Source organism: Fistularia commersonii, chromosome 2 (assembly GCF_037954325.1).
Source record: "Fistularia commersonii isolate RoL2024-O1a breed Wild chromosome 2, RoL_Fcom_v1.0, whole genome shotgun sequence".
Lineage (NCBI taxonomy): Eukaryota > Metazoa > Chordata > Actinopteri > Syngnathiformes > Fistulariidae > Fistularia > Fistularia commersonii.
In genome coordinates, this window is record NC_141285.1 from 14,834,590 (window position 1) to 15,122,947 (window position 288,358).

The window sequence follows — 288,358 nt, forward strand, 5'->3', positions numbered from 1 at the left end:
TGTAATTTCAGTAAACTACACAACACCAAATCAAGCCCGGTTGCCAACATGTTACATGTCATCTGAGAATAAAAGATGTTTGACTGAGCGGAGGTATGATTTGGGGTCCCTGCGGTTTTACACCCTGTCTCGAGCAAATGAGATGAAGGGCGTGAAAACTCGAATGATGGAGAAATGATACAACTGGGTCCCAACGAGACAACCAGTTGTTTGAGAGAAATGACCGACTCTGTGAAAAATCCAGATTTTAGACGGGAAACCATGACAGTGACGACAGACTTCTCAACAGATTGCGACCAAATGTCATAGTACGAGAGCAGGAGCGAGGCTATGGGAGACAAAGACTGTAGCAGAAAAGGGAAAAGGGACAGGCTTCCACTGTTGGTGAGTATTTATAGATCACACATAGTCACCTCTGCCTGGCAGCTGTGCTCCCCTTGTTGCTCCAACTGATGTCTCTGCACGCATTCCAGCAGGGCACTGACTCAGGAGAACATGACAGATGAGAGGGTTCTACAAATGCTGAATAAGTGACTGGTTGGGAAACCAACTTACCCAGTGAGTGAAGGTATGAATGGAGCCGCACGTAGCCCGCCTCAGACCCCTCTGGTAATACAAAGGTTTTCTGTAATGCACCCTCAAAGAAAAAAAAACAATAGTATATATGTAATTGTGTGAGTGTGGTTTCAGTGTTCACGTGCGCGGGCGTGAGCAGCTGCGCGCCAGTCGGAGACGCGCTCGCCGCGGCGCGCCCCGCTCCGCGCCTCTCTCCGCTCCCGGATCCACGAATGTCCCCGAGAGCGCAACAACGCAGGAAATTACATGGCTCCCCGTTTTTATCCGCGCAAAGTACAACATGGAGCGTTAGCGTCCACTTTGTAGCCGAGATCCCCGCCAGGAGAACCGGTACCATTAGAGACGTGATCGCCAAACATTAATCTCTGTCCTCCCCCCCCGTACACAAACAGTTCCACGTTCCGGCGCACACCGCGAACATGAAGGCGAAGATCCGTGACCAAAGCCTGTCGGACTCCAGGGAGCTGGACGGATCCTACGACCAGCTGACGGGTGAGTGAATCGGCGTCTCGCGTCGTGCGTAACGAACGATTCAATATGTAAAAATTCCACGAGGACTCTCGAACTTCAGCAGCCTTGTTCGCCATTATTCCCCCCCTCGCCCATAAAAAGATGAGTGCGTGTATCTTGCCCTCAGTGACGGCGAACAAGTTGTTTTTGATGATGAAGTTTGAATTTTTTTTTTTCTGAAAGTTGATTTGGCGAGTAAGTTCTCATTCACGTAATGACGGGCTGACAATCCGAGGACGGTGTATAAAATACATATTGAATCTGTTGTGGCCAGTGTCGCATGTGTGTGTTTGTGTTGGTCACTCTGATTTTCTGCATCTTTTAACACGAGAATTGTGATTGTTTGTGTGTGTGTGTGTGTTTTTTTTTTTTTTTTTTTTTTTTTTTTTTGTTGGCCTGGCTCAGTGACTGGGACCCCAGGTTGCCCCAGATACCCCTGCTGTTGAGATCAACGACCTGATGCCCAACATTGTGGGCATAAGAGAACTGGCAATCTTACATGCCTACATGTCTGAGGGATCTTTTTATTTGCCAATATTTGTGGCTTGGTTCCCTGTAGCCATGTGGCTCCGGTGAGCTGAGCTCTCTCTGGCTGCATTCTCCATCCATTAAGTGCCAGCTGCCCAGATACGAATTCCTACTTTACGCCTAAATGCATCCCTGGTGTGCAGAGGGGAGATGTGCCCATCCAGACAGCTGCGGGCCTCCGGCACAACAGGGCATTGTAATCCCAGTTTCATGTAGTCCAGCAGCTGATTTGCCCTTTCCACAAATGTAATGGGTCAGGATATTTTGGTGAATTCAATCATAATTGATTGCCTGCTTTGATTGGTAAAGTGGCATGTATTGTAGATTTCTCAGTAAATATTTTGCTTCAGGAAGAGGAAGTGGAAAGGCTGTGAGAAATCAAGCAGCAGCAACTTCTCGTCTTTTGTCTGTTGTTTTTCCAACTTTGTTCAAATGAATTTAACCTCCCTACTCACCTGCCCGACAGGCATCACAACTCAGCACTGGTATTGTAAAAGGCATAATTCCACTTGCACAATGTGCCGACCGTCACACTTGGGTATTCTTTAAAATCATCAGAGACAAACACGGTTCAACGGCATGATATTCTTCTGGCGTCTTCCATCAGTGCACGTGTCTTGCAACTTAATTGGCCCTTAAATCAGCATATACGGATTTCAGTGAGCGTTAGGTGGAAGATGTGTGGGACACGACTCTGCAGCAGTGACTCTGAGTTAACTTTATCGTCGAAGTGTTGCCAGTTTTGCTCCTACTTCTATTGAGCTCAGCTTAAATCAGAGAGTGGATAAGAGAGGTGGACACGTAGCTTGCACTTTTACAATATTCCTTTTCACTCAATGCAATGCCTGCCCATGCATCATGAGTCAATAGTACCAGGACAATAAACAAACTATACATGGAAACCACAATGTTTTTAGTATCAACATTATCTTTTTAGACTTATGGATTCTTTGTTGGCAGACTTTTGTACAATAGAACATGCACTGAGTATAGAATTTACCGTAGATCTGGAGCTACTTTCTTGGTATAATCTAAGCCAGTGCACCAAATTCTACTCAGGATACGGCATCTTTAGAGTGCTTAAAAATCAGCGCGGCAGGTGAGTGATTTACCATCACTTTATCATTCTTGCTTTTTGAGATATTTTTTTCACCTCACAGCACTTCACACCAAACAGCCAAAGGAAATACATCACTAACTTGGAAACTTCTCATCTACAATGTTTCAAGCGGAGACAGAATGGAGGGCCTGATTGTGCCTGTGGTAATCTTGCACCTGGTCACCAAAGCACATGAACAGTGTGATGAGAAAATAGGGCCCTTAATCACGGAGCTGTCGTCACCCTGATCGCTCTAATCCTCCGCTGATGGTGGCTCTTACCTGTGTTGCTCTATGATTGCCCGGCTCCACAGAAATCATCCATCATTTCTTTAAGGAAACAACAAAACATGTCTTGTATGAATCACCTCTCTGACACAAAAAAAAAGCGTGAATACCTTATATTAAAAAATGATTTGTAACATTAGTTGTTCTATTTTGTTAGAATCCGTTAATGTTTACAGCTCCTGCGTATTCTCTCTGCTTCTATACGATGAACTCCATTATTGGACGGATAAAAGTAAGGTGTGTGGGCATGTATGGATTGGAATGAGTGGTACCGTGGCTAAATTTAAGTGGGCTAGAGCCAGGTATAAGGCACTGATCCGTCTTTCTCCAAATATCCATGGTTTGTTCCAGCCAAAATTAAGAAGTCATGAAATCATCTCTGTGAAAGCTGGAAGAATGCAGATGTTTGTCCAAAAGATTGGCCCCGTTGCATGCCTGTATAGAGAGCCATGCAATTTCACATGGTTGGGTGACATCACACCTGTATTGTTTGATTGTGGATAAATATAGGAGCTTACTTGTTTTTGTGGGTATGTGGAATCTCATGCTTAACAGAGCATATTTAGTTTAATCAAAAAAGCAAACCAACCAAAATTTTGTGACTGTAGGGTTTTCAGAGGGTACTTCATTAACAAATAGGTTACATAACACTGGCAAAGTCAACTCCTTTTGCGCAGACTATAGTGGAAGAAGTTGTTTACGTGCTAATATTTTGCTAAATAAGTGCTAAATAAGACTTTTTGGTCAAGCACATTTAAGTTTGCATTTAAATGCATATAATGTTTCTTGGTCGAGGAATTGGAACTCTGCAGTAGGAGCCAGTATAATGGTGACGCTGTGCAGAGAAAGCTATGGAGACCTACTGTATTGCTGGTCTTTTGTTGAATTCTATTTCATATTGCCTGAGGAGGATTTAACTCAATGTGTTCATTATGTGCAGGTGACAGGTGCTTTTCTGGAAAACCAACCTAAAATGAAAAATGTATACAGTACAAGAATACTTGTGAGAATGGATTATTAAGTGGGTTTTTTGTGTGGGAAGGGCGGCTTCAAGTGAGTCACGCTTCTTACTTACAAGCAACTTGGGTGTGTGACTGACTGTTTTTCTCACAACGTTGACCTGTGTTGCTTCAAGGTAGTGTGGGTGGTCTCCAATCAACATTTGAGTGAAATGTAACCCTCTAGAAATAACTCCCTCTCAGCCTGCTACATTGTACTGAAGTGCTCCCTACTGTGTGTGTGTGTGCGCGCATGTGTCAGAGTGTGTGGTAGCCTGGCATTCCCCTGTTGTATAAAAGAACATCGGCTGAGAGATGAGAGGTAATTATAGAAGTGTGGTGCAGTAATCTCCTCTTCTACCTTGCAAGCCATACAGAGGGATCATATCACCTACACAAATGAATGAGCGTTCATGCACACACACACACACACACACACACACACACACACACACACACACACACACACACACACACACACACACACACCGCATCTCATCCTCGTGTGCATAAACGGCTACTATTTCAACCTTGTCATGTTGTCAAGTCTGGCATATTGGTGTCTATGTCAGTCCCAATCGAAAGGGGAGCTTGTCAATCATTCACTGCATAGAGTAATAATGCGAAGGTACTGGTTTTAATTACCCCTGCCGAGGAGGATACGTTTTCATCAACTTGGTTTGGAATTGGTTTGTTATTTGTTGTTTTGAATACAGTATTGGGGTTGTTAGTGTGAAAAGGTGTAAAGAAAAAAACGCCGGATTAAATTTAACTGAAATTTCCATGCTAAGGCACATGACCAGGTTTTTTCCCTTTATATTTTTATTAACATTTTTCTTTGAATGTTTTTTTAAAAGAAATAAATGTCTTTTGGATCAAGCTCTTAGAATGATACAAAAAGTCTACAAAAATCTATTTAATGGAACTCCGGAGCCGTTGACTGTCTTGTCGATTAATCTTTTTTGCATATGAATAATGGTGTTAATAAGTTTACTGAGTGAGGAGGATGTGAGAGGCGATGATATCCAATTTTTAGATTAACTGGATATTTGTTCTTGGCAAAGTCATCTGAACACCCCGCTCAGTCCAAGGGATGGAACACCTACATGCATGCCCATGCATGTCGGTGATTGTATATACACACATGCACACACAAACAGACTGGTTAATCATTCATGGGTGAGGTATCACAGATTGGTTGGCGCACATAATTAAACATATACATGTGCTTTGCTTCATGCCACTGTTCACCTTGTAGTGTTGGACTGTATTTAGGTCTTATCACCACAGCTCTTGGAGAAATTTATTAAAGGCCTTTAGAGTTGGGCTGTAAATCACAAAATGCATAGTTGAGGAAGATTACCAGGAGAGGTAATAAGCCCCATAACCCCCCCGCCGATGCGCTGAGTGGTTTACAGCACCCCTGGTCTGAATGATATTTTACACTTCGTAGAATTGACTGATTTCTGGGCAAGTGCTGCCTTCTAATTGAGTTTGTCAGAGTTTAGCCTTTAATCACCTTCTTGGGTTGACAGTTTGTTAAAGCTAGAACCCTAATTGCCATCGGCAGTAATAAACAGTCCAGAATTAAATGCATTAGCCAAGTGCTGGGACATGTGTGACATTTGTTTCCTCACAAGGAACCATCCACTCATGGTTCCTGCGCTTGAGTATCTCCTTAACGTGCCAGAATTGCTCATTTGAATATTATAAACTATAAATTCCTGTGCTGAGAACTGTTTCGAGTTTTTCTCACCTAAGCCTCTGTCCAATTACATACAGTATATCATTGTCAAAAGGTAAGGAACAATGAAAAGACAATGAAGGAAGCAAAGAGGGAAATGATCCTGGAGAGCAACACACTGTCCAGTGAAGCTCTTTGTCTGCTTTCCCTCAATGTAGTCCCATTTCCTACTTATAATGAACTGAAATCCACTCCTCTTACACCTGTGCTTTCAAGGGAAGTTATCAATTATGAAGCATTCATTAGAGAGTGGGTAATATATCCATCCATCTACCACTTATCTGTGATTGGGTCACAGGGGCAGCAGCCCAAGCAGAGGTCAAGAACTCCCTCTCCCCGGCATTGGAACCAGCTCTTCTGGGGGGATACCGAGGTGTTCCCAGGCCAGCCGAGAGACATAGTCCCTCCAGCGTGTCCTGGCTCTTCCCTGGGGCCTTCTCCCGGAACACCTCACCAGGGAGGTGGCTGATAAATCTACTGTATTCTCAGAGTTTATTCCTTATTTGTCTGATTTATTCTGAATAGTTCCAACAAATTTGTAAGCTACTTCCACATGTGTGCTACAGTGGACAGTCAAATTGGCCATGTTTGTCCAAAGTGATGTTGCCACAGACCAAATTTTAGCCTGTGGAAAAGTTTGCAGAAGCCCGAGACGGGTTAGGAGGCCATGGGTCAATTACAGGTTTGTTATTATATTTCTGTATTCATTTTTTTTTTTTTTAGCAAAATGGAATATCACCAGGACTTTTTATGTGCATGCGCGCTCTTGTCAAGCAGCAATAATTAAAACGCACACAAATTAAATCAAGCAATCATCATACAGTGACTGTTTGATGAATCATTCTTTTTATTATCATTCATTCTTACCACTTGTTATGTAACAGCTTAGAGAGGGGAAGCAACATAAAATCAAATGTAATAGGTATTTAATAAAATGGTTTATGGAAGCTTGAAAAAGGAAAGTGAAACATTACAACAGAGCAGTTGGCCTAATAAACCACACAGTATGTCACAGCAGCTCCCTTTGGTACGCCGCACATAAGCTGCAACCTTGAATGGCTGTCTGGTTTTAAGGAAGTCAGCACATGGTGATTGGCTGCAGTTGATTGACTTCAGGTGTTCTGATTGACAACACAGAATCCCTGCATGACAATTTTAAACACATAGAAAGGGTGGGGGGGGCAGTTAACACCTCTTTTCCTGCAGTCATGGTCGAAGGCAGTGGCTGGAACCTATCCCATTGGGTGAGTGGTGGGATACACCCTGGACCAGTTGCCAATCAGAGGGCTGCACACAGGCATACCACCATTCACTTTCATTCACATGTCTGGGCAATTCAGGGTCTCTGATGAATCTTTTGCATGTTTTTTGGAAACCCAAACAGAAATGGAGAACATGTTCACACTGAAAGCCCCCGTGTCGGAATCGAACCAGGGAACTTCTTGTTGTGACGTGGAACTGTTAACCACTATGCTTGCATTGTTATAATGATTATTACTGTCATATTGTTTGAGGTGTTGTAACCCCTTTTAAGAGAAAAATAACAGGAAAAACAAGTCTAAGTGCCTTTTAAAAGTTTGCCTTTAATTATTAAAAAATGTACTATCTCGATCATATCAGTGTGTGTCTGGCGGTCAGTGACTGCATCAATTTAACATAACTTTGCTGTTGACCATGTTCACAGCTAAAAATCTGAAGCACCTAACCAGTTTTACTGTTTTTGTAAAATAGTTATAGTAAATGTTACAATTACTTCCTGGAGGAAAAAAAGAAACTGAAAATATTTTAAAAATATTTGAAAATGTAACAGGTGGCGCAGTGGTTGCGCTTTGGCCTCACTGCACGAAGAACCTTGATTCGATTTCGACGTTGCTGTGGAGAGTTCTCCCCTTATCTGTGTGGGTTTCCTCCAGGTTCTCTGGTTTCCTCCCACAGTCCAAAAACATGCAGCAGGTCAATCGGAAAAAAACTGGGAAAATTGTGCTGAATGGGTGAATGAGTGAATGGTTGTTTTTCTGTGGCCCTGCGATTGACTGCCGACCAGTCCAGGGTGTACCCCACCTCTCGCCAGATGACAGCTGGGATTGGCTCCAGCATCCCCGGGGACCCTAAGTACAGGATAAATGGCAGATAATCGGTGGGTGAATAGCAAATCAAAAACTAAAACTCCCCAAAAAATAACAATCGATGTAATAAAAACATAGTAAATGAAAGGACAGTATATTATTTTAATGAAATGAACTATATATCTAAAACCTACATTTTTGATTTAAAATCGCCATTTGACAAAATTGAAATGAAATGTAATAAAACTTTTATTCTGTTTGAGGGGAGAAAGTTTAAAGTTGTATTATTTCATTGTACGTTCTCTGGAGAGTATTTGATGCTTTACGCTGTCTTTTTAGCTGGCAAATATTGATCTTTTGCTGTCTTCCTAATGTCCCCTCTGCATTTTTAAACAAGCTGACTGACAGTTCCTGGTTAAGCAGCGCTGCAATTCACTCTTTTCTTGCACTCTATCCCACACCTCCCCCGCATACCGTGTCCAATCTCCACTTATGATTGTATAATATTTTATATATGCCTCATTAGAGCAGCATTTTGCTGACCATATCTGATGGCTCTATTTATTTTCATTTCTACTTTTCTCCCATAGTCCACGTCTCAGCATCTCCATTGTCCATCCTCAACTCCTCCCTTCCACCTCTGTGGGTTTATCTGACCACAGGGGAACTCCAGCTTAATGGAGCCTGGAGCCAAAATCGATCTTAACGAGTTTTAATCTTTGACCAAATCTACGAAGGGCCAGGCAATTGTTGATTAAAATATGCCCCCTTTCTGTAAACACCTTCTGTAAATGCTTGCGAGAGGACAAAGAGACGAGGTCAGAGGGAGAGGGAGGTCAGAGGAAGATTGTAAGATAAGGGATGGATGGATTTTGCTCAGGAAAAGTCAGAGAACAAATTAGATTGAGGTGATCAGAAGGCAGGGACAGCAGATAGACACATTTTTTTTTCTAATTTTCATTTTCCATTACTCATTTTCCATTACTCTTGCCTGCAGAGATGTGTATCATCACATTGCTGATTGATTGAGCATGATAGTGCCCGATGTTATCCATTGTGGTTTTCACTCCCGCTTTGCTGTCCTGTCATTCAGAACATCTGATCTGCATTGGAGGATGATTTTTGTCAAATGACAACTGTCAATTAGTAATTCATCAATCAAAGAGGTGAGATGGACCAGCTTGTAAGTTTGTAGGTCTCGCTAATCTTTCCTCAGCATGGTTGTGTGAGGGAGACAGTCCTCAGCCATCAGGGGGTAATCACGATGTCTCACACATATGATGAACTGAACAAAGTGATTATGATCTGTTCATGTGTAAAGCTGTAAACATGTCTGGAGGACATGCTGGCAATCAACATAGTGTTTGGGCGATTTTTTTTTGGGGGGGGGGGTCTGTTTGTTTTTCACTGTTATTAGTTTTCCTTATTTCTTTTAATTTCATTTTTCTGCTGAATAAATTTGGTGTTATATGAGATGTCATTGTGCTTTGCCCTTGATGGGTTTTTGTAACCTTCACCAAAGAGTTCTGTCTACAATCTGATACAGATTGCCAATTTGCTCAGGACAGGAAGAGTCTTTAAGCAAAAGGTTTTTTCTTTTATTGAAAAATCCTGCTTTAGTTGAAAAAAATTGGGTTTATTCCTCCAACAATTTATGGTTTATTATCAAGACTTGAAGATTTTGATTTTTTTTTTTGTTTTGTTTATAACATTATGCTTTCTCACTTAAGATGACTCCAAATTATTTTGATATTGAACAGTCCACTTCTGTACTTGGGCATTTGTGAAATTATCTTTTCTAAAGCTTCTTTGTGTTTTACAAAGTTACCGTGACCTTTGACGTCTGATATATCATGTCTCATGACAATGATCTTGACCTCCGACCACAAATAATTAGTTCAACCCTGAGTCCAGGTAAAATTTGTGCCAATTTATTTCAACAAATGGATTGGTGAAGACCTGAGCCATAGTAGTTGTCTGGATACAACCTACAGTGCTGCCTTGAAAGTAAAAAGTCGAGTAAGATGTCTTTATTTCATTTTTCTAACTTAAAATTGCTTTTTCAGAGTGAATGAGAGTGGTTTTCTTTTCCATTGAATTCAAGTGAGGCTCGGGTCGGATAAACACATTAGCCTCAAGAGTCATTGAAGAGAGAGAGCCGAGATGTAAGTTGGCGACTGTAGGATTTGATTCTTTATCAGCCAGTCTCATCTCACATATTGGGATTTGAGATGGAAAACTGTGTATAGCACAAACTGAACTGTGGCCTGATGTGTCCACATTGGTTCTTAGTAGGATTCTGAAATGTCTTTCAACTGATTCCCGTGAGTTTTATTATTTACTTGTAAAGCCAGCCAGCAGAAAAGGTTCTGCTGCCTTTAACTGGATGGCAGAGTCATGGATTATTGTGGACAGTAAATACAAAACCAAAGACAGGGCCAGGAATGAGAGATGACAGGGTATGAGAAAACTGTAGCTATCCTTCACCTTCCGTCAATAACACAGACACACATAGCTGTTGCTGATGTGATTTTATTTGACAATAGAAGAAAAGATAATGGTGGAATACAACCAAAAAGCATAAACAGTCTTTGCAAAAACATTGCAAAAATCAATTCTTAAATTAATTCAAGCATATAAGTATCTCCACTGGAATAACAAATAAAGTATCCAAGTGATTTTCTCCAAATGAAGTTTTTTTTCTACTCATTTGTTCATTTAAAAAATTTGGGAGTAGACTGTTAATACTGTTTTTGTATAATTTGAAAAAAACAATCCCCTTTTGACTGGGGATGGTCTGCTGTAATTTGAGTGATTTTTCATAACCTAGGCTTGTGTTACATTAATCTACAATAAAATCCCAATTGTAAGGTCATGTAAAGATCTATAAGATATGTGGTTAGTTAATTAGCTCCATAGCCTTTCCTGACTGTTTGAAAATCCTGCAGTATAAAACATTTATGGTATATAAAAAAGACAAGCTCATATCAGAAATCAGTGGAATCACTACCTTATAGATTGTAGGTTTGTATTAAGTTAAAAATGTTCTCTTGGAAGGGTTAGGCTGGGATACATGTTAACGGAAAGTCACACTGTTAAGCAATTAATTGTAGATTTTCTAATTAACCAATTCAAATCTGAAAGAGTATAATGCTGATTCGTGACTAAAAATGAGTGTTGTAGTTAGATTTGAAAACGCATGGAAAAAACATTGCACAAAAAGAAATGAACAGGGAAAAAAAATAAAACCCTTGATCCCAAATCTTCAAATCTCTAAAAAAACATAATTCTATCAATGCTAACTTTTACAGTATATACATGGACCTTTTGTTATTGTCCCACACCAGTCACCACAGATCTTTTGGGCATGGACTGCTCATTTTCATTTTTATTTGGTTCATGATCAGAAAACTGTGGTCCCCTGTGCTGTTTATATTAAACTCTAATTTCCTGGGTGCAGTTCACCCAAATGCACTAAAACCTTACAGGCCTCTGCTGTGTATATCACTTAATTTTCAAAGCACATGCTTTCTACATTTGCCATCATGCACAATAAAATCACTGGCAGTATTAACCTTGATTCATTCATCATTTGTGATGGACAATGATAATCATCTGTGTTAAAAACGAAAATGAATTATGTTGGTATAGTCCCGTAGTGCCGAGCCAGATTCAGGTAGTGATAAACAATTGTCCTTTTCGACTCCGATTTGGCCATAAAGAGTACTGTTATTAAAGTTTTCTTTGAGGGCATGAGGGAAGGTGTGTCTGTGTGTTTGATTCTGAGATTATTCAAATGCTTTTTGCTTGTTTAAAGTCTTTACTTGTAAAGACAAGAGAAATCGGTCATTAAAGGGTAATTGTGGATGATCAATATTTATACATCAAGTGAAATTAAACATTTAACCACGATAATTGCTAATAAGCTATCTCTCAAGCATCATTCGGCACATGACAAGCTGAGCTGTCCTTGTTTAAGCTCCCAAGGTGGCTGCCTACACATCATTGCTTTCGGTTGCCAAGGGGGGTGACTTGGTCTTTATTTGTCCTGAAAGGAAAATCTCAGACAAGCCAAATTTGCAAGCTGTGAAATATGCAGTGTGAAATATAGAAGGAAATAGGACCAATTTCATCTAGCCAGCTTAGATATGGTAAGGGGAAACGTTATTGAGGATTGTTTTAATGCTGACCTGGTACTTCAGCATTCAGATCCAGAAAGATGCTTTTATTGTGACTTGACTGAACCTGATAGATGGCCATTGCTGACTCTGACTGCCACACCTTACTGTGCCAAAAAATCTGTGATTTTGAGGATAAGCAATACATTTACACATTTAAAAATGCATTTACTTTGATACTGTCTATTTTGCGCTGTGTGCAGGGTGTTTGAGACTAGTATAGAAGTTACTCACAGAGCAATCTGACTCTGAACAAGCGATTCTCACGTGGCACAATGGCCTTTCACTCGAAAGTCCACAGGAGTCCACTAATTTAAACACACACATCACAGATACACACACTCACGCACAGGCTGGATTGACTGATTGGTGGAGTGACACTCCTGACAGTAGTGGGATTGGAGCTGCACAGCAACCACTTACCTCATCACAAACAATGATTCTGGGCCTGTTTGGAAGTGAAGAGTGGAATTTCTTGGATTGAGATAAATAAGCAATGAGGCTGTGTTCAGAAGACATTGAACTTATAATAAAGAACAAATGCAGGGGAATTCAAAGTAAATAGAAAATGTTGTCTGTGATATCAAATTAAAGGCCGTTTTTGGAAAAATTGGGGATTTTTTTTTCTTGATTTAGATATGAGAGATTTCTGGTTTAAAAGAATAAATATACATACATTTTTTGCCACTGTTTCCTCCTCCCTTCTGTCTATAATGGACAGATTCCATTGGCTTTTTGGTATCAAATGAGACATTAGACGGACTGTCTCACAGCACGCTTGACTCCTGCTGAGGAGCACGCACTCAGACGAGCCGGTTAATTAAAGTTTTATTTTTAAATGTCATGAAATGTCATAAAGATACCCAAATCGTCCTTTTTTTTTAATTTGTATTTTTGGTACACTTATGTTTATAACTCGTGTTATTCTCAGTTAGTTTTGAATTTTGGACACTCTTCTTAATAGTGATGAACAATGCTTTTTCCAGGGTCCTTGCTTCTTCTAATCATTCATTCCTCCATTGATTATCTATACCGCTTATCATGCACTCAGGGTCGCGGGGAAGCTGGAGCCTATCCCAGCTTTCACTGAGCGAGAGACAGGATTAGACCTGGATCAGTCGGCAGTTGAGACTTACAACAATTCACTCTCATTCACACGTCTAGGCAGTTTAGAGTTCAACTGACCTACTACATGTTTTTGGACTATGGGAGGAAGCCAGAGAACCTGGAGAAACCTAAGCAGACACAGGGAGAAGATTCATATTCCACACAGAAATACCCCTGTTGGAATCAAACCAGGGACCTTCTTGCTATGATGCAGAATTGCTCACCACTGTGCCCCTGTACTGCCCACGCTACTCATAAATCGTGTCTGATTTTTAATTTTTGCATCTTGACTTCAGCCTGTCCCATTTCACAGAGTGAGTGGAAAGTCTAAGGCTACATTCTCCTTTGTCTCTTTGTAGTCTTCTCTACTCTGGACTATCACCAAGATTGTAATGACAGAAAACTGTGTACTTGGTTATGTTGTATCTTTAAAAATGTATTCACATCAGCCCTTATTAACATTTATGGCTTTCAGAAATGCCTTTCTTAAGGAAGCATACCAAGCTGTAGTTTTGTTTTAAATTAGAATGGTATTTTCATATCCATCTGCTTAGGGGTAAGTGGTTTATCATGTTGTGTCTGGTCCATACCTTATTCGTGAAAGTCAGACCCCACACATAACCCATATATAGCCCGCACTACCCATTTTTGAGTGGAAACTCTAAGTCCACTCCACCCAATCTAAGGTGAAGAAGCTACAGTTGGACACACCGTCTCTCTATCTGACAAAGGTAATGGGAGGTAGGTAATGCCTGCACATTTTACAGGTAAATCAGGAGTTAGGTGAATTAATTAACAGTTACTTAAAAGGGACTGAACTTTGTCTCCATTTCAAGAGTTCTGCTATATGTTCCATTTGTCAATATATGATAGCAATCTAAAAAAAAATGGTTAAATAACCTAATCCACATATTGATGTTATGATTATCACCTGGAAAGTAATTTGTCTGGGCTGAAACATCCATTTATCTTCCACAGAGTCCTATCTTCATGAGATTTTGCAGTGTGGAATTACTGCCTTTTCACCAACAGTGATAAATTTACATGAAATTGATTTTTGTTTGCACAATTTCTGATGGGTATCTGTAATTCCAAATTTTTCCAGTACCAATATTGAAGTAAAATTAAAGTTATTAGACACAGATCATTTTTCTTTGTAACATTTTAAATGTTAATTCATGCCTTTTACTCCTTTTCAAAGAGGAAATCCCCAACATAGTTTTGTAAGAAATTAGTCAGTCCAAACAGAAAAACAGAAATGATCTACAAGGGATGAATAACCAAACACTGGATATTGTGCTCTGTGTTACATAAAATATACTGTATACAAGCCTTCAGAGGTACTTCAGGATGAGTCATTGGAAATGCAACAAGCTGGTCTTTATCATCATTCCAGTCTTGTCATTTTTTAAAATTCCATCCTGTGATTGTGAAGAGTGTCCGTATTAATACACGCTGAAAGCAGTTGAATTGCCAGTAATCACAGAAATCTTTTTTAAATATCATGAGCATACTGTGTTCCCTCTTACAAGCTTGCAGATTTTCTTCAGTATGGACACAAACACAGAAGCTTGCCACTGAAAAACACACTCATACACTCAATGCAACATATTTAATATGTTATCATACCAGTCTAGGGAATTACATTTTTGATGTTTAACAAGTCTGATTTATAATTCCTTGCTTTGTGTGTGAGAAATCATAAAGTTGCTGAAAATCAAGTTGACAGGCTTCAGATTATTCTCTCCCTGAACTTCCTCCATTTCTATATCAAGTTTTTTCACAATCGGAAGGGAAAAAAAAAGCTCAAAACGGCAGGCAACTGAAGAGTTTAATGAGTTTAGATGTGCTCCAGTAGGTCAATCATTTCACAGAATAGAAAAATAGAAAGCACAAAAAGCTTAGAAGTCAACATAACATGTGGTACTCTGTCTTCTTTTAGGTATTTTTACTTGAGTGTACCAAATCAAGGTCTCCTGTATTTCGGCTACATCCATTCACCGTGTAGGGGTTGCTTTGGCTGCGAAATGCAGACTTTGCTGGCTACTACAGCAGAGATGCACAAACTCACATTGGATGAGTTTATTCTGACCCATTGTACTACAGCTGTTCAATGTCATCACTTTGGAGAAGCTCACCAAGTAACCTCTATAACCGTATGCCTGCCTCTTCATCTGGCTATTTGTCAACGCAATGCTCACGGGAAATACTTTTCTCATTCTGTCTAGATAGAATGCATATCGCAGTGGTAGTCGATAGGAGGCTGAGGGCTAGGATCAGTTGATGGTACAATTTTTAAGCAGTACTTCTTACTTTCTCAGAATCTCAAGATTGTGCTTTTAGAAGTATACTCATATTCTAAGAGTGAGATATTTAGAGTGTATTGTGCAAGTCTCTTATATACTGTATGCTCTTGAACTTTTTTTTTTTATAAAGGTAGGTGTGATCCTGCAAGCATATAGGTGCAAAATAAAGTTTCCTACCGGGAAAATAAACTATTGTAACAATTTCCCATCTTGCCTGCATATCATGGACCAGTTGCTTTTGGTTCCAGGAGCTTAATTTGATATTTTATGATTCCTCTAAATTAATCAATTGTCTTAAAATTATCCTTCTGTTGCCTTGGTGCACTTGAGATTGAGTAGATAATGTTTCTCATTAATGGAGGATTTTCCATGTATCCTTGCACAATGCCCATAGACTGAAAGTCGAATAATGAGGGATGTATTTCTCCTTTTCTTTTCACGGTTGAAAAATAATGTTCGCTTGTTGCCAGCCGTACAGCCTCTGCGTGTCCTTTTGGTCCACAACCAGTTTCATGCTGAGCAAAATGTAGCTGAGTAACCTTTCAGTATTTTAGTTATCCATGTTTGGATTATATATAATATGAAACTCATGAAGAAGCTTTAAGGTATTATAATGTTATTGATAAATATGATAAATATAAGTAATGGCATAGCAGTTCTTAGGTATGGTGTACAGTGACGATATGTACAGCGAAGGGATAGTGATAATATTGGCAGAGGGATGCTGAGGTTGGAACTGTCAGGCAGGAGGCCTAGAAGAAGACCGACGAAGATATTTATGGGTTTAATGACGGAGGACATGAAGTTAGTTAAAATGAAAGAAGAGGCTACGGAGAATAAGGTTCAACGGAGGAAGATGATTTGCTGTGGCTACCCCTGAAGGGACCAGCTGAAAGGAAAAGAAGACAAAGTGACGATTCTGCCCTGAAAACTTTTTCCAATTCTACTGTCTGTTCGGTAGAAATAGCTATTCGCAGCACTCTTTTAGCCGAAAGCATCTTATACATATCAGTTTGTCCTGCTGACACATTGTGCTGAGGTGACATGTCTAAAGAATTTAAGGGATCAAGGAACTTCTATTCACTCATCTCTGTGAGATGGGCAAATACAATTGCATGTGCTAGTCACGGTTGTGCTTGACTGAACGTGCATCATGTGGACTTTATTAACTGACTTCTGTGCAGAATAAAAAATGGAATTGGCTTGAACTGCTTTCTTTCATGAAATATATTGGAATAAATCTCATGAAATGTGGTTCAAAAGACATTTTCTAGCGCGGAATAAGTCAAACAAGGACAGCATATGTGTTTGCTTTACACTGACAATGTATGTTTTTGTCCGTTCTCAGTTCTGTCTCATTGTTCTTGACAGATCACTGCTAATTTACAGGTTTGCAGATTTCACATGCAAATGGGAGTGTGTACGCATGCAGCTACTCTTCGAACATCATTAGGATGCCACCAGAATGCATTATCAAGCAATTTACACTGGGAGAATGCAGGGAAATCAAGGATCCACAGGATATACACCTTTACATTGGCAGTTTAGCAGTGAAATACTGTGTACTGTTTACTACCCCACTAATCGCACTTAGCCTCAAAAAAAAGATGAAATGAATGTATGTATGCATATGGTTCTGAGATGGCTATTTGGTAGAGTGGTCATTTCTGACTTCTGACGATTGGTACTTTGGATCTTTGGTGACTGAATTGCACTTTTTGTAAGTCGCTTTGGATAAAAGCGTCTGCCAAATGACTGTAATGTAATGTAATGTTACTTCTCACTTAACTCTTTACGAGTAAGTTACACACACAAGACACTACATTGATACCGGATTTTTGTTTTTATGAATATGTTTGTTCACAATGAGGGACGCAGAACAAATAACATGCAGGTTTGGGCTCCTTACACAGGTCTGCCACTCACTCACCAAAAGCACTTGAGATGAATTGGACCCTCTGTCTCTTTTTTAGCAGTTCCTCAAACAATCAACTGCTCTCCTCTTCACTTAATTTTGAGGTAGACAGGATGTCTAAAGATAGAATGGAACATTGAGGACTGTGGCACGGCTCTGCTCTAATAAGCAATGATTGGTACCATGTGCGATTTTCCTATTTAATGGCTCACACTTTGAAATAAGAAGAGCTGAGTCAAGCTTGTTGATAGGCACAGCTGTCATTGCTGGTCATGAAAGACATTGCTCAAACGTTGCTATGGATCCTTTTATAATCCCATTCATTCACATGAATAGATTGGTTTTACATCATGAACAAAACTGACCATTTCAGATCAATACAGCTCAGTTTCTGAATTGTGCTTTTTCTAAATAACACGCAGCTCATGGGAAATTTTTCCTTTATTGTGTTCTGCTCCAGCAGCAGTTTATTTCTCAGAAATACATAATAGATGTTGTTGGCATGATGGAATGAAAATAAAAGGAGCAGTTTATCATCTTTCGACTAAATAATAGGCTGATATTCGCTGTCTGATTTGGACTGTTAACCAGTCGAAAACATTGTCTCAATAATGACAAATGATAAAACTCTTCGTCTCCAAGTCCTATGCAAAGTGGCATTCTTTTCTTAACAGCAGAATTTAAAAATCAGTAAATAATAGTTGTATTCACTGGAAATGCAGTTGAGAAAGACAAATGACAACAGACCAGTGGTTGCTTTGTAAGCTACCACATATATGTCAGAATGCTGTTAATTTTAACTGTCAAACCTAAGGATGAGAAAATACATTTACTGATTGCTGCTTTTGAAATTCTTGATGCTTAGAGATACAAGTTTGCACGAGTAAACAGTGATACCTGTTTTTATTCGAAAGAGTTGGTTGGCATTGCAAGTATATTAACACATTGGCATCTTATCGTAAAGTGTCATTTCTAATACAGTGTTTATTTGTGGTAGAAAAGTGACACGACGGGTTTAGCAACTACTCTAATGGTTCTGAGTGTTCAAAGGGACAGCTTTGTAAGACTAGGAAAAAGGAACTAAAAAGAGAGGATCCAAAACACTGGACAGGGGGCATTTTTGGCACAAAAATTAATTGAGGTGTCTTGACAATCAGAGCTGCTGTCAACATGTGTCTTGTTTTTTCAAGAAATTGAGCTATCTTGAACCAGTTGAGAATATACATTCTCTCTTGGCTCTAAACCTATCCTTCAGGTCTTCTCTTGAATGTTTACCTTTCATCATGGCATAGATTATATGAAAGTGATGACCAGAATCCCAATTTCTGGTCTTTAAATTACCCCATTCTCTGCCAGAGCATCAGACTGTTTCTGTGCTCACAAGAGGACATCTTCTCTCGTAGTATCAGTGTACAGGTTTTTACTGTAACCAAAATTGTAGAACTTTCTCTACTGTGAAATGGTTTGGATGTACTTCGCTTCAGTCACATCAACCCTTAACTTGAGTTGTATTTATCTACATTTATATCTTCGACATTGATTTGCCTGCCTGATCTAGATTATACATCCCAGATTGTTTCTGACACATTGGTTGTGTTTTAAGTTTTTGGTTTTGCTAATTACTCCACATTTGCCAATACATTTGATCATCTTTGGTGTAATGGCCATATACCGTTTATAAATTGTACTGGTACATTAGTAAAAAAAAACAGCCGCACTGGTTCCAATGCAAATTTAATATTCTTTAAATTATTTTAGGTTTGTGGCCACTTGCTATTTACTCAACATTTGCCAATACATTTGGTTGTCTTTTGATATAATAACCAAATACAATTTGTTAATTGGCAAGTGGCCCAAAAATGAGAATTAAAAACAACCTGAAATAAACCGAAAGGTTGCCAAAAAGATTAGTTAGAGATTATCTAAAAATGTGTATCTTCCTAAAAAAGTTATTTGAAATGGCCAGATTTGCTGTAAATGGTTCAGGGTTTACATTTAGAAAATAAAATTGAAAAAAAATTAAAAAGGTTATTTTAGCAGCATTATTCAAGGAGTTCTCTTCTGGAAAGAAGTTTCTTGAAAAAGAACCCTAATATATTTAATAGATATGATACAATTAGGTTTTAAATTTGATATATTGTAATTTTTATGTCTTGTTTCCGAAGCAGATCAGGTGACTGATGGATAAGATTAGTTTAATTCTCTAGATGTTGATGAATACTGTATGTGGGCTGATCTTTGCATTTAAATGAAGCTAGTACATCTTCTCACACAATTCTCATTTTTCTATTGTTAAAATCTATTGCTGACACAAATTGCGAACTGTAAAGACATAATAAGTGTGTCTTTTATATAGAGCACTCTCACCATCAAAAATGTCAAAGGAAACACAACCACAAATCACTTGAAGTTCTCCTCAGGGTTTAAGATATTTTAATATCCATCCATAGCTTTAATATCCACCTATGGCAAAAAAAAAAAATGGGAAGCAAATGAAACCACTGGAATTTTCATGAATGTGAAAATATCTGTTGGACTTTCAAACCAAACTTGAAATTAACTTCTGCGTTGTACTTTCTTTTTTCTTTTTTTCATTCAGTGCACTTTTTCAAAAGATGCACCGTATGTTATATAATAGACCATCTCTTAATTGATTTTTCAGGTGACTGTCACATTGTACTTTTTTTCGTTTTGTTGTCCCTTTTACATATTTTATCTTAGAAATTTTAATATCTTTGACATAAGCCGTCTTTGCCACTCATGTAACATTACAATTGACACTTTTTTCAGGTAGTGGTCCCAACACAGTGTTTGAAATGAGACATGTTGACTCCTGTCTGTGAGGGTAAGATGCAGAGTGGGCTTCACTGTCATATCAGTGTGTAGTCAGCAGTGATGAGGGGGCTTCATGGCTTATTTGCAATAATGTCAAAGCAAAGATTAAAGATATTCCGGCTTATATACTTTTAAATGCTACTTTGTCACAAGGTCGGCTTTTTGACCAAAATAATGACAGAAATCCAACAGGAATGGCACTGATTTGCTGGGTGACATGGAGATGTGGTGAGGAATCAGACATTTGGAGGAAGTTGTAGTCAAGCCTTTGCTTCTCTGCAGCAAAAGGGAGAGTTCTTAGATCAGGGGTGGGCAAACTATGGCCCGTGGGCCACATCTGGCCCGTCAGTCTTTTTAATCCGGTCCGCCAAAGATTTGTATACAATTCATACTTGATGTGAATGATTGAATGATTGGATCAATGAATATGGGATCTCAAACAGGAGATTTATTTCATTTTTGGAGCTACTTGAGGACACTTTTCCTGAGCTGAAGGACACAGATTAGCTTTGTGATTTAGCCTTTACTGTGGAAATACTGACACACATGAATAAGCTTGATATGAAGCTACAAGGGAAAAACTGGTTTGTGTATGAAATACAAACAAATGTCAGAGCCTTCAAAACTAAGCTGCTTTTATTTTCAAAGAAAATATCAGACAAGTCTGAAATGTACTGTTAACTAATGCGTTTATTTTTTTATGTATCGTATCTTGTGCTGACCCGGCCCGTCTGTCAAATTTTAAAAATCAATGCTGCCCTTGAGCCAACAGAAACACGTTGAGCCTTTGCCCAACGTGCTGCCATTTAGACCCGATCTCCGATAAGCAGACCAAAACTGATGGATGGAAAGAAATGCCCCCCCACCTCCCAGTGTGCAGTGTGGCTGTATTATCCCACTTTATACAGCTGTACAATGGTTTTATTCCTATCCACATTCTGTTCATCTTCAATAAAACTTTTGATTCATCGGTCATATTTGTAAACCATTATCATTTGAAACTGATCCCATATTGATACAACACATGATCAATTCTTGTCAGTTATTTCACTATGATAATTAACCAGATGCTTTGCTGTCTTTGGTCAGACTTCCTTCTCTGGACATCTGTTCCGAAACTGACTTGGCCGGTTCTGTCACGGCTGGAGTCATAAGCACTGTATAGAAGTCGACTTTGGAAATGGAACATAGAGCATTGTATTAGGGACTGCTATCTTTATTCAATTATAGTTGCCTGAGTCCATCTAAAATTATTAAACTTGAATCTTTTCTAGTATCAGATTATTCTTCCTTACAGATCTCGGTGAATATGATACCAATGCTGTTTTCATTTTTTATTTTTTTATTTGAGAAACATTACACCCCCCCCAAAATGGAAAACAACCGCTGCCAGCCAAATTTAAAAACAAAATAAATCATGGCCAGAACCACCTTAAACGGGTGGAGACATCAATGCCCCAATGGGTGATTCAATGCCACGCTCATGATGGTGGCTAATGGCCCAGTATGTCAATATTCATTTAGACACACACAAACTGATTCGCAACATATGCATGCAAATAGAGAGACTCAGGCCCATCACTCTCCCTGTGCACTTCTCGAACTATGACATTTCACAGCAATTTTATCCCCCTCCCTCTGTTCCCTTTTGTATGCCCTCATTGGGTGGGGGTGGGGTGGGGGGCTCTTTGGCTTATCGTCTTCTACCAGCTGCAGTTCGGATTGGGGATCTGGGGTCTCTCCTTCCCTCAGTTTTCCCCTAGGTAGAATTATGGGGTATAATGATTAGGCACAAAACTCGAAAAACAATCACAGTTCTCATGCAGCCATACAAGCGATGATCCACACACAGGCTGGCACATACACACCCATTGAGCTCATCCAGATTTCATGGCTCAAACTTTGTAGACCTTGAAGGCATAATGATAATATTGAGCTGCTTTCTTTTCGCTTGCTTTACCCCTTTCCTTTCCTCTTCTCATGTCATTAGATGATCCCTCCATTCACAACTTAATGACTACTGTACAGTCTCTCCCTGTAGTGATGTGGCTTGTCCATTCTCTTCAGTTACACAAGGTCAAAAATGAACAACCTGTACCTGTATTTTCCCATACATAAAAATATGTATATAACATGCATTTATGTGGGGGAAAACTGAAGTGCCTGAGGGTTGCTTCATGTGTCTATGAGAAAATTACCTTTATTCACTCCTTTCCTCAGGTCTACGTCGTAATAAGCATAACAGATGATAAGAGAAAAAGCAAAACTAATGTCCAAGACAACAAAGCCAATGACCTGTCATTACTGGCTAAAGAAATTATACTGAGGTTTGTGTCGTAATTTCGTATTCTTTTGCAGTACAGTTGGTTTGGAATGGGGGGATTTTAATCAGGCATATTATTCATATTCCATATGTTAACCTTCAGTCCACTGCAGTTGTGGTTGATATTTAAAATACTGCTATCCATAAGAAAGAACAGAAAAATTTATTTCCCACTAAAGTGACCAATAATTGCATCATGAAAGATTAATTTTCTTCAGTGGTGTGTTCAGCAGGATGGAAAAGATTGCTTTTACCAAACCAGGGAAAAAAAAGCTTTTTCTCTCAAAGCTGTCTCTCAAGAGTCTTCAATAAGGCTGCTCTATACCTGCCTTAATTAATCTGCCAAAAAACAAAAAAAGAATAAAACTGACAGTATTTAATCACTTTTGCTGATCTTTGGCCTTTTCTAATAAACCTGATGCCCAAACTGTAGTGGCATATTGCTGACACTGACGAAATGCCCTCTTAGTGCCACTCTCCATATTACTTTCAAATTAGTGTGATACCATAGGGAGTACTCTCAGTCCACCACCTATGCGTAATGAACAGAATTCGCTCTGTCTGTCCCAGGTGGGGAAGTGTTATCCACAGTTCTTAATTCATAGTCTATCTGCATCTTGTTCCTCAAAAACACACCTAGACTTTTAAGTGGTTTCCTATAACATTGGTCTCTCAAATTACAGTCTTTCTGATTATTCAGGCTGTTCCTAAGATGTGCAGGGAGCTCAGCAAGTGCACATGAAATAATACACTCTTTCAGTCTTCCTTTAAAGTTTCAAGTAAGAAAGATATCCATTTAAAAGCTAGTATAAACACAACAGCTGGTAAATACCCGATAGTATTTAATATTTAACTCGGGTGGCTCTATTTCCATCCCTTGCACTATTTCATACCTCCAAAACAAGCTCGGAGATTAGGGTGTTGTCAGTTTTCTCAGCAAACACACATTTGCCCTGGGACTATTGTCGTTCTCTCCACATTGAGGTTGAAGCAAGGCATGTAATGTCTAAGGTGTTTGCAGGAATAAAGGTTATCCGAACGATTAACCTTGTCTGATGAGTAAGGGAGCAATATAAACAACAAGGCAGCTGGTCCAATAGCAAGATTGGATGAGGGTTTTGTTAGGACAAAGGTGATGGTAGTTGGTGAATGGCATATGGCCAAAATACCATCACCATTTTTTGCTGTTTAAGTATACTGTTGAGAAATCATGTGTGTGATACTATTTTATTTATTGGTTTTTCTTTTCTAATTCATTTTACCTTGTGAGAATGTACAGGCAGAGATTGTAACTTTGGGGGTGGTTGGATCTTGTCTTCAAAATCCTCTGCTGCCAATAACCTTTATTTAGACTACTGCTTACATGGATTTAATGTCAAATCTAAAGATGATATTTTGCTCTAAAATTTTTGCAAAAACACAAATAAGGAAGCCTTAATCATTAAATCTACATCAAGATTCTATATTATCTTACAGTTTTTTACTAGGTACATCAAATGTTTTCGATTGGTGGTCTCTTTTTTTTGGCGGTCAGGGGTATTAATGGTGCACATAGAAACTTGATAACTTAAGTTTTTACACGATAAACATAATTCAACAATCAAGTATATGTTTCTATATTATTCAAGTTCCTCAAAATGTACTCAGCTTTGAACTAATTTGTTGTTCCCAATATGCTCAGACTCAAATGGCTTCATGCAGAGACTGTCTGAATATGTACCAGCATCAGGCAGATCAGACTGCCGTGTTGGGTCAAAGTGTGCAAAGTTAAATTCCATGGACATGAAACATCAGAAAGGCTGCTAAATTCCAGCGTGCTTATTGTCGAACATTGTTAGAGGCAATTGTTAAACTGTGACTTACTGCCTCTTATACAGAAATATGTAATAGTCCCTGGATGTATTACTTGTTTATTTTGATCGGCTGACAAACAACGACAAGGGAGGGGTTGCTTTGTCAGGCGCCAGTTGGGGATGAACGCCAACTGGCTGATGAAACGATGAACGATGAAAGTGATAAAGAAGTCACAGCAAGCAACTTTCTATTTAGATCAATGCCTGCTATTCCCCAAATCCCCAAATATTTTGGTCTCTTTGTCTTTGTTGACCTAAATGATGTAAAACCAACTCTCAGCCCAATGTACTCGCGTAGACATTGTAAATTGTCACATTGTTTGGAAGCGGATGATATTGACTTCTTTTGAATCAGTGACTAGGGAGGAGAGGAGCGGCGTCGACACTGTGGAACGAGGAGGTGGTGAGGAAAGGCGTCACCTTCTGGACATGGGAAGAGCCCCGGTTGTGGACAGGCAGCTAGCATACACTGACGTGGGAAGAATCCTGGTCGGGGATGCCCAATTCTGGACTCAGGAATGAAGCAGAGATAATGAATCTTACTTTGGAAATGAAGATCTACCAGAAAGGGATGACTGGCACTGTGGGTATGAAGGAATGGAATCCGGGAGAGGGGTCCATGTGGCGGTACCCACTCTAGACAACAATCTGGCGCCGAAGGGCTGGCAGCAAGCTCCTCCCGAGCTCAGCCTGACAAGGCCCGACAATCCGCAGGTGTGCATTGCACCGTAGCTGAAAACATTCTCCTGCTCATTCAGGCTCACTGCTGAAGGATTGAGGTGAAAGGAGCTGCACACAGACGCATAAGCCTGGATCCCAACGATCACATTATTATTTCGCATCACTAATCATCACATTTCTTTCATTGTTGCAAAATGTTACATATCCACAAAATAATAATAAAAAATAATTGAGTAAATTTGATTGATTGAATGATGAAAAAAGTTATTTTATTCTCACTGTGCATATTAAAGCATCATGTCTATGGAACAATAAAACAAATAGAACCATAATGCTGAGTTCATAGTCAGTTGTTGCTCTATCTGTGGCTTGGATTTCTACCTGTCGCACTAAGAATGCTGCACAGGCGTGCTATTGGAAGATACAGCCGATGTGTTTTGTCACACGAAGAAGCCTAACTCCCTGTTGGAATTCCATTTCCTCCTACACTACAGTATGACAGTGTGTGTGCAGGAAACTGCTCCACAGGGTTCTTATCTGCAAAGTGATGAGAAGACAAAGTCTCAGAAACCTTTTCCCACTCACAAAATACGTAGGCGGAAGAGTGGCCTTTGTGCTCAAATGCCAAACTTCTTTCGCTGTATTTCCTGCCTTTTAAGTCTGAACCTCTGTGGTAGCCATGGAGAACCTCACATAGACTTACAGTTGAAATTGCTTTGGTAATGTCGCTGTATCTGGTAACTGGTGACTGGACTGGTGTGTCATTAATTCATAGTTTTGTAATGTGAACTCTTTGAACCATGACACTTTTGGTTCCTCATCTCAGGTCACCCAATATTTTTTTTGACGGATTTGTTTGTGTGTGTCTTATGGCAATGAATGTTTCCTTGCTGAAAGGTTATTTTCTAGTTAGTGATGTTCTAAATCAGACATAGCATTTCTTCTCTGTCATGTCTCCCAAAGCTTCTCTCTGCTGTTGTTTCTCTGAGACCCCCTCTATTATATTTGGCCTCTATTTGTATACACACAGTATTATATGTATGCATTTTAGTGTATTTAAGATAGGGTGTCTGTTTGGTTACAACTACTGAATAGAAACTTCATCTGGGATTCAACTACACACTCCACTATACACACACACACTGCAAAAACAAACACACACTCTAAATCTATGTTATGGTCAATAAAACAGTTTGCTCCAATTTCTCAAGAGTGCAAAAGCTGTCTGCAGGAAAATGTGATTAAGTGAAATCATAAGCCCATGCGCGTGTGCACACACACACACACCCATACACATTAACATACACACACCAATTGGTTGTTCACCTCTGGTGTAAAAGGCTTACATGTCACATCAGCAAAATCCTGCGACTACATATTCAAATTGTGTAAAATGCCTGATGTAAAAGTTTCATCGTAATCTTCTTCTCCTTTCGGCTGTTCCCTTCAGGGGTTGCCACAGTGAATCAACTTTCTCCATCTAACCCTATTCTCTGTATCCTCCTCTCTCACACCAACTACCCTCATATCCTCGCTCACTATATCCATAAATCTTCTCTTTGTTCATCCGTGAGACCTCCTGCCTTGCAGCCCCAATTCCAGCATCCGTCTACCAATATATTCTCTATCCCTCCTTTGTACATGACCGAACCATCTCAGTCTGGCTGCTCTGACCTTTTCTCCAAAACATCTAACATGTGCTGTTCCTCTGATAGACTCATTCCTGATCCTGTCCATCCTGGTCACTCCCAAAGAGAACCTCAACATCATCATCTCTGCAACCTCTAGTTCTGCCTCCTGTCTCTTCGTCATTGTAACAGTTTCTTGGCCAGACAGCATCGCTGGTCTCACCACTGTCTTGTACATCTTTCCTTTCATTCTGGCTGATAGTCTTCTATCACATAGTACCCCTTACACTTTTCCCCACCCATTCCAACCTTCTTGAACCAGTCTCTTCACCTCTTTGCCACACTCTCCGTTGCTCTGGACTGTTGACACCAAGTACCTAAAATCCTCCAACTTCCTGATCTCCACTCCCTGGAGCCTCACTGTTCCACCTGAGTTCCGCTCATTCACACAACTATTCTCTGTCTTGCTGTGTCTAACTTTCATTCCTCTTCTTTCCAGCGCATACCTCCATCTCTCTAGATTTTCCTCTACCTGTTTTCTGTTCTCACAACAGATCATAATGTCATTTGCAAATATCGTGGTCCATGGAGATTCCTGTCTAACCTCATCTGCCCGCTTGTCCATCACTACTGCAAACGAGAAGGGGCTCAGAGCTGATCCCTGTTGGAGTCCCACTTCCTCCTCGAACTTTTCTGTTACACCTACAGCACACTGCACCACTGTCTCACAGCTAGCATACATGTCCTGCACCAGTCTTTCCCATAACTTCATTGTATGGCTCATCAACTTTATCCCTCTATTGTTGCCTCAATTCTGCAAATCCCCCTTATTCTTAAAAATAGGCACCATCACACTTCGTCTCCATCCTTCAGGCATCTTCTCACTCTCTAAGATCCTGTTGAATTAACTAGTCAGAAACTCTATTGCTACCTCTCCTAGACACTTCCACACCTCCACAGGTATATCATCAGGACCAACTGCCTTTCCACTCTTCATCTTCTTCAATGTCTACTTTGTGGTCTAAAATAGTCACCTTTTCTACCTTTGCCTCTCTTTCTTTTTTCACATTCATCAGCTCTTCAAAGTATTCTTCTAGCATTTGTCAATACATCTCCCTCTATCCTTAATAACCTGCATCTGTTGTACATCCTTTCCATCTTTATTTGTCTGTTTCGACAACTTTTATAGATCATTTTCTCCCTCCTTCCCTCCCTCTCCAGATGACACATCAGGCACTCCCCTACGTGTCTCCCTAATAGCACTAGCTGTTGTCCAATCATCTGGAAGGTCACCCTGACCACCCAGAGCCTTTCTCAACCCCTCCCTGAAAACCATACAATTCCTCCCTTTTCAGCTTCCATCACTTTGTCCTCTGCCTTTGTCCTCTTGATCTTACTTGTCACTAGAGTCATCCTACAAATCACCATCCTGTGCTGTCTGGCTACACTCTCACCCACAATCACTTTGCAGTGACTGATCTCTTTCAGGTTACCTCGTCTATACAAGATGTAGTCTACCTGTGTGCTCCTACCTCTGCTCTTATAAGTTACCCTATGATCCTGTTTTTTCAGGAAAAAGTTGTTCACTACACCCATTCCCATCCTTTTTGCAAAATCTACCATCATATGTCCCTCTGCATTCCTATCCCGTATACCAAATCTGCCAAACACTTCTTCATCCCCTCTATTGCCTTCACCAGCATGTCCATTGAAGTCTGCACCAATTACTACTCTCTCATCTTTGGGGATATTCTGCATCACTCCATCTAGCTCATTCCAGAACTTCTCCTTCTCCTTAAACTCACATCCCACCTGCGGGGCAGAGCCACTAAGAACATTGAGCGTCACACCTTCAATGTCCAATTTCAGACTCATAAGTCTATCTGACATTCTTTTCACCTCCAGAATGTTCCTAACAAAGCCCTCCTTCAAGATAACTCCTACTCCATTTCTCTTCTTGTCAGCACCATGATAGTACAGCATAAAGCCTGCTCCTAAGCTTCTTGCCTTACGACTTTTCCACCTGGTCTCCTGGACTCACAGTATATCCACTTTTCTTCTCTGCATCATGTCGATCAACTCTCTACATTTTCTTGTCATAGTCCCACTATTCAAAGTCCCTACTCTCAGTCCCAGACTCTTGCTTCCAATACATTTAATCTTGTATGGTTGTTTTATGGTGAATTCACATAAATGCCGTTGCTTTATTTTTTGAAAGATGTAACTGTTTTTTTTAAATTCAGACTTAAAATCATTTTACGAGGGAACTCTTTCTATGTTTAAGATACAGACCAATAGACAGGGCTAAGCTAAGTTTCTGCCCCTTGTGTTTGTGTCACCCTACCATGGAAGCATCAAATAGAACTTACTTTTGAGTCTGTGCTGCCCACATTGTCCTATGCTGGATTTGAAATATGTGTAATTCAGTGAGTAAACCATAGGAGACTCATACTTGTGTTCTCAGGTTCACACAAATCCGTATTTTTTTGGCTAACTTTGTATTGGAATGGGGGTGTGATATTGCAGTACTGAAGTATAATGCAATAAGCTGAATTTCCACCATGCCCTGTTTTAGGGATTTTTGCCTTTAGCTTTGGACACAAACAAATGCCTTGTTTGAAGTTCATATCCAGCCGGGACTTCAGGACGAATAAAAGTTTATAGTGTGTGTGGTCCAGTAAAATCCATTGACCTGCGCTGTGCTCATCTGTCCTTATCCTTGGAGTGAACATTTTATATCAGCACTCTAAAAAAAAAATAGTCGCTCCTGCAGGCACCCCAGTCCTTCATCATCCTTCATTTGGGATGTCAGAATGTTTTGATTGTCACAAAGAAATTCAGATTGTTAGAAAAAAAAAATGTATATATATAATTCTGCATAGGGTTTTCAATCACTCAACAAATACATTTCCATTATGGTGTTAAAATGTGTGTGCTTATGATTTCTCACCTTTGCCTGCCTCTCACTTTCACATGAATCAGACGAACCGTTCCCCTGATCCGGGAGAAAATATGTCATTGTGATTACAGTTTCAGAAACAGGCAGCGCTTATTTGTATGGTGAAGAATTCAGGAAGAGAAGGCAGCAGAGCAAAAGGGGGCTGAAATCGCACATTTAATTCAATCCATCATTTATCTTTGCAGCCCCTTTGAATTCCCATCTCTCTTTCACTGTTCTCGTCCAATTTAACTGCCCCCACACCCACACAAACCTTTGGATCATTGCCTTTTCTTGACCATCTAGTGAGCTTTTGTGTCAAGAATATAGAAGCAGAAATAAAAGGAGTGAGTGGGAGAAGATTTAGTCATTATATTGGGTTAATAGACAAAATTGGTCGGCAGAGATGGCTTAATAAGGTAGAGATGGATTGATGAACATGAAAGAGAAAACAGGCATCGTTTTTACAGACCTCATGCTGAGGCCATGAGCCGTAGCTAGTCGGGAGTAAGGGATCGCATAACTGCATTTAATATGAGCCACACTATATATTATAGATACAGAAAAGTTATAAGACCCCAAGAGTATTCTTCTTCCTTCTGCCATCACTCTACTCTGCGACTTTTTCTTTGTCACCTGTATAGAATTTGAAAATAATGAACCACAGCAAAACAGAGCACTGCTTTTTTTAAAGAAGATTTTAGAAAATGGTTAATTTTGCAATTTAAAAAGAACACAAATCAGGTCAACAAAACAATGCAGAAACAAAACTCACAGTATAGTTGCTGGTACTTTGGATTTCTTTCTATTAACATAAAATACCTGTGTCTTGTCGTGAAAAGGGTCACCTGAATACTGCTATAGCCCATCTCAAAATATCCACCATTGTTGCCGGTTAGTAAGAAGTAATCATCTGTTACTATTTCTTTCTTCCTTTCTTTCTTTCTTTCTTTCTTTCTTTCTTTCTTTCTTTCTTTCTTTCTTTCTTTCTTTCTTTCTTTCTTTCTTTCTTTCTTTCTTTCTTTCTTTCTTTCTTTCTTTCTTTCTTTCTTTCTTTCTTTCTTTCTTTCTTTCTTTCTTTCAAATACTGACAACTTTTTCCTGATTGTAAAGTAGCCCCATAGTAATAATCGCCTGACATGTTTAACCAACTCCTTTTGTCCAGCTCACAAGTAGCCAGATGTGTTGTATTAATTTGAAAGACAATTTGTTACTGTATGCTTTATTTAATATGTGTTAATCACCTCCAAATGCAAATGAAGCAAATGAGAAAATAAAAAAAATAAAAAAAATAATAAAAAAAAAAATCTGATGTTTACGAATGGCATCTGTTACAGGCAGTCTATTTGAATGGTCTTGTTCTATCTGTGGGAAGGGAAAAGACACTGTTATTATATGGAAAAAAGAGAAAACTGTTTCCAGAGGAAGACATTCAGTTTGGAATTGTAAATTTTGTTTTCAGTATAATGTCCACATGACATACCTGACAGAATGGGAAACTGAAGGAATCAGTCTCTATGCTGGAATATTACAGACACGTGTCCGCACATTCAAACACATTTTTCATTTCTTCCCTCACAAATAGACAAAACCTTTTTATAGAGTTGTTTTGTTTGTTTGCTTCTTTGTCTCTGCGCAGCATCAAATACATATGGTTGTCAAAGAGACTGAGAGAGACTGATAAAAGGAGTGAGCTTTTCCCTCTCCATTTCAGCTGTTTTCCAATGTTGCTTTCGAAACCTAGTCACTGTATGTAGATTACTCATACTGTGGTCTTGGCATTAGTCTTAATACCAAATAACTGTAGTATATCGAGTTTCAGTAATGAGACGTAGAAAAGACAAAAGAAACTGGAGAATTGTATTCTATAAGTCCAACCACTATACCTTCCCTCTCTATGAAGACCATAGTTAATCAATAAAATGCATTGTTCCTTTCAATTTGAGTGTAAATGTGTCTGCTCAGGGTCAAATAGGTCCATATTATATGGATTACCACTGTGAGGAGCTACAGTTCTCATTCAAGTGCATTTTTGTTTTTTGTCCCTCGTATTACAAAGTGCATTCAATTTATAAATACTGATGAGCCACAGGGTCATAACAGCCTGAACCAGCCCGCCAGTCATTTGTAAGGATCAGCACTTTATGAAAATCTTAGAGAGAGAAATATTTAGAAAGAAATACTGATATTATAAAAGCAGTTTTGCACTGTGCAATAAAAAAAGTATCTTAGCACTGACAAGTTGACCTTTGTGCTTCATGAGTATTGGGTGTAAAATTTATCTGCAGTGACCATGCTTTGTACCTGTTGCGTGTGTGTGTGTGTGTGTGGACTCCTTCAGGAAAGGGACCTTCTGCAGTGGTGGCTGACAGGTTTTTATATCTGAATGTCTCAGGACTGAATTTGTCTCTGTGATTGGATCACTGTACAAGATGTTGCCTGGGGATGGTGTGGCTCAAGCAGTAAGAGCCTTTTTTGGAACTGGAAAGTTCCTGGTTTCCTCATTGTTCACGCATGATGGGTTAAATGCACAGGATATAACAATTTCCTGAAGGGGATGAATAAAATAAAGAAAAAAAGGTAGTACAGGTCAAAAAGGCATGCAGTATGTTAAAAAGTGTTATGTTAGCAAGTGAATTGTGTCTGATGTTAACTAATTTATGAGTATTGATCATGATTTCTAATATAGCAAAATATCACCATACACATATATTACCTAACTTTACTGAAATATATATTATTCTCTGTTGTCTGTTAATATGGGTGCAAACTGCCAAATTACATAACTAGTAAATGAAGAACTGGTATAGAAGATCTGACAATTACTGCTGGCTTTGTAACAAACTGCCCCTGGGATGACAGAGATAACTTTGATCCTGATGCTTATACGGTTAAGAAGACTCAGTTTGTAATAAATCCATCTTAAAATATAAGAAACTACACGCAGGAGACAACAAAAAATATTTTGTACATTGTAATGTTTCTCATTCATCTGTGTCACGGTACTTGCAAAATGTAATCATAGTGACTGCCTTTTTTTGGGGACGATTCCTCTCTCATCCGAGAGGCTTCTTCAGTTCTTACTCATTTTGAGGAGCATGGTGTATTTCAGTAATTTTGTGCATTCACACATTTTTTGAAGCCTCTTTTATTGTTCCTCCTTTCATTTGTTTAGCTGTTGATCAGAAACCTCTGATTTCATTTTTGAATAAATGAAATGAAAAAATTCACAAATACATGTGAAAGAACAAGGGCATCAAAGTATGTTAGAGTTAGCCTAATCCAACCTCTCTGCCCTCCTCCTCCTTTCATAGATCCATACCTGTCTACCCACTGATTTCCCATGAGCCTTTTGGTGATTGTGTGAATCCAGCCAAGTCTCCATTCTACAGAGTTATGCTCATTTACACTGACACATTTTCACACACAGTCTACAAAAATCCTCAACACCCCCCCCCCACCACCACCACTCACACACACACACACACGCACATACGCACACATTGCACATTCCCTTGTCTTATATAACAGCTGTTTACAATGGAGGAGGTGCCTTTTAGGACAAAACTTTGAAAAAAAGACTTGGGAGTCCTCTAGGAATCTTTATCGTCAACATCGGTCTTTGTCCCTGAGGATTTGATGTTTGTCTGTGTTGTGCAATTTTGTTTACACTGTTTGGAATGTTTAAATATTTTGCAGTCCGCTGAGTATCTCTCATCATTGTGCTGTTATTGTGCAATGTAGTTCACCTTGGTTCAACCCTGAATCCCTGCCTACATGGTGAGAGGAGGTGACGCACAGAGTCTGTGAAGCAGCAGAAAAAATGTTTTCAATTGTTGAATTTTCCAGGACCTCATTACACAGATGTCATTCGCTCAAGGTGTCTTCAGTCCTCAGAAATACATGCGCACACATGAACATGCATGATTATAAGTGCTGTGCAGAAATAGTCAAGAGTGAAAACCTTCCTCTGCTTCTTGCTGTCCGTCTTGAGCTGAAAATAAGGTGGAAAGTTCAGCATCAGACCCTCTGGAGAGTCTGAAACGGAGATGGACTGTAGTTGCTGCCAAGAGGAGAGAGGGATTACATTAGTTGGCACATGAGTTGGTGATTATGGTTGTACGCTGTAAGTGCTGCATTTTTCATAATCAAAGCTGCTATTAATGCTCTTAGTGTGGATCAAATTGAGCCCTCAAAACAAATAACATGAGGTCAAATTGAGAAGCTTTCAAATCATAAATAAAAAGATGAGTGGAAAGTGGGAGGTGTTTTACATTTGATCTTTTGTTTCTGCTTGTGATGCAGCAAAGACGGTATTTCTACCAATTAATATACATACTAAATTGTTCAATATATTTTTGAAGAAAACCAGAACTTATGTCATATGTTAGCAGTACAATGCCAGGACTTTAATCTGAGATTTTTGTCCTTACTTTGAACAAAACAAAAGCAACTATTCTTTTGTTTTGTCACTGTGAAACAAATAACCCACAGCTTTTAAATTGTTTTCTATAAAAAACAAGACATCCTAGGTCCTAAATTCATCAATGAGTACACTTGTATGATCAACAAAAGAGGACTTGAATATTAGAGGAAAACTCGATTGCAATTATTCGCAGATGGAAAGTTCTTTTTCAGAGAACTTCATATCTCTCCAGATCCCTTGTTAGTTTTCACCATCTATAATATGGTTGCAATTAGTTAGTGTAGTTTGCTATGGTTTTTATGTGTCCTATCTGTGCCCCTGGGTATTTTAATGCTCATTAAAATACAAATGGAACTATTTCAAATATCCACATTCTTATTTTGAAAAATGTTTTTTACATTTTTTTTTTCAGATTTGTAACGCAGTATATTTGTATTTTCCCCCATAGAGATGTGCTTTATGGAAAGGGCCTTGAAATAGAGTTGGAATTTTTTGAACAAACTGAACTGAAAATTGGTGTTAGATGAGAGTGGGGCTGAGCGGCCTGTTCACACAAAGAAACACATGTGCATAACAACATCTCAAGAATGACCTGTGGAAATATACTCTTGATCAGAAATAACAGTTCACTTTGACAGACACATGAAATTATTAAATTTGTAGTGTCTGTTGTACGCATGTACAGTCTATTATATAGATGCACAGTTTATTATATAGATGTGACGTGTATTCAGACGTGTGATTCTTTGTATAGTAATTTCCAAGCGTCCATGCCCAATGATGACTAGTTGCTGATTAACAAACCTTATTTTTACTAGAACAATCATGAACAGTTATTCTACAGCAGCTCAACTTTCTGCGCCCCCCCGTCTGTTTTTCCACACCCCGCCCCCTCGCTCTCTCTCATCCCAAAACATATTCACAGCCAGTAGGAAATCACAGAACTCAGAATATTCCTCCAAATAGTACTGCAGGGTTGCTACACTGTCCCCCCTCAAAAAAGACCACCGCCCTGAGGGATCCCAGAAAAAGTCCGTAATCTGGGCCGGAACCCTTCTCTGTCTCCGGGGCTACATCGGAGAGAATAAGAGCGGCTGCACCTGTAGTCTCGGAACTGCCGGCTGATGAGCTTGAGTGAGTGTTGGGATGGAGAAGGTGATAGGTTGGTAGGGCGAATGGTCACTGAACCTAGGGTTGTGGCCGCTTTACTTCTCCGGGCAGGCATTGAGGATCGAGGGTTCCGATGTGGGTGTGCGTCACCTCTGTATGGGGCCAACCCATCCCTGTGAAGGACCACCTGTCTTCCCCTAGGCGGCAGCTGGACCCTATATACCACTTCCCCAAGGTTCTCCAATACCTCACAAGGCCTTACCCAATGATTTTCAGCTTAGTGCTCTGGCCCTTCTCCCGCCTCCCGGACTCCCTCTCCAAAGCCAACTCCAATGCCTCCTGTAGAGTCTGGGAGTGCATTAGCTGTGTCTGCATGTGCAGCTCCTTGGGAGTTAAGACCCGGATGAACTGGTTTCAGGCTAGCTCACCCGGCATGTGGGTGTATGCTTTTCCTGTGAGGTCTCAAAATCATTTGCTAACACATAGAGTGGTTTCCCAGCCTGTCTCTGCCTATTTGATAGCTCAGAGCGCAGAACACCAGGTTGGTGGCACTGCCAAAAACAGGCACTGTAGAGCATCAACTATGACCCCATTGTTGTCTCCTTCGGATGGGCTCAGCAGTAGCAAGCATGTCGACACTTCCTCAGTGAGACACAGGGCAATCCTGCGTGATTTACTGTCCTCCAACCAGCCTGCAGCCTGTGCCAGCAGTTCAAACTGGATGTGAAAGGCCTCCCTGTTCGTCTTACTGGAGTATTTCGGAGTCTTGACATGGCGTTGGTTACAGCGGGCACCACCATCCTTGCATTCACCCGGCTGCACATTGCCCATGGCGCCCATTTATCTGACGCCGCTACCCGCCACATTCGGTAAGCCAAAGCCAACATCAGCGGCTAGCTTCTTGACTGTGGGTCTCAGGCCAGCATAATGCTCTGCAGCACGGTCAAACTCTTCCTCACACCCTGATGTACCCACACAAATATTGTCCATCACCTCTTCCTTGGCTGTCAGACGAGCTTCAGTCTTTTCTTGCTACATCACCGTACCTCTGTCTGAAGAAGAGTTTGACGGTCTGGGCTCACTGTGCCAGGGGAGTTCGACAAGTTAAAGTCTTGTGTTTTACTTCTGACACCAATGTGATTTCCAGACGGACGTGCCCAACAACGACGAATTGCTGGTTAACAAACCTTATTTTTATTAGAACAATCATGAACAATTATGCCACACTTAAGCAGCAGCAGCTCAACTTAACCTTCTGTGCCTCTTGCTCTCTCTCATCCCAAAACACATTCACAGCCAGTAGAAAATCCCAGAACTCAGAATATTCCTCCAAGCAGTACTGCAGGGTTGCCAAAGTATGTTTATGATACCCCATGTGGCTTTCAGTTGACCCTCGGGAACAAATAGAGGTATCTGAGTCTGAAAGCCAAGGTCACTATGTCCTCAAAAAATGGACACCGCACAGTTAGGAAACATTTACTCAAGTTTCTAACAGAATATAATGAAAGAATGATGATATTTTGTGTCAAACCATGAAGGTCAGTGACCTTGTAACATGGTGCAAAGAATTTGACAGAGTAATGATGAAAAAGGTAGTCTAAATATTAACTGACAAGCTGAACCAAAATGATGCAAATTGTATGCTCTCAGTATTCTGTTGCAGTTTCGGGGTCTCAAGGTGACTCACGGACAGAACTTTGAGAATTAATGAGTGCTCTGTGTTTTTTTTTGTTTTTTTTTATTTGCCTATGGAAGGGGGATCCACTTCAACCTCCCTCATTATACTCTAGTTCAAAGTGCACTCGCATCCCATATAACCTTTGCACTTAATCATTTTCTTAAATTATCCTCTCATGTTATACTATCCAAAATCTCACCCATTAATAATTGACAGACATTTTGGTCATTTTATCAGGTATTGCCTGCAGGGAATTTACACATTTTTTGTGCGGAGGATGACATGGAAATTATCACAAGACTTCATAGAAAATGGGCAACACAGACCCACTTGAGTCCAAATCAGGTTGACAGGCTCTAAATTGCAGTGAAGGTGACCTGTTGTACTCGGATGGATGATAGTGATGGGACAGATCTGTCCCTCTTCTATCAGGAATGATTATATCATTTAGATACAGATGGGTCATTTAACCCAGCAGCTGTCTTCATCAGACACACCAGACTGAGCCCTTTGGTTAATGACTTACGAGAAGCCATGAGAGAAGCAGATAGTGGCAATGAACCAAGAAAATAAAATCTATAGGCCACGGGGTGTCCGAGTGGATGGAGATACCAAGTAAAACTGGAAGGATCTCAAAAAGACTCCTTCACAGGACCAGTGAAAAAAGATATGATTCAGGGTCTTGTAAATAAGCTGTAAACAAAGACATTACTCATCATCCAAAAGTCTTCTTAGAGATCTTTGTTGTGGCATTAAAGTTATAGAAGTTTCTTGACTTACTTACCATAGGTTTTTCAGATCTCACAAAGTGGTCTAAACCATCAAGTATTAATACAACAAGAGAAATGTCAAGAGCCTTATTGAGAAAGGCTTTCAAACGACATTGTGACTAATTGTCATCCCGTGGAAGTATTTTTCACATCAAAATTTAGAGGAGGAGAGGTTTGCCTTTTCTCCTGTGACAAATTACTCCCGTCACAAGCTAGCCGCAAGGAAGAATTTTAATAAAGAATTCAAACTTGAATGCTTTTCTTAGTTGAATGACAGCATGTACAGGACTCTCTGGGTTTTGTAGATAACTTTCCCATTCACCAGGAGGAAGTAGTCATTTGAAAAAGGAAACCCTAAAGTGTTGGTATGTAAATATACACAAAACAGCACTTTTGTCATATCACCGCTACCTGATTTGTGAATATTTCAGCGATTTATTTGATAGAATGTTGCAAGAATGGTCAGATGAAAGCAAGTTGGAAAAAAAATCTTGTGTCTTGTGAACCAATGAGATGAAAGTTGTTGTTTTGGGTCATTTCTGCTCTGCATTGCTTTCTAGTGAAAACTACTGAGTTTTCCCCTCTGACTTTGACTGCAAATTAAATATTCTCAATTGGTTTAGAAAAGACACAAACATAGTTGGATTAGAGGCAACAGAAGACCAAATCCCTTGGTTCTCCCTTTGCACCACTGTTCTATTGAGCAGTATTGCCGAGTATTTTCAGAACTTATGGAAAACAAGAGTAATAGTAATGTGAGTGTAATTCATGTCCACAAAAATGCTTCACTCTTGCAGGTAAGTATTTGGGGTCTGCAAGCTGCAAATGTGAAGGGGTTTAGTTATATGCCAATTTTAGACTGGATTCCAAGTGAACGAGAGGCCAAAGAGAGATCGTACAAATTGAATTTTTGAGTAAGTATCGCTGAAAAAGAGGTCAGAGAGGCCGGGTGGTTGCTGAACTGCTCTTTATATTTTTGGAAAATGCAACAATGGCTTACCTAAATCACTACAAAGTTTTTGAGTCGTATGGCTCGGCTTTTCTGACAGAGGACGGGCTCAGGGGTGACCTGTTTGTTTTTTTCCCTTTCATTTCTTGTATACTCAGAGGACACACACATTGGATACACACAGGTGAACACGTAACACGAGGAAAATGATATGGAGCTGTGGTTTCGGGATTTGGATAAGTCCTCCCTCCCGTTGCAGAGAAGGCATACTCTGAAAATGGAAGCGTAAATTTTCTCTCCTCCTACACAGGCAGCTGGGCTCAGAAGAGCTCAGTCTCTCGGAGGCTCTCTGATCTTCAAGTAACTAAACACCTGCTGCCTTCCTTCAGACGGCGAGGGCGAGGGAGAGAACAGCAGTAGAGCGGGAGAGATGTTGGGTGTGACAGTGAAAGCAAGAAGACTGTGGCTTCAGAGGAAATACAGAATGCTCGTACGGTGCAAGGTATTGCAAAGGGAGGCAAAATTCTAAATTTCAGGTTGACAAAGCCACTTGAGGGATATCATAGACCTCTCTGACGCCTCTTAGAAGTGCAGGGAGCAGTGTATGATATTGTGTTTTCAACGATTTTTCAACGTTAAGCTTGGGTGATTTTGGAAATACATCCAACATGAAAGCCCCTGAATCTCCCAGTGGGTTATCTGTAGACCTCACTGCCTGGTGATCCATCCCTCCACACATCACTCACTGTTTATTTGACAGACTTGTATCCCTTGGCTCTGGCCCTGTTCTATCTTCATCTATCCAAAGCCTGGGTTTTTCTGGGAGAATATGTTAGGAACTATATGTTTGTAACAGCCATGAACAGAAGAGATGTAAGTTTGTGTAATTTTGAGAAAGAACTTATTTTAGTGACTATATTTAGTTACCAGTGATATTTTTTTCTTTTTGATTGTTGCAAAGTGAGACCGGAGATTTATTTTCTAAAGTGTGACACTTGTTGATTCATCTTGTAATTACTTTTTGCAATAGAACTTTACTTGACTTGCTGGTCTTTGGCTGTTAAAAGCTGTTGCATCAGTTTGCTACGGTGACCTAACACCTTCTTTTTCCATCACAACAGTCAAGTGATACAAATGGAAAGATTAGATCAAATGGCCAACCTTAAATCTTGCCGTTCACCCGGTGAAACTGAGGCATTGGCCATTTAAAAGTAAAAATCTAAACTGCCTTACCCTCCTAGATCTATTTTCCAACACAGCTATTTTATGCAGGCACTATCATTAGGTGTAGCTATATAAAAGCAGAAATCAGCCGATGAAATTAACCCAAGGACAGTAGTTGCAAATAATCACCTTGGTTTAAAGTCATTGAACATAATAGGCTTCTATCTATATCATTAAAAATGTATTCTGTGTGCTTTCCAGTCATAGAGTTTGCCTCACATCAAGTGGAAGGCTGGCAGTTTGATACCGGTCTCCTCCTGCCTAGCTGTTTAAGTCCCTTGATGATCTGGTCAGTGCCTTGCATGGCAGTTCTGCCACCATTAGTGTGTGTGTGTGTGTGTGTGTGTGTGTGTGTGTGTGTGTGTGTGTGTGTGTGTGTGTGTGTGTGTGTGTGTGTGTGTGTGTGTGTGTGTGTGTGTGTGTGTGTGTGTGTGTGTGTGTGTGTGTGTGTGTGTGTGTGTGTGTGTGTGTGTGTATAAAGTAATTTGAAATTGCAAGGTGATGAAGGTGATACATGACTGGAAACAATTTACCATTCAATGAATTCAGAATTGTGGCAGTAGTTACTTAAATCACTTATATTTGATCCTTGTGTATGAATTTAATCTCCTTTCACTTATCTCAGATTTGTAATTATGACTTGTAGTGATAATGTATGTCTTGTTGTCATAGTGTTAGTGTATTAATTCAGGTTAGTGGTCATTTTTTTACAAGTGTTGCAGTAACATTTAGTGGTTTTATACCCTCTATTGGTGAATATGTTTTGGTGCAGGTAACTTTTTAAAGGTCTGTCATGACAAGAGACCACAACATAGGTAAATCAGGACATTTAACTTGTAAAAAAAAAAGCACAATTCCAATACCCTACCTGCCCCTATACTCATGTGAAGCCACAGTCTGACAATGCAAGCGCGGCTGAATCATCTTTACACATTGAATTAATGCCCCCCTTATGACAGAAATTTGTTATGAAGATATGTAGTTGGTATATTTCTTTGGTTAAAGGATCTCAGTCATGGATGAGATGTGCCATGTTATTTTGATTTAAGGTGTCTGGATGTCTAGACCGCTGCTGCCATCTGCTGCCCATTTAGTAATGTTTATTGAACTTCAATCCATCCATTCATCCGTCTTCTGCCGCTTTTCCTCAGGGTCACGGGGGATGCTGGAGCCTATCCCAACTGTCATTGGGTGAGAGGTGGGACTGGCCGAACCTGGACTGGTTGCCAGTCAATCACAGGGCCACATACAGAGACAAACAACCATTCACTCATTAAATTTTTCCTAATTTTTAAAAATTAATCTGCTGCATGATTTTGGACTGTGGGAGGAAACCGGAGAACCTGGAGGAAACCCATGCAATCCATACAGAAAGGTCCCCTTGTCGGAATCAAACCAGGTTCCGTCATGCTGTGAGGCGGAAGCGTAAATCTCTGCATCACCTTACCGCCCATTTATTGATTTCATGAAATAAAAAAATAGGCAAATTATTTATCAAAGAGGATTTATATTTAACTCTAAGATGTTAAGTTTTTTATGTATGCTCAATTCACCACCAGTTCGTTCTTTCCATAGGCATCTCACACCAACGCATTGACACTGTCTGTTAGGAAGTGGACTAAGGATCTAAGAATTGAGTGCACAAAAATACAATTATTTAATCGTATTAAATATGATATAATATTTCATATTATGAATATTCATAGTTAATTGTGACATGTTTATAACTTTTATTAATGTGAAAATCTCCTTTAAAATATTCTACTTCTGTTTTTATTCACAATTAGTTCATGCTCAATAGTCATATTGCAGCAAATACAAGGTCAAGCCAAATTTCTCCTTTTTAGGCCTTATGTTTAGGCAGCAGAACGGCGCAGTGCTTAGCACTTCCGCATCATTGCGACCAGGTTCCAGGCTCCATTCTGACAGGAGCTGTGAGTTCCTGTGTTGTTAGTTTGCATGAACTTCCCAAGTCTGGGTAGATTTTCTCTAGGTTAGCCGATTTCCTCCTGCAGTCTAAAAGCATGCAGACAGTTTACTGGTGACTCTAAATCGCCCAGATGTGAGAATGGGCAAGTGCATGGTTGTACATCTCTGCATGTGGCCCTGTGACTGTCTGGTGAACTAACCAGGGTGTATCTTGCCTCTCACTCAGCGACAGGTGGCATTGGCTCCAACCCTGTTGCAAACCCCTGTGCAGGACAAGCAGTATCATGCTTTTTGGAATCAAAGATGCCAAACTACCCTCTATTCATAGGCTATATGCTTCTGGGGTCAGCAACTGGGCAGTAATCATCACAGCTGACCTGTCACACCCAGGACGCAACCCGTTTTCTCTTCTCCCCTCTGGTAGAAGGGCACATATCACTGTATACCAGCACAATCAGACGTAGGAACTATTTATTGAATTATGAGTTTGTGTGCTCCTTTAACAACCACGTTACTCAGTGGATCATCCCCTTTTTTAGATAAACAGACGTTTCACTCTTCACTTTAAATTTGGTATTGTTTCTGATGTTCTGGTCCAGTCATTAATGAACTTCATTTGAGTATGAGTATGACTTAGTATAACTATCAACTGGAGCCAAATTCCTTGTGAAAATACATAGAACATACATGAACATACTTTGCCATAAAGCTGACCGACTCCCTGAATGAATGAATGACTTGCTTTTTGTTGCTTGATAAAAGAGGCTGCATTTCAAAGGGAAAAATAATTATGTCATAATTCGGCCTTTGGTGTGAATTCAATTACACCTCAAGTCGTGGCTGTGTAGGATTTCACCTGCAGATGGCAGCATTTGTCTTTTTTTTTTCTGCAGACAACCCATGACTCCTGTGCTGGCGTGATGCTTAACAATACATTACAAATTTCTGTGGAGGTTCTTGGTCATCTAGGACATGCTGAATTCTTGTCAAACTCGTCAAAACTGCAGAAGCCTCTCGGATGAGGGGTGAAACGTCTTTGAGGGAAGAAATTCAAGTCCACTTGCCATGACAAGGAGATTTCGACAAGAATACATTGCAAACAACTTGTTTTTGTCTGGTTTTATTTCTGCTTTCACTACTATTTGTTTCTAAAACCTTTTTATATCAACACGTGAGGTGTTGTTATGTGGATTTGGTTATTTTTCCTGTATTGTGTTTATCATGCTTTCGTGAAGGATAACTTCATGTCGGCTTGTTTTTTTCTACAAGATTGGTACATATGGAGGGGGCTGTCCATCTTGACTGATTGTTGTCAAAACTAAAGTCAAATTTTTGTTTCGTGTATTAGCTCGAGCCTATTTTGCTATTTCGTTCATCAGCATAAATCACAATATGATGTACTTAGAATCAAAATATTGCATATGGGGAAAAAAAACATTTTTCAAGGTCAGGAAATTGCCACACTTGGGAAGCTTGACATCACTGTGGGGATAGTACAATGGCTGATGGACTGCAATTTCTAATCAAGATAATTACTTGATTACAGACTACATGTTGCAAATGTAAATCAAATCTTAAATTATAGTTCCAATTGTTTCATCTGACACAGGGTTTGCTTTATGGAAAATATGTTCAGCCCCGCTATAACCTCATCTGGCTTGGAATGTGTTTGATTTTCATATTTTTTTGGCATTGAAGGCTATATTTCACATCCTCGATCACAAGTGTTTCCACCTGTGTCTCCTCTTTTCACCTCTACCTCCCTTCCACCCTTCCATTTTCCTCCTCTCTGTTCTGTCCTCCTCTCCTCAGTCACTTGTAAATAGAATGTTGAGTGGGTTTCACCAGCTGGCGCCTTTGCCTGCCACTTGTTAAAAAACAAGTGTGTGTCTTTGTGTTTGTGTGTGTGTGTGTGTGTACCAGATACTTGAGTAGTGTGTCGTATCTGCTCTCCGTCAATCCCTGTGTTCATATTGCAGTCTACACGACTCAAGATATGATGGAAATCAAGTTTCCCTCACACCTCATTCAAATTCATTGGCTGCATCTGCATTTGCTGATCTCATTAAGCACACATCTCAATATTCTAATCAACATTTGGACTGTAAATGTACACAGAGGGGGGAGGCAGAGCGAGAGGAGGCAGGTGAGGTCAGTCTCACCTGGTCTGTCTGTTGATGAAACATTCCCAAAACAGCCGAGGATTTCCAGGCTGTTTAATGATGTCTCAGAAAGTCACTTGATGATCCGGGCAGGTTTTAGGCCTCCGTCATCAATCTAATGATGGATTCAATCTTAGAGCTTCACTTTAGGTCAGTGAAGTACTCGGACCTCTCACTATTTTGCTCTTCTTTTGTTTGTTTTTTTTTTGTGTGTGTGGGTGCGAGACCTCCTGTGGGTTTGTTTTCGTGTCTGTTTTGTTCCAACAATATTGCTTTAATATGGACGTCATCATTTGACCTTGTGGCATTTAACTGATGTCTCAAAAAATGAACGACAGAAGGTGTTTTCCATCGATAAATGATTATCAAAAGGTCATTAGAATGGCTGATTCATGGTGTCAGTTCTGCAAGGTTCACACTTGACAAATCTTGGTAGGGGTAAATCAGGCCAACCGTTGGACACGCTTGAAAAAGCGTACACATTCACTGGCGCACAAATATGGACCGTGAAATGGAAGTTGGCACCAATTCTGGACATGTTTCCACACGCTCATCTATATGTACGAATTTGTCAGCCAGACTTTTCTTTGCTCTACTCCAACTCACATTCTTTAAAGTCCTTCAAATAGAAATTGGATTTTTATACTGGATAATAAAGTGCTGCTTCCTCATTTGGTCTTGCTGGTTATCTCAACTGCCAATGCCTCAGGAAATAAGCATCTGTAAATCTACTGCAGACCTGTCGCATAAAGTGTCTACAGAAAGCTCACACCATCCCAGCTATGGGGTCAGAGCTGGAGGTACAAGATCTTCGTTATTGAACATGAACATCTGTCCTGCAAGGAAGGGGCTTCAGAGACGTGCAGAAACATTCAGAGAAAAGACAGTCGTCTTTCTTTGGTTGAGTCACAAGCCAATAATTTTAATGCAATTCAGCCCAGGATTGGTAAAAAAAACTCCATTTATCATAATAAAGTTGTTGAATTTTATTCTAATACTGATATGATTATAACAACTGAATGATAACTTGAAGTTTTTAAACTCGCATTAGTTTTTTCTCTTTTTCTTCTTTTTCTTGCTTTTCCTTTTCCCTTTCTTTATCTTGACTGTATATTTGTGCCTACATTTCTAATACTTTTTTTCTCTGAATGGCTTTACATATTGCATTGTACTGTGAATGCTAAATGTCCAGCTCCCCTCCCCTTCTGCTTCCCTGAAGATAAAGCTGGTACAAATTAAAAATGATTTTACAATCATATCATACAGCTCATAAAAATTGGGCCATGCAAATGTGCTAATACCTATGCTTTATTGATCACCTAATTTCTTGCTGCTGTTCCTCTTAGTTGTGTATGTTTACACACTTTCGGCAGATACAATGAAACAGCTAGCGGCCTCTATTATTCATAGCTTAGACAGAACAGTGTCTATAAAACACTATGGATGTTTTTAAGGGAACAAAAAAAGACAGTTGATCAGTGGGTTTTATTTCACAAACACTTGAAAATGTGGTAAATAAGACATTCAAATTCTTGTTTTTGTAATTTTTAGCCTCAAATCCAAACTATCATTAAGGTGATCTCTTTGAAGGAAACCCTTCTGACATGTATAACTAAATTAGTGATGGTCTGTCAGGCTAATCAATCAATTTGTGGTCTGTTGAAGATCACTTCTATTGCAGTTTATAGAATTGTGTGATTTTGGATTTAGTAACTGGCTACATAAAAGCCCATACAGGAATTGGCCATGATTATGTGAGTATACGTTAGAGTCGGGGGGTATTTACTTTTTTTTGAAGCCTTTTCTTCATACAATGATAAAATTATGACATTATGATTGTAACTCATTGTTGTTAAAGCAAGTGACAGGCTGCTCTTCTGACGTTATCTGTGTAATTTAATTGGCATCCCAAATGTGAATCATCTAACCAGATTTAAACATGTTCTCATCAAATCATGATTATTAAAAAGAAAAAAATGTCATCCAACCTGAAATTTTAATTCTTCCAAAAAACATTATCTCTCAGTTTGGACTCACTGATATGTAATTTAGTGTTTGTACTGTGCTATATTTAAAATGCATTCGATGGCGATTTCATGGAAAAAGTTAATCTTAGCGTGATTCATCATATTAAGCGATGAAGCCTATACATAAATAACAAATAATAAGTAACTCGTAAATCGATGCTCAGGTTAAGGTCCGTTAAAAGGCGTCAACACATTTAAAATAATATGTATGCCTGATTTTCAGAAACATACTGTGAAAAGATTTTATACAGCAGATTACAATGTTTGATTTTTCTTCATTTTGTGTTTTTTATTGATTTTTTTTTTGGGGGGGGCTGAGGGTAGCAGTCGACTTTAGATCTTTTTTCAGGTCATAAAAAATCCCTTCAGTATTCATTGAGTACCTTTGAATGCAATCCAACTCGTGATTTAAATCATGTATTCTGAAATCTAATCAATTATAAGTCAAATCTTTCACAATATAGACCTTCAGAATATTGACTGGAATTAAATTGAAGCCCACTTGCTTGGAGGCTGAGAAATAAGTTGTATTTTTTCAGTTGCATTTTACAACAAACACAAAACATAGACATTCAGAATACATATTTTATTCATTGCAGTCAGAAAGATGTAAAGGGTCCAGGTCTTTATGATATCAGCTCACTGAGTGTATACATCTCTAAAAAGCTGGAAACGCCAACACCAACAAACACCAAATACAACTATTATTGCCCATAGTTTCAATAAAATAAAAACAAAATAAAAAAAATGTCTTGCTCATGTCCCTCCTGTGAGCCTTCCTTGAAAACTGGCAGCACTATCTGCCAATTTGTTACTACTGTACTGAGAACATGGATAGTGATGAAAATAATACCAATACGTACATCAAATCATTCACTCAGTTGGAGTAGAGTTGTTTTCGGTCTCATCACAAGGAGGATTTAGACATTCTGACTGTTTTTTTTTTTTTTTTTACGTTTTATTTTTTTTTTATCAGTACAACTTTAAAATTAATTCTCCAGGGCAGCGCAGTGATTGGCATTCCGCCTCACAGCAACCTCACAACCAATCAGACAAGGCATGTTCCTCTCCCATAGAGTGGGTTGGTTTGCTCCGGGTTCTCCAGTTTAGATTAAGTGGCGACCGTAAATTTCCCAGACTTGTAAGTGAGAGGGTGAATGGTTGTATGTCTCTATGAATGAATTAATGAATGAATATTGCGCTCCAAAATATGCAGATACCAATGTTCACTTGGGCACCCCTTATCTCTAAAATTACCGTACCTGTGTCAAATTACTGGGGGGAATTATTTGCAAAAATATATGTAACTAACAGAACCAACCGAAGAAAAATCCATCCCATTGCACCTCACTGTTTGAAAAACACAGTATTGGTAGCCAAAAATGTGAAATTGTGCAGCATTTTTAATTTTTTTTTTCATTGGAAGATATCAACAATAGCTGCAAGTGTTGTTTGCTATTATTTTTATCATTATTATTTATTGTTATTATTTTGCTAGTATTTTCCTTTTTTGCCATTGATGTGTAGTTGTTTTACTATAAGAGGACTGGAGTTATTATTTTTATAAGCCATTGTTGATCTCTCCACTCCCCACGTGGCTGCATCTTAACCTTGAGAAAAGCAAGATCACAAATAAATATTGAAACAAGCTTCTAGACTGTCGTATGAAAATAGAAATGTTTCATTCTTTAAGGCAGGGGAAAGAAAAATAGCCATTCAAACTATTCAAACTACTCAAACACTAAATCTTTGCCACCTACTGGATTTAGATTAGATTAGACATTATTGTCATTAAACATGTAAGGATACAGAGTCACAAAATGCAGTATTTATTTATTTATTTATTTATATTTTATAAAAGTGACGGATACATTTTAAGAAAGAACCATACTTGGATTTAGTGGCACGCATGTGTTAGTAGTTTGTGAGAAGAGGTGGCGATAGTAAGAGCCTAAGTGCAATAGGTGTAAATCTCAAAACTGAGCAGCATAGTGACAGTTGGTATTCAGCTTCCATTGATATGTAGAGATTTGCACTCAAAATAATCCAAAAATGAGGACCTTAAACCGTCCCTGTATTCATGACAGATCACTGAACGCAGAAGAGAGGATCATTCATTCATGGTATCTAAAGACTTTCCTATCAAATGATTAGGGCTTTAATTAGAAAGTCTTACCTGCTTCTCCTCAGTGATGCTTTTCATGTCTTTTGCACAAACTACTGCCCTCAGTTTCTCATGTGTGACTTGAATATAACTGGGTCTTTATCCGTCCAGTTACATTGAAACTTAATAGCTGAGGGCAGCTCACTGTCAAACTGCCTGCCCCTCGACCCCTCTCTATGACTTTGAAAAGAGAAAGAGGGCACCGCTTCTGTGAAAAGTGGAGGCGAGCGTTTAGAGGGAGGCTTCTGCCCTATGTTCGATTGATTTTTCTTTCTGACCTGAAAGAGAGACAGGTGTGTATGTGTATGCAAGTGTGTTTGTGGCTGTGTGCTGCTCAAGCTACCAGAAAAAAAACATTGAGTCTGAGGTTGCTGTGGTAACACTAATCACTTTTAATTCAGCAAAGGAGAAAGGAGAGTCAGAAGATAAAGGTGAAGTAGCAGCAGTTTAGCAGGATAATGTGGGAGTTGTAGGGGGTGAAACAATAAAATGTGTCAACAGGGAAAACCAGTTGTATTCCCTCTTTAGTCACTATGTAAACCTTCAAATGAAGAGTGTGAGAGAGGGGGATTGCAGACGCAGACTGATAAGGATGAAGACCGAAAGGCTTTACATACATTCCTGTCTTTCTGGATCTGTCTCGCAAGATTTGAGAACAGCTCCTCTCTCGTCTCCCCATCTCTCCCCTTAGTCCTCCGGAGACAGAGCATAATCTGTTCATCTACAGCTGACGAAAGATGGTGTTTAACCAACAACCTCTTGGTCCTGTCAGTCTTTTTGTCTTTTAATACTGTACAACAGTGGAGAAATGTGGGAAATATATTGCCTGTATAAATCATACATGACTCCTGTCCTCACATTCATACCCTGTTTAATATTCATTATACCCTCACGTTTCAGTTTGTACCTTCTCTCTACCTCATTTTGTCCTTTTCCTATGAATGTTATGAAAAATATGGTGAATGACCTATTACATTCAGACACACATGAAGATAGACAGGTAAGGATGGTGTGTGATGCTAATGAATGAGTTTGCGTTGATTCCTCTTTCACTTTGTCACAGCCTCCTGCTGGCTTAAGCAAGGAGACCGGTTCGCACTTCACTGCTCTTTTTATTAGCTGTAAGTCAGGGTAAAGGAAAAGAAATATTAACATCTACGAAATGTGTGTATTGTGGCGTGCCTGTAGAGAGTTAAGCCACCACCTGCCACTCAAGCCAGCCTCCTTGTAGTACACTACCGTCTCACACATGCATACATACACTTACATCTGCGACACTTCCTCATTTTCTGCCATGCTCCCCTCTCGGCCAATGACACGTCTGGAAAAGAGAGCTTTTCAGAGCACGAGGAGGACAAGAGACAGCCCTGCTGGCTGATTGACAGACTACACCCTACAGGTGGAGAGAAACACGGACAGAAAAAGAGGGGGGCAGAGCGATTGAGAGAGGAAAGGGAAGGATTGAATGAGGAGGAGAAGAGATACGCCAGCAATCACTTTCTCACACACACACACACACACACACACACACACACACACACACACACACACACACACACACACACACACACACCTACTCGTGCTCTGTGCTCTGTTGCTCCCCTCCTACCTTGAGATCTTGATTTCCCTGTCAGACTAGCCGACTAATACCACCTTCACCACAGCTGCATCAAGATGAGCCAGTGCAGGAAAAGGTGCAAGAGGGAGCTCACCAAGGTGGCACGCTATTTTTATCGTTTCCTTATGGGAACACTCTCCCAAGGTAGGCACCCTAAAACTTCAATTTATGTCCAAAGGTTACCTGGGCTTTTTTCAGTTGACTAAAAAAAAGGCAGTTGGATGTGGTCTTGACTGGAGTTTGTAATGTGCAGTAGCAGAGCTGCTTCATCTTTCGGCTAACATGTTTGTTATTCTGTCACTTGTTGTGTCATTGTTTTCTAGTAGAGTAGATCAACTCTTTAACCCACAAAGCATGGCATATTGCGACATTGAGTATTTTTGTATATGTGTGACTGTATGAAATGATTCAGAACTCTTGTTTCATCTTCAGAAAAATAAGACAAAGCTGAGATGTCACACACTTGAGGTATTGTTTGTTGTCACGACTGCCAGCCTGATAAGTATTTCTGTGGATTGAATACCATACATTGGAACAAGTTTTATCTTTTTTATCTGTTCTCATAAAATCAATGATGAGTATTCAAACAACAATGAGAAAAAGGTTGAATGAACTCGCTCTTCCTCTTCGCTCTGTCTGTCTCCTCTCCAGGAGTCTTACAGATTGCCCGCAGAAGGCATGTGGCATACCACCTCCAGTGAGAAACTCTTGGTGGGAGAAAAAAGGGAGCGAGGCACACACACACACACACACACACACACACACACACACACACACACACACACAGAGCCTTTTATGCAGCCCTTCATCCAGCTGTCGTCAGCTCATCCATCCTCTTCTTTAACTCACATAACTTTGTACTGCTAATCTGTGCACTGGGATTATGATAAAGTTGTATAAACCAATTCAAATCTTTTCATATTTAGAAGGTTTTTTTATTTTCTATTCACGCACTTTTCACACTAAGCTTGCTATTGGCTGAATAATGTCCCCTGCCATAGACACCATCTCCAGCATTATATCTTGACAGTCTGCTGCTAAGCTTTACATGTATTTCCTTCTTTAATTTTTTAACTGACATTGAACACCCCCACCACACACACACACACACACACACACACACACACACACACACACACACACACAACCATACATTGCCTTCTGAAAGACACAACTGAGGAGGTTGGCTCTCCTCTCCTTGAAAGTAAAAATAAATCAGTTGTTAGATGACCTTGTTAATGGAGCAGTTTGTGAATGCTAATTTGACATCTGTGTTTCACATCTCTATTTGAGCCTTTCTCTCCGTTGCATCTTCAGACCTTGACATCTGTAGGCTTTATGCTTGTGATTTGAAAGCAGCCACTGCACACACATGGTAATGTAAGCGGCATCCACACAGCTATCGTCAGTGTAAACACATTGCCTCAACCAGGGCATTTCCATTTAATTATTTGGTTAGTGTGCCGGTAAAGTAATGTGTCTGCAGAAAATAAATGTGGTCATCAGAATTTCCCTTCAAGCAGGAAGTTCCCATATTTAAGTCAAACTCACAGGAGTAGACTTATTGTTCAATTTGTGAGTGAACTATTTCAAAACATAATCAAAACAACTCACCGGGGGACTTTGAAGCTTTTCCCTTTAGCTGCATATCTCCATTGTTAATAATATTGTTAAGATGTACATTAGGTAGATATTTGCATGTGAGACATGTTCCCTCATCACACTTAGCACTGTTACAGTTTTTCGCCAATTTTGCATCCACCATTACTCTGCTGTAACAACATCTGGTTGGAACAGCTGGAGCAAAAAATGACAATAGCTATAACTTCACTTTTGAATTGTCTCACTGCAGATCTACATAATCTTCTGATATACTAAATAGAAATAAATACATCTTGTTTGATAATCACTTTTAATGTGTTCCTACAGTTTTTTGGAGCCTAAACAAGTAAAAAAAATATGATAACTAATAATGTACTCTATAATAGAGTAATAATTTATTTTATCTGTAAAATAAATACATAAATAAATACAATACAAAAGAAGCCCATCTATTCCTTCCCCCGCACCTGAAAAATCCACATATAAATACAATTGTTTATTGGATTTGAATGGTAAACAGTCTTTTGTTGTTGACTGTGCATGCTTGTGACCTGGAGGTTTCCCAAAATTTAGCCATTAGGGCATTGTTAAATGATAAAGATCTGGTTAATGATAAGTTGTAGTAGAAGTAGTAGGATTGCAATTTTCATGATTGATTGAAAAAGTTAAACTTGTGCTAATTTACAAATATACCAATAATCAAATAACACATATTCCTCTATAAGCTGTGCAGGACATCTGTTGGACAGCAAAATCATGAGGTCTTGATTATCAACCACAGGTCAAATCCATGAAGTATTCATTATAGCTTTGTTGAAATATATGAATGTATATACACATTCACTGTCTTAAGTTTATCCAGAATGGAGTTACCATGACTACTGGTTCCTGCATGTCTCTTCTGAGAGAGGGAGAGAGAGAGAGAGAGAGAGGGAGTGGGAGAGGAAGAGAGAGAGAGAGAGAGACTTCAGAAGGGAGGTAGTGATGGCTGAACTGTATAATAGGTTTGCTACACAGGGATTTCATTAAAGGCCATTCAGAGTTCGGCACTTGAGCTCTGTGTGGCATTGTTGGCTGTGCCAAGGTTCTAAGGGACATATAGCTAAAGAAGGCAGATTTTTTTCAGGTGTGTAATTGCTCAACTGTGCAAAACCAACTGGTCCAAAAGTGGATAGTATCATTAAAAAGCTGTGAGGGATTTTTGTTGTTATTCCTCAAACTAAAAGGGTAATTCAAAGATTTTTAAAGCACTTGATTAATGTTTACTAACTTCATCCCTGAAATTAGGCTTGACACAATTTATTTCTTGATTGACTTCTGCGTTTATAATTAGCTATTTCAGTAAAAACAATAATCCCGGTCCACTTTATAGTTTACTATGTATAGAAAAAATGATTATGAGCCTTGTGTGTGTGTGTGCGCACATGCATATGTGTGTGTGTTTGTGTATGTCAATTACTGATAAGTCATTTGTCATCACCCCATCTGCCCTTACTTTTTCCAGTAATTGGTTTGTTTTATTCTATTCTGCAGAGCAAACTTGGCTGTGTGTGTGTGTGTGTGAGTGAGTGAGTGAGTGAGTGAGTGAGTGAGTGAGTGAGTGAGTGAGTGAGTGAGTGAGTGAGTGAGTGAGTGAGTGAGTGAGTGAGTGAGTGAGTGAGTGAGTGAGTGAGTGAGTGAGCGAGCGAGCCCGTTTCCTTTTCTTCTCCTCTGCCCTGGAGCATTTTTTGGTTCAATTTACCTAATAGCAGACTAACCCTGTTAGTTGCAAATACAATGTATTAAGTCCCCCTCCGGTGGTTTTTGTATTGTTTTATTAGTTGAATGTTGCAGCTGCACAATGCAGAATGATGTATGTGCAGAGTGTGCAAGAGTTTTCACTTGACTGATGTCAGCATTACTGAACAAATTGTCAATTTCACTTTCAAGAAGCAGGCTTTTTTTTAAGGTTTTCATCACAACTGTGTTTAAGCCAGTCTTGGATCAATATTTGTGTAATATGTAATTTGGAAAGCAAAGGTCTCCAGCAAATAAAATCTGTTTGTTCTTTTTTTTTAATAATTTTAGTTCAACTAACTTGTTTTCATTCACATCTATGCATTGTTATTCTTTCTATCAAAGACATACCCAACACCAATTATAGTATTCTCTTTGAGGAAATTTTCAATTGCCACCACAAATACAACCCACAGACTTGTTTATACAAAAAGACTCAACAACTTTATTGTACTGCTTCACATCATCACCATCATAGATGTTTGACTTGAGAGACAGTATAGATCTTTTCGTCTTTCCCTTGTCAGAAAGAAACAATCTGAGCACACAGTTCTAAGTCACCTCTCTGTTCCTGACCTTCCCATCCTGCAGTGTCCTCTCCTCCCTTCCCTTTTGCATATTTTTTTTAGTCATTCACTGGTTAAAATAGAATAGATGAGAATAGAATTTGCCTTTCATCATCCAACAATGGTAGCATTTCAAAGTTTAAAATTATCAACACATTAAGTAATACTTGGGGTTTGTTAATGTGTTCTTATTGTTTCTATGGGATTGCTTGAAAAATAGTTTTGAAAATGTCATGAATGAATTGATATTCAAACACAAAGCAGAAAAAGCACTTGTGTAATTATAACATTAATAATGACCGAGTTCAGTTTAATTCCTAATGTACAGTGCATTATGATGATGACTAGAAAACTGGACCAAGGCCATCATATTCTGTCACCGTTCCAGTTGCTTGCCCATCTGCAAAATATCTTCAGTTAATAAGCACCATGCAAACATACTGTAACTTAAACAGGCTAAATGGAGTTTTGTTATTATTGACTTTATCCTCTATGCTTAAATGTGACATCAAAATGCTTAATAATCGGACAATCAGTTAGCTGAGCAAAACAATGTTTGCATAAGTACATTCAACAGTACTCATCTACTGCTCAACCCTAACACCACTGTTGCCAAGTGTCAAGAGTTTGAACATGTGAGACAAACTTATTCAGCGAGCCGCGAATCGGAACACATGATTTGTACATGTACAAATGAGCAGCGGGGAGAAGAGCTCAGTAGATGACACAAAGGGTCATTGAGGAAAATAATACACCTAAAAATTTAGAGTCAACTGAAGTAGTTTTACTTCATGGATAGTAATTTGTGATGCAATACCTCATCAGTGGCCAATGAAAAAAAAAAAAAAGAAAAGTATTTGAAGTTGCTTAGGCCTTGTCATAGAGCATGATAGGACCGAGTTAATGCTGACTTAACTAATCAGTGAAATAAGAGCATAAGATCAGTTGTAGACTAGACAGTGGATATACAAAGGGGGATAAACCTCGATAATGCCATGAGTATTTTATGCAATTATAATAAGGGTTGCATTTGCTAATGGGCTATATCAGATTCTGTTAACCCCATCACAGCTGAAAGAAAAAAAAAAAGAAACTAAACCTCGTATCAGTACCAAAAAAGCTTATTTGACATGGGAGCCCATAGCAGTGTAATTTCAGAAAACACGGGCAAACAGGGAAAAAAAGACAATCGATAGTTTCCAAAAAAGTCTCTGGAAATAAATGGGTTGTTGTCTAGTGTAATTGAATCTATTTGTTTACTTGAATCTTTCTTTAGTCCACCCCTATAAGATCAGAATTTGCAACATGTTTTCTAAATTCTACATTATCAAGTTGACGTGATACTGCATACAATAGTTGGCTGATGTAGTTTCAATTCCTTTTAACTAAAGCGCATTTGATGTTTTAAATTCAGATTTAGACCACCTCTGGGTACAAATCTAAGTCAAATGAATGTCTGATCTTTTTATGTGCATCATCAGCCCGACACTTATGTCACTGTAGATTGACATTGTCACAGTTTTTGCTGGTGCAAAGCTTCTAAATATTGTATTTCATATATCTTTTGTCACTCTGCAATTATGGAAGACAGCTAAAGAGGTCAGAAGCGAAGGGACAGGGAGGTGTTAGATTTTATAATGTGGTTGTAGTTGACAGCTGTATGGAGAACATTCCTCCGGGTACGTGCAGTAACTGGTTCATGTTTGAGGCAAGAAGCAAATGACCCAAAAAGGTCACTAAAAAAGTGCAAATGTAATGACAGTGGAATTTGACGTCAGAAATGTAAAAGAAACCAAAAATGACAAAGCAGTTCTTTTTCAGATCACCTGCATGCTATTTTACTTTTGTGTATTCAGGGGAGTTGGCAGTCGATTTACTCTGGAATTTGACTCCAGCTGCATTCAAAAGAGGTAAAAGATCTGTTTGATGAAGGACATCTTTGGGTTTACATTATGGATGGAGTCTGAATCAGCTTGTAGTTTTGGTTATTTTCCTTAGTAACTGTGCATTGAACTCAGATGACAAATTTTATAATCCAGAAACTGGTCAGTGACCAATAAACAGTGAAATCTCATGATAGCACAGTATGACTGATTATTTTGATGGAATTAATGACTTCCTTTTATCCTAAACATGCTTCATGATCAATGTGTTTGATATGTAGCTGAACAGGTCATTAATTGAGGCAGTGTGTAAGTTCCTGTATCTTACACATTTTTAGATATTTTCAGATTTTTATAACTTATAATTTGCTAATTTTGTAATATAGGAAACCATTTCCTGTACTTCAGGTGATCATCTCTGAATACTAAAAAATGGTCTTATTCATATTAGTTTTCTTTTTTCAGAAGAGGGATCATTTATTAGAAACTTTGAAAATGAAAAATGAAAATGACATTTAATCTTCTCTCAGAGCCTATGCACTGAACTTTTTCAATAACCTCATAGGACATCCCCCTATACATTTCTTTAACTGACAGGTGCTTAATGTGGGAATACCTACTTTCACAATGTTAAAAACATGTAACAAACACTGTCAACTCAGAGTTCCACTCTGCCTTTTAGTCAGCCTCCTGAAGCAAATTCTCTTTGCAGCTCACTCCTGGGTCTGACCAAAGAGATTTTGTTATCATCCTTTCAACAATGAATAAAACATATACGGTCAAAACCTTGGCCTCAGCACAGAGTGGCTGAGCTTTCTCTGTCTGTGTAAGTGATGGTGCTTCTCTCACATTTCATATCCGAATATCTAATGCTATTTTAGGGATTGTTTTTATTGCTTGAGCCACTGTACCAGAGAAATTATAGGAATAGTTAACCTTCTCATTGTTTAAAGTTTGTAACTGCTTGAATGCAGGTCCATTAGGGTGGGAGGAATAATGAATCATGTTGTTGTGGCGGGGATCGGGTATTTATATTCTTTTTCTAAATTAATTGCCTGTATACACACCGCAGAGTTTAACAGTGTCACTGCTGTCCCATCCCTCTCGGGTCTGACAGATGTCACCACACACCTGTCTTTCACTTTCTTCCATGGTTGATGGAATTTGAATAAACACAAATGCTTCGCTTGATAAATAAAACATGGACTGTCTAAGCTGGCAGATTCTAGCAGGGGTTAGTGTGTGTATTAGAGTGTCAATGTATATGCATGCCTGCAGAGAAGCAAGTCAGATCCCAGTGTGTGGTAATATCTCTTGCATTGGGAAAGGAATTGTTTATTAGCCTAAGGATAATTTTGTAGTATTTAAAGTCCCTACATGTGTGTTTTTCTATAAGGTGAAGAGCAGTCACTCACACAGGATGGGTGTGATATTGCTACACTCATGAACAGCGTGGAAACCAAGTAGAGCCTCAGGTTTATGTCCACAGGGATGCAAAAATAGAAAATGTGGATTCAATTTTAAGACTTGGTTCAGTTTTCTTGGAGACTTTTATTTTGTCTAGCTCCAGCACCAAGTAATGAGATCATCATTCCTCAAAATCTTTTATGTGAAATGAAAAAATATTGGATTTGTCACACAGTTGAATCTAGACAGGAAAACGCCACACCCATGACACTGAAATGCTTACAACTATTCCAATATCACTCTCATTTTTTGCTAGGTGTGTGAAGATTTTCACGTTGAGTATCTTACTAGTGCTGATTACTCTGCTCTGTTTCTGTCTATTGTTTTCACCTCCTGACTCGAACATTCACAGTCAAGATCAAAAAGTTGCCTATAAATAAACTCCTTGCAGAAAGTCAGTGTCAAAGCCTGTGTTGAAAAGCTCCCATTAGGAGATCTATATTTAAGTGTTACATTTCTGTTTTAGCGTTTGCTCCCAGTTTTATACATATGCAGTGTCATACCAGATCAAGTTAATTAAAGCAAAAGCGACAGTTGGTTTGTTGGTATTTGTGCACCCCATGCACAGTCCTTCCTTCGAGACAACTGTTTATCTTTTGCTCTAACTCTTATCTGTTGTTTTCACTGGTATCTCCCCTACTGTTTTATTCCTAATCTGCTTCATGCTGTTCTCTCCATCCCAAAAGGATTGAGTATATCTGCAGCTTATCCCGCCCATCAGGCTGTCTGTTTATCACTATGTTGTCTGCAGTGTCAACTTATGTCCACTCTTGGCGAGATTTAAAGCAGGTTACAGGCTCTGATCAGGTCTCTTACTTAGTCTGAGTCCAAAACCTGTGTGAGCTGTATTTTAATTGGATGGCGCTGTACTTCAGGTCGGTTCTATTCTTCTTAATCCTTATGAAGAAGAGCAGAGAAATCTGGTGCAGAGCTGCCTGTTGATCTTACACTGGTGGGGATTTGAAGTGGGCGAACCGCTCCCTTCGCTCCCATCAAGCTAACATCTCCTTGGCCCAGTGCTTTCAGCCTGCAACCTCATTCACAACCTATCAGCGTGGCTTGCCTTCATGCCCATGTTCCCCTCCAACACACCTTCTCTTACTAGGAAGGTGTAAAACGTCACCTCCATCCATCATGTGTATGTACAAAGACACACACACACACACTCACACAGACACATGCATGCTAAAAATAAACTGCTATTAGTAGCAGTCTGGGTGTGGGGTGGGTGTTAATGGTGGAGAATGGAGGAAGGAGAAATGCCATTTCATGTGAAATGAACAAGATTCATACTTTATTGAGACAGATCCAGATCCAAATTTCTTAAAAGAAGTAATAAAAATAAATTATGATATGCTGATACGTGGTAATTTATGGATCGGTGAAGGGATTGTTGTATGGCAAGGTGGAATTCACAGACTGAAGACAGTAGTGAATGGTGTCTTTCTATTCATCAAACAATGTATGTTTAAACACAACTGTCTTGGATCCAATATTAAACTAGCAGGTGCAGCCCTTGTCAAAGCAAAAAGCTCTCTTATTAAAATCTTTTATATTTTTTTGGGAATGACTGATAAATCCATAAATCAAAAAATAAGAAATCTCCTCATCAAAATACTTGTCTTTGTAATTTTGACCCAAGTTGAATAGGCACATTTTCTTTAATACTGTGGCTTACATCACATAAAGCAGAACTCACGACAAAAGTTTTCATTAAATTGCTGCTTTTCATTTTAGTCAGTGATAAGTTCAAGTTAACCTTATCTATAAACTTTTTATTAACATTATTAGAATAAAATGCTAGGCAGTTATGTTTACAGAATTGCAAAGATTGTGTGCGTGTGTGCGTGCTTGTGTTTGTGTTTGGATATTTAGACCAAAGAGATAAACCTTAACATAGTTTATAGAGCTTTGAGTTCCGGTTTGAATTTCCCCACTCTGAGATGATTAAAGGAATATTCTATTATTGTCCAACAAATATGATGAACCACTTTGTTTCTGTTTCCTGACCTATGTCCCCAGACATTACCTGACAAATTAAAGAAAAGAACAAAAAAACTTTCCACGGTAAAGAAAGGAAAAGTAAAATGAGATGTTGCTATAAAATCCACATTTGCACCAAATTTGATTAAGGGGGGGTAATCCTCATTTAATATTTGGCTATGGCATTAGCATCGTAGTTGCCAGATTAAGTTTTAACCTGTTAGGATACTTTAACTGTAGGATTATAATACTCATCATAGTAAGCAAAACCAAAAGGTAAACTTTTAATGAAAATACTTTATAGTGATTGATTTTAACATTTAGATATCTTCCAGTACTCAAAGAAATTATAAAGTTCTTAGAGGCTGCTTTAAGAATAATAGGGACATTTCTTCCCCTCGTTATTTTTTTTCTGTGGGAGTACCCCCCATAGATAGAAATTAGTTCCTCTGCACTGTAGTGTTAGTTTGAGTGCTTTAGTCTTTACAAAGTTTTATCTCTGTTGCATTAAAATTGTGTAAACTTTGCCTTTCGCTCTTAAAGTTGCATAATTGTATTTTAATTTAAAGCCAGAATATAATTGTTATAAAACCACACTTTTTACATGGAAGTTTGGTGTATTTTTTCATACCTCTACAACTGCAGTCTTGAAGCTGTAAAATCAGCACAGCTGCAGAAGATGCCTCTATCTTTATTTTTAATTTTTTTTCTCTGTCCGTGGTGCTGAAATCCAGCCTTACTCAAGCGCTCGTCTCCTTCGTTCTACCCTCAGCATTTCTGTTTAAATGAAAAGTTTCATTATATTAAAGAGTCACATTGTGTTCCTGTGATTAGATTTCCTAGTTTTTGTGGTTAATAAGCTAAAAACTCCATTACTTTAATCAGATTATCAATTATGAACTACGTCAAACTCCCAAGGAAACAATAGAAGGAAGACTAAATCAAATTTGGAATGTGCCAAATGTGAACAAGTATACCTTGAGAACTTGATACACTTTTTGACTCAAACTAAACCAACGCCTATGTATATGAGTCCCATCATATACCACCCTCCCCAATTCAGTATTTTAACCTTTATCTATCACAAAGGCGCCCCTCGGGGATAAATAAAGTTTATCCTGATCCTGATTCTTTTACATTTAAGTTTTGTGTAAAAGACTTTAGTTTGAGCACTTCGTACTAATCCTAAACCATGCTTATTTAGAGATTTTATGAAAGTGAGCCTCTCGGACCAGTAAAGGGCTGGGAGATAGGATTAATGTCTGATATTGGGTCTCCTCTATTTCCAGTTTGATAATAGAACCACTGATTCATTCTTCCGTGATGGAATTTTAATGTAACAAGGGTTTTAATGTAACCATTAAAACCCTTGTGCCCTGTTGAACAGAGTGGACAGGAGGAGGACTGTTAGTGGCCCACATGCACACACACATGCAGGCATACATACACACCTGCAGCTGGAAGGCTCACCATACAGACCTGTACTCACACATAAAGAATTATAGTCCTACTATGAAATTCAGAACATTTAATTTACACCTTAATGACTTGTCCTCAATGTTTCAGTTTTCAGTGGAAATTTTTAGTCGTATTTTGATCAATAATTAATTTTCTAATCAGCTCTCTCCAGCCAGCCCCTTATGTCATTAAAGGCTAACTAACCCAATGGAAGTGTTTTCCATCCTTGGTTGACAAGTTTCCTTGGCAGGTGGATAAATTTCCTGCTAACTATAGCGTTTGGACTACTGAATAAATCTAAGATAACTATAGATGTTACATGCCTCGGGGATTTCTCAGCTATACTCCTATGCTGCATTGGTATTTGTACATCATTCTTCTCTTTAATTGAAGAATACAGACACATTTAGCTGCTTGTTTGATATGAAAATGCACTTTACAGGTGTCAAATAGATTATTTTATGACATAGTACCTTAATAAGTAACTTGTTTTTTTAATTACCATACTGCATTCATCTAATGGCCTCATAAAAAAGGGATGGAGGACATGTGTGTGTGGTCATGGAGGGTATGTATGCTAGATTACAATGTGCCTGTTTTTTGTCCGTTTGAATATTTATATTTATTTACCCCCCCCCTTTTTTTATTTAAACTGGGTCATTTAAGTAGTAAACATGAAGCTCCATCTCAGTCATAACTGAGAACAGGGAACATACTTTAAGCAGCTAAGCACAAATGAAGCAGACATCAACTCAGAAAAGTGGAAAAAGCAGATTAGAATACTGTTCTTAGAATACTGTGTTTTTTTCCTCTGTTATTTTCATGTTTTGTTGCAATTTTTTCTGTCGTAGAAGCAGATAACACACTCCAGTTCACCCAGAGGATAACAAACACCAATGTCTTGATGCTGCCTCTCTGTGTATGAGGTGATAACACATCCCCTCCATTTTTTTTTTCTGTAAATTATCTCAGACAGTTCAGATCAAAATCTATACAATGTAGTCTCTTCAGTTTCTTAGCTCTTTTGATTTAGCCCCCTCGTTTATTTCCTTTTTATTATCACTCTATGCAATAGACTGGAGTGAGTGGTGACAAAGAATAGATGCACATTATGCCAGTCCACCAAAGAAGTTCCTGGTCAGAAGCACTAAAAGTCTGTTGGTCTCCCACTGGGATGGTGCTGTCTGTTCCACTCAGTCATGCAGGTGTGGGGAAGCTGGACCTTGGACAACAACGACCTTGAGAGAATGTGCTTCTGACCTCTGGTTAACGTTGATAGAAAGTGAGACAGGTCAAAAAGAGAGAAAGGTCAGGCAGATTGAAAAGGATTGTGTTCTGATAGTATATCTTTTACCTAGCAAGGAACAGGTAAAATCAGTTTAGAATCAGGAAGTATAACTCATAATAACCAGCGGGATATTATGATTCTGTGAAGGTTCTCAGTTATCCAGGTCAATCGCTCTCAAATTTTTTCCTGGCAGCTAGTCTTTTCTTCTTTCCTTGATGAGATCTCAGCTCTCATCCAAAAGACTTTTTCATTTCAACAGAGTGTGACAAGTTTCCAGTGTATTACAGGTTGTATATATTTTACATTTATTTGATTTGAATGATCTGGATTAGACTCAAAGCTCTGTTCATTTAAGGGGAGACCTTGATACTTATGTGATTATAACTTTTGTTTTTTTGTCATAGGCTTGCAATTTTTCAGCCGAGATTACAAACTATTTCTGTTATTCAGACCAAAAATAACAACAAGTCATCTAATGACTAATATATGGAAAAATTGTAACTGCCAGAGACCTCTGAGAGCAATAGAGCAATCTGGCTCTATTACTGGAAATTAAATTACTCGTTTATGTAATTGAGGATTATTTCTACTTCATAATTGCTGTCATAATTAAAGTAATATTATTTTATTCCCACCCTGTTAGCATATTCTGAAACAATTTAGATCATATCCAGGCCATCACTTTGAGAACCTCTTCCTTGTAACATCAGGCACAGGCAAGGGTCATGATTTCATTTAAGAAATATGATTGATTAGAGAGAGGATATTTTAACTATAACTGTTACTAAAGATAAGAAGCTAAACTCAAATGAGCATGAACCTTGTTTGGCTTTGGATAGTCCTTTTATTCTAGATTATGTACAATTATTATAATTGTTCTATTTTATTATTGACCTTTCCTAAGAAAAGGCCATTTCCTAAAAAAAAATTATTTAACATAACCCTAAAATTAACGTTATTCAATAAGATTAGATAAGCAAACCTTATTTTGGGATTAAGGATGACTTTGAAATAATTACTTAACCCTGACCCCAACATACCTTCTCTCATCTGGCTCAGTTATTGATTAGTTTCCCTGTCAGATGATAATGATCGATACCATGACATAAAAGCACAAGCTTGATATATGTGATGTAAATCATATTGAATGGTCTCAACTTATATGGGTTTCAAGGCACTGTACATTCATTCACAAACACGCTCACTCATTGGTGATGGCAGAACCACCTTGCAAGGTGCCAACCAGACCAATGGTTGCACCATATCTTGCTTAAGGACATTATGGCATTATAAGGGGAGGTACTGGGGGTTAAACCGCTAACCTTCCAATTTGGGGGACTCCTGTTTGAGTCCTTGCAAAGTAGCAAATTGAATAACTTAACTGAAGGGGTAGATAATTTATTGGTTGCTGATAAATTAAACTAACATTATCACAATTCAAATTTTGAGCAACCTTTAATGCTTTCCGGGCAAATAAGACAAACAAACTCCTGACAAAACACTGACAAAAATATCAAAAAGACAAGAATAAAAATATTTTTGCCCTTGGAGAGAATTTATCTTCAATGTTCTTGACTGACAATCATGCCTCGCTTCTCTCTATTACTGTAAATGTTTCACTTACTTGTCATTTCTCAAATGACACTTGAATGTCATCTTTTTTCCCTGTAACAGTTTGATGTCTGTCAGTCACGCTGACGCGTGTTTGTGTCTGCCCGTGTATATGCTTCTGCTCTGCTTTCTGTGTTTGACAGTTGTGACTGATGTGCTTCAGAATTTTAGGAGGCTTAGAAGAGTTCAACACATGAAGCCAAGAAGACGGGCAGATTTTAAAGAATACGCTGAAGCAGTTTTTTGTCTTTGAAAGCACTGAAAATCCAACATGAAACATCACTGTAGACAACAACCTTGTGCTCACAAATGATGAAAAGAGTTGCCTGGTTATAAACCCACATATTTTGATTCACATAAAACAAGTTACTTTATAGGGCGTCACGGTGACGCAGTGGTTAGCACTTCGGCCTCATAGCACGAATGACCCTGGTTTGATTCCGACAAGGGGATCTTTCTGTGTAGCATTTACATGTTCTCCCCGTGTCTGCGGGTGTTTCCTCCGGGTTCTCCGGTTTCCTCCCACATTCCAAAACATGTAGCAGGTTAATTGGAAAAAAAATTGGGAAAATTGCCCCAAATGAGTGAGTGCCTGAATGTTATCTGTATTTGTACACCATATGGCCAGTCACCTGCCGTGACTCGCATGTGAACTTAAGTGACACCCCATTCCTAATCCATAGGGTTCAATATGACATTGGTCCACCCTTTGCAGCTATAACAGCTTCAACTCTTCTGGGAAGGCTGTGCACAAGGTTCAGGAGTGTGTTTATGGGAATTTTTTGACCATTCTTCCAGAAGCACATTTGTGAGGTCACGCACTGATGTTGGGCGCGAATTCCTGGCTCTCAGTCTCTGCTCCAATTCATCTCAAAGGTGATCTTTCGGGTTGAGGTCGGGACTCAGTGCAGGTCAGTCAAGTTCATCCACACCAGACTCTGCCATCCATGACTTTATGGACCTTGCTTTGTGCACTGGCGGATAAATTGTCCAAAATGTCTTGCTATGCTGAAGCTTTCAGAGTTCATTTCACTGAAACGAAAGGGCCAAGCCCAGATCCTGATAAACAACACCACAACATAATCCCCCCTCCACCATACTTCACACTTGGCACAAAACAGTCAGACAAGTACCTTTCTCCTGGCAACCGCCAAACCCACTCATCCATCAGATTGCCAGATAGAGAAGCGCAATTTGTCTCTCCAGAGAACACGTCTCCACTGCTTTAGAGTCTAGAGTGGCGGCTTGCTTTACACCACTGCATCCGATGCTTTACATTGCACTTGGTGATGTGCGGCCTGGATGCAGCTGCTTGGCCATGAAAACCTATTGTATGAAGCTCTCTGCGCACTCTTCTTGAGCTAATCTGAAGGCCTCGGGAAGTTTGTAGGTCTGTAGCGATTGACTCTGCAGAAAGGTGGCGACCTCTTCGCACTATGCGCTTCAGCATCCGTTGACCCTGCTCCGTCCGTTTAGTTGGCTTAGCATGTCGTGACTGAGTTGCTGTCATTCCCAAACACTCCCATAATACATTCTTATTATACATTCTTGTAATACAGCTGACAGTTGACTGTGGAATATTTAGGAGCAAGGAAATTTCCCGACTTGATTTGTTGCACAGGTGGCATCCTATCACAGTTTCGCATTGGAATTCACTGAGCTCCTGAGAGCGACCCATTCTTTCACAAATGTAGGTAAAAACAGTCTACATGCCTAGGTGCTTGATTTTATACACCTGTGGCCATGGAAGTGATTGGAACAGCGGATTCTGATTATTTGGATGGGTGAATGAATACTTTTGGCCATATAGTGTACGTGGCCCTGCAATTGACTGGCGACCAGTCCAAAGTGTACCCCACCTCTTGCCTGACAGCTGGGATAGGCTCCAGCATCCCCCATGGCCCTGAGTGCAGGATAAGCGGCAGAAGATGGATGAATGAAGTTACTTTATTGGGGTTAACTTAAATAATGTGTTCGCTCAGACTTGAATGGAATCATCGCTTTTCAATACAGAGAAATTTAACCGTGAAATCAGTGTTAATGTTTATTATTTTCTGCTGCTTTAGTGATAAATAGTTATCAAAAGCCATGTTTATATTCTGAGTATTTTGAATAGAGTCAGGAGGACTGATACAGTCAGATATGACATTGGCTGAATGCCCATTTTGTTAAATCTACATTCAGTGGGGGAAAAAAAAAACTTTCATTAATATTTTTATTCATTTTTTCATTCATTCATTTATTTACTTACTTATTTTTCTATGTCGGCTGAGGCATCAGTGTCTTGATATTTATTGCCAATATTTGATTTACCATAATGTCACTGAGTTTCAACCTCTTTGGTCTTAGTGATGCCTGATGCAGTCTATGGCTTGGAGGTATTAAGCAGAATATTTTGAGACAGTTAAGTGGACTGTGGCAACATTTGAATGCTTCTCAAATATTGGGGAATTTTTGGATGAATTTTCTAAAGAAACTGGAGTCTCTCATTTTGATCCCAATTAATATCTATGATTTTCATCTGAAGTGTAGGATATTTTCATGTTGTTGGTGAAAGTCAGAATTATTCAAATGATGGAAAACATGATATATTTTACATAAATGATGTATCATATCTGAGTTCAATGACCTTGTCATTAAACATGAATATCAACCACATATATATATATATATATATATATACATTAGCCTATCCATAGTGTCCTGTACCTGGTTTATTTTTGTTTGGTTATTTTCATCATTCACATCACAACGTGTAATTGCTCCTCCTCAGTTTTTTTTTTCACCACTTAAGTTGGTTTGATGTCACTTCACACCCTCCTTTCTGTCACCGTGGATGTGTGTTCTGCCCTGCCCTCTTCCTTCTTAGCTGACTGCCTGCATGTCCATCTGCATGATTTTTATCTGAAACCATCTCCATTCCATCACATCCCAGCCTTTTGTGTGTATATTGGGCAAGAATGGCTGTAAACATGCACACAGACACATGGCAGCATAATCTCATCAGCTCCCACATCCGGATTTTTCCATATCTGATTCCTCTCAGAGCTATTTATAGCTGAGGAGGCCAAATCCTGACTGCAACATGTCGTGACCTGTGCTCCTGCCAGTCTTTATAGGAAGGGAGCACAGAACACATTGAGGCAATTCTGTCACGTGCGTGCTTGCGTCCGTGCATGCGTGCGTGTGTCTGTACTCTTCCCTAGCTGAGTTCCAGGAATATTAGTACCATGTTTACTCGCCTTGTGTTTTCCAAGGTTGACGCAAATGTTCTTCCATCCTGTGTTAATAGGCAGGTGGGTCTCTCCTCCCTGCAAGCTTCAAGAAGACAATACTTTCAATCAAATTGACCGAATGAGTGATTCATTAATAAATGACTGCAAAATAATGGACACACAGGCTATCTGTGTGTCTCAGTGTCCATGTAAATCAAACCATTGTGATTACGGTACAAAGGATATTCATATGTGGAGGGATTTTAACATTTTGACTGAAGCAGTTTTACACTGCTTTCAACAAGATTTAGCTAAGGCTATTGATTTTCATGTGAAGAAAAACCTTCCCTTTTATTTACTCTTTTTTGGTCAAAATTTTTTTTTTTGTTTTTTGTTTTTGTGGGTGTTATTGTGGTTTGCACTTCTGTTTCACTGAACGAAGCCCCCTGGTTCAATTCCGATTGTGGACCTTTCTGTGTAGAGATTGCATGCTCTCCCTGTTTTTGCATGGTTTTCTTCCTGTGTACTCTAGGTTCCCCCTACAGTCCAAAAACCCTTCCTCTATAAGATAAGTCATGTAAATAGTTAATTTAGCTGGGATAGGCTCTAGACCCCACAACCCTGACTGCAAGATCAACAGTTTAGATAATGATTAAATGAATGAATACGAAACTGGTCAAATTGAGCATACGGGATCTTTCAGAAAATATTTTTTTATTCAATTGGCAAACAAAATTAACAAAAAGATGTATTAAAGCAATCGATCCCTTAATTTCTATCGTAAGAAAAACATTGCTGTAGGATAAATAACTTTGGAACGATAGCAGCTACAAGCCAGAGCACACATAAGTAGTTTTGGTAGTAAATTAGAGTGCCTCTGTCAAGATCATGCAATTTTTCAGATACTGTATTCTTCTATTCAGGAGACTAATTGTGGGGAGGTTGAAGAAGCCGTTGTGTCTTGTACAGCATCCTTCTCTGTGTGACAAAATATATGCTAACATCCCCACCATTTCTTCAGAAAATGAGATATCCCAGTAATGTTCACATTAATATAATATCTGCACTTTGATTAAATTCAGTTCTCCACATCAAGTCAAGACAAGTGAGATTTGACACCAAATCACAACATTGTTGTCTTATGGGACTTTATATACAGAAGATGTCTTGAACACATTCTTTAAAATGATTTACCAAAACTCAACATCCCCCCATGAGCAAGCAGTTGGTGTCAGTGATGAGTAAACACTGCCTTTTCTTGGCTGAAACCTTGGACAGATCCAATCCCAACGTGGGTGGCCTTCTGTCTTGACCGTTTGGGGTATACAGAGAGAGAGCAAGCGAGAAGGACATAAGGACAAAGCAAGTGTGATCAAGGCAGCAGGGGGTGCGTGAGGGTTGGAAGGGACAGGTACAAATTATCTCTCAGTAATAATAACAGCAGTGCTGACTGTTAGATGCCAATATCTGAGATGATCCAAAAATAGCTTTGAAATTCATAAAAGAAATACGATGATGGAGGCTGGCAAAACCACTGCTTTAGATCAAGAGGAGTGGGAAGATACAAAGAGAAGTCATGTAAATAGTTAATTTAGCAACATCATTCATCCAATTGGTACATTGTAAGTTCTATGTATAGTATTTTTTTATAGTATTATTATCATTATTATTATTATCATTATTATCATTATTGTCATTATTATTATTGTTACTGTTATTATTATCATATGTTATTTGGCCTGCTACTGAACTTCCCTGCTGCACCAGACACTTACCAACCACTCTTAAGTATGGAATTATAAAGAATCATCAATCTTCTCTCATCTGTGGGGAAAACAACATTATGCTCTCAGTGATAATACAGACAATGATCACAACAGCCATCTGATGCAAATCTACTACCTTATAGTAAATTACCCAAATATATTCCTCCTTGGCAGCACATTAGCCTTGCACATCATGCGAAATGCTAAATGCAGTCCTACTAATCCTATACAAAATCCATGTATGATAAATGATGGAACATGACCAATGGTCAAAAATGGTCTGTAAAAACAGCATGTCAGCATTTGACTTATCTGTTTATTAGTATTTGAAATTGACCATATTCTTATTCAAAGTGAACAAAGTATTGAGATCTTTTTTTTTCTTTTTTTGTCATTTCTATTTTGCATCATTAATGATTCATGAGCTGTGATATTGTGGGGTACATGCAACTTTATTTTTTTTATCCATTCTGGTATTTTTCTACTGCAACATAATTACACAGTTGAAATAGGTCATAGAGATTGCTTGAAAGGGAACATTTATATTGCAAGAAAAGATTTAAATCAAAAAATGATCATGAGGGAGACTGATCATTCTTCTTGGATCTTGGATTGATTTATCCACCTCCTGACATAAATCTCCCCAAGCAAATGTAGTGTACTTTACAAATGGAGAGAAGCAGGAAAAGCATAAGAAAAATTAATGTTTTAGGAATCTAACCTAAATCTGCATATGTGCATGTGAATGTTTGAGTATGTGTTGTTTGTCTGCTTGCCCTGGAGAATACTAATACCGCTACCTGCACTGCCATGATAAATTAGTTTTTTTTTGTGTTCTAGGTTTGGCAATATCACTGAGAAAGCGTTTGAACTTGTGTGTTGTTAAAAACACACTTTACTGTGAACATGTGTCTTACAGTGTGTGCTGGATCAATACATTAACCCCGACAATGTCTTAGATTAAATGGGAAAGCTGGTACGATCCTTTTTGTCAATATCTCATATGTCGCTCAGTAAAACTGTGTGTGTGTGTGTGTGTGCGTGTGTGTGTCAGGGGGGCATGTATATCACTTCATGTTTGTCTGAAAGGAATTGGTGCAATGTGTTGTGTCCATGACAACAGCTTCTCAATAGTCTTCTGTTGTCTCTTTCATGGATGACAGTTGACAGTTTTCAAACAATGGACTATTTGATTGAGACTGGATGTCAAAGATGCCCTCTCCTTCATTTTCTTCCATCCTCTCCTCTGCCGTTTTGTTGATCTATTAGTAAATACAGTTACAGCAATTTTTATAGCATCCCAAGTCTCCTATCTCTTTGCAGCTCCACCTCATATATGTGTTCTTTCCATATGTATGATGAGATAATCTCAATATTTATTCTGTTTGTCTATGAGTGCATGTTAATGTACTTTTTGTGTGTTAATCAGCAGTGTGCAACCATTGTCTGTGACTTTGCAAAAATATGTGTGTGTGTGTGTGTGTGTGTGTGTGTGTGTGTGTGTGTGTGTGTGTGTGTGTGTGTGTGTGTGTGTGTGTGTGTGTGTGTGTGTGTGTGTGTGTTAAGGTCTTTGAATGACTTTGTTGTTTGGATCATTTGGTGTCTGTTGATTGGATGCTGAATAAGCAGTGTGGCATGCTTGATGTCAGCAGAGATGAGCAACAGCATTTGTCTTCAATTGGACTGGCATGAGTCAGGACATTGGTAAATGATAAATTATTATGGCAGGTTTTTTTGTTTCGTTTTTCTACAACTGAGGCTGAGAAATGGAGGACATTGTAATTGCGAGTAGCATGCAATCTCTTAAACATTTTCATTTATTTATAACAGCATGTGTTGAGCTGATTTTGTGTTACTTGAAATGTTATTCTCACCCAACAAGAATATTGTTAGATTTTTTTTGTGCTCTGGTGGCAAACTGGTGATGGAGCCTCAATCCTTGACACAAAAGATATAACCTCATCAGGTAGACCACAGGGGCAACTGGCTGTGTGCCATGATATACATTCCCTCCTGCTGAAGTTGATGAGATGCTGCCACAGAACTGGCACAAACTCAAATCTGCTGAATACCTTCACCACTTTACCACTAGCGAACATAGCCAGCTGTAGGATCATTGTTTGGATTGTGAAATTGCAAACACAGGCACACACTATTATAAAGGGCAGAGTTAATGTTTCAGAAAGTCTGACCCCTATATCCATATTTTAAAGTATACTGACCTCTACTGGATATTCATTGAAGTTGCACTTGATGTACAAAACCTTGACTATAAGCATGAAAGTGCATTCGTGTGACTCCTGTGAGTGTTCATAACATCAACGTGTCATTTGTGTGGACTAGCGGTCCTCAAGAAAATATTCTAACCACCTTATTCTAACAAAATATCATTAATTTTCTTGGGTTAGGGTTCAGCTGTCTTTAATCAATACATGCCAATTCAAAGTTTTGACAGATGTGCAAACTTTTCTTTATTCTCACTAGTATATTTATTGAGGGGCAGTTTTTGGGCTTAGGCTTTGTCTTATATTATAACTGGGTTTTTGTTAAGTTAGGGTGAAAACTGGCATTTGGCACTCACTTCTGGTGGTCTGGGTTTGGGCTGCATTGTCCTCAATATGATAGTTGTTACCAGTTTGCTGAGCAGATTTATTGAACAACTGCATTTCTACACCACATTCATGCCATCATATTTCTTCCTCTCACTTTAATATTATGCGCACCTTCCCCTGTGTTATTTGTGTCTCCTATTACAGTATGTTGGTGTGTCCCTTTTCCATCATTTTTTGTTTCTTCTTTCCCCCTGACATTCTAGCCATGCTGCACCTGCTTGCTGGTACTGGGAAATTTGATGCTATCTTATCCCGAGTTTGATTTATGCTATAAATAATACATTGTTTCTTTCAAACCCTCCACACTACGTTGTTTTTGTACTTTATATTTGCTTGCAAAGATGGACATTTCCTGGATTCCAGTCCATATATCTATGAGCAGCTCCAAACCTTGTTTGTTTGTTGGTCCACCTGGGTTGCTGTTCCACATGTATTGTGCCGAGTCACTTGGCATAACCGCAACTAATATAGTGATTCTCATTTATAAGATGAACTGTCAGTGGCATACTAAATAAAAATGAATGGCATAATGGGCCCCATTCAGATAGGATGAATAGCTGATCAAGTATTTTTTTAAAAGCTTTACAATAGTGACTAGATCATGAGAGGAAGCACATGCATCATCAACTTAGGTGATGTATGACAACATGTGTTTTGAATGTGTTAATATACTTGCACTGAAAAGATGGTCTTACCTGTCTCTTAATACTTGTTCACTCGCCTGTTTGGAATGAAGGCTTTTGAGTCAGTGGGAGTCCTTAGCTGCTCTGAGGAGAGTATTGGAGGTTTTTATGCACTTATCCTCATGTCAATATTTCCACTGTCTTTCTGGCTGTTAATTAGAAAAGGTAAGTGGCATTTTCCCAGAGTGTATGAGTGATTTTTTTTTTATTTTTGCCACCTTTGTTTTTTGTTCATAGCTATGGCAGTGTAGTGTGAATAGTCAATAGAATTACTTATGTTTGTATGATGATTAGGTTTTGTTAAAAGAGTGTATTTTTCCATTGCATGTACAATATTGGTGTTTAACATAGCACATTTCAAATAGCATACATCAATCGGGTGGATTCTTCTTTATAAACAAGGCAAAGCTATATAAAAAATGCATTTATGTATTTATTTTAGTTGTTGTATAACCCTGACTCCCAAACCCTTATTATCTCAATAGTATATGGCTACTCAAAGCTATAGATAAGACTAAATAAACAATGGATAAACAATAAATGTGTCCGATAAATGTATTTAAAAACAGCTGGAATTTATGAAATAGATTGGATAAAAAGTCAATGTCAGAAGGCTGTTTTAAGATGTATCCGGGGATTTAAAAGCAGACACTCTCCAAAGATCAATCAACCACAGAACCAAGCTGCCATTACAACTAAAGCTCTTTGACATTGATCTGAACCCAGACTCATTTAGCCATAAATATCTATCTAGCCTTCTTCAGCTTGAACAAAACATACTCGTATTCATTTGTACCCTGCCAGATCAAAAAGATGTAGATCATGACAAGAACATGTGTAGAACATTGGAAGGACCTGAGGTATAAATAAATTGATGTGTAGGTGTTTTAGGTATTTCAAATATATTGTTCTGTGTTTTGTTGTAAGTTGGAAAGGCAGGTTCAGATAGGGGTAAAATTCCTTAAGAGTATAAAAAATGTTACGAAGCATCCTGTCATGCATTTGTGAGATCACGTTGACCCTCTTGATGTCTGTTATTTGCCCTTTGCCCACTAGATGTCACAGTTTAGTTGACCCAGGACTTCAAAAAAACCCACTAAATTTTCTTACCTAGCAAATGATCTCTCCAGAGTTCTATTATATCTCTATTGACCCTCTGTGAGGCTCAGCTCAGTGGGACACACATAAAAGAAGTCAATTTGGCCAGATATCCTCTCTTGTAATTGATTTCATGCAATTTCTGTATGTTCATCTGAGTGCTCCTGTTGAAAGCACCAGGAGGCCCACAGTTGGAGGAGTATCTCAGCAATTTTATCAGTTTTCATATGGTATTTTTTTTCCTTAGGAGGACTTAACAATATGACTGTGTGTGTGTGTGTGTGTGTGTGTGTGTGCACATTCCTTGCATAACTATGTTTGCCTGTTTGGAAAAACTGCTTTCTTTAGCATGGTTAGACAAGCTTTATTGTTACAGAGATCAATAACCATGTTCTCAAATTGGAGCATTCGTGGATTACAGAAATCAATTCTCCAAGACATGGAAGCTTAACTGCTGTGCAGTCTCTGCTGCTTTTTAGAATGAAATATATATATTATTCTACTGCACCCAGTGAGGCCATTAATTCGTAGGAATGTCAATCTATGTGAAGATGCTCTTTATACTTGCATGAGTTGGAAAATCCCTTAACTTCAGTTTATCATGATATTCTTCACCCCTATCAGTGCAAATGGGATAAATTGTCTTCACAATTTAGGCCCTATCAATTGACCTGCTTCCCCTCACATCCCACAGCATCTCTTACAGTATATTTAGCAGCAGCAGAAATTTGGAAAAATCAATGACAGCCTGTGGAGAAAGAAAGGGAAGTGAAGCAATTTGTGTTCTGATTAGACCCGGCTCTCTTTGTCCAAAAGAGGCTTCTCCCCACTCAGTTGGGCATCTCCCCTCGCTGCAGTGTGTAGTTCTGTTTGTGAGTGGGTTGGGGATTGCTGTATGAGTTGGAGCTCACAGGATCAGAGATTTCCATTGGCATATTGCGTGTGACTGCTTCTCGTTTTTGATGTTTACTTTTGATATATATACAGTACGTGTTCAGTCCCCAAGTAATTGAATAGAAGTCTTGTCACTAGTTGCCAGAGAACAGTTCCACAATATGATCTAAGGTCAGGCAGGTGTAACATGAGGGAGTAAACATTCCTAACGTTGCAGTAACTTGAATTAACCTAGGTCATAAAGCTATCAATACTTCTTCCTTCATGACTTTGACTTTTTTTCCCAAATACCTTGTCAGAATAATCTTTAACAAAGATTTCCGACGCATCTGAAATCAAGACTCAAGCTAGCCTCTAATCAGACACCAAAACATGACTTAAATGAAGTCAAAGAGTCTTGTCTGATATCCCTTTCAACTCAAATTGGATGTCTCAGGTTTGGGTAATCCCTCTAGTAAAGTAAAATACCACCAATTATACTGCTTACGGGGTGCCAACGCTGTATGGTTTAGTGACAGTGGCATTGAGGAAAAGACAGGAAGCAAAGCTGGAGGCAGCAGAGATGAAGATACTGGAGTCTCTTTAGGAGTGACAAGGATGGATAGGATTAGGAACGAGTCCATCAATGAGGGACAGCACATGTTAGATGTTTTGGAGATAAAGTCAGAGAGGCCAGACTGAGATGGTTTGGACATGTACCGAGGAGCAATCGTTAATATATTGGTAGAAGGATGCTGAGACTGGAACTGCCAGACAGGAGGCCTGGAGGACTACCAAAGAAGAATAGATTTATGGATTGAGTCTAAAAGGACATGAGATAAGTTTTGTGAGAGAAAAAGGATTTAGAGAATAGGATTGAATGGAGAAAGTTGAATCACTGTGGCAAACCCTGAGAGGAATAGCTGAAAAAGACTAATGTGACCGTCCCCACTTGTATAGCACTTTACACCAGATCACATGCACCCATTCATACCCATGGGGGCAGATGTCATGTCATTGCAAGGTGTTAACCAGGCCACTGGGAGCAACATGGGGGTCAGTGTTTTCCCAAAGAACACTTTGACATGCTGGCAGGAGGAGCGAGGGATTGAACCACATCTTCCAATTGGAGGGATGCTCGCTCTACCACCTGAGCTGCAGCATCCCCGAAGAAGACACTGTGTAACAAGAAACAAACTTCCTGCCATGCATTATAGAACCCACTTAAAAACTTGAATACAACTGTCTCTTCATGTGGAATTCAAGTTCCATAGAGTTAATCTTATCACCTATGACCTTAAGAGTGTATGTAGGTGTAAAGTAAAGTTCATTAAAAAGCAGTGAGTAGTGGAGGATAGCAAAGGAATAGAGGACACATCTGTAGGTCCAATTTTCAACTGTGACAGCTGGAATGAGGTGAAAAATCCTCCTGGAGTGGAGAGGTGCTGGAGGGTTATAAAGAATAGATGCCTCTTCCCCCTCTCCTTAGTCACTTGGGCTCTTCAGTTTGTCCTTCACTTGTCCCTCCGTGGTCTGTTTATATCCATCTTTCCTTACTTCTTATTACTCTCTTCCGCCAGCAGGTCTCACACAATAGCCTGCATGACATCTCTTGTCCTCTGCTCTCAGTTCCTTCCCCAAAATGTCAATCCTTAGATAAGGTAGTTGGTAGAAAAAATAATTTTAACCGGCATGCCGGCCTCAGATTTTATTCTTTTTCCTCTGCTCTTTGTCGTGAGTTTATTTGGTACATTATTTCTCTGTTTATGTTGACCATATCAGCAACAAGATCTCAACCTAAATATAGCTAGTGCACGTTACTGCCCAAAGAGTGATGAGAAATGGTCTGCTGGTGTTTGTTTGCCCTCCTGTCATGTGAAAGACCAACTAAGTCACTTAAGATAAGGTTTTCTGTCACCTTGTCTGACTCACGTGTGTTTTTGGATACTTGTGATTTTGTTTGTGTGTGCACGCCCTCGACATTATAGTGATGGCATCCACACAAGTCTCAGGGAAGTGACACTCTGCTCTGTAATGAGACACGCTGGCCTGGCTGAAAGTATAGCAACCACATGTCAAAAGACACACAACAGCAGATATGGATGCAGCCACATTTGTCCGACCCCTACTGCTTTACCTTTTGCATCCCTTCCTCAGTCTTCGGAAAGAGGTCGAAGATAATCTACATTGAGAGCAAAGTAAAGGGGGAATACATTTTTGATTATTTTTGTAGCAGACTGTAAACTGATACCCTCACTGGGAAGCGTTATGGGAGATTCAGGTTCTCAGAATGAGGAGTACCGTCACAGCCTAACAGGCTTTGTTTTACTGATTTGCTTGTGCAAACGTAGCAAGATGACTGCAACTCTATTCTTCCAAGAGAATCTTGTCATTGATCAAATGTCTTGGCCTCTTTGGAAGCAACATTGCTTCGCAAACAGCAGAGCAGAATAAAGCAAACAGTTCTGAGTGGAAAGACAAACTTAAGATATTGGCACATGATGATATGGGCCTCTTTTCCCTTTTAAGTAAAAGTGGTCTAATAATCTAGAGTGTTCTTTACCAGTCGTTCCCTGATGAAGAAATCAGCCACAAAAATCCATTCAATCTTCATAGTAACTCTCAAGAAAAAAATGAAGACTCAGCTCTTTCAAAAAACACATCCACACTTTATATACTAAAGAGCATAAAAGATCAAGAAAATTGAGAGAGAAAATCACCCTCTGTCTATTCTCCAGGATCTGCATTTTAGCTGTGTTATATCTATCATATCCATCATATTCTAGCTCTGTCTTGTGGTTCTTGTTCAGAGGATTATCTCCTCATGATATACTTGCCCATTTTACATTATGTATGAACACTCAAACATCAATTGCTTTGATTAAAAGCATCTCCAGAATGAATATGTTAAATTGTAACAGCAGATGTAGTTTATAGGAAACTTCCAATAGTTTCAAAAAGGTTTAATTTAATGTCATGTCTGCTTTCTGGAGTAGTAGCTGCAGAGTATGGAGGGGTTTTGTTGTATGTTTGTTTGTTTGTTTGTTTGTTTGTTTGTTGGACATCGTGAAATTGGCCTTCATGATAATGAGATGCCTACAAGAAAAGTAGTTACATGCATTAGTTCTGCAGAATTTAAGTCCTCTATGTAATTAAGCATTTTTCTTGCTTTTATTATTGCACTGTTGGGTGTTGCAGTGGTTTCACCTCTCAGCCGGAAGGCCCCTGGTTCGATTCCAACGGGGGCCTTTCTATCTGGGGATTGCATGTTGTCTGCATGGGTTTCCTCCAGGTTCACCATTTTCCTCCCACAGTCCCAAAGCAGGAGGTTCAACGGAGACTCTTAAATTGCCCAGACATGTGAATAAAAGAGTGAATGGTTTTATATCTCTAAATGCATCCCTGTGATCCAATGCCGACTGTTCCATGGTGAAACCTGCCTCTCGCCCAATGAAAGCAGCGATGGCCCCCCGGATTAATTATCCTGCAGTCTTAATAGCAGAATAAAGGGTATTGAGAATGAATACTGCACTGTCAGTGGTATAGGGTTCACTTATTGATCTGATGAGGCCTGTCATTCATAAACTGCCATGTCACAGACAAAATTATTATGAATGTTATACTGCATTCATTGCACTGGATGATGATTCATTCTTGGTCTGTGAATATGAGTTATGTATTGTGCCATGCAAATGATCTCACAAAGGATGTGCTGTAATCTAATTATTCACAAAGACATTCAGGGTAATTTGGGGAAGACTGTAAATTAATTAAATTGCATTTCTGATTATGATTTTGACCTTGAGTGATAAAATTGGGCTTAAATTGTTTTGGGATGATGCTTCTATTTTTTCTTGTGTTATAAATTCAACACCATTCCTTTACTGCCATGCACTGTCACTAAAAGCCTAAACTCACTCTCTGCAAGACTGTGCAGTGATTATTGTAGCTCAGACCTAGGTGATGGAAAGACAGCCTTTGGATTGTTAAGTCATTTAATTGTAGAAACCAAACAGGATCAACATGGACAAACAGTAATGCCCCTAATTCACAGAGTAATCGTGGTGAATTTTTGGTATCCTGATATATAGATTTACTTTGCATTAGTGAAAGGTATTTACTGATATTAAATGATCAGTGGGATGTCATGATTGCGATTCAACCCAATAATTTGTGTTTCCTTTTACTTTTTCATAAGCTTTAAGTATAAATCCTTAATTTTCCCGCAGTAAGTTGTTCATTCAAATGCATATGAGCCCCCTCAAATTATGTACAGATGTCAACAATCTTGCGTTCCCTTTGAAACACATCTGAAAAGTTAATGAGACATTGCATCAACCAGCAGGGATGCAGGCTACAAAACAAATTCAATATGCAGAGAAAATACACATTGGTGTTTAGGGCTTGAAATTAGATAAAAATAAAAAAATAAACAAATTCTCTTTTTCTTTCCCCTTAAATAATTCTGGTTTTAAACACTGTTCTCCTGTTACCAAGGAAACCATATTAGCCAAATCAATGAAGGTAATGCCACAGGAAGGGGCAACTCCCCAACCCACAAGAGTGTGTGTGTGTGCGTGTGTGTGTGTGTGTGTGTGTGTGTGTGTGTGTGTGTGTGTGTGTGTGTGTGTGTGTGTGTGTGGAGAGAGAGAGAGAATGAGAGAGAGAATGTTGGTGTGTGTGGGCAAGCATCCATTTGTGTGTATGTTCCACTCTATGCCATCTCCCAGTCATCCTCTCCCCTTCTCTTTATCAGACGCCTCTCCCTCCTTTCCTCCCTCCCCCTTTCTCTCCTTCTTTCCCCCTCATAACACTTGCTTCCTGACAACCACTGCCAAAGGACTAGCAGCGCAGCACATCCCCAGATTCCATCACTCGAAGGGGCCTCGAACAAGAAAGAGTAGCAAAGAAAACAGCCTTAAACTTGGGCACAGCATTCTAAGTAGCTGCCGTAGCAATCGGGAACTACGCAGCCTGTAGCTCTGGCAGTGAGGTCCCCACAAGGGGACTAAGTGGGATGACAGAGGCCAGGTTTTAGGTGGCAAAGGAGCTGCAAAGCCAAGACCTCAGTTACTTTATTATCATCTTCTAATCGTAACTGACTGAATCCTTGTAGTAGTCTACGATAGGCTACTACAGTGGACAAGAGTGAGAAAGTTAGTTAAGGACAACTAAGCTCAGCTCAAGTTTGTAAAGAAATTCATGTTTGGTAGAGTTGGATAGTTTCTTGTGTTGCTGGACAGAATCGGCCCTGTCTGGCTGATCTGGCTGAGTGGCACAGTGTTGGGCGATGACAGTGATCACCCAAAATGCTGACTCTGGATGGCTTGGAGATGATCGCTGTGCTGGTGGTCATGGGTCTCTTCATCAAAGTCCTGGAGCAGTTTGGGATGTTTGAGCCTGTCGGTGGAGAAGGTAAAGGCATTTGTCTATATGTCACTTCGATGTTCAGAAAGTTTTTGGAAAGTTCAAAAACTAGTTCAGAGATTTTCATCATAGCTGTGACTGTGTGAGAATGTCTTTTTTGTGATGATCTGCAGTGTCCCTTCCTTCTGGTCTTGAGTGGGCTCCAGTTATGTCTGAGGGTTTGGATTACCAATGCAACTGTGGGTCTCTCTCTCTCTCTCTCTCTGTCTCTCTCTCTGTCTCTGTCTCTGTCTCTGTCTCTGTCTCTCTCTCTCTCTCTCTCTCTCTATATATATATATATATATATATATATATATATATCTTTCTCTCTCTCTCTTCCATTCAAACTGACATACACACACAAACACACACACACACACACACACACACCGTAACTTGAGTTATGTGTGAGGCGGCCTCCCTTTGCCCCAGGGGTGTGTGCTTTTACCCTTTAATCGATAGCACTATGGACAGAGTGGGTCTGAGTGCCGTGCGAAAGCTCTCATCTCATTGAAGTACGTCAGCCTTATTCTCAGTGTCCTCATTAGCCAGTGTCTTTGCCAAGAGAGAAAACGTGGAACATTTTAATTTCTGCAGATCATAGATCAACATGTTGTGGTTTGTCTGGCAAAATCTTGTCTGATGTATTTAATTTGGCTCGAGAACATTTGACCAAATAAATGTAATCTCAGGCATATCATGCAAAGCAAGCTCTTAGTCCTCATTGATCTCTTTTGGCAAAGCAGTCAATATAGGGATCACACACTTGGAGTTAGATGTAATGACATATGGCTGTCAGCATGCACATCTTGTTTGTTATTTTCTCGTTGCTTTTTCCTTGCAGGAAAGTTGGACCTCTTATCACTGACTCAGTTGTATATTTTGTTCATCTGCCCAGAACTCACACATCTTTTCTAACATACTGACAGGGTTGTAAATTTCTCCTCTCATGACAAGAACTTTTGATAAAGCTTCTCTAATCTCATTTTTAGTCTGTATGACAACTATGTAGTTCATTTGCTCTTGATGCTATACCATGAGGCTTATACTATTCATGATACACCTGTTGGACCACTAATTTGTCAGGGTGTGTCAAAGGTCACATTCCCCTTGAAACTTCTTTTCTGATCATATTCTACTGTGTTCTTTCCTTTACCAATACACAGGAAAGGTGCAGTTTTTATTCCTATTACACACTGATCATACGCTTTTTTTAAACATATTTTAAGGGAAATGGCAGCACTAATAAGTCTGTGTCTGTGCCAAATTCCCTGTGATTACTTAAGCTAATGAAATTTCTCTTTAATGGAATAGTCAAATGGCAGAATGTCTGTTTCACTTGCACAGTCTGCAAAATCACGTTCTCACTGGGGGTTTGGAATATTATACTCCCCATAGTTCAATCTAAACGTGATATACATGGGACCCTGCAAAGGGTCTGTGTTGTGTTTATGCAAAACCATTTACACTAATGACCTCAGTCAATAGATTCATTCATCATATTAATTTCACCTATGTTTTCCTTTGCAGCTGACACGTTCCCTTTCATATTAATTGGTAATCTACCTCTCTCTGAATTCTTTCAGTTGCCGTTGTAATTTTTTAACAGAGGAAGAAATGTTCCCTTCCCTTATTGTGGATCTCATTCAAGTAGATTTTTGTCTATTTATTCAGTCAATCATCTGTAAGCTGTCTATGGGTTGTGTTCACTTCAGTGATGCAATTTTACACAACACAGAATAAACAATGGGAGACATTTGCTCTGCAACTCCTCCCCTTCCAGAATGGAGTTTAAAAGGCCTAATAGACCGACGGATGCATAAAACATTCTCGGATGTGGTTAGCTTCAGACTTTAAATTCTGTTTGGAATGTTGGTTATCATTTATCACTCCGAGTCTTTGAGCTAAAATTTGTTTTGAGATTCTTTTCCAAAGCCAAAAAAAGTCACCATTCTAAAATTTGCAAAGTTGCACCTGTGCTAACGTGTTGAGTATTTATCGTTTTCTGGAAATAGACAGCTGTTGGCTTTTGAATTTTGTGATATTTCCAAATGTCTGATTTCAGGGCAGTGCAAAAAAATTTGATTGAAGGATGTTGAAATAGCCTTATAGTGACATATGTTAAATCACTGAAAGGCGGTTGCAAACATTTCAACTTCACATTTTTGAGTGGAGGTGAACTTCCAGAAGTGGTGTTTCGAGAAGCTGAAACAAAAGTAAGTTTAAATATTAATGATCAAAATATCTTTGGCCATCATTATTGGCAAAGTCATAGTGCAAGCCAAACACACAGTGAGTCATAAAGATATGGAGATACTTCCATTACTTTAATGAGCCCTGCTGGGGAGAAAAGGCAGGAACGTATACATGTGCCTGTTTTGTTTTGTTTAGATGGGTAGGAAGTGTGTGTGTGTGTGTGTGTGTGTGTGTGTGTGTGTGTGTGTGTGTGTGTGTGTGCGTGTGCGTGTGCATGTGGGCGTGCTTGTGCGTGTGCGTGTGTGTAGAGGATTCACACAGAATGTCTGAGGGGCACTCTAGTCAGAATGTGTACGATCAAGGCTCCAATTGATTTGAAGCTTATAGCTAATGCTATTTATGTGGTGGGTATGATGTTGAGCTTTTATCAGTGGGGTTAAAAGGTCTATAGTTGATGCACCATATCAGAAGAAAGTGGCCCTGCATAATAGTATCTTAATGTTACATTCACTCCCAGAAAATTCCTTATACATCATAGCAAAAACTTTCATTCATTCCTTGCATTTCATTGACATCTGAGGACTTTCACCTATAATAATTCATACGCGGAAAAATTCCAACCAGACCAGGGGGTAGATCTTCTCCTTCTCTGGATACAAGTTGTTCAGCTATTGAAGAATGCAGCTATAGACCTGTATCTGTCACCGATATTTAATTCTCATGGTGCGTAATGCAGTGGACTGTTGTATTGCAAGTCTCTTCCTTGATAGTTATGGCATTTTGCCAGATTCTCTGGGATCATCTTCAGCCTCCGATTTTGATAATAAATTAATCTGGCACTGAGCTTAAGGACCTCTTGTATATGTGGGACATGCTCCAATGCTGCTTCATCACTTCTGAAAGACCTTTGAACTGCTGTGTCACTGTCTCGTCTCTCCTTGTCTTTGTATCTCTGATTCATCAGCAGCACAAACCATGAAATGTGGGTGCATTACATGTGTCATTATGGCTATATAGCTAAGTCTACATTTTAGATTGTGTTCTGTGGATAATAGAGGCTGAACTTTCAAGGAATTGGATCCAATGACATTCTTAAAAAGATTCCGGAGTGGTGCAGGAGAGAATTAATTTTTGGAAATATTTGATATCTTGGTCAGACACATTTGTTGCTGGGAAAAAAAGTTACACAGTCAGATTTGTTCTGCTCTTTGACAGACCTCTTCGTGTGGGACAACTCTATCCCCTGATAAACTGATTCATTCATAAACGCAAATGGAATTGGTATGGAAAAATACCTTGATCTGTCATGATTCAAAAACTCCCATCTCACGCCCTGATATCAAACACCAGTGTGCTGCTCAAGGACACTTTAGAGACTGAACCAGCAACTCTATTATCAATAGACAGTACAGTTCCCTTCGTGATCTACAGCCACCATAAATAAGAATAAGAATAAGAACAACTATAAGAACAACTTTATTTATCCCGAAGGAAATTGTTGTGCCAGAGTTTCAAGTAAAACATAACAATAATAAATAATAGTAGGAAATTGTATAAACAGTATGAAAAGAAGGGGGGGGGGGGGGGAATAAGAAATACAAATAAAACTGTAAAGTGTCAAAGTAACAAGTCAAGGCTATCAAGTGTCTTAAGGTCTTAAGTACAAAGATTTTGAGATTCCCTGCGGCTGAAGGAAATCTCAAGTTGTAATAGCAGCTCAGCCCCTGCATGAATATGATGGGACATCATTGGTCAGCATGGAGCAATGTCGCATGTAGCACGTGGTTCTGTTTTCTTTGTGCACACAAGCTCAAGTTACATATGAACATACATATTTTATGAGTTGATTATTTTTCATTAGGCTTCTTCAACTGCAGTGCCCAAAATGTCTTATCGTATAGTTAGTTTTGTGAAAGCAAAGGTTCTTTGGCTGTTCTGTTTTTTTTCTGAAAAATGAAAGGATAAAATATTGCATTGAATATTGACTTATTCTTTTTTATGCTGCGTATTAAAAAAAAGCATTGTTGAGAGTTAATAAACCAGAGTGAAAAGATTCATCTCCAATATTCCCCAGACATAAAATAAGTTGTACAGAACCATTAAACATTCAATCATATCCCAAAGGTTTTTATACCTCTAGAATGTCCTTTTCATGTTTTTAAAAGGAAAATTTGACATTAAAACAGTTAAATATGTTACATTTAAAACAACAGTACTTTTCAGTGAAAAAGATAACAAAAATATAGTTTTACATGCATTATCATGTCACAGCTATTTTTGTGAGGTGCCTTTAGGTACTGTAAATTTATTTGCCGAGTATTACATTTTCCCCAATCTTTGGACAAAGCAGTCAGGAAAAAAATGAGAATCACAAAAGGATTTTCGCTATGATCAGCACAAGGTATGTACCGGTAAGTGTGAGGGAGAGAGATAAGTGCAGGTAAATTGCTTTGCGGTCAGCAGAGGACCGATTTAAAATCAAGTGCACTGACACACGCATATGCGCGCACACACACACACACAGCTATGTCCATCTACCCTCATTGTAATTGCCCTTCAGTAGATACGCAAACTATCTCCTGAAGGGTACAATCAGCTGTACCTCACTGTTTACATTCCAATTTGCACTTTTTCAGTTTGCGCACTCTTTGCTGACATTGCACTGTACTTGTCAAACAGCTATGGACTACCTCAGAATATGCATGGATTACTTGCACCTGGGTTTGCACGCCCTCAATTTCCGCTTTTCAACAAGCACTTGTTTAATTTGCTCATCCATCTCTTACCCAGGCACAATAATTGAGAAACTGGTATACAGTCCCATCTATATTGTTTACATTTTTCTACAGAGATGGCATTTCTACACTATCTTCCACATGCTGCCTTTTATTGTTCTATTATGCATTCATTTTATACCTATGTTATTACTACATTACTAATATGTGTGTTAAACTATATGGCATTTACTAAGGGCAGCAAAGAAATCATTTAATCATACAGGAACAACAGGTATAATTTCGGTGCATATGTAACAGTAAATGCTTTGAATTCTCCTTGAATCCATTACCTAATAGAGAAGTGTGTGTGTGTGTGTGTGTGTGTGTGTGTGTGTGTGTGTGTCTATGTGTTATTGTGATGTCATTTTGGATTTCACTGCAGTGTTTTCCACACTGTAGAGATCTGAGTACTTTATAATTGTCAGTTAGGTGCAAGTAACCTGTTTAGAAGCTCTGACTGGGCTTCAGATGCGAGGTATACCATCATAGTCCTATATTATTTATTTTCTACTTTCAATAATGTTTTTAGTGAGAACTTGAATCCTTACTTCAGGGGGAAACTGAAACAAAGGCAGGTAAATAGCCTTCACGACATTTGACATGTACCTTGGTTTTGGCAAACTTTATAAACAATAATAAATTCTCTATGAATATAAAGGAAACTGTCCTTGGTGTCCTTGCCTCAGTCTCTTTTTCTCCCTGTTCCTCTGATGCCCAGCCAGCCAGGGACATGGGCGGGACATTTAATACACAATTCTCTCTATCCTTTGCCATCGTCCTCTCTCTGTATATCTCTCTTCCCCTGTTTTCCTTCGCCCTGTGTCTATTTCTTTTCCTCTGGCTCCCCTTCCCTCTATTTGATTAAACCAGGTGTTTGTGCTTGTGCGAGTGTGTGTGTGTGTGTGTGTGTGTGTGTGTGTGTGTGTGTGTGTGTGTGTGTGTGTGTGTGTGTGTGTGTGTGTGTGTGTAAGAGAGAGAGTGAGAGAGAGCGAGAGAGAGAGAGAGAGAATTGGAAACTGTATTTCTGTGGCAAGTACTTTTTGGATTATGAAAAATAAATCAGAATTGTTGATGTACTGTAGCTCTTTTTCCGACACTCATTTGCAAAAGGATGATAACACTGGGAATAAGCAAATTGAGTCACACACATGCATGTCCTTGAAACTATCCCTTGCTGGAATTTAAAAGATTTGTAATAATGCAGTTCTGTCGCTTGTTTAAAGGCCTTGTTCTGCATGTACCTGTATTTGCAAAGTGCACATATTAAGAAAAGATGATTCTGGACTTTAGGCAGAAACATCTAAAAATTATTCTGCATAGTTTGTGAGATTGAAACACAAAAGGTCACCATGCTCTGTGAGAATTTTGTTCTTGCTCTCGGAACTGCAAGAACAAAATTACGTCATTTTGTTCTCACATCATAAAAAGGATGTGGTGCATCTGAACTGAACTCTAAAGTGACAAATGAATGAACTGCAAAAAATCTGAAATCAGTTCTCCCAATGGAAATTCTGGATGATTAGTACCATAATTTCAAGGATTACACTAATGTGTTCACTAAAGGGTCACTGTTATCTACTGGACTGGCCAAAACTACAGGCTAAATCAGAACTGTTGCCAATGACTGTGTTTTAAAGCACAAGACATTTTTTGTTGCTTTATATGAAAATGGTCAATGATGAGGTAATGATCCCTTTTTTAAATCTGTAAGATAATACTACATTAAGAATTCCCTCTATCTGATCAGCTCTATCTCAATCTCAGTCACCTTCACACTGTTGTCCTTCTGCCACAGGCTGATGTGGTGATGTAAGCGCAGGTGGACCAATCGTTTTTTCAGATTGCCAAAAGATGCTAAAAAAACAAGAGGCATTAAACATTGATTGTGTGGGGATAAAATAATTTAGCAACCAGACACTTAACGTCTGTGAACAGGCTTTAATAAAGCTTTAATAGCACAAACATCCTCAAGGTTGCATAAAGCACAACAGGAACAACCATAAGATATGCAAAATAAAGGCTTAAAATGGTCCTAACAACTTTTAACATGATTTAACCTCCGCTGGTTGGGCAGTGCCTGAAAATACATTACAGAAAGGAATGGATTGTGCAGGAACAAACACAACTTGAAGACTGGAGTGACTTGAAAGGCCTTTTGCAATTTTTGAAAGTTCTGTTCTAGGCCCATCAAAGTGTTCATCAGAAATATAACAATGTCAGGTGTCCAAAGTTCTACACGTTGTAACACAAATTTGTACAAAGTATTGCAATGACTTTTTCACTAATAACCCAAACATCTTCAGTTGTTTGTTTACAACACATTCAATTTCTATCACGTATCCTGCACTCAGGGTCACGGGGGGAGGGGAGCCTATCTCACCCTGGGTCTACCCTGAATCAGTCTCCAGACGATTACTGGTCCAAGCATAAATACAAATAACCCTTCACTCTACCATTCACGTTTCTTGGAAATTTAGGGTACACATGAACCCACTGTCTGTTTTTTGGACTGTGGGAGGAAACCAAAGAGCCTGGAGGAGACCCATAAAGAAACAGGAAGAACATGGAAAAACCCACCTAAGTGTGCAAAATAGCGATTGTCACCAGCCCTTATAACATGTAACTCCCCTTTCACATCCATTTCTTCTTCTTTCCCTTTCGGCTTTTCCCTTCAGGAGTTGCCACAGCGACTCGATCTTCTCCATCTAGCCCTATTCTCTGTATCTTCCTCTCTCCCAGCAACTAACTTAACATCCTATCTTTCTATGTCCATAAATCTTCTTCTCTTTCCCCTCCATATGTTTCCAGTTAATCACTTTTCTCTCTTTGTCTCCTTTCTTCTCTTTCAACTCTTCTTTAACATATAACACTGTGCTATGAACTGTGTTTTTGTGCATGTTTATTTATAGGTCTGCTGTATGTGCAGTGATTTTCCCTAAAGGGCATGTTTATTGCCCTAAAAGGGTCATGATTAATAGTGAATAGTGTTGATTTACAGCAGATACTTTAAAAACAAGTGCATGCAAACTGTCGTATTATACTGGATGTATTAAAATGTAAATGGGCGATCTCTGATGGCTTTTCAAATGTAACATATCAGTGAACAGAAACCATGTAATGTTTGTGGTACTTTTTAGGCTGAAAATTGTATTAACTTTCTATATAAATCAGTTATGTTCATTTAATTTACCGCTGTGCCCCTTCACAAATATATCTTCAAGCATTTGACATCCAACTGTTCAGACTGCTAAGAGCCTCTGTATTTGCAAGATTTTTTTATCTTTTCCCTCTCTCTGTAGTATCGACCCAATCACAATGTTTACCTGATTTACCCCCTGGCAGAAAACAGCATTGCAATGTTTTTGATTTGATGGAAAAAGAAGGCAGATTGCTATGAGCAATGCTAACCCAATTGCCATTGACTGCTTTTCACCATTCAAACACATTTTAAATGGTGCAAATGTATCTAGGTTCTCAGAATGAGTAGACAAAGCGTAATGCCTTTTTCCACTCTAGTTTTCATCTGACACACTGTCATAAAACACAGACAAGAGTGTTCCTCTTCCTTGATTCGTGTCGTGACAGTTTACGTAATTGTGCCTGAAATAGTGATCTTTCATTACCCTCCCACTGTCTGTCTCGTGCCTAGACATGAATGTAAATGAAGAACAATAGCAAAGAGGAAGAGAGACACCAGACTGAGCAGAACATGGTTAATATCAGTTTAAGTGAATTTCAAATGTCTTACCTTACGCTGCCCTCTTCAGGTTATGGAAGTTAACTGCTGTGATGTCCACTTAGGACTCAATATGTTTCCAATCAGCTTTGATTTTGATTGAAATATCCAATTACGTAAAAAAAAAGATTGTTCATTATTTAGTAACTTGCGGATTGATTTCTCAATCACAAGACTTCTAAGGTGACATGAGAAATAAAGTCAAAATAATTGTAGCTTTAGCTAGTAAGATAATTCCACCTTTTGTGTAAAAAAACAATCTTTTTGTAAATTGAAAATAACAACAACAGCAACAATAATGATAATAATAATAATTATTATTATAATAATTATAATAATTATAATAATAATAATAATGATGATGATGATAATGATAACAAAATGATAATAATTATGGCATTGCCAAAGAAATTTAGGATATAATTATTATTTAATTGTTAGGATTATTAGGATACATAGAACAGGAGTAGACAGAGGTGGGTGATTCACTGTGGCAACTGATGAAGAAATTAGCCAAAAGCAAATGAAGAGGATTTAAATTATTAATCCATTTGTTAATGAATATTCATGTATTACTTTTAAATCAAATCAAACACCTCACCTTTACCTAATATGGCTCAAGTGTGATCATATCATACATACTGGTACAAATATACCAACATACATATAGCATACAAAAAAACTATTTCATCCTGTCTTAACACCTGATTGTGCACACTTTATAACACACACCATTCATTAGTAGCTATTGTAATTTTTCTATATATATTTCTGGAAGAATCTGATAAAATTAGTCTGTTTTTGTCCCAAAACGCAGTATCAAAAATATCCTCAGTCACTAATGATCTATGCAAATGGATCTCCTCTTTCTGTTATCTAATTGGAAACACACTAGCCAATTTCGAGCACCATTTGTCAATGACCTCCGCTGTGTGTCGTCTGCTGCATGTATTCACACACACAGAGACACACTTTTACACACAAACACACACCTCCTACTTTCTCTCTCTTGGACATTTTAATCAGTTTTGAGAGGAATAATTGGCCATGTAGATGTCTAAATATGGAGATATTTCAATTACTTGCTATGTCTGGCTTCAGGCAAAATTTGCCACATAGACACTAATCAACTAAGACTTATTAAACTTGCAATGTATTACAGCCAGTCTGTGTGTCTTTGTGTTTAAGTCTAAAAACATCAAGAATAGATTATAACTCACGCTAATGTCCATCAAGATGAGATTGTCTCTTTTTCTCTTTTAAAAAGGGTTATGCTTAAAATAAGCAGTTCATTGTCTCCATCTACTCTTCCTTTTTGAAACATTTTTGATGCTCCTGGGGAAACTTGCATTGCACTTGAGGACACAGGCTTCAGGTCAAGAGATAATTTTGATCTTTTTTTTTCCAGCATCCCAAAGAAACCTTTGAAATTATAAGCATACAAAGTGGTACTTCCAGTGTGTCTGACACGAAGGATACAGCTTCACTGCCTTATTAGCATGTAATGGTTCACTGGTCACATCGAAGTTAGTGGTACTTTTCTCATCCTTCTCAGCCTTTTTAGTATTAGAGGAGGTGGACTCTCCAGTTGTAGTTGTCTTATTATATCAAGTTAAATGTGCATCTCTGGCCCTATTTCCTCGTATCATTACCCAAGCTCAAAAATAAGAGTTGTAGGTACTCACTGTATGCCAAGGAAAATAAAGTTTGACATATAACCCCCTGCCAAATCAAGTTCTTTAGTTATTAAACTAATCAGATAGTCTTGAATGTATTACTGAGTGTTTGTACTGTTTTTGTGCCAAGCTAAACTAATCAGCAGCCGACTCCATTGATCAGGTAGAACCAGGGCAGCAAAGCTAAAGATTGCTCCGTCCCTCTCAATTGTGAACAGAGGTGAGTGGAATTCTCGCAACAAATAACTAAGTAAATTCTCAAAATGAAAAATGGAGTTCTGAGAAAAGCTCAGTGAAATTCCTTTAATGTGGAAAACTTGAAACTTCTTTTAGAAAACCGGATTGCGCAATGAAAAAAACGTCAGCACAATAGAACAATAAATGAAAATGTTGCTGTGGGGTTTATAGCAGCTATGATGGGAAGAGAAAAGGAAAGTTAAAGGTCAGTACCTCCCAGGCTTCCTGGAATCTCAAAGATGGCACATTTGAGGAAGAGTTTAAAAGAAATAGCGTTCGAGAGAATATTTTTTGGAGATTATTTTCCATATATTGATCTTACATTTCTGTCAGAGTGTATGACAGATATCCTCAGGCTTTATGTAAGAGGTAAACCGTGCTCAGGAATTTAAACACAGCAAGTATAATTAATCATGCCTTTAGGTGCAAGTGAAACCTTCATCTTTTACATATATTAAAAATCTTTAGGCTGCCAGCAATGACGTGTGAGGGTATTTTTCTAAATCAGGTATTGCAGAAAGCCTTAGCAGTACACTCCAATCCAGCACTGCTATTAGAAGTGCTCTTCTGCACTATTGTGTGTACCTTAAGCAACAGCAGTAGATAATTGCACGCTGTAAGCATCCATGGCCCTACAGTTACTGCAAAATCATTGTGTTGGAATTGGAAACCCAAAATTATGTGTCTGCTTCTAATTAAGTGTGTGTTGATAAGTCTCATAGGGCTGCACTTCAGGCATAGCAGCTATAGTTCCTGGGCTAATTTTCACTTCGACTCGTGATACAAAAGAGAGATCAGCCTCTCTCTAAACCATTTTGAATTTTTGTATATACAGTGTGTGTGTATATACATATACATATATATATATATATATATATATATATATATATATATATATATATATACATATACATATATATATATATATATATATATATATATATAGATAGATATAGATATATATATTCATTCCTACAATTGAGAATTGGAAGAGTTATTAAATGGTTTGTTTTGCTAATTCAAGCAGTGATCTTGCTGTTTCCTATTTGTCCATCTATCAGTCAGTCTATCCATGTTACGCTGTCAATAAGCATAGAAATAAGCACTTTTCTTGCAATAAGCAAGAAAAGTAGGCAGATAGCACTACTTTTTTTTAAATGAGTCACATGAGCACCAAAACAACTTAGCTCACTTGTCAATAAAAATGTGTTAAAGAAACCCCAGCCCTCTGTGAACTTGTGTAACATTGTTTGAATTCTGAGCTGTTAGTATCAATAGATAATCTATTCTTTAATATAATCTAACTGCGAAGACTCTGCTACTGGGAAATACATCCTGTGGTCTGATAAAGACCACCTGATTATTATTTGATGTATGATTTGGTGGACCAAAGCAACATCTTTACCAGCAGGGTCTTCTTGAGAATCGTTTGATACTCGTTCAGTAATGAGGAACTTTGGTGAGACTCAAAACATTCAATCTAGTGGTTAAGTCATTTTTATATCTTAGCAGAGCAGTAGAATACATAAACAACATCTCGTCTTAAAAATCCCAACGCATATTTGATTCAGCCTGTCAATGTGCCAGATGCATATCCCAACTGAAACTGTTTCTGCTGTGCTGGATTGCACATGCGATACATGAGACCGCCAGATTTAATCTCCAGGCTGTGTGTACATGTGTGTGCATGTGTGTTGACTTCACACCCGAGGGAGACAACCACATCTGTGAGTTTGTCTACAGTCGCTGTTGTGTCAGATGCTTCGGCATTCTGTTGCCATAGACTCCTCCCTTCTGCAAGGTTTTTTTTTCATTGCTACTTCTATACTTCATGTGTCCTTCATTTCCTTACTGCTAATTCTTTTCAATTCATCATTTGTTTCAAGATGTGGTCCTTTCGATCCCATGGCTGCCATTATCTCCTCGTCTAACTACTCCATCTCTCCCCACCCCCAGTCTCTTTTCATTACTCAAATTTATCTTGTATCCCTCCTCCTAACCTTCTCATAGTACAACTCCATTCTTTTTCCCCTCCTATACTCCGCCTCACTCAGTCCTATCACTGACCCAGTTAAACATGGGGAGAGACACAGCAGGAGGAGAGTGAAAGAGGGAAGGCAATAAAGAAGAGAGGGAGGATAGACGGAGAGACAGTTTGACAGTCAGCAGCTCGAAAAGCAGAGAGAGTAGGAAAACAATTGCAGCCAACCTGCCAGGACACACACTGTGAATTGTCCGAACTTCACCTGGAACTTAAACAACCTTTGACAGGCTCTGAGGTACCGGAGGTGGAGCAGCATGTAGACAGTCCTGCTCCCACGCACTTACCATTGCCGATGAGGGAACGTAGAGAATAACAATCTACCTTCAGTGAGGAGACCGGGTGGGGTGCTGCCGTGCGGAGTTAGGATGGCCAAATACCGGCAAATTGAAGGAGACTGAGAGAAGAGAGCAGAGACACGAAGACAGTGCCTTTGTGGTTGGAGCAGAGGAGGGGAAGTGCTTGCCCTGGGGCAAGAGAAAGATTTGTGTTGGAAGATTCAGAGGGAGAGAGGGGGAGAGGATGCATCTGTTCTTCCAAGAAAAGTGGGAGGTGGAGGGTCTGCAGACTGTGGGCATCCTTCTGGTGGTCTGTAGCTCCCTCAAACTGATGCACTTTCTGGGGCTCATCGACATTTCTGTGGCAGGTAAGAGAAGGAGTGAGGAAGCAGAAGAGAGATGCAGAGTAAGGAGCCACACTGATGAATGTGGTTAGGGTGCATTCGAATGGCTGGGTAATTGATGCGTCTGTTAATTTCTGTTTTGTTTTAGCTTTAGATATATCAAAGTTGATAGACCCATTTTGTCGTAGCATTCTCATGTAATGATGGGTATTGATGCTCTCTCATTATATACACTATGTGTTTGCATAGTTCCGTGCCTTTGAGAGTTTAGCATAACAGTAAAATACCTTTTCTACTCAAGTCGTCGAAGAACGCTTACACAATCCTCTGTTCAGTTGTAACCTGAAGTTTATTCAAAAGGTCTAAACAGAGAAATTCACTCCAAACACCAATAAATGGCATACTGACCTCCAGTACAACCATTGACATCCCTGGTCAACTATAGATGGAAGAATTATATTTATATTGAAGCTCAGTAAAGAGTGGCAGTGGGCAAGTGTAGTTAAAAAACGTGAAAGAAAATGTGCAGTTGTTTTTCTTCATTTAACCTCTGTTACAAATGAGGCCCAGAAACATTTCCAAAAAAGTGTTTGAATATACATTTTTTGTCAAACAACTATTTAAAGAAAAAAATCTCCTCTTTTTAATTGCAATGATCCTTCTCTCATCACTAGGTGTCAGAATGGTATCACTGACAGGTCGGACAAAGGTCCAACATCAGCCACATGTTTTGTATCCCTAAGAAAATTTGCAAATCTCTTGGGTTTCCAAAACAAGAAGTCAGATCAAAAATGTTGGAATATTGCAAAAAGCTGATGTCGGGATAAAAATAGAACTAAAATATGAGAGCCTGTCAGAGTACCTTGGGAAGCTATTGAACTAACTGCACACACTGGACATGACAAAAAGCAGAAGCACACAGAATGTGTGCTTTTTTTCCTTGTTTTTTTTTTTTTGTTTTTGCTTTTCTTCCTCTGGTATCAATAGAATGTGCTCATCATGTTTTCAGTGTGCCACTAAATAAAAACAACCACTTCAGACTCAGAAAAAAAAAATTAACAAAGAGGTCACTCTTTGATTATTTATTTGTGGCTGCGTGGTGCAACATAATTGTTTTGAATTGTTCTAATATTAGATAATATTTCCATGGAGGATCATCCACTTCCCTGTTGTTTATCTCCATTAAGAAATCTGTAAAGACAGAAAAAAACATATATATAAGATCATTTTTCCAAATACATTTAATCTTTCACAAGCCTTTCTTTCCCAAGGGACACTTGGCTAAGTCAGACAGAGGAGGACCAAAATACTGAGTAGAGAGCATGAAAGACACAATAGAAATAAAATTAGCAGAACAAGAGTGGAATTAGAATGAGTATCTTCATTCAAAGACAGCATTAATATGAGATTTAAGGTTACTTCTCAAATGTTTTCATTTTTGACATTAAATATGAGCCAAGTTTTCAAGAGGTTTTCCAAGCTTTCATTACAAAGCGTTACAACCAGAAGGAAAAAAAAATCCAGAGTGAAATGTGTATTATGAAAATGTTTTTCATTTGTGAAGCGTCTTTGAGTGCCTTGAAAAGCGCTATACAAATCTTATGTATTATTATTATTATTATTATTATTATTATTATTACGATAGAACGGTGTAATGAACATCAGTCACACATCAGAGCTGTGTGTGAAGTCTACTTGACAACATGTTAAAAAGCAAAAATGAATAAGATTGAACGGAGTGACTTTATAAGCAGGCGTATTGACAAAAAAGACAAAAAAGGTAGGAGTAAGATTCAGGAATAATGTTTCAATCTGGAGCGGTGACTGAATAAGATATCGATTTAGAGCTATGGGATGATAATATATGTGAAATTCAGGTCTACAGCACATGTGATGTATACAGCACTCAGCCAACAGTCTAACATGTTACGATCTGGAGGTACTTTAGCTCAGGTGACTGAAAGTCTCAGTATAGGATGTGATCAGATTGTTCCGATGAATATCAACTATCATACATATGTAATACTAGGGTTGAAGTCTGTTATTCGCAAGTTTTTCTTTGCCGTATTTGAGATACGGATCAGAAAAGATCGGTCCCTTCAAAAGGAGCACCAGTATGTCTGTTTGGTTGTGAATTATTACCCCACATTACAGGATACACTTTTTTGTCAGTTAAATGTCAGCATGTTCAGATCAACCATGTTTACCCTGTGACAAAATATTAGTATCTTGATAGGAGTGGTCTCCTCCTGGATGACAGTGCAGTAGTTTATGGGTCACCAAACATCACTACATAGTTCAACAATTTAAGTGTCATTTATCATATTGTATCTGTCCGTTGTAGTTTCTTAATCTCTATCCTGCTTAATTTTAGGAGGTTTTGTATATTTTTAATAGCACTGTCTACTATCATGATTAATGAGAGAAAATCTTATTTTAAGAATGACCTTCAGGCCTCCAATGGGCATCATGAGACTTGCACAATTTATGACAAGATTCTGTTGGTAGCCCAACACCCTAATAAATTCACTTTATTGCCATTTTCTGTAAGGATTAGACCAATATATCAATTGTAATTTCCGGTAGGTTGCAATTTTGAGGTAAGTTGATGTTATTTTTAGCTTGTAATATTTAAAACTATAGCCCAAGATAAACTTGTATAAGTTTAACCCTGCAATATCCTTCAGGCTGCTGTATTAACAAGTCACTTTGAACTGTACTGAATTAATGCCAGAATAACAGCAGGTTGTTGAGTATTTTGTACAAAAATATAAAATCTGATAATCGTCAGCAGAGGGAATATGCTAATTCTTAAGGTCTTACACATATTGAACGCATGGATATTGAACGAGTTCATTTGATCAAAAGTATAAACTTGGAAACAGCGAATCACAAAATGTCCTTTTAGTGGATTAGTAAGTGATGCCAAACTGTTTTTAATCTCTGCATCATACATGTAGATGAGTATGAATATACAATACCAGACTAGACAAAGACGCTATTGTGAAAAGGTCCAAACCCTCTGCATACGATTATTTCTGCCAAACTGTTTGCATGACTCAATCTGCTGAACTGCTAAATGACCAAATAACCCAGAGAATGCTCCATTCATTGATTTTCCAAAAATATATTACAACCTAAGAATTACACATGAAAATTTGTAAATGATAATATTCCATGTGGTTGCAAAAGATGGGAGGTAAGAAGTCATATTTAAGTTATATGTGGGCCTTTCATTTGTATATATGCACAGACTCTGATATATATCCAGAACCAGATTCATAAATAGCTGAACACAGCTTTGTGTTAATAGGACTTCAGATATACCCACTGAATACTATAAAGCAAATATTCATTATCATTAATGATGATGAGGCAGAAGGTACTTTACAAAATATGACAAAGTGCAACCAAATGTATTAGCACACATAATGGGTTTAAAAATGCCATAGAAGTTAACTACAAGACCACTCAGAATCTGACAAAGGGTCAATATTTCTCCCCCAAATGAATGTAAACGTAAGGATCTGCCCCATAAAGTAAAAGATGTCATGTTATTAGTTAGAACTGCCCTTCATGTAGCAAATTAACCTAGCATTAAATGGGAAAAATAATATAAAAGTAAACATGCCTCCTCTGATAATAATCCTATTTATAGGATGCTGACCAAATTATTTGTTGGCTAGTCATCATCCGTCTGGTCTGGATGGTAAAAGATCATGTTAAATAGACGTAGACAATAGGGGAAAGGGACAGTTTTTGTGTGGAGCTGCTGGAACTATAAATGTTGTCTCCTCTGGTCAGCGTGTTCCACCTGCTCCTTGTACAAGTGACGTAAGAGCCACATTCCCTGAGGCATCATGTCGCAGAGGGACATGAGAAAACACATCAGAATTCTGATAGTCCTTTGAGATACCGTGGTAATATTAATTTCCACCTCACCATGGCCTTCATCCCTCAGACTGCTGGGGTCCTGCTGAAAGGTTTGAGAGGCATGTTACCATGGAAACTAAGAGGCAAGAGTAAGTAAGAGTGTTCATTTGTGCATTTTAGTTTTATTTCCTCTGTCATGAAGGATTAATAACATGTTTTCAGTGTTTGCATACCAAAATCATTTATCAAGAGGTTTGTTTGCTTTGCTTTTTGGAGACAAATTGGTGTGTTGGTGTTTGACTCAGTGTTTCAGTCCAATTGTCTGGAAGATTCTGAATGAACTTTTGTGCATGTTTAAGGCACTTCTGGAGAATTATGGAGGTGTGTTACTATCTCAACTGACATACTTACTCAACTGTTCAATAATCAGTGTTTTTTTTAATTGAGGTATTGTGATGTGAGAGCCAGTCTGATAAGAGAGCTACATCTCAAGGGGTCATGCTGTGCTGCTGTTTTCCTATTGTTTAAAGGGGTTCTCATTGTTTCCCATCACTAAGCCAGGTCAGCAGGAAAGCATCGGTTTGACTAAATAGCATGAATCGTTCTGTTTCAGTTGTGTATTGCATGGAGCGTGGTCTTGCCGTTTTGCAGGCATGTGTGCATGTGTGTGTGTGTGTGTGGTGTGTGTGTGTGTGTGTGTGTGTGTGTGTGTGTGTGTGTGTGTGTGTGTGTGTGTAATAAAACAAGACTTTAATTACGGTTTTATGTGTCTAACCTTTGTGCTATGGTTGGTGATTTCAGGTAATCCTTCCACCAGCCAAAGCAAAAAAACGATAAAGCAGCGATTCCTCAAGCTGCTGCCGTGCTGCAAGCCTTCTGCTGTCCCCTCAATCAGTCAAAGCAAGTGTTCCTTCGCTCTGTACACATCCATATTTTCTCCCATATGTCCTCCCTTATTTGAAAATTAGGAAGATTCACACGCACACACACGTTCAATGTAAGAGAAAACCCGTTCAGAAGCACCCTCAGCCCCAACAAACGATTTAAAGTCTGGTGTTATTGCAGCTATGATGGCTCACCCTAATTTCACTATTTCTAGGTTTTGTTCTTTTGGGTGTTGGATTGTGTGTGAGTGTGTGTGTCATGGGCAGTAGAGGTTGCAGGCTGATGGAGACTTTAGTGCTGTAAAAGGTAATAATTTGTCGAGGGGTAAGCACTTGATATTATCAATGTAGAAATAGATGGAATGAGAATAAGATGAGAAATGTCTGGTAAAGATTGTGTCTGCACACTTTTTAATATATACTGTTTACTGCTTCTATCGGTGGTACATCCCTGTCTTTCCTCTTCTTAGTAGGTTCCACTGGTTTTGTAAGCTTTGCTTCGGGCATGGTGTCCATCATTGAGAAAATTGAGAGGTGCTCTGCTTTGTGACATGAAGTCATCCCGAGTAAAGATGGGTGCAGGTTACTTAACCAGCAATCCTCATTTATAAGAAATTGTATTGAATCACGGAGACCACTGAGAAACAATTAACCCTGTTTTGTGCTTGTATTGTGCATATAATATAATATTGTTGAAGGACTCATAATTTTCAATGTGTTATGAGCTTAATATCAGGTTAATGGTTTCATTAAAATATGCTGGCAGGTCATTTGAGCCCTGGAGATTCGTATAGCTGTAATGGTGCCAAAGCCTATCTAACACTGGTCTCTCCCCCATACAGACAGTGTCGAAGATGATTTTGAGCTCTCCACAGTGTGCCATCGCCCTGAAAGCATGGATAAGCTTCAAGAGCAAACCAAGTTCACCAAGAAGGAGCTGCAAGTCCTTTATAGAGGCTTCAAAAATGTAAGTCTGGTCAGAAATGAGTGTTGAGAGAAAGTAGACAACTTAATTATGAAAATGTTCCTGAAAATGAGACATGAGATCAGTTCAAACACATGCTGGGTGAGGGTGGTATAAAGGTTCTTAGTTGGGTGTGGAATTTCACAGAAAAAAACAAACAAAAAGAAAGTTATCTCAAACAACTGAGGCAGCAACTGACCAATTTTAAAATGTAGTATAACAATAGAAAATTCGAATAAAATTCTTCAAGCTATTCATCTAGCGTTAATCTATCCTCAAGTGTTCCATGTGAAATTTTATTTTCATCATGTTATCAACAGAAATGAGCCGCAGCTCCTTGTGTCTGAATTATGTGCACATTGATGGGTCTCATATATTGTCTTTGAGAGTACTGAACTGGGTGCTCTACCTCACAATTAAACAAGCTGCACAGGACAACATCAATGAGAATGTGTGATATTCATGAATGTGCACACGTGGTGTTTGCCAAGTCACATGTGATGCAGCTAAAAATAGAAGTGTTTGCTTTTTGAAATACAGGGACTCGCTTTCATTCACTTTAAAAGCTTGTTCATCATAGATATACCATCCAAGTAACTCAATTGTGATCATAAATCAAATATGTCGCCACTTAATGTTGATTGATGCTGCACACAGTATGTAGTTTGCTGTCCTGTAGCGTGTAATTTGTTACTCATGTCGACAACTAAACCTCTAAAGAATATATAATTTACACACTGTGACTCAAATCCAAACACCAGGGCCTTGTGGGGCAACTGTGGCTCAGATGGTTTAGTGTAAGTACCTCCAATCAGAATGTTGACAGATCAGTTTGAGGCTCCTCTTCCTTGCATGCTGAAGTGTCCTTGGGCAAGATACTGAACCCCCAGTTGCTCCTAGTTGTCTGATAATATGCCACCTTGCATGGCAGCTGCCGTGAATGGGTGAATGTAAAGAACTTTTAGGCATTTATTTCACCTCATGACAATCACTACATTTCCTGCTGTGCATTCCACCCTCTAGTTTCAGCTCTGCTCTTTGATCTGAGCCTTTCTTCAGTTATTCTGTGATTAAATATTTTTCAATGTCTATTCAGCTCAGCTTCCAAACAATCACATCCATTTCAATCCTGATGGATGGAAACACATGAGAAACCCCAGTGAAGTGGTCATTAGTTTCCGCTACAAACTAATGCTCCATCAGTGCAGTTGTAGCTAATTTCAGACATGACATCCCAGATGTATGACTGTCCCATCTGGGTTGCTTATGGTGTTTGTTCTGTGTTGAGCTGTGGCTAAAGTGTAAACCCGGCTTGGGGTGATGGAAACCATCTTGTGTTTAAAAAGTGGGCAGAAGACTGACTTCAGATCAGAAGATTACAGGTTCGAGTGCTGTTGCGGTCGCAGCGTAAATTCCTCTTTGAGGGGCGGCGTGGCACAGGAGGTCATGCAATTGTCTTCGGAATCGAACTTTTCTGGTTCAATTCTTGGCTCCTCCTAGTGTATTGAGGTGTTATTGAGCAAGACGCTGAACCCCGGACTGCTGTGCTGGTGGACGGCAGCCTACTGCTCATGGTTCATTCATGATGGGTTAATTGCAGAGAACAATTTCCCCACAGGGAATTAATAAAGGACAGAGTATTATTATAAGATAGAGGCATCAGTAATGTGGAAAGCTCAGTAGATTTCTCTGGTTCTCAGGCCAGTATGGAGGCATCTTAATTTGCTGTACTTATTTTTTTAATTTGGATGGATTGTTTCTTTAAAAATTTGGCTCTATTTACATTGCAATGAGAATTATGATCAATGCAATGTAACCTACTTTAGGTGTTGGCATTCTTTTACAATAGAAAAACAGATGAGTTTTGTTTATGTTCATGATTTTATTCTAGGAGTGTCCGAGTGGTGTGGTCAATGAGGAGAACTTTAAGAATATTTACTCCCAGTTCTTTCCTCAGGGAGGTGAGTGTGCAACTCCTTTTCTTTTCCCACTAAACTCAAAGGTCCTTATTTATGCCCTCCTCCTCCACTTTCAATCATCATGCAGCTTTTCATCATATCAAAATCAACATCCAAAAATTAAGTCATAAATCCTCTCTGCTGATCTTTTTTACATGCTCAGCAAGTAGACAGTTTTCGTTTTAGAATATTTACACGAAATGTTAACTACTTGCTTCCAGTTGTAATTTTTAGATGTAGGTTATTTTTAGCTTGCTGCTAATCCTGGGTGTTCGACAATTTGCTTGATGTTTGTAGGGCATGTACCTTACTGTAAGTATCTCTCCCTGCAGATTCAAGTATGTATGCACATTTCCTCTTCGAAGCCTTCGACACAAACAAGAATGGCTCGGTTAGTTTCGAGGTGAGCTTTGTTCTTTGAGCAGATGGCTCCAGAAAATACAGTGTATTCTCTCTAAATATCTGCTATCAGAGATCGATGGACATTTTACTTAACTTACTTTGTCATGATTTGTGAAATAAGACTTCACTGTTCCCTTTCTGATTCAGGACTTCGTATTTGGCCTTTCCATTATTCTGAGAGGGACCATTAATGACCGGTTAAACTGGGCATTCAACCTCTATGACCTAAACAAGGACGGCTGCATCACCAAAGAGGTGATATGAATCACAGACTATATTATCTTTTAAATTTTGATGTGGAAATCTATTTCAATGAATGGTATGGACTTCATTCAGACACAAATATCAAATTTGATCATTTCATACTTTATTCCACAAAATCTCGAAACTTTAATTGTAATTACATTTAACTCCAGTGACCTGAGGCATGTGACATGAATAATTTCAATCTGTCCCCAAACTGAAATCTGTGTATATTAATTTAAAATATTCATATATGTAATATACAGACCATAATGGTATTTGACAATAATGTTTTTTTTTCAGAAAAATTAAAACTGTACTGCTTTATCACATTTTTGGCAGTACAATTAGATTGTCTTGGAAGTTTGCTATTTTTATTTGCATTTAATTGTTTACATTGTTTGGTCATTTTAAGTTGACAGTTACTTCTGTTTACATGATTGAAAGAAATAGCCATACTTTGTAACATTATACAACTGCAGTAAGGTGAGATTTTTTTTAATTTTTTTTAAATATTCATTCCCCATTATTCAAAGGCGATCGTTTTTTTCTGTTTGTTCATCTTGCAGGAGATGTTAGACATCATGAAATCAATTTATGACATGATGGGGAAGTATACATATCCCACTATGCAGGACGACGCCCCAAGAGAACATGTGGAGAGTTTCTTTCAGGTGAGTATAGTCAAAAAAATTTGACTATTTATCAGACCTTTATATAACGATTACTTGAAACGTTGAGAAAAGACTGACTGATATTTTCAAAAATTCTCTCTTCTCTTGGTTTTGTGATTTTATTTCAGAAAATGGACAGAAATAAAGATGGAGTAGTTACTATAGAGGAGTTTATTGAGTCATGCAAAAAGGTAAAACAAAAAAAAACCATTTTCAAGCCTTGAAAGAGGTTTATAGTTTTGGAAACATCTTTTCTTGTCAAAACTTGAGAGGAGTGTGTGAAAGCTACTTCAGTCTGATTGTTGGATATGAAGCAGGACGGCACAGGCCAGTGTCTACCTGAGCCGGTTCCAAGCCTGGATAAAGGGTCAAAGCCAAGGTTAACATGACCACCGTTAATACCGATGACCTACAGGGTGCCAGTGGAAATTGGGCGACTGTGGGTCAAAGAAGAGGGAGAGGAGGAAGGCATATTTGGAGGCAGAGAGAGGAGAAATGCAAGAGTCTGGGACTGGGAGTCGGGATTTTGAATATTGGGACAATGACAAGAAAAGGTAGAGAGTTGTTTGATATGATGCAGAGAGGGAAGGTGGATATACTGTGTCCAGGAGACCAGGTGGAAAGATATTAAGGCTAGAAGCTTAGGAGCAGGTTTTAAGTTGTAGTATCATGGAAGTGACAGGAAGAGAAATGAGTCGGAGTTATCTTGAAGGAGGAGTTTGCTAGGAATGTTCTGGAGGTGAAAAGAATGTCAGATAGACTCATGAGTCTGAAATTGGAAATTGAAGGTGTGATGCTCAGTGTTGTTAGTGGTTATGCCCCACAGGTGGGATGTGAGTTAGAGGTGAAGTAGAACTTCTGGAATGAGTTAGATGAAGTGATACAGAATATACCCAGAGATGAGAGTGGTAATTGGTGCAGATTTCAATGGACATGTTGGTGCATGCAATAGAGGTGATGAAGAAGTGATGGACAGATTTGGCATCAGGGATAGGAACGCAGAGGGACAGATGGTGGTAGACTTTGCAAAATAGGGTGGAAATGGCTGTAGTGAACTCCTTTTTCCTGAAAAGGCAGGAGCATAGGGTAACTTATAAGAGTGATGGTAGGAGCACTCAGGTAGACTACATCTTGTATAAATGAGGTAACCTGAAAGCAATCAGTGGCTGCAAAATAGTTGTGGGTGAGAGGGTAGCCAGGCAGCATAGGATGGTGTTTTGTAGAATGACTTTAGTGAAAGGATGACTGTAGTGACAGGGAAGATCAAGAGGACAAAGGCAGAGCAAAGGGCAAAGTGGTGGAAGCTGAAAGGGGAGGAGTGTTGTATGGTTTCAGGGAGGAGTTGAGAAAGGCTCTGAGTTGACCCAAAGATTTCAAGGTATTTAGGTAAACAGTCCAAAGCAATAGAGAGTGTGGAAAAGACGTAAAGAAACGGGCTCAAGTAGATTGGAAATCATGGAGAAAAGCATCAGGGGTATTATGCGATAGAAGACTCAGTCAGAATGAAAAGAAAGGTGTACAAGACAGTGGTGAACCCTACGATGTGAGAGGGCCTAGAAACAGTGACAAATACGAAAAGACAGGGGGCAGAGCTAGAGGTCCCAGAGATGAAGATGCTGAGGTTCTTTTTGGGATTGACGAGGACGGATAGGATCAGGAATGAGTCTATCAGAGGAACGGCACATGTTAGATGTTTTGGAGAGAAGTTCAGAGAAGCCAGACTACAATGGTTCAATCATGTACAGAGGAGGGATAGGGAATGTATTGATAGACAGATGCTGGTATTAGAGCTGCCAGGCAGGAGGTCTAGAGGAAGACCAAAGAGAACAGGAGGATACAAAGAACAAGGTTAGATGGAAAAGGTTGATTCACTGTGGCGACCCCTGAAGGGAAAAGGAAGAGGACAGGGAATAATTTGCTAAGCATACCACTGAGTCTTTTCAATTACTGTCTGCAGATGAACAATTTCTTCATCATAGTATGGTAAAAATGAGCCTCATCTTATTCAAACATTTCATCTTTGTCTAGGATGAAAACATCATGCAGTCCATGCAGCTGTTTGATAATGTCATCTAAGAAGCCTGATGAGAGCATACGCTGGCATGGGTAATCATGGTTGAAATGGAGAGTTTGTGTATGTGTGTTTGTATGTATGTATATGTGTATGTATGTATGCATGTATGTATGTCTGTCTGTCTGTCTGAGAACATAATCTCAAGGGTACTCACAGGTACTCCTTTTCCCTCAAACCCCAGTGGCCAGATTCTTCAAGCAACTCCCTTCCTCTTCGTCAGATTTTTCAAAAAAACACTGCGAAAGAAGACAAGCAGTGTGCTCACAGACTATGGCACATACAAGCTCCCTCACCTGTTTTATTAATTTTACTTTATTACTATGGATGATGGAATAACTGTGACCTGCAGTCTGAACTCAGATAAAAAAAAGTTGCTGCTTTGTCACTCTTTATCTTCTCTCTGATGGCTAACATTTGGATTTGTGAATCTAATCTTGCTTTGTGTGCAAGTGGCTAACACTTCCCTGAAGGTGCAGGACTGCTCATGCCCTGGCTATAAATTTCAAATGAACCTCTCACCTCTCGTGGACAAGAAAGAAAGAGACGTTCCTGAGGAACCAACTTGACAATTGGGGATTCAGGTGCTCATGTTTTACAAATTAAAGCTCGAACATTTTCAATGACAAATTTATTTCAGTATCGCATGATGTCAATAATATCCAATTATGTATTCACAGAAATACTCCAAAGTCTTTTTGTCTGTCCGCTGTTCCCAGTCATTCACTGTACGATTCAAATGCGAGTGTCCCCTTCATCATTCATGAGAATCTAGTAGAATAATTCCTGGCATTCCAAGGTACTAGCTGTTGATGTCTTTTGACTGTTGTGCATTCCCAGTGGTGTGTTGTTTAGAAGTGCAATATTGGGATTGCAGCTCACCTCAAAACAGTACTGGCCATTGTACTAGCATGTGAATACACAGTCATGGGGAATCTATTAGACAGCAGACTTTATTGTGAACCTCTTGTAATTGGAAATGTCATGTGGTTAATGCAGGTTCTACCACACAAAACCAATGTTAGGTTAGGCTCATTTGATTTCCTTCTGCAAAGTGGAGTAGTCATGACATGAGCATCTGTGCTGTTAGTCAAAGAAACATGGTATATGACATTGACCCCCCCCCCCATCTTGCCCCTTTAACTCTTAACACCAAAGAGAAAAAAAAAGGTGTACAGCATGACACCTCTCAGTCACGTTTATCGCACAACTGTGGAGGAAGAAAAAGAGTGATACCGTGCAGTCAGGACAGCAAGGACCATGCATTTAACAAAGGTAACTTCGCCAATGGGGTGCACAGACACTATTCAAACACATGTACAATTTATTATGAATTATTTCACATTGCTTTTGTTACATTTTTGTTCCTATTCACATCTGAATTGCTAAGCCTAAGACCATTGAAGTATTGGAGGCAGGCTAGTCATTAAATAAGCCTTTTGTGTATAGAAATACCAGTATGAATGGAGATAGCAATAATTTATCAAGTTACAACATCCCTCTGAGAGCACAATAAGGCAGATTAAAATATGCACATCCAACATGTTTTTTTTTGTTTTGTTTTTTTTACACTGTCCTGGATTTTTCATGGGTTTTGGTTCTTCTCTTCCTTGGAAAAAAGGGGGTTTGGCTCTAAATGTCTTTTGCCAGCAGTTTTTGGGATCCATTGTAGACCACAAGTAAAACGTGTCTATCCCTGCATGTATTGTCTCTTGAACAATGAAAAATACTAACCTGTTGTATACTGACTAGATAGCTAACTATACTGGCTCCATTGCATATTCAAATGTGTATATTTTGTACAGAAAATAAAATCATAGTTACTATGCAAAAAATGAATGCAGGTTGCATTTTGGGAGCTTTAATTTTGTTTTTTCAGGATGTCTTTGGAACACATTACTGTTTGCAAAAATTCCCAACACATACATAATATACTGTACACAATTTCCCAAGAGCCACATCTTAGAACTAACAGGTAGTGCATGATCAACCAATGGAACAAGTGAGACTTTCCCCACTAGTTAAAATTTAAGATACTTACACATGAACAAAACAATAATTCAGCCTTGAATGCAGATTTGCTCCATTTCTAGCTTTTGACTTGTTTTGCTTTGCATAAGACACAAAAAAACTTGTTGCATTAACATCTTGAGACAGATGTATTTTTAGAAATGTTTTTTTTTCCCATATTCTCAGTGGCTGTCTTGGTGTATTCTTATATCTAAAGTCAAAGAAATCATACAACAGCTCTTCTCTGTGATAAAACTCTTGGCTTAGACACCCAAATTCTCAACAAAAGCCACTTTTCATTATTTTGACTCACTATTGTAAAAAAGCAGAATCTCTTTTATTTTTCCTACAAGCTTTATAGTCTGATCCTAAACAATGTCCTTTGTGTTGGTCCAAACACCCTGCAAGCTACAAGAGGCTAGCTGAGTAGCCTTCCCAAATATTAGCGGCAGCATTTCAACCATACACAATGTCTGTAAGAGCAGGTTGATGATCAGAGATAAGTCCAAACCATGACGGAAATAAAATGGGCACTAAAGTAGGTCATCTGATTATTAATATTACCCATTTCCCCCAAATTTTGTCAAAAAGATCTTTCATTTCTGATCACATTATGACAGTTTGATAATCTCAAATAAAAGGGTTGAATATGCTGACTTCCGGCCAACAACCAATTGCCAGCAATTTGAGACGCTTCTCAGCAGGCCGACACTTCACTGCTCCGTAATCTCGAAACAGCAGGGAGAAATTAAATGCTGGAGTATAGAAGCACCAACTGGACAGCTGTTAAGAGCATTCACATAAAAGGTGCAGTTGCAATCTTTCCTTTAAATGTGTTCTTTTATGAACACTGCTGACTGAGATACTTGAGGTGTGGCTAGTAGGAATTTTAAGTGTCCATGCGGGAGCCGCCATTTACTTAGGCACCTTACGCAGCTCTGCCAGGACCCATATAGCCAGTGAGAGAAGTGCCACTGAGCCAGACTGGTGAGTTGCTGCCAGTGGAGTAGGCACGTAGAGTAGGAGTGTGCTGATTCCAAGCGCAACCTAGGAAATAGAAGCCCACAGGATTTTGAGTAACATGGAATAGCAAAACAACCTCTCTGAGTTTACAAAAGTCTAGACACTAAAATATACAGTATTCCCTACCTGTCCATAGGCCATTGCTGTTAGGAGGCTGATGGCAATCTTAGCCCTTCTGGGGAGGATCATCCTTCGTGAAAACAGATATAAACCTGTAATAGCAGCTAAAGAGGATATTCCCTACAGAAAAAGGAAGAAAAGATAAATCATTAACAAAGTACTTAGACCCCCTACAGAATTTGATGAGGTGGTAGATAAATCAAGTTTTTTAATCGAGAAAATGAATTGTTCCCAATGGGAATATGTTTGAAAATGTGACATACTAAAATTCTGTGGTCAAACTGTACAGTTGTGGGATTTTCAAAGAAGTTCTTGAGTGTTGGAGAAAAGGCCAGCAGATCATCAGGGATCCATCGTTCTCCCATCTTGGGAAAAGAGTTATACACCAGCCCAGCGTCCAAACCAGCAACAAATGCACCTGCAACAAACAGTAACAATTGATGACAATGTATTTATATTTCTGTCCAAGTGAAAATGTTTTTATCTATCTTCATTTCAGCAGTTACATGACCAGGAACAATTTCTTTATGTCCCCCTCCAACTGAAAAATGTTCTGCAGTGTAGCAACAGGAAAACTACCCACTCTGGAATTAGAATGAAAAATACCTACTCTAGGATTCATTTTAATTTTGGATGATCAGCACACAAAGAGAAATATATGCCTCCTAAAGCTGCAAGATGCTAAAAAAGTATAAATATCTGTATTTAGCTAAATAAAGGAACGGATTCAACATGCTTATATTTTTCAACTAATGCTGACAGAATACATAATACTACCTGAAAGAGCAGTGAGGAACACCAGTCCACCTGTGCCTTTGGCAAACCTCCTGAGCTGCAGGAGACGTTTGGTCTCTGCCAACTGAAAAAGGATGATGTGCCAAGAAAAGTCATGAATAAATGAACAAATATAGACCACGGTAACAACTATTTTATTTTACATGAAGTATGGGTTTCAAATGGCTATAGCCTTCTTGGCAGTACCTTGTGAGCAGGAAACATCAGAGTGAGTCCTGTCCAGAGACTGGCACAGTAGAGGAGTAAGGCAGACCCAAGATGTGCACTCAGACGATACTGGCTGACTCGAGGAATGTCGTGGGACTCTGGCTTCTCCTCCAGACCACTTTTTACCATGTACCAACCCAAGAGGCCCTGAAAAAGATGACAAAAAAATGCAGTACTATACTTTTACTTTCACTTTGAAAAATGTTTCAATTCTGCAGACGGCATTGTCAATCAATTGTTTGTGTCTAACCTGGAAGAAGACAAATCCACAAAGCCCCAGCACTCTTCCCTTCATTGATCGCGTAAAGTATCCTTTCTTCCAAAAGTAAACAGTTGGCAGAATGTATGCCAGCCCAACCAGCCTGCCCCACATACGGTGGCCCCACTCCATGTAGAAGATAAACTTAAACTCTGGTAAGGTCATATCATGGTTCAGTCTGGAAAAACAGAGACACCACTAAATCAATTCAACTTTAAGAATAAAAAAAAACCAACAAAAAACTGATTTGCTGACAACACAACGTGGGGGTGTTGGCATTACTCTACCCTCTCCTGATTTTCAGATGCTGTTGTGCCAGTGTGCCAATTTGATTAAATGAACACATTTTTATGTCGAATGATGTCATTTCACAGTGTTGTTGCACTGTATTGTTAGTGTATAAATTCAAAACCTATTTTGGTGTGTTTTATGGTTCTATCACTGCACTTTCTGTGTGGTATGAATAAGTGGTCCTGTCAAGGAACAAAGAAAAGTCATCTCACATCTTAAATTCTGGGAACTGTTGGTACTTGGAAAACTCAGCCTCCCACTCTGCATCTGACTGGGGGGGTTTCATCTCTCTCACCAGATGCCAGTCAACCATGGAAAGACCGGATTCTGTTAGTCTATTTGAGAAAAAAAAAATGTCATCACCTCTAGAAGCAGAACTTACAATGGAATATATACAAAGCACTTATAAGTAATTTACCTTGTGACTCCCCCCAAAACCACAGCCCCTACAACAAGCCCGCTGCAGCCAACTAACCATCGACCGACAGTGCGATTTGTGGCCGCATTAGGGACTGTAGCTGCTCTTGGGGTGAAAGGAGCTCCTGCCTCAGCTGTGATTGTACTCTGGTTCCTCCGAACAAGCCATTGTCGAAGTTGTGGCGTCTGCTGCTAAAGAAGTAAAAGAGAGAAGCAAAACTAAAATTGAGAGAATGAAACAACTTGAAATCTGTGTCATCGGGGAGTCATCTCTGGTTGAAGAATGAGGAAGCAATTTGTGCACCGTTAGTTTTACAGTGTTTGACAAGCACAAGAATAAGCACTACTTGTTGAAGTTATGAAAGATAATCAACTGTGTTCAGAGTCTGGTATAGAGCCAGTGTTGTGTAAGTGCTAATCTGACCATAAAATAATCCAAAATACTTCACCGTTAAAAATGAAACAGTGACCGAAGGAATCGACGATTCGAAACTATTTCTTCACTTTCAGCTTTGAATCCACGCACTACCAGGACTGTCTGGAACTAGAAAATAAAACCTTAACAAAAGAGGATAGCAGCCTCCAACATACAGTTTTGATTCTAATTATTCTGTTTTATGTGCTTTAAAGCAAGATACAATGAACAAAGGGAGCTTTGGCGTTACACAAGTGGACTCCATCAGTTACAAAGAGACACGGACGTAAGGTCAGATGACTGCTTTCAAATGTCTTTTGACATTAGTTGTGCTACAGGAGTGTTTCGATAAATTGCAACGAGTTTATTTTTGTCAACATAATGAGCACTACGCTGTAATGTCTGGTTCGACCTTTTCACCCACGCTTCCGGGATACATTGGCAATTAAATTTATACTCACACTTCTGTGTTGAAATTCATTTGCACCTCTTCTGCACCCACATAAAAACGATGTCCTTATCGACGACAGTAACATGATTGCGTTCGAATTGCTGGAAATATACGCCGATCCTTTCTTGCCGGTGTAAATAACGTTGGTGATGAAAATACTGCTTTCCTAACGCGAATCCATCCAGTTACCAAACACTACCTTCTTCTTCTTGTCACCGTTCATATCCGGCGCTCAGTAACAGCACTGCTGCCCCCTGCTGGTGAAGAATGTCAAGGGCAATATTATCTCCCAAAGCATATCAATGAGTGAAGTATATAATGACTATTGACTGGCTGCCGGTCCAGGGTGGACCCTACTGATCAAACAAATATATCTTGGATATCTTGGCAGCTTCTCACCTGACTCTTCATCCAACATAGCATTTTGAGTGTGATTCCCAGTTTAGCTGTTGGTTCACAGCCACGTTCATTGTGTCATGTGTTAAACAGTGTGTGTCAACGGCTGGGGTAAATGGAGCTGGTATAGTTCTATTCTAAACATACAAACAAACAAAATAATAGCAATTTTGTTGTTGGCGAAGTACACTCGGGTTGTAATAATAAATCCTCATTGAGGGGCATGTCCAGTCGTCAATTGAATTATCTAATTATCTCAAAGGTGTTATTCAAAAGTTATGAAACTAAATTTTACAACTCCGCCTCCAAACACCCATGATGAAGTTTCAACTCTGACCTCTGACGTCACACCAAAGCGATAAGAAAACACGAACACGACATAAATGAGATTTATTCTTCTCTGACAGACCTCAAACAAAGATGTATAAAAGTAATTGGTTATCCTGATAAAATCGTGAATGAATAATTATTTTTGATAGAAGCGACAATTCTACGCGTTCTCCACGTTTTTTGTGTCGGCGTATGCCGCTTGGGCGGTCACTGTGTGTCAGCAGCACAAAAGTCGGTCTCAACCTGCTCTCCGTCCACCCGCAGTACGTCGTGTTAAACATTCAACAATCAGGAAGCCTCTCGTTAGCGTTTGGAAACACCAATTGAACAGATTTAATAAGTGCACCTCGGCAGTTTTTATGAATTGAAAGGAGTTGGATTTGACAGGCAGCTGTAGCACAACTTAACACCGGGTGACTAGTGAATTATTCATACTCACAAATTTACCGTAAATCTCTGTTCCGTAGACTTTTGGTATGACTGAGGGCTTTTTGATGGAGGTGTGTGTGGACTCCGTGGAGTCTGCGGTCAATGCGGAGCGAGGAGGTTTGTCATGTGTGAACATTCATCAACAATGTTGTGTTGCTGCTAACTTCACCATGACCTGCTTGGACAAGGTGGATTCACTCCCCAATTCTTTCAGAAATACCTTCGCCCCGACTCCTAGCAGCTGTTTTAAACTGTTGTACCTGTCCGTGCAACTGCTCATTTGACAATCTGTGGTGTGTCATGTCTTAAAGTGTGTTTGAGATTTCCATCTTCTGTTAGGTGCAGGTCGGCTTGAGCTGTGTTCTAGTCTCCTGGAGGGAGGGCTCACCCCCAGTGTGGGTGAGCACAGATATTTCCCTTTCATTTGTTTATTTTTTTTTTCTTTTTTAATTATTTTTTATTTTAAAAAAACATAACAAACAAACTGGAAATTCAACGCACTTCACTGGAAAAAAGAATCATGAGATCATAATGCTTGTGTACAAACATACACATCTGAATTTTCAAACATAAACATTATATTGATGATCCTTAAAATCCCATCAGTGGACCTGATATAGGTGTTCTTTCAAAGATGGGCTAATAATTATTGTGTAATCATTCATTCAGAATAGTTTTAGAAATGTTAATGTGTTGGTGATATGTGTCAGTTCTGTATAATCTTAATGCAGCTTGTTCGTCTATGGATAAAAATAATGTTATACTCAAGTATTGAAAACACATGGGGCCATTGCCCCCTCCTGGTCCATACCAAAATGAGTTTCCATGCGGTCTAAAGGAACAGTGACCTTTCAAGTCAGATTTCTGTTAAAATGTAAGAAAATATTTTAATCTGCTCCAAAATCTATCATGTTTTGATGTCTTAAAAAGGGCCTCTATTTAAAAGTGAATAAACAAGAATATCATATATGTTGATATGGATATATGTAGATGTGAATTGTTGCTGCTGTTATCAGAAACCACCTGATAACTCTTTGGTAAACTGACAGCACATCTCAAACTCATTCTATGGAGTAACTATTTTTAGACTGAAGTACTTCTACATTTCTTTTGGAAAGAATCTTAACATTTTTTACATCATTTTAATAAACCTACATGTATAACCTGGTTCAGTTTGTAAAGTAAACACAAAATATGAATGATTACTTTGACTGTCATACCCTCAGACTACAACTTTGCATACTGAACTTTTCCTGAGGCGATTGGTGGGATTTTACATGGTCAAATATTGACATATTCCTAATATTTTTGTTACTCCATCTGGCCAATGTAACAATCCGGTTATCAGCGAAACTGCCTGTCTAGATTTTGGATGCAGTTATAGATCAGTGAAGATTTGTTCGCCAATTAGAGAAAGATGACAGAGTTTATATGGAATTATTGTTAGTATATTCAGTTGTGTCATGTCAGTGTTATATAGATTTCCCTACTTAACAAGACCAACCTGACATTTTTTAGTCTGTCACCTGTCAGAGTATGTGATATTACAATTCATATTGTCACACATCTTCTATATTTCTTCTATCCAGGCCTGCTGCAAGTGGTGAAACAGTATGTCAAAATTCCGGTCTATGTGATGGTGCGACCTCGCAGTGGGGACTTTTTGTACTCGGAGCAAGAAGTTGAAGTGATGAAGAAAGATATAGAAGTGATGAAGAGCTCAGGGGCTGATGGAGTAGTGCTGGGAGCCTTGAAAGAGGATGGACAAGTGGATTCTGAACTCTGCTTGGAGTTACTGGGTAGTGTATGTGCCTGTTACATGATCAGATTCATCAGTGTCTTTTACTAAGTCACTCCAAACTCTCAAGGGATCACAGAACAGTCGACAGCAACCTTAGTTGTGAGGTTACAGATAATGAACACTTCCAGAAAGACAAAACAAACCTCACTTTATCAAGATACATGGTTTACAATAATACTGAAGACTCTGCTAAGTTTAAACACAACTTAAACTGCCTTGGTTGATTTAATTCTTATTCAGAGATCATGAGTGGATTTCTCAGCAACCAGTTAATAACCATTTTCCTTCCATACAATTTAATTTTTAGGACCTTTGGTGAATGTAAGTCCAATATTCAATCACTAAAACAAGTCATTTACACACCTCAGAAACCACTAAAACTGCTCATGTGAGAATGAGAAACAACTGTAGCAACTGCTCTCTACTCTTTAATAATTAACTTTTTGTAGTTTTGCATGTTTATACAACCATTGCAAAATGTGATTTTTATTCATCAGTTTACTGTTTCACTCAATTCAGTTTCAGTAGACATTTCTGGACAATTGGTAAAAGCTTTATTTGTTTTGTTGAAATGTATTATGTACGGTATATGTGTATCATACAAGGGTCTTGTACAACTATTTTGAAGGATTCCAGAATAAAATGAAGCAGTCAGTTTGTTGGTCTCTTTTTTAATTGTGAGGAAACTGTTAAATATTAAAGTATGTTGCAAATCTCTCAAGGTTAAGAAAAAGGTTTTGATAATTATGAAATTATATATCTGGAATGTACAGCATATGATGAAAAAACAAACTAATGGTTTTACCATGTTTTCATGAGGTATGTTCATTTTTTTAAAACTTTGCAAACCTTTGCTAACCTGTCAAACTTTTCTTCTTGCTAGCTGCTGCTCGTCCTTTGCCAGTGACCTTTCACCGAGGTAACGTTTCATCTCATCTTTGAGTCACACCTACTCAGATATCTGGTTTTTTTTTTATTTATTTTTTCAAATTCTGTGTTGGGTTTATAGTCATCTAGGATCTAGGTGTATCCAAGGCTAACATAATGATTTACGTCTAAAATTTTCCTTTCACAGGAAATGGGTTTGAGTAACATGACTATTTGTTTTGTAACTACAAGTACACAATACCAACAAGCTAAGCAAAAGGAAGCAGACAAATAACCAGTCAACTATCAAGTAACTGAGTGTGTTGTCCGTTCTTTCTACAAAACACAAAAAGGAGTATTTGAAATCCAAAACCAAACCATAGACACAGTGCCTAGAACAAGACAGATAAGGATTAAAAAATTGACTGACCACATTGGCACATAGTGGAGGCTGCGGCTGAGCTTAGGCTACCATTAACTGCTAGATTGCGGTGAAAATACACAGTTAGTATGACTTGAACAAGCATTTAGCGCAATGAAAAAAATTTCATCCACTACAGCCGAGATGTTAATGTCAAAACTAAGATTAATCCAGGCTGTGATGACTCGTGCAGGTCTATGCTGCTACTGAGTAGTTAAATTGTGCTTTTTTAGCAGCTCAACATTTACAAATCTGATACTGTTGAGGTAAGTCATTGAACAAGAAGTAGATGTTGGATAAAGGTTACAAAGTCGGTGTGTTGGATTCTGTAAATGGATTCGTTGTTGCCATCAACTGGGGAGCAAAATTTGTCAGATCATCAACTAGCATGTGTTTTGAGATTGTCCTAAACAAATCAGCTGGGTTGTTTTTTTCCATTCTTTTATGTTCGAAGAATTATATCCAAATTTTAAATATGAGAACAATAAAAAATAAGTCTTGCATTACAGTGGACCTTTGAGGTCAGATGATTTAAGAGAAATTGGCATAAGTTGTAGGTGTTAGATTTTACTGAGGTTACCTTTGCTAAACTAATAATGATCCTGCGTGTTTCCCATTGCTCTTACTGAGATTTCTGGTAATTTTAGTAACATTGTATTGACAGCTTTTGACATGGTTCGGGATGCAGCGGTTGCCCTGGAGACTTTGGTATCATTGGGTTTCCAGCACATCTTGACAAGTGGTTGTGATAGCTCTGCACTTGAGGGGCTCCCTGTCATTAAACGGCTTATTGATCAGGTAGGTATGAATTCAACGTCCACTATTTTAATTGCATAACAATATAAATATTAAAAAAATCTATTTTTAAATTCTTTGTTGAGTTCAAGTTTGCTTTTGTCTCTGATTGTCTGCCTTTCTCACACCTTGATTTTCATTTTTTCTGCCACACAAGGCTAAAGGTAGAATTATCATCATGCCAGGTAAGTACCTTTAATTCTTACATCCTCTATTTACTGAATATAATATATGCATTGTTTGGTGTAATTTTTCCTTTTCAAAATAGGAGGAGGGATCACAGAGAGGAATCTGCAAAGAATTTTAGAGGGATCAGGGGCTCAAGAGTTCCATTGTTCTGCCCGGTCAAGTAAGGATTCTGCCATGAAATTCAGGTGACCCTCAGTTCATCTTCAGTTATTTTATAGTGTGTACATGTGCAAGAGTGTGTGTGTTCTATATTGCATATAAATATCACAGCATTTATTAAAAAAAAATTAATTGTATTCTGTGAAACTATCTCCATTTGCAGGAACAGCTTTGTGACAATGGGAGCATCTTTCTCAGCAGCTGAGTACAGCCTGAAGGTAGCAGACACGAGCAAAGTCCGCACATTTAATGCCATTGCCAGAAATACCTTGTGAATGGAAACTGGACAATCTTGACAGAAAGGAAAACTGATACCTCAAGAGTGATAAGTTGATATTTTCAGACCTTCGGTAAGGGTCATTCTTTGCATTGTCTTTTCAAGTACTAATTAAATGGTTTCTTTTAGCCTTGTGCTGCAATCTATTTGAAAACTCAGTTGATTGATACATCATGCAATACAATAAGAGATTAGTGATTCTCATGAATAGTTGTACATTTTTTTATGCCTTAAAAAAATAGTGTGATCAAATTCTTACATTGGAAATTGTTTTCTTAAAATAAAATAACTGTAAAACAAAAATTGTTGTGTTGTGAATCTAGAAGGTTTTATATTTAGATGCCATATAGTTATGTCAATTTAATAAGTCAGCAACACTGCCAATTAAGCCACGAGGATCAAGTAAAGTTGTATTCTAGTTTATTTTTACATTAAAAAAAATCAATTTTCACATTTCTTGAGCTTTTATTAAATACATTTAGGTGATATCAATAAAACTCAGGCTGTGTCTTAAAAATATAAAGCTTCCAGCTGCCTCAAAAATGTATTTTAATTTTCACTGTCTAGCTCTCATAAGAAGTGAAGCATTGAGTATGAGACCCTTTCCTGCTGGGGTACAGGTTCCTGCATGCTTTCCAGATACAGATAATTTCAGCTTGGTATCATACAATCCCAAGTAATGAAACAAGGCAATTTCACCAAGCACAAGACCCGAATGATGAATATTATGAAGGACCAGTTGTAACAGGGACTTCCCTTCTGCCTCAAAAAAAAAAAAAATCATTTAATTAGCTAACACTTCTCTTCACAATTTGCTCTGTGTGCCACTGTCAAGCTCTCATGAGAAGTGAGGTATTAAGTGTGAGCCCTTCTCCTGCTGGGGCACAGGTTCCTGCATGCTTACCAGATGCAAATAATTTCATCTTGGTGGCAGACAATCACAAGAAGTACTGCAAGGCAATTCCCGCTGAGCACTAAGCCCCTGAGATACACTGAGAACCAATAGGACAGAGTTAAAATGCATAAAACCTTACTATCAAAAATATTTAAATCGTTTATACACAGTACATTTGTTGCCCAACTACTTATCATCGAGTTCACTGAAGATGCTGAACTAAAACCTAGCTCTCAGACATAAGAAAGTTATAGCTGTAGCTAAAGGTATAATGTTGAAGAAGAATTAGAGTTGGTACACTTTAACATTTGAATGATATTTCATCATATCTATGTAGAATGTCTCTTATCACCAAAATCAAACATGTCTGTTTGCCAATGAGTACCACATGGACGTGGAAAAAATGATTTGTTGAGGAAAACATGATTGAGGGACTATTGACATTTTTAATGAACCTGTACACAGAAGATAAAAATGAAAAAGTTTGAAATTGAAATAAAATTTAAAAACTCTTTTAAAACTCTTCTTCTTCTGTCAGCTTTTTTCCACTACTCTTTCCCATAACTTCATTGAATGGCTCATCAACTTTATCCCTCGATAGTTGCCTCAATTCTGCACATCCCCCTTATTCTTAACAATGGGCACCATCACACTTCGTCTCCATTCTTCAGGCATCTTCTCACTCTCTAAGATCCTGTTTACTAATTGTGTGGGAAACTCTACTGATGCCTCTTCTAGAATCTTCCACTCCTACAGGTATATCATCGGGTATATCGGGTATATCAGGTATATCATCAGGTATAACATCAGGTATATCATCAGGTATACCTACAGGTATATCAGGACAAACTGCCTTTCCACTCTCCATCGTCTTCAATGTCTTCCTCACTTCACTTTTACTAATCTCTGCTACTTTGTGGTCACCTCTCCTACCCTTGCCTCTCTTTGATTTTCCACATTCATCAGCTCTTCGAAGTACTCTATCCATCTTCCCATCACTCTTCTAGCATCTGTCAATACATTTCCCTCTCTATCCTTAATGACCCAGACCTGTTGTACAACCTTTCCATCATTATCTCTCTCTTTTGCCAACCTGTATAAATCATTCTCTCCCTCCTTAGTGTCCAACCAAGCATGCAGGTCATCGTACATCCTTTGTTTTACCTTTGCTACTTCTATCTTTCCCCCATGTTGTATCTCCCTGTACTCCTGTCTGTTCACTTCAGTCCTCTTAGTATCCTACTTCTTCTTTGCTAACTGCTTTCTCTGTATGTACTCCTGCACTTCCTCATTCCATCACCAAGTCTCCTTATCTACTTTCCTTCCAGATGACACACCAATTTCTCTCCTACCTGTCTCCCTCATAACAGTTGCTGTTGTTGTCCAATCACCTAGAAGCTCTCCCCGATCACCCAGAGCCTTTCTAAACTCCTCCCTGAAAACCATACAACCCTCCTCCCTTTTCAGCTTCCACCACTTTGTCCTCTGCTCTGCCTTTGTCCCCTTGATCTCACGTCACCAGAGTCATCCCACAAAGCACCATCCTATGCTGTCTGGCTACGCTCTCACCTACAACTACTTTCCAGTCACTGTTCTCTTTCAGGTTACCTCATTATACAACATGTAGTCTACCTGCGTGCTCCTACCACAGCTCCTCTAAGTTACCCTATGTTCCTGTCTTCTCTGGAAAAAAGTGTTCACTCCAGCCATTTCTGTCCTTTAGGCATAGTCTACCAGCATCTGTCCCTCTGCATTCCTATCCTCTATACCAAATCTGCCCGTCACTTCTTCATCCCCTTGATTGCCTGCACCAACATGCCAATTGAAGTTTGCACAAATTATCACTATCTCATCTCTGGGGATATTCTGCATCACTTCATCTAGCTCATTCCAGAACATCCCCTTCTCCTCAAACTCACATCCCACCTCCAGGGCATCGCCACTAACAACATTGAGCATCACACCTTCAATTTCCAGTTTCAGACTCATAAGTCTATCTGACATTCTTTTCACCTCCAGAACGTTCCTAACAAACTCCTGCTTCAAGATAAACCATTTCTCTTCTTGTCAGTACCATGACTGTACAATTTAAAGCCTGCTCCTAAGCTTCTAGCCTTACTACCTTTCCACCTGTTCTCCTGGACACACAGGATATCCACTTTCCTTCACTGCATCATGTCGACCAACTCTACCTTTTCCTGTCATTGTCCCAATATTCAAAGTCCCTACTCTCAGTCTCAGACTCTTGTATTTCCACTTCTGTCTCTGCTTCCAAACATGCTTTCCTCCTCTCCTTCTTTGACCTGCAGTAGCCCAGTTTCCATTGATTCTCTTTAGGTCATCAGTACCAATGGCGGTCGTCGTTAACCCGGGCCTTGACCGATCTGGTATGATCTGGTTAGTATGGTTGATTCGCATGTGTGGTTATGGCAAAAGTTTTATGCTGGATGCCCTTCCTGATGCAACACTCTGCATTTATCTGGGCTTGTGACCGGCTTAGGGAGGCACTGGCCGGTGTCTCCCCAAGCGAGCCTTAGGGGGGAAACGAGGCGGTGTCTCCCTAAGCATTTATCTGGGCTTGTGACCGGCTTAGGGAGACACCGCTTCGTTTCCCCCCTAAGGCTCGCTTGGGGAGACACCGGCCAGTGCCACCCTGAGGCTGCATTGAAATTTCAAAACACTGTAATTTAATGAAAAAATCTATAAGGATGGGTCATACTAGATAGCATTATTTTTTTACTTATAGTCATCAGCTGGAGACCATTTTCATCATGAATGACAATTAAGAATCAAGGGAGGACTACACCCTTTTTTGGTACATTCAAGTATATGTACTGTACTTGGATAATTCCAATCCTTAATCTCGTAGTGAACTAAGACATTTAGAAAATGGAAATGCAGATATAGAATCAGTATCATAAATTACTACCATTTTACTTTTTTTATTTTATGAATTTCATTTGTATTTAACCTATCATGAGGTAAATTGTCACTTCGACAATTTCATATTTAACAAACAACATTGAATGAGAATGTGACTTTAATCATGAATAATTGTATTTCTTTTTTCTATCATTCATTTTTCATACATTCAAAGTTATATCTCTTAACAAGTCCAAAAGGAAATAAAACTCATAACCAAAGATGTAGAATCATAACTGTCATATATGTCACATTCCACACTGCATTCTATAGCTATGTATGACAAGGCTAGCTTATGACTTATTTTTTTACAGTTGTTTCTATCAAGTCATTCTTCTTTACCATGTTCTACTCTTGTGGGCTTTTTCATATCACTGCTGAAATGTTCCTAAAAGGATTTGTCACTTTTATGTGAATCATGGACAAAAGAGATACAATTCGATAGTTAGATAGATAAAAATGTAGTTTGAGATATCGAAATATGAAGCAATTTGATAATTGAACAATAAAATGTGTAGTCTATGTCCAGCAGAGTTACTTTTGTCCAACAGAGGCATTTTTTGTGTATGTTGAACAGAATTAAAAGGAATATCCTCTCACTTCAAACATTAAATATTCTTTTAAAATATAGGGTCCCAGACTCCATACAGCTTCCCCCTATCAAATTAATTGTTGGTTCATTACGGTTTCATAAGCAATAAGGTTGGCCAGATTGGATCTATGAGATTTAGATATTAATAATTATTCAAGAGCGCAACTACTTACCACTTCACTTATCTACAGACAGTTAGTCTTTAATTACATATTTTTATCTCACATGTCACGGCTGTCCTTGGGGTTCTGCAGACACACGATTACACATGCACAAACAAACACAATGAGTCAGCCAGTTTGCCGGGAGTGTTATCTAATATGTAATGATTAACCTTAGCAGTCATCATTATCTCTTTAAAGTCAGAGACCTCTCACATATATTCTTTCATGTATGCAGGATGTATTTATGAATTTATTTTAGCATGCTTTCTTGGGCCCCCCACCAATGTTAATGATGTTAAAAATCTCTATTTCAATCTTAAGTTTTATTTTACTTCCTTTCTGAAATATACACACGTGTTGAAATGAGCAGTGTTTTTTGTTTTCATTGTATTTATTTATATTTGTAGAGACCTGCATAAAGACTGATGACTTTCCATCCCATAACTTCGGTTAATTCACACGACTGTTTTAGAGCAAAAGGAAGATAAATTGTGAGTTTGTGTATTGTCCTGTTGAGTCTTTCATCATGGAGTTTTACCTTCTGGATACAGATACAGATACAGATTAGAGAAAACAGTTGCCCCTTCCAAAATGTTCTCAGGTTGGCAGTTAGTTGGACAAACATAGTACATTTAAAACTTGAGAAGTATTTTACTGGCTTCAGCCCAGCAGTCAAATTTAATTCCATGGCTCCCTCAAATTAATTCAGTATGACTCTCACTCTAAGTGGGCCTCAGTTTAAAGCGAGAGTGAAGGCATGCAGATGAAATGTGGAAACAACAGGTCTAATGAGTCTTTACTCTTCTCCTAAAAGAAGAGATTTTTTTGAAGATGTTACCCTGTTTTTTTTCCCTTACGGACCTTGATTCTGTAGAATACAGTCACATTTGTATGTCAATGCTCACAAACATGTTAGAATAAAAAACTGGCTTATGATCAAACAAAAATAGAAAACCAAGAGAGTAAAGCTGATAAGGTATTTGGCTCTTTAAACAACTTAAACAATTAGCAAACAACTCAAAATAAACAACACACTTTTGTTAGTCAAGTCATTAACATCTCGTTTCGTTTCATGTGCCTTGCTTGTAGCCATATCCCTGTAAGGTTGAACTTTAGACACATAGGGGTGTGTGTGGAGTTTCTGAATGGGAGATAGTTGGATTGTCTAACTGACCGAAAGCAGAGTGGTTTTCTCAGATTCCGATCGAGACCTTAATGATCATCTACTATGACAAGCGATCAAGACTGAAGTTGAGCATTAACCTGTCAGCACTTCACCCGGCGGACTGTGTCAAACTATGTCTTGGATCTTGAAGGGGTCTCGGGTTTTCCTTTCTTCTGAAAAGTCCTGAAGCAAGTTCCTCAGTCGCATCCTGCCATTGTTGTCCTGCGGGCTAACAGAAGACAGAACAGTTCAACCCTCCACAGCAGTGGATCTAAGGGAAAATTGCAGGTGCTGGTGGGGAATCTAGCAGCAGCCATCAGTGGAGATCATGTGCGCTGCAGCCCTGGAGGAATATTGTGGGTCAACCTTCTGGGTGAGTTCAACGGTGAAAATTTAGATCAGTTCTGTGGATTAATTAATACTTTTTTGGTTAAGAAAGCCACTGAGCATAAACTTTTACAGTATGTTAAAATTACAGTGTCATGTGTTAACAGAGAAGTGATGGCTGACATTCTTAAAGAAACCTGTAAGTTTCTTTATAGTTTATTGTGTTACATTGTGTTTTGAAGCGCTGTTATCCCATGCCAGTGGTTATTCCTCCACACTGTGACCTACGTAGATATTGATAAAAGATCTTTGTAATTCAGTCATTTGTTTTAAAATGAAAAAGAAAAGCAGAAAATTAGTGAAAAGGAAAACGTGCTTTTCTTTTCAGTAGTCCTTGTGTAAGCAAAATAAGTTCATGTACTCATGTATCCCTGTCAGCAATGAGCTCTGTTAAAATTTGACTTGCCAGTAAAGTAAGGCATGACTCAGCATGGCTGACATTGGCTGCACATCTTTACTGAATTCAACAACCTTAAGCTTTAAATCTCTGTTTTTATTATTTTCTAGTGGTCTGAGAATATAATTGGGAGTAATCGTGTACAGCCAAACCTTTTCGAAACAAAACCTCTGATTCAGTTGGTATAACAAAACGGCATTTCAAATGACCTGACCTGCATTGACATCATGCCCTTGCAGGACAGAAAATGGACATTGATTTGAATCTCTTCAAATACTCATTTCTTTTGGTGCTATAAGGTAAGGGACAGTGAAAATAAGTGAGGCTGCTCTGAATCACCTGCTTCCTTGAAGAGTAGAGGGAAATAACTTTGAGTGTTTGAAACAGTTCTAGCATATTCATAAGTATTTTGTCATTTGACAAAGGCCTCCTTTGGCCTGAAGCTCCCCAGAGTTGTATGTGTTTGAATATTCCCCTCTGGAAGTGTTCATTATATATGCAGCTGCTTATAGAACATCGACCAGGGATTTAAACATGAGTCGGTATTGATTAAATTTCTAATCTGGGATGTTGAGATGATCCCACAGTGGAATGCATTTTAAACTCCTCATGACTTAGTGTTTTAATGACTGAATGTGGATACTTGATTTTATTTACAGTTATTTTATCTTTGAGATTTATGTGTGTTATTCCTCAGAATGCATCCTATTTGGAAACAGAAGAACCAGACCTTCCAGTATGTGTGGAGCAGACAGTGCTTGTCTGGATACCCCTTGGGTTTCTCTGGCTCTCTGCCCCAAGTCATTTGGCAGATCTTTTTACCAAGACACAGGGGAACATAAAACACCTGTCCAAACTCTACATCTGCAAACAGGTAATGCACTCAGTAATTAAAAGCAAACACACAAAGTACAGCTTGGGATATGATTTATTGTAATTTTTTTCTGTCTTTCTATCTTGTCAGATTGTTGCATGTCTGTTGTTCCTCACTGCCATAGCAGGACTTGCAGTCACATTAGCACAGGATTACAGTCCAAGCAAAGGTCCATCTTCTACAGAGAAAAGTCCTGCTGTATATTATGCAAACCCCGTTCTGTTTGCTGTGTCATGGGTAAATGGAGCAGGTTTTTTTTTTTTTCATTTTTTCGTGGGATAAAGATGCAGATATATTTTATTTTCTGACATTTCCTCCCCTTTTCCAGATCTTGGTAATGCTTTGCCAAGAAGGATTGAGGCGTAAAACTCAAGCGGTCGATTCTGCCACGCTCTTCCTTTTCTGGGTTATTCAGATTTTTTGTGAGATATTCTACTTCCAGACCCTCCTACGAGAGGCTTTCAGACTGGTAAGAGAGGTCACCTGAAATTATACTAAAAGGGAAGAAATAAAAAATGACCGGAATTACTCACTGTATGACGTTATCTTGGGTGTTCTTAACACTTAAAGGCTATTCTTGAACTTACCTCTTTCCAACAGGAGGAGATCAAGGATTTGCCACGTTTCTGCCTGTTCTACATCACCTTTGGGTTGGAACTGATTGCACTTGTCCTATCTGCTCTGGCTGATGTGTCTCCAGAAACCAAGGATTATGTTAAAAAGGTACTTATGCAGGGTTACAGCAAGAAGTTCCCTGGCCTGATTCGGGGCAGGGGGCCTATCTGTGTTCAGTTAACATGTTCCCTGTGACAGAGTGGGTTTCTCCCAGTTTCTCTGGTTTCCTGCCACAGTCCAAATACATGCATTCGGTCAATTGGAGACCCTTTATTGCCGTCGTGTGAATGACAGAGTGGTTGTATGTCTCGATTAGACATACTGCCTCTCACTCAATGAAAGCTTAGGCAGCCTCTTGGTGACCCTGCGTGCAGGATGAACGATTAAGATAATGAAAGAATTACTGCTCTCTGCCTTTGTGTTATTTACTTTGAACATTCCTAATCTTTGGTAACAATGTTAATCATTAGTGTGATGGATATTATTCACTTATTTTCTACACAGAATCCTCTGGCAGGTGCAGCATTTTTGAGCAGACTCACTTTTAACTGGTTTAATAGGTAAATGGGACATTAAAAATCCTTACACACACCTTCTCATACATTCCATTACTGCTGTGTTGTCACATTCCTCTTCCAATTCTTTACAGTATGGTGGTGAGGGGGTACAAGCAGCCTCTGGTGAAGGAAGACATGTGGGAGCTAAATGAGGAAGACACCACTGCTCAGATTTGCCAGCAGTTTGACCGCATCATGCAATCAGAACTGGCTGCAGCTCGAGCGAAGTATCATAGGAACTTGACGAAGAATAAGCACAAATACAGTGCAAAAACCCGAGATGAGACCCTTCCGATTGAACAAGCCAGTGGTCTAGGAAAAGGTGTCAGTCAGGATTTGCTGGTGATGGTGAGACTGTGTGGAAAAGAAATGAGTAGCATATTGTGCAAAGATATTGATTTTCTGACAGTTGAAAAAATTTTTTTTTTTTCTGTGTAAAATCAGTTTTCACTCATAAAATCTATGTGTATTTATAATATTTCCCTAGGAAGAACTGGGGAAGGGGAAAGATAAAAAGAAAAACAAAAAGACGTCAGAGGTAGATTATCCCAATTCATGGTTGATCTCAGTCATCCGCAAGACTTTTAAAGGGATTCTAGTCCAATCTGCAATCTTCAAGGTCCTTTATGACCTGCTGTCTTTCATCAGCCCCCAGGTCTTGAAGTAAGTCAGACTTTAACTGAAAGTCATTTTCAGACACTGGTATATTACAATTCAAACCATTTCATGGCCTTCTAAGAAGCCTTTTTTTTCGCAGATTCAGTTTCTGAATTTGAATTGTGATTTTATTTACAATGGAAAAAAAAAACATGATAGCGCACTTGTCATCACTCTGCAAGAAAATGGTGCAGTTTACTGTTGTTTGCTTCGGTTTAGAGCAGCAATCATTTACTGAGAGTAAAGTGGCGCACCACCACACATAAGACCTTTGTAATGTTGATCTGTCTAATGTGCCTTAAAACTTAGAAATCAGGTTTTTGGCTTTCAAATTCACTTTTAAATAAAAGTTGAGTGAGCTTAAAATTTGCCAAATTCATGAGGGAAATTCATGATATTTTGAATATTAAATTTGCCACAATTATACTTTTTTATTTCCCAGACTGATGATTTCTTACACCGAGGACAAATCCAGCTATACTTGGACAGGGTATTTTTATGCAATACTGCTGCTAGTGGTGGCTGTCCTACAATCTATGTTCCTGCAACAGTACTTCCTCCGCTGCTTTATGCTCGGGACAAAGGTTCGCGCTGCCCTCACAGGTGCTGTGTACAAAAAGGTATGAAATGAGTCGCAACAGAACTAAGAACATATCTTAAAATAACACAAAAGTAAAAAAATGATAGAATCAAAACACATTGTCTGTTTAGCTTAAACAAATGTAGAATTTGGGCTTTCAGTCGTTTTCCCTCTTATAAACACTCTGTCTCTTATTTTTTCTATAGGCCCTAGTCATGTCTAATGACCATCGAAAAGAGTCAACAGTTGGAGAAACCTTGAACCTCATCTCTGCTGATGCCCAGCATTTCAACAATTTGACAAATGTCATCCATCTACTCTGGTCCTGCCCGCTGCAGATTGTTCTAGCCATTGTTTTCCTTTGGCTGGAGTTAGGGGCTTCTGTTCTGGCAGGACTAGCAGTCATGTTGCTTATGGTGCCTATCAATGGATTTCTAGCCAGCAAGGCCAAACATTTCCAGGTCAGCAGAATTCAACACACAAACCTATATAGTATAGTGCCATTATCTTTTCTTCTTACTTAAAGATCTTTTCAAATCCCACCACTAATATGTAGTGGGATTTGATAGATTTGAGATCAGTTGGGTTGAAAGCAGCTTTCCTCTGACTTATCGTAACGACTAACACTTGATCTCCTCAGGTTGAGAACATGAATTTCAAGGACAAGAGGTTGAAAGTCATGAATGAGATACTTAACGGTATCAAGGTAAATTATCTTTTAAGTAAACTTCAAGTAAATTAATTTCACCTTAATTTCACCACCGTCACCTGATCAACATAATCTTGCAGTTGTTGATTGATTCAGTGTACAAGGGAAGCAAGGCTTTATTTTAACTCTTTTGGGTGTTTTTCCATATTGCTCTACCTCCGCCTTGTCTCCCTCTAGATTCTGAAGGTATATGCATGGGAGCCATCCTTCCAGGCTCAGGTGGAAAATATAAGAGGGGACGAACTGAAGGTCATGAAGAAGTTTGCCTATCTAACATCTGTCTCCACCTTCATTTTTTCCTGTGCCCCCGCTTTAGTGAGTCCTATCATTCCGTGGTACAATGCAATATGGACTAAGGATGATTTCTGCCGATATTCATATTAATTCTAACCCATTCCCAGGTATCTCTGGCTACATTTGCAGTGTTTGTTCAGACGAATGAGGGCAATGCATTGACAGCTGAGAAAGCTTTTACTGCCATCTCCCTCTTCAACATTCTTCGATTTCCTCTGGCTCTGCTGCCAATGCTCATTGCCGCCACTGTGCAGGTGAGGAAACTAGAATACATGGAAGATGCAGGTATGCTTCGCCGTTATCAAATAAGTTCTCTGATAATGTTCTTTGACAATTTAGACAAACGTGTCCCGGAAGCGCCTTGAAAAATTCTTGAGTGGTGAAGACCTTCAAAGTAACATTGTGCGACATGACCCCAGTTTCAGTATGTTCACCATCTTATTTAACACCTTAGTCCTATAAACAAGTGTATTACAAGTTTCTTGATACATCACCTGTATGTCTGTGGAGATTCTCAGTCATCCAGGTCATGGTTATTTCAAGTCAAAATCTGCTTCTGCACCTTGACCTGATTTTCTTCCCTTGAAGACATTTTCACCTTTCATGTGTGAGCTTTCTTCAGTTGACTCGATTTTCTCCTGTTGAAGAAGTCACTGGATGAGAGGTGAAACATCTTCAAGGGAAGAAAAGCAAGTCCTATTGCAACAAGAACGAGATTTTGACAAGAATCACCTGTATAAATGTCATCTCTGTCCATCTCTTCATCCATTAGATTCTGCTATCAGTATATGTGATGGTTCCTTTTCTTGGGAAAGAGATGAGGAGCCCTTGCTTAAAAAGTATGTTTTGAATGAAACATATTCACATTATGTTATGCTGCATACTAGTATAAGTCCCACATATTTGTTTTTAACAAAAAAAAATATGTTCTTGATCATATTATTCGTATTTGCCAGTGTGTCTTTGGACTTTAACCCTGGTCGGCTGATAGCAATAGTGGGAACCGTAGGCTCAGGGAAGTCCTCCCTGATTTCAGCTATCTTGGGAGAAATGCACAGCACCAAGGGCTATATCAACATTCAGGTCAGAGCCTATTTCTTTCTTTCCATAAGTACAGACATATCATGAGCTCAAAGTTGCAAGATTTCAGTATTAGATATTGATTTCATCTGTATTTATTAAGGTAAAAGGATTAGCTGTTTCAGATTTCTGTATCACAGGTCATTGCTTTGCATACCACTTACATAAGCTGCTTTTGATTTCAGTTCATTAAGATACATCTCTAGAACCAAAATTCAAAGAATGTTAAAAATAAACATTCTTATAATGAACAATACAGCACAATTAAGGTCTGAATTTGAGATCAATTCACAGCTGTTAAAATTATGTGTGAGAATTATCTCAATGAGACACATTTTATATATTAGAACAGAATAGAAAAGGACAGAATGAAACAGTCTTTTTGTATGTGGCATTGCTTACAGCAATACATTTGTACAGTTTTTATGAAAATATCAACATATTAAGACAAAACAATGACATGTTTAGACACTCTTCATCATGAAATGCACCAAATACAAGTAGCTTATAAATAATCACTAGCAATTTAACAATAAATAGAAGTTTTACTGTAAATATGTCATATAAACATTTACTAACCAATGTTACACAAGAATATTGAGTAGCGTGAAGAACTTTATCAAAATGTTTGTGGCTATTAATGTAGACATTTTTTTCTCTTAATTCTACGTAGTCTGTTTACTATGGTTTAAATTGCTGCGGCACTAGTCAAAGGCATGTTTGTTTGTTTGCATATTGTGTGTTTGGGAGATTACAGATAATGTGACATTTACACATTTGTGACAGTTGGAGAGGCTGCCTGAGGGAAGCAGGTTAAACAAGTGTTCTCAACCGTGTTAAGCTCCCTGACAGATGTATGTGGCTTTGCAGAGGAAATGTATGAGTCTGCATCCTGCAGAGTTTTGCAGTTTACCTTCAAGCAATTACTAAGTACACTGCACTGGGTTGTTCTGTACCTGTTTTCCCCTGTTGGCCACAAGCTTTCCATCTCAGTAGTTTTCAGAAAAGTGAAGTCCCTGCTCTGAACACTTGGGTAGCCAAGAGATAGTGAAAACAATGTGGATGGAAAGAAGTTTAAAGGTGTATATACTTATAATTCTTGGATTCCTCATCTTAATGTTCCTTCTAGGAGGTGTGGAGGGTGACAAATTAATATACCATAGGAAACTGAAGATTCAGGGAATCAAACTGCATTTTATTAAATGACATTGAGTGTGACATTACACAAGAGAAAAACATTGAATCATACATATTTAAGGGAGTCACAAACAGATGAGACTAATATTAAATAGGTAGGTCTTAATATATGAGAGAATCAACAGTTAATTGCCGTAGGAAGAATGGAAAGCAACACATCAAGAGGAACACACATGCATATCAACATAAGTGATATTAGTACCCTAAGAGATGATTCACGAAAGTAATCATTTTAATTTACCTCAAAGTACTTTAGTTTCTCTGGAGGGAACGCTTGCTTTTCATAAAGCCATAATTACCAGCACTTTACATCCTATTAGCAATGTCCATCTTACCCAAGAAATACAGTCCATTTCATTTTAAACATATTTGAGAACAAAGTATTATTAATAGAGAAATGTATGACACATTATTGCTAGCTAATAATAGCGAACAGGAATGGTTGAGCCACTTAAGTCCTCCAAACTACAAAGTGGAATTTTTTTTTTCTTTTTTTCTGAAATGAAATATAAATGTTCTTCTGGCCCCATTCTAGGGTTCCCTTGCCTACGTGCCACAACAAGCTTGGATACAAAATGCGACACTGAGAGATAATGTATTGTTTGGCTCGCCCTATGAGAAAAAAAGGTTCGAAGAGGTGATCCAGGCCTGCGCCCTGGTCCCTGATCTGAAGCTGCTTCCAGGAGGTGATCTTACAGAAATTGGAGAGAAAGTAAGACAAGTTTTCAAGGCTCTAATGGTGTGCTAAGGTATTCAGTAAATAAAGGATGAACATTTATGTGTCAATGTGTGTTTGTGTGTGTATCAGTTGACGTGACAAAAAACTCCCTTCTCTAAAGTACTCAAGTTATTGTCAAAAAAATGTTTAATCCTATAGCTTTGAATAATAATTGTATTGTAAACCCGACAACTTGGTTGCACTACATTTTCCAAAGCTGTATATTATAATGCTGATAAGAAACTTCAATACTAGAGCCTTTTCAGAGGATAGTTATTAAATTAATAGGAGATTATGCTGTTCAAAAATTAAGCTACACAAAAATGCAAAATGGCCTTGGGTTTTGTCTCTCCTCTTTTGCAGGGAATCAACATATCAGGGGGTCAGAAGCAACGTGTGAGCTTGGCCAGGGCAGTTTACAGCCGAAATGACATTTATCTGTTAGATGACCCCTTGTCTGCTGTGGACTCTCATGTATCAAAACACATTTTTGAAAAAGTAATTGGACCCAATGGACTCCTCAGAGGCAAGGTTTGTGTCGACAAGACATTCACAGTGTTAAAACTCCAAGACCAAATATTTATCAAGAGGAGCATGAATTGTATCAACATTTTGCGCTCTGTATTTTAAACATTTCAGTAGAAGAGCATCACAGCCATGACAATGTTGCACTATCAATTACCTGAAATTAAGTATTTTATAAATTTTGTGTCCACTGGCACATTGGTCCCTGTTCCCCTTGTACTATCAAATCTGTTTTATAATTCCATCGTTTAAGCATCTATGTCTTTGCAGACTCGTATTCTGGTGACTCACGGAGTGAGCTTCTTACCTTATGTTGATGAAATTGTGGTCATGGTGGATGGTATGGTTTCCGAGACTGGATCTTACAACAGCCTTCGAGCCAGCAAGGGGGCTTTTGCTGATTTTTTAAACACATATGCCCAAGAGCAGCATGGTAGCAGCCATTCAGAATCAGGTAATTCAGTGTAACTCTCTACATTTTCTCAGCGGTGTGTGGACACAGTGTTCTCTGAATAACGCTCATACAATATGCAAACAATAATGACACAGTGCTGTGCAACATTTCTCCAATTGCTCTAATTTTGTTAACATCATGCTAAAGACAATGCTGTATTTATTTAATCAGATGACTGTCAGGAAACTCAAGACATTGAACTGCTCCCCGAAAGCGAGGACACTGAACCAGACTATCCTTTAGAGGACACTGTGTCTGTCACCCTGAAGAGAGAAAACAATATTCGGCGCAGCAAGCGCAAAAGCAGGTGAGAGGGAGTGAGTCTGCCAATGAGTGAATAAGTAAATGAATGACAGAGTTACACAGTGTATGAATCTTTTTACTGGAATTAACCCATGACTTTCTATTTATAGCAAGTAACAGGCAGATAATTTCCCAATGTCAATTACATATTAAACATAGAATGAAGTGTTTTTTATCATCTGTTGTGGACTGTGTCAGCCAACAAATATTATATCCCATTTTATCTTTTGATGCTCTTCTCATAAATACACCATAAATGTATAGAATGGAGTGCTTTTAAATTCTATCTGTGCTTTTACCTAAGTCTCACTCTAAGGAGAAGTAGTTCTGTGAAAAGATTCGAGGAATTGGACAAATCGAAGACTGGCCAAAGGCTAATAGAAGCTGAAACGATGGAAACAGGAAGGGTAATTGTGGCTTATATTGTTTATCATCATTCCTTTTAGTTATATGAATACAAAGGTGTCATAAAGAGCTTTCCTCTGTATTACATTTCCAGGTGAAGTTAGAAGTGTACCTCCAGTACTTTCGTGCTATGGGCTGGGGATACGCTGTCACAATCATCCTGTTTTATTTTCTCCAAAACGTCGCTGTCATTGGTCAGAACCTATGGCTCAGCGATTGGACCAAAGACTCGAAGATATATAACAATGTGACATACCCTTCCTGGAAGAGGGATATGAGAGTGGGAGTGTTTGGAACTCTAGGAATAGCTCAGGGTAATTGTACTTTATTTGTTTTATTTCTAAATTATTTCCTTTATCATCTTAAATAACTCATTATTTTTTCTACATCCAACAATTGCAGTGCAGTATTTTGGCCAAAGACTTGTATGCATATGATACTTGTAAGTCATGAAAATAATAAAGTAGATGAATGGACGTCAGGGAACAGGAGAATGATAAATGCTCTAACTGACAACTGAATTTTTCTCAACCTCTGACATACTTGTGGTGCTTGGAGTTGAACATTTGCCATGTTTTCTTGGTTACGCTGATGCTCGGTTTCTTGAGCAAATCGTTATTCTGTCATCCATGCAGACACGCTTGACTATGAAATATAATATTTACTACATATGCAATAGTTTTCTTTTCCAACTGATTTATAATGAACCTTTTCTCTGCTTATGGCAGGCATTTTTGTGTTCCTTGGAACACTGCTTCTGGCCAATGCAGCAATCTCTGCATCTCAAATCCTGCACTCAAGATTGCTCCACAACATGCTCCGAGTTCCGATGGCCTTTTATGACACGACACCCATTGGGAGGATCATCAACCGCTTTGCTAAAGTAGGGTTTGCATTGCCCTTCTTGACTATCTTTTAATTTTTTAACCATTTGTACCTTTTATTTATGTGTTTGTTTCGTCTCTCTTTTTTATAAATACAGTTATATGACAATGAATGTTCTTTTATCAGTGCTTCATTTAAAAGCAGCTTGAACCATTTGGGTTCTATAAAATTAACACCAACTGTCTTTAATATGTGGGCAAAAGGATATTTTTGGAGTGGACGAAGCAATTCCAAATTCCCTTCGTTCCTGCATTCTGTGTCTGTTGGGTGTTCTGGGGACCCTATTTGTCATATGCCTAGCGACTCCGATCTTCATCGTTATCATCATTCCCCTGTCCATTGTTTACTGCCTTGTGCAGGTAAGTTCTGCCGATTCACTTGTCGAAGAGTTACTAAAAAGGAGAGACAAACAAAATGACAACTCTGGCAATTAACAAAGCATTTGTGTGTGTGTGTGTGTGTGTGTGTGTGTGTGTGTGTGTGTGTGTGTGTGTGTGTGTGTGTGTGTGTGTGTGTGTGTGTGTTTTTCCTTTATATTCCCCAGCGTTTCTATATAGTCACTTCGAGGCAGCTGCATCGGCTTGAATCAGTGTCCCGGTCTCCAATATATTCACATTTTGGTGAAACTGTGTCAGGTCTATCCGTTATAAGAGCCTATGGTCATCAAGAAAGATTTCTTAAACACAACAAAATGATTATTGACGAAAATCTGATGTGTATGTACCCCTGGATTTTATCAAACAGGTCAGAAACTGGACAAAGATTCTGTTGTCAAACAATGCACTTACAAACACAACATGGTGCTGAAAAGTAGTTGTGTGTATGTTTGCATTTCCTTCTATGTGTTTGTCCTGTAGATGGTTGGCCATTCGTCTGGAGTTCATGGGAAACCTAGTGGTTTTCTTTGCAGTTCTGTTTGCTGTCCTTGCAAGAGATACGCTGGATGGTGGCATGGCTGGTCTGTCCATATCATACGCTCTTAATGTAAGGCAATAAGTGACCCCTCCCATACTCAGCAGCTCAAAATGATGATATTGGTATTGCTATTGATTCCACTGTTGTATCTTGGCTTTTCAGGTGACCCAAACCCTCAACTGGCTTGTAAGGATGACCTCGGAGCTTGACAATTATATCATAGCTGTGGAACGAATAAGCGAATACAGCAAGATTGAGAATGAGGTAAGCTGACTTGATAGCTTGTCCTCAAATTAATTTCAAAATACATAGATTTATGGCGAACACCCAAAACCTAATGGCCTAACAAAAAAGAAGATTGGGAGAGCTGACATCTAAATCCATAAATGTGCTCATACATATGATGCAGCAGAGGAGGGCCCGGGACATTTACACATGGTGAAAAGTAATTTTGAATGTTTGCCGTGTTCTGCCATACTGCTTTCTAAATTTGACCTATTTTGTATCTGATAAAAGCTGCTTTCATGATTCTTATATTCAATATCTGCAGGTGACATTTTACTTTTGAGATACAGCAGCAGAGCACCAAATTTGTATTATTTTTTTTGTCAGACAGCAAATTGGTGCTTCGTTTTATAATAACTGCATTGACATTTTGAAATGCATGGTTCAGCACAGTGGTGTGTAATAATTTCTAATTGTGTAATTTTTTTCCTACTCTTCCTAATTAGCCAATTTTTCAATAATAGATATCAAAGCATTGGGTATACATCTACCTACACATGATAGTATTTGTTACAGTGATACTTCTCATTCATTCAACTTAATTTATCAGAAGCATACCATCCATTTTGTACACAATGGTAGATTTACTTTCCCAGGTCTGTCTTACAGTTGACCACTAAAGGCTTGTTCTAAAGTTTCGATTGCTTTTACAAATTTCCATGCCCAATTCAAACATTTTTCTTGGCTCGCTTGTTTACATGACTGACTCTTATCTGAAACTTCAGGACCCTAGAGAATTCCCTATATACATATACATACATATATATATATATATATATATATATATATATATATATGTATATATAATTTATTTATTTATTTATTTTTTTACAGTAAAGTGTTTGATTTCACCAAAATCTTCCAACCAAATTCTACATCATAATCATGTCACACAAGTAAGAACTATATTAGTGACGAAAAGCCTTGGCTAAACGATGTCTGTGTTTCAACAGAGCTGTTGGATAACAGAAAATCGTCCCCCAGAGAACTGGCCCGAAGCAGGAAACCTGAAGTTTGAACACTACAGTGCCCGCTACAGACCAGGATTAGACCTGGTTCTGCATGGAATCTCCAGTGACATTCACAGTACTGAGAAGGTCTGTTTTGTTTGTGTTCATTTTCTGAGATTAAATTTGGAGTTTTGAGAGCAAGTGAGAGACAGAGGGAGAGAAAGATTGTGAGAGACACAGTTATCAGTACTAATGGAATGATGTTGTTTTGTTTCATCTGCTGTGGGTTCAAAAGCTTTTACATTGAGGATTCTGGGATATCTAATCTCGGATGTTTTTTCTTTATGTGCAGTATGGAGCCAGGTTACAGCATAAAGCTTGTTGTATTGTATGTGCTCTCATTTGTTGTTGTGCATGCAGAGGTATCTGCTTCTGTTTTTGCTTTCTTTTGACCTCTTGGAGTTTGTCCATTGTTGATGGGAATGTCTCAATAACTGTGTCTACAAACTAAACTTGGTAATATTGCTGTTAATGTAAAACAATTTTTGCCTTCAGATAGGTGTAGTGGGCCGCACAGGAGCAGGAAAATCAAGCCTTACTAACTGCCTGTTTAGAATAATTGAAGCTGCAGAAGGACGTATCTATATTGATAATATAGATATTTCAACAATCGGCCTACATGACCTCAGAAACAAGCTGACAATTATACCACAGGTACACAAGTGAAAGAAATGATCCATCTCACTTAAAGTATTGAGTACCCCATGTAGCACTGACCCCTTCTACTCCTGTGAGTGCAGGATCCAGTGTTGTTCTGTGGCTCCTTGAGGATGAATGTGGATCCATTTGACAACTTTAGCGATGAGGCCATCTGGAAAGCACTGGAGCTTTCCCACTTAAAAGACTTTGTAGCAGGGACGCAGGGAGGATTGCTCCATGAGGTTGCAGAAGGGGGAGAAAACCTCAGGTGGGTCAAAGACATATAGCTGTAAACAACATCCATTTACAACACCCCTCTCTAACAATCCATTAATGTGGTCCCTTTTTGGGACCACATTAATGGATTTCAAATAGAAATTGCGCCAGCGTTCATTGTCTGAATGATTAAGAACCCTCTGATCTTTTTCTGATTTTATCCCTCCTCCTTTTTGTTGTGTTTTGAAAATTAGCTTCCATGTGAATGACAAAAGATATTTGATATTGTTTTCCCCCGAAAATTTAATAATCTCCATCAATATAATGAAATATTTTGTCAAGTGAAAATTCCAACATGTTTTTTAGCACTTGCAAAAAACTACAGAAAAAGAAGACTCTTTGAATAATTTAGAAAAAAAAAGCCTTTATTGCATTTCATAAGCTTTTCAGAATACAAAGGCTTGGCATACAGGTACATGTGGACCACATTATAACTCTCTCCATAACAATAGTAAGATTTAGAATCCTATCAGTTCCACTGAGGAGTGAAATAATGCATGTTAATCATCCTGTAAAAGACCTTTCTGTTTTACCTCCAGTCTTTTGTGATTTTAACTTATTCAGATTGTAACATTTACTTTAATTACTTCATTGTGAAGATTCTCACATACACCTCCATGAATTGTCCAACTCCATGCATTGTGGTGATATTTTTACAAGTTATGGACTCCCACTCACCAGTATCAGAATCAGCTTTATTGACCCAGTATGTTCACACATACAAGAAATTTGGCTTTGGTTGACAGTTATACCTAGTCCTGACATGAGGGTAGACAATGATTGGACACGAACATTGCAAACAATACACATGTAGAGTGCAGAGTGAATAAAGTAATTATCCCAATGACTAATGTGGTCAGTGAGGTAGTGCAACTATTGGGTAGTTTAAAATGAAATAAATAAGGGGATGATCAGGTACAGATGTTATTGTATGGGCATGACATGGCATGTAAGGTGCTGTGTGGATTTCTGGATTTAGCAAAGTGATGGCATATGGGGAAAACCTTTTTCCTTGTCTTCTAGTGCTGTGATACAGTGATCTGTACCTACTAACAGAGGGGACAACAGGTTGTGAGATGGGTCAGCAGTGATGTTTAATGCCTGGTTTCCTGATTTCCTGAATAGAGGATAGTTTAGCACCTGTGATTCTTTTGAGCCAAGATTGCTTTACATTGTGCTTCATGGACTCACCATCGCACTGACAAAACTGAATAACAGCAAAGATGGACAGATGTTGAGTTAGAACATTTGCAACTAAGTGAAGTCAGGGAAGAATCACATTGAGTGGTACAAATATTGCCAATCGGTTCGCTTAATGGATTGCATAGGGAGGCCCTCATTTTCATTTCTAACATTTATATATGCCCTTGATGACTAAGTACCTTTTAGAACTCTTTGAATTCTCTGTTAAATTTCCTAAGTATGTTAATCCCATTGCACAAAACCTAGTGGGTTGCATTTTTATGCAAGTTAAGTCAGCTCTAGTGTTTAAATAAATGTCTTGGGGGAAAAAAGAAAAAATCATTATTAACCTTTGTATGTCCACTTTTTAAAAGGAACCTAAAAAAACCTGTAAGCGCTCTTTGTAATCTTTGTACGCAGTGTTGGCCAGAGACAGTTGCTTTGTTTGGCCCGTGCATTGATGAGAAAGTCACGCATATTAGTCCTGGATGAGGCCACCGCAGCTGTTGACCTGGAAACCGATAACCTAATTCAGACTACCATCCGCCAAGAGTTTTCAGACTGCACCGTCATCACAATCGCCCACCGTCTACACAGCATCATGGATAGCTCGAGGTGAGTTTGTCACTCTTGAATGATTGTGTTTTCTGTCAAAATGTTAAGATGTTCAGTTGTGATCACCATTAGAGTTTCTGAGTTTAGTTTTTCTGCTTTGAATACTCGTTTTTAACAATTTCTACTTTTCGTTCTGGAACATTTCCACTCTACCTGATTTTCTCCATTAGTGTGTTGTTTTATTAGAAAAGAGCTGGTCTCATTTAGATTTGGCTATAGGAGATGAAATGTCCCAGCAGTTTGGGTACCCTTTTTTTGACAGAGGTCAGAAAGTCACAGCTGAGAGGAAAATCCCCAAAATTTGTTCCTTAATAAAATTCAGTCAGTCACAAAGAGACCTCAAAGTGTCCATTCGTTCTGCCTGGATGCATAAACAGTTGAGATGAAAGAACCTCACTTCCTTACAGGAGTGGATTTTCATCAATTATTCAACAAGTAAGGCTGATGTTCTGTAAATAGGTGATTTGCATAAATTTCCTTTTTCTTTCAGACTAACACTTCCTTTTTTCAAATAAAAACCTTTTTTAAGCTTTCACCAACCCCTTTGTGAGTTACAATTGGACATCAATTGTGTGACATCTATCCACACATTTTGTCTCTATCCTCCTTCTCAGGGTAATGGTGCTTGATGCTGGTAAAATAGTGGAATTTGATTCTCCCAGCAACCTGCTTCAGAAACAAGGCCATTTCTATGCCATGGCAAAGGATGCTGGAATAACACAAGGGGAAACCACATCTTTCTGACTTGCACTTTCAGGTTTTAGTATTTGAATTTATTGTCTAAATTGCTTTTGACATTTGATTTTAAAGGCAGGGTTGTGTTCAAATGCTGCTATACATGTATTTATTGGAAGAAATATTTTGGAAAAAAAAATCACACTGTATGCAAATCATTTTTGTATTTGAAAAATATTAAGTATTGTCTCTTGTTTTGTCCTGTGTTGATTTTTTTGTGTTTCATGGATTCTCTCATCTATATCAGTGGTTTTAATGCTGATGGAATTGTGATATGAATGTTACAGAATGCCACAAAGGCTTATTGTAAATTATATACAGTATATGACAATTTAATATTTTGCTTTGCTACATGAAGGAGAAGTCTGGATTTCCTCCACTTACTTTGGGTTTGGGACTGACAGATCATGAAAAGTATCCACTACAGAATGTTGGAAGTTTAGAAAATGGCCATTGCCAGAGAGGATATTGTGACCATAACTCCTAAATAAGCTCCTGATGCTATAAGTAGGCTTGTGTTGTGTTGATCAACAGAAATCCCAGTTGATGTGTTTAACGTTTTACTAATACTGAAAAAATGACAAGCGAACACTGTGCAAATACATAGAAACAGTGAAGAGGATATATTAGCACCTCTTTGTACTACTCCAGCCTCACAAAAAAACAGGTAACAACGTAATCGCTTGAAAACAGAGGAAAAATACTACTTGACCTCTATACCAAAGAAACAATTTCGAATAATAACATCAAGAAAACAGAATTTCAATGAAAAATACAATTTAAATAATTTCCTCGGGTATAAGGTTGCCATTACTACTTATTAGGAGGGTTTGAAATGTTTTCCAACCATACTTTCTATTACAACTCTAATTACCAATGCACAACTTGAGTGTTTTTCTGTGTAACATCTGAATATTGAAACATGATTTAGAAACCTTTGTTCTTGACTTTGCAAGTGTGAAAGAGTCTTCAAAGGCATATATGTGTGTGTGTGTGTGTGTGTGTATGTATGTATTATGACACCCACTTTGTATATACAATGCAATGTTTTTTATCACACAAATACTGTATTACATCCGGGCTATCATTAATGGATGGTCTCACTTGGATTTTGTAGCACAGTCAAGTTTTACAGTGTTAATGATTTAAAATGTGGAGGAAGTTAAACACTCAATACAAATTTGCCTATTCTGCCATTATATTGTCATTGTGATGTCAGTGAATGAAATTGAGGCTGTGTTTTAAAATTAGTGTTTCTTATTTGAGGGAGACCAAGGAGATGATCTGTGGACGTAGTGAGAGAGGATATGACGGTAGTCGGTATGAGAGAGGAGGATAGAGAGAATAGGGTTAGATGGAGAAGGTTGATTCTCTGTGGCAACCCCTGAAGGGAAAAGCTGAAAGAACTTCAAAGATGTAGCTTATAGAAAAAAATTAAAATAATAGATAACTCCCAAGAAGACTAAGTTGTTGAAAACAATGACATTTATGCAAACAAAATGGTACAAGGATTATTCTGGTTGATTCGATGTACATCATTTACATACTAGAGACAGTCCTCATCCCTATTGCTGCATGGGCGTCATTTAAATATGAAAAATAACAAGAAGCAACAAGAGCACCTCTTGCCTTTGAAGTACTTTGTTGCCTTTTGTTGAATATGGTTGCTTTTCCCTTCATCTAGTGTTTTGCTTTTGTGTTGCACAGTCATAAGATTACGGATGTGCACCCCATGTATCATTTAGACCACCAGTTCTTGCGGACACATACCAGGCCCATGAATAGAGATCTTCACATTTGAAATATTTAAAGAAACATGGTAAACAGGGATAATGGTGGATCATTTAACTATACTCCTTTGTATCACTTAATTAAAAGCAGCTGTATGATTTATTCAGATACACTAGCCATTAGTGAATCCATCTCAAAATGTTTATGAGTCTGGACGGTGACAGCTTGAAACGTCACAGATAGACATTGATGAAGTGAGAGAGAGCAGAGAGAGCGTCAGTGGGAACAAGTGAGAGGAGAGGAGAGGCAATAAAGGGAAACCACTAAAACGGTTCTTTTTGTGAAGACAGTCTTCACAAATTCTCCCTCATTGTTGGATCCTACATGTTTTTCTTTCTCAAGGTGAGTCTACTCATTTTCAATTGTACTAATAAATGAGACAATAATTTACTTGCACAGAAATGTTCCTAGGGTAATTATCTTTATTTGGAAGTTGATTATACTGTCAGATTAACATTTCAAATTTTCTTTTACCTAATGATACCTTTGGTATTACTGGTTTCCTTAAATGCTTTTGGATCAGTGTAATTATAACCTACATTGTGCATGCAGTGCTTTCTTACCAATATGCAGACAATGCAACAGGTTAGCTGGGAGACGTGGCGATTCAGGGGTATCATTCAAATCCTCCATGTTATCTATTTAGAATCCCTGCTTATTTTGACAATTGTGTAAAGACTTTTTTTCAATTACTTGTGGAAAATCACAAGAGAAAAACAAAATGAGCATGTTTCAATGGTTTTACTGTCTTTACAAAATAGGCAAAGTGGCAGGTGCATTTTTTTTCTCCCACAGTGGGTACTAACAACTGAAATGTCCATAATAATCAGAAATATTAATACTCAAGTTGTGCTTGAGTTTATTGAATATTTCTCATTAACTTCTGTCTAGCAAGCAGCCGTCTCATCATGAACCCCTCAGAGCAGATTTCATTCAGCTGCAATGTCAGTGCAAATGAGATGCCACAGCTCCATATTAGTGTCACCAAAAGTGAGCCACTGACCATTGCTGTCTCCATGACTGTCTTCTACGGCATCATCTTCGTGTTTGGAGTATGAATATTCCGTTTAAACAACACACCCACCTCACACAAAAATGTTTTTCTTCTGACATACACAATAATGTGGGATTGGTAATGATAAAATTCAAGTTGATTACAGTATATATACGATACTGTATACACTAGTAATCCACAACTAGTTAATACTCAATACAGACTCAATAGTTGCAGTTTATTGACTGATACCTCAATTCTCTACAGCTCATAGTTGATGGTGTCAGTATAGTGACCCTTTTTGTGGATGGTCACATGAGAATCAGTGCCATTCGTTTCTACCTTCTCAGCCTGCTTGTATCAGGTAGATATATTTTTTTCTATATTGAATCCTAAACAAGACTGGTGCTGGTGGTGTAATGTTGAAATGTGATTTATGCAGTATGTATGTGTACTTTGATTCACAATATATTGTTTACTAGAATTATTATTATTATCTTAACTGTTGAAATCACATAATCTTTTACATGAATTTCATTCGGTGTATTTCATATAACCCCTCAATATGCATATTGGAATTTGATCTGAAATGGACAAGATTTCAAATGTGCGGGACATTAAGTTGGACACTGAGTTCACAAAATACCTTTTGCCATAGGTTGATTTTCTGAAAGAGTAATTGTAAGAAGTTATTGTATTTGCATTGATGAGTCTTGATCAGGGAAATAACCAAATCCATTTTTCCAAATCATTGTATACTTTAGTTTAAAGTACAGTAAACGTTACTGCCAATATAGACACACAGCAAACATTTATGCAAAATTTTGCTCATGAAGAAAGAATAAGATATTTCTCTGCACAAATTTAATATGCCTTTAATTGACATGTTCAACTGAATCAAGTGAATTTTCAAGACTAAACACCAATCTACTTAAATACTTAATGTTCATCTTTTTCTTTGAATTTTAGATATTTTGCAGCTTCTGACCATCCCAGTAACCTTATATCGATACTACTGGGAGAGCTGGCCATGGCGTCTTGGCCAAACAGTTTGCAAGGTCTACTTCATGATCCGCCAAGTGTATTGTGCCACCACAAGCTGGGTCATCATGACCTTCACCACTGAGCGCTATGTTGCCATTTGCCACACCATGTGGTCTGTCTCCAGCCTCAAGGTTGAGTAAAAAATCAAAAAGGTTTTTTGGTTGTTTTCAAATAATACATCTACAGTGAATATCAACCATTTAGTTTAAAATAATGTCCCCGAATGAAAAAGGAGAAATGTTCAATCAAACATACAGAGGGGTAAAAAAGTATTTAGTCAGCCACCAATTGTGACAGCTCCCCGACTTAAAAAGGTAATAGAGGCAATTTTCATCATTGGTACTGTTCAACTATGACAGAAAGAATGGGGGAAAAGAATCCAGGAAATCACATTGTAGGATTTTTAATGAATCACTTGGTGAATTCCTTGGTAGAATAAGTATTTGTTCACCTACAAACTAGCAAGATTTCTGTAACCTGACCTGATTTTTGATCTGTAACTTCTTCTTTAAGAGGCTCCTCTGTCCTCCACACATTCCTTGTATTAATGGCACCTGTTTGAACTTGTTATCAGTACAAAAGGCACCTGTCCACAACCTCAAACAGTCCCACTCCAAATTCCATTATAACCAAGACCAAAGAGCTGTCAAAGGACACCAGAAACAAAATTGTAGACCTGCACCAGACTGAGAAGGCGGAATCTGCAACAGGTAAACAGCTTGGTGTAAAGAAATCAACTGTGGGAACAATTATTAGAAAATGGAAGACATTCAAGACCGCTGATAATCTCCCTCGATCTTGAGCTCCATGCAAAATCTCACCCCGTGGGGTCAAAATGATCACAAGAACGGTGAGCAGAAATCCCAGAACCACACGGTGAGACCTAGTGAATGACCTGCAGAGAGCTGGGACCAAAGTAACAAAGGCTACCATCAGTAACACACTGCACCATCAGGGACTCAAATATATGTATATAACAAAGTATTGAGATTAACTTTTTATTGACCAAATACTTATTTTCCACCATGATTTGCAAATAAATTCTTTAAAAATCATACAATGTGATTTCTCATTTTGTCTCATAGGTGGATTGTACCTATTATGAAAATTACAGGCCTCTCCTCTTTTTAAGTGGGAGAACTTGCAAAATTGGTGGCTGACTAAATACTTTTTTGCCCCAATGTAATATTGTCAAATAACTGTGTTCCTCATCTTCTTTCATTTCTTTCTAACAGAAGTATCGGCTGCCGTGCCTTCTGTTAGTATGGATTATCTCAGTGGTCTCAGCTGTGCCCTTTGCTTTGGTCTATGACCAAGCTCGTGCCTGCATCCTTGACTTCACAGCTGCAACACAAGAGGAGGCCTTCCATGTCTCCATCATGTGTGAGATGACAGAGCCTGACCCTACCCACATCTACAAAGGAGCCTTAGTCCTGAGAGCCGGGTTATTCTTTGTGGTGAGGAATGCTATTCAACAGAGCATACATGCATCATCAAACGTTTTTTTTCTTACAAAAGCCTCTCCACAAACAGGTCCCCCTGGTCTCCATCTTTACTCTCTACCTTCTCATTCTCCTCTACCTGAGGAAGAATGGGCAGCAAAGGAGAAACATGGGTCTCACACGGCTGGATCCAAAGGAAAGGCAAGATTTCAATTGCCATCAAAATGGCAAGCTGCTAATGAATGAAAAGAAAGCACTAAAACTAATGGGTAAGCTGTGAATAAAATGACAAGAAAAATGCACCTCCAGAAAAGTATCACAAAATGTGCTTTGCAGTTTTGCACTCAGCCATTGTATTTTGGTTATTATAAAGAAACTTTAGAGACTTGTGATTTCTGCCAATAATCAGTATTTGAAAGTATTTGTATTGAAAGTATTTGAAAATTTCTTTCCAAATAAGCAGGTCATTTTAATCACAGATCCAAACTTGATTGAGGTAGAATAGCATTTTTATGGGAGCAGAGAATGTATTACAACATTTCTCTTGTTCTAACATTATCAAATAATGATCTAGGTAATGGAGGGCTTTCGCCACACACAAGTGGGCTCTCCGACACATCCATGTGGCTTCATTTGTAAGACATAGTTCTCAGATCATGCTTTCTATGGAGGACCAGTGTTGGAAGATGGTTTTGTCATCACATGCCATTCAATCCTTTCTCCTCTCATCTGAGAGGGGAAATGGCCATATACGAGCCAGTCCATTTCACTCCACGCAGTGGAATGGACTGAAGAAGCACCTTCAAAATGACGGAGCCTCTCAGATGAAAGGTGAAATGTATTCAAGGGATGAAACTGAAGTCTGATTGCCAGGAAAAGATTTTGACAAGTTTTAACTATGACCTGGATGGCTGAGAATCCCTACAGACAAATTTCACAATGATAACTGAAAAGCTAGCTCAAGCATATTCTATTTAGGTTTTGATGAGTACAAAATCTATTTAAGTTTAGGTGATTCCAGCCTTCCTATGTTGGATAACGTATGTTTTAGTACATAATTTAATATTCACTGAAAGGAATTTGCTGACTGGTTTAACAAGTGGTCGTAGATTTTTTTTTCCTCGTAACATCACTTCTCCCAAGGACATTTAGATTTTTGACATTTCTTTACTGAATATGTAATTTTGAATGTGTATGTTTGATATTTTGTTTGTCAGCACAATGCCGAAAATCAAATATGAGAAAGAAAAGTCACTTAAATGTTCAATATTTTATCTTCCAGGTGCAGTTGTTGTTGCCTTTTTTGTTTGCAATTTCCCAGACATCGCCTCATCACTGATGCAAGTGTATACTGTTGTGTGGTCAGACACTGTCCACACAGCCTACACCATCCTCAAATCCTACTTGTCGCTTCCACTGTGGTACATCAACAGTGCTTTAGATCCCTTACTGTTCTGCTTCTCCTCCCGTATGTTTCGCAAAGCTTGCTGGAGAACTTTGGGTAAGCTTAGGCCTTGTTGTGATTGGTGTTATGTGAGGGCATTTTGGCAGATACAAAGTAGCTCTTGCAAAGAAGCTACCACTAGAGAGAGGAGTGCTGTTAAATGAGAAGATGGGAAAAAGAAGTACTGTATAAACATCACTGATGAGTCAGAGCAGAGAGATGAAGATAGTCATGGAAACCAACAACTTGATGGTCAATAATGAACATAAATGGGTTGTCTTGTTTTATTTTTTCATTTATTACTGTAATGGTACAACAGTGTCTGGTTAAAAGTGTCCCTTTATCTTGAGAATGTCTAAATTTAATTATGTTTTAACTTATGACTCTCAATTTGTGTCATGTTAAAAGCAAAAAAAAAACGAATATTCATTGCATGGTTGTTATTTTTTTATACCATAAAGGGTGTAAATACAGTACAGTTGAAATTAAGTATATTCAGTCCTTCTCATGTTTCTGTTTATCTTCTCTTGAGATTAACACAATTTAAAGTACATTTTGCAAATGTAATGTGAGTGGATAACTTGTATCGTTCAAATTAAAAATGCCTGAGGGTTTGAAAATTCCTCATTATTATGTTTTTTTTTTTATTATTATTACAATTAATAGCCACATCCTTTATTAGCTTTGGCCACCAAGCTGCATTTTTGGATCCATCCATTTCATGGCGCATGTTCCATCGCTCCAGTAGTTTCCGCACACATCTGCAGAAAGCAATTAGATAATGCCTCCTCGGGGAAGGGTGTTACCTTCAGCTGTGCATAGCCCCAGCATTCATGAATACATAGGACAAAATGCAGCTAAACCCTTGTGCCAAATTCCCAGTTAAAACACACCTAAAAACCCAATTCAGATTGTAAAGAAGCTCGCATACACTACAACTAATGACAAGCAAGTTACAAGCAAGCGAACAACCTAAGAAACAATATACAATCACCAATTACCTACCCTCGCCAACAGTCAGACGCACTTCATTGGGGTTTTTGAGAAAGCACTTTCCTTCCATCAATGTTTTGTTCAATTATGCCCATGACGCCTCAAGAATCCTTAACAGTGAAATCCAGCATCTTGAAAACACTCCCTCTATGCTACACAGCTGATGCCCAACTCAATTAGTAGAAACATGGCAGACTTTGTCACTAAATCACTGAAGCCCATCTCCAGAGGCCGCACCTGAGCCCTCCAACCTTGCCCCTCTACATCTGTTGGTATCTCAGGACACCTAGCTTTTTTTTTTTGGTAAGAAGCCTCCTCAACTCGATCCTCCTCAGGGATTTTTAGATAAAATAAACTATCCTCTCCGCTCCAAACCACAGTAATATATGGGGCCGTAGCCAGGTGCTAACTATATATATAGTTACATATATGCCAGTTATAACCAGCTACTCATTCAGGTCCACCATCAACTCCCCACCAACACTTAGCTGCCTTGAGTTGTACCTAAACCTAAATAGGAAGGAGGTCTAGTGGAAGGCCAAAGAGAAGATTTATGGACGTAGTGAGGGAGAATATGAAGTTAGTTAGTCAGTGTGAGAGAGGAGGATACAGTTAGATGGAGAAGGTTGATTCACTGTGGCAACCCCTGAAGGGAAAAGCCAAAAGGAAAAGAAGATTTTATATAATTATAGATATTCATCTGCTCTGGGTTGCTATGCTACCCCTTGTGCCCTCCAATTGCCTTTCGGGAACAAGCAAAGTTTCTTTGATTCTGATTCTGATATTGGAATCCAAAAGCAGAGGCTCTGCAATACCGTGTGAAAACATTGCATTTACAAAAAATTGCAGAAAGAATCTAGTTGTAGTGTTCAGTGAGTCTTTTCAAAATCTTTACAAAGTCTTTAGATGTGAGGCCCACAGTCTTGTCTAATCCTACTCTATGACTTGAGAATCAAAAAGCTAGTTTTAATATTTGAGCTGCTGTGAGTTGATAGTTCTTTTTGAGTCTTAATTAAATATTTTGCCTTAAGTTTTAAGTCTTAAGGTGTAAGCCTAGCATCAGACAGCATGGGACTCTAAGCAATTTCCTAACAATTGAGAAATCATTCTTTTTACCTTTTCTACATTCTAAAGGGGAACCTCATACACTGTCAAAGGCCATATCAACTGAGGCAACAACCCAATTTGCAAACTCTACAACTTTAGCTTGCCTCGGAGCTGTGACCTATCTATACTAAAAATGCCTTGAATCATTTCCTGCCTGAACTCCTCAAATAGTCCGTCGGATTGCTGTTTAACTTGACCAACAACCTGATAGAACATGGTGCGGTTGACGTCACGGTCATCATGTCATCCATGTAACCCATAATTAGCGGGAGGCATAGCCTTTCCTGCAGCCTTTCTCAATTTACCACCCATTTTGAAGCAATATTAATTACCTTCATTGCCATAGTGAAAGCTGAAAGAGATACTGTACATCCTGCCAAAATGCCGGATGCTGCTGCCACACTGAAGCGTACTCAGCTGTGGTAGAGCAGAGCTGGATATCTATAAGTATGCTTTAACTAAACTCTTTATGCTACCTGGCACTCAAAAGAAATCAAACGCCTCCCACAGCAGACTATGTGGCACTGACCGGAATGCATTAGTCGGGTCTAAGAACACTATATGGTGTCCTTGAGTGTTAACATTACATTGCATTACAGTCATTTGGCAGACGCTTTTATTCAAAGGGACTTACAAGAAGTGCAATTCAGTCACCGAAGATCCAAAATACCAGTTGTTGGAAGTCTGAAGTGACCACTTGACCGAATAGCGATTTCAGTCTCTCTTTTCACACCTGGCTGACTGGATTCAGCACCAAATTATGCCGTTGTGCTCTAAGCACGTGAAGAAGCCGGGAATTCCAGCCATTTGCACTAATGTATCAATTAGTCTATTCTCTCCTAGGTAATTAGACAACCTCTGTGCCCCAAAACTAAAGAAAACCTTCCCTCCAACATTATGTAAACTGATGGGCCTAAACTGACTTACCTCTAACAAGTCAAACTTCCATACAAACCTCAACTCATCTCAAACACTCTTATCCAGCCGGATGAAGCACTTCGTTAAGTCCCAGGGCTGAAAAGGCCCTCACTCGCTTCATTATTTCCTAAACCTTGGTGGGTGCAGCCTCAGGGCGGCACTGACCCGTGTCTCCCCAAGCCTGCCTTTGGGAGACATGGAGCAGTGTCTCCCTGAGCCAGTCCCAAGCCCGGATAAATGCAGAGGGTTACTTCAAAACCAAAACCAAACATGCAAGTCAACCATAACCATTTCATACCGGATCGGTCAAGGACCGGGTTAACAACGACCACCATTGGTACTGATGACCTACAGGGTACCAGTGGAAATTGGGCTACTGTGGGTCAAAGGACAAGAACAAGAACAAGAAGAGGAGGAGGGCCTGTTTGGAAGCAGAGAGAGAGGAGGAAAGGAAAGAGCCTGGGACTGAGAGAAGGGACTTTGAATATCGGAACTATGACAGGAAAAGGTAGAGAGTTGGTCGACATGATGCAGAGAAGGAGGGTTGATATTCTGTGTGTCCAGGAGATCAGGTGGAACGGTAGTAAGGCTAGCAGCTTCGGAGCAGGCTTTAAGTTGTACTATCATGGTACTGACAAGAAGAGAAATGGAGTAGGATTTATCTTGAAGGAGTTTTTAGGAACGTTCTGGAGGTGAAAATAATGTCATATAGACTTATGAGTCTGAAACTGGAAATTGAAGGTGTGATGCTCAGTGTTGTTAGTGGCTATGCTCCGCAGGTGGGATGTGAATTTGAAGAGAAGGAGATGTTCTGGAATGAGTTAGATAAAGTGATGCAGAATATTCCCAGAAACGAGAGTGATAATTGGTGCAGACTTCAATGGACATGTTGTTGAAGGCAATAGAGGGGATGAAGAAGTGATGGACAGATTTGGTATACAGGATAGGAATGCAGAGGGATAGATGATGGTAGATTTTGCAAAAATGATGGAAATGGCTTAGTGAACACCTTTTTCCAGAAAAAACAGGAACACAGGGTAACCTATAAGAGCGGAGGTAGGAGCACGCAGGTAGACTACATCTTATATAGACGAGGTAACCTGAAAGAGATCAGTGACTGCATAGCAGTTGTAGGTGAGAGTGTAGCCAGACAGCATAGGATGGTGGTTTGTAGGATGACACTGGTGACAAGGAAGATGAAGAGGACAAAGACAGAGCAGAGGACAAAGTGGTGGAAGCTGAAAAGGGAGGAGTGTTGTATGGTTGTCAGGGTGGAGTTGAGAAAGGGTCCTGGTGGTCAGGATGAGCTTCCAGATGATTGGACAACAACAGCTAGTGTTATCAGAGAGACAGGTTAACAGATGAGGTTAGACAGGAATCTCCATGGACTATGATGTTTGCAGATGGAGAAAGTTGATTCGCTGTGGCAACCCCTGAGGGGAGCAGCCGAAAGAAGAAGAAGAAGGTGGGCTATCATCACAGTGACTATCTATTTCACCAATTGGTGGAATATCAAAGGGAGTGCCATCTCTCTTAGCTGTTCCCTGTCTTTGTGCACCTGACTACATCACCCTGTTTTCTTCCTTTACTCAACTTTACCAAACATTTCCTTACCAAAGTCAGAAATTAGACCTCCCCAACCGCTTCTCCAACTTATTCTAAGCAGTTCTTTTAAGCCCGTTTAACATCCTAGCCAAATCACTATTAATATCTTCCCGATTCCTACTTTCTGCTGCAATCTGTCTGCCTCAGTGCTAGGACCTGCCTCAACATCTGGGGCGACCTGTGGGTTACTTCCTGTAACTGGATTTCTCTCAAATGACTTGATATACCTCTTGAGAAGTATTTATCAATATGGGGTCCCTGTATTCCTTTTACCAAGCACCCCCCCTCCCTGGATGGATTTTTGGTTGTTACTTTTAGCTAGCCACACGAACAAACCTGCTGCTTCTTCTCATCTATGCCTGAACTAGTGGCTTTAACGAGTTTTCCCTTCTCATGGTCAAATCCCTTCTAGGGCCAATAGCTGTATCAATCATAGGTGAGTCATCTCTCGCAGACTCTTGGGGTGTTTTTTCATTATTTGACTGGGTGTAACCAAGGGCCTCAAACCAACTTTCCATGTCAAATCATTATTATTTTTTTTATTTTAAGCTATGCACCAGAAGCTTCAGTGCATTTAGTTCAGTGATAATCACAAAAAATACGCTATTAAAATAATACAAATTACTTGCTCTTAGATTCACATTCAGACCAAATCTTTGAAAAGCTTCAAAAGTCACTAAACAAAACAAAACATAGCAAGGACTTCGAGTTTCCCATCACCATGCACTTCTCTCCTGAATCGATTGCTCGCCGGCGTACGACCTGACGTCACACAATCTTTACGTCCCCTCTCGCCAATCAGAACGCAGAAGGAGGATCTAAAACTGAAAAAGCGGAAGATTCAAAACGAAAATGGCGGCTGGAGATGACACCCCAAGTAGTTGCAAACTGAGCAGAAGGTACCAAATTTGGCTGAAAACGTTGTTATTGAGCATGTAACTTCCAAACAATTTGTGAACGTCACATATCTGCATTGTTTTTTCTGTTCAGGAATAGCTGGTATCGGCTAATCCAACATTTGTTTTATGCTAACGTTGACTGGTAACATTTCAAATTTTGTCATCGTGGAAAAACATTCCAAACATACCAGGCCTCAGTTCATTGTCTGTATTTGTGTCTACTCGAATAGGGGGACGGAATGCATGTTTACGAACAAGGAGATGTCGAGCCAGCCAGTGATCTACAACCCAGACTTGTTTGTTGAGAGGCTGAGACGCGAAGATCCACAAGCCTTTACTGACATAGTCCTTAGCAACATCACTCGACTCATCGACCTTCCAGGCGATGAGTTTGCCCAGCTCACTGGAGAATGTGAGCCGAGAGTGCCTTCGTCCTTTCTACGTTCCCTCAACTTCCTGAAGCGAAAAGGTTTGGGCAACATAAACAGTAGCGTAATGATTTCTTGTCGAAAGGTTCTTGTTTTGGCAACTGGACTTGAATTTCTTCACTTGAAGACGTTTCACCCCTCATCCGAGAGGCTACTTCACTTTTAAAACGTCTTGAAGTGAGGAAATTCAAGTTCAGTTGCCAAGACAAGAGGATTTTGGCAAGAATTCACCATGACAAGGATGACTGAGAACCTTCACAGCGTAACGTTGCACTCATTATGATGAGTCTTAACATCCATTAGAATGAGGAGAGAAAAATGTTAACAAAACAGACGGGCAAAAGAACATGTACTTGTAACTCCAAATCAGAATTACACTCATTCTCTGCAAGAGGGTATTAGGGGATCACCAGGTAGGAAGCAAACAACACATACAGGGGATATGTGGAAATAATATCAAAATAAAGTAATCCATTTGAAAAAAATGATTCAGACAGATTATGGAGAAGCAAATTTATGAGACTGAAATTCGCTCAGCACCTAAAATGAAATGTCAATTTCTTTGAATATAATGTACTTAAAGTATGATGGAGAGTGTGGGTGTCAAGTAACCACCTTATTTTCTTTTAATTTAGCTGTAATGGAAGACCAAATCAGACTCTACTCTTCAGAGGGATGTAAAAAAAAAAAGTGTAATTGGATTACTAAGATATGGGCTTTGTGGGGATTTTGCTGTGAACTGGGCCTTTTTAAAAGAAAAAAAAAATGTTTTTGTGAGCTGCTGGGTTATGTTAATCAGAACTGGTATGAATGGTGAGAAATGACTCATTGATTTGCCAAAATCATTTTAATGGAGTTCATTTAACATCTGTGTAGCATATAACACATTATCAAAATAAGTGATCTACTATGTTTGGGGCTTTGTGGAATGCAGTGTCAAATTGCAAACGTGTACTTCCCATAGACCCAATCAGTTCACACTTTTTGTCTGTTTGTTTTGGTCGTTTTGGTTGTTTTTTGGTTGATTTAATATGAGACTGGTTTCATGTCTGTGATTTTATAACAAGTAGAAGTAGGTCCTTTTGGTAATTAGAAAGGCTGAAATCAATCTTGAGTATGAAATGATAAGCATCAATAGTTTTATCTTTTGCATGATTTCAGGTAAAGGGGTGATTTTTGGTGCACCTTTAACTGAAGAAGGAATAGCACAGATCTACCAGCTCATTGAATATCTGAGTAAAAGTGAGTATTATTCATGCACATAACATGTAAAATAAAAAGACGCAGACAAAGCTGCTACTGATATGATGACTATACAGTTTCCATGTATGATATCATAATTAAGACATTAATAAAAGGAATTTTCAGTGTAATGTATTTTGCATGATATGATAATGCCAGGTTACATCTTGCTTTTCAAAAATATTGTCTAGCATACATTTTTAATACAAAATTGTCAGTTAAGAATATTTTTGACATTTGTTTATGTTTTGCTCTGCAAAAAAATGTCTTAAAACTCAGTAAAATAATGCCCAAGTATTTTCCAAAAATGGTCCTTGTTCCTGCATGAAATTGTCTTAGTAACCATATGTATGCAAAAGGGATTTAGAATATTTCTATTGTCTAATTAGTAAGTGTTTTGAAAGAGCAATCTGGATTTAAATTTAACTGCTTTCTTGTCAGTCATCTAGAAAAGAAGTCGAGTTAGATGACTGACTTAATTTTCTTAGTCAAAATATGATGAGGTATTTATCTTTACCAAAAGATGTTTGGTATAGACCTACTGGTGTTTTACCCTGCCCCCTCAGAACTGCAGATAACATGCTGATTGAACAACCCCTTAAGATAAATAGTACAATTTCTTAATCATTCCCTTTGTTGTACTTTTTTTCACAGTTAAAGCTGAGAACCAGTTTCCTTGTTGTAGAGTTGTAGAGCACTGATATGGCATGCGGTCATGATTTATTTCTAGACAGCAATGATGTCATTTGCTGAAAGTAGACACTGGAAGCAAAGGCTCCAGTCAATTATTTATCTTAAAGCACTTTGCTCCATCCGTCTCTTTCTTGCCATTTCATTCACTCCCCTCTTTTTTTTTCTTTTTTTATGTTTGTGTGTGCACCTACCTACATACTGCATTTCTGCCCCCCACCCTGCCTCACTTGCAACACTCAGATCTGCATGCTGAGGGGTTGTTCCGTGTACCAGGACACAGTCTGAGACAGGCAGCTCTGAGGGAGATTTTGAATGCTGGAACCGAGATAGATCTAGAGGCTGGAGACTTCCATCCCAATGATGCTGCCACGTTGCTCAAAGCCTACCTTGGAGAGTTGCCTGAGCCCCTGCTTACACACAGACACTTCCTGGTTCATCTGAAGATCGGAGGTATCAGTCAACTCGTTCATATCCTTGTCATTAATCAAAATTCAGTGGTTAATCTTCCCTTCCACTCAAAACATCTAATAGTGACATTTTTCATCTTAATTTTGCTTAGAGCTTACTTGCTTCGATGACAATGGAGATAAAACCAAAGTGCCAGACAAGGAACGTCAGATTGAGGCATATCAGTTGCTCTTCATGTTGCTCCCTCCAGCGAACCGCACACTTTTAAAACTGCTGTTGAATCTGCTATATCACACCGCTCGCAACCAGCAACTTAACAAGATGTCAGCTTTAAATCTAGCCACCATGTTTGCTCCACACATCATCTGGCCCAAAAATGTAAGAAACACAGCTCATTATTGTAATACACTCCAAAAGATTGAACTATTTTTACTGGGTTTGCACTGAAAACATGAGCAATTGTATTTTTTTGAATTTGTTTAGTATCCACATGTTATTTGTCTTTCGTTTTTCAGGTGATGGCAAGCGATCTGCAAGGAAACATTGAAAAACTAAATAATGGCATAGCATTCATCATTAGACATTCACAAAAACTGTTTAAGGTAAACATGTCCAGCTGAAAACAAATAGGTCATTTATAATCTACTGCACACACAATTTTGACCTTTCGGATTGAACATCCACCTTCTGTATGCAGAGGATTGAGGAATTCCAGTGAATGATTCCAAATTGGCCCATTCATCTGAATCATGTTCCCCCTGCAACTAAACAATAGTTTTGTTAACCACTTTTTAACTTTCCAAAAAATATGATCTGGAAACAGGGTAGTTAATGAAGAGTGGGATCCAGTGCAGAATTTACAAATGGAGCTGGATGCTCTTAAATCCAATGACACTTTATCCTATAGCTTGACAATATTTAATTACTATAACCATTACACAACCTAATGTATATTTATTTTCACTAAAGGCACCTGTATATATCAAGGAATATGCACATCAATATTTTGCAGTATCCACAACTCCTCAAAGTAAAGTGAGTTATTTTGTCTTTTTTTCCTATCAGAATTTTCTTCTATTTCACAATTTAGAACTTATTTTAGTTTGCTCATTTTCAGTTTTAATTTACAGTGAATCTTAAGTCACAGCTTTTGGTAATAGAATACCAGACTTGTCTGATTATATGTGCAACTTTTCTAGGATGACCTGACACTCTGCTCTCGCATGAATGACCCCTTTGCTGTGATGACAGCCAACCACCATTCTCCATTCATCAAAACAGCTGGAGAAGAATTCTGCAACAGCAGCATGATCAGGTCCTGCGAGGCTCAGACTTATACTGAATCTGCACTCAAAGAGTTGTACCAGCAGGTCAGCAGCATGCCAGAGTCAGCGAAAAAGAAGAAACTCATCAGACAGGTAAGTCATTGTACCATGTTAGGTGACAGAAAGGGTAGAGAAACATTTTGTACATTTTCATCTGAATAGATTATGTTCCTCTGTGTTTAGTTTGAAAAGCAGCCATTGCTGACGCCCTCAGCTGAGTCGCGCTCACCATTCAGCAGAAAACATTGGCGTTCCCGTTCTTTGGGTGGCATTATCAAGGTTTGTTGACAGCACTCACTTTCCAGACTTCAGACTATCTTGATCCAGTATTTTTCCCTTGAGATATTTTTGCCAACTGAACTCGACATAAATTGTGAGTTGAAAGCACCTTTCTGTTATTTTTATCACAAGTGATGCTTTTGAGCTATATTTTCATGATTATGATGTTATGTTTATCAAACAGAGAAAGGTGTTGGGAAGCCAAACATTAACAGGGAAAGAAAACAGCAAACAGCAGAGTCCCGTATCCAGCATTGAGAGAGAGCGCATGAGTTGTGAAGGAGTGAGTATTGCATCATCATAAAGCCAGCATTTCATAAAACAGACATACAAGGATGTGCAGGGATCACATTGCAAATGATGTTTGATGTTATGAGCTAAAAGTGTTAAAAGTCACATTTCTCCCCCCTCACTTTCCATTTCCTCCAGGATTAATCGTCTTGAATAACTCTCTCTTCACAACTAAGGAAACCTCAGTCTATCTTTGAGGGGTATTCCAAGATGTCCCTGAAGTGTTGATATAGTAAGGTTCACAGCAGCTTTATTTATGGTTTAGTTGTGTCTACTTTTTAGTGCTGTTTCAAAGATTTCCCACAATGTGAGATTTAAGACAGATAAATTTGTAATTCAGATAGTAAGTCATTAGAATGTACTTGACATCTTGTAAATTATCTGTTTAGCAGTTTATTGAGGATTACAATGAGGTTTTATATGCTTTATGTGTAGCCAGTTCATTCAGATGGTAATAATTTTCCTATTTAGTGTGCATATGTTGAGTTTGATTCATTTATACATTCTGTCCTGTATTTTCCAAACAGTATGATGAATAGGGCATCTTTTATCATTTAAATGTACATATATTTATCATCAGTAGTTACTGCAATTTTGTTTGTTTTTTAATGTAATCCCCAAACTATTTTACTTTCATTTTAATTAGATATATAATCTTTTTCATTCTCTGAATAGAATATGGTGTGATTATTATTTTAAATGTCTGCAAATTATACATTTTCAATGTGCCTTAAACTGAGAATCTCAACTTTTAAGTTATGTTTTAAGTTTTACTTACTAGTAGCTTTTCTTCTTTGTCAAGCTCTCTATCGCGAAAAGAATTTCATCAAATGTTTTTATGAATGATTGAGAAAAGGGTTGAGACTAAGACAGGTTGAACAAATGAATAGGTGATTTATATTACGATGAAATGAACCAGTTTCTGTGGAATACATTTTTGTTTTCACTTTAGTTTTCATTTTAATACTGTGATATTTAAAATGCTGCTACTCTAGCATTACTTTTATTTTCATTTTTTAAATACTTTGTTGTAGTTTTTTCTCAGGTCTGCCAATCCCTATGCAACTCTGTATATAGACCAATTGTTTTATGCACAACCACTAAGACAGGTTAGGGTTATTCACCGCTGAAGCTCTGTATACACATATACTGTGTTTGCAAACTATGAATATTATTTTATTCCTTTTGTATTGTGGTTTCCGGTATGGGTACTAATACTAGTGTTTTCTTCCCATTATGACTCTCCAAACTTGTCGACTTTTTTGCAGTGTTTTTTTTTTCTACTTCAGTGATCTCTCACTATACTTAGAATGTCACAAGAATTTAAACTAGCCATGGTCAGAAAAAGTGACAGATGATTTGGATGCCACTGTACCATTAAAAGGCTTCAAGCACCGCTGTGTATTTGTGTTAATCTCAGTTGAGATGAGAATTAAGTATCTTTCCAATTGCCAATCTGAGGCACTGTGATGGTATTTGTCACCACCAGGGGATGCTGTTTAGTTGCAAATAATTGATCGCAACAATGAGCACCATGTAAGAGTAAGAGTAAAAAAAAGTTCAGAAATGCCGCAAAAAGTGAGCTGTTCCCGAAATTATTGCTGTTTGCAGTAAATGATTTTAGCCATATTTCACGTGGCTGAAGGGCGAGTGGGTGATCTCTAAGTAAATGCAGCTCCTCACAATAGGAATGTTTCAGTGTGTCATTATGGTGTCCATGTCAATGCATGTTTGGTATTGTAAGTATATGTTGTAAACATTTGTGAAAATGGCCCTGTGTTTTCTCATGTCCTGTAAATATATAACAGACTGCTTCCACGATAGAAATAGTATTGTTTCACAGCCAAAACTGAAGAGGACTTATTTAGAATTTCTTCTCTGGAATGAGCCTGATGAGCAGAAAATGAGTCAGAAACTACAATCAACCATGCATTAGCTGCTTTGCATACAAACCCTCAATTTTATACACTGAGGAGTTTTGAAATACTTGAAAATATATTTACTTATATCTGTAGCTGAGTTGACTGGGTTCAGAACTACATATAGGATAGATGTTTTATGAGAAATAACAATTCAGCTGATTGTGACTGTACTTTTTGGACTAGTATGGGCTTTGAAGGACTTCCAGTATGTTATTCTGTGGTATATAGCTGTTCTGAGAATTCACTATGAACTGTTTGGGTTTGAGGTATTCAGACAACGCTGCCTCGGCCAAAAGTCTGATACTGTTTTATTTTTTCTTCCCCTGTTTCTTCAACACATTTTATTCTTACAAATTGAAAACAATAACTGTGGGATGTTGCCCATCTCTTCTTCTTAACGAAAGTCAGATTTCCAGCATTGTCTTTGAGCTGAAGTTAATAATGATCATGACCCGGTGACAAAGAATACGCTGGAAATTCCAAACTAAGTGAATTTACTCCATTTGTTTCAGCACTAGATCAATTTCTGTTGTGAATTTTCTCACATTCCAAACATGGAGGGATGTAACCACTAAACATCATTGTCTCCTCCTTAATTAGTTATCCAAGGGAAAATCTGCATTGCACACTTAAAAAAAGGACAGCAAAGCCTTCCCAGAGGTGTGTATGTGTAAAATGCTGGTCAAGCAACAAGGCAATCTGTTGTTCTAGTTTTTGTTTTAACAAATTATTATTTTTTTTTAAATTCCTTTTCAAGATACGTCTTTGTTGCCTTTTAGTGTGTTTTTCTCAATGAATTTTGATTTCTAGCTCCATGTTAATTATGGAAAGTTTCAACCCTGCAGTGAAACCCTCAAGTTACAGCTCAAGTGGTTCCAAGTTAAATCAGCAAAGTAATAGCTCAGGATAACTGGGTTGTTTGGGAAAACTTTTTTTCTTGTTCTGAAATGACTCATCATTAGAATATCAGTAAATGGGTCTGAATAACAGAAATGGAAATTACCTTTACATAAATCCAATATAAAATATTTCTTCTCTGTATGAGGTATTGATGTTTTTGGAAATGGTCCCTTGAAAAACCATCGAAATAAATGAATATTAAACAGCTCAGAATAGAAATTGAGGATCACTCAAAGTTTTAATGAGAAATCTGTTCAAAATGACATGGTGCAATATTGGTTCCCTAAATAAAAGTGTGAATAAGCTAATTTAAATCACTTGTTTTTGATCACACAAAGCAAATTGGTGCTCTTCCAACAGGTTTTCATCACTTTCTTTAATATCCTTGTTATTGCTGTTGTGTAATCATACCGAATAAGCACGCAATAACTTGGAAATATACATTGGGGGAAATCTTCCAACTAAATGATGCATGGCTTGGAAACAAAACTTAAGTTGTTATCATTGAGCAATTTATAAGCCTTTTGACAGTGAACTATGCTGAGCCATTGATATCCAGGTTGTTCCTCGCACAGCTTAGATAGACATGATTCCCCACTGCGCTTACCAAATTCTCATTTCATAGCATATTTGTTCTGGAACAACTTGTTCTTTAATTTTCCATACTAATAATTGAATTGATTTTTTCTTCTTCTGCATAACTGTAAACAAAGCACTTCGGACAGCATTCATGATAATGAGAGGTCTTCTACCCAAACTCAGAACACTAATTTGCAATTCCTGGAATTGCAAATCAATATTTATTTGGAAAAAAAATACTGAAAGCTATAATTATACTGTCAACAGTGGCTTACACTCTAATATACACACTGTTTTAACTAAATGTCATTCTTTTCAAGGTTATAGTCATATTTAAAATTCATGTAGAGAAGAAAGTCCTCCTATTTTGCTTATTTTTTCAGTTCCCACCTCTCAGTTGTATAATATATGTCATGATTTTTGTTAATCCAATTTAGGTTCTGGTTTTGAGTGCTGACTTATGTTCCAGTTGATCTTTTAAATCCAAATGGCAGAGCAGGTATGACTTTTTTTAATTGATAATAAATAAACCTATTTCCCACCTGAAGCTTCTCTTTGTGACCAAGATTGACCTACACTTCTGCATCGCTTATTGTGTGTGTTTTCATCTTTTTTACCCTAAATCTCCAAGGTCTGAAGTGTAGATTCCTATCCTGGAAATGGATTCTTCTTCGTTACATGTTTGTATTTACACACACACACACACACACACACACACACACACACACACACACACACACACACACACAGCCCAAGCTACTTACAGCCTCTGGGTAGAGGATAAGCAGTGTCATGCAGGTTAGGTCTCTCTCTGGGGGTTCGCCTGGAGGCAACCTGAAAGAAAAGAGGGAGTGGAGTGGGTGGAAAAAGAAGAATATTTGGAGTAGATTTGGATAGTGAATAGATTCAAGGGAATGAAAGAGGGATCTGGAGAATGAGAGTGAGTTCAGGCAGGGTTCTGAGGGGGGTGCTATGTGAGGAGGCAGAGGAGGGGTAGGGGTGGAGTCGGGGGCTCTGCTATTTGTAGATCCTTGTGATGGATGACTGGTGTATGTGTGTGTGTGTGCGTGTGTGTGTGTGTTTGAGTGTGTGTAAGAGAGAGAGAGAGGGTGAGAGACTGGCTTTTTTTTCTTTCTGCTCTTTTCCCCATTCCCTCTCTTCAGGCAAGCAGAGCAGAGCAGGACTGAGTGAGAGGAGGACAGAGGCGCAGACGTGTGCAGACCAGAGCACAGCAACTCCACAAAGACAAGAGAGAAGAGTTTTTCAAGGAGAGAATAAGACAAACAAAAAAAGCCTTCTTTTCTTTTTTTTTTTAAATCAGCAAACTGTGGTGGATATCAAACTTACATCAAAAGAGATCTTGAAGAACAGGATTTGCTTTGCTTCACACCTCAGATGAAAACATTAGCATTTGAAATAGTTTTTTTTGTTTCTATTTATATTCACCGCAAATATATAATTACTCTCGAAGGACTGTTTGCAAGACTTTTTTTTTTTTTTTTTTTTTTTTTAGCACAGACGCATAAGGCAGACAGACAGGAATAGGGCTAAAAAGCAGGCTGTGAGTTGGTGAATATGCCAGTCAGAGTAAACTGTTTCGAGGCAGGCATGGCCAAGCTGGCTTGGATGCCACTTTGGATGTGGGTGGTGATGCTCTCTGCCCTACTCATGGGCAAAGCCAGTGCCTGCCCAGCTCTGTGTACCTGCAGTGGCACCACAGTAGACTGCCATGGACTGGGTCTCAAAATCATGCCAAGGAATATCCCCCGCAATACTGAGAGACTGTGAGTACCATCTGCCCACTGCCTTTGTGTGTTTGTGTGTGTGTGTGTGTCCTGTCCGTCTGAGTCTGACAGTCAAACTCCCTGACTGCGTCCCTCTCTCCTTTTGCTGTTTCCCTGCTACAATGCAATGATGCACATGACTTTATGAAGACCAACAGAGAACAATAGCCCCGGTGTGCTGTCTGTCAATCTGTCTGTGTCAGTCAGTCAGTCACTGGCATTCCAGTCATGTATAAAGAGGCACGAGGGACTAAAAAGACCTAGAGCAGATGTTTGCATTTCACATGTGTCCATAATTTACCTACCTGCTTTTATATGCTTGCTCCCCTTATTGTTTTTTTTTCTAATTAAAGAGACCATTTTAAAAATGTAGGTTTAAAAAGTAAAGTTTTGCCAAACTTTGTTACCTATGGTTATATAGTTTACTTTTGCTGCATGTCTGTGATTAGATTATAATCTGTTATCTCTTCATTTATATCATGTACGCAGTACAGTGCTTTGTCTTTTTTTTTTCTCCCTCTGCCCCTTTTCACTTTCTTCCACTCTGGGGAATAGAGACCACGAAACACACACACGCACACGCGTAGACACGCACCTAGCCGCTTCCAATGTCCCAGAACACTCACACTACAAATTGTTAAATCATGTAGAAAATTAAGCAAATCGGCTATGTAAGTGAGTCTTGCATGAAGATCATGTAGATGTCTTGTAAAACGGATTGGGCATGGGAGATGGAGGGAGAGGTGAGGCAGACATCAGCTTTCAGAGTGGAGTTTCTCTGTCTTTTCGAACATTCCTCTGAAATATTTATCGGTAAATCAAATGTGAGGAGTGCAAGGGGAAACAGATTGTTCTATTTCAGCTTTTAGAATATCAATCCTGAATAAAACATGGGGTGGGAACGAAGGAGGGAATGCTTGTGTCAGAGGCAGCGCTGGAATAGTGGGAACCCGCTGCATGCTGAGTGCTTTTCATTTTTAATTTCTAAGAACACATCTTTTTTTACTTTTTTTTTCTATGTTTCCAGGTTGCACATGTGCGCATGGTGTTTTAGAACTGAAACAGAGGGAGTAACATGGTCATTTTGTGGTTTCTTTTTCAATATGAATGGCCATTCACAAAATTTTCTGTCCCCTCACTCGAGCGTACTTTTGTGGTGAAAGTTGTTCATTGGTCGCGGACAGCAGGGGAGCTTATTGCATGTTTCCAAAGGCTTTATCATGATATCTGTTAAGGTTTCATGTCATCTGTTTTTTGGGGCGCTGAAATAGTTTGTTGTGTGCGTGTGGGTAAATGTGTGTTAGTGCATATACTGGGTCATGTTAAATATAGTCAGTACCTACCAAGAGGTCACACTTAACAATAGTGGACTGTTTCATGGGGCGATTAATCAAAATGATCATGGATGTCAAAACAGCCCACCCTAAACCATGAGCATGGCTAGATTTATGTACATGTATATTGAATTTGTGTGTGTTTATATAAGTCAAATGAATTGACCCCCAAAGGACCAAGTATGGGCAATTAGTTGGTAAAGACATATCTGAGAGTGGCAGTCATTTTTCACTGCAGAATATCAGTATATTTAAAAATGTGTTGCTTCAATTTAAGTGTAATGTGGAAGGAATCAACATTAGACAGTACAGTAAACACACCTGAGATGTACTACATTGTGTCTTTTTTGCTGGTATATTCTATATTGTTTGGTTAGTGGTAGTGATGCATACCATAACAGTGTCAAAATTGTATGAGGAGAGGGAAGAGGATGGTATAATGAAGAATATGTGTGTTTATGGGGTGGGATGTATATATTGAAGGTGTAGAAACAGACAGCAGAATCCCATTTGCACTTGTCAGTGTGGGTTTGGATCAGGTTTGACCCCTGCGCTCCAGAGACCGGTGACTGTAATGAGAATGAAGCGCAGCGTGTTAAAATCACACCCTGCCTCATACAGGCCACCGGCCACTCCCTCCCCCTGCATCCTCTCCATTTCATCTCTCGCTTTGCGCCTGTGTCTCATCTGCCTTTTCTCAGGTTAATGAGGGAAAATATCACAGTGGAAGAAATTTGGCTAATGTAATACCAATTAAATGGCTCTACATAATTTAAGATTATTGAATTAAGATTTAAAGCAGACGTTGACCATCTCTTCCTCTGCATTATCTGTCTCGTACATAGCCTGCTGATATTATTGTGCACCTCATCTGTGAATGAGCTGATTCACAGAGGGGGAGGAGCTGTTCATTACCATGTCTGCACTTTTATCTAATTGCAGAAAGTCAATTTATTGGTGAGGCTTTATGTGAGGTACCTCCGCCTCTTTATTCACATCGTGAAAATCCCCCCACAACAATGAAGAAGGAGACAACAGCATATGTGTGTAATTCTGTTCAGCTGAGTTTGTCCATAAAATTAAACCGATGCCTTCATATGTGAATAAATAACGTTTGAAAAAGACTCACGAGGTTTGATGGGTGAGACATTCCCTGGATTAGATCACCATGTTTATGTATTTTGAAGCTGGAGGTGGGAGATACACGTATGTGTTCACGTGCCAAGGAATGCCTGCAGTGTTTTTGGCACCAATACATGGTTGGTACAACTGACAACTCACCCAGTCACCTGATCCATAATTTACCCAGACGAGACTAAAATCAGCCTGTCAACTACCTGCCAACTCCGGCTCTGTGGCTTAAGTGGAAAGAGCAAGACAAAGAGATGTGGTGAGGAATGGAGCTGGAGGAGTCAAGAGTATGATGAGAGGTTGGCACAATAACTGAGGTGATCACTAATGAAGGGATTACTTGAGACGAGCGAGGAGTCATGTAACTCAACAACGGAGCAAATGAATGAATTAACAAGCTCATGTTATTTATTATAAAGGGCAAAATAGGTCTATCCCCAGGCAGACTGAATTACACACTTGTTCGTTTTTTACCTTCCACTATATCCATCCTCATTGCCAGTAACCCTTGAGGAGTGATAATGCCTGGAATGAAGATCATTCAGAGAATGTTTATGCACAGAGGAGGATTCTGAAATTACAGGTCTGGGACTCAGTAAGTTCAATTTACTGCCTGCACAACACAGCTGCGGTCTTCTCTTTTCTGAATATGGAGCTGGAAACCATTTCTAGCTCGGGTTTAATGTTTGTGAGCTGTCTTGTGAGGATTCTTTTGAAGGATTATGTGGTAAAACAAGTGGTAGATCAGGGAATGCAACACAGGTTGTCTGTGGCATTCTAAAATGATTTTGATTTCTGATAAGACACTTTTGAATGTTACATAAAGGTTCAAAAAGCACTACTGCAGCTGACCGACAGCTGAGTGTCACTGGCTGCTGTTTGTCCACACTAACCCAGCGGTCTGCTCCCAGGGGCATCACATCTACTTTATATATTTGATCACACGCGTGATAGCTAAGAAATGATGTTCTCGCTGGGATCTAACTGTATGTAAAAGGCTTGTTTTTACTGCCATTGCAAATAACTTTCTATACTTTCTAAAAGACGTAAATCTGTTAACACTTTGGGGACTAACTTCCCTTTTGGGGAAAAGACAAGTTTAAGCACATCATAATATTTTAGAGGGAAAACTGTTTAAAATTAAATTTTGGGTTAGTGTTTTAGTACTTTTAAATACAGTTAATAAAACAATAAAAAATTTCCCCTGAAGTCGCACGTGTGTGTGTGTGTGCGCGCGCTTGCACGCGTATGTCTGTGTACATGCATGCTTGCAGGCGTGCGTGCAAAATAATGATAAAAGTTGCATGTGCCTCTGAGTTTACATGTATGATTGCTTTGCACGCCTATCCAGCAGTGGCTGAATCTGAACAGACCATGAAAATAAATTTCTCTGAAGGTAACATCTTGGGCCAGCCCGTCAGAAAGGACAGGGATTGGGTGGAGGATGGGGGGTGGGGGTCATTTAACACTCCCTTGACATCACAGATATCACTGCATACCACATTTCATGCTAGTAAAGATGTTTTTGATGTCATAAAAGTATGAAAACTAAATCATGGGCTGTATTCTAGATGCAAGGAGCACTTGAAATATGTGCTCACCTGATCACTCTTTCCATTACTGCGTTCCATTCAACGGCATAGATTCTATGTAACACTTTGTCAGAAACGACCATATACTTTGAGATTCACAGTGGCTTTTCAAGGGCCTAATAAAGACTTAGAATATCTTTAACCGATAAATCTTAAAAGAAGCCTCAGTTGGTTTTAAACATAGTAAATAAGTCTTTCAAATATTAATCCCATTAGATATTATTAATTTGATATTTTTTAATCAGTTGTTTTAATAAGCGAGTCAGATTTTCCAGTATAGTCTGACCTTTCAACCACACATCTTCTTTCAATTGTCATTTTAATAAAATCACTAAATAAAAGCTAATTGATAGAATTTTTCTCAGTTTATTTTTATATTGACCTTTGATTGAGTCATAAAATGCTTTTAATATCTCCTCAGCTTTGGCAATCAGATGGCCTCAACAGCCAAAAGTTATATCATTGATCAAAGATTAAACTATTGCCTACACCAGGACTTTCAAAAGCAATATTCACAAATGTTATAAATAACATTCTGATGACTTTGCCATTAGTAATCAGTCGCAGATACTTCCATTTGACATATTTCTTCTTTGTAAATAACAAAGTAGTTGCAAATACATTTTTGTTGTTTGAGTTTCTTTATTCATGTATTGCATTTGGGTTATATTCTTTCAGATGAGCTGATCTGGTGGAGTAATGATACGTTATTTTTTTAGGGTGGGAGAATAAAATGCATAGAACAACTCTGCTAGAATCAACAGGGAATTTCCATGCAAACATATTACAGCAATCAAATTGACAGTCATCAATGCATGTCTGACAGGCGAAAGTCTTCTCTATCCTCCATGTAGAATGACTGTAACATAATGGACGTGCCCAAGCAGATGCCTCGTCCACATGATACACACTCCTGCAGCCTAAATGCATTCATGCGGGACTCAAAACCGCAACAGAACCTCAGCATCTGTCACTGAACAAACTCAAGACGCAGTATAAACCACGAAAAACCCCTTCAACCTCTACTACAGCTATAATCTGTGTTTTCTTTTCGCGCTCTGTGGCAGTAACACAGACTGGAACAGATGTTTAATTGATTCCCTTTTGCTTGAGTGAGTGTCATAAGTTATCTATCTTTAAGTAGAAAGCGTCTGCCTGCTACTTTTCCACTTTTGTCATCTTTCTGAACTCCCTACATCCCTGTCCCAGTTACTTTTGTTAAACTTTTCTGTACAATGTATTGCTCTGAGTTTTCCTTGTGTTTTTGACAAGAATGTTGTGGTAGGCAAGGTGAAACAAATGCTTAGATAGGGACCAGTGACTTTGGCTTATAGCATTTTTTTTTTTTAAATAAGCAGTGAAGGCTGTGGGAAAGTGTGTCCACAAGGTGTGTGCATGTGTGCGCGTGTGTATGTGTGTGTGTGTCCTGTTATTGTGTGGGATTTACTTGATGTTTACCTTTCCTATCAAGAATCTGGCTCCTGAGGCCTGACTGAGCAGAATGAAAACTGTAAATAGCCCTTGAGGAGCCCAGGAGGCGGCAAAACACTCTCAGACATAGTCTTTACACACTGCACAGAGAGGCACACTTAGACGCTTGCTGACGCACACACACACTAAAAATGTACAGTTGAAGGCCTTAACTGCTTGTCTGAAAGCCACATTTGAATAGAGAGGGAATGTTTTGTTCAAGCTGGGCAGAAATCTGACCTCTTAGTGTGGATAGAAGTGCTCCAGTTATGTTTAAGTGTGTGTTATTTTGGTCATGGTGGTCTGCTTGCTGCTCTCTTACTCTCTCTCTCTGCTTCTTTCTCCATCTCTCTGTTTTTGAGTTGGAGGCTCATGCAAGCTCGCATGGTGTTGCTTTGTTCATATACTGGTGGTATATCAAAAATATAAGTTGCTTCCCATCTTTCCTCTGCTATCATTTCCCATACTCTTTGACTACCTTGCGCCACACCATCTAACTCCACTTTCACTCTTTTCTGTCTGTCTACTAGTAGACTATCTTGTCTCCCTGTGCCTCTATCCTGTGTGTTTCACGGCTGTCAGGTCCATATGTTGCACGGTCTGGAGGAGAAGGAACTCCGCTTTTCTCCGACTCGTCAACCTGTTCAGTTCATTCATTAGGGAAAGTGCTCGCTGGTGTAATCGAATAGCATTTTCAGTGTGTGACTGTGGTGAATGAGCATTCACAGTTTGGTGTCACGGGCCTTTGTTCATCAGTTTGTTTACACTGTGAGGAGTTTGGACAGCACATTGCCACAGACCCTCAATCAGCTGGCTTCTGCCCTCCCTGCCAGGCGAAAGCTGTTCAGGACAAATGGTCCCGTGGTGCCCGCAGCAGTAGTGTAGTAAGACCGTACAGCAAAATGTACACACCTTAATAAGTCATTTTGATCTAATGTCAACAGTTGAGGCACATACAGTAAATGTTTATTCAGCTCTAAATTGCAGAAAACCAAGCCACTTGTCCTAAATTTCCTGCTGCACCAGGATTCTGTGCCTCCTAGGAGCAAAAACAGCAGAAGAATCAGTTTAAGTTCATCATCAGGATGCTATTAGCTGCCGTGATACATTTTGACAAGCAGACCCATGCAGAACAAAACACTGTGCTAAGGGATTTACAAGGATGTCTCACTGAGATTTACACCTTGTTCACTTTATGGAGCCAGGGGCTGAGCTGGATTTAATGGATCCCATTATTCTCCTTTCAATATAACTTTGACCAAAAAGTCCTGATCCAAGAACTAAAGGTAATCTTGATTTGAAGGGATCTTAAAATCAAAATCAAAACAAAAGAAAACAAGCAAATGAAAACAGTGAGGGGCACTTCAGACACAAACAAAAGAGCAAAAGAGACCCTCCCAAAACCCAAGGAAAGTTAATGAACATACACTTAGCTTGAAAAATACTTTTTGCATAGGGGCTACAATGTCTGCCGGCAAAAGGCTGGAAGTCCAACCACATTTCCCATTCTATCCCATTCCTGCTCTAGTTAAGCCATTTCTGAATCACATCAGCTGTATCTGCACATGAGAGGCTATTGAACAAAGTGATTCCAATAGTCGGCTGACTATGAGAGTCTGCCAGCCCCAGGTCTATGGATTTCTTGTGTTTTAGAATTATGGTCCACTGTAGCATTAAAATTGCACAGTAAAAATGGACAGATTTGTGATACTTTTGTGATGTGTTAACCTCATTGCAACCAACACAAAATCATTTTATGCAGAGGTCTGGTTCGTGTGAAGATACTGTATGGTACTGTTCCACTGTATGAATATTTATTCCCATTATGGTGTGTTTCTGCATAAATCATCAATGGTGATGAAAGGATGTACAATCAGTAGGCATTTCACATGTCATCATTAAGTTGTTTTGCTACAGCCAGGTCCCAAAAGATCGCAAATTGCCTTTCCATGGGCATTTCTGTACATGCCAATATGTGTGCTTACGTGCATTCCTTGATACAAAACATATATATTGCCTTTGTGAGACACAGAGACTATGCGGATATTTGTTTTGCATTAGTGACCCACTATGTTTGCTTACTCTCCCGCTAGTCTTGGGGATCCATTTCATGTAATGTTGCTCAATGCAAACCAGGTCCCCTCTTTGCTGAGGGACCCCAGCAGCTGGCAGAAATACACATAATGAGTTTTTCAGCATTGTTACAGTGGTCTCACTCTTTGAATTATAGATGTGGAGCGGCCGAGCTGCTGTGTCCACTCAAGCGAAGAAGTACGAGGAAGTACTTCTTTGCATCAATCAACCTGGCACTGAGGATGTAGATGGATTAGATAGTGATATCATAAATTCACTGGCTGTCTGGGTAATGTGTCAGTATTGGGAATTTTTACAGATTTTCCAGAGGATAGAACAGATTTAACTGCAGCACATGAAGATGGAAATCATTCAGTGTAGAGACTGGAAATGATACCCAACGGTTTACTGCCTTCAAACTAAAACAGCATTACTTTTTTTGTGAAAACAAACCCAAAGTCAACATCTGTCTATGAAAATGAACGGGTGCTTTTCTGCTCTGCCAAATACTATTGCTTTGCTTCCTTGATTTTAAAAACATAAAACCACCAATGACTGAGATTTTAGCTACTTAACGTTTATTTGAGAAATAGACTTTTATGCTGCAACAATGATTGATTGATTGAGATGATTTATTAAGAAAGCAAATGCTACAGTCCTTTGTAGATTCCCCTGCTGAAGTTGCTGCTTAAACGTTGTTTTCTTCATCTACACTGAATTTAGAATCCATGTCTGCCTACCTTTTCTTTTAAAATTGAACTTATAAATACACACCTACTCTTCAGTGCACATCTGACGCTTCTTGACATCAGTCAAAGCACAAGATGATCATCAAAAACACAGAACAACGGTAGCGATCCACCACAAGGATAGAATAGTCCAGTGGGTCAGGAGGCATGATCAGCTGGAGGACTTACTGAATAACATCAACAATTGTTGCAAAAAAAAAAGACTTGCTTTGGTCCCTAGAGCACATTGAAGCATTATCCATAGAATCCATAGAATAGCATTATCTAGTCATCCATAGAATGGAGTTTTAACATGTAGTTAGTGATACTCCAAGTTGTTGTTTGCATTTTAGTTTGGTTGCACAACACTTTTGAACACTTCAGAAGCCCACAACACTTTGAGCACCACTTGAAATTCTCAGCTTTTAAAATGGTATTAAAACGGTATTGAAACTTCATCTAAAGACCTTTGCAAAATTGGTCAACATCAAAATTATTTTGAAAAGAAACTGCTTGTGCAGCCTCTATGATAAATGAATGATGTAGATGAATGATGACAATTCTCACATTACCTTCTTAAGCTCAATGTAACTCCTGGGGAAGAGAGTGGTTTTCCTTTTTTATGTGGAAGTAATTTTTCCTTTTTTTTCTTCCTGCTATCCTTCATGTTAACATCGCTCTCTCCTCTCTGTCTTTCTCTTTTTCATGTCCTCAGGGTGTCATCAATACTGACCACCCCAAAGATAAGAGATTAGGAAATTCAAAATTATTTGTGGCTTACGTGTGCATATCTACATACGAGTTTGTAATGAGCACCACATGTGTGCGAATCAGTCCTAGCTAATGAAGCCCAGTCCATTATTTATTTCCCGTGACCCTGTCGCTTGGCCTGTCAATGCACCTGTGTACACACACACACACACACACACACACACACACACACACACACGCCATCTGCCTATAATGACCATTCTTTTTAGTACTGCATAGTACTACAGTCCCTGGAGTGGTCATTAGACGAAAGGGGGAAAGAAATCCCAGCTTTCGGCGCAGAATTGGAACAAGTTTCTTGGTTGTGCTTCAGGGCGAGGAGTTGGGGAAGGTCAGGGTAGGGTGGGCCCATAATACTTAGAAACAACAGTAGCTCAATGAAATACTGAAGATTTTGTCGCCTGTGTGGTATTTGTACAGTAGAAATTAGTTTTTCAGTTTATTATTTAGTTGAACACAAATGTCTAATTTCTACTGACAGGATGAAACACAATTATTCCTACACATAGTACATGCTTTTATCATTTTGTTATTATTATTTACGTGATTTAACTTAAAGAGGCCCCATGGGAGTTCGGTTAAGTTAACATTTGATCACGATTCAGTGAAATGCAGTGCAATTGCTTTTCATTATTTTCATACTCCACAAACTAATGAGTGGTCCCTCTGTTATTGATGACTGCGTGCATTGCCATCTTTCAACTGTCTTTCTCCTGTTTTTCAATGATGGCCAGCTCTCAGCAGGGCAGCTGCTTGTATTTTATCAACAGCACTTAGCTTTCTGGCCTCGTGGCTCTCCCAAATCCCCTTCGCTGGCTCTCACTAATCCCTACCAATAGTAGAGGGACATGTCAGATTGTAGTTTTGGGTGTCGTTGGGTGGGTGGTTGGCTGGAATAAAAAGACAAAGAGACAACTCAAACGTGTCTTACATTTTAAAAGATGGCAAGAACAGATCGGTGAAAATTTTTGATGACTTCAAATTGATACCTTACTGAGGCTTACTTTAAGTCTCCTCAAAGTCAACTTTGAGTTGAAAAAGATGCAACCATGCCACTGTCTGCTGAAAAAGTTCTAAAGGGAGAATAAAAATGAATTATTCATTTATGATTGCGTGTCTGTCATTGCAGGGAGCTGAATGGGAATAATCTCACACGCATCACCAAGAGTGACTTTGCCGGTCTCAAGTACCTTCGAGTTCTGTAAGTACTCCATGGTCAAGTGTAATGAGAAATTTTGTATAGTATGTTTATTTCGGTGCTTGTCAGCACCTGAGTCGGCCCATACATGTCATATGCTTTGTGTCTAGTCTTACGGTTTATGTAATGTGCAGACTTTCTAATGGTGTTTCAATGACCCTGTAGCCAGTACAGTGAAGCTGGTTCTCTTCAGAGTACACCCAACCCATGAGTGTCAGTGGTAATTGATGTAATTGACCTCTCTTACTATATTTTCCTGCCAAGTCACTCAATGTCCCATATGCTCGCACTCATTTCCCCCCATGTCAACATCTGATGAATATGTAGAGGTGTTGATCCCAAACAGTTGAAACATTCGATTGAAAATACTTAATCTTTATTGAAATCAAACATGACCTGTAACATCAGGTCATAAATTAGACTTACTCTGTATATGCTAACGTGTCCACACACACATGCATATACACATTGGCATGCAAGTAGAAAATTGTAGCAGCTGTATCTAGATTTACATCTTTTGAATGTAAAACGTAATTCCTGCTGCTACTCAGCATATGCTTCCATTTTCAAGTCTCTTCGTAATTTACCCATCCCCCTGCCCGCTGCTTCTTTTCTGAGCCACAGCCGCTTGTTGTTCCCCCTCTTGTTGACCTCTGCCTCTCCTTATCTGCACCACCTTCTACCACTGCGTGGAGGGTAAATGCCTACATGTCACCAGCGTGTTACCAGTAGGTGTGAAGGAAACAGCTTCTTGCAGGGGCACTTAAGAAAGAACCCTCTTTGCTGTAAAGCCTTGTTTTTTCTTACAGCTTTCAGTACATGCAACACGATACTTTAGTGAAATATTTAATATATAGATACATCAACATGGTATCTTTTTGCAAAGACAGGGGAAAAAGTAAGCCACTGTAATTGTGGTGGCTGAACTTAATGCAACTGACCCAAGATTAACTGCTGGCTAACCTATCATGGTACTGACCTCTGGGCTGTCCTCAGGAGGAACTGAAAAGGAACAATGGTTTATCTTTACAGTCAGCTGCCATCTATCCTGTCCGTCTAAAATCAACACAGCTGATTTACGTCTATCACTGTGACACAGCTCGCAGAGATGGCCTAAATCAGACTGTTGTGAATATCTTCATGTGTATGGGACCGAAACAGAGTGCGAGAGGAAAATCAATTTACTGCCGGGAGAAAGTAACTAGAAAGAGGAGCGGGGGCCAAAAATCCACATGCCCTTCCGACTATCTGTACAATTAAGTTTTCAAGTCAAAACTACTCGTCATTATTTCTTTTTTAACTTTCATCTAAATTCATGAGAAAAAGATCTGAAGTGAATTGCACATTTCTCTCAATGTTTATGAAGTGCAAACAGTGATTAGCATTTATATTTGATGGGGAGGAAAGCCAGACTGCTGAGTTGCACTATGCCGTGGCCTCACAGGAGACATAAGAGGTGGCCTTCAACACAGAACAGTTGTATATGTAATGAAGGAAAGTTCCTATTTCTTCTAAAGCGACTGGATTCTTTTCTCCCTGGCTATTGTACCACTTCCAAAATCATCCAAACTTCTTTTTTACACATTAGCTTTGGCAATGTAGGTGAGGAAGGGTTGTGTTTTGCTTTTGTGCATGATTATGATTCAAAGGAGATTTATTTCATATGCATCCTTACAAGTAAACAATCTAAAACATTATGTGTATGTGTTCACTCTTGATGTGCATGCTTTTTATGTGTCACTAAAACTCTTGATGTGGTCCCTGTAACTTTGACACAATTCAGCTATACCATCCAACAGGCACAAATTCACACAACTTTCTTTCCCTTGATATTGCCAATTGTAAAAATCTTGAAGCCCAGTTCAGTTTCCCCCGCACACTCTTTGACCCGTGCCTCTGTTTTGTGCTCTTCCCGCCCAGCTGCAACACCCCGTGGACCACACCAGAGCCACACTTTCTTTGCCACCTAGAAAAACTTTCCTGGCTGGTTGTCCAGCCTTTTTTTTTTTCCCCAATATTCCACACAGTGCCCTCAGTCCACACCACTGCCCTCCGAATGTGTGTGTGCCTGCACCTAGTGTGAAAATACACATTGAGAGAAGTCTTGCAATTCTTTGATGAATCTAGAGTGACTGTGTACACTTTTGAAAAATGTGAAGAAGTTAACAACCCACAGTATCGTACAGTTTCTAAAAGCTACTGTTCTATCTACTCTGTCTCCTTGTACAGGCAGCTGATGGAGAATCAGATTACTGTGATTGAGCGTGGGGCCTTTGATGACATGAAGGAGCTGGAGAGACTGTGAGTGCCACTCAGGGCTGTCTGGAGAAAGGCCTTACAGAAATAGCCCAGTTTTGTTTCTTTTCTAAACTTAAACTTCAAACAAAAATGTCACCCTTCAATTGATCTCAACTGAGCACTTGTATTAGGGGAATGCAATGTTACTAACAGGAGGAGCCAACTGTAATTGGTGGCTCAAGTGCTTGGCACTTTTCTGTCATTCCATTGAGGTCTGATGGTGCTGAGAGGGTGCAGCGTGGGCCGGGAGTACTTTTATTAGCTTTGCCTGACAGGAATGCCCTTAGCGGTATATGTGGGCTTAAGAAGCCTCCCACACCGCGGATCCCGGCTCATCTGGACAGCACCGGGACCCCCTGACAGCTTGTAAACCCGCTGTGAAAATGCACAGACAAACATCGTCAACCATACCTCAACCGGATAATTAACAAATCAATAGTGTCACTTACATGGATGCATGTGAGGCACATTGCTTCGTGGACACATGTTGTCGTGCATACATAGTGGTTAACCTATGAAAGACTTTCCCCTGATCTGAAACCCACATTAACAATTTACATTACTCAACTCAAGGCCCCGTACTGCTTGCCTTCCCTACTTCTCCATATTCAACTGGTTCCAAAACTTCAGTAGACCAACTAATGTGCCAGACCAATGTGGAAATTAAGCGGCTCATTTCTCTAATGTTCAAAAGCCACTAAACCACTAGCAGGTAGAGTTCAGTGTGCTGCAGCAGACCATTAATGCCCATTATACACTAAATCTCCACCTCAGTTGGCCGACCACTTTTCTCAGTATACACAGTGAGTGGCACAGGTCCCAACATCTGTCTCAGAGCATCTAAAGGCATTGCAGTGGCCTGTCTTTCAGGTTTTCAGCATCTCAGTGCTTCAGTCACTGCATCCACTCCCATGTGCATCCAGTGGGCCAGTCATGAGGGAGACAATTGTGGTTTTCAAAAGATTAGCAGCAGTCTGTTCCTCATTGACTTAAATGTTGTATTTGCATAAAGCCTGCCAGTCATAGACGCATGTTTTGACATGAACCCCCTTTTCCAATGATCATTCTTGCACAACCACTGAGTTGATTTATAAACATATGTATTGATGGTTCAATTTAGATTTAATCTGTGCATGTTCGAATAGCCAGTGAATGTAATTCACTTGTTTAAATGGGAATGCAGCTATTCCATTACGCTTGGAAAAGCCAGCAGAGAACTGAATTCTACCCGGCAGAGCATTGTAATTTAACTGTGCAGATAATTTACAGTGCTGTCTCTGACTTGCAGTTTAATTCCCCTGAACTTTCAGTTGGATATTTATGTGACATTCAGTGCAGACTGAAACACAATAGCCTGTGGCTAAGCGGATTCTATGGCCTCTTGCAGAAATTATTCACAGCCTACACACTCAAGGGCACACATGCATTGACACAAGCACACGCACACATAGACACCAACACATGCAGGCAGGCGCGCATGCACACTTGGTCATGCACAAACAGATACACGGATTGATCATGTTTTCCTTACTACAGGCGGCTGAATCGCAATCAGCTGCAGCAGCTTCCTGAGTTGCTGTTTCAGAAGAACCCCGCCCTGTCCCGATTGTAAGTAAACTATTTGCTTTTTTAATCAACAGTAGTTGATAAAAGTAAATACACTGTTATTTTTGTTTCTGGACCCAGGTGACCTATTGTTGCTCAAACATCTCATGGACTACAATGTTACCCTGTAGGGATTCCGGTGGTCTGACACTGTCTACCATGATTTTAACTCATATAAACAATAATTATGTTTCAGTTATAGTTACTTGGACAGCCATCACCCCTAATGAACAATCCATTTTTTTCTGGGGTGCATTGTTCTTAATCTTGTTTCGACAAAATGTACTGGATACACAGAAATCTCAGTTCATCTCAGGTTGGAGGGCCTCTGTGCTAAGTCATCTGCATCATCTGTATGTGATTGTATATGTGATAGCATTTACTGGTGAAGGGAAGTTGGTGGAATGGTGAAGTATGAGCCATGGCATATGTAAGGCGATAAACTTGGTGCCTGGGAAGTGAGCTCTGTGTTGCTTAATGAGATCATTTTGCCCGTGTCTTCTCCATCCTCATTTTGTGTCAGACCTTTAAAGCAAATCCCATACTGTGACACACACCCACACGTTCTTATACACATGCATTGCATTGAGGGACGCGATCCCAGAGTAATGCTAAACTTTTATTCCCATCTGCAACAATGCTCAATGAATGTTTTTTTTTTGTCTCCAGGATAATCAGTGTCCCTGTTGCTAGATGACATTCCAGCTCATTTTTATTCAGGTTCAGATTACCTGGAGCATCTGGGAATAATGAAACACAGGGACCTGGAAAAATGATTTCCCTCCAACCTATGCACATTGTGGTTCTAGCCTATGATCCTTGACTCGGCCCCCCATCTGCTTATCTTGTGTTTGATGTTTAACTCCATCTTGAATCTATCTAATCTATCTCACCTCCCCGTAGCTATCGCAACATGTCACCTATCATTATGCGTAAGTCATCCTGGAGGGTTTTAGGGCATAAGCCTCATCCTTTGAGACAAGGCTGACCTGCTTGTGGCTTCCTAACACTGAGCTGAGCTGTCTATGTAGCTGGAATGGACACATAGCAGATCGAGGCCTTCCAGACCAGTGGATGGCCTTGAACAAGCATGATTAGTCCATCTGGGGCAACAGACTCTGCCAACAACCAGAGGATTGTGCTAACACAGCTCCCCTGTTTCATCCAATCTAACTTCACGCTCATTATTCTAAACCTTACTCTGGGTCTTCAGCCACATTCTGGAGAATGAGACCTTGGTTAGCATTACCTAATCGATTCACAATGTGTCTGTGTATACACTCATTTGTTCTTTATCCTTGGCTGGATAAAAGAGAACTATAATAGAGCATGAAGCTTTTCAGGTGTGGACATTTCCTACGTACTTAAGCAGTTAAAACAAATGTACAATCCAGTGCTGTGGGAGTAAAAATAAAGCAATCTGCATGGTGCCCATGCAAGATTGACAGATATTACTTTGAAAGAGTTCTTGCTTGTTAAAATTAGGTCTGGTAGTGTGGGATCAGGAACAGCAGGAAAAGACAAAGATTTTTGAATGTGTTTCTTAACTCCTGATGTGTCTAGGCCACACGGTGGGTTCTGGTTCCAGTCTGATGCGGTTAGGTTACAGCTTGTCTCTCTGCTGCCAGCAGCTTTTAATGGACTTAAAAGGTTCTCAGTTCCCGGAGGACGACTTTTGCTGCTGTTTCATTTGTGCTTGTGTGTGTGGCGGACAGAGACAGAGAGACAGAGACAGAGAATATATAGCTTCATATATGTTTGTATGTGTCTTTGCAAAACCTCAAAGTGCTCACTGGGGCTTGTTAAGGTTCACCTAATGATCCTTACCAGAGAAGTTAATGTAAAAGACCACAGGCCTAGGGTGGTGTTCTATCCCAGATTTTTCCTCCTATTTTTGACAGACAATTAATTGCCCCCCCTTTCTCTCTCTCTGTTTCTCTCTGCTCTCGGTCTTTTACTCTGTTTTTTGACTCTCTTTTTGCCATTCTGGGTTGAGAGATTGGGGCACAACGTGTAAAGTATCTGTTCGTGCTTGGCGTCCTGCTGAGAGGACAAACAAAAAGTTGTTGGGGGTGGGGCTCTTGTTCTCATTAAAATGTGGAGGCAAAAGCCAAGAGGGCTTACAACAAAAAGGCTACTGGTAAAATGAGCGGAGAACTGTCATCCTACAAGTATTTTTTAAGCACTTCACTTCCTAATAGGGTGACACTGGGAACAATGGCCTTACAGCAGGTCAGATCCTGGCAGCTTCTTTTACATATCAATAAATGATATATCAATCAATAACAATGTTGGTTGGAACTGCATCAATTCCATGGTTTGTTTATCCTGAGACTGTGCATACTAAGACATTCATATCAACATAAATGTCCTGCTTCAGAGATCAGAACCGTAAGGAATAAAATAAGAGTAAATCTAAAGCACAGCATGTATATCTTCTGCTCTGTTGAGAGAGATGAATGGGTTGCTATTTGCTCCCTCACTTATCTGGCTTTATCCCCCGTCTGAAAGATACCAGACACTGATGCATGAGGAGCAGAGCAGAGATAATTGCAATTGATTAGAGATTATTAGAGATAGTTAGAGTTAGTCAAAGCTGTCTGTGATGGATGGCGGTGACAAAAAAGCATGGGAATAGTGGTGCATAGGTGAGAGGAACAGCACAGAACGTAAGTGAAAATAGAGTTACATTCATCACTGTTAACAACCTATATCCCCCTTCGCCTACTGCCCCAGAGTTGTCCTCATCCCATTTCCTCTAAATCTCAGATCTGTAATCTACTCATCCACGTCTGTAATTACTGTCTTTTCACCGTGGGAGAGCTCCTACAGGAAGGACAGGGGGAAAAAGGATGGAGGGAAAAATAGGTGAGAGAGAGGACTGCAGAACAGTTAGCCTGATAGCTGGCCCGGGGGGAAGAGCATCTGGTTTAGGGTCAGGGTGGGTGAGCAGGAGGTGGGGTATTTTGTGGTTTTTCATTAACTTGTTTGCTTGTTGCCACCACAAACATGTCAGCAACAGCACATGCTTGTCTAAAGGAATGTTGCTTTCATAATGGCTGATGTGTGCTATTTATTGGTGGAGAGAGGATTTCCCTTGTGGTTCTCCCATGGAGGTTTGAGTTCAGAAGAGGGAATGGTGTTGTGCGACCTGTTCAACTGGAGGAGCTGAAGGTATGCTGGCAAAAGAGCAGAGAAGATGCGTGTCTCTTTCTTCCCTCAGATGTTTTTCCATCCTTCATTTGTTAATGCTTGACGACGGATGTACATAAAATCTAAAAACACAAACTGAAAAAAAACGCTGGCAGTGTGTCCTAAGAGAGAGATCAGGGGAGAGATTAAAACCATAAAGAGGCACAGGATAACTATTATATTCCCTATAATTACATCCCTGTGTGCTAATATATGGAATACCTTGGCGGGAATATACAGGGGATCACCTTTTTTATATGGCTTCAACTGTAGATTAAAGTAAAACTTCAACTACGTGTTGAGATGACTACTCAGAATTAGCATCTAAGGGATGCTGTGTTTTCTGTTTGTTGATTCTTCGTTGCTAGAGATTGATTCACTCATGCCTGGATTTCTTCTCTTTCGTCTAAACAGTCACGCCTGGAGATGGTTCTTTGTCACTGTAGGTGATTGCCCACCATATAATTGACAAGCAAGGAAAGCCAGGCAGTAAACATCTTACAAATGCATACATAGTTAAAGCTAGGAAAAGAAGCACAGCCAGTCCCTATTTTAATGTATCCTCTGATCTCAGAGAAGTCAAAAAAACTAAATTTCATTTTTAGTTTAAAGTTTTCTGTATTAGTATAATGTCACAGTTTAACAAAGACATTACAGTAGATGCGTTGATTCATTGCACCTTATTCATTTTGGGTAAATGCCAAGAGCCGTTTTTGTGACGGTTAAACATAACATTTTTCATCAAGACAAGTTACAGTAAAATGTTTGAGCTCATAATTATAGAAAAAATGGAAACAGTTTATCATGGTATGGTTGAAAAAACACATCAGCTACTTTAAGTAGTATTTGCATTTGTCACAAAAAAAAAAAGACAATCTTTTATGTTACTGGTCAGAGGTAGGACCCACATGCAGACACCAAGACCCCACACCTAAACAGACAGGGTTTGAAACAGCAAGTTTACTTTGACCAGGTGAACAGGCACACACTGTCTTGGTAGGGCAGGAACAGGCAGGAGGATGCAGGGCAGGAACTGGCAAACCAGGCAGGAGGACCAAGCATGCACGGACAGGGTGAGGGGAGCCGTATCGGGGATGGGCGGCTCAGTGGAAGGAGCTAGCGTAGCAGACGCTTGACAAGATGTATGCCCAATAAGTGCTCGCCTAGACCTGACATTTTAGGCATAGAGTTAAAGGACATAGAATGGGTAATATGCTAAACCATGTCTTTGCTGTCGTGTTGGTACTTTTCTTATAATAACTTTCTCTTTTCATACAGCATATATTGGCTGATAAACTATCTTTGGTTATTCAGGATGTTTTCTAATGCAAAGATAGCAAATCAGGTGTTTTGACATTTTGCTTATGGCAACATGAAGGACTAATGCAAATTTTTTTTGAATTCTAAAAAAGAAAGAATTTTTATACTGCTGTGTGCGTGCATGTGTGTGCGTGTGTGTGTGCGTATATGTCTGTGTATATGTGAGATAGAGAGAGAGAGAGAGAGAGAGAGAGAGAGAACGTACCCATGCGTGTCCATGTTTGTGTGCCTGGCAGGCTATTAATGGCCCAAGCTGGTCATTTCCCTCTCTTTGTCTCTGCTGATGAATGACCCACCTCAACGTGCAGGGTCTCTCTGTCTCTCAGAAGACTGTTTTGGCCCCCTCTTGGCAGCAGACCCTGTGGCAACCCGTCTTCATCGTAAGGTTACTGTGCCATCAATGGCTGACATCGTGATTTCTTGACTGCAACTTTAATGTCACAAAGTAAACACATAGAGCAATGTACAGATTTAGCTGGAGTCAAAGTTAAATCACAAGAGTGTGGCTACAGAGTGGAATCTACAAAATTATTCAAAAACCTCCGCTACCACTAAACGTAAGCTGCCTTTTACCCCTTATAAACTTTTGAGTTTTTACACAAAACTCCTGACCTAGAGACTGGCTGAATCCAACTAGGCAGGTCTCAATCCCTGCCCCTCTTCCTGCCCCTGTTCTTGTCAGCTGGTAAAAGTGGCTTTTATGGCTTGTCACTGTTTTCTTTACGAGTTGGACTGTGTGTGAGAGAGAAATGCAGACCAAACCAATGTGAGGAGAGCGGAAGCCAAAAGGGGGTAATTTAAAAACCACTCTGCCATCTGAAATATTCAAAACCACAGCACAAGGGGACCAAGAGAGAGAGACAGAGAAGAAAAGACAGGCCGAAGAAGAAAATGGTCGAAAAAGAAACAGTAAGCTGGTCAGAGGTGCAAAGAAAGGATGCCACAAAGAAGCAGAGAGACAGTGGTGTTTATATTTGTTGTGTGTCCTTCTTTGTGAATAATTGAACAGATGGATTGAGGCTTGTAAAATATTCACACTAAAGTCCTGGGACATCAGTGTTTCATATGTGTATGTGTGCTCCCAGTATCTGGTGCGTGTTGCCCTACATGCCCACTTATACCAGTTTTGATATTCGAGCAAACATACATGGGCACATTCTGCTACAATGACTGCCCAATTGTACATATGCGTAATTTGTGAATGTGTGTGCATGCTTGTTCTTGAAATGGGAACTGGCCTGGTCATTATGAATTGATACGGCATGAATAAGACATCACAGTGTGGTCTAGATCCGTCATTGGTATACACACACACAGGGATTTCACTCGCAGAGCGGCTGAAGAAGCCTTCTCCTCCTCCTCTTCTCTGTGCCACAGCTGACAGTTTGCCTCAGTGATGGCTTGCTTCATCTGGTCCAGATTGGAAGTGACACACAGAGGAGAAAACACTGCCCTCATGTCCTCTCACAGATACAAACACACACACTCCTTGGAATCTCCAAACAAGGGCTTGTGGAATGTGACAAACCAGGCCAGCCAACAGCAACCCATCTAATACAAGTTGAGATGTCTCATTTGTATGTGGAGAAGTGTGCGTTTAACTGCTCTGCACGGTAAATTAGACTGGAGTATGAGCATAGATTTATCTGAATGAGAAAGCCAGGTCATACATCACAACCTTAATTGAATAAAATCTCCCTGCAATCGGTGTTTCCCTGATCCAGTACATCTGTGCATGTCGTTATGCTTCAGTGGAAGATCTGGCATATCCATCACCACTAACCCTGGATCCTTTTGCAGAAGGGCTGTGGGTAAAGAAAACTAGACTCGCTGTGTGTAATCTCTTGTTATGAGCTGCTAAGGTACAGGATGCATCCAACAATGTGGAGCACAGGATTGGATATATCCCAGGTGGGCTCCTCCTGGCACGGGTGGGTGGCGGGAAAGTTTTAAACCCATGAAAAGTTTCCTTTGGTCCTTTGATGCAGAAAACAAATCTACCAGTTTTGCCCCGTGCATATGTCCAACAAATGTACAGAAAACTTCTATTTTTTTTTTTCCTATGACCTCACTCTTTTATATACATTGAACAGAGCAACACAAACAGTGCCTGAGCCAGCCTCCTGAGAGAACACACACAGTGTCCGTTCATATTCCACTTAATGTACCAAATCTGCCGCAGGTCCAACATCACTGCAAATCACCACCCCCCACCATAGATTCTTACAACCGTGATGATTCCTTCAATTCTGGGTCAAGCACCAACCAATGCTAAAAGTCAGCAGGAGTTAACCAGTCGGGATAAAAGATGACGATAACATCAGCTCAGAATTAAGTTGCTGGCGCTAATGAACTGTCTATGGAGCAAAGTTGACCCGAACCTGATACAAAATTAATTAATCATATTTGTAAATGCTTGTGGAGGTTCTCAGTCAACTTGGTCATGGTTAATTTTTGTCAAAATCTTTTTGTAGCGACTACACTTGAAGAAAATCAAGTTCAGTTGCCACAAGAAGATTTTGACATGTTTGTAAATGGATGATAACCAGACAACATTTCATCCTGAATGGGCAGAAAAACATGTCCAAAATCACAGTGTTGTCTGTATTAAGGAAAGAGGACAAAATGAAATAGGATGGAAAATCAAACTACTACTGCTAAATTGTATTTCTTCTGCTGAAGATCCGTCTGTTCATGTACTAAACATGCAAATCTTCTAAACCTGCTTAAAGAAGGTCAGTCAGACTCTGTGTGTGTTTTCTTCCCATGTTTCTTGCCCAGAACTCCCACACTTTCTTTGGATCTTTTATGAATGCATATGCATGAGTGGGAAGATTGCAAGTTAGCATTCTGTTCTTCTGTGGCTCACAAACTGCATTTTCAGCCATGTGTGGTATGTTTTAGGTGTTTATTGCTAGTAAATTAGCCTTAAAATTTGTGTCTGTCTCATTCCAATTAAAACCAACAAGATTAACTGCTGAAGAAAGAAAAGAAAAAACAGCATGCACACACAAAATCACACATGACATTACCCACATACCCACATACACACCGCCCTAGAAACCAGTGCTGTGCAGGGTTTTGACTTGGGTGGAATACACACTGAAAGCAGAAGTTGGTAGGTGAAATAGGTCAAGGAGCTAAATATCTGGTGAGGCAGATGTGACTCAACTGCTTGGGAAATCTGTGGTATAATGGACGGAAAGAGATTTTAAGATTTTTAGTTGTGTCCGTCTATATGTGTGTGCATATATAATTATGGGGTTTAGACACATCCCTTTATCCCTGGAAGAGGAATCTCGGGTTAAACTCCTTCCTCTTCCCCATGGCTATATTACAGTGTGTGCGAGTGTGTGTGGCAAGCGCACATGCGTGCGTGCACGTCTGCATGCTGTGTGTCTGTGTGTGTTTGGACTGTGTCTCCACTGCGTCTGTGGTATACAGGTCCATTCTCAGACTTTTATACTTAGCACACCTCCAGGTCTTTTGTTCTAGAGACTCCACAGGCCCCAGAGATACTTCCACACAGTGGCTGAACTTGAGAAGATGGTGTGATTTTCTTCATACAGAAGAAAATTAATAACACAGAGGTAATATTGACTCTGGTTTACTAGTTTCAATTTTAGCTATCAAACTTCAAGATGGTCAACTGGCGCACGTTTTTCTGCCAGCATGGTTGAAGTCTCCTTGATGATGTCTTCTGACAAAAGCTACATGAAAAATATTCTTCCCATCTTCCGAGTTTTCAAAGGTGTTATCTATGAACATAGCCATACTAGATAAGCCTAAAATCAATGCTCTCTTCTTCACAGCCTTGGTGTCTTATCCGAGGCTCTAACAGCAACGCTCTATAATCCTCACAACTTTTTATAAAAAAATGTGTACTTTGTACTTTTAATGCCCAGCCCAAGAAAGCATTACATTGCTGCAGAATGAGACATTACACATTAATATAGTGCACAACTGTGAACATCTGTCCTTAGAGCTTTATTTTAGATATAAAGGTAAAAATCATTGAAACTCTCAGTTCGATCCAACATGGCTGTTAATGAATTATGTTTTCATCCTAGTATTTCAGAGAAATGATTCATAATATGATTGCAAGGGGGACTTGTTGAAAAAGACAGAGAGCATCTGATGGTAGTAGTTCAAATAGTTAGGGTATCAATGGTAAAAATATTTATAATACAACCAAAAGCATCTTAGCTGTGTCTACCATCTCTGCACGTTACTCACCTCTCAGACAAACAAAAGACACTTGTCTGCTTTGGTAAGGGAACTGCCCACATTCCAAGTGGTGCAGAGCCAGTGTGCATAGCAAAAAAAGAAAAACTTGACTGAAACGTTGCTTTGCAATATTGTTTTCCTTTCAAAATACAGTCTTACAACTATCACAGCATGAAGCAGTGATCTTATTAACCTCAAAGTGTGTAGTTGTGTATATGTGGACAAGCTTATGTGTGTGCATATGTGAGAGAGGCAGAAAGGAAGAGAGGACGGAGGAGGCGAGACCAAGAGATATTGTTTTTCTGTGTGGGGGGTATCATTTATTCGTAGCTTTGTACACAGTGAAAGAGGAAATCGCTTGGAGGTGGTATCGATTCCCTTTCTCGCTGTTTCAGTTAAGGGCACACAGATATACGCACATGCGCACACACTTACCCCAACAAAATAAAGCCTCCAAAAATGAATGTTACATCGATGCTGTAGACAAGTTCATGAGTGTGTGTGTGTGTGTGTGTGTGTGTATGTGTGTGTGTGTTCACCTGTTGTGCATTGTAACCATGAAGGCCTGCAGTCACACCAATCTGACACCTCAAAGGGAGCAAAAGGGATGAAATATTCTTTGAGTATTGACTGATATTGCTAGAGTTTGACCGAGAGAAAAACAGACAGGAGGAAATGAATAAAGTAATAAAGTAGCAACAGAGGAGGAATAGGCACACCTTTAGCAATTATTATTCATATGACTATTTTAATCTTGATTTTTTTTCCTTGCAGCTTGTAAAAATTATCATTTCTCCTCCAAGAACAGTAATTTGTTTTTTCTCACTCCCCAACCTGCAATTGCAATATGATGCAGTCAAGTAAACAGAGGAAGAAGAAAAGGAGTGGGAAGCTTTTAAAATGAGGAAGAGAAGCAGTGGGTCTGAAAGTGACGGACAGTAACACTGGGAAGTGTAATTTTGTGCAAACACTGTAAATGTAGTTGGTGGACTACGGATAAGAAAGAATGAGGAGCAGGGAGCCGAAACATAGGACTCATCTATAGAATTTTAAAAGGATTTCCATCCCCTCTCATCTGTGTGGATGGACTGGGAAAAAGAGAGGAAGAGGGAGCCAGGGGCACCTGCAGTGGAGCATTAGCTAAAAGTCCCATTATCACTTCAAAGTCTGACTTTGCTAGGGAGGCCTGGGCGAAACTGGGGCCCACCAAAAGATGAAACACCACACGGAGATAGGAGTATAAAGCCCCTGCCTTCTTCAGCTCTTGCTATTCCCCCATTATCGCCCCCTTTGCTGTACTTCGGTTCCTCTCCATACCTTGCCCAAGTATCACTTCACTTCCTCCCCCACCATTACTTCCTTCCCATGTCTTATCAGTATCTTGAACACCTGGCTGCCTGGATGGCAAGCCGTATATAAGATTTCTTTGACTGCTGTTTCTTCCGGCTACATTTCTTCATCATCTGGCTTATAAAGGGCCTGGGGACCGGAGGCCCGATGAGCCCCAAGCTGTGGTAATGAGCTTGCGACCTCTTTCATGTGGAGATCAACCTGATGGATGGTGGGGGTGTTGGTGGTGTTGGAGTCCATATTACCGGGACTGAATTGTGTGTCATCAAAAAAGGAGAGTAGTAGGTCAACCCAGAAAAGTCCAGACATGGATATGTAGACACTTCCCATGAAGTCAAGACAGTCTCAGCCACAGACGTACAATAAAACTAAAGAATGGTGCAAATAATTTAACGTATTGTATGCTATGGCATTCCTATGTCCAATACAATATCCCCAGGAAACACTTCAATATTTACTGCCACAGAAGGTCATACATGTGAAGGGGGACAACGTTTTAAGTCAGAAATCAATAGCAGACAACATAGTATAACACTCCTCTCAGTTTAGTCTCTGAGATAGGCAACACCTCGCTCTTTCACAATGTGAGTAAGATGTATCCAGGGACAATGAAAGAGTGTCTGGGGGATGTTTGAACAGTCTGACATTCTTTGATTTGACTTTGCCTAGATGCAAAATCGCCACTCCCTAAATCCTTCTTGCTCACACCCGTTAAATCCTCTAAAGCCAATCTATGCATATGTGTGTGTGTGTGTGTGTGTGTGTGTATGTGTGTGTGTGTGTGTGTGTGTGTGTGTGTGTGTGTTAATCCGTAACGCCCAGCCACACACAATCATTGCCCCTCCCCCTGACACCTTCATTAGTCCCCCTGACAGGAATTACTTCAGGTTTGATGAGTGTCTTTTTTGACCACATCAAGTCATTAATTATCCTAATATTCCTTATCCGATTAAGATGATCCTTTATTTTTCATTGGAATGGATGAAATGTGTTGATAAATGCTATCAAACCCACAGATGCCTAATAAAAACCAAACCAAACACAACAAAAGCTAAAACCTTACTCTGACATTTGCAATCAGCACAGCTTAGAGCATTATTATTTTTGGAATTACATGATATCCACATTGCACACACAAGGTTATGAATCAAATTAAAAAAAATGTTTGAATTAGTTATTAATGGATGTATTTCTACATCCAATGTTTGCCATTTCTTCTCGCTGAATACAAAGAAAACATGCAGTTTTTATGGGTATAAGTATAAATTTGTGTGTGTGTGTGTGTGTGTGTGTGTGTGTGTGTGTGTGTGTGTGAGAGAGAGAGAGAGAGAGAGGGAGAGAGAGAGAGAGAGCAAGAAAGAGTAGTATTCACAGGAAGCAGAGTGAATTTGGCTAGGTTCCACTTCATAAAGCTGTTTTAAAAGAGGGGAGACATTCAAAGCTAACAAAGAGTTTTCACATGGAGAAGCTAAGAGTCTGGTGCTTGACAGCCACACTTCCTCAACACTCTTTGTACTCATGTTATTTCTTCTATCTTCCTTCTGCCCTCTCTCCTTTTTAGCCCTTTCTCATAAGTCAATTGATTAAACGCTTTTGATGACATATAAGAGTTAAGTGTACTATTTTAGGAGCAGTGGCTTCTAGGAGATGTTTACTTCTATAAATCTTGGTTGGAGGACATTGTGGCTGCTTTGTCAAAGATGAATTAATTATAAACAAATTGGCCAGATGATGACAGCTGGGTTTCACTTATTTTCTTTATAGTCAGGTTATGAATCAGGTACTTGGGGTCAACAGTCCAGAGCAGCGGAGAGTGTGGAAAAGAGGCGAAGAGTTGGGTCTAAGCAGGTTGGAGTGGGTGGAGAAAAGTGTCAGGGGTACTACTACGCAATAGAAGACTACCAGCCAGAATGAAACGAAAGGTATACAAGACAGTGGTTGGACCAGCGATGTTGTATGGCCTAGAAACAGTAACAATGACGAAAAGACAGGAGGCAGAACTAGAGGTCACAGAGATGAAGCTGCCATGGTTCTTTTTAGGAGTGACCAGGATGGATAGGATCAGGAATGAGTCTATCAGAGGAACACTACATGTTAGATGTTTTGGAGGGAAGGTCAGAGAAGCCAGTCTGCGATGTTTCGGTCATGTATAGAGGAGGGATAGTGAAAATATTGGACGGATGCTGCAATTGGAGCTGCCAGGCAGGAGGTCTCGGGGAAGACCAAAGAGAAGATTTATGGACATAGTGAGAGAGGACATGAAGGTAGTTGGTGTTGGAGAGGAGGATACAGAGAATAGGGTTGGATGGAGAAGGTTGATTTGCTGTGGCAACCCTTGAAGGGAAAAGCCGAAAGGAGAAGAAGTCTGGTTTTAGATAGTGAATGTGTGTGAAGATGTGTTATTATCCTGCACTGGCCCCACAGCACTCTAATTTTCTTTCAACTCCATACCTGCTTTTCTGGATATATAAAGGCATGTTGCTGCCCTTAAACCTCATAGGGCAGAAAGCAGGAGAACTGATTAACTTTGTTTCATATCACACAAATTGTAAATTCCTTGTAATGTAAAAGTCGGCAAAAGTCTACCGCTTATCCTGCACTTAGGGTGGCGGGGGATGCTGGGGCCTATCCCAGCTGTCCTCGGGCGAGAGGCGGGGTACTCCCTGGACTGTTCGCGAGTCAATCGCAGGGCCACATATACAGACAGACGACCATTCACTCACTCACTCATTCGGGGCAATTTTCCCAATTTTTTCCAGTTAACCCGCTGCATGCTTTTGGACTTTGGGAGGAAACCGGAGAACGTGGAAGAAACCCAAGCAGACAAGGGGAGAACATGCAAACTCCACACAGAAAGGTCCCCTTGTTGGAATCAAACGAGTGTCCTTCGTGCTGTGAGGCCGAAGCACTAACTACTGTCCCACCATGTCCTCATATAAAAGTGTTCAATCAAATTTTTTATGTTCCTTTGGCTGATTGTTGTCAATGGGAAGTAGCTGTGAATCTAGTTAGTCTAGCATAACAGAAACATTTTCATATTCAATAGTGTCAACTGTAACAGAGACTGAGGCAGTGGATAACATAATTTATTTTTTTTCTCTTTATTTTACTTCCCTGGCTTTTTCCCCAGTACTTCCTTTATTGTTTGTGCTTAAGTGGCGAGGATGTTGAAGTCGTATTGTTTTTGAGTTTTTTCCAAGTTTGGGACAGCAAGTCGAGCACAGAGGAGCAAAGTCGAGCAGAGTGATCAGTGGGGTTAGAGAAGCACAGCTTCGTTTCCCAGGCAGGCACCTTCTTTGTGACACGGTTAAAGATGTGTCCTAAGACCATTCCCATCACCCCTCATCCCCTCCACTCCCATTCTTCCATCCCTCCCTCTATCTCCAGAGAATTGCCTGCCCTTTTGCTCAAGCCATTCCGTCTCCTTGGAGCTCATTGTTCCTGGTTGCTAGGTGATAGCTGGGCCTCATTTGGTCACCTTGGATACGGGGGGACTGGGTATTTGGTGTAGGGTCAGGCCTGCAAGAGGTAATGTGAAGGTGCATGTGTGTGACTGCATTTAAGCACATCCAGGGTTGTATGCATTTGTTGTCAGCTATCAAAGTGTGTGTGTGTGTGTGTGTGTGTGTTTGGGCATCTGTGTGTGTGTTTGGTTAAGGTTCAGGCTTGACAGCACTGGCACAAAAGTATGGGGTGTGACAAACCCCTCCTTCACCATTTATTAGCCTATTCACTCACCCACTCCCTTGCATAGAGACAGGACGGGCCAGGAGGCAGCAGAGCTGTCAGTCAATGGCAAGGGGGAGGTGTAGAGAAGGTATCCCAGAAAACATCATTAATGTGTATTGAGAGCTGCTGTATCACCCTTAAAAAGCAAATTGAAGAAACATGGTTCTATTACAACTGCAACTTATACAGCACAGAAAGGCTACTGTCTTTAGCTGTCAGCACCATTTGGGGCACTTGCACCTGCTCTTGCTTGCTTTCATCCCTCCACCCATCGTTCTTTCACTGTCACACACAAACACACATGCAAAAAAACACTTTCTCCGTACATACACTGTATTCTCTTATTCTGTAAAACATAGACTGGGGAAGCCTCTTTGTCAACCTCTCTCCTGGATTCCGATCCTCAATCGTCGAGCTGGCCATGCCTGGCTGGCCTTGGAGAGCCCTGGAGTGCTTTTCATGAACCTTCACCAGTACACACTTGCAACAAACACACACACACACACACACACACACACACACACACACACACACACACACACACACACACACACACACACACACACACACACACACACCACACACACACACACAGCACATAAGCCTATGCTATTGCTGCAAAAGTTGAAGTACATTTTAAAAAGAATACAAGTCTTGATGCAAGATACAGAGTGATGTTTTGCAGAAAATAACCCATTCAAATTGACATCCTTCTCTCTTTTTAACTTTATGCCTGATAGTAAACCAGTCCTAGTTTGTGATTGTATGATTAGGCTGCAAAGGTATGCTTCTGATATCATTAGCATCTGCTATCCATTTTTGAGCCCTTAAGATCATTAAAGATGACTCATTCAGTTTTTGTGTGAGTCATCAGTATGTTTTGTGTCCTTTATACAACTTTTGAATACCTGAGACAGAGGATCTGCTCTGCCTCTGTTAGTAGCTTAGCACTGATTCTTCTCCACCTTATCTCTTCCTGTAGACATAAGAAGCCTCTCAGAGTTGTCTGTTTTGTCTTGACAGGAAAGTTACTTGTGACAGTCCGTAACCTAAAACAGATTTTCTGATGTGTTGCAGAAAGTCTTTGTGGTTTCTCTGCAGAAAAAGAATTCCCCCAGGGATTGGTTTTCCTCTTTCAGCATCTGCATGTGTGTACTCCAAAACCAACGCTGGAGCTAAAATAATTCCAGCTCAGCCACTGTCTAATCTTCTCAATACTCATAATGAGCCAGTTGGAATGTGGTATAGTGCCTTCACCTGAGTTGTAAGTGATAGTATATACGTATAAAGAAGATCCAACATGCCTGAGCAGAGGAGAAAGAGAGGAAAGTCTGGCACTACAGGGGGCATACCTGCCCCAAACACAAGGTGTGACCAGCCTCTGAGAGTTTTCTGTTCCGTCATTATGGCAGTGGTAATGGAGCACAAAATGGCTCTTGAACCTGAAAGATAACTTTAACTTGAAGTTTGTAATGCTGCCCAGGATCAGTTCCTGCTTTTCCTCACCCATAAGCAGTTTCCAGGAGTCACATTTTGAGTAATGGCTGTCTGATGCAAAGAAATTACTGAAAATATTCATGCACTTTTTTGATGTCTGAATTCTTCCATGGGGCTGCATGGATGTGTTGTTGACCTGAGACCACAGCATGCACTGCTGTCAGTGTGGCTTTGTCATTGGAGCAGTAACCTTTCTTTGTGCCCATGTTTGGGCTGCTACCCTTGCTTTGTGTGTCTGTGTGTATCAGAGTGTAGTGTGACTCCCCTTCTCCATAAATCACTGTCAGATTCCATTGGTACAAAACAAAGCTCTCTGCCAAAGCTTGGATAATGGGGTTGTTGGTGTGTGTGTATACGTGTGTTGGTTTGTGTTCCTGTATGTGCATGTGTGTCAAGCCCTTTGCTCTTTGTTAACCAGTCAGTTGCAAACAGCATTTATGAAATTTCACTGAGAATGTTTTTTTAAGAGGAATAATGTATGCAACACAGCGCTGAGTGAGAAAACATCCAACATTGATTTTCAAGGGGAGAGGGAGGATGGGGCCGGAGCTGCGCAGAAAGAATAGGAAATTGGGGTGATTGCTGCTGTGTGATGGAATAAACTACAGAGTTTCTGTCACAGTTTGTGCATGTGTTACTCTGTGTGTGTGTGTGTGTGCCACACAGGGGGCTGATAAATAAATGATGATTGAAATGAGAGCAGCTCTCCGTAGACATCTCCACTTCATGAGAAATGGCTGTTTACAACTACACACACACATACACATGCATAAGTGCGTTCACACACACACACACACACACACACACACACACACACACACACACACACACACACACACACACACACTCGCACGCATTCATACTCGCATACACCCTTGGGCATTTGCCACATTCATGCTTTACTAGAGCTGAGCAATATACTGTTGCTCTTTCCAGGAACATGCCCATTCTGTAAATTTAAAAGTGTGTGTTCCCACTCTCAGGTCTTCATAATATCATAGTGCTTTTCATTCATGATGACAGTGAAGGGATGGGAAGCATTTCTGCGAAGGCCAAAATCAACACACACATGAACATACATATAAACACCTACCTTGTGAGAGAAGCTGTAGAGCATTAGTGAGCTCAGCAGAGCAAACACAATGATAAAAGCAGGATTTGGGGAGATTCTAATGGAAGGAAGCAGCGGGAAGGGAGAAGATTTATCCCCAGTATCCTTGCAGGCCTGGGCAAGACAGATGCCTGGAGATTTCTATCCAAACAGTGAACGCCGCTGACTCATGGTTCCTGTGCATGCTCTGTGGGTTGTCCCAACATATTATTACTTTTCTCAGGAAATGCAGCTGTCTATTTTTCAGACAAAACCTGACCTTTAACATTCTCCTGACAGTAATTGAACCAGTGACATTCTAGATGAGCCGTGAATGGAGGTTGTGGCAGAGGTGGGCTGCGCATGAAAGAAAGACGGATTCATAGGTGTCAAGAAAAGGGCATGTATTACAAAGAAGATTCCCACAGTTTAATTGTTTTGTGACATTTTAAACATTCCATGTCTTGGCAGTTAAAGCAAATGTTGAAATGAGAGAAAGTGGAGGAAAACGACAGACTAGGGAGAGGATACTCGAAATGGTTACATGATAGGGATGAGTATGGAATGTGGTAGTGTTTTGAATTACAGACAGGAAAATAAACTCTTTAAATGTTTGGGAAACAGATGATCTCTTGTTAAGTTTGCATGCATTAGACTTGTGTGCACAGCACAGAATGCTTTCTGTCTATGTCTATGAAACCAATTGTTTATGTATTCACATGTGCAAATGCAATCCTTTGTATTACTTAGATCATACAAACATGAACATGTGTTGGTGAGAGGCCTGTGGAATGTCTTGCAAATGCACTGCTAAGGTTTATTGCAGTGCAGGTAAACTAGCTGAAGTATCACTTTTACTGAGTTAATTCACACATCAACTAGTACATTTGTCTGCCAATGGCTACATTGGATGTAATTTCCATTGACGTCTCAACATATAATGAAGCGTATAACCACATTAAATATTTGACGTCATAATAAAGCATAAGGTTGTTTTTTGGTGGACGGATAAAATACAGAAACAATAAAATGTGTCTGACTGAATATTGAAGGTTTTTTAAGGACCTTGGGCTGACTGCAAGTTGAACATTTGATCCCAGTATGGTCGGACCATAGTCTTCTAACTTTACATGGAGCTTCAAAATGTAAATGGGAGATTTTACAACCTGCTGTACTGTGTCCTGGGTACTATGTCACTGGGAGCTTGGTAGCCATAGTATTATCCTTTCTGTATAAGATCCTCTGTGTGAAGTGGCCAGTATTCTGTTGGTCACAAGAAATCTACTACTCATAGAATAACACTCCATCTCTATCTCTATCTCTTTATGATGCCAAGGCCAGTTCAGATTTTCCAAAAAAAATGGGAAATAAGGTTTCATTTTAAGGTAGTACTGCATTCTCCAGCCCACATTGATCTCCTATTGACAAATCTAATGAGCGTGGACGTGAAGCACAAAGTCTTGCCACAAAGACATCAAAGTGCTGCCGCTCTGACTGGCCAACTGAGAGACCAGCCTCCAGGCAGACACCCAGGCTGCCAAAACCCCTGACTTTCTGGTGGGGGAACGGGGGGGGGAGCCATTGGAGGTGGAGGGAGTCTTGGCACCGTTTCAAAGATGTTTGTATATCTCCATCTCTTATAGATAATCTCTTCACATGTACTTTAAGTGCAAATGAAGCAACTGGGGACGGTACAATTTTCCTAATCACTATATTGAACACTCCTCACTGTAGGCTACATCTGAGCCTGTTGGCTACACACGCACACAGTAGCCCAATACCTTATCCTCAACTGTCTTATCTAACTGGTTAAATCCTAACCCAAACTGAGTTCTAAATCCAAACCAATCGTCCCATTCTCTACCCTTATCTGGTCATTTAATCGGTCCAAAATTTTGTCCTCATCGCCACAATGGATCAACAACTATGGTGGAGTGTTCTTACTTTGAAATATAGTTAAATGCACTCCTCAACAAAAGTCTTGCAACTAGGTAACCCGTTGGCTTAATGCCTTTTCATTCCCCTCTTTCAACAGCAAATAAGAGAAGGGGAAAAAGCAAAATCCAAAAGCAAATATTGGCGTTCACAGACAAAGGCATTCCAGACAGGGCTGTCACTCTCACTTGCTCACCCATCCTCCTCCAACCCTCTATCTCAGACCTCCACACCTACCCTCACTCCTATTCCTTCCTTTATTACCATATGCGGACCCCTTTCAATAGTGAGCAAGGCATCTTTGCTCTCTGTGACACTTGTTTTAAATCCAGTTTGATATATGTGTATATTTTTGAAGATCTGTATACAGTCTCTGGTGCTTATTTTAGAACGAGAGTCCACAGAATATAATTCTTCTACAGAGTTCACTTCACTTCCTTTAAAGTACAAAGTGAACCATGACGTGTTTTATTATTTGGGGGCTCTACTTCTGTGTCAATTTTGAAATAATTTATCACATATGATAAATGAAGAGTGACTCTTACGGTTTATAATGCTATAGAACTGTTTGTTTTTTTTATCTTGTATTGATAAGGAATATCCATATTTGGCATACGTATGTTCCACTCTGAAAGAAAGTAAGTTTATTTCCATGATCTTGGCTGTTTTACAGGCTATTCTTCTCTGTTAAGTGGATTCAGTTATTTTTAAAAATACTAAGCCTGATAACCAAAGATGGAAATTGTTGTGCAAACACTTTTCCATTTCGACATGTATCTAATGCTAACCTACTTTTTAGTAGTCCTTCCACTCTCTGCTGTTTTCCTCACTCTTCTGCCTCTGGGGGTTCAGATGTCATCCTCATCCTTGTCATAGGATTCTAATGGATTGGTCACGCTCAGAGCCCAGCCTGACTCACAGTGCTGGGGTGAAAGGTCATGGCTAGGGTTAGATAGGAATCTCATAAAGGGAACATCCACTTGGCTTTTACCAGTCAGACCTGTGCACTTGGGTGCATGTGGATTATTTTCTCAGTAAACACCTTTTCTGTGCTCATATGAAGGGTAGCAGGGCTTGCTGTGGGCTAGGAGGTGGGGATGGGGCAAGAAAATAAATAGGAAAGTTCAGCTGCAGGATGTAGTGTTGTCATGTAAGCACACACAAATCTCTATTTACACACAGTTTTGTGCACAGCCGACCTCCCTGTGTCTGGGATATTCATCACAGCCTTGCAGGGGCCTCCTGGTCTTTGTATTGGTGAGAACTGAAAATCATAGTGGGTAGCTAGGCAGACATCTAATGCAGTCTGTAATTATGTGTAGGTGCTTTATTGCTGCATGGTTTCATGATGATTTAGTTCTCAACTTGCTTGGTGAAATTTTTCAACCCTAAGACACACAAACCAAATGTACGTCTAGAAACAAGAAGAGTCCACACACTGTGATTTACTGCTTGAAGCAGTGCCAGCTCTCATTATTATTATTATTATTATTATTATTTTTTTCAAGAGCAGTGTACTGGCTTTTTTGTCATATTTCTTTTTGATAGATGTTGGATTTTCTTTTTAGCAGACTTTTTTTCCTGAGGCAGTTTTGGTGTATTCGGGCTCATCAGGCAACATTAATGATGTACATATTTCAATTCTGTGCCATAAATTTCTCCCCCCCATTGCTTGAGTGATTTTATATTGCCATTCTCTGTCATACCCTGTCCCCCCCTCTATCTTTATTATCCTTTGTTTTTCTACTGCAACCACTCCCACCTCCACCTTCCTTTGAAATTCTCACTCCTTTTTCTGGGTGGTGAGCTTTAATTTCATGCCCCTTGCTCTGGCATTTGGTCCTCCAGTGACTGCCAGGCTGGCTTTGTAACACACAGCTTCCTCAAGCCACTCAAATCCGCACCCACAAACACACATGCAGCCACAAAAATGCCTGCTCTCAGCCCTGACATATTCACAGGCATGCATGCAGAACCTTTGGCAATTAAATTATCCAGAAGTTGCTTTCAAGATTTGTCAGAGAAGTGATTATTCTACACAAGTGTGGCATTATGGACTTGAGTCAGAATTCACAAACGGAACAAAAAGCCACTGTATTCCCAAATGTGAATTATTGCTGTGTAACGATAGTAGCCTCATCAGATTGCAGATTTGAACTCTGCTGGCTTACATTAATTATTCTGCACAAGCAACCACCAACTCTGGGCATTAATCAGTCTCTGTGCTAATGTTTGTGGATGATGATTGATATGGATCAGCCTCCATTGTACTGAACTGGGAATGTTTCCTTTATTAGGGAATGTTTATCTTTGGATGCTTTGTCTAAAGATGTACGTGTCTGTGTGTGTAGGGGTGTGTATTTGTGAGTGTGTGTGTGTGCCTGTGTTTGGGCACCGTGGCTGTACCTTTATTAGGGATCATCAGCTTGGACACACAGACTAAATCAAATTATATCCTCGCTCACAAGCAAGCCTTGCATGATGAATAGTAGACTGCTGTTCAGCTTTTAAATTTTTCTGCCCATGAAGTACAATCTGATTTGTTCAAAAAATCAATACACTCAGAATGAATAAATAAATAGACAGATAAAAAGATAGATAAATTGATCTGCTTCACATCTGATTCCAGAGAGGGTCTCATCTTCCCTGGATGATACAGGGGCAATAGTGTGAATACTTATTTGGTCTGTAACCACCTGCTGTTGTGCTGTCTTTGTTTCATGATATCGTTTACTAGTCACAGCTTCACTCACTCTCCTGCCGACAGCATATGCAGGCTGTCGGTGTAGGAGGATGAGGGTATTCCAGAACAGCAGGTGTTCAAGACAGAGTAAACATCCAGAGTAATCGCTAATGTCCATTGTTCAGCTCTTTTTCACTGGACCAGTTCCCTCCACTATAGCACAGCTGGGACTAACTTCACTGTCCTCTGCAAACACACAAAAAACACAGACACAGACACTACACTCAAAGGCTTAGTCACATTTCCAGCCGGGTACCTTTTGTCTCCTAGCAACCAGCACCTTTACAATTTCTGCCCTTACGTTTCTAGTTTGTACCGAGAATTCATCCCAACATCGAGATTACTCCAATACACACACTCACACAGACACACACACAGACAAGTGTTCGGTTTTGACTTGCAGCCTGAGGGAAATTGAATCTGAAAAGTATTGGGCCGTTGGCTCTTGTGGAATGACTCGCTCCATGCTGTGAGGTTAATGAAGAGCACTGACAGAAAGAGAGATACAAAATGAACGCCCAGGGGCTTTAACTCCCTTTTTTTTTTAAACTTTGACCAATTTCTCATACTCTAGCTGTAAATATATATATATTGTTAGAATCAGAATAAATCATCAGCACAAAAATCTTTTCCATGATAAATAGCATTTCCTTCAACGCTCAAAAGTACTGGGTGCACTGGAGTGTATAATAAAGTAGTCCTGTGCTTTGCACTTATTGTAGAAGCAGGAGGATTTAAGAATAAATAAATACCCCCATAGAATGAAAGATAAACAAAATTAAAAGACAATACATCAAAAATGAAACTGTGAAGCACAGATACAATGGTTACTTTATTTTACAATGTGTAAGCACGCATTTGTGTACGAGTGATACATGCCAGAGCAAGTACAGCAGTTTGCCCTCCTGGCAATCTCATGTAATATTCATAAAAGGTTTCCATAGTCTCAGAGACCCCGCAGTTATTTATTCATAGCTATGAATGCCTTAACTGACCCATGACATATGCACACACCTGTCCTACAAAAGAAATTCTGCCAGCTTAAACCAATATACAAACACCAATAAGTTCTGCTGACCATTAGTTAGCCTTAGTGTCTTTAATTACAGAGTAATCCCCCAAAAGTGAGCAGTAAAGTCATGTGGATAAATGTGCAAGGTCATTATATTTGTCAGACAGAAAAATCTCAAGCTCTCTACAAAAACAGACAATCTGAACTCTTCAGTTCTCATCATTGCATTATTCTGAATGCACCTGCAAAAATCCCAGGTAATAAAAACATTTCACATTCAACAATGAGAAACCAGTTGAATAACTATTTGCCCTGTCATTTGCAGTAGTATCTAAAATAGCATACTTTTACACTGTGACACCCACCTTCAATTTATGTCACAGCAGTATCATCAGCACCTAATCTTGGATTTAGCAAACAACTTGTCACCCCTATTGTGTTATTTGTGAACAGATGAGCACAGATACTGTGATGGGAGGCCTGAGGTGCTGCTGATTACAGCGCCTTCTTGCTACTCTAAGATAAGATGTGTGTAAGTGTAGTAGTGTTGTGTGTTTGTGCACACATTGCTCACAAGATGTGTTTTACTATATGAGTGTGTCCTGTGGACGATAAGGTGATACATGCTGGGGGTGTATTGTTGACTTGACATCAGCTACAATGCACCTGTCTCATCCATTATGTTAGGCAGCATAAGTAACGCAAAGAACAGCCTGCAGCTTTGTATGTCACTTCACCTCTGGAACAACAAAATTTCCCACACAGGGCAATGCAGCCATTTCCCCACCAGCAAAAGTGATGTATGTATGAATAAGAATAAAAACCCTTACATTTTAACATAGTAATGATAAAGCAAAAGAAGCTTATTTCAATCTATGAAGTTGGGAATTACTTATGCAATCAGAGAAGGTGCACTTCAATGGAAATGGAACCACTTTTTATGAATAAGGTCTGACATGGCGATAATTTAACAGTCATAATAAAATACATCAAACAGTTACAATCCACATGAAAAGTAATGCATATAAATGTGGATGAAAACTCATCTTGTGATGATGGATCTTCTAAAGACATGACCCACCAGGTATGCTGCTACCTGCTTGAAGAGATCTAAATTTGTTGCCCCGACCTTTCGTGCAATTTTCTTTTATAATTTACAAGAAGAAGGCTTCATCCAGTTATTTGATTCTCGGTGAGAATGTGTATTACATTTGGTTATGAGAGCTACACATAGACATGTTGATTTGTGTAAAAGTTGTACCTTCATCGGGGGGCTCCCGATGAGGAACTAGTGTCTTATCCAAGGTAAACAAGGGATAACTCTGCTAATTAATACTCCTAACTAACTTTTAACCAACTGAAATATTGAAAATTAAGTGGTTGGTCTGGTGGAAAAAAGAAAAGAACTCATCCATACCAATAGAGCAACTCCCAGTCATGAAACATTCATATATGTCTATTTTCTTTTAAAGTATTCAGAGATCCCTGTCAAACCTGGCTAAAGGAACTGAAAAAAAAAATTCAGTCTGACAAATAAAATGTCTCAAAATTGATTCTGACATGAACTATTTGGTTAAGGTGTCCTTGACTCTTTATACCTAGGCGGGCCCTTTATTTCAGCTTCCAGAGGAATTTCGGCAGATCAGGTGAGATTCAAAGATTTTCTTCAGTGATGACCTTCCTTCTGGTCCAGTCCTCTTCTCTGTCTTGTCTGATACTTTCCATGTGAGGTTGTTGCAGTTGGAGCTTAAAATAATGGTTGGGAGGTTTCATGATTGTGAATCTGGAGCAAGCAAGAGCCAGTGCAGTAGTTCCAGAGAGAGAAATTATCTATGCAGGGGGTCATTCTGGTCAGCCTTCGCAATTTCCTCTGCACTCACGCATTGTGTACATTTATTTTTTCCTCCACTTTGGCCGAGGAATGTTTTCCGTCTCTGTCTAAATTTACCTTTTGACCCATTCAGAGTACATGTAGTCTAAGTGTTCAGTTTACGTGTTGATTGAAATAGGTCTTGACAGTATGTTTTTAAGTGACAGTCCTCTGATCTAGTATCCGGTGCCTGTGGTTAGGCATGGTAGATCTGTCATCATAGCAGCTCAATAACTCTGACCTCAGACCAGCACTTCCAGGAAATAGCTGTCATCTGATATTCAGGGTCAGTTCTCCAATTTCTAGGTAGCCAGCTATTCCCTAAGATGCACCTCCAACTAGTTTAGTAAGACCACACATTGTGTGTGTGTGTGTGTGTGCGTGCGTGCGTGCGTGCGTGCGTGCGTGCGTGCGTGCGTGCGTGCGTCTAACATATTGTGTCTTTTTACTCCTGACTCCTTGAGTGTGCCCAATCTTGCAAAACAATTGCGTGGCTATTCTTGGAAGTAGAGATATTTTTTTCTAATTTGGTGTGGGTCTCTTGGCTAATATACGGGCAGGTAATGGGACAGATAATAGACCTGTTGAGAGGGATGCTTTCTCTTGGCCCTTGTCCCCTCCCTCTGCTTTTCTCACATCTGTCTTCTATTGTTTAACAGGTAGACAACATGATTGATGGACAGAGCTTGGCTGTGTCCGTGAGCAAAGCCATACTATCGTACACTCCTCCGTCAGTTGATAGCCCCTGTAAGTGTTTGTCATGATCGATGCCACTCAGCCGTGCTCCATCACTCAGCTTGACTGCCAGTGAAAGGATTGGACTCACTCACAGAAACAGAAGTAGACAAGATGGCAAAGAAAATTTGGGGGGAGCTGAGACCCACGAAGACAGATAGACTGTCTCTCTTCTTTCTTCATCTTATTAACTCTTTCATTAGCTTTACGGGTGGCAGCGCACAATGCAGCCAAATTTATTCAATCTTATGGTATTTTTAAGCCCACAAGTACACATAGACATCGTGAATCATTTACGAGGAAAGCAGAGATGTGGGCAACAGTTAAACTGGAATCATCTTGATCTTGGATGAGTGTGTGCGTGCGTGCGCGAGTGAGTGTGAATGCGTGTGCACGTGTGCAAATATGTGTGCATGCGTGCACATGTAAACCCTCATGTGGACTTGATAACTTCTACTGACATTGTGTTTTCTCTTGGTGGTTGTTGAGTGTTCCAGTCTGTGAACACTGTGTTTCTCATTGGCTGGTGAGCTGTAGATGATTAGAGTGGAGTCCATCCATGAAATCCCCTTCAGGTCCTGATGAAAAGAGACAGTTTGTGGATGTGTGTGTATTATGAGAACGGAGAGTGGTGCAGTGTTATGAGGGTTGTATTTTTCAACATTCGAATAAATCAAACCCTCTCCTGATACCTCCACATTCTCCACTTTTTCCTCCTGTAGAACATTAGTCATTTGATATTTATAAATGACTCTGCAATGGCAACCTGTGGGGTTACAAATGACCTAATGCTACTTGATGGCTTATTTCGTGAAGTGATTGTAAAAATAAGAGAAAGCTACACAGACTTGAATGAAATGACATACAGTTCTGTGTACCACTAACATTTTCCCTAACTCCAGTCATTTTACTTGACATTTGCTTTTGAATGGCAAAAATGAAAGCAGATGTACAAAGATAAACAAATGATAACTTGTGCTGCGTTTTGTCCTGGTGCAGTATTTGTTTTTCATTAGGGTTCTTGTTGAGCCTATATTTATTCCAAAACAGGGACTTTCTCTTACACATCGTGCGTGCTTGTGGGTTCCCTGCATTTGCATCCACGCATGACAATTTGTTTGAAAACAAATGGAGGATTTTATTTTGAAGACTGTGTTTTGACCTCTTTTTGATAATGGTAATCATGATGATAACAGTCGTGGTGTTTGGCTACCATGTCCAGACAGACTAGGTTTAGCATCAGAACAGGAAAAACACGAGCGAGACTGTTGGATGGAAACAAGGAGTCGGCTTGTTTATAAATCATTTAGTGAAAAAGACAAGGAAAAGAAGTGAACAGGATGGGGAGCATGGGGGTAAGCGAGAATGTGCTGATACTCTTGACCGCACACAGAAACATTCAATCACTCTTTCTCTGAGCCACACAAGCAAACACACATAAGCGCCTGTGATTTGGCACCGTCCCAAAGGCCCCGCAGCCTCCATTCATTTTCTTCACCTCTTCCTATTTATGTTGTCCCCCGCTCTTAACACCTTCCCTCTTTTTTTGTCTGTCTGATACTGTAGGTTCATTCTCCTCTGCAGTTCTTTGTGTTCTAGCCAACAATATGTCTTCACATTATTTTTTTTTTTACTTTTAACAAGTACATCTTTATAGACTGAATCCACTTTGAAATTCACTAACAGGCTTTAATCATGTGGTAATATCTGTATTCCCTATAATTCCCTCTCTGTATTCCTCTTTTTCTCTGTCATTCCTCTACAACTGTCTGTTAGCCAATGACTTGCTGAAACAACTTCTTCACTGATGGGTCGAAGCAAGAGGGAGGCTCCGGTCCCATGCCAGATCTGATTTAGTTGACACTGATTCCTTTTTTTCCTGTCCTATCTACCTCATACCGTTAGAAGCCAAGCCAACTGTTCAGACTATGAAAAATTACTAATATTATTCGGTTTGATTACATAGAGTATCATTTCTGTAAACTGTTCACCGATAATGTCTGCCCATTTGCAAGCTACGACTAGAGTCACTGAAATATTTTCAGCTTGCTTCATCCATGTCAGCTGCAGGCACGGCTAAACAATGAACCCTCTAAACAGTAATTAAGTAACTGATAGACACATTCATGTATCCGTGTCAAAATATGAAGGAAAGGAGGAGGATGATAGATTTTTTAGTATTTGAATAAAACAATATCTTGATGACCCTCTGTTTGTTTTGGGTCATGTTAATTAGTGTATCTTTTCTTTTTACATTTCTGTTGAGCATGGCAATAGTCTGATTTTAAGATGACTGGTCTACATTTCTGACGAGGCTAGACTTTTGTCCCGGGCTATCAAAGTTTTAACAACAGTCATTCTTTAACCTCAGCTGTTTTGGAGCCTCGAATAATCATGTTGCTTTAACCAGTAATTTTTCATCTGGATCAATACAAAGTCATACCTTACCAAACACTGCATTATGTGTTTCTATCAAGAAATGTGTAAAGGCAAAAAACAAGGCAGCCTTCTTGTTACCTTCTTGTTATTCTGACTTGGCAACTTGTGTAATGCTATAAATGGTATGAGGTCCATATGGCACGCAGATCATATGAATGAGTTTCTGTGACAGCAATAACCTGTGCGCAAATGTTATTTTAATAACAGAATAAGATAAATAATCACTAATATCGTGATTTATGATAATGTTAGTATTATGTTTATTTATGGTATCCCAGGGTTTTTATTTATATTTTCATGTATTGCTCCTTTATTTAGGGGGTGTATCTTAAGTCAGATTTGGTGCGTTTTGCCCTTCATGTGTGTCTACTTGAAAGTTTGTACCATGGAAGGAGGAAACCAGTAGTTAGCAGTTAGTGCCGACACACTACAGCTACTCCTAACAGCCCTCACAGAGCTCATTAACTCTCTTAATGAGCAGGTAATCGGACACATTCCCTTTCGCGCTTTTGGACTTTTTCTCTCCCACAAATGGAAGGATAAAATTAAGAATATTTGACATAAACAAATATTCTCAAGTCATGTAACTGAATCTAGGTATTATTTTCAATAATGACCGCTCATATTGGCATATGCACCATGGAAGCTGGTTGGTTATTTTTTAACTAATGGCGTGAATGTTCAGCTCTCAATAACTATGAAAAGAACTGGTGTGGAAAAATACACAACTCAAGTAGTAATAGAGTTTAGATATGACAAAACAAGCAAAGGTGAGAGGTGTTTGCAGGAGAAGTTTGTGCCACGTCTGCAATCTTGTAGATAATGTGAGACTTGACTTCTACCAGAAACTTCAGTTTTGTTCTGTTTTTTTAATTAAAAAAAATCTTTTTGAATTTCTTCTGGCAATACTCTGATTTCAAAGCACTTCAAAATAACCTATTGAGTTTTGTTGCAGTATTTTGCCAAATCATATGACATATAATGACATATATCCAAGTAATTTATGTTTTACACACCCATATTATAAACTAGGGATTGGGACATCCCAAGGATCAGCAGGACATAAATGAAGAGGGGGCCCACAAGAAGTCAAATTATATCTTACAATTATTACAAACGGACCTGTACAACAATCGTAAAAGGATTTTGATCAAGAACTCACCCCTTCCTTTGCCCCTTACTTTTTTTCCCTCACATCTGGTAAAAATCATGTTGTTTTAATTCTTTGGGTAGTTAATTTATCAAATTTTCCATTTGATTTTGGCAATGGACTTTTTCGTCTTAGCTACAAAATTATAATGTTCAAGATAGACCCAAAGGAACTAGCAAAAAACATACAAAAATGTTGCTCGAATGCAGATCTGACAGAATCTGATAGAACTTTTTTGAGAACGATCAAAAATTATAAGTCGATTTGAAATGGTCTTCTTAATTCATAAAAAAAATAAAAGTGAAATCCAAATAACCAAGATAAGGAAATATGTGGAGACTTCAGACAGTCCCTGTATTTGTGGATAAGGTTAAAAACTTTGAAAATCTGATCTGTTTTCTGACGAAGAGTCAGAACGGTAAGTTGGTGCAGAGGCCGAGCCAAGGAAAAGTGAATACAGTCAGTGTGAAGGATGTAATTAAGAGAAGAACATGAAGTGAAGGACAGATTTCCAAATAATAAATAATCCTCAGAATGGACGTGCATAATTAATGGCAATTTAATAAAGGCAGCACAACATTTGAATCATCCTATCTGATTTATAAATCTCCTTGTCAACCGCAACCAAGTGGAAGGCGGAGTAAACGTTAAGGCAATGAAAGAGGGTACTGTTTGTATTGGCACATTATCATCCCTACATGCAGGTCCATGTTCACATTTCATTTCAGCATTCTGGGTTGCGTAAAACGGGATCCACAGATTACCCAACCATGCAACCACAAGCTGAATCTTTAAAATGGAAAAGTGATGCAAAAAAAAAGTTGTTTTTTTTCTCTTTGGTGACATCTGTGATGGTGGGATTTATACCCGGTTGATCATGCAGCGACGGTGGGTAATTACAGGATGTAAAAGAGTTGCAGTGTAGAGTATTAGTGCAGTGCGCTGAGATAGAGATCAGAGGTTAATGACGTGAATCAGACAAGAACCAGACATTACCTGTAGCATTCAGCTAATCTCCGACCCAGGCGCCTTGAGCTATGTCTGATAACATTGCTAATTACACAGATAAAGGCTTAACTGGGATTCTTGTAAACAGGCAAATCAGTGCTTTATACTGCCCGAGCAGTCTACCAATCCTTGATACTTGAACATTTTTGACAAAGGGTGTTGCAAATTAGAGTTCCTTCAGCAAAAGCACACCTGAAAACATATGTGTTACCTCATCATTAGGGCTACAATGGAAATGAACTGTGAGCAGCGTCACCTGGGGAGAGCCAGGCTACATTAATAAACTAACTGCCTACCTCAAGGTATGTAGTGCATTAAGGTAAATCTATACCAGGTCTATGTTGTTTCAACACTGGCAAAGCGTCGGATCACTCATGCTAACTCACATTGGTTCACACACCTGTAATGAAAAAGAAGGACGTTCAGGCATGGTGTGTGCAGGAAGTACAAAAAAACAAAAAGTTGCAGGGCTGAAATTATTACAGCGATCTGTGAAAGGCCTGGAGGCCTGGACTGGACCTGGAGACTGCAGCTATGCCTCAGGACACTCTTAATAGCAGTGTTATGAGTGAATGGAAAGAATTTGGGCAGTAGTGGGAGCGGCACGGTTTTGACAGAATTCATGAATCCTTTGAGACTGAATCAACTGTTGCAAGTGAACCAACATCCACAGGTTATGACTACTGATCCTGTTAGACCTCATTGACTCTGGATTCTAACATTACACGCAATAAATCAGGGACAGAGCCTGATGGAGAAAGTGGAAGGTACACCTTTTTGTCAATTCCTGCAATACCACTTCATTTCTCCCTCTACCTCTCCCCCTCTCTTTCTTTCTTTCTTTCTCTCTCTCTCTCTCTTTCTCTGCCTGACTTTGTCATTTTCTCTCATTTGTGTATAAAACATACAGTATATACAGCATATTTCTTCAGTTTTATACTGTATGATAACACTGGTGAAGATTTACTCTCACAAGTAAGCGATGGAGACCTTGGTGTCTAATATCCCTCTTTGTGGTGAATGTCCCCACATTATCGTGTCTGTTTTTAAGGGATCAGTGCTTTCCTGAAAATCTACTTCCAAACTCATCAGAATTGTAAAATCACTCTGATTCAACAGTCAAGGCTGAGCTTAAAAAATACCAGTGAGGGGCAACCACAGACAATTTAAAATAGAGCATGGTCTCCCACAGAAATGTCCTGTTTACCATTTTAAGAATGTGTAAATGCTGAAATGTAGCGTAGCTAAATTTAATATCACTTTGGCTCTCGTAGGAATTGAACCCATCGATAAATCCTTGACGGACACAGGAGACTACAGACTCCAAACCCTGACCACTGTGATTTTTCTTTTAGATTCGACAGTGGAGACAAAAACCAAGGCAGAGGGAGAAAAGCAATATAACAAATGTGGAGAGAGGCAGTGTTTCTGGCACTATTGATAGAATCGTTTGGGGTTGTCATTGAGCTTTTTTGAGTACACATAGTCCCAAGAAACCTAAAACTATACAACAATTTTCCGCAACCTCAGCATCTAATCCAATGAACAAGCACCATAAATAGGAGCATATACATGTCTTCAGCCAATTAAATTATAGTAAGCTGACAGGGTAGACTTAACTGTGTTGATTTAACCCTCAAACTCAAATTTTCTACTTAACACGCATTACATTGTATTCCTAAATTCCCCGTGACATTGCATCTCATTTCAATCTTTGACCTCCACTCTTGTACTGAGTATTATGGCCTGCATTCTCAAAGCACAGCTCTAGAATTATCTCCTACTGTTACCTGTGAGGAAACTGAGACATTCAGAACACTAAGCGAGGCCGATATCTTCAGGGAGAAATCATTAACAGTGTGCCTACAGCACAGTTCCACAGTTCAAGTTTGTTTTGGTTTTGTGAAAAGGATGGAAGGAGATATTGAGAGGATTAATGAATGATCAGATAGAGTTCGGGCAGACCAGAAGCATTCCTCTCACACAGTCATCTTGATAAGAGTCATTAATGTATCTTAGGTGCCAGACTGACTCAGCGTTTGCCAAGAGAACAACAAAGAAGCTACTTGCCACAGAGCTGTTCACAGCCTTTCACGCCCACTTGCTTTGGTTTGATTGTTTAGACATGATCCTGCACATTCTAACAAAATAAATGTATAAAACTGAAACAAAAGGGTTAATTGTATTTGTAATTGAGAGTGCAGCAAAAAGACATGAACATAATGGCTTTTGTTTTTATCTCTATGTTAATGACTAAATACTTAGCAAATTGCATGTGAAAACAAAATGTGATCTTTTTTAATTTAAAATCTATCATCTGTCTCAAAGATAGGAAATAAGCACAGATAATCTCCAGTTTCTTCTCCACATTGTCCACAGTAAGAGCAGCCTCAGACACCATCGATTGTGTTAGAGTTAATTAATTTCAAAATTAGTATCTTTATAAAGATAACAAGAATCAAAGACCAAATATACTGAGCAGACAACATGAATTAAGATAGCGCAATGATAAGTTTTCCAATGTGTCATCTTTACCAAAATCCTGGAAAAGAAGAACCACTGGGGATTATGTGAGAACGTGATCTCTTGGACACTCGTTTGGACATCATCCGTGGGGGATGCCTGTGTGTGTGTGTGTGTGTGTGTGTGTGTGTGTGTGTGTGTGTGTGTGTGTGTACATGCACATTAAATAACTAAAAACCATCAAAGTACCTTACGGAAGTTGTGTAGTTTCATAGATTAAGCCTCTTTATTGCCGACCATAAGTATTCTGTTTATGTATGTCCAAGTGGGACTCTTGCGTGTGTGTGTGTGTGTGTGTGTGTGTGTGTGTGTGTGTGTGTGTGTGTGTGTCTGAGAGCGACAGAGGGAGGCCCTACAGTTTTGTGGTGTAGTGTGTAGACAAGGGGCAGGGCCTTTCTGAATGAGGTTGGCTCACCATTTAAATGAGAGACAAAACACTGTGCTAATTAAAACTATGGCTTCTTGTTTTTCAGTCTCGCTCCGTCCCACTTCTCCTCTCTGGTCCTCCCTTCAGCTCTCTCTGTCTCTTATTTTCTACACACATATGCCTTTTAAATGCCTATTTATCCGTGAGCACACACACACATACATACACAAACTGATATTGCTCTTTGAGTCACAGGTAAACCCATAGCAGTAGGAAGCATGAGAGTGCAGCATAAAGCACAAGTGGCACATCATCATAAAAATAATATCTCTAGTGAGAAGAAGTTTCTACATGGTTCAGGGGTTCATTTTTCTAGCAGCGTCTGTTCTGATGAATACAGTTGGAACAAAACAGTGAAATAGCAAATGTGTAATATGCGAAACAAATCTATGTGTTAAAGCCACCTGCCTAGGTTGCATCTTTAATGGTATTTGGATAAGGTTTGAGCGACTAACCTCTTCTTAACTGTGTCTTCGCAGAGATCTTAGCGAGAATTTCATCCAGTCTATTCCAAGAAAAGCTTTCAGAGGAGCAACAGACATCAAAAACCTGTGAGTGTTTCAATTTTCTAGCCAAGGATTGATGTATGATGACTTACATATGTAGAGAAGAACACAACTTAAATAATTGGAAGGATCGATAAGAGCAAAACCTCAGGTTGAGAAATTATTTGTCAGACAAAAGCAAATGTTACTGAATTAATGGCCCTCGGTAAAAGAAATACATGATGTGCATATTGGGCTTCGTATGTGTCTTAAGTGAGTAATATATCAGTGTGATTCAGTCCAACACACACGCTGTTGCTGTGTAGCAATCATGATTTAATCCTCCTTAGGGGTGTGTGTACATTCAGACACAAATTTACGTGATGCACCGATGAAGATAAACACTCAACTCCCACTCTTGGGGTTACATGAGCTGAGATGAGTAGACAAGTATTGATTTACCATAGTCCATCAGTGCAATACTATCTATATCAATAGCAACAACCACACTGGGAGAAATAACGTGAGTGTGTGTGTGCGTGTGTCTGTGTGTGGTCACACGTGTACATGTCCATGTGTATAATGTAGCCTCATTCTTTCCCTTTGCTTTGCAGTCAACTGGATAAAAACCATATTGGCTGCATTGAGGATGGAGCCTTTAGAGCTCTGAGAGGCTTGGAAGTGCTGTAAGTACCTCAAATGCAACCAATCCCGCACAACACCATTCCACACCATTCCATTAAAGCACTTAGTTAAATTGGGACATTGTTTTGCAATGCTAATAACCATAACTAATCAGTATACATAGTGCTGCCCATTTATTAGTTAAAATGCCAAAAACCCCTGATGTGATGTGATGGGCCATGCATCATAAAAACCAAGCTGTTGGCTCATTGTTCTACACAGCTGACAGCATATTCCCCCCTATTATATTAGCACTCTCCACTCCCCCAACCACAACTCCACCCCCATCTAGCCCTGGGCAGGCTATCCAACAGGGGAGTCCCTCCATCCGGACCAAAAATCCATTCAAGTGAGGATTCAGTGATGGGTGCATTTGTGTTATATGATTTGTTTAGCAGTCAATCAATCATTCTTTGTCAAACTTTATTCTCAGGTCTTTGTTTAAGCTTCCCATCCGAAACAAAGTGCAGGTCTAAACACAAAGGAACTTTGATAGCTTTGTCGCGTTTATGGGGAATGTATGTGTGTGTGTGTGTGTGTGTGTACACTGAGGATATGGGTAGACAAAAAGCCATTAAAGGCTACTTTCATGGTGTGGATGGATTTCAGCTGTAGTGATGAGGTTGTCATTGTGGTGTTAGAAGAGATGGGGGGGTTGAATGCATGGGTTTTATGGGGGAGGGGGACGTAATGTGTAAAAAGGGGAGCAGGTTGAAATATGGTACAGGGTTATTACTCTGATTGGAGGGGTTTGAATCTCCTGCCACAGCTGATGCTCAGTGTCCAAGGAATATATGACAATGTGGTTGCATATCTGGAACTGAATTTAGGGGGGCTTTGTGATTGCACGCACACATGTGTGTATATGCAGGTTTATTGCATGCATGACTATAAGTGTGCATAGGAGGTGTGAGGGCTTTCCATCTGGATTAAATGATGTGCCATATTCCCCAGATGCCATCATGAAAGAAAAAAGTGCAAAGTACATCTAGAAACACAGAACAAACGGGCACGTACACAACAAAACTCATTTTGAAGTATAGATTTAAAAATGTCTCTTTTTTTTTTTTCTTCTATTCTCAGAACGCTGAACAACAACAACATCAGCAGCATCCCCGTTTCCAGCTTCAACCACATGCCTAAACTACGAACCTTGTGAGTTACACCTATCCTACCACAATGCCTCTACATTTACTTTTTAAAATAATGTCTCACATGTATGTAGGCTAAATGGAAGTAGATAGGTCCTGCCATTCCAGGCAGTGTTGGGGGGCTGCCATAACCACAGAGCACCACAGAAGATCCTGCAGCTAAGCCAGGAGCTATTATCTTCTCCATCTAAAGTATACACAACTGGCCCTTATAGACACAAATAGCCCCTGAAGCCCATTGTGTATTGTGTATTGTATGGCGTTACCAAATCTGAGAGTATGTACAAATTAAGACAATTATGCCTGTTGAAAGTCATAGAGCTGTGACTCCACTGATCTCGTGGTGGTTTTCGGGCTTCTTTGCATCCTTTTTGGCTACATCAATGCAACCCAAATGGATTTGTGTGTGCGTGTGTGTGTATGTGTGTGTGTGTGTGTGTGTGTGTGTGTGTGTGTGTGTGTGTATGTGTGTGTGTGTGTGTGTGTGTGTGAGAGAGAGAGAGAGAGACAGACAGAGAGAGAGAGAGAGAGAGAGGGAGAGAGAGCTCCACCACACCATACCAACTAATTCTGGAAAGCTCAGCATTCCAGGAATGCCATGTGTGTCATTTACAAAACTCTGTGTAGCATATATTTTGTGTTTCACCACAGTGGTTGGCTGTCATGAAAAAAAAAAATAGACACTTTTTCTATTTGTGTCTCTGTCTGCTGTGACATTCAAACAAGTCAGTTCTTTTTTTTTTAATTTTCTAACTGTTTTTGCTTTTTTAACAGCCGTCTTCACTCCAACAATCTCAACTGTGACTGTCACCTCGCCTGGCTGTCCCAATGGCTCCGACAACGTCCTACAATCGGTCTATTCACCCAGTGCACTGCCCCACCTGAGCTCAGGGGACTTAACGTGGCTGAAGTTCAGAAGCATGAATTCAGCTGCTCAGGTAAAAAGTCCAAATTTGGTTCCTATTTGTAACTTGACATGACTAGCTGCCCTACAAGAACATTGTGATCATCAAATCATTCATCCCTAAAGGAGTCTTTTAAGATCTCCCTTTACTCCTGCTGTGCTCACCTGGCACCCACCTGACAGCCGCATTCCCATGGGCAGGCACATAGATCTCCTCTTGCCCTTTCATGTGTCTCCAGCTTGTAGGTGGTTGTGCCAGGAAAACACCCAACACATAGCTAGAGCAAAGGCATTCCCTGCTGATAACTGTACCCCTTGTCTCATTTGTCATTATTCATTGTTGCTTACCTCTTCGCACAAGGATTATTGTTGCTTTGAACTCTGTGATTCCCTGCTACTATGTGTGTACAAAAGAGAACATGTGCATGAGGGTGTGGTATAAGACGGACGGGGGTTATCATATCAGGACAATGGCAAAACAGAATAGGAACCTTGTTTCCCCACCAAGGCCGTCGTACAATAACACCAGCTGTGAGGACTGTTTGTTGCATCTATGTTTTTGCATGTCTGTTTGTGTGTGTGTGTGTCTCTCTCCATGGGTTGTGATTTTTATGCAGCCATACAGCGTGACAGCACAGATCATTAACTATTCATCGCCCAGGGAAAGCAACTCAAAGCGTGGGAGTGTAACCATTTTGGATATGAAACGAGAGCAAGGACTGGCAGAGAAACTTTTGGGTGAATAAAATGTACTAATACAGAGAGCTTGGGCATTGCCTTGCCAGTCATGTACCATGGTTGGTTCTCTGTGAGTTTTAGTAAATAATATTTTATACTTTTTGAGGAAGAATAGAGAACAAACATGTAACTATGTTATTATCATTATTAATAATAATGATATAGTTACAATAATAATGATATAGTTACAATAATAATAATAATTAATAATAATATAGTTACATTTAACTACTTTAACTTTTACTTTGAGCATGAATACATATTCATACATTTTCACAAACATATCGCCACATAGACAATTTTTGTAGGAGGGAAGATGAATGACCAGAAGTTGAACTCCCTGTGAAGGCCTCATTTGAGACATTCTTGTTGGCACCTACACACACACACCACACACACACAGTCACACACATGCTCACAAACACACGCACATGCTCACAAACACGCACAGATTCATGCAAACACACATACACACTTTTGGGATTTTCTATGTGTTTCCTTGTGTGTAATATGTATTTTGTGCTGTGACCAGGCCAGGCCACCTGCAGGGGATTTGGGGTGGGGATGCGCTGTGTTGGAAGAGAGGAGTCAGGGGAGGAGAGGCTTGTTTTTGTTCTGGGAGAGAGAAAGAGAGAGAGAAATGGGGTACAGAGTTACTTGCAGCAAAATTCTGCAGCATTCTCAGTGTCACGACTCATATTCACTAATATTTCCAGTATGCAGCTGAAAAACAAGAAAATCTAATCAATTTTCCTCAGTATTGAACAGAGGAATACGACAGACTCTTAACCTGGAATAATGTTATCATACTTACCTCTCTCTCTCTGTTTCACACAAACACTGACACACATCCTTAATAATTAATAGAATGAGTTGACCATATAATGAAGGAAACATTAACTTAACGTAGCAAGTGATATCTTTCACAATACCAGCAAAATGTAAACAGCAATAATAGTGTAGCACCATTTGTATTACCCCATGTAGTGCATCAAATTTTACATCAGATAAGTTGTCTAAAAATGTTTGAGGAATGCTGAGGTAGGACAAAAACTCAATGTTCTACCTAATTGTGCTGAATTTCCCACAAGTTTACGGCAAAACATGGATGTTTTTTGTTTTCCTAAGCGTCAGTTAAAAAACAAAGTCATTCGGTAGTGAACTGTAGAATTAAAATGTGACCCAATTTGAATACACAAAGTGCCTAACACAGTGTTCTTGCATTTAATTGCACCTAAGTTCCTTCAGATGTCATACTGGATTGCAAGTCCACCATGCCATTGGCCATTCAGTTACAGTTCTAACCACAATGTACTTGACAGACCGAAGACATGCTGTGTACAAACTACATGACAGAGGAAATAAAAGGAATAATATGTGAAGAAAACAAGTCTTCAGTGTGCAAACACCCATTAAATACATGTCTTAAAAGTTGTTTTTTTTTCTGCATTGGTCGACTGTCACGTCAAGTATCAAATTATTTGATGGTTTATTATTCTAGTGTAAGGTATGATGTTGATGGCTGGATGTCTACAGAACTTTCAACTTTGGCCAAACAGTGCTGATCTTGTGAAGAAAAGTATGGCACAAGTCCTAATCTCTAAATGACACCTGCAGAAGTTGTGAGACATCATGAGGTCTTCTTTAGAATGTACTAATTTTAATAGTTACAAGCCATCAAATAATTAAAATTTTACTATATTATCTTTATTGAATTTTGTTTTTGTTTGGGTTTTTTATGTAATTGTATCTTCCTCCAAGACAGCACGGTGGCACAGTTGTTAGCACCTCAGCCCCACGTCACGAAGGACCATGGTTCAATTCTGACAAGGGACCTCTCTGTGCAGTTTGCATGTTCTCGTATGTGTGTGGGTTTCCTCTGGTTTTCTCCCACAGTCCAAAAAAAAGCAGGTTAATTGGGAAAATTGCCTCAATGTATGAATAGTTGTCTCCCTTTTTATGTGGCCCTGCGATTGACTGGCAACAAGTACCTCATTTCCCGTCCAGTTGCAGTTGGGATAGACTTCAGCATCCCCTGCGACCCTGAGTAGGATAAGTGGTAGATGATAGATGATAGATGGATGTATCTTCATACTGCAAATATGAAATGTGATTGAGTAGAGAATTATATTACAAAAGCAGATTTCAAATAAATATTTGCTAACCAGGCAACATGTCGGATTTTAGGTCACACCTCGGCTGCTCTGACTTGTTTACATGAGCTCCAATGCAACAGGTCCTGTGACACAAGCACAATGCTCACGGAGCCAACTGTGTGAGAGAGAAAAGGGACAGGAAGTTTGAAACTGGAAATTCTATGCTCCGTAAACCACATATTTCATTCATTTCACTCTTTGCTGACTTCCACATACACACACAATAGAAGGATGTTCTGAGTCTGACCCAACGCTGTGACATCATCTGGAAGTGTCTTCTGAGGCTGCATACTGTTGAAAGATTTACAACAAATTTCATCATCAAAGAATAAAAAGTTGCAATCAAAACAAAATCAATAGATAATAAGCTCCTAAAAAATTGAGGAGTCATATGGGGAAAAGTACAACATTTGAAAATCATACAACATATTTGAGATATTACTATAAAACAAAATACAGGTGTTATAAAAGTATTTCTGATTTTTTAAAATAAAATGTGTAAAATTCATGTTGAAAATGAAATTTCAGGAATATCATGCCAAGCAAACTTATTTTCAAATCCTTTGTTTTCTTGTTTTCATTTTCATAGTAAATATCACTCAGGACACATCCAGCAGCTCAATATTTTTTGTATCACTAATGTTTCTTCTTCTGTCTTGTTCTGTGTCATTCAGGCAATTTTCCCAACGAAGCAATCTTGTTTGAAATTTTCTTCTTCCCAAGCTTTTTATGTTCAGATTAGAGAGGTTTTGACTCAACTTACAAGAAATGTCACTGAAAAGAGTGTCAAGAGGCAAAACAGAAAAATGGCATTCTGATTTTATTTCTTTTTTAAGACTATTGCTCTGAATTGCTGCTTACCAGGCAAAAGTAAATGAATCTAAACTATTGCTCACGTTATATCAGTGACCTACAAACTCCTTGAGGGGTCAAATGAGAGTCTTTTGATGGGAAGGGGATGACAACAAGGGATTTCTCAAAGGATGAATGAAAAGAAGGAGCCAGTGATATCAGTATACTTTGAATTGAATAGGTAAAAGAACAATGTTGGATTTTAATAGATGTTGGAGTAGGTAAAGTTGAGGAGAAGAGAGAGTAGGAGAATAGTGGTGGAAATGGGTAAAACAACCATAACATGGGATGAGAATAAAGACACCAGTTGGGAAAGTAATAACTGGGAAAGTAAAAGCAGTAAGAGCACGGGACTAGCGTACATCAAACAACTTCACCTCAAGTATACCTGTCAGAGAGCTGTCATTGTTAAGGCTGCTCCAGCTGTGCTGTGCACTCTCCCTGATCCCAGCCCTGTCAAATACACCATGTTAGATCAGAAGTGAGTTCTGCTCCGCACCACACCTGATCCCAGATCTGTCAAGCCTCTGCCATCCCAGATCAAAGCGCTCAGATCACACCTGCTTAGTGACTATGGGAATAATACTATTTATCTTGTTTACCTGATTTCCAGGTCTTTCAAAGCATCTCATTTTAGGTCGTTGATTATTATTAGCCAGGTGGATAATGGCTGACCTTGAATTTTCCTTATTTGTTACTTAAGTCTAGAGAGCCGATGCCTAAAATTGCACCGGGTCCATGGCATATGGCAGCAGACACTCTGTGGGCTGTGGGTTCAAGCACACAGACTTTCACCATTAGTCACTCAGCCTCCCTGAACATCTTTTTCCCCCTCCACTCTCCGCTCCAACATTTTCCACATTAGCTGAGGGATAGATAGAACGATAATCAAATATTCATGGTTTGAAACCCGAATTAGTACTGCTGTGTAAATGAGGCAATTTAAAAGTCTGTTTTATTTATTTTATCTGGGTTAGGCTTACATCCACACATCTCCCAGTCACATTCGCATACACCAAAACAGAGTTGTACGAGCAAAGCCAGCTCCTCGACACATCATTTACAGTGCCGCAGCTATTTGAACAAGTATCTAGAGACAGCATGATGGGTTTTGTGCTCTGTATGCAAATTGAAAAGTTGAAGTGTTTTAAAACAAATGAAAGTGAAGAGGTGGGGGGTTGTAAAGCTGAATGTGCAGAATGTCATGAATTCCTCCCAGAGAACGCAGACTCAGGAGGAACATTTGAGTAGAGATCAATGGATGTTATCGGAAGCCTTCAATCACCTCCCCAATTTTGTTATTCAAGTCTTTTCTTCTACTCTCACTATACGGTGGCAGTCCTTTGATAGATAACCCAGTTTCTTGCTCATTGATTCTTAAGAATGTATGGCTATACAATGAAGTGAACCGCAAGATATTTCTTGTCTGTTCTTGTCACAGCATCCCTGGGACTCTGTTAATTTGAAATTCAGTTTTTGAAGCACAACATGTTGATGGCATGAACAGCAGCAAAACAGGTTTAGCTCCACATGTGTGCAAAAGCCGCTCCATGTCACAGCACTAATCCACCAGCAGACAATCTAATTCTGTAATCCTGCTTTAAGTCCTGCCGCTCTCACTGAAACCAAATTCACCAGAAGGGGCCAGATCTTCTTTCCACCCCTGAATTAATCCTTCGTGTTTTCTTCACCTGTTCTTTGCACTCCAGGTCACCAGGATTCATCCAGTCTGCAGGCATGTAGCACAGGAGGAGGTTCCTGCCCGTCCATGTGCACTTGCAGTAACAACATCGTGGACTGTAGAGGAAAAGGTCTGACTGACATCCCGGCCAATCTGCACGACAGCATGGCTGAAATGTAAGTACAGGACCTGTTTGTTTTAATATTCATCCATTCTCAGTTAAACCTCGAGATCTGAGGCCTAGAAACCTCCAGGGCTCCTTCGGGGTCTCCCAGGGGAAATTAGTGACAGCATCAACTTTAAAAACAGATCATTTTAACAGCTATAAATATGGTTTCATTGTCATTTTAAATGCACACCGCTTATTGATGTATTTGAAAACGTTGGATAATTTCTATTTTCTTGTACCATTTTAATAAGCAAATCCTAAAATCCTATTTTTTCTTTTATTTTGTATCAAATTAATTCAAGGCATTCTTCTGTGATGGAAAAACTGTAAACGGCTATAAATAGTAGTTTTTACTGTAGAAATTGGCCAAAATATGATCATTGTAGTAATTAAATAGATATTTGTCAACAAAAACAAATACCAAAATAACACCACTCAGTGTTGTTGCAACTGGTTTGCTATAAGCTAAAACTCACTCCTAAAATCAAGACATTTTGAGAATCCTCCCAAACTAGGGACAACAGCATGTTAACTTTGGGTTTGGAATGGAAATATTGTGGCTAGTTCAAAGATCCTTTAGATGAAGTCCACCTTAAACATCAATCTAAGGGAAAAAAAAAAAGCATGTGAAAATTCCTGTCTGATCAAATTGAATATGTCTATGCGGTATTTGAACATTCTTATCTAGGTTTTTCATATTAGTCTGTTAAACTACAATACAAATCAACCAATGGTGAACATATGTTAAACATTGGAGTTCTATTTCATACAGCTGTTACACGTAACATTCGACGGATCAGGCTCTGAGTTTTATTGTGTTGACATGAGTCCACCCAATGTTTACATCTGGATCAGAGATGTGATAAAGACTTAAAATGAATAACCTTACAGAGATTATAGCAGTCTCATGTTGAGAATAAAGGTCACTATTTTTGTCATTGACTTCACCCCATTGGTTAATTTCCTTCCTACTACCAGGTTTGTCAGTTTGTAACTATTAGTAAAATAAGTGAAACTTTATTTAGCAAACTATGTGTGTGAGTGGGGGCTCCAGGGAATTGGTCTGGAACCATCCTAGGTACCAATAAACACTGAGCCATGGATCATGCCACTGCAACAATGATATGATAAGGGATTCAAATAGCTGGAGGGAGTCTGGAATTTTGGGTTATTGGCTAAGAGAAAGTCAATTTCAAAATCAAGCTGGCCAGGGCTGAGAAACTATCTCCAACTACTGGCTGCAGTCCAGTGTGCTTCTTACCCAGAGCCTCTATTACACATCTGTTACTATTGCAGCAAAGCTGCATGGTGCAGAGGAGATCCAGGGCCTCAATGGTCACCAGCTGGCGACATCCATCGTATTGCCAAAACACGTCAGTCAAAGTGAAACCCAGCTTCATTTGTTACTTTTTTTGTAATTATATCTCGCATGTGCTCGAGCATTGTTTTCCAAAGGATATTGAAATAGGACCCGACTGAAGTTCTCATTCCACAACTGCCAAGAGTCATTTTAAAGGAACTTTTATGTCACAATCAACCACAGGCAGAATGGGTGATAAACAAACAAATTGGAATTTAAAAAATACATGATGTAACTCTAATTTTGCCAAAAATATAAACCGACTGCATGCTGCTACTGAGGGGACTGTGTCTCAGTTGGTAGAGCGGCCATCCAACTAATTTGAAAGTTGGTGGCTCGATTCCCAGCTCATCCTGTCTGCATATTGATGTGTCCTTGGGCAAGACACTGAACCCCAAGTTGCTCCTGATGGCTTGGTTCGCGCCGTGCATGGCAGCTCTGCAGCCATCTTGTGTTTAAAAAATACATCAGACACTCTCAGATATTTTTGTTTCATGTAAACCAGACCTGACATTTCACATGCCCCCTTTGATAATTAGTTGTGACAGCCTTGGCATTGGGGACACCATCATAAATCAGACTAAATTGAAGGGAGGAAACTGAGATCAGATGATTCATCTTGTTCCCCAGCTATGTCTTCAGTACTTTAAACCAAATTCATAGCAAATTAAAAAAATATTTGTTCAACTTTTACTGTGAGCGGAACATGATCAATAACAGTTCTGATTTAATAGTCTTTTTCCATCTTCAAAAGAGGCATGGAGGTGTGGGACCTATCATGCTTGGAAAGTGTTTTTTGAGAAAACAGAATGTCCAGCCCTAAATTTCAAGACTATTTTCCATTATTTGGCAGAAACCCATTGGCCATAGATCAAAAATATAAAATATTCTGTAGGGGCTAGAATGGTAGACGATATAATTATGCTGTCCAACAAATAAGCCTGATTGCAAAATAGCTGTTGCTATCATTCATATGCATGGAGTTTAGACTTCTCAGTCCAAAATTTAAAAGAGGTCAATAGAAGATGGAGGATTTGAGGCGCAATAAAGTGAAGACATATAAACCTCTACATTTTTCTGTGAGGCATGGCACTGCTGGGCAATTCTGCACTTCAAAGATACATATGTTTCCATATGTATCTGTGTCCGTATGCGCCTGCCAGGGTTTGATAAGGATGAAGGCATAAAATCATGCTGTCAGTAAAAATATTGGTGCCGCTTGTTTTTCTCTCCCTGCATCACCTGGTGAATTGATATGCATCATTTCACTTAGACACGTGAAGAATGATTACAATGTTTAGGCTAAGACAGTGTGCTCTTTTCAGCTCAGATGGCCGTGAAGTGCATGCAAGCATTTTGCTAACATCCCACCCTCCATTTATCAGTCCCTCAACATCTGTCTGAGATTGAACTATTCACGGCCCAGTGTAACTCACGGGAATGCAAATTTAGCTTCAGGATAGTGGTGCTTTCATGTTTTTTATCCAGGGCTTAGGCACCTACCTGAAATCTACATGAAACAAACAGCAGTCTCATCACGTTCTTCCAGGCGACATGCCTGTTCTGAAGACGACACAGCAAGTTTCTAGGTCTCATTCTCCCCGTGGAGTCTGTTTATAAATACCCAGCTACCATGAAGTCACAGATCCCATGTTCCTCAACAACCCTGACCCATTTCTAGCATGGTAGTGGTGTGCTAAATTTCCTAATTTGGACATGTAGTTCACACTTCAGTGAGTGACTGAATGACCACCCACAAAGTGGCAAGCTATTTGAATAATTTTGAAGACATCTTGCATCATAACGTTTTACGTATCAAATTCAAACTCATCCTTGCATGTTAGTTGCAAGAATGGTTTGTGGACTTCATTGGCTCACCATATAATTCTGTCATTAAAGAATATCAGAGTGATGGGAACGTGATCTATGATCCTATAACTTCCAAGAAGGAGTTAATGTTGAACGATGGCTCTAGCATACAAAGCTTTTATGGACAGTATATTCCCTCTGTGTGGCTGATTAGTAAAGACATTTTAAATGTCTTAGTGCCCTTCACATCTATTTGGTATTTAACTATGCCCCGCTAATAAACTCTACAATGTTCTGATTCATCTTGCATATGACCTGGGTGAATCATTAGCTAATATTATGTGCACTCCGCCCTTCCTGCCCAGCGGCTTCATTCCCAAAGCACACTTTCCTTCACTCTTTCTCCTCTACCTCTTTGGTATTTTCTCCTGACATATCGCCCTCATTCCTGGCTTGCCAAATTACCACGAGAGGGTTGGAGGAGGCAGATCAACAGTGAAGGAATAAAATGAGAAAAGGGGGGATTCTGCTCAGTAATTTGCACCAGAAGGTTTGATCTGTGCTTGAAGTTCATTAGAAAATCAGTTTCAATTACAGTGTGGCGGGCTGCTGGGTATCAAGGCCAGTCTAATGCCTTGTTAATGAGGCACTGGGAAACACACACACACACACACACACACACACACACACGCACGCACACACACACACAGCCTAACATGCACATATCTCTCTCATTATGTACAAAACGGAGAACTTCAACCTCCCTGCCCTGTTCGCCCCTAATGACTGTTAGTGTTGTGTTTATGGCTGTGGGGATGTGAGCTGGTTTCTGTACTCCTGTTAGCCTAAACACTACCACAACAGATGATTATGTACCATATGTTGTAATGACTGAACTCCACTATAAAAATCCCCCTCAATGCCATCCATTTCTGACTCCTGCATACATTGGCTGAAAAGGCTTAATGTGTTTCCCGTTAATGAAAGCCATGCACATACTTAATGAATAGGATTAAGACATTGATTAGGCCAACACACACACACACACACACACACATACACGCCCAGACAGACAAACATCCAGATGATCGGTCTGATCCGACAGGAAACATTGATTGTCGATCTGAAGGCGCCTTTGAAATATTGTTTCTTTTCTTTCTGCAAGATAGCGCAGTCTTTTTGTCGACTAGGCGGGTTCGGTCACTTGTACGTATTGATCTGTGAGGAGCGGCAATTCGAAAAAAGTTTTTAGACACCAATGTGTTGCTTTATGAATTTCGTTACGTGCCGATACGCCGGAGGAGCACAGCTTGGAGGCACACACTTACACAACCAAGGCTGCAACTGAAACACACACGGTGCAAGACTGGTTTGGACCAGTCAGGCAGACTGGTTGATGAGAGAAGGCGCTAAAGCCACTTGGCCCACCACTCTGCTGCATGGTAAGTGCGGAGGAACCACAGCATTGTCACTGCTGTAAATCCACATACACACTGGGACAGGCAGACAAAAACAGATAGCTAGAGCACATCCACCACAGGAATCTGTGGTCTGGAATCACTGTAATCCCAAGAATGTCAATTGCATCGCTACCTCGTTTCATAATGAGACCACTCCTTTTTTGGGGGTGGGTAGGTGGGGGGGGATTTTTTGATTCACAACTTTGGAAACTCGACAGTTGAATGGTTTGTGTGTCACAAAACATTCACCATGTAACAATGCAGGAGGCCTAGGAGGCATGCAGTAAACCCTGAATTCCTTGGATTGAATCATTTAATTGTGTGGAATGTTTTACCTACTTTTAAGCAGGAAGCAGTTGACAACATCAGGAAATACAATGTCGAGGGGTTTTACTGGTTTCGTGTTCATGACAAATTTTAAATTCTGATGCCATTTCATACCATTACCAGCTTTTTTTGAGTCCACAGAACTGCACCGGCGCTCTTCCCCTATTCTGTAATAATTTTCTCTGGGAGACTGCAACATGGCAAGACGGCCAGACAGGAACACAGCTGGCTCCCACCGGGCCCTGCAAAGCCTTGTTAAGGACAGTTTTAAAAGCTGTCAACTGACCTGGAGATAAACAGCCCTCTGCCAGCAACACCAGGGAATTGGTCTGGAACCAACCGAAGTAGCAACTGGCTTGAAAACATTGACATGCATGACCACGCAAATGAAGGCTCAAAGAAAAAAGGCAATTAAGTGGAGTCACATTTTGTAAGCAAGATTAGCGCTGATTTCGGGACCTCACATGAGAACACGGGTGCCGGTGACTACCTGTTACATCGGGTACAAAAACAGATTTTACTTGATGTTTTCTCATAAACAGGGAAAGCCACCCGTCCCGCACGTTCCCCTCTCCACAGATCTTTTCCGCAGCACTTAAGAATTCAGAATGTTTATTGGTTCTGAGGATATTATGACTTTAACATGCCTGGACCTATTGCAGCTGGGGAATAGATCTCCGTTAATATAATCAGGCCAATTACCAAGGGTTGGAGGTGATGGGGGTTTTCTTAGCTCTGTTACCATAGAAAAGTCTGTTGTTTGGTTAACTGATGGTATCTCCTCTGCTAACATCACATCTCCTCTCCTCTCCTCTTTAGACGTCTGGAGCAGAATGGGATTAAGTCTGTTCCTCCTGGAGCCTTCTCTCCATACAAAAAACTGCGTAGGATGTGAGTACACCAGTACACTCACCCCTGAGCTAAATAATACAGATGAGAACAAGAGGCTGAAGGCTGGAAAAAGAAGCAGCAATTGTCAGTCTTCTCATTCCACTCGTAAGGAACATGAAGAATTTAGTTTGTCTGTGCCTAAAGAACATATTCTTGTTCTCAGACTAAGGGTGGCATGGAAAGCAAGCACTCAGATTCTACATGAACATAATAACAGCTCTCGTCTTTCAGTTCTGTCCACTGGTATTCCCCTGGCTGGTGTTGTCCAGTCTGCTGTGTATGTGTGTGTGTGTCTGTCTGTCTGTCTGTCTGCGTCTGCATCTGTGTGTGTGAGTGTGAGTGCATTGTGCCAGTGTGGGCAAACTAAACTTCAGTGAGCGATGAAGGGGGGACAGAGAGTTTGCTGGAATTAGAGCTGAGGCTTCTCTTTCTGTGGGAGTGAACAATGACAGGCTGGTAGTTGAGACGCAGTGGTTTTTCACCGGTACAGTCATCCGTCCAGTCACCCGGCCAGCAAAACTCTAAATCGCCAAACCCAACTCTGACACCACCAGGGCAGACCGACATAGCAGCAGGGAAGAATGGGAAACGGAAGGTCAGGGAGTTTCTTTGCCCGTCTTTAGAATTCCTCACAATTTAATCATCTATTTTTTCCTCTCTCAAAACCAATAATGGAGGCGTCAACACACACTCTAGCTGAAGTCAAATCATTCCCAAGTTATCTATTTTTATTGGAAATTCAGGTGTCTATCTTATTCACAAAGTATGACAGATCATATGAATTGAACCTTGTATTGTTTGTATTTAAAACCCAAAAGTAAGAAAATTGGTAATTCTTAATCAAATTCAACTCCAACTGTAGTTGTTGACTATAGGGAAGACTTTACTAAAAATCACAATGACAGGCCAAAGTGACACATTTTAAAATGAAATATTTTTAAGTAAATTAACAGACCGTATTGATATAATAGTGTAGATTTTCTCGCAAGATCTGTTGTTTCAGTGCTTACAGAGCTCTATAGGACCTGGCTATACTCTGGTCCCTAAAGTAAACATTCCAGTCACTTCCTCTAAAGGGATTTTCATTATGAGCCACATTTAATGGTAGCTAGAATGTTTTTAGATCTTCCATCTGGTCTTCTAGGTGGGCATGACCTACTGTTGCTCCTGATTCTTCATTTAGTAACAGCTATGCATTTCTGCATGCTTTCGGTGACCCTCGCTGCCTACATTGATTCAGCTGGCTGTGTGCTGTCCCAAGCTCAGCCTGTCCAGTGTCCGGGGTTGAGACCACACAGATGCACTATAAATATTGTCACCATTGTGGCCCCTGTCTTTGCAAATATTCCTTTTTCTCCATATAGTCTATAAGGGTCATTTATGTATATTGTGAAAAGAATGTAGTAAAACAATTTGTAAGTGTTAAACAAGTTTTTGTCCCTGTGGTTACATCCTATTTTTTGTTTATTTATGACTTTGGAGGTATCTGTACAATGCCTCCCCCGACCTTATGTTTCTTCACTCTAGTAAATGCCTATCACAAACAATTTCTTTCACCTTGTCCTGGTTTAGATGACCTACAAATGAACTGTTCAGGACTGAGTAGCAGCCCTCACTAGCACATACCCACATACATACATACACACACAGACACAAGCATCAGACTGCGAACACACAATGGCAGTTGCTGGCTGCTCTGCTAGGTTTTTATTTTCAAAAAAATCTCAGTTCTTTGCAAGAAGACAAATCGGCATTTATTTAACTGTATACCCCCAAATGAGAAAATGAGAAATGAGAAACCACATGATGACTTTCCCTTAAAGGTATCCAGTTGACTGGTTTTGAGTCGATTAATTCTCTCTCTCTCTCTCACTCTATCTTCGTCTGACTTTTCTTCTTTCTGTCGCTCTGTTCCTCTTTTACTTTTGAACTGTCTGTGTGTGTCACACAGACACACACGCACATACACACACACACACACACACATAAACATGTAGACACACAGGCTTAGTGGTTATCCTGTGGGGAGAGGCCTGTGGCTCCTATTAACAACTGCAATGTTAGGAAGGACTCTGCTCTATTTTGCTTTGGATTTCAGCCATGCAACCCTCTTTCAATCACACATGCATGGGTACACACACACGCACATGCATGCGTGCAGGCACACAGACACACACACACGCACACTGAATGATAAAAACGTGGGATTGGCCGGTGGATCATATATACAAGTAAATATTTGTAATGGCAGTAGAACACTATCATCTCTATTCATTTGAATCCCTTGAAGGGATGGCTCGTCAAACATGGGCAAAAGCAAGAACTCATTTTCAGGAAACTCATGCTACATTTACCACATCCTTGCTATCCAGCAACAGGTCTGGGACTTCCATCTCTGTTTCCTTTTTGGGTGATTCCCAAGGTGATAGGGGGGGTATAACCTTCATAATCTCTCACTCTCATTGGTTGTTTCTCTGGCGTTCTTTCCGACAGAGACCTCAGCAACAACCAGATCTCAGAGATAGCTCCCGACGCCTTCCAAGGTCTGCGCTCCCTCAACTCCCTGTAAGTGGTCTATAGAGCATGTTTGTGTATGTACGCAAGCATAAATTTGATCTCTCTTGTCATTTACTGTGTCTGAATTATGCCTATGTTGTGATTTCCTAGTGTACTGTATGGAAATAAGATCACTGACCTGCCCAAGGGGGTGTTTGATGGCCTCTATGCCCTGCAACTGCTGTAAGACTGCACATTCTGCCAATACATTGCAAACACATACTGAACTGTTGGACTCCTACTCAGTAAAGGAGTCATAACCTTCAAATAAACTTTGTACCTGTTAATGGTTGCAGCAGAATGCATAATGAATGAATGCATAAAGAAAGTCTGACAAGCTGCCTCCCTCTCTCTCGTCCTATGCTTTTATTCCTCTTTCTCCTGTCTGTTCATCCCCTTCCCTATTTTCATCTCTCAGGTTGCTGAATGCCAATAAGATCCACTGTGTTCGTGCAAACGCCTTCCAAGACCTGCAGAATCTATCGCTGCTATCGCTCTATGACAACAAGATTCAAACTCTTGCCAAGGGCACCTTCACTTCCCTGCGAGCTATACAGACCCTGTGAGTGACGTGCTCTCACTCAAACATACGCAAACACACATTCGCATACATACGTAACATAAAATACATATAATGATGAGGGTGAACGACGCAGAATGAATCTGTTACTCTCACAAATATGGACGTAACACATTTCAAGCAAGATGAAGATCAAAACCAGCACCGCCGTTGAAATTTCCCCCATGTGGGACGATTGAAGGCACATTCTATTCTCTTCTGCTGTTAGTATAATACCAGTGAAATACCACACATGATGAATTCATCTCCTTTTGTTCTTCTCTGGAATTCTCTCAGTGTCATCAATACAGACCCCACACTGTGGCTTCTGCCACTTCTGAAACATATTGTGTGTTAGAAAATTAATCCATATCCGTTCCCCACCCACTGCGTCTATTGCAGTACTTATGTGGGTTAGATGCGTATCCATATAACTTTACAGAAGGCAATATAAGTGGAGACTTCAGCCTCTCAATTGACCACAAAATGGAAATTTACAAAGTTAAGAATGTTACTTCTACAATAGACTAGTGTTCAGATGGATACAGATAGTTTACCTGTTATATACTTTGCTTTAAAACACTGGAGTCGCTAATTGATTTGAATCACCAGTTTGCGGTTCAGTATAATTTGTTTGGATAGAACAAAAGGAACAGTTTGTCACTTGGCAAATTAAAAAAAAAACGTAAGAAGTTTTAAGGCATTTTAGTGGGAAATCTATGCTTAATGACAAAGACAGTTGGGTTTTCCTCTTAATACTACGCTTTCAGCCGGGCTAAATATTTTGTAGACACATTTGAAATGTGGATTAGAAGCTCCAGCCATCCAGATGTGATTTGATATGCTCTACACTTAAGTTCATAGCGCTGATGAACACTACCAAGTGTATTTTTTGTTCTCACAGTTCTACTGAGTCTGTAATAAATCTTTGGCCCTGATGTCCAGATGTAACTGTTCTTCTCTCTTGGTACTTTTCCCTTCGGTATTAATGTCCTTCTTTTCTCCTACTTTGTTTTCTTCCTCTTGTCTTTGTTCTCCAGTCACCTGGCACAGAACCCATTTATTTGTGATTGTAATCTGAAGTGGCTTGCCGAATACCTGCGCTCCAACCCAATTGAGACTAGCGGTGCCCGTTGTGCCAGCCCACGACGGCTGGCAAACAAACGCATCGGGCAGATCAAGAGCAAGAAATTCCGCTGCTCGGGTAGGCCGGTGGCTCAGATATCTCTCAAGATGTTTTTCTGCAATGTCTCTCTGGGGTTCTCTTTTTGCTTTTATCCAGTGTCTTTTTCTGTTCCTCTCTGCTGGGAGTGCCTTTTATCCGTGCAATTCTCTCTCTACCTCGCTCGATGAATGATCACTCCTGGAAAGAGCTTTTGTTCAGCCCATTTGCTCCTCAATCAATATCTTCCCCAACAAACTTGGGGCCAAAGAGAGTGTGGGATTGTTACGGTTTCCCTACTATATTATTACCACATTGTGAATCTAGTTTCACACTCAGACCGCAGTGAGCTGAGATCATCAGGCAAGCCTGGCATTAGTTTATGAACATGTCCACTACCCTTCATCCGTCTACCATCGCCCACTTACCTAGTTCAGTCCGCCTGGTTCAGGTTTCCATCAAACCGTTTCATGCCCAACTTCCATCAGTCAGACCTTACCGTGCCCTACCAACCTGTGTTTATGCACCATGCAGCACTGTCTGGCACTCCCCACTTTTGAGGTTTCACACTTCTTTATAGCTGCACTTGTTTGGCTAGTCCTTCTGAAGACGGTGGTCCATGTGGTTTCCTCTTTCTCTTCTCTCCCTGTTTCTTCTCTTTCATCTTTTTTTTTTTAGTTCCTGACTGTCACTCCCCCCCATGTCATTCTTCCTTAGCAACAGCCAAATATTTATCACATTTTAACATTGCTATCACACAGCCATCGCACAGAGACAGTCACAGGCTTCTCTGTTTACCTGTCAAATACCTTATGTCATATTACGTCATATATAAAATATATATATATGACTGTTCTGAAGCATAGCAAGCCAAAGCTATGCGGACCCAACCGGTCTCACTGACATTCGACCCTCTTTCTTTTCTCCATCACAGCCAAAGAGCAGTACTTCATCCCAGGTGAGTGAAGTTCACCTATCATCATCTTCCTCCTTGTGTTAATAATATTCTGAATCAACATAATTTTTTCCATAAAAAAACTATACCTCACAGGCTGGGGAATAGTTTGAGTGTACTAACTTGGATCTCGGTTGGTTGCATAGTTTTGCCATTATTTGAGACATTTTTAGAAAGTCAATTGTCTGGAGCTGGAAATATGGCATAATTTTGCAAGTCATGCAAAACAAGAAAATTATGCAATCAGGCGATCACACACGTTTGCAGAAGGAAAAAAACACAATACACAGCTAAAAATATTATCCAAACATTTTCTTTATTAGCATCCAAAACGGTCAAGTCCCGGTTTAGTTCTTTTTTTAAACCATGAGAAATCATTTCTGAGGCCTTGCTGCATTCCACTTGCTTTTACCTGCACATCTTGAAACAATGGCCAGGGCTATGAGAGAACCAAGTCGTAACTTGAATCTTCCTTTATGATGACAGTAGGCTGGAGCTCAGAGGAAATTATCCAAAGTGGAAAAAGTCTGGGAATTTTGTTGGAAAATTAATATCAATGTGATGGCACCTCCTGTATTTATACATTTGAGAGCTGCCAACTGGGCCCACAAGGGACCATACATATGTGTGAATTTTAATGTGATAAATATGTGAACGTGTCTATGTCTCCACAGCTCTGTTTTTGTAACATTCTCAGCAGATTGAGTCAAAAGGAAGTTGCTCTTTGCTTTGGCATGAGCACAAACAGTCACTCACCAAGAGGGGCAGAAAAGGGAGGGAGAAAAAGGACAGGGGGGAGAAAAGTGTGTCTTTTCTATCAGTAAAAGCTAAAGAAAATAAAGCCCACCAGAGGACCCAGATTCCTATCAGTGGATGTTTCCGGAACTCTTAACAAGACCACTTCCAAGAAAATAACTAGGAGGAGCAGTGATGTGTGTCACATTGGGTGCGCGTGTGTGCGTCCGCGTGTGTGTTTGTGTGCACGCGCGGAAAATTAGTGTGTCTTTGTTTGCTAAGCTGAGATAAAGCTCCACACCAGCACAGAACAAATGGGAGTACAATGTAAGCAGAAGGAAGATCAAAGCTAAATGTGAGTAATGAGGATTTCACTCTCCCCTGAATGATAACAATAAAATCCTCTACAAAACACACGGATGCAAAATGCACATAATGAAGAGCTAAGCTGCAGGGAACTTGGAGAACTCCTGTAACTTCAGCAATGAGTCATTTTGTGCCTTTGTGTGTTTCTTCCACTTTTGGTTAAACCTACATGCAGTAAAAGTGTCGCCAGCGCACGCTTGTAATGATGATGATGATCACGAATCTCCCAAGGCTCTGCCACATCCACTGGATCAAAGCTTGGTGCTCCACTTTCATTGCTTCCTCTCTAGCAGGAAATGCCTTTTCCTGTTCTCTGGCCAAGTGAGGGAAAGTTTTATTGAGTCTATCTGCACCCTCTGCCCAGCCACTCTGAGAAAAGGCACGACTTCAGAGCAACCCTTTGCACCAGCAGCATGAGGAAAGTTACTTCTGTGACCTTGATTCACTCTTTAAATGTCCGACCAATTTCTAATAAAGTCAACAGTGAAGGTTTGTGGTGAGGTTTGGTTTTGAATGGCGGTCTTTTTCTTTGGACTGATTCTTGAAAATACATTGTAAGATTTTCTTCAGGTTGGTTGAGGTTTTCCTTGTCATGACTGTGGTCTCGGTGGCCCACGGTGTCCCGCTGACGTAATCTCAGAAGCTCAGAAAGGCAGAGATGTGCACCAGCATGAGCATGCAAAAGGGGAAAAGGACATAAGATGTTATCCTAACAGAAAACACCGGGCTGTTCCCTAAATGGAACATATGCACACACATAGGCTGCACACGCACACAAATACACAGAGGCACTAAGACACAATACGCGCCCTCACAGACAAACACACACTGTTCTAAGTGGCTCCCAGTACTGTTCCATTATTGAACAGCCATGATGTATTTGGCAGCACGCTTTTTGGCACGTAACATCTATTCATAGACAGAGGAGGTGCAGGAAAATGTCCCACGCTCCCTACGCTGCCTCATTCTTGCTTTTCTGTTATCGGGACGGATGTCTCTCTGCGACTCCAACGCTCACCTTTCATTCTTTCCTCATCTGTCTTCTCCCGCCTTTGTTTTCTCCCCCCCCCCCGGATGTACTTGTGTTCCTTGGGCATTTTTTTTCTCTTTTTTCTCCACCTTTTCCATGACCCTACCTGTCTGCCCATCCCTTCCTTCCACTTTTTTACCAGCCATCTCTACACCATTATGCCTTTCTTGGGTTCTGTGCTTCACTGAAGCTGACTGCCCAAATCCTCTTTGGCACCGTTATCTCAATCTCCCATTCTAATGTTCCTTTCACCCCACTGCTCCCACTCTATCACCTCTAAAATAACCCACCAATGCCCCGCCCACTCATGTTCCTGCAATGAATGGAGCGCGGCAGAAAGTTCTGCAGGCTTTTAAGGTCAAAGAGTAGTTCGGAAAGCTTCCTCTTGGGTCACAACAGGACAAACTTCATGCTTCAGAGCATATGAATGCGTGACTGTGAGCATCATGGGGAAGTGAAATGCATGTGTTGATGTCGAGAACCGGTCGATGTCTTTATTTTACTTCGGAGTACATGAGTGCGTTTCTTCTTGTGTTCAGGCACAGAGGAATCCCGGCTGAACAATGCCTGTAATAGTGACCCGGTGTGTCCCCCGAAGTGCCGCTGTGAGTCCAATGTGGTGGACTGCTCCAATCTGAAGCTCACCAAGATACCTGAGCACATCCCAGCATCCACTACTGAGCTGTAAGGAATAGGAAAATAACTACCGGATATTTGTAACATACACAGAAAAAGATTGTGAGAAACAAGGCTTTGCTTGTGTTTACAAAACCTATATCATATTGTTGTCTGCAGTCGTCTCAACAACAATGAGATCACAACTTTGGAAGCAAGTGGAGTTTTTAAGAACCTTTCTCAGCTTAAAAAGATGTAGGTAAAACTTGAAATTGGCAAAAAAAAAAACAATTTAGTGGTTGCCTCAATAATGAATATAGTGTCAAATTATCTAGTATGCTTTGTTTTCTCCAGTAATCTCAGCAACAACAAGATCACAGAGATTGAGGACGGAGCATTTGAAGGTGCATCGTCTGTCAATGAGCTTCATCTCACAGCCAATCAGATCGATTCTGTCCGAAGTGAGATGTTCCATGGCCTTGATGGATTACGAATGCTGTAAGTGACATTTACACACCCACCCCCCCCCCCACCCCCCGCCCCCCAACAAAAATTATATTGTGAATTTTAGGGTGAAATGTTAATTTTTTTTCTTCTTCTCAGGATGCTGAGGAACAACAAGATCAGTTGCATCCACAATGACAGCTTTACAGGGCTACACAACGTCCGCCTGCTGTCTCTCTATGACAACCAGCTGACCACCATTACTCCTGGCGCCTTCGACACTTTGCAAACGCTCTCCACATTGTAAGACCCAAATATTGACTCAACCCCTCAGCTCTTATTTCAAAGTTCAGTTCGCTAAATATGTCACTCCTCACCTTTCTACAGAAATCTCTTGGCCAATTCCTTTAACTGCGACTGCCGGCTGTCCTGGCTCGGTGATTGGCTGAGAAGTAGAAAGATTGTCACTGGCAACCCACGCTGCCAGCGCCCTGCCTTTCTGAAGGAGATCCCACTGCAGGATGTAGCACTGCCTGATTTCCGTTGTGAAGAAGGTATGTGGTCAGGGTTCCTGTGTATCCTAAAAAATTCAATGACCAATTATTGTCAACCAGGGAAATTGATGAGCTACCTATGCAACTTCCTATGAGTGTTCCCGAAACAAGGATTCAACAAGTCATCATGGTCACATCATATTAGTATCTAAGATATCTACATTTTGAGTCTGAAAAATGTATGACAAGTAAATTAATCTGAGTTCACTGCTGCTTTGAAAGGTAAAAAAAAAAAACAGAGATGTCATTTTTCCCAAATATTTTAAAAACCTGTAAATTAACACAAAATTACTTGATAATTGGGGGGGGGAAGTCCCCACAGTTAAATAAGCAGCAACTTTTAAAATGGCAAGTAATAACTTGAGAAAATAAAAGAGGGATCATATTCATGGAAGGATGGGAAAAGAGGTCATAGGTGTGTGCCTGTGAAAACAACTAAATTGTAGCTGCATTTGTCTTGGTGGAGTCCTGGAAAATGATCTCATGAAGATAGTGGGAACCCTGATGTAAGTATTGAGACATATTGCTAACTTATGTGGGTTTGAAAGGGTTTTGTTGTCAGAAGGTTCTCCCTTCTGATGTATGTCTTAATTCAGACAGTATCTTAAGATTGGCTGCAGTTTCTGCAGCTTGAATTAAGTGATGTCTCTAATTAAAACCAGATAAACATCTGCAGTGCACTCGATGAGCTTAGTGAAATTTACTGTTCTAGGCATGATAGATGACAAATTTATCACCACACTTTGTTCCTCCATACATTATAATCAGAGATGCTGAGAGTGTCTGAGATCATCTTAAATAATGATTGCTATTGTGCGGATCTTTTGTTTACTGAATGGATTGCTACTCAGCAGTTCCTAAGCTGCCAGTCGATGGCGGGCTGAGTGGAGCTATTGAGTTGCTTGCCTTATTGACCAGTCAGCCTATTTGCACCTGAATAAATGTTAGACTTGTCTTCAGACATTGGGCAGCTTCCATTCTTTGCCTCTGCTTGTCAATATCACATTACTGTAACCTCCCTATCTCTACCCTATTTAACATTTTTAAGTTCCTCTTTTCTCTTGGGCTCTGTGACTCACTATCACCTTGAAGGATTCAGCTTCGTGTGGGCAATGTGGCTCAGGTGAAGAGACGGGTCATTTTGGAACCCAATGTTCCTGGTTTGATTCCCACCTCCTAGCCAATCAAAGTATTGTTAAGCCAGACATTTCTTAACTGTTTGACCAGCCACTGTTTGGTGGATTCCTGCAGCTCATGGTTCATCTATGATTGATCAAATGAAGTGGTCAAATTCTGACAATGTTATGCTTGATGCATGACCTGAATGTGACTAAATAGAGGTCTTTTTTCTTACCTTGACATATCTGCTCATTCGACACATTTTTTTTCGTCTGCTATGATAGCTCGTACTTTGGTTGCAGTCTGCATCTTACACTCTGTCATCCCTCCGAGCTGTAATTGAGTTCCCTGTATCTCATCTCTTTCCTAGGCCAGGAGGAGTCAAGCTGTGTTCCCAGACCGCAGTGTCCCAGTGAATGCACTTGTCTCGAGACTGTGGTGCGCTGCAGTAACAAGCACCTTCACTCACTGCCCAAAGGCATCCCCAGAAACGTGACTGAACTGTGAGTTCCTTGACACTCATTATGCTAATTGGATTTATATCTTTTCGCTTGTGTTTCCAGTAAGCTTTGATGGGGGCAGTTTAGGGATGGAAAAAAAAAAAGTCAGACTCTACGAAATGCAGATAGGAGCTTTGAGATTATAAAAGGGATAAAAGTTACTGAACAGTGGAGGCAAAGAAAACAGATCTCATTATTTAGGGAAGAGAAAGGAGGAAAGGAGCCAATAGGCCCTGGAGATATTCTCTCAGACATTCTTCTTCTTTGCTCCCTGCGGCCCTCAGGGCTAACACTGATGTCACACTCTCAGTCAGAGCCAGAGATCAGTGTGTGTGTGTGTGTGTGTGTGTGTGTGTGTGTGTGTGTGTGTGTGTGTGTGTGTGTGTGTGTGTGTTTGCATATTTGTATTTGCGCCAAAAGCCTATCCACAGGAGCATAGGGGAGCAAGAGGACATTTTAATGAGCACTTTTCAATGGAAAGGGGAGGCGATGGAACTGGTCTGGAACTTTCCAATACCGCTCTGAGTGGTTCACACATACTCACACACATTCACTCAAACATGCTGTGCAAGCCTTAAGGCATGTCATTGTCCCAGCAGGTGTGACCAGGTGTGCCCCTGTTCTGGGCTTTCATCTAGTCATCTGCAGAATTTTCTCCGCCGTCATTATCCCAAATGTCCTCTGCACCATTATTACCTATCATTACCTCTGAGCCCATACCCACCAACTAACCACTCCACCCTCCAATCACACCCCAGTTGGGGTGCAGTTAAAAACAATAGCAGGAGAAAGCCCCCGCAGCTCTGCTCAGGGGGAGCAGACCCTAAATCAGCCATTTATGCAGGTGACAGTCTGTTGGTGGCACTTTGTCAGTGGGTGGAGATATCCCTGCAGACATGATGTCAACTGGTAGCTCATAAATGTATGTGTGTGTGTATGTGGGGAGGGGGGGGGTTCCCAAGATTACAAAGTAGCAACTTTACATGAGGTTAAAAGATATAATTGTTTAGGTGCAGTATTGGAATGAGCTGTAAAATACTCTCAAAATGTTAAACCTTGTTATAATGGCATTGTGCAGGCTATGATAAAAGGTAGAGGGATGATAATTCAAGTCCACCCAATGATAACCACCCTTATTTATCCAACTTTCTTTGACAATATATCCAATTATCATTCATATTACTGGAATAGGGTTTCAAAACTGTATAAAATATTATTTGCGTAATCAAAGTCATTTTTTAGCTCGTCATATTTAAGACTGCCCTTTGAGGCATTATGATGAATTAATTTCTCATAATGACTTACTGATCTGTCTGTGTTTCTTCAGGTATTTGGATGGGAACCAGTTCAGTATTGTGCCGAAGGAACTATCTTCTTTTAAATATCTACAGCTTGTGTAAGTTGCCTTCTGCCTGCTACTACGCCACCGGGAAGATAAACAAACTAAACTGTGCATCTTTAATTGCATTTCAGGGATTTGAGCAACAACAAGATCAACTCTCTTACCAACTCATCTTTTGCAAACATGAGCCAACTCACAACTTTGTAAGTCCTATTCAGGGTCAAACTGTCAGACTCAAGTAATGATATTTTATTTTAGTTTTAACAGTAAAATGTCTGCATAAATAAGTATGTTTTGTTTAAAAATATTTAAATTGCAGAATTCTGAGCTACAATTCTCTGCGTTGTATACCCAAAATGGCCTTCAGTGGACTACACTCTCTTCGGCTGCTGTGAGTTTGTTTCTCTATTTAAATTCGGGAATTTTCCTCTTGATATGCTTCTTGAAGATAAGGTTGAAATACTGTTTTTGGGGGGGGGAATCACTCTTCATAATAATAATACTGGCAAATTTATCTTCTTTCAGTGGCTGTTCAAATGTGTTAGTGACAGCATCTTGCTATTGTATCAGTTCATTTTCAGGAAAATGCACATAATGATAATTTAATTGGATCCAAGTGAGTTTTTAAGCAACTGTTCTGTAACATAATCAACTACCAGACTCAGTGAATGATTAAGTAGGGTATTTTTATAATAGAGTTGGTGCAACTGATGCTCAGAATCTTTGATTGACCCCAAAAGAATGAAACAAAGACTAAACACTTATGATAGCTTATGAACACACAATCACACACAGGCACACAGAAAAAGACACACACACACACACACATACACAAAACAAATACAGCGACAGCCAAAAATATTTGGACAGTGACACAAGTTTTGTTATTTTGGCTGTTTACAAAAACATATTCAGGATACAATTATACCATCAAAATGGGCTTTAAGTGCAGACTTTTGGCTGTAATTTAAGAGTGTTCACATCCGAACTGGAGCAAGGGTTTAGGTATTACAGCTCTTTAATACATAGTCGCCTCTTTTTTAAGGAACCAAAAGTAATTGGACAATTGACTCAGAAGGCTGCAAAAAAAAAAAAAAAAAACAAGGCTGCATGGGTTCTTCACTCAGTAACCTGTCATCAATTAAGCGGATAAAAGGTCTGGAGTTGATCCCAGGTGTGGCGTTTGGAAGCTGTTGCTGTGAACACACAACATATTGTCAAAGGAGCTCTCGATGGAGGTGAAACAGACCATCCTGAGGCTGAAAAAAAGAAATAAATCCATCAGAGAGATAGCTGAAATGTTAAGAGTGGCCAAATCATCAGTTTGGTGCGTTCTGAGAGAAAAAAAAAAAAGAGTGTACTCGTGAAATTGGGAACTCAAAAAGGCCTGGATGTCCACAAGACAACAGTGGCGGATGATCGCAGAATCCTTTCCATGGTGAAGAAAAAACCCCTTCACAACATCCACCCAAGTGAAGAACACTCTCCAGGAAGTAGGTGTATCAGCATGTAAGTCTACCATAAAAAGAGGACTTCATGAGAGTAAATACAAAGAACCCACCACAAAGTGCAAACCATAAATCAACCTCAAAAATAGAAAGGCCACAATTGACTTTGCCAAAAATCACCTGAGGAAGCCAGCCCAGTTCTGGAACAGCAGTCTTTGGACAAATGAGACTAAGATCAACCTGTGCCACAATGATGGGAAGAAGAAAGTTTGGAGAAGAATTGGAACGGCTCATGATCCAAAGCACACCACGTCTTCTGTAAAACATTGGTGGAGGCACTGTGATGGCATGGGCATGCACGGCTTCCAATGTGACAAAAGACAGAAGCAGCCGGATTCATTCTGAAGCATATAGGTATATACTTTCTGCTCAGATTCAGCCAAATGCAGCAAAGTTGATTGGACTTCACAGTACAAATGGACAATGATCCAAAACATACTGCAAACGCAACCCAGGAGTTTTTTTACAGCAAAGAAGTGGAATATTCTGCAATGACCCAAGTCAACCACCCGATCTTAACCCAGTCAAGCATGCATTTCACTTGCTCAAGACAAAACTTAGGGCAGAAAGACCCACAAACAAGCAACTGAAGACTGCTGCAGTAAAAGCCTGTTGAAGCATCACAAAGGAAGAAACCCAGCGTTTGGTGATGTCCGTGGGTTCCAGACTTTAGGCAGTCACTGTCTGCAAAGGATTCTCAACAAGTTATTGCAAAGTAACATTTGACTTAGGGTTATGTTTATTTGTCCAATTACTTTTGAGCCCCTGAAATGAGGAGCGTTTGTATAAAAATAATTCCCACATGTTTAATCCTATTTTTGTTCAACCCCTTGCATTAAACCTTTAAGTCTGCACGTCAATTCCAATCTAGTTGTTTAATTTCAAATCCAATATGGTGGCATGCAAAGCCCAAATTATGAAGATTTTGAATTTTCACACACCATCTATGGCCTGTTTTCTCAATAGCAATAGCATTGATACAGTATGGCTTCTATATTGTTCCAGCTTCTTCATGCCCACCGCCCACCCCCCACCTCTGAACAGGGCACTGTACAAAATCACTCTGACACTGATTACCAGAGAACCTTCACCCTGCTAACCATAATAGCTTTGACTGTGACTCCAGGGCTTTTATGAACTTATGAATTCTTTGAATCTTCACTTTGACTGACCATTGGCTCACCATGGATGAAAAGGTCTGCGAAAGAATTGAGATGTGGAACATAAACATGTCCGACAGATCCGATGAAAACAAACCGGTCGTTTGACCTGCTGCCAAAACAGCCGCCAGATGTCTAAGGTTTTAACTGGAATGAACGGATATAAACGGAGACCAGGTCCAGCAGAGATTAAGTATGCATCTAAATGCAAGCGTACGTCAGTGCCTGTATGCGTAGTTTACATGTTTGTCATCTACCGGCTTGTTGCCCATCAATGTGTGTGGGAGTCGACTTATCGGCCTCCCATGTGTGCTCATGGCAGGCACACTTTTTACTACTGACAACAAAGACCCTTTTAACACGGTGATTCAACTAAGCCCCCACCATCATTAGAAGACACAAAGTGTAAGAGCCCTTTTTGCGTGGAATGAGTGACGCTCGGTCATTAGCTGATGCCGCCACGCCAGCCCGGGCATGTTGCTTTGATCCCTAATGAAGCTGCATCCGTTATTTCTGCTCTTACTCACGCCACCTTCATGTCCAAAATATCCGCTGTTCTAACGTTAGATGCCATGTGAGGCCCTACCTAAGAATGCCCCCCCCCCCCCCCCCCCCTCCCAGCCACACACAGTACACAGGCTTAAAACTGCAAACAGACTCAGACTAACATGCATAGAGAATGTCTGGACTAACTTACCGTCCAAGTCAAAACGAAACAGAAAACTTTGATGTCTTTGCTCCTTAACGGATCAATCAAAAGACTCCCATTAAATGTCAGTTGGTGCAATGTCTTTTATCTCACCAGGTACGGCTGTGGGGGTGCAAAAAAAAAAAAAGCTAAAGCGACAATGAGCTCTATCTAATAGCTTAAAATTTAACACTGCATGCAGGGTTCAAAGTTCAAGGTTGGAAGCTTCATAGAAACAGCAGTGAGGTGCCAAAGCCTTCAAAGAGCAGCATTCACTTGTGCATGTTGGTGCGCACTAAGGTGCCAAAGTCTTTACAAAGCCGCACCTTTAGTTTACAGTGCAGTAAAGAGGAGAAGAATCATTAACACTCACCGCTTCAAACAGGCCGAGGGTCTAAGCCTGCATGTATACGGTGTGGTTTGGTGAAAGCGTGTTCATATATGTGCATGTGTGCGTATGATGTTTGTGGTTGGAGCTGTGGATTAATAAGCTGCTAATTGGCCTGCTGGGAATTAGGTGTGAGGTGAGAGAGCTGAGACAGGGCCAGGGTGTGGCCCACCAGGGTTGGGTGGGAAGCCGTGCAAAAAGAAATTGATATGATCGAGCGTGATTGAGTACGTAAAGATGGATTACATGAAATCCAAACATACGTATCCCCAAACTGTTGTTGGACACCACTTTAAGTGATTCCATCGTAACAAGTGATTTAAAACGAGGGCAACAACATGCAGCCCAGATGACTCAACAAATCATGAAACATTATTAAGTGGTTGCAGGTGAACAAGTCCATGTGAGAAATTCAGCTGGGCAGATGTCTTTTCAAGTGCAATGCAGAACTTTCTTTGCGGTTGTAAACCACAATTTTTCCTGTCATACATCAAATCAACTTTTTTGGTATTCAGAAATGTATGCCAGCCCCAGAGATAAGTTGACATAGGTTAGAATGAGTGATGTAATGATATACAGCTGTAGAAAAAAGAAGAAAAGAAAAGAGACAGAGAGAATGCTATTAGTAGGGTGGATCAGGTTTCTTCCTGGAGACTCCCTGGCTCCCTTGTCCCATGAGAGCCCTGCCTGGCTGGCTGGCTGGCATACTGCTGCTGGCTTCATGCCCTCTGTTCCCCTGACTACACCAACACAACTACTCACTCTACACTAATAAGCATTTGTGCACAGGCCAATTAACTTGTCTCAGATGGTTACACTGTATATTTCCTCTTGCTCTGGAGCAAGGCTGTGTCTTCACACTCACCGGATTCACTAATGTTTCCCTCCCCAAACTTAGCGGTAGGTCGTAGACCATCACTGATAAGAAGTCGATTTTCAAATTCGTTTTAAAACCTCAGTTTTGCTCACCTAGACACAAAAAGCACATACGTCATGTGTTGGTACTGTGGGGGCTTGTAACATTACCAACTAGTCAGCTGTGGTGCAGAGGTGGTAATGACCTGGAGGATTCCAACAGCCATCCATCATATGGCCATTAAGCCACGTTGGCTTGTCATCCTATTTTCTATTTAGAGAACACATATACAAACTCAAGCAATTATGCACATGAATTGATCCAGGCACATGTGGACCCCCACCCCACCCCCCAAAAATATATATATCTTTTCATCTCGTCGCATAATTCATGTTTTTGACTGTCCTGCATGTGCTTCAACCCTGTTATCCTCGCTCTCCAAATGCTTGCTGGCCCTGCCAGCCAGATGTACATGGAAACTTGATACCTGCCTAGTCCAGCCTTAGCGTGCAGTAAATATTCAACAGCTGTATAATCCTCAAGAAGACATACAAACCACCTAGCACCAATTCAGACCACTGGGTAAAAATGTTCCCCAATACCTTCTTTCTTTTTCTGGTCTAGTTATCCAAAACAATAATGTATGTGTGTAGTCATTTCATTTTTTTCTCATTTCCTCCTTCCTCTTAAGGTCTCTCCATGGAAATGAAATCTCGGAGCTACCTGATGGTATCTTCAATGATGTGGCATCACTCTCCCACTTGTAAGTTAAGACATACAATTGTATGCTTATGTGATTCCAGACACTTTTACTACATGGTTTGTTTTAAAAAAAACAAAGGTTCACACATAGTCGTTTTTCGCCTGCAGTGCGGCTCACAGTGGTTAGTCTGTAGTCCTCTTCAGTGGGTCTGTAGTCCTCTTCGGTGGGCTCTCCTTGAGCCAAGCCCTCCCTTAATTAGCCATCCAGTGGTTAAAGCTACACACAGACTCCTCTACTGTGTGATCTTTCAGTGACATCTCCAAAACACACACATTCAGGATTCTCCATGGTCTACAGATTTTGGTTTGTTTATTTATGTGTGTCCATAGGGTGTGTGGCGTGTAGCTGTGCTACTGTTGTTCTGTGCACAAAACTACACTCTAGCATGTTGGTAGCGTGCCCTTTGGCATCCAGGCAAGATGGTCACATCATCTCTCAACCACCAGTGATCAATTGACATATCAGTGTTAGTCAGGTGAAAGCAAAGGTGAAAGAAGAGAGGGCAAGAATAGTGAGCTAGACGGATGATTTTACGGGGAGGGGGGGGGGGTTGAACGGTCACTGCTGCTGAAAAATACAAAATGAGAAATGGCGGGGGGCTCATTGATTCATGGATAAGCCAAGTGACTTTCATGTTTGCAGATGTCAGGTGTCAGCTATTGGTCTGGCCTGAAAGATGAGCCTGTGTTCCAGTGTAATGGAACAGCATCGATTCAGGAATGTTTGTGCATCTAGCGGGAGGGCAGACCAGCATTGATTCATGACCACCATGACACAAGTGGTTAAGGAGTACCTTGTGCATGCACATTTGCCTAAAATTTAGAGGTTGTCCTGTCGGTGAAGTGCAGTGGAACGTGGAATCGAGAATTACTGGCTGAAATTATATTCCGTGAGATCCATTACTCTTGCGACCGCTGATTAAGTTTGCGCTGTTTTGGATGAAGAAATAGAGACACCTTCTGGCGAGCCACTATACTACATGACTATGTATCTATAATTTATCCTTAATGCACTGGAAATGATGCCAATGGAGAAAAAATATGCTGTATATAGGATTATTTTCAAAACATAACCAGAATAAATAACAAAGTGCCTCAGGATATGCAATATTCCATTCCAATATTCCAAAGACTTTATGTATTACGCATGCATAGCCTGTGAGGAGTAGAAGTTAGATGAGCATTCATCCCCCAGATTTGGTATCTGTGTCCTTTCATTCAGCAATAATTGACAGGCATAAATACAAAGGGTATCCTTTCTTATATTAAATTTGGCCTAAAATTACAGGAATACTAATTCAACTCAGTCATTTCAAAGTTCCATTTTCAGAGAGATATTGCCATATGTTTGACTTTAGAAGCACCAATCGAAATCCATTTCTTATCAAATTATACAAATGCTTGTTTATCCAGTCAACTTGGTCTATCTTTGAAGCCTTTGCTTTGCTCCGTTCACTCCTTTTTTTGTAGTTTCTGAAGCTAATGAAAGTTTACAAGAGGCGTAACCTAATTGGCTACATTGGACATTTCTGCCAGAAAAATATGATATATTTTAAATCTTCATTTGTTGAGCTTTTATAGTTTGTGATTATTACAGATGAACTGGTCATAGATGTTTCTGGTTTTTTTTTGTTTGTTTTTTTTGTCTGCTACTTCTTTCTCTTGAAAAGTGACAACAGTTCATTTTAGTTATTTGGCATATTCTGTTTTCCTGGGAACCAACAGGCCTGTTTATTCCACACATAAACTTTTTAATAGGAATAAGAAGTTGGAGACTGAATTTTCATCAGTTATGTTTTGCTGAATTGACGCATCGATAGTTGAACTCAGCTGCACCCCTTGATTATTTTACCCTTATCCTTCCTATCATAAATTGCTTTTTTTCCATTTTCCATCAGAGCAATTGGCGCAAACCCACTGTACTGTGACTGCCACCTGCGCTGGCTATCGGACTGGGTGAAAACTGGTTACAAGGAACCTGGTATTGCTCGCTGTGCTGGTCCTGGGGGCATGGAAGGCAAACTGTTGCTCACCACACCTGCAAAAAAATTTGAATGCACTGGTTAGTATCTAGGGTTACTGTAAAAGAATTGAGAAGCACTATTATCTATGTAAGGTTGATCTTTATCATTTTAATAATTCACTTAGGTGAGGTGGATACTCTGGTGCTGGCCAAGTGCAACCCCTGTCTCTCCAGCCCCTGCCTGAATCAGGGCACATGTCAGAGGGACCTGGTGGAGATCTATAGGTGTAGCTGTCCTACAGGATTCAAGGTTAGCTATATGTAAAGATTCCATGTATCTGCAGAGATTCAGTTTAGAGAAGTCTCAATGCTCTTCCAAGCCTCCTGATACGCTTCTTTATGTCTCAGGGCAAAAACTGTGAGACGGCTTTGAATGCCTGTGTGAGCAACCCTTGTGCCAATGGAGGAACATGCCAAGTGATTGAGGGGGAGGAAGCAGATTACAAGTAGGGAAGAAACAAAGAAACACACACACACACACACACAGATCATCACAACAATCTCAGAGCAAGGACTTGATACCATTATGAGTGCATTGGTTTTTGCAGGTGCACATGTCCTCTGGGATTTGAGGGTCCAACTTGCCTCACAAACATTGACGACTGTGAAGACAATGACTGTGAAAATGGGGCAACCTGCATCGACGGGCTGAACAACTACACATGCTTTTGCCCCCCCTACTACACAGGTAGAATCATGCACATCATCTTGGGGTCCAATCACTTCAATAATCTCATCAATTGAACTCTTCCATAACTGACCCCTTTTGTTTCTTCATAGGGGAGATGTGTGAGGAAATGGAAGATGTTTGTGCCCCAGGAAGAAGCCCGTGCCAACAACAGTCTACCTGCCTCATCACTTCCGCTGGGCCCAAGTCAGTGCTTTCTGTCTCATTTACAATAATAAAAAAAACAGGCTTTCAAACAGACAAAGTGACTTCTTTGTTACAATAGCCATGAAGTTGTGATTTGTTTTGCAGGTGCGTTTGCTCTCCTGGTTATGTGGGCGACGACTGCAGTGTAGACTACAACGACTGTGAGGAACACCGCTGTCAGAACGGAGCTCAGTGTCTCGATGAGCTGAATGGATACTCCTGTGTCTGTTCTGATGGGTACAGGTGAGAAATCACATGAATGCATCATTCCCATTGATCTCCTTCAGTCTTCTGACCATATCTTTCTGGTCATTCACTCTGAAGTGGTCAGTTGTGTGAAGTCCCCCCGTCGCCACTGTCCCTGTGTGAGCTGGCAGACTGTCAGAACAATGCCCCCTGTGTGGAACGAGGCGGTCATGCCCTCTGTCAGTGCCCTCCTGAGTTTGGGGGGCCTCGCTGTGAGAAACTTGTCAGTGTCAACTTTATAGACAGGGACTCTTACTTACTGCTCTCCGACCTCAAGAACTGGCCACAGGCTAACATCACCTTACAGGTACAGTCCTGTTGAATTATTTCTACATGCATGTTTTTTGACACACCACTGATTGTAATTTAAATCTGTATCTTTGTAGGTATCGACAGCTGAGGATAATGGCATTTTGCTATACAATGGAGACAATGATCATATTGCAGTGGAGCTCTTCCAAGGTCATGTTAAAGTCAGCTATGACCCTGGCAGCCAGCCAGGACATGCCATCTACAGGTAAAGTGAAAACTGAGGGTTATTGTTTACATGAAGGCAGCATTCATATTTCTTGGATAGTATGTAAAGTCCTGTATTTTTGTGTCCTTCCCACAGTACTGAAACTATCAATGATGGCCAGTTCCACACAGTGGAGCTGGTGACCTTTGACCAGATGGTGAACCTGTCCATTGATGGGGGTCTCCCTACCACAATGGACAGCTTTGGGGCGGTGCGGCCCCTCAACGGGGAGGCTCCACTATATGTGGGGGGTAGGGGCCCTCTCCAGAACACACCTCCCTCCTCTGCAGGCACTCTTAACTACTACACTACTGTCAATCACCTCCCCTCCCCCTCGCTTTGTCACCACCGCAACCAACCCTTCTCCTAAACCATACAATCCTGCAACCCAAACCTTCTCCGCCACCCACACCATACCCACCTTCAGTCATGGCTATGCTTGCTGGGGTCTTTTAATAATCTCCAAAATCTAAATCTGCTCAAATTATGAGCGCATTCGCCCCCCTCTGCCCCCACAGACATACTCACACTACACAAACACACGCACATACACACGCACACATATATATGCATAAACCTATAACCAACCAGTAGCTCCATTCTCTATGGATAAAAACACTCTCAACTCAAAAATGACCTCATTTAAACATGAGACACACTGAACCTTTTGTCCATCTCATAATCCTGCACATTTATATTTGACAAGCTTTCAGTGTGTAAAGGATGCCCTCTTGTGATATATGCAAGAACTACCAGACTTTCCAGCAAGTCTTGTTTCATTTACAACAAATGCAACTGTTTTAGTTTGTGTAAACTTTTTAAATTCTATTCAGTTTTTTCCCGTGAAAAATCGCAATATATTTGTCATTTATTAACCCCAATTCAGGCATTGACAATGAATGTGTTGCAGTTTTTTTTTCAGTGCTGTGCTGTGTTGTGCACTACTTTTTTTCATTCAAAAAGTCATTCCATATCTGCTTGCCATTTGTTCCCCCTTTTCAAGTATGTTGTGTCTTCTGCAAAATCAAGTCTTCAGAAATCAAATTTCAATCCAGTAGATATTAAGAATCTTTAGACACACATGTTTGAAAGTGCTTTCCTCCATTACACTCATACCAGCCCTGTGTTAGCTGTCTATCTGTGGACTCACTTGCCAATCTTCACATATATAAACACCATATCCTGTGCCCCTCTAGGAATGCCAATAGGAGTACATTCTGGCTCCTTCCGACTGTGGCAAATCCAGAATGGTTCCAGTTTCCATGGGTGCATCCAGAACCTGTACATCAACAATGAGCTCCAGGACTTCACCAAGACCCAAATGAAGCCTGGTGTAGTACCGGGCTGTGAGCCCTGCAAGAAGATATATTGCATACATGGCATCTGCCAGCCCGATGGGATACAGGGGCCGGTGTGTCACTGTCAACAGGGGTGGGCTGGGCCGCACTGCGACCAGCCCGCTACCAACCCTTGCCAGGGCAGCAAGTACGTAACAAAACTACAATCAATCTAATAATCTCTAAAGGATCCTTTCCCTTTTGGTTATCGGAATTGTCTTTTTATATGCCCACAGTCCGATGACAGACATAAACAACTTGCCTTTTAACTGCTGAAAAACTCCACTAATCAACAATACCTCTACCTATCTCAGACATACAATAAAATCGTGTTGTCCCTTTCCAGATGTGTCCATGGAAAATGCATTCCATTAGACACTCAGTCGTACCGCTGCGAGTGTGCAGAAGGTTACCGTGGCGCCCTCTGCAACCAACAAGGGGAGCTGTTCAACCCCTGCCGCCGACTGGCCTGCAAACACGGTCGCTGTCAAATCTCAGACACAGGAGATGCCTACTGTCACTGTGAAAGTGGCTATACTGGGGAACTGTGTGACGCAGGTTAGCTTGTTTACCTTAATACCTACATTTCTATAGCTATTAGGCTATCATAGTGGTACAGTGTTTTGCTTTAGTGCTACATCGGGGTGAGTTTAAAGATGCAGTATAGGTTTTCATGATGTGAAAAAATATACTCATATCTCTGGATTTTTTTCCTAATTCCCAGAGTCCGAGTGCCGGGGGGAGCCTGTGCGAGACTTCTACCAGGTGCAGCGGGGTTATGCCATCTGTCAAACAACACGCATGGTCTCCTGGGTGGAATGCAGTGGTGTCTGTGACAAAGGGGCCTGCTGCGCCAGCCAGAAACTGAAACGCCGGAAATATAACTTTGAATGCAGTGATGGAACCTCCTTCAGTGAGGAAGTGGAAAAGACCATTAAGTGTGGCTGCACTGGTTGCATGTAGCACCTTTAACTCAGGTTTCATGCCACTGTCAGTGGGCAGGTGATGAAAAGAAAGAAAGAAAGAAAGAAAGAAAGAAAGAAAGAAAGAAAGAAAGAAAGAAAGAAAGAAAGAAAGAAAGAAAGAAAGAAAGAGAGAAAGAAAGAAAGAAAGAAAGAAAGAAAGAAAGGAGAGAAGTGGGAGGACTGGAGGAAAGCAAGTTAGGGAGGGAAAGAGAGATTATAAAGAATATATATAAAACCTCTATCTATATATTATGGACAACAATGCTTGTAAAATAGGACATTTCCTCGCCTACTAAGGGTGTGTGACCCATAATAACACAATGAAACCAATATCATCAGCAACAATGTGGAAGTGACATCAAAACCATTGTATCTCCAACATTGTTTCAAGGGGTCCAGAGATTTTGAAGGTGCATTAAGGGTGAAGAATCCCTCCAACTCAAATTTTCCAGTGTGAAATCCCCATCCATCTGTGAGACCTCTGAAGACTACGTGCAGTCAACCATCATGACGCCATGGAGGCGATGAGGACCGAATTGTCCAGCCTAGCTGATAATGGTGCAAGTGGAGAGGAGAAAAGGCAAAGAAAGAATAAAGCGGATAAGAAGAGAGCTGGACTGTAGGACTTGGCAAAGCTATCTTGAGTTGAGCTTGGCTGGGTTACCTGGACTGGTCTGAGTTAAGAGTTGTTGGTGGTTAGGTGTAGCATCTTCTCCGCCAGGATACTGTCATCCATCCACACATGCAAATGAAGAAGTGAACAAAGACAGCAAGGGATAGAGTGGCACATAATCCCAAGAGGATATCATGGCTTCAAGGCTTGGTGGTCACAGTTGTTTGCCTTGAGGGACTGTTGCGTCCATAAAAATAGAGACTGCACTGACTAGCAGCACTGAAAACAACAGTCATACAAATCTGGAGAATGTGATCACATGTGCATGGTATACCGTACATTCAGCACATGTATTCACACAGTCTTAAGCCAATCAAATTCAGAGGGCTCCTGTAGTGCAATTACATATACTGTTAATGCAGCAAACAAATCGGATGCTGACAGTGCCCAGTGGTTAGTCCCCCAGCATGCATTGCCTCAGGGTTAGGATGATTTGCATAATTCCACCCCCCTGGAGCAGGAGGCCGTTCAGCCTTGTTCCTCTTGATGCCTGCAGTATTTAACTTGTGCAAACTGTTGCATGTGTGGAGAAACATTTTCCAACAATTATGTTGAGCTTCTTAATATAATTACTATTGTTATCATAAAACAAAAGGTCGCAGAATCATCTTCACGTTTTTGTTTTGTCATGTCAAGTTTCTCATATTGATTTGTTACTATTTTGTTGTATTTTGTTCCATGATGTAACCTAACTCCTAGTCCTACCTACCCCGAAAAACCCTCTCCCGTCAACCCTTTATAGAAATGCCTAACAGATTCTAATATATATATTTGTATTTCATTTTGGTATAGTATTTTTCTATGTTAAAGAGTAAGTCTGTTTCTGCAAGCTTTGGATCTGGTGGAATGGCATTCAGTTGGTTCCCTAGGTGTTTTTATTTGTTGACCTCAATTGTTCCAAGGTAAGTCATTACAGTAATTGGCCAAAAAGACAGAAGCAGTTTGGCCTTGTTGTATAGGAGGCAGTATTGGTTTAGAAATATGTTTAATATTGTATATGTTGTCTTCCATGTGAATATTACATCTAATTCATGAAAGTCTGTGCTCGTTTTTGTTACTTTATTTATTTTCTCTCAAAGCATTTTCTTGTAGAAAGTGAACGGCATACATGTTCCTGACTTACAGATATTTTTAAAAATGTTCAAAAAGATGAAAAAAGGTCAAATGAGTAAAAAAAAGCATACGAATTATGTAAGGTATTTGTTACATCACTTAACAGTGACTTACAGTTGTGTTTTTCTCCTCTCTGGCTCAGACATTTCTCATTTGCTGCAGGACCCAAGGGGGTCAGAGTTGGGATGTCCAACACATATTTACCATGTAATTACCATTTCATACCTAAAGGTTTCTGATTGTTAATAATGTTCGTTTTGTTGAAGTGCTATTTTTCTGTTTTTTTTTTTTATTTGAGAGATGTTTGCCACAGAAGGAAGTATGCTGAGGTGTTTGTAGTTCAACAGAGTTAAAGTAGTCAAGCTCAACTGATCATAAGCTGCTGTCAAGCCAGAATAGGATGACTCTTCCCTCTATGGACAATTATCATGTAAATGTGTATCATCCTAAATCTGTTGGAATAGGCAACTGTGTGACACATTACAGGCCTACTACTGACGGATATTACAGTACATGAGAGAGGTCAGTCCTGGCTGGCTATCATCAAAAAATAAAATAAAAAAAGTAAAAAAAAGAAGAAAAGGTGCCAATTACAGTGACAACAACAGTCATACCTGAATGTATAAATGTGTATAGATAAATATGACCTATGCTTATTCATGAAGTGGTAACTTTTAGATGTTTAGTTTCCGGTGTAAAATATAGAAATGGCATACTGTTTTATAAGTGACAGTCCATCAGGATGGCTTGTTCTCCCTGAAAATTGAGATTGTGTTTATCAGTTTTGCTGATCTAACTGTTAAAGTCTCTTTATAGTGTAAAAGGCTGCAGATCTCTGCTCAATACAATGCCACATCACAATTCATATCACTACTCATGTTAACTTTCATTTACATGTGAACCCAGTGGTGTACAATAACATGAAAAGATCTCATAGAGGATACTGATGAACAGTCACTGTAATTCTTAGGCTGTGTGCCTCATAAAGGTGCATATTTTGTCAACTGTGGCTTCTTTCATGTCTCCTTTCCTTTCTCTGCACTCATCTGTACTGGAGTGCATACAACTTCCTGGTAGACATCTTAGTGGTGCTTGTGCTATATTGAGATGTAATTCAGTTATATGGTCCAATGACCAGAAACCTAGATTTTCCATCCTATGAACTATATACATAGATATATGTCATTGTAAACGGCACAATGTCTCTGTTGTATTGAACCGGTGCAAAACTAAAAAAATATTACTGGTTGGTTTCTGTTTCCTTTTTGCTTTTTTTTGTTACAGGTTTGATGGTGGGATTGAACTGAAAACTCCCAAAAATGCTGAATGTATGTAGTGCCACCGACAAAATGTTTACCAAACCTCCACTCTTTTCATTAATTAAATGTGTGTGCTTTTAAAAAAAGTGTGTTTGCTTATCTTATTTTGTTTTGTGTCTTCGATTTGATTTTGTTACAATGTCTTTATTGCATAAATCATTCGAAAGAAAGAATTGCAACTGTAGTAAGATTGACTTGATTCATGATGAGAAAACGTATAAGATGATCTTTATACATTGTGTAGCCTTTTCCCAAAGAGCAGATTTTGTTTTCCAAATGTTTTATGTTGTAAAACAAATTTTGAGACCTCGCCTTTGGTCATGTGAAAGCTTGATTTACCCATGATAAATTACCCCCAACGAATGACAATTCATATTCAGGTCAATCTGGGGTCTCTGAGCAGATTGTTTTGATGATTTATTTGTCTGTTGTCATGTTGTCTTAAATATATTGTTTTTCTGGGAACAGATGAACACATGCATTGGGAGGCGGTGGATTTTCAGACCAGGTTGAGAACCTTCACATTAACACTTATGCTGACATTAGTCGTTCAATGAAACCAATTAAAACTCATGAAATACAATATAATACACAATAATTGTTCTCTCCGTGAAGTTTCTGTGCATTTCAGTATTACAATGGAAGAAAACTAATTTTATTTCATTTTCTAACTAATCTCACGTCTTTTCTTGTAAACTGACCAAATCCAGTTAGCTCAAACTTCTCTCTGGGGATTGTGATGATTGTAGGTTTGACCAGCTATGACAGTAGCGATGTTGGGTCTGGGCTCAGTAGAGTATCATTACGCCCCTAGAGCAGGTAGCATTCAAATATCTGGTCACCTTTCTAATCCTCAAGTGAATGGAAGTGCAGTGAACACTTTCCTTTGAAATAACTGATTTGCTGTTTAAGGTGTAGTGTGTTCACTGTCTAACATTGTAAGGACTTGTCACTGATGAAAACACATTCAACTTGCATATTCTTCATATTTCCACAGGTATGTCCACCTGCTGGGCCAACACCAACGGTGTTGTTGGACTAGCAGCATGGTCTTCTTCCAAAACGACCATTCGCTTCAATTTAATTCATTTTAACCTGAAATTTTTCAGATTGATAGTGCCCCCTTGCAGCCAGCCCCTGGGATCTCTGTTTGCTTAACACTTTTTTTCCTCTCTGGAGCTGGAGTTGAAAACTTCCTTCTTTCCGCTTCCTACATCTGATCTATTCAAGCCCTTACCTGCTTGGGGTCTGTGATGCCTCAAGACTTCAGGGGCTCCTGGGGGATGCCCTTTGGTAGCTCTTCCAGCTACTTTTTGCGCTGGGTTGGTGAAAGCCCTCCACCCAGCTTGTGAACACACAGCTGCCAGTTCTATGTACTTCTGTTTTCCCGTTGAGGCAGCCTTTCTATACTCCTCCCATGGGAGAGTCAGTCCAGCTATGATGACTGTTTTGGTAGAGGTGGGCAAGATGACAATGTCACGCCATACCATGAGGAGGCTGTGGTCATCTTGTTGAGGAACTTTGCCTTTTCATGCAACAAGCCCCTCCCCGGACTTGGTGCGCTCTGTTAAATGTGCAAGTTATGCAGGATGTGGTTGTGCCGCCATCAGCTGCAGCTTTATATCAATGCTGCCTTGCATTCGGTTGAGATGTGTGGCAAGCTAGTCCATTGAAAGAGGCGCAGATGGCAGTTCATGTCTGATCCCTGACACCGGTTCTGGCAACTGAGAGGTGTGTGGTGCTTGGCCCTTTTAAGAATGATCAGCCTCGCTTGAGGCCTTCTCTGTATTAGCCAATGTTGACAACAAACTCCCAGGCTGTCCATATGCCTTTCTGATGCCAGCTTACAGGCCTAATCTTGTGGGATTCCACCATCTTTACTATATTTGGATCTCATCAGACCCCAGCAACCCCATGCTCAGCCAGTTTGGGGTCTTTGATTTACAACAGACCATGCTGGTTTTAAGTTCACTTCCATGACTGAGCATTTTCATAACATAATCAGGTTTCCTGTTTTCTAAAGGGCCTGAGGGGAGGAAGGCTGACTGCTCATCCATCTGAGAAGTTAACATAGTGCCATATGGCAAGTCATTATTACATGTAATGCCTCACGCTAAGTGACAGTCTTATTTAAAAAATACATATAAATACATTTTTTAAAAACGGTCCAAAAGTAGGACTGTCACAACTGGGTTTTTCCCTATGGCAAAAGGAATTAATTCAGTAACATTTCAGTGTCTGAAAAAAATTAAGAATGACGTTTGTTCTGTAAGTCTTACTCATGTTTGAATCAGCTCTTTATTTCGCCTAATTCAACAAATTAATTCTGCGTAAATACACACGGACTGTAGAGGGATAAAAACGTTTAACTAATTAGTGATGCTGCTAAATAATAGAATATAACTATTCTATTAGAATCTAATCATAAGTTAGCAGTATTGGAAAATGTACAATATCCTGTGAATTACTTGTACATGATCTATAAAAATGAAGTATATAATCTATAAAAACAAAACTAATTTTTTTGTGATGCTATTGACCACATTATCTGGCTGCACCAAGATTTGGTTAATTTAAAAAGCCAAATACTTGAAAAGGATAGTAATCTGATAGTAATTAATTGCAATAATAAGAAAAACAAACAAAACCATTTTTATATGAATTAGACAAAAATATTAGAATTGACTACAATATCAAATCTTCATCAGGAAAAAATATATACAGTATATAAACTCCAAACTTTACTAAATGCTTCTAGGTAACAAGGTAACTCGCCTCCACAAGCCCCCTTCATTTTCTGATCTTTCAAAAACAATATAAACATTTTTGAAAAAGATTTTAACACCTGAAGTAGCCACAAGACCAGTGATAAAATTCATACATTTTTATATCAACTCCAGCAAAAAATACAAAGTTCTCAACATAAAGATGTATCATTCTTGGGATTACCACAAATAAAGCAGTTATTTCTTTCTAATATACAAAATCAAAAATATTTAAATAGCAACTGTATGGTAAACATGTTCAAGTCTGATATTTGGTGGGCCATTTTAAAATTGCTGAATTTATTAGTCTAAAGAGTTCTTAAATAACAATAAAACATGATGGACATGCATTTACATATGAGAAAGACATCTGTGCTAAAAACTGTATTATGACAAAATATTTGAGTCAGTTATTACTATGGAAGTAAAGGAAACTTCACATCATGAGAACATTTGCCTGACAGTAAATGAGGATAAAAATTAATAACAATAAAACTGGAACATACTTCAAAACACAACTCAAAAGCATGATTAGCCTACCCCAAAATACTATATTCGACTTGGGAAGGAATTTATCAGCCTGTAATGTGCCATTAATGCTAAAGAGGTCATGAACATCAACCATACGGGCGCACGCACATACACACACTCACACACACACACGCATGCACGCACGCACGTACGCACGCACACACACATACATACATACATACATACATATTTTGTTGTTTTATTATTTGTCCAGAAATATCATTGCCAAAGTGACACCTCAACAAATATCCCGAAGTTTTTCAGGGTTTTTCTGTACAAGTGGTTGATGAGCACAAAACATGCATGCATAGTCTAGAATAGTTTTAAGCTTCAAAGATCAAGGGCATAAATACATAAATGGATTTGAGATACAGGAAGCCAGTCACGTTGCTAAAATAGATCTGCAACACTTTCCAGATCAACCAGCTAAACAGGTGTGGAAGCAGGTACAATACTCAATAACAATGGGCATAATGCAGAGACCGTTGAGGTACAAACAAGATGAGACTGTCCAGGAATAAAGATAATAAATATAAACCTTTGTCATGACACATACATAGCACTGCTGACTGTTTCAACAATCCAGACTTAACGTTTTGAACATCTAATGCAACTACGTTAACAACACCTTAATGTTAATGCTCTGCGAAATGGGCATAGAAAAATAAAATTCACAAAAGAACAAATCAAAATGCCTTGGTCAACATAAAGAATTTACAGACAAAGCATGAGGCTGAACATCAACAGCACTCTTTGAAAAGGTTCTCTGCCTCTGTAGTAATCGAGTAATTTTATCTAAGACAGGATTTTTTTTACATTTAGCAACACATTCTATAACGTAACACTTCATAAATAAGGCACCTGGTCACAACAGTCACGTCATCACTATGTGTGATTAGAAGACAGGCTGGAGAAAATAACCTGCCAGTAAAATTTGGAGGAAAAATAAAAAAAACAAAAAAAAATCTCTTGTCATTTGCCAAATAATAATGGTTTACTAATCAAAAACATAACTGAATATTGTATGGATTATATGTCATCATGATAACAACATCATAGAATTATGTTTCTTATTTTAGCTTTTGTTGGTTATGTCATCTCCAGCTGTGTCAGTATTGAAACATACAGCCTAACAGCCAAGGGGTGTCTGTTAGGCATCATGTAGGACCTGCGTGTTGTCCCTGAACACAGAGCAAAGCATTCAGCTCAATGAATTAACCAATCATACAAGCATTTTCTGGCCTTGAGTTTACTAAAGCATTAACGAATTTCAAAATATCCGATCATTCTTTACAAGTTTACCAACCGAAAAAAAAATGCGAGAGGAGTTCGGTGAAGAGCACAAACACATACTTCTGGTCCTTCTGAATAATAACTCAGATACAAAAAAAGAAAAGAAAAAAGGAAAATTAAAGAAAAGAATTAAACTGAAAGTTATGTCTTTTTATGTGCTCCATTTTATTTTGTATGTGATGTCCTGGTGCGCTTAGCTGGTCTCACTAAATACTCCTGAGCTCTTTTAGATGCACTGCGTGGCAACATGGCTGCCTGGCTTCTCTTTACAGGTTTCAAAGCCCCTCTTCTGGTTGATGCTGCTCCTTCAGGTCTCCTACCTGGTTTTTGAAGCACATTATTTATTGCAGTTAATTTTGTTGATCTCTTTGACATCTGACTGAGGTTTCCAAGCGGAGAGGCTGGTGCTTCCATTTTTCTCTGTGATCTCGTCAGGACCTGGTCAGGTGAACTTGGGCCCTTGACCTCCAAGCTCGGCTGTGGGGTTTCACTGATATTCTCTATGTGTTTGATTTCAGAAACTAGACTAGGAGCATTCATTTTATTCACAGTTGATTTTTCCATTTCTTTGTCTCCTTCAATTAGTCTTTTGTTTCCCCTGTTTTTAGACACATCAAGGGGATTGCTTTCAAATGTTCTAGGAGACCCAAGCCGTGGAGAGCCTCTCTTTGCAAATTCTTCTTTTTTAGGTATAGCTCTAACACTTGTCTGGGCCCTGACTGCTCTCTCATAAACAGGTTGCCTTACAGCCTTTCTGACATCCAATTTTTTCCTCTTCTCCATTTTGCCTGTAAACTCTCTGATGTGTTTGCTAACTGGTTGGGCTGACTTTTGTGCTTTCAGCGGTGGTTTCAAATTTGACTTTGAGGCGGACTTTGTGGTTGTCAGTCTTTTCAAATTGTTTGCTTTTAAGCTTTTGGAGCCATTTTTTAGTCTAACATCAGTTTGCTGGACCTGCATCTTCTCTCGGATATTTGAGTATTTCCTCAGGATCCTGGCACTTGCCGGGTTCTTTGATTTGCCAGAAGCTTTCTGGGCCTCGCCTCTCGGCACATGGGCTTCAATAGAGCAGTACGACTTGATTAAATTTTGCGTGGTGCTGGGTAGTTCTCTTCTCTCTTTCCCTTTGACAGCTATGGCCTCCTGCTCCAGTGCTTTAGCAATCAGCTTCTGACTCTTGGGGTTGCTCTTTACAGGAGAGGCAATGGCAAACTTTTTTAGATGTTTCTTTAAGCGCTCTGCCTGTAGGCTTGGAAATACACCCTGAGAGGTCCCTGGCGTACTGGATGAGCTGTGAAAGCACAGCTGGGTTTCTGATGGAAGACGTGTATTTACTTTCTTAACAATGACAAGGGACTTTGTTTCTGTTGATTCAAGGAACCAGCGGCAAATACTTGTGAGATCAAAACCTTTCATGAAGAGCATTTGCACTGGAGAGTACTTGTGGTGCTCTGCAGACTTTGGTTTTCGTGCCCTGCGTTTACTTTTCCATATAGCTGCCTGCCTGTCTGCTTTGTTTTTGTATTTTGTTGCTGGCTGACCCTCCTTGTCCAATGGCACCCAGCCTTTCTGCATCTTATCATACTTAATGTTCAGGTTTGTGAGAAGCTGTTGGTTTTCTTCTCCCGTCAGTGTCTCAAAAAATTTGTTAGTCTGTTTGAGGGGCTCCGGTCTTGATGTGATGGCGTGAAGGTTAGAACTGAAGCGTGCCGAAGAAGTGGCCGTTAATGGAGGGGGCTTTGCATGAGCTTTAGTTGCCTTGTCTTGCATCATTTTGGAGGTTGAAGCCCCATCACTATGTTTTTCAACAACAGAAATAGCACTGGTAGACACTGCAGACAATTTCTGAGACCTCAAAGTTAATTTTTTGTTTTCCAGTGGTATTGACTGAGTAAGCGACTGAGGGGAACTTTCAGCCTTACTGCTCTCACTCCTCAGTGGCATTCTGGTGGGCCTATCTGTCTGAGAAGAACTCTTTTCTCCGCTTTCAGACTTTTCTTTAAGAGATGCATTTGGCTGCTCTGGCAGAGACTCCTTTCTGACAACTTGTTTACTTCTCAATTGTGTTTGTACGTCAGTCTTATCAGGATTCTGATTTACTCTCAGCTCAGTGTGAACGTGCTCCATCTCATTCTTACTTCCATCTAATCCAGCCTTTGCTGATCTTAGTTTCTGTTTGGGATGCAGGTTTTCAAGCAACATTTTTTGAGTTTCTTCTGATGTTGTCCTCATTGGTTGATTTTTTTCACTGTTTACCTCTAGAGTATTTTCTTGGACTGTGCTCAGACAGGACTGTTCTGAGGGTGCAGGGGAAGATGACCCAATTAAAGGAGAAGGCATTGGAAGCAGGGGGGGTATAAAGACATCGGTAGCTACATTGTGCGGAGATGGGGGTGTATCTAAAGAGGCAGAGTTTGAAGATGGCAGTGAGGCTGGACTTTGATCAGGCTTCTGACTGGTTGATCTAAGTTGACGTTTAGAATTGATGTTTTGAAAAGAATCAGATATCGGATCAGAAAGGCCAGGCAGTGTTTCCCGATCTTTCTGAACCTTCTTATGTTTTTGGATTTGTTTGGGTCTTAATGGTGACTTAGATACTAAACTTGAAGCTAGTTCTGCCTGCTTCTGGGTTATGGCTGTATTCTCACCCAAATTTCCAGGGGATTTAGTGGTGTGTCTCTCCAAATTAACAGTTTCAGATGGATCAACAATGGCTTTGTTAGGAGTGGGGGTGGACTTAATTGGGGACCTACTGCGTGATGTGCCACTGTTACGAAATCTACGACGTAGACTTCTATCAGAGGCTGATATGGGTCTACCATTAACATACCCCACTATCACAGATTCTGTATGCCGTAACCTCTTTGGGAGCAAGATCACGGTACCTTTTTTTCTACGCCAGGGGGGTAATTCTTTCAAGAGCGTATCAAGTGTCTTTGACGACACATCATAGTCATCATCCTCTTCTACTGATGTTTCTAAAGGTGAAACACCTTCAACTGCTTCTGCTGTTTTAACCTCCTGCTCTTTCATCGTATCCTCATCTACCGAACATGTATGATTGGACTTTTCTGCCTTGCCTGTATCATCATGGGAAATCTGTGTTTTTGGCTGAAGTTCCATAGGTTGCTCATCTTCTAGCCTCTCCCTTTCAACTTCTTGTGTCTCTTCATTAATCATGTCTAACTGGGATTGGGGGCTATTTTGCTGGACATGTTCACTGCTCTGAATTGTATCTAATGTTATCTGGGGTTCCACCTCATCTATGCTGTTATTCTCTACTGGTTCTGTAACTGTTTCTGACACTGCTCCCTCTGCCTTCTCCAGCTGGGTAGGTTCAAATTGGTTTGCTTGCTCTGCTTCAACTGTTTCCTGTGAAACAATATCTTCACTTCCTATTGTTTTCACCAAATCCATAGTTGTCTCGTGGTCTACACTTGTACACACATCTATTTTTCTGTTCTCTGTCGGAGAGTTCACAATTGACTGGGGAGCGGACTGTGCCTTACTCTGACACACATCAGTTTGACTAGTTTCTACTACAGTATCTACTTCACTGGCTGCTACCTCTACCATATCCCCTGATCCTGGTATTACCCTCTCATCCGATTCCTCTGTGGACATCTGTTCACTCATTGTGTCTAAGCATGCGCCAGCAAAAGGCATGTCCACCGGAGGTACACCTTCAGGCTTTGACAGAATTTGTCTTGGTGTGACCAATGTGGTCAACTCTGGCATTGGATTAGGACAGTTACCCCTTCCAGCCAATGTACGGACGGTTTTTAATTCCCAAATTTCATCTGAGTACATGTGTCCTCTGGTGCTTTTTCTGGCATTGCGACGTGGAATCATATTACGTTGCTTTTCTTTCAAGCACTCTGTTATTGGCTTGTCTATATAAACAATGTCACAGTGACCAAGATCAGGGTCAACCAATACCCTACAAGGAGAGTCCCTGGTCTGATGATCAGATGAGGCCCTGATGGTCTTCCTGGCAGTCCGTGGAGAATCCAGGGTAATTGTTGCATGAACTGAAAACGGCTTTCCTGATGCATCTTTGGCATGCCCGAGAGTTTCTCTCTGTCTGGGTTGGTTTGTGTGACTAACATGATTGTGTCTTTTCACAGAAGAGCTAAGCCTCGCACTATGAGCCTCTATTCTGTTGGATGAATTTGAGTTACCCTGTCTATTCTCCAAAGTGCCAGAGTCTGATGAAAGCGAGGTCGTCAGAACACACGATAGAGTTTTACCAGCAGCAATGTTACTGGTCTTCATTATTTTCATTTTAAGGGGCGCATGGTCATTAATGCGGTTGTATTTTGTGTTAGTTGGACTAACAGTGCAGGGGACCAAAGCCTGGTTGCTCTCTGACCCAGGACTACGAAGATCCAATACAGGGCTATGAGCGACAGCTGCTTTCATCGAAACTTCTGTTTCAGGACCTTTTTTCATTGCACAACTGATTGGGAAAGAGTGGGACAAATCCTGAACTTCTGACTTCAGAGTAGATTCACTGGGAAACCTTGGCTGAGAGCATGACACTCCAGAGTTGACTGCAATGGAGCAGGTAGTTGCCAGGATCCCAGAGGCTGACTTATTTGTTGGCTGTGTGCTGGACGATGCAAGTGCTTTGACCTCTGTCTGTAGAAAACCAATGGCATCTATGATCTGTCTCTGGTGATGTAGGCAGAGCTTGGCCATGAATTGTTCCAGTGTGGAGGTGGACTGCAGTTCTTTGGCCTTCACTGCACGCAAGTCTGAGCAGTCACTGAAGAGGAAAAACAAACAAATACATTGATAAATAAACAATTAAAGGTGAAAATGTGCATTATCAAATATTTAAGGAGAGAAGAATAATTCATATTTTTGAGCAAAAAAAAAAAAAAAAAAAAAAAGCACTAAGGCAATGGTACATGAATATGTCCAAAATAATCCACCACTGTTTAACATTTTTAATCAATGCATATTTATTAGAAGAATAAGTGATCTTAAAAGATGAGTTTTCCAGCCAGTGAATTTCTCAATGACATAGTTACAGTTGAAATTTTTTGTTTTTTTGCACACTACCATTTTTGATCTAGTATACACCAAGAAAATCTTACACATGCACAAGACATTAAGCAGTGGTGGCCCTCTTTGATTACAAAGTTTTATAACTCGAAAGAGCAATGCATTAGGGGCAAATATAGAGTACATTATTTGTGTCAAGTTTTCATGTAGTGCAAAGGATAACATTTAAATACAAGTGTTCAATAACTCCCTAAAATAAAAATAAAAAAATCAAACAGTAAAAGAAAAAACAGCACAGCAACACAGGCATGACTGAACAAATGCAAGATCGCCAATTCTACTACCTGTGATGGTTTTTTATACAAATCTCAGAAGTAACCACATATTTTTTTTCTGGGGGTTGGTGGGTGGCTTAAGTATGTCAGTGAGGTAGTTTTTTTAAAAAATCCTCAGATACCATTGAAGCATTTACACCTAAACACTATGCCAGAAAAATATATTTATCTTATAATCATCAGTAAAACATTGTTTTTTTTTTGCAAAAGTTCAAAACTTTCCAAGCTACACATTGGCCTGACGGAAATAAACAGACAAATTGAACCACATTGGGTTTCCTGAGGAGACCCTACAAAGAAACAGTATGTTACAAGGCTTTGTCTACTGACGCAAATAATAGAGCGTTAAAGGCTGAAAAGCAACCCTATAGGCCAAGTAGATACTATACTCGTTTACTGATATTATAACATTTTAGAAAAACCTTCAACTCATGTGAGAAGATTGATTACGCACCGCAAAACTGAATGCTCTGAAAAATTACATTTTGACACAACTATGACGAAGCCAGCAATGAATCAAAAGTGATCAGGAGTCAACAGATCTGACGTTCAAATCATTTTCATAGCATATATCTACTAAGTAATGTGGGGATTTTTTTAAAAAATTCCAAGAACCCAGTTTTCATTATATAGTTAAAAATTATGTCCTCTGTGAGGCATTGCGCACTTACTAACTACAAATTAAATCTTTCATTTCAAACTTTACAAGATGACATGTTACCTGTGGCTGTGTTTGGATTGACATTCATTTTATAACAAAGTACAAAAATAAAAAGAAAAAGGGAAAAATTTACTTTTTTTGGTCTAAAAACATAAATAATTTGTACATAAAGCCAAAATATTTCAAATAATTTTAGTGATTAAAAAATAGTTTCTTTGTGATGAAAAATAACCTTTGCTGCAAATGGAGCCATTTTGCTGTTATGCTTTTTTAGATTTTTTGCTGAGTTTTTAATTTCTATCCCTGCTGGTACAAATGTAAGACAGGTACCTGAATATTGAGTGGTAAGGATTTTATCCCTGAGGGTTTTGCTGTTTCACTACATTATTGCAGTAATGACCTGACAACCTGTGTATGCATTTTTCTTTTACAGGAGTAACTCAAAGATTTTTTCAAAAAAAGCAAGAACAAATCAAGTTCTTAAAAAAAAAAATCACAATATTTTACCACTGTTAACAACACTCCTCTGTGATTTTCCATCTTTACTGTACATTAAAGATTTACATTTGAAGATATCAAACAGTTCTATGTTGGATGACATATTGTCTAGTTTTTAAACTCTTTCAGCAATTTCTGAGGTTCTTTGTCCATCTTTACACAATGTGAACTCAACAGTAACACACCTACAACACTTCATTATTTCCAGTAAAGCGTCCTTGAAAGATACATGTCACCATATACAACTAATGTTTCATTATCACATTTGGTTCAATCCATTCATGCAAAAATACACAGTGTCATTCCTTTATACATTTTGAATGTTAACTCAAACATTAAAAAAAAGAAATCTATTCATTTTTTTCTCAATTATATTTTATCTGAAAGGTTGCTTTTTTCCCCACTTGGGTTATCTTGTTGTTTCAACAAGAATTTTTCCACCAGTGCATTCTATTGACTGAGCAATACCCAACATTTTTAATAACAAAGAAAAGGACAATCTTAAAGTAGTTCCTTTCCATCTATTATGTTAGACAATTTAATTTACCTTTAAACCATTATATCCATATGTCTTTAAACACTTATGCTTTTTATATTGTTAAAGCCATTTACATTCATAGTTACTTAAGTGACGATTTAGGTATTGGTTAATAAATATTGATTAATATATACTGCATTAAAAAATAAACTGTACTCCAAACATATTAGCTTACAACACGTATGTAAGGGAGAGAGAAGTTGCCCATATATATCAGAAACAAAACAGTTCCTGTGTCTTATCTTTCATATAACCATTTCCCTACCCTGAAAATATATATAAAATAATAATGTAATAAAACAAACAAATGAAGTACAATACACTTAAATATTTACATGTTTGAAATTTTTGATTGATTATTTCTTTCTTATATCATTGCTCCTCCAATATTTATGAATATCTATCTTTAAAAAAAAAATGATGTGAAAGCTGAGAAATTATAAACGGTTGTAGAAAGCTGCTCAGAGAATAGCAGACTGTGATATGAGTTTTCTGTGAGGTAGTCAGATTTGCTACAAGAAGGAGCTTACAGGTGTCTTTTAATGTTACATACTGTATGTGCCCGTATAATAATTGCAATTCAATAACACTAAATGGAAAAAAAATTGATGCAAGACTTTTATGTGATGCCTGACGATTGTCGATGCGACTGTGAATTAAAAGGAATATTATGTATACGCCAGTAAAATTGCAACTTTTTTTGTACGTGTTAATCTTTTCATGAAATGTTTGTGAATGTGTTGAATTTGGCTGGGATTGTAAGGTTTGGCCCAAAAAAAATAGTCAATTAGAAAGAATTTATAATCAGAAATAACAATAAGGTTAACATTTGAGGACACGCGAGCCATGACAGCTAAGAGTATCTACTAAATCATTGACCATTAAGAAATTCTATTGCATTGTGCTGTTAGGCTTCTAGAGTACTTGTAACAGTAAAATAATTTCAAGTTTTACAATCGCTGCATTTTTAACTGTAATACAATATTATGTATATCTGGGTTAACTGAATCCAAAGCAATTCAAAGCCATTGATAAAAGCAACCACATTAGTCAAACAAATACTGTGCATTTAAAAGCCTGATTGGTAAAATGATAGTTAACTCAAATTTGCTACAAATGCATATTCACCTGATCAAAGTATAATGGGCCATAGTCCCATATTAAAATGTCCTGAGGCATAAATGATAATGCACACTGAGGTGTCCCGCTGGAGTAATGAAAAGAATGAGGCAGAAGAAAATGAAATGTGGGCTGCCAGACAAATTACTTCTACAAAAAAGGCTATACCTAGGCAACAAAACCAGTAAAACCAATTGTGCTTAACACTACTTCAAGAAAAGGAATAGGAAAATTAACCAATATCCATTCTATACATTTCATTGTATAGAATGCACCCTGCCATGAAATCACAACAAAGATTGAAATGCAATGTTGCACATAGTATAAAAATCCCTTCAACTAAAGAATTAGTGTGGTGAGCAATCACTTATTACAACAAAATACTTTAATAAACTCTTGAATAGTGATGGTAATTTATGGTGTTAACGGTTTTTGTATATAAACCAAATTCAATTTTTTTATTTAACATTGAATGAGATGAATATACCCTACGACCACTTCTGAAGTACAAATTCTACTGCAAAACATTAATATCTTCAATAATCTTAACAAAGAATAGACTAAATTTTCACCTTACTGATCTTTAAAAACTAAAATAGGTGGGTTTATCTGGTGTACACTACTTAGAAACTAACAATGTCATTTCACTTCATTTGGAATTAATTGCCTGGAAAAAGTTGTCATTCTTAATGAAAGAAAATAAAACACAAATTTCATTTGGACTTCTAAAAGTATTTAAAATGCTACTGAAGTCTTTTTATCATGTGCCTTAAAGGATCTGCATTCGCATATGTGAAATGCGTGAACCATTCTACGTTAACATGGTGAAAAAGGGTCATGTTTTGTAATCATGACTGAGATGATCAAAATAACTATTATTTCTGTGAAGAAAAATAAATACAAAATATGATACTTGAAATCTAGAAATAAAAATAAGCCCATAATCAAACTGATCTAAAATACTTTGAAGGCTTACACTGGCACTGACATGCTACCTACAGTTAAGGTATGATGTGAAGACATTAGGGCACAGGGTATACATACTTGTCAGTAAGACTTGCTAGCTTGTTAAGACTTGTTAGCTAAGAGGGTATTTGGCGTTTTTTTACTTCTCAAAATGAGATGATTCATAAGAGGCAACTGTACAGTGAAGTATATATGTAACTGAGGTATATTCATGTCTACAGTAGCTGTTATGTAAGACATTTTCTGTCACTGACAAGTACTGCATCCCAACCTGAAATTATCCTGAGCTGTCATAAAGGCAATGAGGGAAACCTATTACCATCCATATAGCACAGTGAATCCTACAAATACATTAACTGTAAAGTAAGCTTAATATGGGTAAATAAAGTAAATGCATTTGCTTCCTTGCTCTAAAAATCATATTTTTTAGTATTTGAAATTAAAATGAATTATGCACATGACAGTGTTGAAATACTTCAGTCAGAGATGCATTTGCAAAACAGTGATAGGAACTTTTACTGTCATCCATTGACATGTCTTAGTTACAACATTGTTTGTTTAGCATGCATAACTTTATATTTACAAGTCAGATATACTCGCTCTATACTGAAAATAGTGGACAGTACCGACAGAAGGCACTGGGGGACGCCACTAAAGCAGGTATTCAATTTGGCTGATTGTAACGAATACAGGGAATATATTTATAGAGCCAGGAACAGTAATTTTCAAATAGATAAGTTAAATAAATAAACTTAAATAGAATTTAAAATGTACATTAATAATCACAATTAATAATCGGTCTTCCATATTACATGAAGATGATTGGAAGATTTAAGTTAGATGGTCATAAACAGAAGACCATGGGGCTAGATGAAGTTCTTTCACCGTTGGGCAAATGCAAAATTTGTCTGGTTATAAAGATGCGGTTTGTTAGAAATGTACGTCTATCATTCATTTGGTGAGAGGCTGTCAATATGCAAAGCATTCCCAATGTCAGTGGAGGAGCCCTCTTTTTCCTTAGCAACAATATGCTCAAGGTTGTGTAGTTCTTTGTTCCCAGAAGAACAAGAGACACCCTGGTCCTCGAGCTGGCTTAGCAGCCTCAGTTTCTTTTTAGGGGGATGCTTCAAGGTCCCCAATCGCTCTTTGACTTTGTATTCCAATGTGCTGTGTGGAATGCCATATATTGACTGGGCTTTGGACACACTCATTTTCCCTCCCATCACGACCACGATAGCTTCCTCTAACAGCTCTGAGTTGTACTGTCGGTATCGACCACGTTTCTTTCTTGGTTGTTTGTTACCTTGGTCCAAATCTGAATCCAGAGAATAGTGTCCCACCAAGGCTTGACGGTCAGTGTAGTAAGGCCAGTATTCCTTCTTCAAATCTGACCCATCAAAACTTTCGCTGAAGTTTTTAAGATTCTGCCTGGGCAAAATGGAACAAGGCTTCTTGCCGAGACCATTTTCAAATGAACCTGAATATTGTTTAGGCAGGGTTTCCCAAGAGGAGTCTGTTCCGGTGGCCAAAACTCGAACCTGGGGAATCTTGAGGTCAAAAGATGAATTAGAAAGAGAGCGGCTGTGGTCTTGGCAGGCATCCTGGTGGTTTCCTTTTCCAAAGGCCTGGGAATCAGAGAATATCCCAGCAGCTTCCAACAACCTAGGGATATCTTTAAGGTGTTCACTAGCTTCACTGCTGGCTTTGAGTTTGAGCAGCGCCCCAAAATGAGTTTTGGAACTCCATGGGACAGATCCGTTTCTGAAGAGGTCAGTAGGTCTTGAGCTGTGGTTATGGCTGAGAGGTGATTCTGGGTCGCTCTCAAGACCAACCTCCTCTTTGATGCGCAGCGAGTATGCAAGAGACGAGGATGGCTTATAACGGGTGGAGTGGCCGAAATTCTCCCTCCTCCCATCCTGTCCGTCCGCTCTCAAGGATCGCCTGATTGGATGGAAGGAAATTGGGTGTAAGCAGAGCTTGCACAGAGCCTTTTTCTCTTTTCTAAAGGAGGATGGGTTGGGGAGGGGAGGATGTTGGCCACTCCTTTATTATATGACCTTGCTTTGGTAACATCACTGTCTTTTAAAGTAACAGTTGGGTGGTTGTGAGTGTGACTTAAGAACAAAAACATTGAGTTTGAGATATTTTTATTTGCTTGTTTTGACGATTGCTTACAATCTTTACATCAACATAAGGAATACCAAATGAAAGAAAAGATTATGGGCAAATTAAAAACAAAACAAACCAAAGAGAAAAGGAATACACTGGAGTGCATAAATGTCTTTGTATGCCAGCGGCTCAAAATGTATAACCAAGAGAAAAAAGGGAAATGGGGATAACTTACTGCTGTGAGGCAGATTTATAGCTGTTAAGCAGGTCACAATATCTATGTGATGCAAAATGACATTTTGTCTGTGACGTTACCACTGAACAAGCGCAGCAATAAAAGAGTAAGCCAGCAGAGGGTTTGTTGTCTTTACCAAATTCAAAGCCAGATGGATGAAATGTAACCAAAAAAGGAGAAATCCAAAACAATTTAGAAAGAAAAAAATGCGTGGTAATCAAATACTTTCATAATCCTTTTAAGAGATACATTAGAAATTTGTTTTGTTTTTTTTTGATGGGGGGGGTGTTTTTCAAACATGGTGCATTTATCTCCAAAAGATTTCAATACATTGTGAGTGATGCCCAAATCTATGTTATAAGATTAGGTTCTATGCCACGTTGAAACATAATGCTGATGCTGGCCTTGCGACTCTACAATAGATCAATATCTTTTTAAGAATCAGAAGAACTATTTCTCAAAAAGTACTTGCTTTTGGATCCTTTTTCAAGTTTGAAAATCAACACAGTTGCACATGCAACACAAGGAAAATCAGAGGCAACTTCATTCCCCTTGAAATCAGTCCCACTTATTTTGCACCAATGCTTGAGATTAGTAAAAACCAAAAATCGTAAACACCGGTGCCTAACTAATAAAATAAAAATATTACATCCCAGTCTCAAAACGAGTGAGAATATAAAGTATAATGGGACCCAAAGGTTTTTCCTTATTGGTGTAAAAACCCGTCTCATACAACATATCAAACTAAGTAAAATGCTGAGGTCAGTCTGGACTGTTTGATTTCAAGTAATTTTTTTTCAGTCTAATATTGAGGAATTTTACAGAAAATTATCCTGAAATAAACTGCCTGACTTCTGCATCTTCAGGACAGATAATATAAATGATGACAGGGCTTGCTATGCAATTAGCCTTTTCACCAACATATTAACAAGTGTCACTATCTCTTATATTATGACATTAACAGAATAAAATACTGCCTCTCTTTTGAATCGTAGCCTGAAATACATCTGAGACAATATTTTTTGGAAAAAATCTCCTGCTATATAATTAATTTGCTAAAATTATTTTCAATCCCATGCCCGCCCTCTTTTAATTGCTTGAAAAAAATGTTACATTTCTATTGAATGCTTACCAGCTTTCATACACGAGTATTTCCTGTAGTATGTTTCTGAAACTCAAACAAATTCACTTTTAAATTCACTGTACTGAAAGTAGCTCAACATTACTTATAGTTTCAAGAATATCAGCATGGACCATCAGCACAGAGCCCTGCCACCAGATAATATGTCAATGTCAAGGTCAGGCTAACAGAATTATTTGAAGCCACAAATCTGTTCACTCCCCAGCTATTTAGTCCAGTGACTAAAAGACACAATTGTGACTATAGGAAATAAAAAAATATATTAAATTAACAGGTGCTTCAAGGTTATCATATCCTTGTCACCTATGAGGTCCTTTTTAAGAATGTTCTGAATAAAAAAAAAATCTAATATCAGAAAAGCAGCAAGAAAATATTTTGCACATGATAAACAGTGTATATCATGATCCTTTGTTGCAGAAACATTTGTTACTATGACTCATTTGAACTGTTCATTTTCATTCAGGCACCTTAGTTCTCTAAAAAAAAAAAATCAGTTTCAATTTTCAAGCCTTTCAAGCACTCCCATTCCCCCAGCACTGACACCATGACAAATGGGTTCAACGACCAAATGTCATAAAATCCTGACTATTGTGTAATCCTGCTTTTCATTTTCCAACTGGATTATGATGCATATTGACAAAATAAAATAACAAAGGGCCGATATCAAGCAAAGGATGAGAAGATATGTGTCTTACCCTTTCAGTACGGATGTCGATAGCGAAAGGCATGGCTTGTTGACTGGCAGGCTGCTACTGTTGACACGGCTCTTTTTAATAGACAGGTCAAGAACTCCCTCTGTTAAAAAGGCAGACCATAACTCCATTTAGATTTAATTGTTTAGTCTGTATCACTGCCCTACCAATCGACATTACCTTGTTCATCAGGCTCAGACTGGAGTTTCTTGATTGTGAGGTCAAGAGGTGCATCCTGGTCAGCCATGAGGAGCTTGCTAAGGACGGGGTTCTGGTTGTGTACAGGCCCAGCTACTGTGGCAGGGGGGCTCATAGCGCTGGCCCCTGAGACCAAGGGTGGAGTTGACAGGCTTTGGTCAGAGCTTGGCTGAGGATCAGAGCAAGTATCTTGAGGGGAGTTTGTTTTTGAGGTATATTCAGCAGCAAACTGTCGTATCATTCTCTGAAGGATCTCTCTCGCCACTACTGGAATGTGTGGATCCAAGAAACTTGGCACATCTGAGCCAAAAGAAAGAGAGAGAGAAATGTAAGTCTTAAAACCCTAATTACTACAAAACCTCCATATTGCTTTACTGAACACAAGTTAATATTTGTCTATGGAGGTTCGCATTCATCCAGGTCATGGTTAATTCTGGTTGAAATCTTTTTATAGCAACTGAGTTGAGTTTCTTCACTTGAATTCAACAGAAGAAACTCAAGTTCAGTTGCTACGAAAAGATTTCAAATAGAAATAAATGATTATTAACAACCAAGCTGTGAGGATATTTCTCAAGTTAAAATGAAATATGGAATGCTCAAGGCATACAAAGTCAAGACTTACCCTTCCTGCAAAGTACTGCATTGAGAAATTCCTCAGCTTGCTTTTCCAATCTACTGATTGTGGTTTGATCTTTAACCAGGAGAGGCCTTAGTGTATCTTGCAGCCCCTCATTACTTAAGCCAATCAAATGTTCCTGTAAAAAGACAATACAGTTTAGGCAGAGAACGCTAATACTAAGGAATACATTTAACAAATAATTTATTTTCAAGAACTATTATTTTCTCACTTAAATATTAACTTTGGTAATGACAAGTGATTACAGAGCAAAGAGCTCAAGAGTAAAGATGCATTAAGCCTACTCCATTTATCTTTGAATTTAACTTAACTGGTAGTCGAAAGAGACGATTGCCTCTATTTAAGTCTTTTTTTTTCAGTTAACTTTTCCTTTGTACGTTATGATGTATTGAGCAGTGTGTTAGCCACTAGGCTTTCTGCCAGTGCTTGGATGTAACATTTTATAAATCACATGTAAACCTGCTGTTTGGAAACTAAAAGGCACTCTGTGAATTGTAAAACCTTAAGTTAAACAAAACATCCTACCTTTACTTTGTCCCGTCTTAAACAGCAGAATATACAGTTTTCATCAAATGACCAGTCAGACACAGTGGCAGGTTCTAAATCTGTGATCAAAAAAGACAAATAATTAAAGTCTTAAATAAATCCAGCACTTTTTGTGTGTGTGTGTGTGTGTGTGTGTGTGTGTGTGTGTGTGTGTGTGTGTGTGTGTGTGTGTGTGTGTGTGTGTGTGTGTGTGTGTCCGCACACATGCAAAGCTTCAAACAGGATTTAACACACAATTGGCACTGTATTACAAAAATTAGTACATTGCTGTCACAAAAAAACACATACTGAAGGGTAAATTCAGATGATTGTTTCCTGTATTAAATCATCCCTATATTCAAGAATAAACATTTATGTTGCAGTGCCCTGATTTTTGTCAGTGTCATATATTGAAGGCCTCTTTTATTTCAGGAAACACCTTAAAGACAATTGTTTTTGCCCATTAATTCAAGTGAAGAGCTATATGAATTGTTGACAAATGAGTGGGCCATAAAGATAGTGTTTTGATCTGTTAAAATCATACTGAATGATTAAGTAGATGATGAATTAAGTTCATCTGGATTTTTACCAGTTTAACTGCTATCGTAAGAAGTTCTCATTGCAAATACATTGGAGCAAAATAAAGTGGCACAACTGTTTTACAAACATAATGCATTGTAAAAATGCCTTTTTGGACACAGCAGACTTTCAGACTGGCTCTGTGCCATCCAAAACACCAAAATCACAAGAAAACAAGATATTGTCTCTTCTGCAACCTGAGGTGCTGCCTTGTTGATAGTAGTGAATGTAGAGGGGTACCAGATGGTACAATGAGGGAGCATTGTGATAATCACTGCAAAGCAGATTACACTCAAACCACAATTTTCTCATTTATACACTACAGTTGAATGTTTACATTATGGGGGCCTCTTTTGTTAGACTGTCTTTTGTGAAGAAAAAGATGCTTTTACAATTTTCTTTTAATTCTTACCTTTAAATAACTTTAAGTCTTCTACGAGCTCTGAACCAAACAGGCCTTCAAGTATGCTCTCAAATCCTAGGGAAAAAAATTGAAATAATTAAACTATTTTCAGAATGCATTTTACAAATTTCACAAGCATCCAGATTGTTCTGTGGTGCACATGTATTTTTAGTGGGTACAGAAACCAACAGTTGCCCAACAGGGATTCAAAGACATGTCTGGTTTTACTAAATTTGTTGATAATAATCAAGTCAAACTAACTTAAAAACAGATTAGCATTATACGAATCACTGATATTTAACATTGTAATGTCTTGAACATACAACCGGGTTAATCATTGTGTTTGCATTTCATCTTAACATCAGAATGCAACCCTCAGCTTCTATAAAACCACATATTATCAGCTTTCACTCCAGGTTTTTACTTCAACAGTAAATATATGCCCTCTATCCTCCTGTTGCCAAGCAACTGAGGCACCCACAGAGTTGGGAATGCTTGCATGTTGTAACATTAAAAAGAAACGGACATAAAAAAAGACAAGGTAATGTATCAAAGTATCATAATCGACGATTTACAATATTAACTGAAAATGCCATGTTATCCATTAAAATATAATGATTTGCCATTCAGTACTCTTCTAAGGGAAATTAAAAATGCTAGCAATCATGAAAACCATTTAATGTACAGGTACATGAAAGGAGGTACATTTGCAAATTTCTATTAAGTATAGATCTCGAAAATTGCACAGTGAAAAATGTTGTGTATTAGGCGGTGGAGACTTTACATTACCACATGTAATGTCTGCTTTCTGCTGCAGGGTCATTATAGCAATATACAAAACCACTACATGCATCAAATCATGCGCTAAGGAGGTCAGCTGTAACATCTGTCCACTGAACTGGATGTGTGCATTGTGTAAAATCACACAGGCACTTAAAGGCCAAAAAGTCAAGAATTAAAGTACCCTGATGCGAAAAATATAAGATTTGGTGTTAAAATGTACTTAAAATACAAGACAAAGGGGCAAAAAAGGAATCCTGAAATTTCAGATTATGTAAAAACATTTACCAAGCAACTTTGATTTGCGAGGCATGTTAAGTCATCCAACTGCAAAAAACAATGAAGACCTACTTACAGTTTTGTCTTCATAGGTGAAAATAAGTGACAATATCATCATCCCTTTACTCTTAGTACTCAGTGGATTCAATCAAAAGCTGTCATCTGTTAAAATGCCCTCTCACTGCTTCCTGACAAATTCCCAACCACTTTTATACAGCCAAACATAAAGAGAGAGAGAGAGAGAGAGAGAGAGAGAGAGAGGGGGGGGGGGGGGGGGGGGGGAGGCAGGGAGGGAGGGGGGGTAGGGGGAGTGGTGAAACAGAGCCTTGCCTATATTGCAGCATGAGTCTGTTTCTGGGTTACTGCACAGGACTTCAGCTGAAGCTATCCAATCCTACTTCTGAAATATTTCAGAGGCAGAGGGAGAAAGTAGGTCATCCTATTTCATTTGACAGAGCAGCGCCATGACATCAAACCACTCTTCAGGAATTCAGTTTCGGGCATTTAAAAATGTGTGGCAATATTAACACTTCACTCTGGCAGAGAATACTGTACAGCAGAAGCAGTAGCAAAAGACTGCATGGCCATTTCTTTACAAAACAAAATCATAAGGGGACCAGAAACTTAAATTTAGAAGAGCACGCTGCCTTCATGTACAGTGGATAAAATATTGATTATGGACAGATATATTCTGCAAACATAAAAACTGGAAACAGCCAGAGACATACACCACAAAACATACTCGAAAAAATATAAAGCATTCACATTTGTCCAGTGCTATCCAGTGCTATGCATTTTTGTAAGAGATTACTATTTTCCACTCTTAAAAGGTGTCAATTAAAACAGTTGTGTAAAAAGAGAATGCTCTCATATTAGGTAGGGAAAAATCACTTTACAAAAATGGAAAACCTGCTAGGCATACTCAAATGAAATCAAAGTGTCAGCTGGCCTCCTGACCATGGGATACATAGGTCCAAAATGATAAGACTAAAAGATGTAAATTAAAATTAAAATTAAAATAAATTTTAAAAAAATTATTGTAGTTTACATTCAGCTTAATATAATTCTATAATTCTCTCTATACCTTCCAAAGAAGAGGAAAGACCCTGCCTTCAGCCCTAATTGGATTGATAGCATGTCATTGAATCTCATTAAAAAAAGTCATTCTGGACAGAATTTTTAGCACCATTGTTATTTACATGTTTCTTCTAAACCATACAAGGTGTGATACATTCATGTCTATTATCCAGCTTTACATGAAGAGCATGTGTCTATGTTGCCTATTCCAACATTTTTTGCTTTTCTTTGTCAGTAGACTCCTGGGTGAACGTGGTCTAATTCTCAGATATGGTGGAATAAATTTTAAAAAGTCACATTGATTGCCTGGACTGTAATAGAAATTGGAAAATTAAGTTTGTTCAGGAGAAGTCCTCATCTTCCTTTTTTTAAATTAGCTTTTCTTTTTATAAGGAATCCATTACATGCCTGTGGTATAATTTTGAGCTACCCCAGTTAAATTTACATTCAATTCAGGAGAATACTACCAGCATACTTTCCTGCACTATTTGCACATCATGCTAATTTCAAACTACACAATGAGGTACAATAATAGTAATATTGATGATTATGCAAAAAGCAGAAGTAATTCAACAAACAACAATGCATGTTATTCCTACAACAGCAGAAACAGTGAACATTATTAAAACATTTTTTACAAATTACTTTTTAACCACCAATCAGTTCAAGTCATACTAGAGTATGAATGAAAGAACAGACAGGACTGCACTCAATCAATGGAGAAAGCCACCCAACAGCGGAGTATTTCTCCAAGACATCAGTTTTTGACCAATGACAACATAGCAAAAAACCTGCTAGAAGCAGAGACATTCCTCTTGGCCAAGTGAAATACTTCAATTATTTTACCTGTTTAGATGTCACCTTCAATTTAGATACAGGAAAGAATTGGTTAAGCAGATAATCAAAACCTCTGCTGCACAAATTTGAGGGAACACAAAAATTACATTTAATGAGGTGACTTTGATAAGATTACATGTGTGCTCAGCAATGAGAATATTCAGAAAATCTTTTAAAACTGAATATACTTGTGCCACAGGGTGTGCAAGTGTAACAGAGTTCATGTAGTGTCCAGTAAAATGCTTCTTCTAAGCAAATGCTTTTAGTGTTTCCTTCCCCTTATGAAATAAATCAAGCCCAGGATGCAAAATCCACTTTGACAGCTGTGCTATCTCATATTTATAAAAATAGCATTTTGTTGTTCAATATCTCTTGGACAGTCTTTATGTAAAACCTGCTATGAGTGAGAAATTATGTTTTGCCCAGTATCTACACAACTGTTAGAATTCAAGGAGAGCTCTGCTGAGTGAAATTGGATCAGGGCACAGGAAAGTTGTGTGACTACAAACTAAATGTATCATCTAACAATTCTGGAATTTTTGAAGTATGTTGACATGATGCACTTTGTCAGAGCTCCAACACACTTTCCATAACATGAAGAAACACTCAACCTGGAAAAAAAGGGATTAAGTACAGTACTTTTGGTATGTAACAATGTAACAAAGCACACTGAGCAACCTGACCATTGTCAGATTAATTAGAGAATTACTGTCTTTCATTAAACTTCTCTGGTTGAGGACTGTGGATATTGTGTCACATTTAGAAAAAAGACAAAAATTTCTGTCTTGCTTCTTAGCACCTTCACAATGCTGAGAGACAGACACAGGAGACCAAAGTGTAGGTGCTGAAATGAAGGGAATGTCAGACCAAATTCATGAAAAAAGGGACACTTCTATCTGATCTTTTTGTAGTTGTTTTTTTAAAAACCACCTGCAGGCAATGAATTACAGCAGCAGTAAGAGGTCAAAGGAAGGACTGACAGTGACTAATGTCTATCCACATCATTGAGTATTTCAATGTCTGAGCACGTGACTGATTTTTATTCAGATGACTTGTTTGTTCGTTTCTTTGTTATTACAGAATTCAAAATCAAATTGCTGAGTACATACACTAATTATCCTGCTGTAAAAATATTGTTCTGGAATGATATCATTATGCATCTGGTTTAAGAACAAGTATTGCTCTATTCCAAATGTAATCTTGCAAAAATCTTCCAGAAGCTTTTATATTTTGGAATTGTTTTTATGGAGGACATTGCGTTGACTTGTGTGGGGAATCACTACATGACATCAATCAACAATTTTCTTTTTCTTTCAAATATTGATGTGCAAACCAACTTTTAAAAAATTGATCAAACAAGTTTTGTTAAGCTTGCAACAGGATTCTGTGTTACAATCCCATTTGACACCTTAAAACCTCACTTACCAGGAACGTTTGCATCTTAATATTTAAAAGTATAAGTTTTAAAAGTTTAAGGTCAGAATGTCGATTTCAATTTCTATTTTTCACATACAGTATATCATGGAATTACAATTACTGATGCATTAGTCAGCTCATCCTGAACTGAGGTTTGGCAAGTTGTAATAGTTAATCATATTTTGCGCAGTAGCATAAAAAATGTATTTTTTTAAAAACATAATTAAAGCATTGATCAAAGTGTAATCAACACATTTAATAATGATATAGTCAGTCAACAGTCAGTTGTTTGGTTTGCTCACATTTTGTGCTGATGCATTTGAAGATCGCCTAGATCATCTTGTGAAGCACTGCTCTAATACCTGATACAAACTGTCCATGGAACGAGTCAAGTTAAGCCCGAGTTAAACTGGAATTGAACACAATTTAATACATGAAAGATCATATAATCTTGTAAATGAAAAGGTTCAGTTACAGAAAGTATGTTATCAGGGGACAGGGATCATGCCAATGGGCAAAGGTTAAATATAAAAAAAATGAGCTAATTGTGATAACAGCTGGTCCGAAAAACCCCAACCATGTTATTGGTCTTAGTGGTATAACTTCAGCCCTTGAAATTTGACTTCTCTTTTGCAAACTACATTCTATGTACTGCAAATTTTGATTTCCAGTTCTGTTTTTTGTATGTTAAATTCTCAAAAATTAAAAAAAAACATTTTTTTTGTTATATATCAAATGACAATAATACCTAAATAGGGGTGCTGTATAAGGCAGTAACAATACTTTAATATGAAAAATATTACAAAAATTAGAAAAATATGTAATTATAAAATTAATAGTGTGACAGGCAAGGAGTTTTTTGGTTTGCCATGTCATGATGTCCTTGACTATTGAAATAAAATACAGAGCCAGGCAACAGTGAAACTTGGGATGCTGGTGCAGACACAAAATTCATGTCCTTTTTAATGTTAAATGCCTCATTCACATGTGCAGCCTTTCCTACAAGTGTTACCGTTTTGAGCAGGAAATGCTCATTTGTTAATGAGAAATCTACGATGGCAATGTTACCACTTTATGACCTGGCATGGACAGGGAAAATGCCAGAGAAGCTTTGGTTTGAAGGAACATTACTTTTAGGTGTGGCTCTGTCCATTTCCACATTCTTCTTTTCAAGCCTGTTTGTTCTTCAACAAATGCCCTAATAACTACAGCTGGTCACCTCCTTTAGTGCCAGTGTCATGAGTCTGTCTGCTTAAGTCGATTAGGTTTCTGTCCAGATTACCCACTAACGCTCTCTTAACTCTTCTAGTACTGTTCTGAATGCATTTTTTTAATTCTTGTAGAGGATGACAAAAAATAGTTCTCAAAACTGAAAGCATTAAAAGGAAGAATTGGTGAGTATGAAAAATCTCCTTGCCTGCCATGATTTTTTGCCCTTTGCCCTGCTATTGGGTATGATTTTGAATAACTTGACAGTAAAATGTAATATGTTGTAGATAAAGCCTATGCTTAATGTGTTTACGGTCCTTTTAATGAAAATTCATCTTTATCATCACCTTTATTTGTAAAGCACTATAAACAGCCGGGGCTTGATCAAAGTGCCTATTTTTTCAATCATTTTTTTTCCAATTTAACACCCACAACTAGTAGTCTCTTAATATGAATGTGCCACTACAATAATTTAAACATAGTGACAGAAAAGAATATGAATTTATAAATCTCTTGACGATATGACCAATGATCAAAATAATAGTGAAATGATATGAGTATAGCAAGACAAATAAAAATGTGAAAACAAAAATATTACTCAGCTAGTGTGACTGCAGTGCTTTTTTCAGGGAATGACACACCCTTCCTTGTGTTGCTCTCTCTACTGCTGCTGCCTGTGAACAGCGCTGCATCAACCCCCTCTCAACCCATCCCCCAATATAACTACTGTACACATGCTACAACTCAAAGAGGGAGTGACCAAGGCTCACTGAACAGGAGGTTCCCTCAGCTCAAATCCCTGTGCAACCAAAATAAACCTTGCTTAATCTGACATATTGTCTATGGAAAGGATATGTAGGTCAGAAATTTCAAAAATTTCACAAACAAAAATCATAAACATGTTATTCCATTAACTAGACCACAATGCAGTTATGCTGATAGTGATACAATCATGAAAGTGATGGTATAATTTGCATTAGAAGACTCACAGATCCCTCGTCATGCAATATTCCCAAGCAATGCTTTACTGTGACGATGGCCAAATGTAGCTGAGTGCAGAAATCACAAAAAGTTACAGAAATAAGCCACCTCTCAGTGCTTGACTATTTTCATAACAAGTCGGGTGGGGGGAGGGGGTCAAGCGTAAAGCATAACGTAAAACAAGTCCTATAGCGGTCTACACTATGCTCTAAAATGGACGATAACCAGGCTTGCTTGAACTTTAAATGAGGTATAGAGGCACTGCTAAAAATATTATTTTTTCCCTCATTACAGGCAATATCCAGTAGCTGGATCAGACAATATAGCAGGCAGTGAGCTGGCAGCTTTGAGCATCATCTACAGCACAGCACATTAAAAAAAAAACCATGCTCCATGAATACTTAACATGATATGATGCAAACTGACATTCAAATGGTGTAAGGGAGCACAGCGCGCAGGACTTTGAAAAACAAACACCACCAGGATTACAGGCAAATGTGAAAAAAATTATTTTTACAACTGTGTACATTAAACCCAAGAGAAAAAAGCAAACAAAAACATGCATTTCATAAATGACCTTTGATGCTGTTGGTCATGTTTCACAAATGTCAAAAACCCAACAATCTTAGATTACAAGTTATGAATATGAATGCCCAACGTATCCAGAAGGCGCTTGCTCTAAGAGAAATAAAACAGTAATAAAAAAGTAAGTAAAAAAAGTAAAAGTTTTTAAAATGTACAAGACATCTTCTCCCTGATGTCAATATTTGCTCATTAGTTGTTTGAGCACATATTATATCTCACCCACATGTCAAATACAACATGAATAAGTGACATTCCAAGCGTTTGCCAATGCTAGCAGATGCAGTTCCAGACTAATTTTACCCAAATCCATAAAGAACACAGATTTCAGCAGCATACTTTAAATCTGGAGGCTGAAGAACCATGAACACGTGTACGGACAAAAGATTACAGACAATTGTTGCTGCTGTTCCATGGGACAATTGCCCTTGTTTCTTGTCTGCAGTTTTACTGCTCACATTAAATACACAAAGACTGAATGTCCATTTCTGCATCAGCAGGGTGGTGGTGGTGGCGTGCAGCCCTCTCCACCAAAAAGCCAAACAAAAGTATGTCCTTGTTGTCATGGACAGAATATGCCATTCTACAACCAGCAGGCTGATGTTGTTGTCATGTACTATAAAGCATCACAATTACAGCCCAAACACAAGGGATATTTGTCATTACCATAGACGGGGGTGACTGACAAAATGTCCTGCATTTAGAACATGTAACAAGCAGAGGCTATTTTGTCTTCAAAAACAAGCACAATGCCAGCAAAGAGGTGTAGGCTCTTTTACCTGGAATAAGATTATTGTAGGTCATGACTTACCTAATATGTCATTAGCAGGGATAACAGTGCTTCCTGTAGATCAACAAGCTGATTCGATTGAGTGTACAATCAATAAAAAATAGGTCAATGTGATCTGACCCTATATATACAGTACTAAAATAAACTAATGGCTTGGAAAGGTATAGCCTTTTTCAAAATTTCTTGTCCAGAAATAAACCACTTTGGTGTGCTGTGCCTCTCTGGTACAGAAGCCACATTTACTCATTCAGTGTGACACATGCACACTTTTGTATCTTCAGGTAACTGCATGGTCCTACTAAATTGGTGAGTTTTTTTTTCTATTCTGTCAGAATTGACAGAAACATTCCAGCTACACTGGTGCTGCCACACATTCATCCTTTTCTCCTTTATTTCATTGCTGCTTTATTCTACTAAATACAGGTGCTGCTAGCACAGAAAAAGGCTGCTTCCTAAGCCATGAGCCATGTTTTTACTATTTGCCAACCTGCAAGATTTATAGGAAAGAATCTTAACCGCTATGAAATGTTGGACATAATGAAATCTGAAACTTGTTAGTATTGATAGTAAAATTGATGATTTTTCTTTTGTTTCCATGTTAAAAAATTGTTGAAAATATTATTCTGATTTTCATGTTTTTATTCAAAACAGCTCGATGATATTCAAATAAAGAGTACTCATCACTGCTCGGGACTTTTTATTTTGGTTACTCACATCACTGTTTCATTATGCTAACTGTTTAACTCGGTCTGTGGGAATTGTTTGCTAGATTGTTTAGCTTGTTCTTATTTTGAATTCAACTTCAAAATTGATCTGAATAAATAATAAGCTACTGGGTTCAATATACAACATCACTGAACTCTTTCGTGTTGTTAATTGATATTCAGATCTTGTTCACTGTAATTGCTTCTAAAAGCTTAAATATCTACTTTTTCTTTGAAATACAAAATAATTATACATACACACACACACATTATAAATATATACATATATATGGTACTTGCCATACACAGCCCTAACATAAGACAACAGTGCAGATGCATAGAGGGCATTTCACTTGAGATTGATTTACTATGACATTTTGAGATCAACATCAGAAGTAGGTTCTGAGGCTAGAATTAAACTGAATGTTTTAGATTTTCAATGTAGTATAGAATAATTACACGGAAGGTATCATATTGCCATATATGTTTACTGAAGTTTCAAATTTAAGAAAAGAATCAGGTTATCCTTTAGGTATGTTTGCATTCTTCTAACAACGAAAGCATAGCTTGTAGTGTCTGCTAAGAAATGTAGTGATGTGGAAAATGTTTTAGGCAAGAGTGAGAACAGACATTTTCCGAGAATTCTTTTAATGTTTTACTGTGCAACTACATGACTATGCAAAGGTATTCAGAATGCTAGTTTTTGATATCATTTTATGTAAGAATACCTAACAGGATATTCAACATGACTGAATTGCTGTCTAATTGGCTTTGCAGCACCAGTGTAGAGGCACAGCACACCAAAGTGGTTTAATTATGGAGTAGAAATTTTGAAAAAGTTGTATCATTCCTATTTTGCCTAAAATGTTTTAGGCAAGAGTGAGAACAAACATTTCCTGAGAATTCTGTCCAGGTTTGACAATGAAGCTACATGACTATGTTAAGATATGCAGAATGCTACTTTAATACCACTTTAAATAAGAATGCCTATCATCTTTATTCAACATGGCTGAATTGCTGTCTTTTTTGTCCACTGGCCAAGTAGCTACTGTTACAAACTAGATAACACCACAGCCTGTAATAAACCAACATATGTTGCACACTACCATATTTACTTCTGCTAAGCTACAATACTATTATCAGTCCCATTAGCAGTTTTTAGCAACATCAAGTTAAACTAAAGAGACAAATATGCGTCACTGATTAGACCACATACAGGGAATTGATGGGAGTCATGGTAGTATGCCTGAACTGTAACGGTCTTTCTTCCCTCTATCTTTCATTAGCAGACAGCAGTGTTGAGCGTGTGATTAAGTAAGGGATCATTCAGCTGACAATGTTTCTAAATCAACCTCAACAAAATTTTAGGTAATATACAAAAAAGGGTTTCACACTGACATACACTGGCAAGCATGTACGCAGATTAACATGGGACGGAAAAGGCCATTTTGCAGATATAAACCCACTACTAAAATATTCCAGAAAAATGCTATATTGGTCTTGCCCTGATATACCACATACGGAAATATTCCAGCATGAAAAGTATAATATAATATTTTATATTCGTTAATATAAGAAACTCTGTCCTCCTCATTCGCCTTTTCAATCTGTTTACCTTTGGAATTACATTGACTGTGGTTATGTTTTGAGTCACAAGAATGGTTTGGCAAAACATGTAGTGAATAGGTTTACAAAAATTCTTAAGTGTGCATATGTCGTATGTGATTGCGAAGCATGAACCTTTCCTCAACAACCATCTGTGAATTATTAAAGAAAAGATTTCTTGTTGACCATATGTAAAGATTACAAAATATAGCAGAGCAGTGCACTATGAGGTACTCTGGGCAGATGAGTTTAGCCTTGGCAAAAACATTCACTATCCTTTTTATCTCATCAAGCATTTTGACAATTGTACACATACACTGAACAAAGTCAGTTCAACTGCAAAACCAACATTTTACATGTCAATGTAAAATACAAGCCCAACTACAGTTGGGCTTGTACAGTTGGGCCTGTAGATACTGGAAAGTTAACCAGCCACATATTTTTTGTCAAAAATGCCTTTCTGGGATCTTTTTATTTGAATGTGATGCCTCACCTATAAACATTTCCAAGCTAACACAATGTAGCAACCTTGATGCAGGTTTATGGCAAAGGGAAAGATAAAGCTAAAAACCTTGGACAATGTTTTGAAATGGTCAAAAGGTGACAAGTTACGTTAGTTGACGACCAATGGTGAGCATTAATTATACCAATTAAAGTCAGGTGGACCCCAGGCTTGTAAGACACACAATATTCAAACACCTGACTATTTGTTCAAACTTAAGCACCGCTGAGCCTCTGGGTCCATGTATAGGGAAGGCAACTTAAAACGCAATGTTGGGTACTGAACTTATGTTCTTGGTGTCGTGTAGGAGGGGTTTACCCTAATCAAACATGTGATGATATAAAAACATGCTTTGTTCTTGACCTTGCACTGTTTTACATGTGGATGAGTTTATCATGTGACTGGAGTGAAAAATGTATGCCCGCAACGAATTCTTGCAATCGAGAGCAACAAAAACAATAGGAAAATGCCAAAAATGTTGAACTGGTGAAACAAGAACATTCAGGAACCTCAGGTCCGGTAATTGAAAATCAAATACTGTCAAATACAGCATTTTAAAATCATTCTAAGATCCAGCCATAGATGTTGACATTCTTAGATGTGTTGAGGAAATGTCAATTCTGCAACTCCACCCAGCACTATCACTCTGCTGCCGGTCCACCATCCAGTGTAAAAATACTTGCTAACCCCTTACAGACTTTCATAGGAAAAACAAACCGCATTTTTTACAACCTGTTGCACATAAAAATAGGAAAGTACGGAGCAGGTGAGAAATACATACAGATAATCAGGGGCAAATGATAAATAGGACAGTAATACTAATGATGTAGCTTAGTGTTTTCGCAATTCACAACACCGTGCTCTCCTAGAGAACTAGTTATATTGAATGTATCGACAAAGTTGAGCAAAATTTAACAATGTGTTTATACTTCCCAAGTGTCGATTACATTTGAAGAAACTGAGGAATGACCTTCGCCTAATAATGATAAACTCCAGGGTTGTTTATATTAGCTTCTCTTGATTTAGCTACGTTAATCCTAACCCAAGCATTTCAGATGTGATTCTTTTCATAGCCAGTGGACCGGATTTGCCCAACACAATGATACATTTCTTTTCGAAGCACTTATCAGGGGTAAAAAAAACACGAATCCCGGCAAAAATAATCAAAACAGACCGTGCGTGGCTCAAACCTCGGGAGGAAACGGGCGAGTGCGTTGCCGTTTTTGCAGCTTCAAACGGCTCGTTTTTGAGATCTGGGACGTCGAGTAATTTTAGATGATGGAGTTGTTTATTGACGGTCCACCCAGAACGGAAACTCCCCCCACGGCGGGGTCTCTTGTCACTTCCTCGTTGCGCTAAAGCGCACCGAGAACGGATCCAGGGGAAGCGAGGAAAGCTAAAAAAATGTTAAGAGCAAACATCCACGGCGAGCATATAGCACCCTCCCCCCACGTAATTTACAGTATCGTCGAGCGGGAACGCGCATTTGTGCGAACGGGCTGCTGTTTAGCCGACGCAAGGCATAATTCCTGAGGCACACCCTTTAAAAAACCACGGTGCCCTTTAAACAAACTACCGTTGCGCCGGGGGACAGCCAAAGTCTTTACTTCGAATAAAAGGACGTTATACATGGTTAAAGAAACTCGGTTCGGTCGCGAACCGTGACAATGCACTGCAAACCGAGACTTAACGTGAGCTGCCGTGAGAAAGGAAACAGTTGAGGACAAAAAAGTCGCTCGGAGATGCCCTGGTTGAGTTCGGTAATAGATGGTTATTTACACCGATATCTCCCGCACAGAGGTAATATTCCCCCCTAGAAAACGTCTCGAGCACGCCCGGTGTCATCCTTACCTACACAGTGAATGAGTTTGTGCCTCCACGAGTCAAGTTCCTGCCGAAAGCCTCGCCTGTCGATTGTGCATTGCTGCCTTTTACACTGACTCGCCATTTTCTACCCGTTGTTCTCCGGGTCGCGCGGGAAGTGAATGCGCTCGCGCTCCGTGAACGCGCGCGTCCCCGAGACGAGGGGAAGCCGCTCGAGACGGAAATGCCCTGCGAGTTTTCAGCCAAAAAAAACAAACCACTGCAAAAGCGAAGCCGCGGTGACAAAAGCTAAAATCACAAGTAATTCAAATTGTAACAAATATGAAACGTCCGAGAATATGTGCCCTTTGCTTAATATATTATTATGTTTATACATTTTTTCTACAATTATTTGTTATTGTTATATTTTTCTTGTAACTCTGGCACAACAATTTCCTTCGGGAGAGATAAAGTTGTTCTCATTCTTATTCTTAAGTGCAAAATTACTTCTTTTCTTTTAATGTAGCCCGTTTCTCAGACGTCATAAAGTCAGAAATGATGACAGGAAAATTAAGTCTAAAAGTAAGACACCTTATTGAGATAGAGATGAAAAAAAACAGCAAATCAAAAATATATCCACTATAGAAAGTATTCAAGTTTAACTGGATTTTGTATTGTTTATGATATTCTTCTCCAGTCATTGTTGACAGTCATGTCAGTACAAGGTGTAACTGTCAACCAGTCAAATTCCTTGTATGAGAGAACACACTTGGTCCATCAAGTAGATTGTGATACCATTTTGTAACAGTATTATGAAAGCCGTGTTATGGTCCATGATTCGGAACTCAGTCCTCATTCGTCCTTCACATGAATACTAAATACTAATGTAATAATGCAGTAATGCCAATTGAGAACTCATAACATAGTAGTACGCCTGAGTATGCATGTAATAACATTCTGATGACCGCTATGTGATTGTGTGATATGTGCACATGTGATAATAACAGAACGACCAGCAAGTATATATTTAATAATTCAATAACGACTACTGAGTACTCATGTAATAAAGTATTACACTGCTGATTCCTTGTGCACAAATGTCCAATAACTATTTGCGTATCTAGAACTAAAATGCAATCCATACTTGGATTTTGCTTGTGAGTTGTGTGCTAATGATGCACCGTGAGGACTTGCAAAATAAAGTTACCCTAATTTGTAAGTTCCCCTGGGTTATGACAGCATCATGCTGACCGCTGTCTCACGCTGTTGGTGTGATTCCAAACAGTCACAAGGAATCAATTTTTGTTTAATTTCATCTCAATCATAAAAATGTAAAAAATTCACAACTAAAGACTGAGCATTTTTGTAAAAATGTATCTCAAATGGTTCTTCTTAGCTATCTCAGGGGCTACATTGTGCCACGAGGGAGACAAACAGTGAGAGACAGAGAGAGAGAGAGAGAGATTCAAAGAAGACTGCATTTTCTTTATCATCATATGGGGCTCTCTATTGTGGTATTCACTTTGAAGCTCAGGAGCTTTTCCAAATCATCTGCTCATGTGTTCAGGCACGTGGGCTTACAAGTTGAATTAAAATGCGCAGATGCTGAGTTGGTGAAAACAATACCAGCCACAAAGTATCAACATTTGTAATCATTATGGGACTGATAGTTGCTGTTTGTCTTTGTTGTTTGTTTATTCTCCTGTTTGCCAGATTTTACAAAAAACAAGAGACCATTTTTATTTAATTTAGAAGGTGTGTGTGTGTGTGGGTGTGTGCTTGGGCTTTAAAATAGCAGGGACAGGTATATGTTTCCAAGAATGGAAGTGATCGCACAGCTGGATCTAGATCTGTGTAAGACAAGAACCCAAAGCACAGATACAGAACTGCACTATAGTGTTATCTCACTATACCTTAAAATGCTGCCAGCATGTGGCGACTGGTTCTTTGAAAATAAGCAAAGTATCATGCTGGTGTGATTTTTGCAGAGATATTGTGAAGACTGCAACAGGACCCAATACGAAGCGTAGAAATAAAAATGGGGCTCTGTATGTCTTGCCATTTCTACAATGCAAACATTGTTGACCATCATTCTTTCGTGGTATAATATTCAGCTGCAGATTTTGAGGTCATTCTCATGAAACTATTAAAAACACCAGGGCATGAAAGATTTTGATAAAAATCTATCATTTGAATTTTGTTGCCAATTCTGCTGAAATTCTAATCACCATGCATCACTTTCTGAGTGTTGTTATTTTGTTGTAGTTGTTGTTGTTGTTGCTGTTGTTGTTGGTGTTGTTGTTTTTTCTTTTTCTTTTTTTTTTATTTTACCATGAAGAGGTTATTTAAGATAAATTGTGGATATGTTATGATTGAATCAGTATAGCTTCCAGTACTTTCAAAATGAATCCCAGGCAGTGTCCCTCACATTTGGCAATTATATTATGTAGCCATTAAATCATGGATCTTTGAATTTTCATTCATTCATTCATTCATTCATTATATACTATACTATACTATACTATGCTATACTATACTATACTATACTATACTATACTATACTATACTATACCTCTTATCCTGCACTCAAGGTCGCAGGGTGGCTCAAGCTTATCTCAGTAGGCACTGGGTGGCACGCAGGGTTTACCCTGGACCGTTTGCCAGTTGTTCACTGGGCCACATATAGAGACATCCAACCATTCACTCTTCCATTCACACGTCTGGCCATGGGGAGAACTCCACCCAGAAAGGCCCCCCTGACAGATTCAAACCAGGGACCTTCCTGATGTGAAGCGGAAGTGCATACCACCGTACCACTATGCTGCCTCAATTTTAATTATTGGGAAAAAGAAAATCTCATTTGGTAATGTATACAACTTTACTTTCTCGGAATATTTAATGGGTTGTGAGTCACGCTGAACTGCTAGCTTTCACACAAAGGCCGCAGAACTATGTCGAAACAATGACTCCACCGTTATGACTGTGTCTGTTGCACAAACTGCGCAGACATTTTAAACAAAGCGGTTGCTGGGCTAAAACACTGCAAAGTATAAAAATCGAAAAATATATAATGAAATAAAATAAACACAGAGAAATTATCCAGATTTCTAGACTTGATAATGAACAGAAATGACAGGAAAAGGTCATCTGTGCACTGAATCTGCGGTCATACAGTCCCTGCTGATCCACAGTACCCGGTTCTAATGCTTCACTTAAGCCCGGACTATTTACCAAACACTCAGCTGACTTTTGATTATTTAAACATAACTTCAGTCTGTTATGTTGTATCCAGGACTGTTATGTCCTTCTTCTCGCGTTCAAGTACGAAACCATCGTTGGTAAAACTAAAGATTATTTTGATCAAAGAGATATGACAGCATATAAGAAGGTCTGACATACCGGAGGAGTGATAAGTTTTAAACCAATGTGAGATGTAGCTGGTACAGTGTTTACAGTCCCTGGAACAATATATTGTACATTTCAGCCACCAAAGCATCCTAATCTACTAGTACCTCTTTCACCATTTGAGACATCAGATAAAAAAGGTACTTGACCAAGGACAGCTATTTAAGCCCACTTCTTTCTAATGTGCCTATACTGCAAATACTTTATCTCACCCAATAGGGGTGAAGTAGGAATGTCAAGGATAATTGTAGTTTTCGAGTTGACAAACGTCAATTATTTTATAGGCGCTGTAAGACCCTACAAATTAGTCTGGAGAAAAGCCAATTAAACTGCAAATTCGTGTTGTTAGCTGCAACGCTGAGCTTTTAAGAAGCTTCGGAAATATGGCTTTTGTAAAAGTGTCCGCGACTGTCTTTGGAAGAAGCTCACAGGGTCAATAATGAGCCAATAACTGTCAGGCAACGCAACAGCGCCGTAGCCAGGGTGAGTCTGATGTAATGCTGCATTCATGTTCTATCGGACCTTTTAGTAATTGAGATCAAGTGCCTTTGCGTTGCATTAAACGTGAACAAGACCCTTACCAAAAAGGCAGCATCGCAGAGGATCTGTGTGTACCACAACATTAACAACAACAAAAAAAACAATCTCTACATCATATTGTCCGGTCCGAATCACAAACATTGTTGATTTAATGAATCCTGCATCCAACGCGCGCAATTCGAATTTCTCCTCGTAAAAAAGCGGATGCTATTAAACTGTCTCTATAAGTACGGATGATGAATTTTACACGTGAACGCAACGCTCACTACGTTTCCAAGCCGGTGTGCTCATATTTTTACGCCCCTCTGCTCCCGCACGGAGGTTCCATGCTTCTGAGACAGCAAACGCACCGTACAGGTAAAAATAACACAAGATAAAATACATTATTATCTTTTTAAATAAAGACATTCGTTGGATTAAAAAAAAAACATTTCACTGTTGAGCTGCTAGAGGTGACTCGGTTTTGTAGGCGAGACGCCGTATTCAAGCAACCTGTTTCCAGGGTTACAGACAGAGACAGCGATCCTCAAGTTGGATACTTACAATAACATTCAGCAGTCCGCCGTGTTGATAAATCACGAATTGTTTGTCAGGGAGGGTCAAATCACACCTGTCCGCCATCCTAGTAACACAGGGTCTGCCGGCAGACACACAGCATCGTCCGAAAAGGTCACCAAGCGACTGTCTTTGTTTATGTCTGCGGTCGTGCTACTGTCACGTTTTCCGGCTTACACCTTTACAGAAGGATTTTCAGCAGCGCGAAATGCAGCCGACACACACACACACACGCACCTCACAAAATCAACGGCAAATGGCATTACAACTGCATTGTCAATATATTTTCTCCCCCAAAAGCTAAATACAGAAAAGCCAACCATGAAGGATGCCTTCTCTGAAATACTATGATGAAAATCATTACAGGGGGGAAAAAAAATCAAGGCTCCTCTTACCTCCCATATTCTCTCTCTTGTTTAATCCATTGATTTATTCTTGTTTGTTTGTTCTTGCATTACAAAAAGCAAGACATTCACTTTTGTTTTAGATTTGAAAGACGTCCCCCCCTCCCCTTCACCCTGTATTTGATTGACATTGAAGCTGAAACCACTTTCATAATCCCATTAGGGGAAAGTTCTTCCTTCTGCTCCCCAGTCAAAAAGGTCAGAGGTCATGGTCAATGGAAGAGGTATAACCAGGGCAGATGCTGAGCACCCTCTATGTGTCCGAATATAAACTGAATGCCACACCATTTCTTTTATTCTGTTTGTTGAAAACAGGGCTGGCATGACTCTTACCAGAGGATCTTTCACCTATGCCACTGGAGAGGAGTACCATGGCGAGTGGAAAGAAGGCAAGCTATTGCTTACACTGAATTATGGATGAGGTTTGTCTGCAGCCTCACTAACTCCATTACCAAAATGAGACGATTTGTCACTTGGTTCCACATTATACGGTCGTGTTATTTTCATCAGTCTAATGATTTGTTTGCCAGCATCAGACTATCACAGATATATCCATATCTGCATCTATATTGGTTGGTATAAAAATGCAGAATCTTCATTTTTCCATGTTACATATCTAATAACCTTGTTGCGCAATCATTATTCACAGGATGGTGCTATTTGGATGACTATTATTTTATGTCAGGACATCAAATTCCAAACTGTTCTCACAAAACCTGACCTGTATATTCTGTCGCGTTGTTAACTAACCAAAATTCGCCTTGAATGTCATTTAAATGTTAGTATCCACACAATGTGTCATTTTCATGTCTTTTGACCTTCGGTATTAGGGTGACTTTTCGTCTAGTTTCTTCATTTTGGCATGAACAGTTGTAATTTACACTTAAAATGTAATATCACTACAACATCTTTTAGTTAAAAGGACATCCAAACATCTATACTTATTACCTTGCAGCCAGGGGTCTTTGGGGGCTTGAATCCTATCCCCGCTGTCATTGGGTGAGAGGCGGGGTTCACCCCGATCCCTGGGCCAGATATAAAGACAAACAACAACTCACTCTGTCATTTACACACACTGGGTGTTTTAGGGTCCCACTGAACATACCATATGTCTTTGGACTCTCGGAGGAAACCGGAGAACCCAGAGTAAACACATGTAGACATGGGGAGAGCATGCAAACTCCTGTCAGTATCAAACCAGGGACCTACTTGACCACTGTGTCGCCCCCGTTAAATGGACTCTTGTTTTTTTTTAAACGTTGAATGTGGTAACTTTTTGAAAATTGACTACAATCAGGATCCAACTGACTATTAAACTCTTAACTCTAATGTTTTGGTATCCATATTGGCTCCTAACATTCAGTTTACAGAAGAATGTTTTTATTTATTTACTTACACAATCAAAGCAGGAAAAACACAACACCTCCCAAAAAGCGTGATATATAGATGAATTAAAAATACAAAAAATACAGAAATATCCAAAGTCATCCTAACCAGCATAGTAAGTGACCTACATAAAATAACATGTGTATTTGAAAAAACTTGAGGTTAGGTAAATCTTAACAGCAGAAATGTAAAACTACAAGTATCTATGTACATCATATTGCAATGTATTCAAATGGAACTGAAACTTCTATGAAATTTAGCACGACTTGGAGGTGAGGTGTAAACATCTGGCATGCACTAATGTGCAGTTTGACGTGAAGTACACTTTGCTTGCTCGAGAAGTAAAGCAAACTGAGGAAGAACATTTGTTAATGAAAATGGATTTCTGGATGTTAGTTTTGAAAATGTATGAAATTTTGAACTGATGATAGAAAGGAATGAGGTGATCCCTTTTACTGGTGCAGTACATGGAGCGGGCGGAGGTATAAGGATCTTTAGGCGGATGGCAGTCTTAGCTTTAGTTAAAAAGCATTGAGCTCTGCTCTCACTGCACACAGATGGATGCCATGACACTGACATACATGCTCAAGCTATTTAGTCAAATCCTTAGCCAGCATTGGTAGCCCATGAGGAACCGAGCCAGATTTACCAGCTCTGGCTTTGTCAAATCTTCTGGATTACACCTTGAACCTGTTAGTGAAATCTTAGAGAGGGCTTGCTGCTGGTTGGAAACCAGTTCAATGGAGGTGCATGTAAATCCAGCAATTTAAATTTGTGTCCCTTACAGGTAGGGCTGGTAAGTTTTGCTGCTGCTAAACATATGAAGGCATCCTAATTAGTTAAACTCATGCATCCTGTCACCCATCACACCATGTTTGCCGTGGCAACCGATTGAGTCTACTGGATGGAACCGATGTCCAAAAAAATTTTCAGTCTGAAGCTTCTGATGCAGAAGTTACACTTTGGTAATTTACCATCGCCTCCAAGGAGGGGCATGCAAGAACATTCCTTGGCTGCTTTCACAGTCTGGATCTTAAAGTAGAAATCCTTGCTAAAAAATCTGCTGGATTAGAGTGCGGTAATTCCCTCCACGCAGGAGGCAGATGGGGCTTCTAATTCAAAATTAAACCTCTAGCTGACAGAAGTGGGGCTGAGGCTTCTTAAATCTAAGCACGAACCGACTCGTGATGCGTTGTGGCTCCAGGACGCCATATAAAACCCTCAGTCTGAACTTGTTGTCTTTTCTTGTTACGCGCTATTTTTAGAGTGGTCATATGTCGGCAGAGCAGGCCAATAAACATTAGGGTGACTATTTTCAAATGCCTCGTTTTGATATTAAAGGACTTTATTAGAAAGTATTCTTACGTGGATAATCATGGTGAGAAGCGGTTCAATTTAACTGTAGATTTTCAGTCTATTAAAAATCATCATAAAACACATCTGTTAATATTCAGTATTGACTAAATTACTATTATGCCCTTTCCTATCCATAAGTTGTCCAATAAAGTTTGATGTCAGTCATTTATATACAGTTTTCATCTGCAAATGTGTAATAGTTCTGTTTATCCAGCATTAAGTTTGATGGTGTATTTTATTAGACTTTGACAGGACATTTTATGATTCAAACATTTCCCTGAAGTTTCAACCATTAACTGACTTGGCTGCATGTGATTTTCCAGGTCGGAGGCACGGTGTCGGCCAGCTCAAGTTTCAAGATGGAACCTGTTACACAGGCCAGTTTGAGAATGGGCTTTTCCATGGCTCTGGTGTTCTGCTATTTACAGATGGATCAAGGTGTGTAAACAAGAGCTTAAATCTCACATTGTGGAAACGTGAGAACGTAGAAAACAATAATACCTATAGAAATAGCAAAATCTCACCTATCAGGATATGAGCTGCTGTGTAACAAGTCAGTGCAGCAGCACTGTAATGTGATAAAAAAAAGAGAGAGAATACAATTATACAATATACACTGAAGCTGAAATAATTCTTTAGATATCTATTTATATATTTAGTTCTCAAATTCACTAAAATATGCATTTTTACCTGAACTACATGAACATTGATGGGGAACTATCTGAAAGAAAGAAGGTGAAATTGCTAAATAAACAAAAATGACCAGTGAATAACTTGGAAAAAAAATTATTTAAAAGTAGCCAGATGATTCCTCTAAGGTCAGTAATTCTTGAATTATCCAGAAATTGTCTATCAAACGTGGTCAATTGCTTGCTAAATACTAAAAACATCATGAACCCTGAAGACCACGAGATTATTTCGACCTCAGTAAGTTTACAAATGGCAAATGTAATTTTGCCTCTTGTGCCTGATTTTCTCCATTTTCAGGTATGAAGGAGAATTTGCACATGGGAAATTTCAAGGGACTGGAATCTTCAGCCGATTCGATGGCATGAAGTTTGAAGGAGAATTTAAAGATGGACGTGTTGAGGGATATGGTGAGTCTGTCCCCATGCTGGAAAAGATAGTGCTATAAAAGCGTTGTCTCTTTATGGTTAGTGCCACTGTCCTATGTGTCTGTGCCTCCAGGGCTATTGACTTTCCCACATGGAACTCATGGGGTACCGCGAAACGAGGGTTTGTTTCAAAACCATAAGCTGCAGAGACGAGAGAAGTGTCCGGGAGTGGTGCAACGGGCACAGGCGTCAGCCTCTCACGCTCGTAGCTTGTCAAACTGACTGTTGCAACCTAGGAGGAGACATGGTCAAGGTTCCAGCACCTTCCAGGAGG

General features: G+C 39.4%; 9 protein-coding genes across 17 annotated transcripts in view; 7 read left to right on the top strand and 2 right to left on the bottom strand.

Moving 5' to 3' along the window:
- Positions 1-461: 461 nt before the first annotated feature.
- LOC147236487 (A-type potassium channel modulatory protein KCNIP2) lies at positions 462-104,570 on the top strand. Of its 4 annotated transcripts, XM_086169646.1 has the most exons (11): positions 462-568; positions 969-1,068; positions 96,877-96,979; positions 97,806-97,926; positions 99,815-99,884; positions 100,214-100,284; positions 100,431-100,538; positions 101,096-101,200; positions 101,329-101,391; positions 103,229-103,306; positions 103,456-104,570. In XM_086169646.1, exons 2-10 carry the CDS (start codon positions 996-998, stop codon positions 103,274-103,276), a joined length of 762 nt encoding a protein of 253 aa, XP_086025772.1. In that variant the 5' UTR covers positions 462-568; positions 969-995; the 3' UTR covers positions 103,277-103,306; positions 103,456-104,570. The 4 variants fall into 4 exon arrangements, with proteins under 4 accessions (XP_086025772.1, XP_086025798.1, XP_086025790.1 ...); XM_086169672.1 differs by lacking the exons at positions 462-568; positions 96,877-96,979 and having other exon boundaries at positions 740-1,068; positions 97,802-97,926; XM_086169664.1 differs by lacking the exons at positions 462-568; positions 969-1,068; positions 96,877-96,979 and adding an exon at positions 49,663-49,773 and having other exon boundaries at positions 97,802-97,926.
- A 5-nt stretch (positions 104,571-104,575) lies between these two features.
- cox15 (cytochrome c oxidase assembly factor COX15) lies at positions 104,576-109,478 on the bottom strand. Of its 2 annotated transcripts, none has more exons than XM_086169634.1 (9): positions 109,270-109,478; positions 108,395-108,582; positions 108,189-108,311; positions 107,677-107,863; positions 107,406-107,573; positions 107,202-107,283; positions 106,688-106,842; positions 106,431-106,544; positions 104,576-106,328 (listed from the first exon to the last, which is right to left on the bottom strand). In XM_086169634.1, exons 1-9 carry the CDS (start codon positions 109,342-109,344, stop codon positions 106,197-106,199), a joined length of 1,224 nt encoding a protein of 407 aa, XP_086025760.1. In that variant the 5' UTR covers positions 109,345-109,478; the 3' UTR covers positions 104,576-106,196. The 2 variants fall into 2 exon arrangements, with proteins under 2 accessions (XP_086025760.1, XP_086025755.1); XM_086169629.1 differs by having other exon boundaries at positions 108,395-108,585.
- A 564-nt stretch (positions 109,479-110,042) lies between these two features.
- On the top strand, positions 110,043-115,208 carry cutc (cutC copper transporter homolog (E. coli)). Its single transcript, XM_086169683.1, has 9 exons — positions 110,043-110,248; positions 110,453-110,531; positions 110,754-110,813; positions 112,004-112,213; positions 113,099-113,134; positions 114,168-114,301; positions 114,456-114,483; positions 114,567-114,672; positions 114,810-115,208. The coding sequence occupies exons 2-9, from the start codon at positions 110,462-110,464 to the stop codon at positions 114,919-114,921; spliced, it is 756 nt and encodes a 251-aa protein (XP_086025809.1). The 5' UTR covers positions 110,043-110,248; positions 110,453-110,461; the 3' UTR covers positions 114,922-115,208.
- A 5,487-nt stretch (positions 115,209-120,695) lies between these two features.
- Positions 120,696-137,144, top strand: abcc2 (ATP binding cassette subfamily C member 2). Its single transcript, XM_086169695.1, has 32 exons — positions 120,696-121,034; positions 122,143-122,319; positions 122,410-122,556; positions 122,648-122,788; positions 122,920-123,042; positions 123,439-123,494; positions 123,584-123,839; positions 123,979-124,154; positions 124,591-124,768; positions 124,935-125,189; positions 125,369-125,434; positions 125,615-125,752; positions 125,839-125,985; positions 126,071-126,155; positions 126,504-126,570; positions 126,688-126,814; positions 128,544-128,720; positions 129,090-129,257; positions 129,522-129,705; positions 129,877-130,012; positions 130,313-130,415; positions 130,508-130,727; positions 131,142-131,296; positions 131,502-131,657; positions 131,843-132,042; positions 132,156-132,282; positions 132,376-132,477; positions 133,452-133,595; positions 134,004-134,162; positions 134,249-134,415; positions 136,026-136,220; positions 136,835-137,144. The coding sequence occupies exons 1-32, from the start codon at positions 120,990-120,992 to the stop codon at positions 136,962-136,964; spliced, it is 4,707 nt and encodes a 1,568-aa protein (XP_086025821.1). The 5' UTR covers positions 120,696-120,989; the 3' UTR covers positions 136,965-137,144.
- Positions 137,145-139,654: 2,510 nt separating this feature from the next.
- On the top strand, positions 139,655-142,369 carry LOC147236491 (pyrokinin-1 receptor-like). The gene is made up of 6 exons (XM_086160837.1): positions 139,655-139,798; positions 140,008-140,104; positions 140,710-140,896; positions 141,870-141,876; positions 142,020-142,228; positions 142,318-142,369. Exons 1-6 carry the CDS (start codon positions 139,655-139,657, stop codon positions 142,367-142,369), a joined length of 696 nt encoding a protein of 231 aa, XP_086016963.1.
- A 6,770-nt stretch (positions 142,370-149,139) lies between these two features.
- On the top strand, positions 149,140-155,190 carry LOC147236492 (rho GTPase-activating protein 19-like). Its single transcript, XM_086161860.1, has 11 exons — positions 149,140-149,192; positions 149,423-149,661; positions 150,782-150,862; positions 151,796-152,005; positions 152,115-152,341; positions 152,479-152,565; positions 152,933-152,998; positions 153,163-153,381; positions 153,472-153,567; positions 153,752-153,850; positions 153,997-155,190. The coding sequence occupies exons 1-11, from the start codon at positions 149,146-149,148 to the stop codon at positions 154,000-154,002; spliced, it is 1,377 nt and encodes a 458-aa protein (XP_086017986.1). The 5' UTR covers positions 149,140-149,145; the 3' UTR covers positions 154,003-155,190.
- Positions 155,191-158,711: 3,521 nt separating this feature from the next.
- slit1a (slit homolog 1a (Drosophila)) lies at positions 158,712-245,786 on the top strand. 4 transcript variants are annotated; one of them, XM_086169706.1, is made up of 37 exons: positions 158,712-159,043; positions 169,272-169,343; positions 171,570-171,641; positions 173,175-173,246; positions 205,970-206,041; positions 206,590-206,661; positions 207,743-207,814; positions 208,585-208,748; positions 214,170-214,317; positions 220,086-220,157; positions 222,651-222,722; positions 222,825-222,896; positions 223,132-223,275; positions 224,313-224,476; positions 225,369-225,392; positions 228,060-228,204; positions 228,316-228,390; positions 228,490-228,633; positions 228,739-228,882; positions 228,967-229,133; positions 230,623-230,755; positions 232,080-232,148; positions 232,226-232,297; positions 232,414-232,485; positions 237,386-237,457; positions 239,355-239,518; positions 239,605-239,729; positions 239,828-239,925; positions 240,028-240,167; positions 240,260-240,353; positions 240,459-240,596; positions 240,678-240,906; positions 240,986-241,116; positions 241,213-241,406; positions 242,313-242,601; positions 242,800-243,011; positions 243,178-245,786. In XM_086169706.1, the coding sequence occupies exons 1-37, from the start codon at positions 158,835-158,837 to the stop codon at positions 243,414-243,416; spliced, it is 4,647 nt and encodes a 1,548-aa protein (XP_086025832.1). In that variant the 5' UTR covers positions 158,712-158,834; the 3' UTR covers positions 243,417-245,786. The 4 variants fall into 4 exon arrangements, with proteins under 4 accessions (XP_086025832.1, XP_086025847.1, XP_086025840.1 ...); XM_086169721.1 differs by having other exon boundaries at positions 241,213-241,367; XM_086169714.1 differs by lacking the exon at positions 225,369-225,392.
- Positions 245,787-249,392: 3,606 nt separating this feature from the next.
- On the bottom strand, positions 249,393-279,489 carry LOC147236494 (uncharacterized). 2 transcript variants are annotated; one of them, XM_086169744.1, is made up of 7 exons: positions 279,372-279,489; positions 266,768-266,833; positions 265,777-265,856; positions 265,237-265,369; positions 264,597-264,914; positions 264,420-264,519; positions 249,393-255,880 (listed from the first exon to the last, which is right to left on the bottom strand). In XM_086169744.1, the coding sequence occupies exons 1-7, from the start codon at positions 279,466-279,468 to the stop codon at positions 251,278-251,280; spliced, it is 5,397 nt and encodes a 1,798-aa protein (XP_086025870.1). In that variant the 5' UTR covers positions 279,469-279,489; the 3' UTR covers positions 249,393-251,277. The 2 variants fall into 2 exon arrangements, with proteins under 2 accessions (XP_086025870.1, XP_086025877.1); XM_086169751.1 differs by lacking the exon at positions 279,372-279,489 and adding an exon at positions 278,711-278,907.
- Positions 279,490-283,558: 4,069 nt separating this feature from the next.
- morn4 (MORN repeat containing 4) overlaps positions 283,559-288,358 on the top strand; it is a 6,398-nt gene continuing 1,598 nt past the window's right edge. The window contains exons 1-5 of the mRNA XM_086169805.1: positions 283,559-283,625; positions 284,543-284,616; positions 287,293-287,407; positions 287,957-288,066; positions 288,158-288,358. The exon at positions 288,158-288,358 is cut by the window's right edge and continues 1,598 nt beyond it. Of these exons, the coding sequence (XP_086025931.1) occupies positions 284,550-284,616; positions 287,293-287,407; positions 287,957-288,066; positions 288,158-288,306 (441 nt within the window). The 5' untranslated portion in view covers positions 283,559-283,625; positions 284,543-284,549 and the 3' untranslated portion in view covers positions 288,307-288,358. The remainder of the gene's footprint in view (positions 283,626-284,542; positions 284,617-287,292; positions 287,408-287,956; positions 288,067-288,157) is intronic.

Coding starts and splice junctions, on each gene's coding strand:
- LOC147236487 (XM_086169646.1), top strand. CDS start 996: ATGAAGGCGAAGATCCGTGACCAAAGCCTGTCGGACTCCAGGGAGCTG. Junction 100,539..101,095: donor ACGGCTGCATCACCAAAGAG/GTGATATGAATC, acceptor TTCATCTTGCAG/GAGATGTTAGACATCATGAA. Junction 101,392..103,228: donor TTATTGAGTCATGCAAAAAG/GTAAAACAAAAA, acceptor ATCTTTGTCTAG/GATGAAAACATCATGCAGTC.
- cox15 (XM_086169629.1), bottom strand. CDS start 109,344: ATGTTACTGTCGTCGATAAGGACATCGTTTTTATGTGGGTGCAGAAGA. Junction 107,864..108,188: donor CAGTTCCCAGAATTTAAGAT/GTGAGATGACTT, acceptor CTGTTTTTCCAG/ACTGAACCATGATATGACCT. Junction 107,574..107,676: donor GTGGATTTGTCTTCTTCCAG/GTTAGACACAAA, acceptor CATCTTTTTCAG/GGCCTCTTGGGTTGGTACAT.
- cutc (XM_086169683.1), top strand. CDS start 110,462: ATGACTGAGGGCTTTTTGATGGAGGTGTGTGTGGACTCCGTGGAGTCT. Junction 110,532..110,753: donor GGTCAATGCGGAGCGAGGAG/GTTTGTCATGTG, acceptor ATCTTCTGTTAG/GTGCAGGTCGGCTTGAGCTG. Junction 112,214..113,098: donor ACTCTGCTTGGAGTTACTGG/GTAGTGTATGTG, acceptor TCTTCTTGCTAG/CTGCTGCTCGTCCTTTGCCA.
- abcc2 (XM_086169695.1), top strand. CDS start 120,990: ATGTGCGCTGCAGCCCTGGAGGAATATTGTGGGTCAACCTTCTGG. Junction 126,571..126,687: donor GAGGAGCCCTTGCTTAAAAA/GTATGTTTTGAA, acceptor CGTATTTGCCAG/TGTGTCTTTGGACTTTAACC. Junction 126,815..128,543: donor AGGGCTATATCAACATTCAG/GTCAGAGCCTAT, acceptor GCCCCATTCTAG/GGTTCCCTTGCCTACGTGCC.
- LOC147236491 (XM_086160837.1), top strand. CDS start 139,655: ATGAACCCCTCAGAGCAGATTTCATTCAGCTGCAATGTCAGTGCAAAT. Junction 139,799..140,007: donor GCATCATCTTCGTGTTTGGA/GTATGAATATTC, acceptor AATTCTCTACAG/CTCATAGTTGATGGTGTCAG. Junction 140,105..140,709: donor TCTCAGCCTGCTTGTATCAG/GTAGATATATTT, acceptor TTTGAATTTTAG/ATATTTTGCAGCTTCTGACC.
- LOC147236492 (XM_086161860.1), top strand. CDS start 149,146: ATGGCGGCTGGAGATGACACCCCAAGTAGTTGCAAACTGAGCAGAAG. Junction 149,193..149,422: donor AGTTGCAAACTGAGCAGAAG/GTACCAAATTTG, acceptor CTACTCGAATAG/GGGGACGGAATGCATGTTTA. Junction 150,863..151,795: donor CATTGAATATCTGAGTAAAA/GTGAGTATTATT, acceptor TGCAACACTCAG/ATCTGCATGCTGAGGGGTTG.
- slit1a (XM_086169706.1), top strand. CDS start 158,835: ATGCCAGTCAGAGTAAACTGTTTCGAGGCAGGCATGGCCAAGCTGGCT. Junction 228,205..228,315: donor CCAGCATCCACTACTGAGCT/GTAAGGAATAGG, acceptor TGTTGTCTGCAG/TCGTCTCAACAACAATGAGA. Junction 229,134..230,622: donor TGATTTCCGTTGTGAAGAAG/GTATGTGGTCAG, acceptor TCTCTTTCCTAG/GCCAGGAGGAGTCAAGCTGT.
- LOC147236494 (XM_086169744.1), bottom strand. CDS start 279,468: ATGGCGAGTCAGTGTAAAAGGCAGCAATGCACAATCGACAGGCGAGGC. Junction 264,915..265,236: donor TGCAGTACTTTGCAGGAAGG/GTAAGTCTTGAC, acceptor CTTTTGGCTCAG/ATGTGCCAAGTTTCTTGGAT. Junction 255,881..264,419: donor TCGACATCCGTACTGAAAGG/GTAAGACACATA, acceptor TTTCCTCTTCAG/TGACTGCTCAGACTTGCGTG.